Source organism: Myotis daubentonii, chromosome 20, assembly GCF_963259705.1.
Source record: "Myotis daubentonii chromosome 20, mMyoDau2.1, whole genome shotgun sequence".
In the NCBI taxonomy this organism is placed as follows: Eukaryota; Metazoa; Chordata; class Mammalia; order Chiroptera; family Vespertilionidae; genus Myotis; species Myotis daubentonii.
The window spans coordinates 10,810,536-11,064,773 of NC_081859.1; the positions used below are offsets into that span (position 1 = coordinate 10,810,536).

The following is a 254,238-nucleotide window of genomic DNA, read 5'->3' on the forward strand; positions in this document are numbered from 1 at the left end:
CTGCTATTGGTGACAATTATCAAATACTTTTTATTAGTAAATGACTTCCATGAAATGTACATGCAGATTTATTCTGAACAAAAGCACGTCACTTTCAATATTTTGTGGATTTAGAATTTCTATTGTAATACAAATGATTCACTTAATCATCCAAAAACACTGTGCATATATTTCATGATTACCAAAAATGACATGCATTTGTTTAAACAGAAAAAAAACCTCTTTATAATTTCAAACTCAAAACCTATAATTATAACTATCCATTTGTATTTTTTTTCAGTAATGCTACTTATTTTTTTTTCACATTTGGTAATGCTTAGTAAAAGTTTTCAACTGAAAATGCTAAATTCTCCAATTATGAAAAATATATTTCTGTTCACATATTTGACATATCCCTTTTTTAAAAAAAATAACATGCAAAATAAAAGCACAAATACAATTTGGTATTAGTAGTCATCATCATTAGTTCTTTTCAGCATAACTCCCCTCATTATGTTCCTGAATTAAATTCTAAGCAGTAATGGAAGAAATCACTATTCATTTATTACTAAAGTTGGCCATCATTTTCTTTTGCATAATTAGTTTCAGACATTTGAACACTAAATTCGACCATGCTTAAAAATAGTAATTTCATTAAATTATTTTCTCAGAATTGGAAGTGTTTCTTAATATTACAAAAAGGAATTGAGCATCTGGAACATAAACATGAGATAGTATCAATATGTGGGAGGTATGCTTATTGTAGAACATGTTTTAAACAACATTTTAGCATTATTATTATGTTTTTCGAGAAAAAGAAAACAGATAATCAAATATTCATCCCTATACCTTCTTTTAGAAATTAATAAGAACTTTTAAACAGTTGAAATAGAAGACACAAAACTTTCTATATTTTCCATCACATAATTTTTTATCACCTTTTAAAAAACTACAATTGAATTACTAAGCTCTGAGGTGGTAGTTTAAATCATTTTAAGTCTAATTATGGATTGAAATTCAAAAATATTGAAGGAAGTAAAATAATCCCTCCTAAATGCAATCAGAGTACATTAAAATGATGAAAACGTATTTCTTAAAGTGTCTTTCAAACTGCCAAAGGCATTTTTACTTACAAATTATTCTTGTATTCCAAACAGTTCTCCCTACCCAAAACCCTATGTTTTCCAATGACACAAGTAATTTTCATTCTTTTTTCCATCACTTCAGTCATTATTCTGATGGTGTTTATATAGTTTCATGGTCTTAGACTCTTCTCTGGGCCCTACTCTGTAGTTTCCAGAAGCATGCCTATAACTGTCTCAAAATCAATGTATCTGGAATATTTTCTTCTCTTTCAAATTCAAAAATACCTAATAACCACTCATTCTCTCTTATAAGACGCCTGAGAATGACTCATTATTTTTCATTCCTATTACCACCAGTCTGGCTAGTTCTCATTATATCCCATTTGTAATACCTCTACTATTGATTCCAAATATGCTGTTTTAATGTTGAGTATGTCCTCTTTCTAGAGCATGCTATGCTTCCAGATTAATTTTCCAGAATTGGTGTGTTCATCATCAAACTCTCTTGGTCAAGAAAATAAAACTGATGCCTACTGCCTCTATGAACGCATCAGTGAACTCTTCAAAAATGACCAATTAGTCTCAGTGTTTCTATCAGGATTCATCTCCTCTCATAATTTGATGTTAATGACTTGCTCTAAAGACTTGTATTCTTTGAAAATTAAAGACTCAGCCTGGCATAGAGTTAATACCTAGACTTAGCTGAGTCCTGTCTGCGGGTGTCCCGGGTACTTTGGGACCAGAAGTGACTTGTAATGATGTCAATATGAGTTCAAAGGGATTGATTGACACCAAAATGGATTGGTTGACATTTTTACTTTTGAGGTATTCTGGACAACTTTAGAACTAGCTGTTAGTAATCTAATTGTGAATTTTTCAATGCCAGATTTAGAAGTTTTACCAACAACATTGATTAGCGTTTCCTTTACATTCATGAAAAATATTTAAGTAACCTTTGGCATTTGACTAATGTTAAATATATACTCCGAGCTAAAAATAATGTTAGTATAAGCAGTTCTTGGTCATTTTGGGGTGGCAGTGCTCTGCGTTTCAAAGAAAGATAGTTCCATTTTGTTCTACCTTAATGCATTCGACCACTGTGCTGAGTCCCTGCCACCCACTTACCTACATTGTGGACATCATATCATCCCGGGGTAAGAAGTAGACAACTGCCCTATTCCCACAGCAGCTTTTATTTCTAACACGCATGCATTGGCAAAAACTTGAGGCCAGGTAGCAACTATAATCCTGCACTTTTTCTTCTATTCTGTGCTTTTATTTTATGCGTCTGTCTTTTTTAGCTTTCCACATTTTTGTAATGCTCAGTTCATTTCACATGGATGGCCAAAAAAAAATTCTCAGTCTCTTAAATGTCTCAAAATTCACACTCTCATGGCAGAATTTTCCTCTGGAGCATTTTTAAAATTTATTTCCAGGGTTTATTTTATCAGTAACATGTACTCTTGCCCTAGTGGTTCTCAACCTTCCTAATGCCATGACCCTTTAATACAGTTCCTCATGTTGTGGTGACCCCCAACCATAAAATTATTTTCGTTGCTACTTCATAACTGTAATTTTGCTACTGTTGTGAATCGTAATGTAAATATCTGATAAGCTATATGTGTTTTCCAATGGCCGCGACCCACAGGTTGAGAACCGCTGCCCTAGACAAAAGCAATTAGATTATGACTTGTCTTCGCTAGACATTCTGCTTTCCAGTAACTACAGCTAAAATACCTACCCCGGCGTCTGAAAGGGGTCACTTCTCATTTTGATACAAGAATGGCCTTCCTCTGCGTGACCTTCTCTTCAGGACACCTTTCATTATTCTGCATGCTCTGAGGTCTGTGCTGTGAGATGCATGTGGACTTAGTTTCTGATCTGAACTTGGGTGGATGAGAGCTGCCTTCCAATTGGTAGAATCTGGGGATGTTTCTCTCCTCCATGAAGACTCTTTCGGTCTTGCATGTATTTCTATCTTGTTGCATCAGCCTGATGTTTGATGACTAAAAAAGCCTCAGGTCATCCGGCCAGCATGGCTCAGTGGTTGAGCATCGACCTATGAACCAAGAGGTCACAGTGTGATTCCCAGTCAGGGCACATGCCCGGCTTGTGGGCTTGGTCCCCATTTTGGGTGAGTAAGAGGAAGCCGGTCAATGATCCTCTCTCATCAATGATGTCTCTCTCTCTCTCTCTCTCTCTCTCTCTCTCTCTCTCTCTCTCTCTCTCTCACTTTCCCTTCCTCTCTCTGAAATCAATAATAAAAATATATATATTTTAAAAAGCCTCAAGTTCAGCACCTTCACTAACGCAGGCACCATGCTGATTTTATCATTTTCAAATGATCATTGTCATAAGCTGAAAATACCCCTGCTCTGAATCATTTCCAAAAGTGAATGAATTGCTAAAAGATTATTTGTGCAACCACCTAATTTGGTGATGCTAATTAAGCTTAAGTATTTCTTGGATATTTACTAAGTACTGATTATAAGTATAAAAAAGGCCTAAATCCTCAGCTAGACATGTTAGAATCTTGATAATTGCTAGTATACAAACTTCTTTTTTTATCTTTACTCCCTAAAAAATATTCCTCTAAATTTATCAGCAATATTAATATCCAAAGTATACTAAATATATACTTTCGTCAGACATGCATGAAATGCATAATCTTATTTTAATGCTCTAATCACCCTTTGAAGTAAGAACTATTATGATTCCCAATTTACATATAAGGCAACAGAGGTCTAGATAGGTCGTTTGTCCAACATCCCAAAAACACTCTGACCTACTTCAATGAAAAAATGTATGAAGATAAGGTTTTTGTTGGCTTGGTTCAGTGATGAACACCCAAAATATACTTTAGTACTGAAACACAAATGGAATACATTAAATATTTTTTTAATGTGCTGGACATTCTTCATGTGTTCCTTCAAATACCCACTCCACCATTTCTTCATATTTCCCTGTGCTCTGGGGAGGGATATGGGAGACTGTGAACTGCATTAACTCCCTTGCTTTCTAGTTTCCTTTTTTGGGGACTCGGCCAATAGTATCTCTATCAGAGATCTAGGCCCCCATGACGCTGTTCTATGGCTTGGTTCGTGTGACACTGCAGCTACAGCGGTGTTTCACTCTCTATCACAGGCAAAGTGTTGTTTAGAACCATTGGCAGGACTCTGGAGGGAGTGGACTCCACATCTTGAGGGTTTCGAAGCAAAGTGGTACCGTCCTCTGAAATAACTATTCTCCTTTTATAAAACAGCCCTTGGCTTGCTACGGAGCCTGACTAGAAGCTGAAACCTTGGCCACGAGCCAGGAAGTTACTATGGTACCTGAGATGGGAAGCGTGAACTGTGTGCTGTCTAATCCAATAAACTATGAGATTGGGCAGCATCTTCAGCGTCATTCCATCATCAAATGGAGCTTAAAGAGATTCTGAAGGGATAAGTAAGTTACATGGTCAGATGGTCCAGATGCCCATGACCCCTAAGCAGGCTACATTGCCTCCACTCTCTGAACCTGCACCTGGGGAGTCATAAGATGTTCCCCTGGAGAAGGTTGACTGAGGAAGAAAAATAAATCAGGTCTGGTTGACAGCTGGTTCTGCACCTGCCTGAGCTAGCTCTACTTGAAAGTAGCTGACTGTGGTATCATACGCCTCCTCATGGTCACCCCAAAGAAGACTAGTCAGAGAGTTAAGGAGTGTGCCCCGCTGTGCATTTTGCACAGACAAAGATAATCATAAAATGGATTTACACCGAGTGTTGTCAGACATCTGAAAGGAAAACATTGGGAATGTTGATTATAAGAAGGTCTAGAGGGGAGGTATGTGCTAGACTTCTCTGAATGGACACGGAGTGCGAAGATATTTGTGTTCCAAGTGAATGCTCACCAAGCAGCAACCACAGAAGAGTAAACTTTTAGTAACCAGGTTGTTAAGATGAAATTCCATGTAGATATCAACTGAACTTTTCTTGTCCTGGGGGGTCACAGACCAAAGAGGCATCATGTCAGGGATGGAAGTTTTGCGTGGACTCATCAACAGGAGGAGGGGATCCCTAGCTGAAGTCTTTGGAGAGGCTCGGTGCTTTCTGGCACAACATGTTGTCAGCAAAGGGAACACGTTTTCTGTTCACGTCTTCCGTCCATACACGTAATGTCTTTTCTAAGCACATCTTAACTAAGCACATATCACACACGGAGGTCCTCACCTTGCCAAAGTTTCTCCTTGAAAGTGTGGGGTAACCATTTCCTTTCTGTCGAATAGATCGTACACAATTTGTTATGACCCAAGCTCCCTGAGTTTGAGAGACCTTATTCGTCCCTGTGATTTCGCTATTTATTCAACAATCATTTCCTGAATGTTTGCTAAAGGCGGTTGGTACTCAAAGGTCTTTTTCAAGATGCTATTTGGAATAAAACATGAGTGTTGGGAGGGAGCCAGCCACGTAACATCATTCTATGATGAGGAAACAAGAAAAAATTTGGCCCGGGCCATGCACTGTGGGGATCATTTCCCTTTATTCCCATTTCCATGGTTTTCATCCTGGACTTCATTATTCTAACTGAGTCTTATGGTAGTTCTCTAACTGATCTCTTTGCCTTCCTTCGCGCTCTCTATCTCTCATGAGCAGTTTAACATTTATTCATCTGACACACTTATCTTTTTGAAGCACAGATTTTACTGTTTAACATCCTTGTTCAAATACTCTCATTACTTTCTCCCAGTCTATCGGATCACATCCAAACTCTGTAGACTACACTGTCATAATAATCTTTCTTTGTTCTCATGACAATCTGCATTTGCAGCATATTTTTCATACGCATTTATCTTGGCCAAAATACTGTATTCAGTGTTCCTTCTATCACTTCATATTGGAGATTTTACTCATTGTTCTCTTAGCATAAACTTCCTTCTACCTTGCATTTATGCAAGTCTAAAATATTCCCGTATTATAACAGCTAATAAAAAATCTTAACCTACTTTAAGATTTCTCCCAAATTGGTAAATTATTTGAAATCACTGTCCCATGGTTTCCATAACCAGAAATAGATAATGAACTACACAAGTGATTTTTAAATAATAGACATTCTAGTAGATACATATATTATAGGGGTAATTTATTAAGTTTATAAGTTTATTTTTCTAATCACTGGTTGATTTTTCTTTTTATGAATAATACATCTAGTAGCCTGGAACTTTAATACTCACTATTATTAAATACAATTTTATTGTTGATAATATTACAGATATCTCCCATACATCCCTTTGCCCCCCTCCTCCCAGCCCCTCTTTTTAAAATTTTTTGCATTATTATTGAATTTATTGGGGTGATATTTTTAGTAAAATTATATAGGTTTCAAATGTATGGTTCTATAATACATCAACTATATATTGTATTGTGTTCACGACACCAAGTCAAGTCTTCTTTCATCACCATTTATCTTCCCTTTACCCTTTTCTTCCTCCCCCATCCCTTTCCCTCTGGTAGTCACCATAGTGTTGATGGTCCTTTGAAACTAGAGCAAAGGCATATGACCTTTGTCTTCATCAATCAAGGGAAGGGACAGGTGATTTTAAGTGACTAGGGTAGAGTTTCTGACACCTTTCAACAACTGTAACCGTCCTTTCAAGCTTAGGAAAATGCATATTGCTCCTACGGAAAATGGAGATGCTACACACTGAACCTTAAAAAGACATCTGTAGTCTTCCCTTTTGTACAAACTATTCTAAGGACATATACCAACCACCTCCGGGAACTGCGGGGAAGCGTACGACATTTTCATATGGTTCTACTTTGTTTAATTAGAATTGACTCTGAATGAAGTACCATTTTGCCCTCTGTGAAAGTGCCTTGAACTTTCTCCACTCGGATGGATTTCTCAGCTTCGTTGCCAGGCAACCGTGCTTGATTGCTATTTCGCCTCTGCACCAAAAAGATTCAACCGCACCACACGCACGTTCGCTTTGCATTTTTTAAGCATAAATAATTCTTCTTCTCTTTATAAAGCAGTTGGATCGTTTAGTTCTGGGTTATTGACAGATATGCTCCATAAGCTATTTATATTTTATATCTTGTCCCCTACATTCTTTCTCTTCTGTTAACTTAGGAAGGTGGCATGTATCTTCTTTTTGGCTTCTCAGTTGAGCAGGGGTGTAATTGTGTCTTCATTTAATAAGTAAGATCTCAACAACAATCATAATAGAGGCAGGAGTGAAAAACAGATAAAATAATTAATTCAGCAAATACCACATTACAGTTCCTCTTTTGGGGACTAGAGATAAAGCAGTGACCAGAACACATACAAATACCTGCCCTCATAAAGGTTACATTCTATCTACTCAGGGTAAAAACATATACAAGGTGGAGTAAAAGTAGATTTACAGTTGTTCCTATGGAAAATAATACAAAAATTCATAATGATGCAATCATTAACTCTGTGTTCCATGTACTTACAACTGTAAACGTCCGTTCATCCTACCTTGTATATGAACAAATATGAGAGATCTAAGTTTCATTTGCACCAAGAAAATGAGGAAAGTGCTCAAAGAATAGATGTAGAATATGATGTCTTTGGTGGTGACCAACCATGATTCTCTAAAGGCATGATGGAAAATGTTCAGAAGTTAAACATCGGGTGACAGGAGAAAAGGACAGAAAAAAAGGAACACCTATCTTCAGGGATAATCAGATCCCCATGCTGAGGGATGATAGAGAACTTCTGGTCCACTGGTTAGAACTGACTTATTGTGGAATCAAGGCGATTAGTCTGAATGGTCTCAAAGAAGATTCAGAGTTACATTCACATATGCATTTATTGTAGCTGTATATATATATATCAGGCATATTCATATATTCATGCAAACTTACAAGCATAGATACACACAATCACAGAAAAGAGTCAATGCAACTTGCAGATTACAGGCTAAAGATGAGATACTGGTACTAATTGTCGTGTGTGTGACTCAAAAGTATCATTCCTCTGGAGTTCCATACACACTCTCCAATGAGTCACCTCTAGCAATAGGAGTCTATTTTTTTAATATGTTTTTATTGATTTGAGAGAAAGGAAGGGAGAGGGAGAGAGAGATAGAAACATCAATGATGAGGGAGAATCACTGATCAGCTACCTCCTGCACACCCCCTACTGACAATGGAACCCACAACCCAGGCATGTGCCCTGACTGGGAATTGAACCCTGACCTCCTGGTTCATAAGTCAATGCTCAACCACTGAGCCACCCAAGAGTCTCTTATTAGACCCAGATTTCAGGCTGGAGAGCAAAATTCCCTCACACTCTAGGTAGATCACAGTGCTCATTATCATCCTGGTACAGTACTAAACTTGTAGGCCAAAAACTAAAATGCACATGGCTTTTCTATAACATTTTTATTAAGATTTACTTCCTAATAAGTTGATTTATTCATTAACAGGAATAATATAAACTAGAGGAAAACCATAAAAACTCAACCCACCACACTCTCTTACAGAGCTTTTTAATGAGTTTTGCTCATCAGCTAATCTCATTTTATTGAGCAAACAATGAATCCATGTTTTTTTTTGAATTCTTATATTGAAAAGGAAGAGGACCATTTCATAAAAGAGTCTTGTACTCCTTAATTAAATTATAAATTTCAGTGGTGGTTCATTGTGTGACTCATTGGCCTTTATCGCTCTGGTTCACTAATTTAAATTGGATTCTCATAAGCGTTCCTGAAAATCCACACTGGTAATTTGTTTGTTATAAAAATGCAGTTTGGAATAGGATTGTGTAAACGTCTTTATCTCATTCGAAACATAAAGCAATTCAAGTGTTTCAAAAATTCAGAATCACTGACAGTTTCAGTAAGAATTTTTTTTCTCCACGAGCATGAGTGAAGACTTATTTTTATTTCAGGATAGTAAGCACTTTAGAGAGTTAGTACTTTGTACAAAAACTTTTGAAAGCTATCAAATTGTCCCAAGATTCCGAACGGAGGGCGTTAGGCCAGAAGGTTCCCTCTGCACTTGAAGTGTGGATACGAAAACCATGGGGCCATAGGCATTATGACAGTTAAGCTCAACTGTAGTTTTAATTGTTGGCTGCTTTTGCCAGAATTTTTTTTTAATTTAGTATTTGAGAGTGATTTAACCAGAAGGAAATTTATGACTTTTAAAAAAACATACTTTCACATCCTCAGGGAATCTAGATAATATTTTTTGTGTCTAAAGATTGGGGCTGTCATAAAAAGGATCTGACTAGGTCTTTCAGACGGGTCATTTACTAGTAAGTTTCAAGTTGCAGAAAAAGAAGTGAAATAAGAGCTTTTATTTTTGGAACAGAAAGAGAAAAAAAAAACACTCAGAGAAATGGAGGGAGAAGAAGAGTTTTAGCATCTGGGGGTTTAGAGGCAAGATCCCATCTCTGGGAGGACCCTGATCCATTTCATTCGTTTGAGGCTCCTAGAGCACCACGTCCAATAGATGAGCAAAGGTGTCCCTGTGAGGAGCCGAACTCTTGTTGGCAGGATCCATGGTGAATAAAACGTCTCAGCTCAACGCTCTACCCAGGAAGGGTTTTTGCACCTAATTCACCAGAGACATACTTATCTGCCTCCATCCTGGGCACGTTCCTAGCAATCACTGAGTTATCTCAAAACTAGGATCCCAAGAGTATCTTCGGGGCTTGGAATGATCACGAGTCAAGGCCTTTGGTTACCAGGTGTGACGTCTCCCTGCCTTCACCCAGGTGCTGGGAGCGCTCATGGCTGGGGACAGAGAGCAGCTCCTGTGGCTGGCATGGAGCCATTGAGTGTAATGAAAATGGGCACCTAGTCAGCAAATTCTACTTTTACACTATTGTTAGTTGCATTCCCTTTCTTTCCGTATCAGCTAGAAATAACAAAAAGACAAATATTTCCTATAGATCATGTTGATGGAAATCTCAAAAATGAATATATGTGGCCCTAGCCAGTTTGGCTCAGACCGAAGGGTCCTGGGCTTGATTCTGGTCAAGGCCAAGTACCGTGTTTGTAGGCTTGATCCCTGGCCCTGGTCAGGGCTCGTGCAGGGGGCAACCAATCAATGTGTTTCTCTCACATCGATATTTCTCTCTGTCTTTCCCTCTCTCTTCCACTCTCTCTAAAAATCAAGGGAAAAATATCCTCGGGTGAGGATTTAAAAAAAAAAAAAAAGGAATATATATGCAAAACACACAACTGAATGTACTGAAAATGGATTGAAATATTTTTTTCTTTACTCAGGGAGAATTGCTTGTAGATAGAGATATTCAGCTTCTCAACTCAACCAAGAAGATGAGGGTAGAGTTTGAATTAGGCTTCAACAAAGCAAGGTTTTAATTAGAGCTTATCACTGCAAGAGAGCCTTCTACAACCCCCAGTGGGTCTCTTCTCAGAGGGGCTGCTGAGTGTGAGGGATTCCGTGCAAGTCAGCACGGGCCACGTTTCCAACTTCCTGCATATACATGAGTCCTAGCCCTCCCTAAGAGCGTGACGTTCAGGTCCCTGCATTGTTTAGTCCCTCCCTTTCCTTCTCTTCGGCCAGATCACAAGGGAGGCCATTGACAATTGTCCGGACCTGTATACTGTCACAATTATACTCAGAGAAACGGCTCACAACATTTCCAATCAGGTCCAACAGGACAGAAAACTGGTTGGACAGGTGATTCTGGAACTTTCACTGTTCTGACGGTAAAGGGGGAAAGGTGAGGGTGTGGGAAAATAGTACTTCACCAAGGAGGAGAAATTGTTAACACAATTTTCTTTTAATATACAATTCTGAAAGGCTCAAGAGGCAAGCAATGTACACAAAATTACAAAGGAAAAATTGTAGACTTAAAAATCACAAAACTCTGCAATAGCAAGGTAAATTCAGCCATATTTAGTTGATATAAGCTCCTAACAGAGCCTCATAACAATTCTCTTGGGACAAGTTATCACTCATTTTATAGATTAAGAAAAATAAGCCATAGAAAGTTTAAGAATTTGCCAAAGCTCGTTTAGTTCTATTTATCAAGAAAGCTGTGAAAGTAAAGAAAAATTTTAAATCGGGACAAAATTAAGTATCAACTATTATAACTCTTGCTGTTGAAATGCCTGAATAATATACATGGTGAAAAGCTAGTATTAATGCCCAACACAATTAAATAGCTTGCTGTTTTTCTTCCACTCATTTGCCTTAATGATGATGATACTAATAGTAATATTTTGGTTTCTTTGGCATTTTACTCTTTTACAAGTTATTCTACACTTCTAATGTGTGAACACAATCAACAATGTAGCAGTCCAGTATTATCATTTTTTTTTTCACTTGGGAAATTAAGCTTGCATCAAAAAGAATCATAACTAGATCATTATTTTATTTCCTTCAATCAGCTGCAATCTCCTGAAAGACAGGACCATGATCTTTATTTTTTCCAGAAATAAATAACTACACCTGGTCATAGAAAAAATATATATTTGAAAGAGTTGTTCCAATCCTATATAATAAAGAAATAATATGCAAATGGTCGTTATGCGTTGGTGTAACGACCAACGGAGTCATGACTGGATCAGTGATCAGCAGGAGGGTGAGGCAGTGAGCTACAAGCAGGCATCTCTGCAGAGAGCTATAGGAGGGTCAGGGCAGCAAGCTATGAGGGGGGTGGGTGAGCTACAAAAGGGCAGAGCAGTGGGTGGAGAGCTACAGGAGGGAGGCAGCGAGCTACTGGCGCATGGATTCGTGCGCAGGGCTACTAGTTTCATTATAACAAAACTTACTGCAATACTTTAACTGACTCTAAGAGACCACATTTCAAAGTGGTAAGTTTTGTCCCCATTGTAACCTGAAAACCCTCAGGAATTGGCAGGTCTGTGTACTCTGGGATGTATAGATCCAGAAAGATACAAGGTTTTGTTTTAATGCTTTAGGTATGGATACACATAAGGTACACAAAAAAACATGCAAGATCATTTTTAACGTTACCAGATTCTGTGCTGCACCAGCACAGCCAAGGGTGATCCTGAGTGGGGGTGATGAAAGGATTGAGAAAAGACAGACAAGAGAATGAAAGCTGGGTCTCAGTGGGACATTGCTCCCTGAGGAGGAAACAGCGCCAGCGCCCACAAGCCGTGTCTTTATTTTATAGCGGATGCCACGAGGCAAAGTAGGGGCGTGATCAAGTTCTTTAAGGCATTCTCGGGAGTTTCAACCCTACTCAACCACATGTACCTGAACTCTATCACAAGGCACGTGGGGCCACGTGTTCGGACCATAGGTTCAAGCTCACAACTATTGCTGTTGGTTATAATTGTGCTGGGAGGGCTCTGCCTCCAAGCTGGGACTTGCACGTGGCCATGAGAGGACTGTGCCCTCTCATTAATCTGAGGCTTGAACCTGTCCAAAACACTGTGGCCGTGCACCATACTACCTACCCCTTGTCAGTTTTATGCACTTGTTCAAACAACAGCACCAGCATTAATTGGTTAACTTAATGCATTTGTACTTTCTTTTCCATTGACATTTACTAACTGGCTATTTAGTCATTTATTTTTATCTTTAAAAAGACCTCCAAATTCAGTGCAATTTCCCCTAATCATTTTCCCCAGTGCTAAATGATTTTGCACTTCTAAAGCCTTTTGATGTGAGTTTAGAGAGATAAAATACATCAAACGGAACCTTTTGATGAAACTTCAATGCAGTGATAAGATGACTCTTGCATACACTGTGGAAGTACCCTTGGACCACAAAATCATGTCAGAAGCATTTCTCCTTTAAACGAGTTGCTTGAAAATCAAAGACACATCCTTGTATGTAACATTTCCTCTGCAATGATCCTTTCAAATGTTTTTTTTCTTTTTTTTGAGAAAAGTAACTTGTTTCCGTTGAGTTGTAATTTTTTTGCAAGCATTTCTTAGCCGTCAGGTTACTGTGAACCTATTGATTTTTATTCTAAAATTTAATTTATACTCATGAAGCTCTTCAGTATTTTCCTCGCAACCTCCCAGGCAGCACCCCAGGTGAAATCTGAAACTGGCCCTCCGTGGTGGGAGGGCAAGGAGAGACCAATGAAAACACAGACCACTCCAGATGGGCAGGTAGCAGCGGGATTCATGCAAAAGGCAAGGTAATTATGAGGCTAGTCTTGGAGGCTGCAAGATGAGTAGATTTCTGGTCCCACCCGCCACAGTCTTAAAAGTTTATATAGAGGCCTTACCCTGGCTCAGTCACATGTACCCAGTTAAGATGGTAGAAAACCAGATTTCAATATCAAGGTTGTATCCTTGGAGAAGCTTCTAGAACAGGGAAAGCAAGCAGAATGCACCTTCCAAGGACTAGGAGAAGGTGAGAAGCCTCCAATTCCTCAGGTGTACCTCAAGGGGTGGCTTCTGGTCACGTTATTTACTATTATGACAAGAGGTCAGTGCATGAAATTCGTGCACTGGTAGGGTCCCTAGTGGCTACTGGGTGTTGGCCGGGACCTCCCTCCCTTTCCCCGGCCAGCCCTGTCCCCTGGTTGAATTTCCCAGATGAACTCCCAGTTGAGGGGTCAATTTGCATACTACCCTTTTATTATATAGGATTGATCTCAGAGAGGAAGGGAGAGAGAGAGAGAAACATCAATGATAAGAGAGAATCATCAATAGTTGCCTCCTGCAAGCCCCACACTGGCAGTCAAGCCTGCAACCCAGGCATGTGCCCTGACCGGGAATCAAACTGTGACTTCCTGGTTCATAGGTCAATGCTCAATCACTGAGCCATGCCAGCTGGGCTGCTCATGTCTTTTTGATGACCTTCTCCAGCATTCCGTCCCTGCTGACTGACTGCCAAGGTCACAGGCCCACATGTCTGCAGTGTGTCCCAGGAGGTCACCCGGTGGCTACATGGCTGCATCGTAGGCACATGTGAGAGAAAACATACATGAAGACAGTAATTTGCAATATTGGTGACAACCTTTTTTCATCATAGCCCTATGGTCCAAACCATTGATTTATTACATACTCAGGGCTGGGGGTCAGATCTCTCAGGACATTCACCTATAACCCTCCAAATAACCTGCTTAGAAGAAAGCATAGTTAAGACTAAAGGTCTCAATTGCCTGAGTCCAAATAGCCCTGAGATAGTGAAATTGCACCCTATTAGGATTCTGGAGACCTAGGTTCTGTCACTCACCATCTATGTTACTTAAAAACTCAGGTAAGACCTATAACTTACCTTCCTTTATAAAATACTGCTGATTTTCACTCACTAAATCGTTTCCTTTGGCCTTCTCATAGACCCTTCTACCCCTTCGTATTCTTTCTTTTGGAGACTGGAAAGTAACGTTGATGCAGTTGGAACCAGTGCATGCTTTTCTACTCTGTGCCTCTTCCCATGATTCCCCGGATGTTTATGCTTCCGTACCACCTGAGGAGCTCTGTTAACTTATTCTCCCAGAGGTGTTTGAACCTCATTTGAATTTTTATTTATCCTCTGCAAGCAGAAAAGACAGAGAAGAGAACCCCCATTAGCAGGATATTCCCAGCCTCCGTGTGAATGTCACTCATTGTGCAAACACAGAAATTGTCAGATGAGGCAGAGAAACGCAGCACCTGCTCAAGTGCGCTCCCCTGCCGCGCGGATTCTTAGAAACACTGAGAGTCTCGGAGGAAAGATGAACCGAGTCCGCTTTGAAATAAGCATGGGGCTCCCCGCTGTGAGAAATCGCACTTGCGAGGCATAGGAACATGGAAAACGGCCTTGCGAGCCGGGAGCAGGAGACAATGTGATGCTCGCTAGAGACTGTACTTCAAAAAAAAAATTAACAGAGGAATTTAAGACATGAGGTTTAGCACACAGAACAACAGTAACTACACATCCTTAGGGTTATATATGATTCCTTTTTAAAAAATATATCTTTATTAATTTAAGAGAGGAAGGGGGGGAGAGAGAGAGAGAGAGAGAGAGAGAGAGAGAGAGAGAGAGAGAGAAACATCAATGTTGAGAGAGAAAAGCAATAGAACCACCATCCAGCTCTATTGAAGTCTATTTTGCCTTCTCCCTTGCTTTGTTTTTTTAAAATATATTTTTATTGATTTCAGAGAGCAAGGGAGGGGGAGAGAGAGATAGAAACATCAGTGATGAGAGAGAATCATGGATTGGCTACCTCCTGCACGCCCCACAGTGGGGATCATGCCGGCAACCCAGGCATGTGCCCTGACCGGGAATCGAACCGTGACCTCCTGGTTCATAGGTCGACACTCAACCACTGAGCCACGCCAAAGGGGCTGTATGATTTTTTTTTAATAAAGTAAAGGTAATTCTGTGTTACAAGTGGACTCCTGTAAAAATGTGAGTGCCAACAATATAAGAGTTGCAAAGCTAATGACACTTGAATATGGGGAAAGCCATTTCAGCAAAAGCTAGTTTGGGCACTTCTAGCTTTTTAATCCACTAAGCTCCTCTTTCTAAAGCAAGTGTCAAATACAGGAGTCTGTAATATAAACATTTTTATCTTGTACTTGTTTAGAACATTTTCCTGATTTAAACTTTGTCCAAAGCATTTATATGCATTTAGGTGACAGCAGTTTCATAAAATGTTGTCTTCCCAGAAGTCCATGGAACTGGCATTAATCTGAAACCCACACGCTCCTACAAAAGCAAGATAAAAAATAAGTGTATCAGAATATGTAGACAACCACGCGCTACCTAGTGGATCCCAAGCAACAGTGATCCAATTAGAAGCAAAATAAGCATAAGGATACATTTATTTCCATCAGAAATCTTTTTAAAATAGAGAGGGAGTGTAACTCCCTGCAGTATGACTCAGTGGTTGAGCACTGACCCATGAACCAAGAGGTCACCAGTTCAATTCCTGGTCAGGGCGCATGCCCGGGTTGCAGGCTCCATCCCCAGTAGGGAGCCTGCAAGAGGAAACCAATCAATGATTATCATCATTGATGTTTCTATCTCTCTCTCCCTCTGCCTTCCTTTCTGAAATAAAAAAAATATATATGTGTAAAAGACATACAGAGGGAATATTTTTCTTTTTCTTCATCTGACAAGTTTCAATTAAATATATAGTTAACAATATTAAAGAAAATGTCAGCCTTAGCCATTCTGGCTCAGTTGATAAGACTGTCGGCCTGTAGACCGAAGGGTCCCAAGTTCCATTCTGGTCAAGGGCACGTACCTTGGTTGCAGGCTCCTCCCTGGCCCGGGCCCTGGTCAGGGCAGGTCCAGGAGGCAACGAATCTATGTGTTTCTCTCTGTCTTTCCCTCTCTTTTCCACTCTCTCTAAAAATCAATGGGAAAATGGCCTCTGGTGAGGAATTAAAAAAAGGAAACTTCAAAAAAGCAAGCCCTCCCTAATCTCACAAAGCTCGCCGAAGGTTTTATTTTTGCCACATCTTTCTAGGACTCACACTTGCACAGGTGGCCTCACTTGCTGCCACCATCACACGGCTACCATGTTGTCCCTTCTGAATTGTCACTGTAGCCGCATTGCTTCACAGCGCAGCTCTTCCTCCACCTCATGTTCCTGTGATCCCCAGAGTGACCATTGTGAAGGGTACCCCACATTTGTTTCAAGAAAATTCTCTGCTCCTTTAGTGGTTACAAGGGCCACGTTTTTGGAGTCAGGCCTGAGACCAAACCCTCACTTTGACATTGACTCTCTGGGCAACTGTTTCAACTGACTTTATCAATGTATCCGTTTCCTTATCTGTAAAAGGACAGTGACCCTGACCTCCCAGAATAGCTATGATACAGTATGATGGGTGCCCACAAGAATCGAGCAGCATCAATGGATGCTATTTTTGATGGGTGTCATTGGTTTTCATTTGCATCTCCCAGATGGCTAGTGAGGGTGAGCAGCTTTTCATAGTTTGGAAGCTATTTTATTTTATTTTTTAAAACATATTTTATTGATTTTTTTACAGAGAGGAAGAGACAGGGATAGAGAGTCAGAAACATTGATGAGAGAGAAACATCAATCAGCTGCCTCCTGCACACCTCCCACTGGGAATGTGCCCGCAACCAAGGTACATGCCCTTGACTGGAATCGAACCTGGGACCCTTCAGTCCTCAGGCCGATGCTCTATCCACTGAGCCAAACCGGTCAGGGCTGGAAGCTGTTTTATTAATAGCATCATTCTTATTGTTCTCTTCGGGAAATTTCCAACAGGATCTAAAACAGTACAGAGGCAGTCTGAGGCATGTGTATTTCTTCTAAGTTTCTCAGCAACCGACAAGACGGATCTTTTATTATTTTTACATTTTTCACAAATGTGTCAGACTTCAGAGGAGCTAACAGTTGATGGAGTAAAATTTAAGCATATGTGTTTAGTATGTTATTTGTAACAGTAAAGCTGTGGGACATTCTTTCTAGACTGGTGCTTTCTCTAAGAAACGATGCAAATATTGCACATTAGAATCATTATGCTAAGCAAAATAAGCCAGTCAGAGAAAGACAAGTATCACATGATCTCACTCATATGTGGAATCGAATGAATAAAATAAACTGATGAACAAGATAGATCCAGAGACATAGAAGCATGGAACAGACTGTGAAATCTCAGGGGGGCAGAAAGAGATTAAAGAACTTGCCCTAACCCGTTTGGCTCAGTGGATAGAGGGTTAGCCTGCAGACTCAAGGGTCCCAGGTTCGATTCCAGTCAAGGGCATGTACCTTGGTGGCGGGCACATCCCCAGTGGGGAGTGTGCAGGAGGCAGCTGATTGATGTTTCTCTCTCATTGATGTTTCTGGTTCTCTATCCCCCTCCCTTCCTCTCTGTGAAAAATTAATAAAATATATATTTTTTTTTAAAAAAAGAACTTATATGCAGGTTGGTGCAGGTTGGAAGGGGTCAATGGTGGGGTGGAGAGGACATCTGTAATACTTTCAACAATAAAGATAATTTTTTAAATTGAAATGCTTAACTTGTTGAAAAATAAAAAATGATATAATTATGATTTATATTTACAGTATAAGCTATGCAAGTACAGCTAGCACTTTATTTGCCAGTACTTAAGGGTCACATAAATAAAGCCGTAAGCAATGAGGTGCACTAGAAAATAGTTCACCTAGACTTGAAGAACTCTCTGCCAATCACATCTGCCTCTTTAATTTAAATTTCACTTAATTCAGTCCATTATGTCAGGTGAGCCCATGTGCTGATTATTTCTCTATAGTGTTAACCGCTTTTCCAGCCAGTTTAGCAAAGAATTGCCTCTCTTCCGGATGAGTTGAAATTGCATCCCTGATACAAACCAGTATCCCTGGATAGCAGCCTTTCGTTTTTTGTGGCTTCCTTTGGCGTGGCCTTCGAAGTCAAGGGTCTGACTGCAAACACTTCTAGTAGGTTTGATTGCCTTCAAATCCTCTCCCTGAAGTTTATGCTCCAGTCCAGACAGACCAGAAAACTTGTTACAAAGGAGAGGAAGTGTCCTCTTGACTTGGCTTTGTTCACAGAATTGTATCAGCTTGAAGTGACTTCTTTCCCTTTCTCTGTTCAGCTTGAGGAAACTCTTGCCCTCCCTTGAATTGCAGCTGAAATGCCTCCTCTCATTCCCATCTCTCTCTAGACACGTTGCCCTTCTCTTTTGTGCTGTTGGATTCTTGTAGGCACCCATCATACTTTGCTTTTCATTAGTCTAAGGTTAAAAAAAAAATGCATGCTCCAGCCTTAGCCGGTTTTGCTCTGTGGATAGAGGATGGGCCTGCAGACCAAAGGGTCCTGGGTTTGATTCTGGTCAAGGGCACATACCTCGGTTGCAGGCTCCTCCTCAGCCTGGGCCCTGGCCAGGGCTGTGCAGGAGGCAACCAATTGATGTGTTTCTCTCACATCGATGTTTCTGTCTTTCCCTCTCTCTTCCACTCTCTAAAAATCAGTGGAAAAATGTCCTCGGGGGAGGATTTAAAAAAAATGAGTCTAGACAGATTTGCATTCTGATTCTACTGCTTCCAAGTGTGAGATATTGAGAAAATGATTGTTCCTTGTTATGTCTTATTTTTCCCAAACATAAAAGGATGCAACTAATCGCACCTACTTCTTAGAAATGTTGTAAGAAATAAATAAAATAATCCACATAGAGCATTGCACCTACTACCTGAAAATAGTTAGCTTTCAATAAAGTTAACCATTCCTCTACTTTTCTATATTCACTTTTTATCATTGTTTAGATTATGGGCTTCATTTGATGCGAGGGCCCATAGAAATGGCTTGTGAAATTCTCAAATACCAATTACTTAATGAACTAATAGCCATTTTCCTTTAAGCATGTCCATCTTATAAAATAATCATGAACTTTAAAAAGGACAACCTTTCTCTATCCTTACTTTATGTTCCTATGACTTCTTAATATCATATAACTTCCCTAATCCTAAGTGGCTCATGGCTAATATACTTAGCCAATAAATTATAACCCATGATCAATTATTTATCAAGGAAAAATAGATAATTGTGTAGGTTAGAATTTAGTTTTAACACATTAATCTTGTCTACACAAACAGATTGTAGATAGCTTTCTATTTATGTGCTAAAATGAGTGAATTCAGAAGAGGAATTATAAAATTGTGTTCTGGCTTCAGAAAAAAATGTTTATAAACAAGATTTCTTGTTGGATGAAAATAATATATTGATTGGCTGAATTTTTACTCTCAAATAATGGTGTTTTTTTCCCCCCTAAAACCATACAGAATCAATTGCATATTATAGTTGTAGAAAAATATACTGGCCATCTTTCTTTTTCACTGACATTCTTCAATAGCTGTTTTCCCCAAAAAAAACAATATTTTACATGTTAATTTTTGATTAATTTTCCAGCAAAAAATATGTTATTTTGCAAAATTCCATGTTTATATTTTTTCTTTTGCTTCTCCAATGTGAGTTAAAAGAAGAAGAAAAAAAAGTCCTGAGACCAACCTGCCAGGCCCAGGTAGCCTATAACTTCTTTAACTAAAAAGTACAGATAATTTGCTTGTTTTTCCCAGAGAAACGGGCAGGCAGCCAAACCTCACAACCCAAATGAGTTCCCAATTTAGTGTTTGATGTCATTTCCCAAGGACTGGAATGAAAAATGAGACATTGGACGTGTTAACTCGGAGGAAAATGATCACTTCACCTTGCATAGGGCATCTTTAAGGGATGAAATCAGAGGAGATAAATCACCCTGCCCCGTGACAGCTCTGCCTGTCACCTGCGGGGAAGACATCCCACTGTGAGAGGACAGGCCCCGTCTGAGTTTCCCTGGGGTGACGGCCAGCTATATTTTCTGCCTCCAAATCATTATAGAAATTTGAGAATGGAGATGCAGTATGCAAGACCCCCTCCCCAAGTTGCAGTTCCCGAATGACATTTTAAGTACGCCTAGAAATACAAATGGAAATACATTCACATTTGTGAACTGTTTCTATCCTTGACATACATAGCCACTGAGCACAGAAAGCAGCCACTCCGTGCTTCCCGTGTCCCACGTTGTAATGTCCCATGATGATCAGTACAATCAATGCGTACACCCAAATACGAGGCACGGGGTATTTTGTCCCCCCAGTTTTCACCAGAAAGCAGGAAATCGGCCTATTCTTAAGGACCTACACAGTAAGGCTTAGTGTAGGAAAATCTCACACATAATTTATTTTGCAATCTAAAGTCCTTTGGGGAAAAGGTACATAAATGAGATCACTCCAAATCAAATTTTGTGTACGTGTCAAGGTGACCTTATGGAAATGGGGCAGCAAAGGTATCTTTATCCGGATTGTGTGTGTCTTCCTGCGCTGGGGCATCACAATTGAGGGTTCGGGTTGCTGTTTTAAATGAGCCGTGTTAAGAGGAGTGGAGGAGTTGTTAGTGGATCTGTTGATTGTGTGCCTTCAGAAATAATGATTAGAGTAAACGCCCAATGATTGGGTCTTTGTGGCTTGAGATAAAATGCTGAATTGCTCTGAGAGGTCTAACAAAATCTTGATTTTCTTCTAAAATCCTATTTTAATTTTGCCAAAAAAAATTATTTTGTAATCATCTTGCAAAATAGGGACTCAAATACCTTCTATTTCTGATGAATTGATATTTATAAAAATACGCTATGTGATAAATAATTAACGCTCCTATGGAACACTGTCTGTAATTCTTTAAAAAGCATACGATTTCTGACATTGGATAATACAATTAAGAAGTAAAAATAGCCCAGCCGGCGTGGCTCAGTGGTTGAGCATCAATCTATGAATCAGGAGGTCAGGGTTCGATTCCCAGTCAGGGCACATGCCCAGGTTGCGGGCTCGATCCACAATGTGGAATGTACAGGAGGCAGCCGATCCATGATTCTCTCTCATTATTGATGTTTCTATTTCTCTCTTCCTGTCTCTCTGAAGTCAATGAGAAGATATTTTTTTTAAAAAGATGTGATAACAAAGAACAAGGTGAATTTGGGTAAGGTATGTCAGGGCCAATCTGCCACCTGGATAAGGTGATCTTAGACAACGCCAGGCAAGGCCTTCAGCCCTGGTCCAGAAATGACACAGTTGTCCGTGGAAGCATCCACGGGCCCCTAGTCCCATTGTCACAGCCTGTGGACAGATTCTACTCATCAAAACGCATCTGTCTGAGATTCCATCACGCAGAGTTCTGCCTGTTTTGATAAGCAGCTTGTGTAATAAATACTGAGGTAAAGTCTACCATAGGCTTATGGAGGAGGGAGCCCTTATTCGGCTTTTATTATCTCCCGTTTATATTTTAAGGAATTTTTGGAATTTGAGAAAATTCATAGAAATCAGTAGCATTGATGACAGCCACTCAGATGTAAGATAGGCTGAATTCTTCAGAGAAGAAAAGAATTCCAAGTTGACATTCAGTGGTTCTCAACCTCCTGGCCCTTTAAATATAGTTCCTCATGTTGTGACCACCAACCATAAAATTATTTTTGTTTCTACTTCATAACTGTAATTTTGCTACTGTTATGAATCTTTTTTTAAAAATATATTTTATTGATTTTTTACAGAGAGGAAGGGAGAGAGATAGAGAGTTAGAAACATCGATGAGAGAGAAACATCGATCAGCTGCCTCCTGCACATCTCCTACTGGGGATGTGCCCGCAACCCAGGTACATGCCCTTGACCGGAATCGAACCTGGGACCTTTCAGTCCGCAGGCCGACGCTCTATCCACTGAGCCAAACCGGTTTCGGCTACTGTTATGAATCGTAATGTAAATATCTGATATGTAGGATGGTCTTAGGCGACCCCTGTGAAAGGGTCGTTCGACCCCCAAAGGGGTCTCGACCCACAGGTTGAGCACCCATGAATGGGATTAGAATGTTCTTCATTCTTTATTCTTCCAATGAGAATAAGGCCAATTTTAAATCACGGATTTTACCTTTTATAGGATTACTTGCTGTGTTGCATAGTTGAATGTTGGGCTTTCTGCATTCCACCGGTGCTGGGTATTGGGTTTTGCAAATACCACAGTGGCGCAGTTAGTGAAAGGAAGTGCCAGGTACCTTTTAGCCACCTTGTAGAAGTTAAATTTAACTTAATTCCAATCTAGGGAATACTAAAATGTCTCAATTAACTTAGCGTTGAGTAATTAAGAATATGAATATTTTTAATATAAAAAGCACCAGGATCCATTTTATAAAAGTTGTTTAAGTATAATAACAATCAACATCAAAGTCGATTATCGCATAAAAGGCATGCAGAGCATACTAATGAATGATAAAATATACTCCTAACCTAATGGCCATAACATGTAAGACTGAAATGTTTTAAAATTAGAGACATAAATTCATCTGTTACCATATTCTCAAATGAACCTATTTCACAATGTTGTCACTGGCTTATCTTGGACTTTTCTTTTGGGGAAAATAAAAATGTCCAGCATTATCATATTTAATGACAGCCATTCAATAAACATTAAAATAGAAAAACATATTGACTTAATTCTCTTTGGATAAAGTCCTAACAGCCAACAAATGTAGCACATCTTTTGCAGATGGAAAATGAAAATGAAAAAAAAAATTGTATTTAATCACGGATTGAAATTCATAATCCTTGGATCAAAATGCATCGTGTCAGAGGCTGAGCAATAATTTGATTTTTTGAAAACGTAGAACATTAAGAGGAGACCACATAATTCTACTGCTTAAGTTTACTATTCGCCTCAAAAAATATTTTTTTTTTGTTAGCTTGTTGATTTGTTTGTTAATGTACTGTAGGGTTGTCACAATTTCCTTTGGCATCTGGTAATCACATGTTTGATCACAAAGGCCATTTTGCCACTGCCAGCTCTTATTAACTCCTATTTCTTTTCTCTGCACACATCTCTGAGTTCATATTCGTCCGTGAACCACAGCGATGAAAGCCATAACCTAATGGCCCTCCTGTGATACAGGCCGGCTCGCCCACACATAAAATGACTCTTGAAATGAGATAAATATTTGTCAAACTGATTAATCCAGAAAATAACTTTCCGGCCCTCACATGTCAATCGGTAACTTAAATTCTTTAGCTAAACACCATATTAAATCAAATTTCTCCCAGCCGGCATGGCTCACTGGCTGAGCATGGACCTATGAACCAGGAGGTCAGGGCACATGTTGGGGTTGTGAGTTCGATCCCCAGTAGGGGGCATGCAGGAGGCAGCCGATCAATGATTCTCTCTCATCATTGATGTTTCTATCTCTTTTTCCTTCTCCCTTTATCTCTGAAATCAATTAAAATATATATATTTTTAAATAAATAATGTATTTTAAAAAAGCACACTGAAATTTCATTAACAAAAGGTCTTGCCGAATAAACAACCCAGACTTAATATTATTTAAATTGCACATGCTGGATAAAAGTAACCTGTAGAGAGTTTTCTCTCTCTAGCTACACAGAGGACTCTCTGGGTACTTCAGAAATACTTGATTCTTCTGGTGTTTTCCTCTGAGGACTCTTAGGCATGACTTGCATGACAAATTTCAACTTCTTTTCTTTCCTCTCATTATAATAGATGGTTATATAAAATGCAGAGCTGAACATTTTCTTAGACTTTGCTTCTAGGCACAAGTCCTTTTTCATTCCACTATTTGATAATTAAGTACTTTTAGCTAGGGCACTTTAGATTTCCAGGAACGGAAATTAACTTGAAATAGCTTAAGAAAATTTTAGTTCAAAGGGATGTTTCATATGGGACAGAATGTAGCGGGGCCTGAAGAAGGGTTATAAACAAAACAAGGAGAGCTATCAGAAACATAATGCATAAAATTTTCTTTGGTTTTAAACATTTCGAATGCTTTTGAATTGGCTACATTTAGTGTTTCTCACACCTCCTTGTGTGGTGTCATTCATTTCCCCTAAGAAAAACACAGCCACCCGATTCTAGGCTGGTAATGGGATTTTCTTTTCTCCTTCCTCTTGGTCTCAATCCCCAATTTCCAGGGCAGAGTCTCTGAGTGACTGAGAAAGGATTAAGGGCTCCCACTCCCAACCCCAAGCAGCTGCCATATGGCCGCATTTCACACCAATAAAATATACTCATGTTAGATGCAAACATATGCTCCTAGCACTGACTTACCCCTTAAACAGAAGTTAGCATGGGAAATCAGGACCAATTTTCTGGGCTGAATTAATTCTCATAAAATGAGCACAGACGGGCAGATAATAGTATCTGTAATTGTGGGAAAGACTAGTTACCCTGACCTGAAATGAGAAAGATCCATTCTAGAATGTTCTCTATGCTTATCTTTAGTGTGATAGCTCAATGAATCCAGGTCTAAGATGGTCAAAAAAGGTTGATGAGGTAAGAATAGGCACCGTGAAGTACCTGGAAAACAAAAGAATGTGAAAAATTAGTGGAGAAATTGGAGAGCAATTTCAAAGTCACCATCATGGTATCCCCTATTTCGTTGCTTTCTTTATTTCTTTAATGTGTTTTTATTGATTTCAGAGAGAGGGAGGGAGGAATAGAAACATCAGTAATGAGAGAGAATCATTGATCGACTCCTCCTGATGGGGAATCAAACCCTGACCTCCTGCTTCATGGGTTGACATTCAACCACTGAGCAACATTGGCTGGGCTTCATTCTTTATTCTGTCTAAATTCGAACACCACCCTTCTTCATGTTTAATATGGTGATCGGAGAACGTTCCCATCTTGTTCTGAGAGTTAGGCTGTAAGGTAAGATGTATTGATTTGCAGCCACAGTAAACATAAGTAGATGAGGAAAGAGAAAATGAAGAAGAAGGCATAGAATCAGTTTCTAGAAATATTTGATTTAAATGGGTTGAAATAAATGCACACTCCATAGAAAGCATACACTGTACAAGTGGATGCAAAATAGAGGAATAATTTCTGGTTACATGCAATAATATGTGGAGGCTATTTAGTGAAAAAGTGCAATTTATGCTAATTGCATAAGAGAAAGCACAATTGCATCAGAGATAACTTTATAATCTGCAATGCCTTTGCTTTACTTTAAAAGGTAAATTAAGTTATTTTGAATTACATCATATCCATACAATACATGATATGTAATGCCTACAAAGTAATAAATTGTTCTTATGGCCTGACAATATTTTTTTTAATTAAAAAGCTTAGTATCTCCTAAGGAGAGAAAAATGTTATTGAATTTTTGTGTTCAAGATTAAACTCTAGCCTACCTGTACAGAATGATAATGTATGCTAAGGTGTGAAGCTTAAACGAGCTAATGCGTACAAACATTATTTGGAAAACACTTTACAAAGGAAAGACCATGTTTTATCTTCAGAAGTAAAGGTCATGCAATGAGCTGGACATGAAAAATCCTGATCATTGGCCATAAGAACAATTTATTGTGCCTGCCCTCCCCTCCCTCTTTTAATATGTTTTCATTGATTTCAGAGAGGAAGGGAGAGGGAGAAAGAGATAGGAACATCAATGATGAGAGAGAATCACTGATCAGCTGCCTCCTGAATGCCCCCTACTGGGGATCAAGCACACAACCCGAGCATGTGCCCTTGACCAGCGTCAAACCCGGGACCCTTCAGTCTGCACGCCAACGCTCTATCCGCCAGCTAGGCGGCTATCCCCTTTGAATATCCCCTTTGAATATCCAAGACAACATTCATTTTAAACACACAAACGTGTCCAGAGTATTCTTTTTCTGCTAGCATTATTGTCCCATAAATAATAATTAGCAAGCACTAAACTATATGTTCACTAACTACTCATTTATGTAGGTGCTTTGCAAAGACAGAATTGGAATAAAAGAAGCTGTGGGCCATTGTACCGTGACCAGTAATGTCTCTTAGGATATGACGAGGTACAGGTGCCAACATTCTGACAGTGACCTCAGGTCATCCCAGGAGGCCATGGACTTTTGAGAATCGGAGGAAATACGTGTCTATTTAAATTACCTTTTCTTGCTGTCCTAACGTGTTTCCTATGAACTGACGCAGCCACCAATTTGCGTATATGAATGGCACGCCGTCATCATCATGTAGAAAAATAGATATAGCACTGAGTGAAAAATAATGTCAGGGACTTTTCAGGTGCTTTCTGCTGTTGTAACAGTAATTCCTGCAAATTACATAGTGCGCCACGTAAAATAACGATCCTGCCCACAGATTCTTTGGACTGTGAATTCTTCTAGAAAGGTTGAAAATGTGTCTCCTGATGATAGTACCCAAGTGTGGTATGTAGGATAATTTAACTTTCTGGAGGTTTATAGGTCTCCAAATTCCCTACACTATCTCTTGACAAAGGAAACCAAGTACTCTTGCTCTTTGGACAAATCCTGAACGTACCAGTGATTGCTGTATTTATATCTAATTCACTGGAGAGATTGGCACACAATATTCTAAATGTATACACAGAGGTGGTACATACACTAATTGTTGCTGTGGTCTGAGAAAATATGCATTTCAACAACCCTCATGAGGTTATCAACAAGAAAGAAGTTAAAACTTACCAAGACCTTAAAACAGTGCCTGGCCCCTGGCCAGCATGGCTCTGCAGTTGAGTGTGGACATATGAACCAGGAGGTCACAGTTCCATTCCCTGTCAGGTCACATGCCCGGGTTGCGGGCTCAATCCCCAATTAGGGGGTGTGCAGGAGGCAGCTGATTGATGATTCTCTCTCATCATTGATATTTCTATCTCTTTTCCCTCTCTCTGCCTTTCCTCAATTAAATAAATAAACAAACAAATAAATAAATAAAAGGTATGGTGTCCCAGTTAAAGGAACACAGTTGATTATAAAGTGGGTGAGGCTCTCAATAAACAGATGGGAAATGTTACTACTCACCCCTTCCCACAGTCCTACTGGTGCTGACTCAATGGAAATATACACAGTGGCCACAATGACAAAGATGGGGGCCAGGCATGGACTCACGTGTAGAATAGTTTTGCACTGAGACTGGGCCCCAATCTGTGAAGGACAGAGGCCAGTGATGCAAACCACATGGAATATTTTGCATCTTACCAGCCAGGGGTCTCCAACTGATTGTTTCCTACTCCTTTCAGCATTGAAACAGCGGTGATTTGGAATATGTGTCCAGAGGCACAGAATTCCCTTACTGCCCTCGGTTTCTGCCAGCACCACATTTCATAGACATTCAGAAAGCTGTGTCCATCACCACGGCATCTCTACCGACCAAAGCACACGTTTCATGGGGAAGGACTTGGAAGGTAGTAACTGGCATCCACAAATTCATCAGTGCAACCAGGGTTCATCCCAGAAACAGCTGCTTGAGGAAACTCGGAGGGAAAATTCCTCAGGGTTAGGGAGTGGTCCTGACGGTGCCCCAGATGTCTTAAATCACAATTTCTCCCATGATTAGAATGCATGAGCCCTGCAAGCCAAGGAGGGGGTGTGGCTGTGTCTCATGGTAAAGCCAAATAATCTGAAACTGTTGTTTTCCCCACTCTGTTTCTGTAATATTGGGCACAGTGAGTTCTGGTCCCGAGAGAGAAAGGAAAGGCTTTCACCAGGAAACATAGTCATGGTTCCATTACATTGGATGTCAAGACGGCCACTGGCCATGTTCGCCTCCGTATGCCAATAAATTCAGCAGGTAGTAAAGGGGCTCCCCGTAAAAGCTGGGGTGATCCATCAATCACTTTCCGAGAGGCCGTCGATTCCGTCTAGGAGCTGGCCAAGTTGCCCTTCGGCTGTGTTGGTTCTACTCTTCAGCTCATTTATTGAGTTTCTCTTTCCACAGACATACGACCATCTTGGGCCAAAGCTGGCCATAAATTGTTTACTGCCCTGAGCAGATGTTAGGACGTTCATTCCTGTTTGCTCCACAGCAATCCAGGCCAAATGAGGAGCACAAGTCATCCTAGTGGAGACGGACCTCACGCCCAGCAAGACTGGGTTCCAGTTTATAAAACGCCACGGGGTTTCCGACCCGGTGGATCTAGGTGAGCTGGAAGATTCGATTTTAAAATATGAGTGCAATCAGCTTACCTCCCGGATATTTTTTCCATTGATTTTTAGAGAGAGTGGAAGGGAGAGGGGGAGGAGGAGAGGTAGAGAGTGAAAGAGAGAAAGAAATATCAACATGAGAAGGTGATCGGTTACCTCCCACTTGCGCCCCAATGAGAGTTGGGGATGGAACCTGCAAACCAGGTACATGCCCTTGACCAGGAGGAATCAAACCCATGACCCTTAGGTCCATAAGTTGACACTCTAACCACTGAGACACACCAGCCAGGGCAACAATATTATTTCTGGGACAGTATTTGTGCACAGGTAGTGTACCTTCTGCATTCTTTTGTAGTTATGAAATGCAAAATTCTCACAAGGCAAAATTGGATGTTGTTACGGTTGAATCTTTCTCTTGTTCTCTCTCTCCCCCACCCCCCTCTCCATTTCTTTCTCTCATTCTCCCTCTCTTCCCCTCTATTTAGCCACCACGTCATCATTTTGGGCCTGGCTACATAAAGAGGTCATTATGGAAGCTCTGCTTAGGTTAAGTGCCCTCTAGTGGCCGAGTCAGACCACGGAGTACCTGGGTTTTGCATTTCTGTGGCATCATTAAAGCCCAGCTCTCCAAGGTACTTTTTTAAGCAAGAAGTGAATGGGACTAAGACCTACACATTTGTTAGATAACAGACCATTTGTTCTTTCAAGTTTAAAAAGCATAGAGAGGGGAAAAAAATCAATTAATAATGCAACACAATAAAAATTTAAACAGTCCTTAGGAATTAAAATGCAAATGAAACAAGAATCCTACGGATGTTTTTCATATTTGAACCTGAATAATAGAGAGGCCAATAAAATATTAGCATAGTTCCTAGAGAAAGCACGTTGCTTTAGGTAGCTTAGTATAGTTGAGCAAGGGAACTTGCTCAACTATACTAAGGGAACTTTCCACATGCAATGATTAGTAAAATTAAAATGGAAATGCTCAGTGCCAGATACATAATAAGCTTGAGGATGAAGTTGTCCCTGATTTAAAAATCTACCCTTAAGATAAATGTAACTCCAAATTAAGGAGAACAAAAGGAGCACAAAATCCTTAAGTTTAAAAAAAAACAAACTGTGAAAAAAGCTTAATATGCTTAAAAACGAAACTAAAGGAAAACCTTAACCATAGGAACTACTAATGCCCTAAAAACTGATGTGGTTTGAAATATTTTGTTTGTTTGCTTGTTTTGGGTCACAAATGATCATTGACGCAGGCAAACAATCTAATTTTGCTATGTCAGTTATTTCCAGTGATTATATTGTTTTTGATACCCATTAAGATCAATTTAAAACTCTATATGGGTCGGATTTTATTTTGCAAGTTCTTTATGTACATCATCCAATGTATTTCAAATGAAGTAAATAAAGGTAGAAAAGTGATCATGGATCTTTATTAGGTAAGAAACAGAACTGACCCCCCCCCCCTGCAAATTAATGCTAATACTATCTTTATTGAAAATTTCATAATTTATAAAATCTGTTATTTCCAAATAGTAAAGATTATAGCTGCTGATAACTATTCTCAGACACTAGAATGCAGAACAAAGTATCATGAATGTTATGAACAGAGGCATTTAACCAATTACAAATCTGCAAGAATACACTTTAATGCACTACTTTTTATTTAGTAGTGCATTAAAGTGTATTCTTTCAGATTTATTATTGTTGCTGCAAAAAGCTGTATTTCATTTGGTGCAATGCATGGGATAGGGCTTCAGGGTGGTTACACGAATGGCTAGTAGTTTTGGGGAGAGGCTCAGGCAAACCCCAGACACCAGTGGGGTGCAGAGGGGCCCCCCAAAGGCCTCTGGGCTCCACAGGCTCCTGGTTGTGCTACTCGCCCAGCCCAGCCCAGCCCAGCCCAGCCTGGGGGCCCCCTGCAGAGGTGAGGCAGGTGTGGCCCCTCTTCCTGATGAGTCTCACCTGCAGGAGGTCACGGGGATGCGGGCCTGCACGGGGAGAACAGGGCCTGTAGCTACAAAAGGGCCTGGCTCCGGCTCCTCTCCAAGGTCAAGGCGGCTTCCGTGGCCCTGAGTTTGGCCCGCTCACCTTGGGAGGCGTCCGCACGTCCTGGAAGAGAATGCGGCCACCGCACTGGTGTAGCATCTTCAAGATGCTCAGGCCCTCAGCTTCTTCTCCGCCAACCTGCAGTAGACGTGGGCCCCGCCCTTGAGAGCCACATCCTCTCGGTGGAAACAGCAGCCCAGAGAGAGGTGGGTGTGGGGCCCGCGGAGGCAGGTGGCCAGGCGGGTGATGGGCCTCCATCTCGGTGGTGGAGTAATTCTGATGATTTTGGGAGCGCGTGGTTGTTTGCATTAAGGGGTTAAGGCAGAAAGGAAACCCCTGTGTTGGCTGGTCTGGGAGGTGGCTGTGAAGGTGGCGACTGGATGAGACGCAGGAGAGTGGTCCAAGGTTGGGAGCAGGGCCGTCCCTGGTCTGTCCGGTCCAAACACTGTTGGAGCAGGAGACAGACCCGGGACGCCCAGAGCCCTGCCCGCACTGCTTTTATTGGTGTGTGTTTTTCTTGTGTGTGACCTGATGGTGTTCATATTTGTTTTTGGAGTTTAGAATATGTATGTGATTCTTCTGGATTGTCTAAGAGATTGGTCAGAGCTTGCAAGAGGTGCCAGAGTCTTAGGAGGAGAAAGACAAAAATTAATTTTAAGCCATTTCCAGCATAAAAGTTTAAACACTGTATTCTTAGGTCTATGTATCCCAAGTGACAGAGCCATAGCGGCTTCTGTTTTACTGGCAAAAATGCCTCCTTGCTTCCGATTTAATGTCTGTTATTTTACCCAGCCTTTCAACGGTAGCTCAGAGAGTGAAACCTCAAAGGAGAACATGAAACTTCTGAACTGGTAACAAAACTGTGATCATACTATGCGAGGTGCTATGTGTATCTTTGCTTAAGAGTCTATAAATATATATGAGCGATTGGAGGTGTATCCATTCCACAAGCCGCTTCCCATCCGAACAGACTGAGCAAACGCGTGTTTCTTTCTATCAGAACTTGTATAATCTTGCACAAGGATGCAGTATTTTTACATAAATAATATAAGGCAAAAGTACCAAATCTCCAGGGTGAATTACCTTCTTTATTACAGTTGGGGCGAGATGTCACAGGTCGTAGGTGACAGAGGGCAGGGCCAGCTGGCTGAGTGAGCTCCTTAAAGGTTTCCTTAGTCACTGGGGTTTGAATTAAATCACTTTCTATCACAGGAGTGGGGAGAGGAAGAGGGAGAGGAGAGGAAAGAAAACAGGCCGATGCTAAATGCTTTCAGTCCACTTCCTCATGTTGGACTCACTGACTCGTAGTTCCTAATCACTCCTATCACAACAGTGTTCTTCCTCTCTCTGAAATCAATATAAACATTAAAAAAAAGTCGTCACAATTCTGATTTAAATACAGGCAGAAACCTTGGGATTTCTAGACGTTTGCATCTCACTGAGCGAGTGGATGAGCTCGAGTTAGCAATCAGGGGCTCATTTTCCCTATGGACAACAGCTGCCGGCTCTAGGGAGGTGGGCTGCACGGATTTGAGAGCTTTTTAAAGTAATATTGCATTATTAAAAATGCATCATTGCTTTGTTCGTTCTGTCCAATGGCAGGTGCGAAACGCACAGGTCTGTATTTGAAATTCAGAGATGCAAAGGGCGATGGCGCATGCTGCATTGAGCAGCTCCTGGCTCCGGTGCCGGACTTTCATGCAAGAGTAGAGTTTTCAGGAGGTATAGAGGGCAAAGGTCAATCTCCAGAAATGTATTTTCATGTTCACTTCTTGTTAGTCAACAATGTCCTTCCTGGCGTTTATTTCTGGAAGGCTGAGACAAAGAGATCCTCCACAGGCTGTTGCTGATTCTGCTCCATCATTTATGGTGGTGGCGTCCTGAAGGATTGATCATATTACAAGATGCAGTACATCTGACACGTTTGAATCCATCAAGTAGCATTCCCTACACATGTTTCTCAATAATCTTACAGTACACGGGTGACTCAGGAAATTCGTAGAACTAATAAATACACAGCACATAACTATTTCCTTTAATTCTGCTAGAAACCAAAATGTGGAATTGCCTTTAGCTTTCTGCCTACACAGATACCGTCCACTCTTTGTGCTGTAATTGCTACCGACCGTGGGGGTCAGGGACCCAGACCAAGGCCTTTGGTGCCAATAGAAAGAAACTGAGTTTAGTAAAGCAGAGCAGAAACTTTATTCTTTGATTAAAGAGAATAAATGAGCTCAGGCTCTAAGGGCCCCTTCTCCCCGACTCAGAGGGGCCTCTGTATTCACAGGCTGTGGCAATTGATCCCCGGTGATTAAATTCTTGTATGTGCTGAGTCATTCTTCTGTTGCACCTGGCCCTTTGCTGAGTCATTCTTCTGTTGCACCTGGCCCTTTGCTGAGTCATTCTTCTGTTGCACCTGGCCCTTTGCTGAGTCATTCTTCTGTTGCACCTGGCCCTTTGCTGAGTCATTCTTCTGTTGCACCTGGCCCTTTAACTCGGGGTATTTTGCACACATGCCCCTTCCCCATCTTGGTCTTTGCACTCAGCACCTTGCACTGGGCACCTGGTGTTTGCACTGGGCACCCTGGTCTTCATGGTGTGGAATCCTTTTCAGTTCTGGAAGCAAGCACAGCTGGTGACATAGTTTAGATATTGAGGAACATTAGCAGCGGTTCTCAACCTGTGGGTCGCGACCCCTTTGGGGGTCGAACGACCCTTTCACAGGGGTCGCCTAAGACCATCCTGCATATCAGATATTTACATTATGATTCATAACAGTAGCAACATTACAGTGATGAAGTAGCAACGAAAATAATTTTATGGCTGGGTCACAACATGAGGAACTGTATTTAAAGGGCCAGAAGGTTGAGAACCACTGCATTAGGGTCTTTTCGTTTAGCCCAGTGACACAATGTTTTCTTTCCCATGAGTCTCGATTATTATTTTACTCACCAGAATTGGCTCCAAACCTTTCTGACTCTTTATCATAATTCATATTCAGTTTCAACAGACAAGGCTTAAAAACTTGACAACTTTTGGAAATAATTTGGAATCCACTTTTTTTAAAAAAATTCACTTATCTTAAGCATTCACAGGATTGTTTTTGCTTTTCCTTCACATGAGCTTATGGATCCTTATAGGATTTCTTTAAAAAAAAAAAAAAAAAAAAAGCTTCTCAGCAGGCGATTTTGAAGAGGAAGAGCCATGGTGTTTTTAAGCAAAGCGGCCATCACACTTTACACTAAACCACCGTTGATGGGCTCAGGGTCCCAGTTCACATTTCTGTTGGGAACCTTGAGAACATTTATGTCACAATCACATGACTGTGATCTTTGCAATTTGCTTTGCTTTGATTTCAACAAAGAGATCAATGACTTAAATCACTTCAAATATGACACATGACTCGGCCTTGCAGGAAGAGAGCTAGAATTAATGTGGTGGTGTTACCATGACAGTGGAGGTGGCCGCAGCATCAATGCTAATAGCTGTAACAACCTTATCAATATCACTGGGTCAACAAGCCAGTTATCCACACCAGGGCTCTTAACTGTACTGAGGGATGTATGTCCAGGGAGGGAAGTTTATAAAGTCGTTTTCTATATCGATGAGACAGTGATATTCTGGTTCTTGGGGATGGGTTATCTTTTATTTTATTTTTATGTTTTTATAGATTTCAGAGAGAGGAAAGGAGAGGGAGAGAGAGATAGAAACATCATTGATGAGAAAAAAATCACTGATCAGCTGCCTTTTGCCTGGAATCGAACCGTGGCCTCCTGGTTCATAGGTGGAGGCTCAACCATGGAGCCACACCGGTAGAGCCACACTGGGGATCTCCTAACCCGGGCATGTGTCCTGACCGGGAATCAAACCGTGACCTCCTGGTTCATAAGTCAACCACTGAGCCACGCCAGCAGGCAGGGGATAGGTTTTCTTTTAAATCACAGAATAAGAAGAACTTGGGAGTTTTATGACGATATTCATGATCTAGATTGTTGCTGTTGTTTTTTTCAGTCAAAATCACAGAAGACTTTTCTAAAAGTTTCTTGCAACCACTTTGCAGAAAGTCATACAGACAGAAAAGCCAAATAATACCCTTCAAACGGAGGTTCATTTGATGTGCCAAACCCCAAAATACCTTTGGAATTACACCTGTAATAGTGGCTGGGTGTTTAATGGTATTGCACTTTCCTATTCTTTCTCAACGTTTTTATGTAGGTTCAGAGACTACCAGTCAAAGCCAATTGAACAGAGAGATGAAAATTTAGAGAGAGTTGGAGAGAAGGAAAGAAGGGCTTTGTTGACAGTAGTTAGAGAACACAAGAGAAGGAAACTAGACAAACAGGACTAAAGAAGGAAGAAAGAACTAATCATTGAAGGAAAAGAAAGAGTAACCTGGAGAAATTACTAGTGCCCCTATAACGGCTCGCATTTTTACTAGAAAGTGTTTGAACCGAATTTAACATTGCCATGTTAAGAAATTTTAAGACAGGAAAAAGAGGGTGTTTGTGTTTTTTTTTTTAATTGTTTTTAATATTATAGCATATTTCCAAATATTTAGAGGGGCAGGGCTGGCCGCCTCCTCCTTCCTGCTGTTTGCCTGCAGGCTTTTCCCTGCTCATTAACGTCTTTACCAGCTAGTGGGCAGGTGAGAAAAAGAGCAGAAACAAGCATCAGTCAATTACAGTTCTCATTAGGGGCTGTGGCAAAAAAAAAAAAAGATGGGTGGGGGCGGAGTCTGGATCTAACCGCTAGAGATGGGGACCAGCCATGGTGTTCTGGCCAATTCATTCTGCTCCCTGACGATCAGAGACAACTGCGTGTGGACTATACGGTAATACATTTCCATAGCAATGACTGGCATGTTGGCAGAGGGGAAACCACGCAAAAGGGTGAGGTAATTATCTAGATCAGTGGTTCTCAAATTTGCATTGGAATCACCTGCAAAGCTTGTTTTCAGAAAAAAAGACAGATTGTTGGGCTCCACCCAACGGTTTCTGATCAAACAGGTGGGGATTGGCACCAAGAATATGAATTTCTAGCAAGTTCCCGGGTGATGCTGATGATACTGCTGATCCTGGGATTATGCCTCAAAGATCATCGATCTAGATAACTAGACAATGTGACACTGTTTCTAACAAACACAATTGATTTTCGTTTTTCCTTCACATGAGCTTGTGGATCGTTATAGGATTTCTTTTTTTAAAAAAAATATGTTTAATTGGTTTCAGAGAGAGGAAGGGAGAGGGAGAGAGAGATAGAAACATCAATGATGAGAATCATTGATGGGCTGCCTCCTGCCCCCTACTGGGATCAAACCAGAAACTGGGGCATGTGCCCTGACCTGGAATCGAACTGTGACCTCCTGGTTTATAGGTGGAGGCTCAACCACTAGCCACACTGGTGGGGCTAAATCATAATTTTAAATGAACAAAATATGGGAAACAGTCACTGAATAATCAAATCACCTGCCAAAAGCGGTATAATTTCAAAATATGTGAATAATTTCTAAAATATTGGATAGAACCATATGAAATCACATATTTAACTGTTTCTGACCTCAAGAAATGCAAATTTTGTAGACCTAGTTATTTTATTTTTTATAGCATTTGATGTCTGTTAGCTTTCTACTAGCTTTATTTCTTTAACATTTCACCTGTATCTGGATTGTATTACAGTCATAACTATTTTTAATTTGTTGGGAGAGTGATGTTGTACATACTTCTCTGAAAATATATATAATGAAATCGTGACCTTAAAGGATTTTTCCTGAGTAGTATAACCGAACTACGGCATGAATGATAGCTTGACCTATTTTATAACCTACTTTTGGAAATGTAATGAGAAGTTAAATGTATATACACAGACTTACTCAGTAGATTCATGGTGAGCCTACTAAGTAGAGAGCAATCAAAAAGCATCAGAGACGATGTTGAAAGTTACTGTCTGCTGGGTAGGTAGCCAGCCGCTGTTCCCTCGCATGTAAAAAAGGGGCCTGTGAGCTCGCTCGCTGAAACTTCCCTTGAAAATGTTCTTATTTGCCCTGCATCCAGCTGGACTCCGAGTTTTATTCCTTTTGACTGACTTGCTCGCTGCTTCTGCTTCCAGCACCATCGGGACAAGTAGGTTTCCACTTGAGCTCTGGAGAATAGAGGAAAAACAGAGTGAATCAAAAATTGGCTTGTTCTCGCTGCTAAACTTTCAAGGGAGTTTCTTCTAAACAGAGTGTTTGATAATATTGAAAACAGCATCTGTTACAGTGTTCGCCGTGTCTGCTGCGTGGTTGAGACTGGATTGTCGGTTCTTTGTCACTTTCATTTTCTTAATTGAAAGGGCACTGGCTGGCCCTTGTCCTTACATTCTTTTTGATAAATGGAGTTAAAATACTTTTTGGGTTAAAATCACAGGTACATTTACACATCCCTAAAACACCCTCACACAGATGTACCAGAAGGTTCTGATGCAAATAGTGGGAAGGAGTGTTCAATGTTGAATAAAACCTAAGTATTAAGCACCAATACTATTAGAGTAAAATTTCTCAAAAGTGAACATCCTTTCCTATTAAAATATATTCTATGAAATGCATTAACTTGTGTGCCCATTAACCTTACACCTGCTTACCCCTCGAGGAACTGTGGTGTTTCCTGCCATTTTTCATGAAATTGTGTGTCTATGAGGAGGAGGGGCAGAATTCAAAGTTATATTTTGGAATGAAATACTTCTCTACGGAGTCACCCTGACCAACAGAGTCAATGATTCTAGAATTTATATAGGAGAGCAAAGAAGCATCAGTAGGTTAAACCTGTCTGAGGAAGAAAAATGTAGAAGAGGAGAAGCCTTTACTAAATCCTGAGATTTATTCTAAGTTGCGGTAGTTCAGACAGTGTGAGCAGGGCACAGGGATGGGCAAATCAATGCCTCGAACAAAACGGAGAACGCAGACACAGATCCGCACAACGATGCTGCTATGATTTAGGGCCGAGGTGGCAAAATGAGCAGCAAAGATGTGCTATCCGTATGGAAAGAAAAATGAAATTGAATTCCTCTATCACAACATATCCATAATTCAAACCCAGATAACCCGAACCGGAAATGTCATAGACAAAGCTTTGTAGTGTTTGGGAGAGAATAGAAATGAATATGTTTTTGATATTGGGAAGTAGTCGCTTTCTTAAACAGGATGTGAAAGCGTTTGTTCTTAAAGAAAAGAAAACCATTTTAAACACGGCTATCTTAAGTTCAAAAGCTTCTGTTCATTAAAAGATATCTCAAAAGTTTAAATAAAAAAGCAAGCTATAAATTTGGGGAAATATTTGCAACGCCTGTATCTTGTGAAACAGTATAAAAATACAGAGACTAGCTCTGACCGGTTTGGCTCAGCGGATGGAGCATCAGCCTGTGGACTCGGGGGTCCTGGGTTCAATTCCAGTCAAGGGCATGTACCTTGCTTGCGGGCACATCCCCCATGGGGAGTATGCAGGAGGCAGCTGATCGATGTTTCTCTCTCATCGATGTTTCTAGCTCTCTGTCCCTCTCCCTTCCTCTCTGTGGAAAATCAATAAAGTATATTTTTTTTTTCAAAAAAAGGAAAAAATATATAAAGGCTATATAACAAGAAAACAATCTGTCTTATTAATAATTTGCTCCATAACAAACCACTCCAGAACTTAATGGACCAAAACAGAACCAGGTATTTCTTCGTGGCTGCAGTTTAGCAAGTGCTCCATCGGGTGGGGTGTTGCTGTGGTTGGAAAGAAGAGGGCAGGAAAACCCGTTGTCCTGGCCACATTTCTGCCTCCTGCCCTGGGCTGGCTGAGCGGCTGGCTGGCTGGGCCGTTCTCTTGTTAACCTTGTCTCTTCCGTAGACCTCCTGTGTGGCTTCTCATTGGCTTCATAGACCAGCTTCCCCACCGATGGCTCAGGGCCCAGAGAGTGTCGAGGTCTCTTCAAGCTCAGACATGGCATCTCTTCTGTCTCCCTCTATTTGCCAAAGCAAATCCCAGATTGGCAGGGGAGGAAACACAGATGCTGGCTTTTGTTGGGCAAAATGGGAAGGTCCTTCCTTTTGTGGGTCCAGTCCTGGACACTGAGTTCCTGAGTTCGTTCCTCGGCCTGGTTGTCACAAACAGGGCCCTCGGGAGCCTTTTCATGCACGGCTTCCGTCCACGGCAGCGATGCTGTGTCCTGCGTGTCGGACAAGAGGGCAGTCATGGCGTGGGGATGCTCGGTTTCACAAGATAATGCTGGGCTGTGACCAGAAAGTTGTATCAATGACACGCTCATGCTCGGCCTGTGTGGTAGAGGTAAATACTGAACCTAGGAACCAGGAGGTCAGGGTGCGATTCCTGATCAGGCACATGCCCGGGTTGTGGGCTTGATCCTCAGTGTGGGGCGTGCAGGAGGCAACTGATTGATGGTTCTCATCATTGATGTTTCTCTCCCTCTCTCCCTCCCCCCTTCCTCTCTCTGAAATCAATAAAAGTATATTTTTTTAAGAAAAGAAGAAGAAGAAAACACGCTCATTACCAAAGAATGACTGAGGGGTCTTCCTGAGCAAAATCTCTCTAAGCTTTGGTATGGTCAGATGCCCTCTTTAGTTTTTGCCAATTAAATGAGTGTGAAATGGAATCTCAGTGTGGCCTTTTTTTTTTTTTTTTTTTTGGCTCCGTTTGATTATGAGGCCGACAAGGCTGAGCCTGCCTTTATGGTTATCTTTTTTCCTCATAGGAGGGAGTGCCTGCTTATGATAGTCACTCCTTTTTCTATAGGTTTACATGGAAGGTTGTTTTAAAAGATGGCCCTCCATTAGCTATTAATGCTACTTTTGATCGCTTCTACTCAGAATACAAATATATAGCAGTCAGCGCTTTCAAACACACATTACAGGATTCATACATTATCTGAAGGAATCTCTCGGTAAAAATGTCGCAGAAGTGGCCCTGACCGATCCTCTTGATGTGATATTTTGTTTCTGAGGATAATTTGTCCAATTGTATGGGGGAGGTTCTTTTTCAGCAGCTGAATGTGCCTGGCAGGCTTTTCTTAGCGTTAATCTATGAGGACCTTTTTGACAGATCTCTAGCTAATTTTATGGGTTTCATAGGTTTCTCGGAGCGAAGAGCTTAAATCTTTTTCTTAGCTCTTCATGTTTAATTCCGTTATTCCATCTCTTTCACAGAATGTACAGGGGGGTGTAGTGTGCTGAGGAAAGTGCTGAAAGCATTGGGCTGGTTAGACATTCTACTTATGAGGCTCCTCATTCCGTGCCTTTGTTTGTCATAAAAGTGATCAGTACCGAGGCAGTGAGAGCCACCTGAACGTCAAGAACCTGGACTCTTCCGAATGCTCGGGCCAAAGTCACGCATCTACCAGAAAGGCAGATGCAGCCTTCCATCCGCAATTACCTTTGATTGGTTTCACTTGTCAGTTCCAGGAAGTTCCCGATGAATCACTCAAAAATAGTCCATCGATTCCTCAATATACCATGATTCATTATTATCGACTAAGAAAGTCTAAAACCATCCCCCCCCCCAAAAAAAATGGTTACCTTGCAAAGTAAAAGTGGCCTGTCTCCTTTGAGAACAGTAATTCAAGGCTGCAAACTCAGTTGCCTTCATGGCTGAATGGCTGAAGCACATTTCCACATACTGTCCAAACACACAGCAGGGCAGGAAAAAAATGCAAGGAACATGTATGAAGTACCGAATGTTCTTCTCTTATGAACCTTATAAAAGTCATTCTGCCCTATAACCTATACCGTTTAATTCGTTGCATAATTGATACTGCTTAAAGGGCATATATAGCAATCAGTGATATGTTTACTAAAGGAATGAAACAAAGATGTATTCTAAGGGCATAAAAATAATGAACACAGTGACATAGACTTTACTGGAAATTCTTTGTAAAAAACCTTTAGTGATTTGCACAGGCCTGTGTGGCTCAGTTGGTTGGGCGTTGTCCCCTGAACCAGGAGGTTTCAGGTTCTATTCCTGGTCGGGTCACATACCTAGGTTTCAGCTCAGTCCCCAGTGAGGGACATACGGAACACAGCCCATAGATGTTTCTCTCTGTGTGTCTCCCTCTCCCTTCCTTTCTCTCTAAAATCAATTTAAAAATTAAACCCACAAAACTTTTATGAAAAGATTTCAGACTACACCAGAAAAGCCTCTCTTCCTGCAGTTATATAGCTAAAGAACTAGAGATTTACATTTGACCCTAACTGCAAATCCTTAAGCAATTTACACATAGTTACATGAGTGGTAAGATGTCTCTAGTTTTTCTTTGGCAAATTGTTCCTTTTTATGCTCATTACTTGTTTATCTCTAATGAAGAGTCCCCAGAAATTTTTCAAGGTAGCCCTTAAGACAATAAATTATGACTATTATAATCAAGTACTGATTTCAAATACCACTATTTAAACAAGCAAAGAAACACCACCTCTTTAATGAAGCTTGAATAGACCTGTTTGAAATATAAATAAATAAATATATATGTGTGTGTGTGTATGTGTGTCTATATATATATATATATATATATATATATATATATATATATATATGGTTGATTTTGAAGAGGAAGGGAGAGGGGGAGAGAGAGAGAAATATCAATGATAGAGAATCATTGATCGGCTGCCTCCTGCATGCCCCACACTGGGGATTGAGCCTGCAACCCGGGTATGTGCCCTTGACCAGAATCGAACCCAGAACCCAGGACCCTTCAGTCCATAGGCCAACACTCTATCCACCGAGCCAAACCAGCCAGGGCTAGCTAATAGACCTGTTTGTATGGGCTACACATTGCTACTGCAACACCATATTTACAGATAATAAAAAAAGCAGAAGTATTTAAAATGTTTAGTGTGTTGATTCCATTCAGTACAATTTCCAGTGTCAAAGTCGTTCTAGTTTCCCTAGTGTCCATTTTAGATCCAATCTGATTGATGCAACAGTTGTATTTATTTCCATTGTTCCTTGTGATATGGGATAAAATGATGCCCTTGATCCTGTAATGAAAGCAGAGTCTCACCTCTGTCAACCCAGTTGAGTAGTAACATCTTTATACCTTATTTTGATGTCATCTTAAGCTAATTCAAAAGTGCTCAAAATTGTTCACAGAGCTCCCCTAGAATCTTTTATGCAGTTGACCAAGTATTTCTATTTTCCCCTATTTACATATTTATTACCCCCTCTTGTTCTGTTTGTATAAGTGTAAACACATGCCCATGTGTATGTATATAAATATATTAATTTTCCTGAGCCAGTTGAGAATAAGCTGTAGAATTACATCCCTTTAGATCCAAAAGGGTCATGCATGCTTCCTGAGAAAAAGGGCATGCTGTTCTATGACTATGTACATTTTCAAAATCAGAATATTTACTATTGATAGAATTCCTTTCTCCCATCCACAGTTCCTATTCGAAGTCCATCAATTGCTCCTAAATAATGCTCTTTTATAACTAATTTTTCCTGGTTTGAAATTCAAGCCAATATCATAAAATACATTTCGTTGTCTTATAATTTTTGATCCAGACGTTCTCAAACCTGATGGGTTTGCCTTGACTCTGGCATCTTGGAGGAGCACAGATGCATTCCTTTTTAGACTTGTTCGTCTGGTGAGTTTTGCGTAGATTTTGGTGGGAAGAGCCTGGAGTGATGACTGTGCTCAGTGAGTTAGAGCAGGAAGAACAGGCTGTTAATTTGTGTGATATAGTCATAGTAACGGATGACTTAGTTAGGGTAATGTACCAGGTATCCTTACTATATAATTTTTATTAATTGTTTGTGGTAATTTGTAACCAATTTCATTTATTAAACTCTGATCTGCTATGTTTACCATCCTTTTATTCTTGTTTTGGCCTTATAATTCTATTGTTTAGGTGACTTTCTGTAAGAAAAAGCTGTCCTTTTTCATGCATTCATTCATTTAAATCAGTCTGAATTCAGTAGTATCCATTACTATTATCTGGCATTATTAACAAACGACGCCTTTGTTCTTTACATATGTCTCAGTCACCTGTGAGGCCTTTCTTATCTTTGGTAAGACAAAGTAATCCACATTCCAGATGTGCTTTCCTTGTTCCAGACCTGAAACCTACTTCTTCACTAAGAGGCTTTGATCCTTTGAAGAATATACACTGCCCTCCTTTTATTTTTAAATTTTTACTTATTTTCCATCACTTTCATGTCTCACAAAAAAATATTGGAACTGTTAACAAAAACATTCAGACCTGTAAAGAATTTTTGTGAGTTTATTTGAGCCAACTGTGGACAATTGCTGGGAAGCAGAACCTCAACAAATTGAGATAATGCTCCAGAGATAGGCGGGTTACATCTGTATTTATACATTTGCAATCAAAGGAAAGGGACGTAGGTGGGTTACATGAAATCTATTGGTGATAGACTGGAGAGGCAGGAGAAAGCAAAGCCGGGAAACCTCTGGGATTGGATGAAAAGTAAAATGAGAGACACAGGCTTAGGTGGGTGCAAGAACAATTAACATGATAACAATGAAGAATTTCTGGTATCTGTCCTGGTGCCCAGCACATTAGGTTGTGCCCCAAGGAGTCCAGAAAAAGAAAGGGAAGTTACAAGTTACCCAGACATTTCAAGGGTATGCTATTATAAATGCAAAAAGACAGATAGGCTCAGTTAAGGTAAAGGTTGACCTTGTCAGTGAAGATACCAGCCTAGGACTTAACTACCTACCATAAATCCTTTTAGTTAAAGCAGTGGTTCTCAACCTTCCTAATGCCGCGACCCTTTAATATAGTTCCTAATGTGGTGACCCCCAACCATAAAATTATTTTCGTTGCTACTTCATAACTGTAATTTTGCTACTGTTATGAGTTGTCATGTATATAGGGGGATATCTGATATGCAGGATGTATTTTCATTGTTACAAATTGAACATAATTAAAGCATAGTGATTAATCACAAAAACAATATGTAATTATATATGTGTTTTCCGATGGTCTTAGGCAACCCCTGTGAAAGGTTCGTTCGACCCCCAAAGGGCTCGCGACCCACAGGTTGAGAACCGCTGAGTTAAAGTATAATTTCAGACCATCCTTTGTGGTTACTTTAGGTCTGAGTTTGCAAGACTGTCATGCAGGCCTTCCCTGAGCTTGTCAGGTTAGCATGTGGCCCCTTGCGTCCACAGAACTAAAAGAAAATATTGAACACAAATGTAGTATGTTTAAATTTACAATTTATAAACAGTGAGACCATGAGCAATTAAAATAACCAAAGAAACGTTTTCTTTATGTTGAAGTCAGGTCAACTGTGATTTTAATGATCACAGGATTCTGCTGAAAGGAATGTCTTGGGAAGAGAAGTTGATTTCTGCAGTATCAGGAGCTCCATTAAAATACCTGTGTGCCCTCTCTATATTAGGTGTCACTGTGTTAGCCAGTTAGCCTTTCTAGGCACAGGGCAGAGTGGGTTTTGCAGGTAAGCAAACCTAGAGGCAGGCTCTCCAGTTTCTTTTACACATTTTTCAATTAACACTTACCCTTTGGATCAGCTCGCTTCTCCCCAAGGTAATGCCACGGGCAGGTAAATGATGAACTTGCCTGCCCAGACTCCCTCGAAAGCGCTGAACTATTTTAATTGTTGATCTGTGTGGAGAGATGATGGATGTGGAAGAGGAACCTGAATTGCTCACTATCTCACTCGATAAAATCCCCTCCCATTTATCACTCACTGTACAAAAGCCCTGCAGATTAGTTTTGTTTAAAGATTATTTGCATTTAAATTGTGAGGATGTAGTAGAGCACTTGTACTTATGACTGAGGTTAAAAGCTGAAGTCATTAGTGGTTTAATCTTTTAACACACACACACACACACACACACACACACAACAATATTCCCTAAAGCAAATCAAAGCATTGCATGTGCTACAATATTTAGTGGAAATCCCTGAAACTTGGGGGATACTGTGGAGTCAACAGTGTAAAAGAGAAAAAAAAATAGTGTCTTTATTTCCTGCGAGGTTGGAACCAGAAATATATTGAAGTAGAATAATAGTCCTTGATGTGAGCTACTCTCTACAAACAAAAATGAAGCTTTTTATTTTCTGAAATTGCAATTGTATAAGCCAATTTTTCCCCCCTCAAGTGTCACACAGAGTTAATTGACTAACAGCAACCCAAATTATGTTGTTACCTTACTGTTCAATTTCACATTGTTAAGCAGAGAAATTTAGAAATGCCGAGATGCAAACATTAGGCACGAAATAGTCTGTAATGTAACGTTATAGCAACTCTAAATAGATGGTACACAGTGCGGGTTGTGGCTGTGAATGAAAAACACAATTATCTGTATTCTTCCATTCATTTCAAAGAGTTCAGGGGGTCATTCATATCAAGCAAACAATCATGCTTTTGAGTGTTTTTCGGTGGTTTTTTTGTTTTGTTTTTTGGGTTTTTTTTTTTAGCAGTAAAGCTATCTTATTGGAAAAATTCTCTAAAGCCTTTTAAAAAAAAAAAAAATGTTTAAGACACATATGAAATCACCTATGTAGAATTCTTCAGAAAGGACTAATTTTATGTTCGCTTTAAAAAAAAATATGGTAAGTTAAAGGATCTTGTTTCATATTTAAAAACTGTTTAGCAACAGGACTATTTGGTTAAGGCCTAAATTGGTCTGAGGTGAGGACTATTTAAACCTCAAGTAAATTTGTAAACCCCAAACTGACTCCTTTCTTGAGGAGGAGAATGGTATTTTCTTTGCCAGGTTCATGCTGGCTTACTCATAGTTATATAAAACATATTTATCTAAAATCTATTTGACTTTACCATCATGTGTGTGGTTTATCACGTTTAATAGATTCTACTAAAAATTATGTTTTAGCCCGGCCAGCATGGCTCAGTGGTTGAGCATTGACCTATGAACCAGGAGGTTCAATTCCCGGTCAGATCACATGCCCAGGTTGTGGGCTCGATCCCCACTGTGGGGCTTGCAGGAGGCAGCCAATCAATGATTCTCTCCCATCATAGATGTTTCTCTCTCTCTCTCTCTCTCTCTCTCTCTCTCTCTCTCTCTCTCCCTCCCTCCCTCCCTCCCTCCCTCCCTCTCTCCCCAGCTCCCTTCCTTTCTGAAATCAATGAAAAAATATATTAATAAAAATAAATATGTTGCCAATATTCACACTGACTTACAGTTTCCAATTCAATTTTTTAACCTGATGCATGTAAAATATATCACATATTGGTTGTAGCTAACATTCCCCTGATTAAACAATTTCTTGAGTAATCAATACGATTTAAAAACCCGCCTTAATATTCTTCATTAATCACTTAGCTAACCCTTGCTTACTGCATCCAACAGCGCTGAACTTTTCTACCTGTCGAAGGCAGCCCCGGGTCGCTTACCTGGTAATTCATCGCCTGCTTGTCCCCTCCCTGCCTTAGACGTGCTCCTGGTCTCAGAGAATAACGGTTTTCCTTTCTGTTTGTGGGTGAGGGAGGCTTACAGCATCATTTCCCTTAGACTGCCCCGCCGAACAGTTCCCCGCCATGCTCTGCCCTTGTGTCCATAATGCGGAAAACAGCCCTCCTCCCGGAATTACCATTCGAGTGGAATACCTTTCTTATTTAACCCTGAGAGCATGCCTGCGTCCTTTAATCCCACTCAATCTACCCTGAACGGGGGACATATCTAAAAGAGAATGAACGGCCCCACGCTTCAAACACCATTTCTCAGTGTACTTGGAAATGGTTTCAAAATTGATGTTCACTGAGATGTTAGATCAAAAACGGAGCATAGATAAAGCCAAGGTCGTGACTAGTCCGCTCACAATCATTCCTGTAAAAGCTCACCTACGGAGAGTCGCCCTGCTGTGCTTTGTGTTTCAAATGATGAATTAACACGAGGAGCCGTATGACAGTATCATGGAATATGGGCCGGCGATCCGGGCACAGAGGTGTGCAGGCAGTGGACTCCCTAATTAAGCCACCGAAGTGAGAGGATGGGCAGGTCAGACAGGTTGAAAGAGTGTCTAGAACTGAGATAGCACCTGGGCTCAGTGAGCACGCACACAGCCAAGTGACAGACTGGAGCAATAATGTATGTGTTTTCAAAAAGTCAGAACTGTTTGCATGGCTTTTCTAGAATGTTCTCAGCCATGCTGCCACTAGAAGATCTCCTTCTTTTTATAGACATTGGATAAGCACAAGATCTCCTTCTTTTTATAGACATTTGATATGCACTTAGTACTTGATCTCCCAAGTCCACACTTCCCAAGGCTTACAAAGTAGATGTGGTGACATATCTACCCTTCCAGGTCGGGGACCCCAACCAAGGTCCTTGTGCCCAGTGTCATTGGCGCCAATAGAAAGAGACTGAGCTCAGTGAAGCAGAGAAGAACTTTATCCCTTGATCAAGGAAAGGAGAAGGCTGAGCCTGGGCTCCAAGGGCCCCTCCTATATTCTTAGGCTGTGGCCCTGGTGATTAAATTCTTTTAGACCAGCTTAGTCATGCTGTTAAACTTGGCCCTTTTGCTCGTGGTCATTTTTTGCACACAATGCACCTCCGCCATCTTGGTTTTTCTCGGTATTCTTGGGCTCTGCACTGGGTGCCGTGGTTGTTGCCCTCAGCACCTTGGTCTCTGCACTGGGCACCTTGCCCTTTGCACTCAGCACTCTTCATTTTTCGGCGGGGAATCCTTTTCAGTTCCTGGAAGTAAGCATAGCTCCTGCCATAGTTTAGGTAGTGAGAAATGTTAGGGTCTAGGACAGCCGTGGGCAAACTACGGCCGGCTTGAAATGAATAAAACTAAAAAAAAAAAGACCGTACCCTTTTATGTAATGATGTTTACTTTGAATTTATATTAGTTCACACAAACACTCCATCCATGCTTTTGTTCCGGCCTCCGGTTCAGTGTAAGAACCCATTGTGGCCCTCGAGTCAAAACGTTTGCCCACCCCTGGTCCAGGATGATAGCTCCACGACCTGGGCCTTACCTTTTCTGTATATAGTGTATTCTTGACTTATAATGAACTTGCATTAATGTCCATATACACAAAGCCCAAATCTATTCTGAAGTTTTGATGAGATGGGAACACATCATATGTCCAGTATTCCAAATAAATGTAATTTGTGGAAATAAGAAAGGGAAATTAGGTACTAGTATACAGGTACTTTCTAATGATTGCATTATTTCAGACTTCAGCACCCCCATGGTAGAGAAAAATAACCATTCATTTTTTAAAAATACCACATTTTTCTGCCTCAGAGTGTATCTGACAGCTTCCTAAGATATGTATTCTTTGACTCATTATGAAATCTTATCCAGCACGTATTTGTCTGATTCATGAACTGTGAAAAACCAGTTTTGACTTTTTTAACCCAGGTTTGAGATATTATGGGTCAGGCAGGGACAAGATATCGGCAAGTCCATAAAAACAGCAATGCGGAGCGTGAGGAATAGAACCAGAGAAACGAGAAAATCAAAGCCCTCTCACACTCTCATTTTCTTCTGTATGGAACGTACGTTAAAATGAGGACAATACTAACACAGCCAGTGTAAGATCGTTGTTATTAAAATAAATTAATTACCTAACAGAATCTACTCACCATTTTTGGACGTTGAAAAAGTAATTTTGCAAATGTCTTTTCCCCACTCCGGAGAAGCAAATGAGAATTTGAGGGAAGCTGGATTCTAGCTGTCACATTATGTGAGTCAGTGACTGAGAGCATAAGCATAGAACCAGTTTAAAAAGTATAAAATAGCCTTAGCTTGTTTGACTCAGTGGAGAGAGCATTGGCCTGCGGACTGAATGGTCCTGGGTTCAATTCCGGTCAAGGGCATGTACTGTTACTGATATTTATAAGATAATTTTTCATCCCTTTATCTGGGAAACTATTTTCAAAATACATTTATGTTTTAAAGATCAGCTTTAAAAACCTTGTATCTGCTTCCATTTTGATGTCTTAGATGCAATATATTTTTAGAATAATATATTTATTATTCATCTTTAATAATAAATGAAACATCCACAGGATGTACATAGCTATCTTTTACTGCGCAGTGCACTCAAACAAAGCTAAGTGTCTGAAAGTTCCATTTGGACAGTAAACTGTTCAGATAGCAGATTACAGAGGCCAAATTATTTCTATTTTCTGTTAGGGCAAAACTTCAAATGCCTCTCTATGGATCGACTTGGTAAACTATTTCAGAGAGTGAAAAATATTTGCAGGGCTTTCCTAATGAAAAGTCCAAGAATTAAATTTCCATAATAATGCTAAATGGACTTAAAAGTGACAACTCTGAAATAATGGCAGACATCGTGTTTTCTCAGCCATCTGCTCTCTTTGAAGTACCCCAGTTGGGCACCTTCCCCGGCCCGCGCTTGGTCCTCCGCAGTGCACTCAGGGCCTGTACTGCATCCAAATTGTCACCTAATTAGAGAACTAGCCGGAGGTTGCTTAGTGTGAATCAATGGCTCCTTTCTTTGAAGATGCTGCAGCCCCTGGGACAGAAAGCATCCATCCAATGGCACGTCCTATGCTTTTGGCAGTGATGCCAGAGGACGCCATGCTGTCTCTCAGGAAGTTAGTCACAGGCCTGGGTCTTGCAGGATCAAAACATGCATCAGATGGAATGTATGGAAGAGACAGAAATCCATACTTAGGATTCAGAGGCCACTGACGATGATAGATTCTTTTTTTTCAGTGAGAGTGTGATCCTTCACCTTGCATGCATATGAGTCTTTGAGAGTCTTAAGTAGATAAAGGTCACAGCATATATATCCCTGCATTGAAAAGGAGTCCCTGCCTGGCCAGTGTGGCTCAGTGGTTGAGCATCAACCCATGAACCAGAAGGTCAGTTCGATTCCTGGTCAGGGCACATACCCCGCTTGGGGACTCGATCCCCAGCAGGGAGCCTGCAGGAGGCAGCCAATCCACGATTCTCTCTGATCACTGAGGTTTCTAACTCCCTCTCTTCCTCTCCCTTCCTCTCTCTGAAATCAGTAAAAACATTTTTTTTTAAAAAAAAAAAAAACAAGCTTCCCTATGAATACAATACTGAGTTTTCTAACCAAAGAAATAAAGGGTCTTTGGAAAAAAAAATTTTTTAAGGCTTAAAGAATATATTTTGACAAAAAGGTTTTCAAAAATTTAAAGAACACACTGAAGCTGAAAGAAAAATAAGAGGCTCGGTTTGTACAGCACATACTTTTGTGTGTGTTTGTAGCTGACATTATCCTAATAATTCAACTGTATTGTTGTCCTCGGGCATTTCATTAGATTCATTTATTTTTGTATAATATCCAACTTTCAGGCAATGAAGCCATCGCAGTGGGATAAAAGAAGACAATGAATTGCATTTTTATTCTTCCAAGAAAAGTATTAGAATAAATTTCATAAGGACAATCATTTTTTAAAACATTTCTGAGTCTAGTAAAGGACTTGTACATGAATGTACAAGAGGAGAAAAAATAAATCGTATTTAATATTGCTCAGGACAAGCAGCCAGCTTCAGATAGCATTCTGTGATTGCGTTTATATTATAGCTGGTGTTGATTGATAGTCTTGTTTTGCGAAAATAAAGAATTATACCAATGGGAAAATACAGATAAATATTATACCCCGTGACATTATGCACATGAAATACACTAGAAATTATGATACACAGAGCTAAGTAGAAAGGGTTTTCTTTTGGCTGTCATTTAAATTATTTTTCTTAATTCTAAGTACATCCCGTAAAGACCCCAATCTATACCCTTTGCTCTTGCTGATGTGTGTGAACCTCAATCTCCTGCCTAGACTATTGCTGTAAATGGGACTGAGCTAACTTGATTGCCTTTTTATGTTTGGAATCGGTTAGCTTAAATAGCTTCATAATGTCCGTAGCCGTTTAGAAAATGATGTTGTTTGGAGAGAAGAGTGGTCTGTTCCCCACGGGCACCTCCAGGCCGGGCTGTGCCACAGTGAAGAGCAGCGTTAAGGCCATTAAACAGTCAACGTGGGGGCAGCCTCCTCACTCTCACTCCGATTTGGACTAACTCCACCACCAAATAGATTGGGCAAAGCCCCACCAGAGCCAAACCCAGAGGCAATGATCCCAAAGAAAGGAGGGTGAGGGGGATGGGGTGGGGGCGTATTCTGAAATCCCCTGCATGTGCTGTGGGTCATAGGCAGAGGGCGCATTTTCTAATGGTGTTTGGGAAGGTCCAAACCTCTTCTATTCTTAATACAAAAGTGATTGCCTCAGTTGCCTCTTCATTTTATTTTATTTTAAATATATTTTTTATTGATTTCAGAGAGGAATGGAGAGGGAGAGAAACATCAATGATGAGAGAGAATCATTGATCGGCTGCCTCCTGCACGCCCCCTACTGGGGATCGAGCCTGCAACCCTGGGCATGTGCCCTTGACTGGAATTGAACCCGGGACCCTTCTGTCTGCAGGCCGATGCCCTACCCACGGAGCCAAACCGGCTAGGGCTGCCCCCTCATTTTATATGTTCAAAGAAAAACTAGTACCTATTCTTCTACTTTTCTCAAATGGGTGTTCCAAATCCAAGTTAAATGAAATGTTCCCTGTAATAAACCAGGACTATAGCGATAGGGAATATAAACACCAAGTCATCGTTACATATTCTAAGTTTTTCTAATGATCTTTTCTTGCTCCAATGCTTGCCTGTAGAACTCCTATTTTAAAAAATTTTTTTTTTAAATAAATAGGTCATTACTCAAGGAGCTGACATACTATGTGTGCTTTTGGCTTCTCAGATTTTCTGTTACCTGAGGTGTTACAATGAAGCGCATCTATATTTAATTAATATATGAACTGTAGCATCTAATCCCTTGGGGAAATTAGGAGAATTATGCACAAGCGGCTAATTATATCAATGTACATTGAATCATGTACATTTCCTCCATGTTTTTCTTATTCCATCTCTTGATTGATAATTATTCTCCATGCTGTCCTCCTTAAGTAGGATATATTTCTGAATTTCCCTGACTGTAATATCTGTAACAGACAGGGACTCTACAGGGTGGCTCAAGGATGTTTGTGAAATGCTGCTCAGAAATGACCAATAAAAAAAATGCCCGCTGACATCAGTATGGACCTTAGTCTGCTATGGTGCGCGCTCTCCTCTTTCTCTGGCCTCCTCTTTCTCTTTCTCTCCCCATGTAATGGACTTTGCCCCAGGAATACTGCACCGAGAAGGGGCAGCCAAAATTGCTTCTTCTTCCTGTGGCTGAAATGTCTTGGACAAATGAAGAGCCCCACGGAGCTCAAAGGAGAACTACCCGTAGGGCTGTGAATTTTCCTCATTTCCAGCTCTCTATTCCTTTGTTAAGGACCTTTAAGGACTGAGATTTGTTGTGGATTTGAAGTTGCAGGGGAAAGGATTAAAAAATAAAAAAGCAAAACATTTTTTGATATAATAGATGCTATGTTCATATCTTGTTAGTGAGCGTCTTGACAGGGCTTAGCGCTTTGAGGTGTAGAATTTGGGTAAATAGTGTCCCCCGCAGAGGGCAAGTTGTGCATGGAGAGAAGCCATGCAGAGCAGCTTGGAAAAGCCTCCATAACAAGAAATGCTTTTCTGAACTTGTACGCGGGCTCCAAAGATGTAAAAGGCTTCTTTATTGGCAGTGACAGAACTTTAAATAACTTTCAGCTGATCTCTATACAAAAACTCTTAAATTGAATCCTAATTCAAAGTTTCAATTCGATCCAGTAATCCTTCTCCGAGAACAGAGAACGCTTCTGATGTGATAAATCAAAATGGAATACAGAGTTGACACTGTTTTCTGGCAAAATATTAGATTTTTCTCAGAATACTACTGTGTATAAATAGGTAAAAAAAAAATCAAACTGAATTTGAAAAACACTGTTTAGTCAACAAATATGTGTTACATACCCCCTATGTATAAGCATGGTTCTGGGTGCTGGAAATACAATAAAAACGAGCATAATAGCTGAGTTATATTCTATTGGAGAAGGCAGGCTATAAATATATAAGCGAATGTATGCGTAATACATTTTGAAGAGTGATACGTGTTATGAAGAAACTTTGAGGAGGGGTCCACTTTGACTAGGATGTCCAGAGAACTGACAAAATGTGTTAAGATTTGAACAGAGATGTGGGTGATAAGGATTCAAGATACACAGATATTTTGAGGCTACAGTGAGTTCAGATATTCTGGAGATGGAAAAAGCTCCAGGGTGGCCTGAATATCACGTTTATTGAGTAGAATATTGAGGGAGGTGAAAGCAGAAATGAGGACAGACTCAGCTTTCTCAAATAATGACCTAAGTTGTCAAACATCCACATAAAATTAAGGAAATAGGTCAGAAACATGGAATGTGACTAAGGAAATCTCCCACTTCCTCCAAAAATCATACCTAACCAAAACTAGGGGATAGAGGTCTTCAAAATGCATTTTACCTGTATGTTATGGTTAATGTTATGTGTCAACTTGTCTGGCTGAGGGATACCCAAACAGCACATACGATTGTGCTTTTGGGTGTGTCTGTGATGATGTTTCCAGAAGAGTGTAACGTTTGAGTCAGTCAGTAGAATGAACGGAATAGATTTGCCTTCACCAATGTGAGGTGAGGCATCCAATCCATTGCCTCCTGCAAGCCCCTACTGGGGATCCAGCCCTAAGTGCAGGCATGGGGGCCTGAAGAGAACTAAACAGCAGAGGAGAGGTAAATTCTCTCTGTATTCTTGGGCTGGGATGTCTTCTCCTGCCTGGAACATTGGTGTTCCGGGTTCTGGGGCCTTTGGACTGTTGTTGTCCACCTTAACCAATGCTCCCCCAGCTCCTCAGGTCTTCAGGCTTCAACTGAATTATGTCACCAGCTTTCCTCTTTCTCCAGCTTGTAAATAGCAGATCATGGTATATCTCAGCCTCCATATTATGTGAGCCAATTCCCATAATCAGTCTATCTATCATCTATATATCATCTATCTACCATCTATCTACCATCTATCACCTATCTATCATCTATCTATCATCTATCATCTATCTATCATCTATCTATATCATCTATCTATATCATCTATCTATATCATCTATATCTTCTATCTATGTCTTCTATCTATATCTTCTACCTATATCTTCTATCTATATCATCTATCATCCATCTGTCTTTCTGTATATGTATCCTGTTGGTTCTGTTTCCCTGGAGAACCCTGACTACTACAATATATGAAAATATCATTTGAAAGTAACAGAGCTGCTCTGAATCCATACCACTACATAGAGAGGGGTCAAAAGGTAGGTAAAAATTGAGTGAAAATAAGAATCTTCATGATGGATGCATGTGTGGCATCACCTACAGAAGCAGGTTTCAACCCTGAAAAAGGAAATATTGAGAAGTGGTCTGAGAACCAGTGGGTCAGGGCATGGACTATCTAGGGAGTCTTCAGGCTGAGTCTGGTAGTTTACGGTCACAGTAGTGTCTAGAAGGCACCCTTTTGAGGGAAAGGAAAGAAACTGGAAGAGGAAGGCATCCCTGAGAGGCTTGACTGGGGTGGGGGGTGGGGGGGCAGGGGGGAGGGGGGAGGGGGAAGACCAAGGCAGGGGATGTAAAGTAAGGGTCCCATCACAAAATCAGAAGATTCACCAAAAAACAAAAAAGCACCATGTGTTTGAGAAGTTTCTTTTAACTACCAGCAGAAAGGGTGCCTGGAATGTCAAGCTTTCTTTAGAAATACTTACACTTTTGGTCCAGAAAAAACCCCAGTTAGTACAAATTAAAATAAATGGGGGAACTCAAGCATCATCCCTAAAAAGAATCAGTAAGAGTGAAACAGAGGAAGATAATCAATATTAATTAGCTAATAAAAACACTACCCAAACATTCGACCACAAAGGGGAGAGCATTTCTAATAGAATACTTCAAAACTAATTAATTATCATTAAATGAGCAATGAAAGATATGGCAGGGTACCAGGCATTCAAAAACTTAGGATAGAAATATACCAAAAAAAAAAAAGTTAGGAAATAAAAGTTGCTAGCACTCAGGAAAGAAATAAGAAAACAAGTTATCTCTAAGAGGAAACCAAATGAAAACGTACCCAGGGAGGCATCTTCAGTGAGGGGTAGGGAAACACTTAGGGTGATGGAAGGCTCACTCTCAGTGATGGTGACACGCCTATCTGCCATGGTCAGAGCTGCTCAAAGGGCACACTTAAATCGAGTGAGCTTGATTACATGGAGATAGATCTCTATAAAGACACATAAAAACTTCCACTTTCAGCAAGGACGAGATACAGTGCAAGATTTCTACACTGCCGCAGAGGCTAATAGGGAAATTCGGACATATTACCACAATGGTATGTTTCCCTGTAGGTGAAATCTGCGGAGAGAGCCCTTCTACCCGGGGTGGGTTGCGGCCTTGATCCCCCCAGGGGGCGTGCAGGAGGCAGCCCATCCAAGGTTCTCTCTCATCATTGATGTTTCTTTTTTAAAAAAATTTTGTTTTATCGCTTAAAGTATTACAAAGAGTATTACATATGTCTCCTTTTTTCCCCCCTTAACCTTCCCCTGGCCTCCTCTACCCCCCGGTGTCTTGTGTCCATTGGTTTTGCTTATATGCATGCATACAAGTCCTTCAGTTGATCTCTTACCCCCCCTAAACCCTCCCCGGACTTCCTGCTGTAGTTTGATAGTCTGTTCAATGCTGCTCTGCCTCTGTATCTATTTTTGTTCATCAGTTTATAATGGTCTTTATTATCCATAAATGAGTGAGATCATGTGGTACTTTTCTTTCATTGACTGGCTATTTCACTTAGCATAATGCTCTCCATCATCATTGATGTTTCTCTCTCTCTCTCTCCCTCTCCCTCTCTGAAGTCAATAAAAATATATTTTAAAAAATACTTAGTTACTTTGAAGATAAAACTTATGTATTATGTTTCTAGAGAGCATTTAAGTTTATTTATATTATTTATTTATTTTGTCTTAATCCTCACCAGAAGGTATTTTTCCATTGATTTTTAGAGAGAGTAGAAGGGAGAGGGGGAGGAAGAGAGGTAGAGAGTGGAAGAGAGAAAGAAACATCCATGTGAGAGAGATACATGGATTGGTTGCCTCCCACATATGCTCTGGTCAGTGCCAGGGATCAAGCCTGAAACCGAGGTATGTGCCCTTGACCAGAATCAAACCCAGGACCCTTCAGTCCACAGACCCATGTTCCATCCACTAAGTCAAGCCTGCTAGGGCTGGATTTATTTTTGAATAACCCTTGATAGCACACCATCACTTTCATCCAATTTCAGATCTTGAAATGGTCTAGGCAGGGACAGTAACTTCAAGCAGTACTGACATTCTTATCAGGCCAAACATATGCCTGATGTGTACTTACTGCTTGCTATCCCAGCCACCTCGAAGGGTCCCTTAAGTCCCCCTTGTTAAAAGATGACTCCAGTACTGGGATTACCTCTTAAAAATTCTGACTTCTATACTGTGGCCAGTCATTTTTCACTATTTTATGATCTATTTGAAACTTTAAAAGAATTTTATTTATTTTTATCCTCACCCAAGGATAGGCTTTTACTGATTTTAGAGAGAAGGAAGAGAGAGGGAGAGAGAAACATCGATGTGAGAGAGAATCATCGATTGGTTGCCTTCTGTAAGAGTCCCAACTGGGATTGAACCTGTAGCCCAGGTATGTATGTGTCCTGACTGTAAATCGAACCAGAAAACTTGTTGGTGTATGGGACAATGCTCTCACCAACTGAACCCCCTGACCAGGGCTTGAAAATACTTTTAAAATATATTTTTGTCCAGCTCCTTAAAAATTGTTTTCATTGGAGTATGTTTCTGAAATCACTAAAGTCACCCATATCAGAAGACAGGGACCTCTCCTGGTTCCACTCCAGTATTTTTTTAAGTGCATCTGATTAATTCAAGCTCGGTCTTCACTTGTTAGTGTAAGCTTACCCTTTCCATTAACAAAGATGTTGGGTTCCATAAAAGATGGCGAGGGACCCATGAGTCTTTCATAAACACGGCGTTTATGATACAATTAGAGCCCTCGCTGGTTTGGCTCAGTGGATAGAGCGTCAGCCTGCAGACTGAAGGGTCCCCGATTTGATTCCGGTCAAGGGCACGTGACCTCAGTTGCAGGCTCAATCCCCAGCCCTGGTCAGGGCTCATGTGAGAGGCAACCAGTCAATGTCTCTCTCACATCGATGTTTCTCTCTGTCTCTACCTCTCCCTTCCTCTCTAAAAATCAATGGAAAAATATTCTCTGGTGAGGATTAACAACAACAACAACAAAACCCACAAAACAAGACAAAAAGAGATATAGTTAAAGAAGACTGCAGCAATAAAAACTGATTAACCCCAAAGAACCCAAAATAACATTTACTGGCATATAAAACTAAAGTAGTACAAATACATATTACAAAGCCATAGGGGTATTATTGTAGTCAAAGTTTAAGTCAAGCAACATTCAAATATGATCTCCACAAGACAGTGTAAGTTCTATGATCATCTCTGAAAAATACTTGTAATAGCGTTAGAGTTCAGGCTTTTGTTCAATGGCTTCTTGGTTGGTTTAACTCTACTGAGTTATAAAGGAACTCAATTAAAGGAGACTATTAATTGCTGCAGCGGTGCCATTTCATTTACAAGGAATTACCAAGGCCAGGCAACATTGGAGAAGAGACATTTTTTTCTCTCTCTCTCTCTCAAAGCAGCTGGTCATAGAGAAGGATGGTTCCCTCAAGAACCATAAAACTCTTTCATTTGACAGCCAAGCAGAGAAGGTGAGAAAAAAATAAACAGCACTGCTCACAGGAGCTGTCACCATGATGAATGCTGATGAGCAGTAATTAATGTGGAGTCTTTGAAGCAAAGCCTTGAGGTCTAAGCTGATGTCCACTTAGATGTGCGGAGGCCGGAAAAAGGACCAAAGAGGGAAGAAACCAGAGAAAATACCTTTTTAAAAAATGGGAAGCCCCTATGGCTCAGTGGTGGTTAAGAGTCTGCCCATGAACCAGGAGGTCATGGTTGGATTCCAGGTCAGGGCGCACGCCCAGGTTGTGGGCTCGATCCCCAGTAGGGGGCATGCAGGAGGCAGCCAGTCAATGATTCTCTCTCATCATGGATGTTTCTCTCTCTCTCTTCTTCTCCCTTCTTCTTTCCAAAATCAATAAAACTATATTTTTAAAACAATGAGAAGCAAGAGTTTGAGGGCTGTGTCAATGCCTGACCCTCCTGCAATTTGTAAGCTCTTGACTTTTATTCAGTTCTAGAAACTGTGTTCAAAAAACATAACCTGTAATATGTGATTACTCTCCCTCTACTTAGTTACATATCCACTGTTTGTACTACCCATCCATTGACTGACAAAACTTACTCATCATAAAGGAATATACAATTTTCAAAAATTAACATTTCCCTGTTCATTGGTATACTATATAGTTTTCATCTTGTTAATTTAAGGTATGGAAATACCATTTTATTTCAGCAAAATTCTGAAGAAAAATTGTCACATTAAAAAAGAATATTAGTATTGTTGTTATGTTAAAATAAATGATATTTTATAATTTTATAATCACATCATCCAATGCCAGAGTCTCAAAATAAATAATAGAGTGCCACTAGAGGCATCATCAAGGTATTACATTTCTTCAGCAGACCGTTGTTTTGTAAAAAATAAATACAACAACAAAGCTTCTATAGATGATCCATCCCAGACTTAGATTGAAGTTATCAGAATATTGCATAATCTCCATTAACCATCACTCTGCATATGTGTGGTTCATTTACCAGGTCGGGGTCCACACACAAAGCAGAATAATATTTTCCAATATTACTTTCCCAGGCATTTTTAAAAAAAATTGTCTTTTATTGATTTTTAGAGATATAGGAAGGAGAGAGAGAGAGAGAGAGAGAGGGGGGGGGGGGGAGGGGAGGAGAAAGAGACATTGATGGGAGAGAAACATTGAGCTGTTGCCTCCTGCATGGCCCCCACCGGGGACTGAGCATGCAACCTGGGGAATGGAACTGTGACCCCCTTGCCTCCGGGTCGATGCTCAACCACTGAGCCACACCGGGCAGGTGGTTTTACATTTTAAAGGGTTTCATTAGGGTTGAAGGTTTTTTTATTAAGTTTTATTATTTGAGTCCACGCACAAGGTGAAGTCAGAGGCAGAGGTGAGAGCTTGCTCCCAGGAGCTAGGATTGCAGGCAGTCCCCGAAGGTGGGAAAGACGAGCTGGAACCTCCCAAGAACCTCCGCAGCGCCTCTGGCCCTGCGCCCCCTGGATTCTAATTTACTTCCGGCCTCCAGAAATGTGTGCAAATAAATGCAAATTGCTTTAAGCACCCAGTTCTCCGGTCATCTGTTACAGCAGCCGCAGGGAAAGGATAGCGACTAACTTCACATGAACAGGAGATGCGCTTTGAATGCAAACAAAGAGCTAGAGAGGCCTTAGAATGAACATCCTGACTGAGTAAAGGAGCCGGGGAAGAAAGGAGAGAAGAACTGAGGACCCAAGGGACGTGGTTAGCATCTCGGAGAGTAATTTAGTTACAGTATTAAGGATGCACTAATTTGCACATGGCGGAAGGAAAATTAATTTCCAGGGTTTTCATACTGTCATGTGTAAACACTCAATTATCACTTAAAAGACACAAGTGCAATGAATGAAGTAATTGAAGTGAATGGATAATTATTAATACACTTTAAAAATGTCCTTAAATTATTGCCGTGTACCTAACAACATGAGTCACTCATGGTTTCTAAAGTTTTATTGATATAAAGAGAGACATGAATGAAGTTGCTAAAAGGGGCATGTATAAATACATATACCTAACACATTGCAAAATTTTTAATATATAGGGTTTTTTTTTTAAAAAAAATGTTTTTATTTATTCTAGGGAGGGAGAGAGAAACATCTATCTGCTGCCTCTTACAGGCCCCCTAGTGGGAACTGAGTCCAAAACCCCTTTCATGTTCTCTGATCAGGAATCGAACTGTGACCTCTTGGTGCAAGGGATGATGGTCAAACAAATGAGCCTCACTGGCTAGGGATCATATTGCAATGTTATAAATAGAATTAAAATGCGGTACTGAATAGCACAGTGTAGAACTAAAATGCCTCTAATTCCTGATGCTATTATTCACCAGCTGTGTGACTTTGGATAAATTATCTCACCTTTCTGTGCCGTGGTTAGCTCAATCTGTAAAGTACTGATGTACATAGACTTCTCTGGGTTGATCTATGAATTGCACGGGTTGATATTTGCACAATACTTAGAACTATGCCAGGGTTTTAGTTCTTTAAAAATGTTTGTTACTAAATGAACAAGAGAGACTAAAATATTTCATTACCACTTCGGGTATAAGCTACATTGATGATGTTTAAGACCGCAGTGATTTTAAGAAGTTTCACCAATTTTATAAATGTTTTCGTTCCTGTTCTGACTGTTATAAGAAAAATGCCATGGACTGTGTGGCTTAAACAACAAACATTTATTTCTCACAGATCGGGAGGCGGGAAGTCAAGATTAAGGCGCCAGAGGATTCCTTGTCTGCATAGTGGTTCATAGACAAAGACCTGCCTGTGTCCTCACCAGGTAAGAGGGGTGAGGGAGCTCCCTAGATCTCTAACAGGGGCACTAATCCCACTCGTGAGGGCTCCACCCTTATCACTTAACCACCTCCCCTTATTCCCACTTCCTAATGCTATCTCATTGGGAATAAACTTTCAACAAACATTCAGTCTATAGCAATAAAAAAAAAAAAGAAAACATCTGCTAATTTGGGAAAAGCAAAAGAAAAATACATTAACTATCATGTTAATGCTACCTGTTAGGAATAACATGTTAAGATGTTTCAGAAATGCTATCATGGAAAACAGATATTTAAAAGAGAAAATAGACTGACCAGGGCATGCATGTCCCTGGTTGGGGTTGGAGACTATGAATGAATATGACTCTTGGCCTCTCTTTTCTTCAGAACCTATATAGGCAGCTTTAAAAAAAAAAAAAAAAAATATATATATATATATATATATATATATATATATATATATATATATATATATATATATATTATTGATTTCAGAGAGGAAGGGATAGGGAGAGAGAGAGAGAGAAACATCTGTGATGAAAGAATCATTGACCGGCTGCCTCCTGCACGCCCGCCACTGGGATGAGTCTGCAACCCAGACATGTGCCCTTGACCGGAATCAGACCTGGGACCCGCAGGCCAACACTGTATTCACTGAGCCAAACCAGCTAGGGCCACATCGGCAACTTTAATTTTTTGGAGACCTCCTTCCTTTGTAAATGGCAATGCAACCGAAAGGTTGATGGACTTCTTTTACATCGATGGATTTTTGATAACGTTTTTTTACATAAAAGATTTTGAATAGGCAGGTAAATCTGTTAAGTATTGATTTTTAAGAATCCATCTTCTCAAAAGGTATTGTTTTCTAAAATGTAGGTATACTTTTCTGCAATCCCCATATTCCACATGATGAATGCAAATTTTCGGGAATTTAATTGATTGCACCAAATGAGTGACCCTAATGCATCATTCACTGCATTTTCCTTCTACCCCATCCCACGCTTCAGTCATCACGGAACAGTGGACATCATGGTTTTGGCAACTGCTGGACTGGCAAAGCTAACTGTGGCTTTGTTACTGCAAAAGCCAAACCTATCAGATTGTGTACAGGATCCCTTGCCAATGGAGAGTGGCATTAATTTTTAAATCTCCCTGAACAACTGAGGAAATCACTGTGTTCAGCAGTGCTTAAAAAACAATGTTTACTTTCCCAAAATCAAAGCATTGGAACCCAAAGTGCCAATTAAACTTTCAAGCAATGCCAACCGTATATTCCTTGTTGCCAGGCTATGCATTGGCATTCCCAAATTATATGGCATTTGCTCTATCTGGAATGTCCTCTGGTGCCCTCCTAATGTACTACGATCCTACTCATATTTTAAGGCTCAGCGAGCCACCATCATCACCATTAATATTTGGCAGCTGCTCTCACCCAAAGAGGGCTCTCCCATTTGAGTCAGTTTGCACGGGAAGTCATAGAAATGTTCAAGTTGAAAGAGCACCTAAAGCAAAAGTAGCCATAACGTTTATATGGGAGGAACTCGGGTCCCAGAGGACTGAGTGGCTTATTGCAACAAGATGCTAAGCACAAAAGAGTTAGAGTTCCTGACTGTAATTTATTATTAAAATAGAATTTTTTAGTGTATGTTTGCACTCTCAGGGGCCATGGAAATCAGGCAAGTGCAACCCAAAGGTCTATGGAACTGTTAAAAGACAAGGCCTTCACTTCCTATGTGATACTTGGACCTGATTTCAACCAAAGCGCAGGGGGCACTTTAATTCGAATTGTTTCCATGGGTTTCAGTTAGAAGAGAACATCTTATTGCCAATAATAATAATAATAATAATAATAATATAATAAACTACATTAAAACTTAGTTCTTTACCATGTATGTTTACATTGTACTGATAGCTATTTACCTATCTACCATTATATATGCATCCACCTATCCATCTCTCTTTGGCTGATCTTTGAACAACTCAGAGGTTAGGGGCGCCAACTATGTTGAAATTCTGCATTTAACTTTTGACTCCCCCAAAACTTAGTCGTCCCTTGGCACCCCTGGGGGACTGGTTCCAAGACTCCTCTACCCCCCCAGATACCAAACTCTGTGGATGCTCAATTCCTTATATAATATGGGGTAGATTAATGCATACAGTTGGACCCCCCCCACTGCAGATCAAAAAGAGTACAGTTTTTTATTGAAAAAATTCATATGTAAGTGGATCCATGCAGTTTAAACCAGTGTTGTCCAAGGTCAACTGTACATGAGTAGATAAAAATGAACATATTGCTCCCTGTCGCATGTTTTGGATTTTACTGGCCTCAAAGTGGATGCAAATGCCTTATATCATCCATCATCCCCCCAGCCAGGTTACTCACAACTGCATAGAATAAATTACGTATTCAGTATAATTTCTGATATTGCTGATAATGAGAGTGATGAAGTCAGCCAATGTGGAAGCAGTATGTAAATTGTATCTGTATCAACAGTTTGACATACCTGACATCAACATTAATTAATGCAATGAATGATTCATTGCATCAAATCAAATATCAGAGAAGCATGTCTTTATAAAGCAGGGTACAGTGAGCATATTAAGTGCAGTTTAGGATCACTTCAATTAATAACTAACTTTCTATCAGTTTACCTATTCAACTTTACTTTCTCTCTCTAGAAATGAAACATAATGATAATGAAAATTCAACCATGTGTGTATTGGAATTACATATTTTTTTTTTTATTTTGTTAAGTCAGATTTAATAGGGTGGCCTTTAATAACGAAGAAATAGGTCATTAGTCCAGGGTTAATGGTTAGCTGTGTCATTCTAATCACAGGGCTTTTATCTCTGGATCCATGACTCCTCCAGGTCCTGACTTTTTTTTTTTTTTCATCTCAGCAAGTGAGGAAGGAAGAGGAGAACAAGGAAGGACAAGCTACCATGTTCCTATGAAGAGCATGTAAGGTCAGCTTCATGAATGTGCCCCCGTGGGCGATTCCCAGGACCCCACATGGAGAAGGACCCAGGCTTGGAAATTCTCCACAAGGTAGTGCGTTTTCATTGTGCATTGAACCCTGCACATGATGGCGCTGGCTCTGAGAAATGAGGCGAGTACACATTCCTTCTTTTCACCCCCTATTTACCAGACTCTGGCCGTAGGACCACAATGGATCACACAACATGCTATGCTGATGGATGTGCTATACCTCCACAGTAGCCAGCGGCAGCTAAAACTCGGGAGTTCTAACAGAAGCAGAAGCAGAGAGTCTGGAGTGCCCATAATCTAGCACATTCAGCATCAGGTTGCATGTTTTCCATTATTTTGTTCTTAGAACCTAGTGTTAGGGTTTTTGGCCTGTGACATGGGCCGTGAAAGAATTCGCAGCTAAAAGAAGAGGTAGAACATGATCTCACTCATTCGTGGACAATAGAGACCATTATAAACTTTTGAACAATAATAGATACAGAGGCAGAGCTGCCTCAAACAGATTGTCGAGCTGCAGCGGGAAGGCCGGGGAGGGTTGGGGGGCAGGAGGTAGGGGGGTAAGAGATCAACTGAAGGACTTGTATGCATGCATATAAGCATAACCAATGGACATAAGACACTGGGTGATAGGGGAGGCTAGGGGACTGTCTAGGGCGGGGGGATAAAATGGATACATATGTAATACCCTTTGTAATACTTTAAGCAATAAAAAATAAATAAATAAAAATAAAAATAAAAAAATAAAAAATAAATAAAAGAAGAGGTAGATGCAGGGACAAAGTTTATTTGACTTTACCCGAAGAGAAAGGGCCGGTGCATTGCTAATCAATCAGTGCAAGGGCCAAAACTGCGCCTGTGTTTTAAAATCTTGGACAAGAAAGGGAGGGGGATTTTCAGGCTGCTGCTGCTGCTGGGTGAAATTGAGCAGACATGGGGGGTTGTCTTTGTTAGTTCTTAAGGAGGCAATACGGGCAGGTGGCCTAGGGAGGTGTCTTATCAGTATTTTTCCAAAGCCTGCAGAACATTCTTAGAGCAAAAGTTATGAAGACTTCAAAAGAGGCTTGTTTAAAGAGGGAGAGAGGAAGGATACTTTGTACTAAACCAGCAGGGAGGAGGGGGTGTGTATACAGGAATGTAGCCTTAAAAGTAGCTTTTCTTGTCCCTCAGTTTGATCAAAGGGACCGATTGGTTCAGAGGACCTCACAATTGCCAGGCGCTTCTCATAAATTGTGGAAAGCTAAAGCAAAGAAAAAAAAAGGCCTTTTTTTCCATCCTAACACCTTGCAATACAACAGGCACATGGTTGGGGCTTGGTATGTTTTCCTGTTGAATAAATAAACATATGGCTCAATCACTGTATCAACAGAACAAAAAGAAAGTTAAGTATTTTGATTTTATGTAGACCCTTGTCATCAAGGCCATTAAGAAAATGAGACTGGCTCAATCGAGAAATAGTTAATATTAGGTAAATGCTTCCAAAGATTAGAAAATATGTTTCAAATCCTTAGCTCACCATAGGCAAAAGTTGGTAACTAGTAGTCCAGTAGAGTTCTGTTTTCATAAATATAAACCATATTTGACTAAAATACATGTTACAGAGGTACAGGATCTCAGCTTCTGTAATCACTGAATGCATCAAATCCATCCTGGATAAAGTAGTGTTCATTCCGACACATGTAGGTGTCCTAAGTTCCTTTCCATGTCCACCTTATTGAAGATATATATTTTAAAGGGTTAGGACAACTGAGTGTAATGCTTGGTGCCCAAATGCTGGGCTGATGCTGGGGAAATTGGCATGAACACAAGAATTATAGCAATCCAGAGCCATTTATTATGCAGCAAAACTAGCCTATGTGCCCAAATGATGACTGTGCCTCATATATTATTAACAGCCTAAGGTAACTGGTGGTCATTTTGCTTGTACTCCATGAAATTTACAAAAAGCTCCATCAAAGGCATTACAGCAAAAACAGTTTTAGGCCATAAAAGGAGTATAAGGTTTTCATTTCTAGATAATATTCTTATAAAAATAACTATTTAGTTCAGTGGTTCTCAACCTTCTGGCCCTTTAAATACAGTTCCTCATATTGTGACCCAACCATAAAATTATTTTCGTTGCTACTTCATCACTGTCATGTTGCTACTGTTGTGAATCGTCATGTAAATATCTGATATGCAGGATGGTCTTAGGCGACCCCTGTGAAAGGGTCGTTCGACCCCCAAGGTGGTCGCGACCCACAGGTTGAGAACCGCTGATTTAGTTCCTGCTAAGTTACTGAATACATGAAGCATTTCTATAGTTTGTAAATGGAAAATGTTGTGCCCATTACTATAAAAGTGCATTAGTGTCGTCACACATTCAATTGGAGGAGGCATTGGAGAAACGCAATGCATAGGATGTATTACTCCAGCAGATGAAAGCTGAACCCAAATTTTAGAACGACTTCAAATGGAATGGCTTTAAAAACGAGATACATTTATTTCTCTCTTGGTTAATGGTTAATGTGTAGGATGGGTATGTAGGCTCTGCTCAGAGGATTCATTTCAGCAACAGTTGGGGTTCTTGCAGCTTTGGAACATGGTTTTCTAGAAAGCTCCGCTCACGGCCATTCACAGGCAGGGCGGCGGCTAAGTAACAGTGAGCCTTGGCCAAGCTTCTTTCAAGCACATACGTTTGGGTGTTGTCCAGAGAGGATTTGCACTCAGGTCTCACTGGTGAGAATTTAGTCAGAGTCACACGTGCCTCCCAGTGAGGGAAGGAAAAGGAATAGACTGTACTTAAGGAAAAGGAGAAGATGAATTTGAGGGAGTGGACAGTAAAAAGTAACAATACTTCTGGGAAACATTATTCATAAGTTGAGATTTTTGCTTGAAAATGATTTGTATCCATGAAACTTTTAATAATACACTGAAGATCCTAGGGATTATGAACTCTAAAACAACTTATATTTACTCTTTTTTTTGAAATATATATTTTTATTGATTTCAGAGAGGAAGAGCTAGGGAGAGATAGAAACATCAATGATGAAAGGGAATCACTGATCAGCTGCTTCCTGCACGCCCCCTACTGGGGATTAAGCTGGCAATCCCAGCATGTGCCCTGCCTGGGAATCTAACCATGATGTCCTGATTCATAGGTCAATGCTCAACATTGAGCCACACTGGCCAGGCATAGCTTTTATTTTAGAACAGATTTAGAGTTACAGAAAAATTATTCAAAATGTGTTTCTATACCCCACTCCCACTTTTCCCTATTATTAAAATCTTATATCAATGTGGTACCTTTGTTACAATTAATAAATATTGTAACATTAACTTAAGTCTCTATTCAGATTCCTTAGTTTTGACCCTAATGACTTTGCTTTATTGCTGGTGGTACCGAGGGAAGTTGAATAGTAGAAACCTGGTCTATGCTTAACCCACCATTTTTCTTTTTTAAAAGAATGCAGTCTAATATTAATAGTTTGGTATGAAATAAATACTTTGGAAAAGGAAGATAGGGAAATAGCCAAGGGCTGGATTAAGAAAGGAATTGCATGCCAATTAAAGAGTTAGTTCCCTATTCAGTAAAGATACGTGTAACATTTCCATTTTAATAGGTTTATAATTTAAAAGTTCACCCTGGTGACTGTGGGGGGAATGGAACTGGAAAGATTACCAAGGAAATTAGAGAGTAAAGATGAATTATGGATTTCCAGCAATACGGTAGACTCACCATTTTTTAAAAAAAAAGTCTCCTGTATTAGCCAACTTCCGAACCCCTTCAAGGCTGTTTTATGCCCATAATAATGCTGGTTGGAGGGAGAGTCAAGTTAGAAATCTGTGATGAGGTTACTACCTTATCTTAAAATCCCATGCCCTCAGAACAGTGCTTTACTCGTGGTAAGTACTGCATAGATATTTAATTAATCAAGTATTACGTAGTATAGTTTTTATGTGATAGCTGCAGTGTACAACCATAGAATGAAATAGTACTTTGGTCATTAAATGGTTAGTCTGATTTTCAGAACATGAGATAATTTCAAGTGTGGAATTTTTGCTTCAGATTGAATTTCATTTAGATGTACTAATTTACCACATGTCTTCAATATCAAATAATTTGACATGGCTATTCTAATTCACAAGCCATCCGTAGTTCATTAAAAGAGCTGATGTTGCCTTCGTGTAAAAGAAATGGAGATGTAAAAATTTCCAGCTGACATATATTTATCAAATATTGAACTATTATGGGGTGATTGAATTATAATTTATATTTCTATCTCCAGGAAAACCTGGAAGTAGAAACATAAATCTGATCACATAGATGGAGGAAAGTAGAATGTCAATGGCAGTAGAATCGGAGATAGTAAATGGGCATGGCAAAATGTCGACTCCCAGGTTTTAAAAATTCAGTCAATTACGCGATAATTGCCTAAGAATATCACAAGCTTAACATCTGTGACTCTGGCTTCAAATTATAAACACCGTATCTATGACCAGAGGGAAATGCAATTTTGCAAGAGGATTATTGTTCTAATTAAATGATCCAGGCACCAAATCAGAATGAGATTCTTATCCCAGTCTCTCTGAGCTTGATTTACTTCAGATGTTCTTTTCAGTGGTCACATATATTTGGGAAACCTAGCTGTAGCTTCTTACAAATCCTAAGCCACATTTATTATTTAAAATTGTCTTTCTACCAGGTTTTCCAAATTCTGGTAATATGAGAAATAGTAACATAAAAAATATGTGTTGATCGTTTATCCTTTAAATCTGTAGAACACTTGCTTGGTATGTTCATTTACACTGTATTCATGGTGCCTTAGACACAACTCTCGGAGAGAAGCATTCGTATTACCTCTGTATTTCGGGGCAAACCAGACTCGGAAAGGTCATGGTGACAGTGTTGCCAAGGCAGCTGGCACTCAGATAATTAGATCCTGACCAAGGGACTTCTGTGCCAACACAGGACGTCCCAGGACGAAAGCCTAGTTAAGTTCTTCCTTACCTGTCGCTGTAGGGTCTTCTCTCTCCTAAGGCAGAGCGAGCCAAGCATGGCTGACAATGTCCTCACGTTCCAGGGAATGGCTGCCGTCCCGGGTCCATTGGGGACAGTGCGTGTTGCTTGGTTGGTTTCTGGGCCCAGGACTCTTCTGATAAAGGTCCTCGTGGCAATTCTGACTTTGCCAAACCTGTGTTGGAATCTTGGTCTCTCAGCGTCTTGGTGTGACCAACCACTCAGCCTGTCTTTCACCAAAAAAAGGGGAATAATAATCTCTAACCTCGTGTTGTTGTTAGAATCAAAGGAAGAGAATATTTGATGTAACACCAAAATGATGGTGTTTAATAATTGTATTTTCTGTTGAATTGCTTACAAGCCACCCCAAACAATGCGAGAACAGTGTTTTGCTTATGGTAGATCGAACACATATTTATTGTCAGAACTACTTGTTAAAATGCCTTGGAAAGAAAGACAAACATCTCGAGAATCCAGAATGTCTGGGTGATGTTTTTGTCGCCAGTCTTACTCTGTTCATTTCTCCGAGCCCTGGAAAATGAGCCGATGGCCTCAGCAGGTAAGCTGGGCCGGACGGGGTATTTGTTTAAATGCTAAGAAATGTTTATGAACCATCTAGACAAGAGCTGAGTGATAAGTACCATAAGCACACTGGACAGGTATATCTACACAAATGCATTTAAGCGGGGGGGGGGGGGGGAGCGGCCGGGGAGAGGTCAATGGGGGGAAAAGGAGACATATGTAATACTTTAAACAATAAAGCATTTAAATTAAAAAAATGCATTTTAAATCCACAGGGAAAAAGTACTAATTATATACCTAATATTATACCATGGGCAATATGGGAACTCATTTTAAAACAAATTTAAACTAAAATTAGTTCTATATTGAAAGGATGTTTTTTTTAAAAAATGTATTTTAGTAATAGTTTATCCGAGAGAGAAAAAAAATGTTTCTTTACATCAGTTATTCGATTATTTATTTTATACCAATACAGTACTATTTGTAAATTCTGGAAGTTATACAATTGACATTGGTAAAATGTTGGAGTAACTAGGTTTTCAGTACATGAAGTGAAAACGATAGTGTGTCATATACTGACTATAGGTTATTAGAATTTAGAAAAACAATGGTTAAGAGTTTCCTTTGTCTATGATGTGCTTCTAATCACCTTTTTCAGTATGTTTCCCGAAATGGTCTGATATTTAGATGGGAAATACTTTACCTGCTTATTATAATAGTGATGGTGTCTCTTAGAATGGTTTGCAAGTATGGGTAATACGAGTAATAATGTATCAACTGCTTCCCAAGCATTCTATCTTGTTGGGTTTTCCCTGAAGGCGGTTGAGAGGGACTCTCAAATGTTCCCATTTAAAAAATCTTGGTGAATTTTCCCCAGGTGCTAACAAGCCATGTATCCAAATAGAACTCATTTCATGGGGAAAAAAAAAAAAGAATCCACAGCACTTCTTTTTAATAACTGTTCAGCTACAAAATTTTATTGGTATCTTTTTATGTTCCCTCCAGAGGATGTAATGCACAAAAGCATTGCCACGGAACATATAAAATTACAAATGAAATTTATTGTAAAAAGTAGACTGTCTTCTAGACGGGTGTCAGTATTTATTTCATTCATCAACCAAGACTGCAGTGGAATATATTCACGGTCAGCAAGTCCACGGGTGGGAACTGCCATCCAACGTTATTGACGGATATAAGACAAGATATTGAAAAGACAATTTTGTGTGTGAGTGTGTTGTTGTTGTTTGTTTTTTTAAATGTACTCTTCCAAACAGAAACGGCTGCACAAAAAGCACTGTAAAAACTCCCGGGGTTTGGGTTTGTGCTTGGCGTGACGGGTTAACTACATAATTTGGTCGTGTCGTAATCCACGGTGTTGGGCAATTTGGCATTGAAGGCCTGGAGGGCGGCCTGGATCCGCACCACCTCGCTGGTGGCCAGCTTGAGCCGGTGGCGGAGCAGGCAGGAGAACAGGTCCAGGCGGCGCGGTCCGGGCGGCGACAGCTTGTTGACCCGGTCCCTGATCTCCACCAGCTGCAGCAGCGCCGAGTCCTGGGAGCCCTGCGTGTAGGGGTAATCCAGCTGCAGGATCAGGTCCCGGATGGCCTCGGGGTCGAAGTGCATGCTGTAGCCGAACACCTGGATGTGGTTGATCTTCATGTAGCCCAGGTTGCGGGCCGGGTCGATGAACTCCAGCGGCTCGTAGTAGACGCTGTCGTTGCCGTTGGGGCCGCTGGAGCGGATGCGGCTCCGCAGGTAGATGTGCACCGTCTCGAAGAAGGTCTTCCACGTGTTGCCCAGCGTCAGGGACCAGTTGTAGCACTGCAGGGGCAGGTCCAGCCGAGTCCGCTCCCAGTCGGGGAAGCTGTCCTCGCTGACGGGCATGAACCAGCTCTCCGAGTGGCTGCCCCCGAACGGGTTGATGTACACGGCCAGCACGGGCTCCAGGGTGCTGTTCTTGGTCAGGCAGATCTGCAGTGACAGGCCCAGGATCATGTGCACCAGGCTGGACTTGTACTTGTTGCTCTTCAAGGTGAGCAGCATGCGCTTGCGCCACGAGGGGTCGAACCAGCTGTTGAGGCGCATGTCGTTGCTGATGAAGATGGCGTGCACCTCCAGGCGCCGGTCCGCCTTCTGCAGCAGGTACTTCAGCTCCAGGTCCTGCAGGTCGGTCTCGAAGCCGATGTAGTGGTCGGTGGACTCGGCCACCTCGGGCTTGCACAGGCCCTGGCTCAGCATGTAGCCCGTGTTGCAGGCGCCGCAGCGGGTGCGGTTGTCGGGGGCGCAGGCCAGGCAGGCGGCCGCGTCGCCCACGGTGCAGGGCAGGGCGGCCGTGCAGGCTAGCTGGTCGCTGGGGCAGGTGCAGGAGTGCGTCTCCTCCGAGAAGCTGCCCAGGAGCCCGTTCTCGTTGCAGTAGAGGAAGGACTGGATGCGCGTGAGCCAGTAGGTGGCGGTTCTGGAACACAGAACAGGGAGAATCTGGGTCAGTGCGGGCACCGGGTGGGGACTGCAGCGAAGTCAGACTGCGCCCTGAGCTTCGCTCTGGTTCCTTCAGGTCGGCTCCAGCCAGTAATTTACCAGTAACTGAGGTGAAAGGTCCAGAGAGCCTCGGGAGCGTGGCTCAGGGGTTGGGCATCAACCTATGAACCCGAAGGTCCTGGTCAGATTCCGGTCAGGCATGTGCCCAGGATGTGGGCTCCATCCCCAGGGTGGGGCGTGCAGGAGACAGCTGATCAATGACTCTCTCTCATCATTGATGTTTCTATCTTTCTCTCTCCATTCCTCTCTGAAATCAAAATATGTTTTTAAAAAAGATCCATATAGTTCATCATTGAAGAAATATACCTGTATATTTGTATACTATAAATTATATATATTTAAATATAGTTATGTTTATATAGTATATACACTTATATACTATATAGTCATGTTATATATTGTTATAATATACAAACATCTATATATTTGTATGTCATCTATTATATATTTGTATATTATATATACATTTTATTTCTGCACAAGATTGGCTATAGATTATTCCTTCTGAAGAGATTGTATATGGTCTCACTAGTATACTTGGAAGCTGATTGTGTATAGAATTTGGTCGGTTATTGTTCTGACAAGATATCCAACAACAGGAAAGAAAAGTGGCTTTATCATAACTTATCTAGAGGAGTATTAGGGTGTATAAATGAGGACCGTTCCTTCATTCATCCTTAGCTTCGCCTCATAAAGCCCTCCTGTCACAGGAAGCCCTAAATAGAAAATAAAAGAAAAATAAACAGCTCCAAATCGTCAATCAATGGATTTAAATCCTAGGGGTTTATCAACATTGAGAGAACAAGTACCTACTGAGAGGGAAAATATTATTGAAACATGTTTGATTTTTTACTTACAGGCTGCTCAAAGAAATTCTCGAAAATATCTCATTAAAACCAACTACAAGTTCTTTTAATAAGGGTTAAGTGTGTCAATTTAATGCGTTTGATTTGAATCATTAACAATTTTTTCTCATTTCTTCCCCAAAATCAGGCAAATCATGAAGCCAATTTAAGATGTTATTTTCCTGTTTCTTCACCTTATTCAGACTCTTTTTTTGTTAATCCTCACCCAAGGAGTTTCTACTGATTTTTAGAGAGAGTGGAAGGGAGCGGGGAGACACAGAGAGAGAAACAGCAATGTGAGAGAGATACGTCGACAGGTTGCCTCCCACTCACACCCCAACCAGGGCCAGGATGTAGCCTGCAACTCAGGTATGTGCCCTTGACTGGAATTGAACCCAGGACCCTTAGTCCGCAGGCTGACGCTCTATCCACTGAGCCAAACCCACTAGGGCTCAAACACTCTTGGTGTGTTTACAATCTCTGTAAAATAGCCGGCCTGCATGGCTCAGTGGTTGAGATCGATTTATGAACCAGGAGGTCACGGTTTGATTCCTGATCAGGGCACATGCCCAGGTTGTGGGCTCGATCCCCAGTGTGGGGCGTGCAGGAGGCAGCTGATGATAATCTCTCTATCCATCACCCTTCCTCTCTAAAAATCAACAAAAACATTAAAACAATAAAATCTGTTAAATAATGAAGGAAAAGTGTGGCTGTGGATTCAGAAAATGTTTTCTCATACTAGCTGTACGATCATGGAATATTAGGGCAGGCTGTGTAACCCACTTCTCCTCATGTGAAGAATGGGAACAGCAATATCTCCTACATTGCGTTCTTGTGAGAGAGAGTTCGGCTCAGACTGTATGCGTGTGCTTAGAATACCGCCACATTGTCTCAGAGCAGACACAGACATTGTACCTACTTTTGATATCCTTATGCCTTTCCAGTGTTCATTATGTAATATACATGAGATTTTCTGCAGAATGTACTCGATCCTTTACACTGCCACCATTTTTTAAAAAAATATATTTTATTGATTTCAGAGAGAAAGGAAGAGAGAAGTAGAAATACTGATGATGAGAGAGAATCACTGATCGGCTACCTCCGGCACAGCCCCTACTGTGGATCAAGCCTGCAACCCAGGTATGTGCCCTGATCGAGAATCCAACCATGGTAGATTCCTGGTTCATAGGTCAACGCTCAACCACTGAGCCAGGCTAAAATATACATTTAATATAGTTGTGAAGACCTAACTCTCAAGTTCATTTCCCTCCCCCCGCTTTTCTCACTTTCTTGCTGTAGTTCCATTTATGGCCACCTAATATAAAGAATATAAAATATATAGCCGATCTGGCTGGAAAATTACATTTTCTTCCCTGAAACCATAGCATACATTCCCCAGACAATTCATCTCTCACTGCAAAGCTCTAATCACGTTTCCAAATCACAAGGACAACAATGAAATAAACAGACCTCAGGCTAAAAGGCTGCTGCTCACAAAACTAGGGCACCACGGAAAGAATCGCTGGGACACTTTTTTTACAAAAGCAACGGTCCTCCAGCTTCCAGCCTCTCCCAACCGCTTTCCCGCGCCCGCAGATGCTCTTCTGGGGGCGTGTGTTTCAGTTCGGTGTCTCTACTTCCCATGAATATTGATGGGTGTCCTGTCAGAGCCCCGGGGCCTGGACAGAGGCGCTAGCGTGCGGATTTCCTTCCTTGCTGCTCCTTGTTGTGTTTTGACTATTTTATAGTATTTTGCAAGTTGGAACAGATTTTTCAAGGAAAAAGAAATACAATAGAAAGTCTTTTCTTTTTCTCTCTCTCCTTGTAAAAATTTGGTTAAAAATAGGAGGTGGAACAGATCTCAAGACTGCGTGTGGATTTTTCACTTACCCGAAAGATCACCAACAAAGCAAAATTTAACTTTTTAAAAAAATTTTTTAAACTTCAAAATTTTTCCAGGAAAACATCTTCAAAATAGAAGAGAAATAGCTTCACAATGAGGCTGTACCACACCAGCCAGACACGTTTTTTTTTTTTGTTTTTGTTTTTGTTTTTTTGCCCTTGTATATACTCTATTCTTACTCTTTTCATTCCATACCTGTAAGGCAATCTACCATTCACCGCCTCCTGTAGACTGTACAGTCAGTGGCAAATGAATTGTTCCCTACAGCTGACTCCATCATGGCTTATATGTGTTAATTTTTATCTACAGGTTACAATAGATTCTGATAGCCTTACATTTCTCCTCCGAGTAAATGTCATGTCGCTCCTGAAAAAATATACTAATTGACCATATCTGCCTTTCACCAATGCAGTTAAAAGCTCCCATTAATAGCCTAAAATTGATTGAAGTAGACAATATCTGCTTTTAGGACGAATGGCCCCAACAAATAATGCGTTTCCTCTGGCAGGTGGGGACACACGCGATGCAGATATGCGATGACATGTCACCCGCAGGAGAAAATGAGCTCTCGAAGTGGTATGTCAACATTCATTTTCATAGCTGGGTAATACCTCTAATCATAACCAACGGGGTTAGGCCAAAACACCTGCTGTCTCTTCTGTTATCTGTGTGACAAATTAAATTCCAGGTAGCAAGACTCCCTTCTAACTGGATAGCCACGCAGGGGTGAGCCGCGTCAAGCCTTCTCACAATGTCAGTCGTCGGGGTAAACGCCACATTCTAAAGGGACCAGACACAATTTCAAACGAACATGTTTCCATTACCTGTCTTAATAGATTTTCTGATTCAGAGATTGAGTGAGATAAAGATGAGTTTTTATTTATAGAGTAGTTACCTGAAGAGAGATTGAAGGGATGCGTGCGTGGGAGCTACTCAGGTAAATGTCTGGGATTCTATTGGATTCAGTGAAGGTGTGTGCCTTGGGGTTCTGGACATTTCTGAAGACAGAAATGCCCGTTTCTCTACAGGACTGGGAAACACAGTGCTTGGGTATAGGGACAACATATTCCTCAGTTATTCTTCAACTTCAAAAGATTCTTGCTTCTTTAAATCTAGCTGCAGCCCTAGCCCATTTGGTTCTGTGGATAGAACTTCGGCCTGCAGACTGAGGGGTCCTGGGTATGATGGCTGTCCGGGGCATGTACCTTGTTTGCAGGCTCGATCCCTGGCCCTGGTTGGGGCACATGAGGGAGGCAACCAATCAATGTGTCTCTTTCACATCAGTTTTCTCCCTCTCTCTCTCCCACTCTTTAAAAATATCTTCAAATGAGGATTAACAAAATTTTAAGATGATACACTAACTTACATAATCACAATTGCCACTATCACATAACAAAATTACCTAATTTATTGGCAGTGACAAATAGCCAGGCCATATTCCAATTTACCTGAAAATCTAAAAATAATTATTTTTAATTCTTAAAAATCAGGATCCAAAGAGAGTCTACTCATTTCATTAGGTAGTTATGTCCCTCACGTCTTTTCCAGTCTTATCTTCTGTGCTTATCCCATGCTGTTGACTTGAGAAAATGAGACCAGTTTTTAAAATATCCCACTTTCTTATGGTGCCATTTACCCTGCTCAGCTTTCCCTCAATTACCTGGAGACCAGAAGTTGACATCAAGACCCAGGAGGCTTGTGTTCTGGGGAGGACAGTACAGACAAAGCTCATAAGTGACTCCAGAGTCACTACGTTTTATATTTAAATTCATGTTCTGGCTTCAAATCATAAACACACAGTCACACAGTTTATAAAGAACTCTGATTTCAAACCTGCGACTTCCTAAAAAATACTCATTAAAAAATAGCCTGTACAGGAAAGTTTGCCTGACCTCTGAGCCCAGAGAGTCGGAGGGAGACCGCGTGGCAGACAGCCGCGTCCCTTGGGACAGGCACAGCCCCTGACGGGGGAAAGGAGAACTGCGGGATTCCTGGCGCCGCCAGGGAAATTGAGAGCTGGGTTCTGTGATCACGGAGGACTGAGCCTAAAGGGGGCAGCCTGAAGAGCTGACCTGACCATGCAGTCCCGGTAAGAGAAGAAGCTTACAGAAACCAAGCCTTCCCCGTTTCCGCGGCCGGCATTTGTTTGTTTGTTTACACTGAATCCTGTTCATGGGACATTTCGGATACAGACACTCACCTGTGCTGAAGAGAGGGAGAGTGTGCTGAGGAGTGGAATCTGGGGAGAGACTGGGGAAAGAGGGGGAGCCGGGAGAGGTGGTAGTGAATTGAGTGCTGAGACACCCCAGAGCCCCGGACTGGGGCAGTCGCCCGCTCCTGAGAGGGAGTCTCCTCCCCCCAGCCCCCAGGCAAGGAGCACAGCCACACCCAGATTCCACCCTGAACGAGATCAAGGATTAAGATAACCTGATCAGTCCCTGGGAGTTAACAGGGTCTGGCCTATAGGGGGATTTTCAATCCCAGCAACAACATAGCGCCGGTAACTAACTATTACGCAGTCAGCTCTGGGCAGTGAACTTCCACTGGACAGAGAGGCCCTATAGCCTCAGAGGCCAACCCCAGAACACTGCCACCCAGAGGCTGACCCACAAACTGACTCTTTGCTAGACACAAAATAAGGCAGTCTGGGAAATAAATGCGGCATGCTTTAAAATAAGGACTGTGGTTTACAACACAGAGGAACAGTATATCGCAGGGAATCTCAACACTCTCCTGAATACCTGGAAGGTCTAAGGCGAGCCACACTGAAGAATAGAAGAAACGAAGGACATTCACTACTGCAATTTTTTTTTCTTTTTTCACTTTTTAACTAAGAAACCAATTTTTTTTTATTTTTTTTTCTGTTCTTTTTTTTTTCTTCCTCTTTTTCCATCACCTGATTTTACCCTTTTAATTACTACCTTCTTATTTTTAACCAGTATTATTACTGCTACCATTTTACCATTTTTTAAAGTGCCATTTTATTTTTTCTTTATTTTATTTTGGGATTAGTGTTCACCATTCTATTTTCATCATTATATTATTGGTTGTTTCTAGTTTGCATTCATATCCAGGGAGCTGTTGCTGGAATTTGTTGGGATTAATGGCTGTTCTATAGGAGTATTCTCCTCATATAAAAAGTCTCTTCCCCTCTTCCACTTCATTCTCTCTTTTCGCTCTTTTTTTTTTTTCTTTTCTTTTCTCACTTTTATTTTCCCCCTTCCTTTTTCCCAATTTCATTTTTGCACTCCCTTTTTTTGGTCCCTACTTTTCTTTTCCTTTCTCTCTTTTATCTTTTTCTCTTCCTTCTTCCTTATCCCCTAATTCTCTTAATTCAGGTGGTCACCTTTACTTGGGGTTATTAATATCGTAAATATATTTGTGTATAGTGCCTGGTACGTGGTGCCTTGTTGTGTTGTATTTTGTGCCTTTAAATCAACGCAGCAGATCCAAGCAACAGCAACCTCCTGAGCACCACATCCTCTGCTGAGGAACAGCAGCTGTACGTGAAACCTCGCCCCACCAGCCAGAAGAGCCACCACAGCTGTGAACAGCACCCACCAGAGGAGCTGCTGACAACTGAAGAGCAGCTGCTACCGCAACCGCCCGAAGAGCAACCACAGACCAAGGAGTCACTGCCACCAAGGGAGCAACCACTGAACAACTCAACGTCTAGATATGTCATTGAGATCAAACATGGGTAGACAAAGAAACCCCCAAAGGAAAGAGAAGGAGGACTCTCCAGAAAAGCAGCTAAGTAATACAGAGGCATGCAACATGACAGATAAAGAATTCAGAATAAGGATCCTAGAGTGCATAAACCGGATGGAGGAAAAAATCGACAACCTCTCCAAGAAGCAAGAAGAAACAGATGAAAAAATCGATAACATATGGAAGAAGCTAGAAGAAACAGATGAAAAAATCGATAACATATGGAAGAAGCTAGAAGAAACAGATGAAAAAATCAACAACCTAAGTAAGACCCAAGAGGAAATGAAGAGTGATATAGCTGCAATGAAAAACTCCATTGAAAGTATCAACAGTAGACTAGGAGAAGCGGAGGACCGAATAAGTGAATTAGAAGACAAGGAAGCAAAACATACCCAAAATATACTGCAATTGGAGAAAAAAATTAAAAGACAGGAGGAGAGCCTAAGGGAACTTTGGGACAACATGAAACGAAACAACATACGAATAATAGGAGTACCAGAACAACAGAAGGATGAACAAGGATTAGAAAACCTACTCGAAGAAATAATATCAGAAAACTTTCCTGAGGTGGGGAAGAAAAAAGTCACACAAGCCCAGAGAGTCCCAAACAAGGTGAACCCGAAAAGACCCACACCAAGACACATCATAATCACCATGGCAAATGTTCAGGACAAAGAGAGAATCTTACAGGCTGCAAGAGAGAGACGGAAAGTTACATACAAGGGATCTCCCATTAGATTGTCAAATGACTTCTCAACAGAAACACATCAGGCAAGAAAAGAATGGACTGAAATTTACAAAGTGATGCAAAGTAAAGGACTGAATCCAAGAATACTCTATCCAGCAAGGCTATCATTCAAACTTGAAGGGGAAATAAGAAGCTTCACAGACAAAAAAAGGCTAAGGGAGTTTGTCACCACCAAGCCAGCATTGCAAGGAATGCTAAAGGGACTGATATAAAAATAAGAAATAAAAAGCTCAGAAAGAAAACAGCCACACAAAAAAAGAAATGGCTACAAACAAGTACCTTTCAATAATAACTTTAAACGTAAACGGACTAAATGCTCCAACCAAAAGACATCGAGTGGCTGAATGGATAAAAAAACATGACCCATACATCTGCTGTCTACAAGAAACCCACCTCATTAGAAGGGACTCACACAGACTGAAAGTGAAAGGATGGAAAAATATCTTTCAGGCAAATGGAAAGGAAAAGAAAGCTGGGGTAGCAATACTTATATCGGACAAAATAGACCTCAAAGTGAAGGCCTTAACAAGAGATAAGGAAGGCCACTTCATAATACTAAAGGGATCAATACAACAAGAAGATATAACCCTGGTAAACATATATGCACCCAATGTAGGAGCACCCAAATTCATAAAAAAACTCCTGGAAAATATCAAAGGAGAGATCGACAACAATACAATCATAGTAGGGGACTTTAATACACCATTGACAGCACTGGATAAGTCCTATAGACAAACAACCAGCAAAGATATAGCAATCCTAAATGATTCACTAGATCAGATGGACTTAATAGACATCTTCAGAACACTTCACCCCAAAGCCAGAGAATATACATTCTTCTCAGGTGCTCATGGGACATATTCAAAAATAGACCACATACTGGGTCACAAGCAAAGTATCCCCAAATTCAAGAAGATTGAAATCATAAAAAGCGTCTTCGCAGACCACGATGGCATAATATTAGAAATAAACTACAATAAAAACAACCCAAAATACTCAAACACCTGGAAGCTGAATAGCATGCTATTAAATATTGATTGGGTTACCAATGAGATCAAAGAAGAAATTAAAAACATCCTGGAAACTAATGACAATGAAAACACAACAATCCAAAACCTATGGGACACATTGAAAGCAGTCCTGAGAGGGAAGTTTATAGCTCTACAGGCCTATCTCAAAAAACAAGAAAAAATGGTAGTAAATCATCTAACTCTACAACTCAAAGAATTAGAAAGAGAGCAACAAGAAAACCCCAGAGTGAGCAGAAGGAAGGAGATAATAAAGATTAGAGCAGAAATAAATGACATAGAGACCAAAAAAACAATACAGAAAATCAATGAAACCAAGAGCTGGTTCTTTGAAAGGATAAACAAGATTGATAAACCTCTAGCCAGACTCACCAAGAAGCAGAGAGAGAGGACCCAAATAAATAAAATCAGAAACGATAGAGGCGAAATAACAACAGACCCCACAGAAATACAAATGATTGTTAAAAAATACTATGGACAGCTTTACTCCAACAAACTAGACAACCTGGAGGAAATGGACAAATTCCTAGAAAAATACAACATTCCAAAACTCAATCAGGAAGAATCTAAAAATCTCAACAGGCCAATAACTATGGAAGAAATTGAAGCAGTCATCAAAAAGCTTCCATCAAACAAAAGCCCAGGACCAGATGGCTTCACAGGGGAGTTTTACCAAACATTCAAGGAAGAACTAAAACCTATCCTCCTCAGACTACTACAAAAAATTCAAGAGGAAGGAACACTTCCAAGCTCATTCTATGAAGCCAGCATCACCCTAATACCAAAACCAGGTAAAGACAACACAATGAAAGAGAATTACAGGCCAATATCCCTCATGAACATAGATGCCAAAATCCTCAACAAAATCTTAGCAAATCGGATCCAGCAGTACATCAGAAAGATCATACACCATGACCAAGTAGGATTTATCCCAGGGATGCAAGGATGGTACAATATCCGCAAATCAATAAACGTGATACATCACATAAACAAATTGAAAGAAAAAAACCACATGGTCATATCAATTGATGCAGAAAAAGCATTTGACAAAATTCAACACCCATTTTTGATAAAAACTCTCAGCAAGGTGGGAGTAGAAGGATCATACCTCAACATAATAAAAGCCATATATGACAGGCCCACAGCCAACATCATACTCAATGGACAAAAACTAACACCATTTCCCCTAAGAACAGGAACAAGACAGGGATGCCCCCTCTCACCACTCCTGTTCAACATAGTACTGGAAGTGTTAGCCATTGCAATTCGGCAAGAAGAAGAAATAAAAGGCATCCAAATTGGAAAAGAGGAAGTAAAACTGTCCTTATTTGCAGACGACATGATATTATACATACAAAACCCTAGAGATTCCATCAAAACGCTACTAGACTTAATACATGAATTTGGCAATGTAGCAGGATACAAAATTAACCCCAAGAAATCTGAGGCATTTCTATACACCAATAGTGAACTTTCAGAAAGAGAGATTATAAAAACAATCCCGTTTACCATCGCACCAAAAAAATTAAGCTACCTAGGAATAAACTTAACTAAAGAGGTAAAAGACCTCTACTCAGAAAACTACAGGACGTTGAAAAAAGACATAGAGGAAGACATAAACAGATGGAAGAACATACCGTGTTCATGGATTGGTAGAATCAACATCATTAAAATGTCCATACTACCCAAAGCAATCTATAAATTCAACGCACTTCCCATTAAAATACCAACAGCATACTTCAGAGATCTAGAACGAACTTTCCAAAAATTCATCTGGAATAAAAGAAGACCCCAAATAGCTGCAGCAATCCTGAAAAAGAACAAAGTAGGTGGGATCTCAATACCAGATATCAAGTTGTATTACAAAGCCACTGTTCTCAAAACTGCCTGGTACTGGCACAAGAATAGGCATATAGATCAATGGAATAGAATAGAGAGCCCAGAAATCGGCCCGAACCAATATGCTCAATTAATATTTGACAAAGGAGGCAAGAACATACAATGGAGCCAAGATAGTCTCTTCAATAAATGGTGTTGGGAAAATTGGACAGATATATGCAAGAAAATGAAACTAGACCACCAACTTACACCATATACAAAAATAAACTCAAAATGGATAAAGGACTTAAATGTACGACAGGATACCATAAAAATTCTGGAAGAATCCAAAGGCAAGAAAATTTCAGACATATGCCGAAGCAATTTCTTCACTGATACAGCTCCTAGGGCACTTGAAACTAAAGAAAAAATGAACAAATGGGACTACATCAAAATAAAAAGCTTCTGCACAGCAAAAGAAACCATCAACAAAACAACGAGAAAACCCACTGTGTGGGAAAACATATTTGCCAATGACATATCTGATAAGGGCCTAATCTCCAAAATTTATAGGGAACTCATACAACTTAACAAAAGGAAGATAAACAATCCAATCAAAAAATGGGCAAAGGACCTAAATAGACACCTTTCAAAAGAGGACATTCAGAAAGCCAAGAGACATATGAAAACATGCTCAAAGTCACTAATCATCCGAGAGATGCAAATCAAAACAGCAATGAGGTACCATCTCACACCTGTCAGACTGGCTATCATCAACAAATCAACAAACGACAAGTGCTGGAGAGGTTGTGGAGAAAAAGGAACACTTGTGCACTGCTGGTGGGAATGCAGACTGGTGCAGCCACTATGGAAGACAGTATGGAGTTTCCTTAAAAAACTGAAAATGGAACTCCCATTTGACCCTGTGATCCCACTTCTAGGAATATATCCCAAGAAACCAGAAACACCAATCAGAAAGGATATATGCACTCCTATGTTCATAGCAGCACAATTCACCATAGCTAAGATCTGGAAACAGCCTAAGTGCCCATCAGTAGATGAATGGATTAGAAAACTGTGGTACATCTACACGATGGAATACTATGCTGCTGTAAAAAGGAAGGAACTCTTACCATTTGCAACGTCATGGATGGAACTGGAGAGCATTATGCTAAGTGAAATAAGCCAGTCAATAAAGGAAAAATACCACATGATCTCACTCATTCATGGACAATAGAGACCATTATAAACTTTTGAACAATAATAGATACAGAGGCAGAGCTGCCTCAAACAGATTGTCAAACTGCAGCGGGAAGGCCGGGGAGGGTTGGGGGGCAGGAGGTAGTGGGGTAAGAGATCAACTAAAGGACTTGTATGCATGCATATAAGCATAACCAATGGACGTAAGACACTGGGTGATAGGGGAGGCTAGGGGACTGTCTAGGGCGGGGGGATAAAATGGATACATATGTAATACCCTTTGTAATACTTTAAGCAATAAAAAATAAAAATTAAAAAAAAAAAAAAATAGCCTGTAGAGTGTAAGTAAGCCAAAGAGTAGCCAGTCCTGTCTCCCCCTGCACTTCCGTTCCTCCTGTGCAAATAAATAAAATGGTACAGAATACGACGGGACAAGGTTAATAAACAGGTTTGCAATGGACACAGCTGTCCCCACAGGGCCTTCACCTGGGTGCTCAGAGAAGAGAGAGCTATGCAACATTTATTCAGCAATTTTAGGCGCTTTACCTGATGCCTTCACGTGATCCTCGCTTCTCTGAGGTATTATTAACGCTGTTTTTTACACAGCAGATCACTGAGGTCATGGATGTAAAGAATTCCTGGCACGTTAGGGACGTGAGCAAAGGATTTTCTACTCCGTAAGCAGATCCATGAGCACAAATACAGGAGAAACTCCTGCCCCAAATAGACGGCCCTATGCTTGTAATTCTTTTATATATAATTTCAGAGAGGAAGGGAGAGAGAGAAAGAAACATCAATGCTGAGAGAGAATCATTGATCAGCTGCCTCCTGCATACCCCACACTGGGGATGGAGCCTGCAACCCAGGCATGTGCCCTGACAGGGAATCGAACCATGACCTCCTGGTTCATAGGTCAACACTCAACCACTGAGCCATGCCAGCTGGGCATACTTGTAATTCTTTCATTAGGAAATATAGTTCCTTGCATCTAGAAAACAAATAGTAATTCAAATGAGGTACTTATAAAAAATATAATACCAAGGCTGCCTATTATAATTGAATAATTGAAAGTATTTGGTTATATTCCCAGCTTAACTACACACAAAAACTAAGTTTTCCTTTCATTTTAGCCTTACAGTAATTACTTTGTGCATGAGCAAGGGTATTTGTTAACGTGTTTATATTTCAACTTTTGCAATCGAGAAATGTCTTAATGAGAACCTAACTTCACCATAGCAGTGAATATTGACTGTCTGCTACGTCCCAGGCATGTTTGTAAACACCGTCCCTTTATGAAGTAGTTTGAGACTCAACATGAAGCAGAGACAGGTACTAATATCTTCTCTGTTTTTCAGAAGAGGAAGGAAGTGATTTTGAACATGAACCCTGAAATGGAGGAGCTGGGACTTGGCAATATGACACTCATCTGCACGTCTTAATACCGCATTCCCATGAAACTCGCTCCTTTTAAAAGGCACAGTAAAAGGTAACAGTATTTCCTTCAGGAAACTAAAACTTCAGTCAATTCTAAAAGACCCATCTGTGCATAAAAGTGGGAAGAATGTGTGCCAGCACCAAGACAGAAGAGATGGGGAGAGAAATAGACAAAACCTAAATTAGCCATTCATTTGTTCATTGTAAAAACACTTATTGATCCCATCTGGTGTGACTCAGTGGTTCAGCATCAACCTATGAACCAGGAGGTCATGGTTTGATTTCCAGTCAGGGTATGTGCCCGGGCTGCAGGCTCGATCCCCAGTGTGGGGCGTGCAGGAGGCAGCCTCTGGGAGATTCGCTCATCATTGATGTTTCTCTCATTTCCCCCCTCTCCCTTCCTCTCTGAAATCAATTAAAAAAATAGTTTAAAAATATATCACTTGAATTTAGTACCTACAGTACTTACAGTGCATCTCCGTGTGTAGAGCCCTTTCCATCCCAAAAAAGGTTAAATTAAACTATGACATATCATACATAATTTAAATCAAACACGGGAAAATGCAAACAAGAGACCATTTAACATAACACACCATGTCGTCCACCAAGGTGGAAATGACGTGAAATTAAATTAAATATGGAATGATGAATAGATCAGACGAATTTGCAAAACTGAAGAAAAAAAAAAGTCTTGAAAAACGACCTCCTAGTGACAGGGACTCACATTGTGCTGGATTGGAACTGTCATTTGCTTCCTTAAGGGCTAGCTGTTACTGTTATAGCCTCCAAGAAAATGCTGTATTAATATTAGAGATAAAACCAAAATGGTAAAAATCAGAGCTGGATGGCTACCCGTGCCCATTTGAAAGCAATCTTCACCGAAAATGCCATTGAAACGGGCCTTTCCCTGCATTTAGTTCTAAAAGCAAAGGAATGTTTCTATAAATAAATGCTAAACATGTTAGGACCTTGTTCCCCTATTTTGAAATAGGTTAGAATTCAGAAAAAATCCAAGTCTACTTATGGAAAACTTGCAGAAGCATGAATATGGAAGTGTCATCAGTAAGTACTTATTAAGTTCTAATTATATATCTAGCATCATTTTAGACAATATTATGTGAGGGGAGTGGGAAAGTGGGGATCAAAAAATAGGAGATTTTGGGAATTCCTAGTGTGTTACACTAGAAATGCATAAATATATGTAATAAACATGTACTCTAAATAAAAAGCAAATTGTAGGTTGTGGTAGTTTACAGCAGTGTAGGAGGAATTTTAAGCTACAAGTGTAGGAGGAGTTACAAAAATACAAATCATGAGGGTGGAAATAAGTAAAGGATGATACCTGGACTGAGGCTTGCACAGTGGACACAATGTAAGTTAAGTGAAGGGGAATAAATGCTGGGGTGATGCCATGTGGAGAATAATGTGTAACGTGGATTACTACCCAGTGGCCTGACAACACACATTTTCCTCCAACTGCGTATGGGTCCTCTCCACCTTAAGCCCCATTATCCAGTTAAATCAGCATGTCTAATTTGAATCATGCCCTGTTTTACTTTTAAATAAATTTTTGTTGATTCTAAAGGTGATGAGAGGGAATCACTGATCGGCTGCCTCCGGCACATCCCCACTGGGGATCCAGCCCAACCTGGAGTCAAAGCTCGATGACCTCCCGGTCCACAGGTCAACGCTCAACCACCGAGCCCCCCTGGCTGGGCTGTTTCACCGTGTCACCTGTCTCTTGGTCCTATCATTCTGCCACCAAATTCTGTGGTTTATTTGAAAACTTACTTAAAAATTCTTTTCTAAATGAACATTCACATGATTCGACAGGAGAGGAAAAATGAGTCCCCCCTTACCATCTGATGTCAGGTGGCTCCTGGAATTGGTGTCTTTCTGTCCGTCTGTGAGTGCTCTCTTCAGTGTTAGCTAAATGAACTCACTGCTGCATCTCTGGTTAAATAATTTCCTCTGTTTAGAAAGCTGCACCCAACCTGGCCTAAGCCCTGCCCTTATGTTTATGGACAAGAGAATTCCCAAATTATCTTCAGCTCCCCTCCCCCTCGTGATCTGAAGCCATTTAATATATTTCTACGCATTATATAGTACACACCCCTACATAATCCTAAATTTTTGAGGGCTGAGGGCCATATCTTATGTTTGTATTCTTGAAGTCCAGTAAAATGTAGGACATGCAGGAGCTGCTCATTTGCAATGCAAGTAATAATGGGATACACGAAAATGATACATGACCCTATTTAAAGATAGCATTTTGATTTAAACAGTTTAAAACCTATTTTAGAAAGCTTGTGTGTTTACACTCTGTATGTAAGAAAGTTTTGAACACGAGGCACTACATGTAACTACCAGGGTATTAAAATTAATTTGATACCATTTCACAGCTTATCAGGAGGCATGGGTGTTCAGTGTCGATGTTAGAAGAACAAAGAAAAGAGAGAGTGGTTGTCCCATGCGGTACAGGATCAGAAACTCAACACCACACTTCATACTTCACTGAAATCTTGACAGACATACGCATCCCCTTCTCCAACATCGTGAGGAAATACTTTCTGTCGGGTCTCATGAAGGTGACTAAGAAAATTAATTAGATCAGCATTCACCACGTGCCCTGAGTCAGAGAATCCTGGAAATTAGAGCAGGGAAGGTAAAGGTAGGACCTTGGAGATCACCTTGTCCAACACCTTCATTTGGTGGACGAGGAAATTGAAACCTGATTGGTGAGGGTAATTTCCTAAGGTCGCACAGGTAATTGGTAGTAGAACAAGGTCTCGAACATAAGCACTCAAACGCCTAACGAGAGTCCTTTCAGCTGAATAAAGGGCATGCTGTCCCGCAGCATTGAAGAATGAGGCAGAATAAAGAGCTTCTCTCTCAAGCACATTCTAAAGAAGTAAACGTGAATATATGTAGTATAACTATAATAATAAAAGCATATATGCTAATTGGACCAGACGTCCTTCCGGACTAAGCTGGGGCTGCGAGGGAACCCCAGGTTCTGGGTGCCAGAGGGAAGCCGGTGCCGGCAGCCGGGGGAAGGAAGGCCTAGTCTTGCATGAATTTTGTGCATCAGGCCTCTAGTATAAAAATATATGTGGAATGCAGAGGTGTGCACATAGAATGTTATGGAAAGATCTGTAGATATGCAATGTATCCTGGCTCTCTTTGAAAATAATTCCTGAAAGTCTATCTTAGTTCTTTGTAAATAATATGTTGGGCACTTCATCTGAACAATCCTTAACATAAGGCCTTTGTTGATAAGGATGAAGGCAAAAGCAGTGAGAATGAGATAGCTATTCAGAATATGTAATTGATTTTCTGCACAGTTCATGTGATGATAGTTTTTGGAATTGGCTACTTTTTCCAACATGGACCTAAAACTTGAAAATTAAAATCGCAATGGGATGGTATAGCAGAGGCACCCACTTGTTTTTTAATATTCATTCTTCCTTTCTGTGCATAGTAATGGAGCTCATGGCCACTCAATTGAAGCCTGCATTTCCTACTTGCAGTAGACCAAAGAGTGCCTTTAGGTTCAATACAAATTCCTCAATGGGAAGTACAAAAGGCAAAATAATTTTAAAATATTTTAGCCAAGCCAACATGGCTCAGTGGTTGAGCATCAACCTATGAACCAGGAGGTCACGGTTCAATTCCAGGTCAGGGCACATGCCCCAGTTGTGGGCTTGATCCCCAGTAGGGGGCGTGCAGAAGGCGGCTGATCAAATGATTCTCATCACTGATGTTTCTCTCTCTCACACCCTCTCCCTTCCTCTCTGAAATAAATAAAATATATATTTTAAATCTTTTAAATGTGTGATTATTATCACTTTATAAAAATAAACACTTGAAAGTCTACTAACAAACAGGCACACAGAGTCATATCTCTGGTTAGCTATGTACAAGTATGCGTTAAACTATAATTTTGGTTTGCAATGCTACGCTATTTACCAGTCCTGGGGATATTTATAATTCATGCAGTAGGTAATGGTAGCATGAAATTCTTTATGCACCATGTAAGAGAACAGGTACAGTTTCTCAGCAGTAAGGACATGGAGCCAGTCTGTGTCTCGAGCAGCATGCCTGAGGTGAGGAATGAGAATCCTACCAACGGGATGAAGACTCTGAAACTGCAGATAAGGTTAGCAAACCAGAGGTGGCTTTTAGCTGCCTAGTTAGCAGTCCTCCTCATTCCGCTAGCATTCTCTTCCAAAAGCCACCGAGGATTTAGGGAGAAATAAATTAATTCCACATGCTGTAATGGATAACACCGAGAAAGCTATTTGCCCGTTATCCTTCTAAAAGCAAGACAGACTAAGAGGTAAATAATGATGGGAAGCAAGCGACTCAGACAGCCCGTCCTAATTTTAAATCAACACGGTGCACACAAGTCTGTTCTTTAGAGAAAAATCCTTTAAGAAGCACAGATCTATTTTGGAGGCATGAGTTTATCTTCTGAGTTTCTGGAGACAAGCCTCAGTGGGGTTGTCCTTGCAAACAGGAAGGGCCCGGCAAGGAAACAGTGAAACAGCCAAGTGCGGCTTCAGGAGAGAATTCTGGAAGCACGTCCAGGTAGCAATTCTGGTTTTGCTGTCAAGATCTGTCTGATTTCGACGTTACTTGATCTCTCTGGCTGGCAGTTTTCTCTGAGCAAATAAGAGATGACTCGGATCTTTGCCGTTAAAGACATTTTTCAGAAACGTCTTTGCTTCAAACTTCCCCAACCTGGTTGCCCCGTGTCCTCACGCTCTCTGGTCTTTGAGCAATCGGGTCTAAAGTGGCCAAACGCTTCGCTTTCTTTTTGGTTTGTTTTACTCAATGTAAGCCTTTCATCGAAACATTGTGTGTGTGTGTGTTAATTCTCACCCAAGGATATTTTTTCTATGGATTTTTAGAGAGAGTGGGCGGGAAGGAGGAGAGAGAGATGTGAGAGAGACACTCGGACTGGCTGCCTCCCGCACGAGACTGGCAATGGGACCCAGGACCCTTCCATGCTCAGGCCAATGCCCTACCACTGAGCCACACCGACCAGGGCCGTCAAAATGTTCTGACTCCCTCTTGTGAAGTAGCTGATTACTAGATTTAGTGGCCTCAGACCTTCTAAGCTGAGCATTATTTTAATCGTCTCACAAGAGCAAAAACTTGCTAATTCTGAAAGTCCTTTGCAAAGCTGCTAAAGCAGTGCTTCTCAACCTTCCTGATGCCGTGACCCTTTAATACAGTTCCTCATGTTGTGGTGACCCTCAACCATAAAGTTATTTTCGTTGCTACTTCATAACTGTAATTTTGCTACTGTTATGAATCGTCATGTAAATATCTGATATGCAGGATGTATTTTCATTGTTACAAATTGAACATAAAGCATAGTGATTAATCACAAAAACAATATGTAACTATATATGTGTTTTCCGATGGTCTTAGGCGACCCTTGTGAAAGGGTCGTTCGACCCCCAAAGGGGTCGCGACCCACAGGTTGAGAACCGCTGCGCTAAAGCAGTGTGGCTACCCACATACCTCCTTTCAACCTAATACCTTTCGAGACCTTTCTATAGTCAAGACACGGTTCCAAGAGCACCCCCTGGTCATCTTGCTTAATTTTCTCAACAACCCGAGTTAGCATGGTGGCTTGGAGGTGTCACCAGGAAGTGCCTACACTTCCCAGTCAGCTTCACATCCGGACTTGGCCACGCAGGAGTTCTTGACGTGAGTTAGGTGCCGGTCCACTCACTCTGACGCCTCTCACTGGCCGGATGTCGGTGGCCCCAGGAGCCTTGGAAGCCACTCACTGAAAAGCAAACCTCCACTCAGCAGGACCTCAAATGACCACGTGGGGCAGAGGCACAAGTCCCCACACCACCAAGTCCTGCTCCACACCCGCTACCATACTAGGACCATCTGGGCTCTTCCAATGAGGGGTTCAAGTCCCTATTGTGTGTGACACTCAAACAGGTTCACCTGCCGGGGCACTGACACCTCGTCCCAATGGACATTCTGGAAGTATAGCCTTCAGATGACTGCCACCTACCCTTCCATTTCACAAAAGTCACTGATTTAAAAAAACAAGCCAACTAAGCACTCCCCCAAATCCAGACTCACAACTCACTAAGGAATGCATGGCAACGATAGTGGGTTACACTATGCAACAATGAGAACCCACAAAATACAGGTACAGAAATTGGTGGATCTCGAAAACATATTCTATGAGAAAAAGTAAGAAAATGCATGCTACAATTCATGCAAATTAAATATGCAAATGTGAGAATCACCACTCCACATTTCACAATGCCAGGGCCACCTTTACTGTCAAGCCCAGTAGAGTGGGAGCCCATCAGATGGAAGTGGGCTAAAGAGTAAAAGACCAGAATACATGCATACACGGGATGAGGCAAGAGAGAAAAGGATAACGACGAGCCGCATGTATGAGCTCAAGTCTCTATACTTAAGGTTTCATAAAAACCAAACCCAACAGAAAACTAAATTATAAAAAAAAACCAACCACCCACACTGTGGGTTCTGTGTTGCTGTGTTTTGTATTTTTGGATTAAGACCACAATGCTGAAAAGGAGACCTGGTCCCACTGTGGATTCACTCCTGGATAAATACGAGAAGTAATAAACAGGAGATAGTAAGGATGCAGAAGCGCCATGAGAAAGACTGAGAGTACCACCAGTGCAAGGCGATAGAGAATAGCGCTTGGGCCTCAGGGAGCTCCGGAGGTGACACCTGGACAGAGAGCCAGAGGGTTAGAACCCGTTACCTCCGCGAGGCTGAGCCTGTGCAGAGGGAGCGGCTCTGTGGAGGGGAGGGCACCGGACCAGCGAGGCTGCCGCACCGCGAGGGGGGGCGAGTGATACAGCAGGACCAGCTCAGGCGTCCCGGGACCAGACCCGCATGGGCACAGCCTTCGTCCAATGCAGTGACGGCGAACCTTTTGAGCTCGGCGTGTCAGCATTTTTGAAAAACCCTAACTTAACTCTGGTGCTGTGTCACATAGAGAAATTTTTTTATCTTTGCAACCATAGTAAAACAAAGACTTATATTTTTGATATTTATCTTATATATTTAAATGCCACTTAACAAAGAAAAATCAACCAAAAAAATGAGTTCGCGTGTCACCTCTGACACGCGTGTCATAGGTTCGCCATCCCTGGTCTAATGACAACCTAACCGTTCATCTCAGATGAAACAAGGCATTCCTTTTATTTCCTAAAACTAGAAATGGCAGGGCCAGGAGTAACTTAATTTTCTTTGAATGGTTTTAATTGATTTCAGAGAGAGGAAGGGAGAGGGAGAGAGAGTTAGAAACATCAACGAGGAGAATCATGGATCGGCTGCCTCCTGCGCGCCCCACACTGGGGATCGAGCCCAAACCCTGGCATGTGCCCTGACAGGGAATCGAACCGTGACCTCCTGGTTCATAGGTCAGCGCTCAACCACTGAGCCACACCAGCCGGGCAGACACAACTTAATTTTGACATTTGTCTCCACCTCACAACGATCCTTTCACAAAATGAAAACTCTGACATCCAAGCCAAAGGATATGAGTTCGAACCTGGGGAGATGGAGCGAACTGTCCTGCAAAACGAGGCTTGAATGGGGAGCTGGTCTCACAGCTCGGGGATGAGGACATTAGCATTCCCCGGGCTCATTCACCAGAAAGGACTGGTTGCCCGGCTCCCCGCTTACTGTACAGCCATTCAGGCCGGCGGCCTGAGACGCGCAAGGTTGCCAAGTTTCCCAGGTGTCTCCGCCGAGAATGCCGCCAGCCTGCCACTCCCCCCTGAAGAGAGAGCCATCCCTATTCACCAGAGAGCGCGACAGAGAGGCCCTTTTTCAGCATCTTTGAGGCACATTCACTCTGCAGCTCGAGCAGTCGCGCCTCCTCTTAGCAACAGGTGCAGAGGTACACTGGCGCCCTTAGAAACATGCCTGAAAGGGCCCCTTGGCCGCAGCAGCGAGTGCCCTGTCTCTTTAAGGGAGGCCCGCTTTTCATAGGTCGCCTCATTTAAATGCATCAGCCCTTCCCAACTGCCCCTCGTTCATTTTCCTGATGAAGTGCAAGAGGCCCATCGGTTTGTGTCTCATGCAAATTTTGCCATTAAGATATATGTATAGATGTGATATTTTAATTGATAGATTATATATATTTATGGATTTGGTATTTCTTACATATAAAATCACATTTTTAAAAATATGTTTTTACCTATTTTGGCAAGGAAGGGAGAGAGAGAAACATCAATGATGAGAGTCATCGATCAGCTGCCTCTTGCATGCCCCCTACTGGGAATCGAGCCTGAAACCCTGGCATGTGCCCTTGATTGGAATTGAACTGTGACCCCCTGGTTCATAGGTCAATGCTTAACCACTGGGACACACCAGCTGGGCCAACCTTTTAGATGATCTAACCTTCAGTTCCCTCATTTATAATTTTAGGGGAATAACCCTAACGACCTTGTAACACTATATTTAAGGAGCAAAAACAGGTACACACTTAAAATTCTCTCCACATTCCCGAATATAGACAGTGATGTCATTTGGTAGTGATGTAATTTATTTCATTGCAAGAGGAATTTAGATGAGGTTATGAAACAAAAAAAACATGTATTTTGATCATAATCGTGGCTTGTCCTGCTTACGTGTCTAATTCATAGTTCAGTGTCTGTGTGTGTGTGTGTGTGTGTGTGTGTTTGCGCGTGCATGCTAAGGATAAGATTGAAGACAGTATTTTATAAATACAAATCTGCCTTAAAATTGGTAGGATTTCCTTATATCCTTACTGCCCTGTTTTTAGATTGTTGATGGCGAACTCTCCTGCTTGTATGAATTAATTTTATTTCAGCTCAATAAAAGGTGCGGCCTCAGACTTGATCCCTTTGTCTCCTCTGAGAAACCTACATGAAGCCTTCCTGCTGGTTTAATAGAACAAACACAACAAACTGACCTTCATTTTCTCCCGTGTTCCTTTGTCACTTCGATGTTCTTTTGTGCTGTTCTATTTGCTGCTGTCTGAAGTGCATCTAGATTGTGAGAAAGGGGATTTTGATTTCAATTGGCATTGATTTTTGAAATGTATTCACCGACTTTATAACTTGTAGTGGCTGCCTCAAATGAAGTCTTTCAAAGTTGTGTGTGTGAGAGTGTGTGTGTATGTGTGTGTGAGTGTGTATGTGTGTGTGTATGTGTGTGTATGTGTGTGTGTGTTTCAGTGTGATATTTTTCAGTGTTAAACATAAACACAGCTTGGTAATGTTTAGTTTTTCCCTTCTTGATTTATAAAGCCATTTGATTTTAGAAAATGTAATTTTTGTTTAATGCTCAAGTAAAATGACTCTGGATTTCAGCCCTATACCATTTGCAAGGACTTGGTACATGTGTGTAGACCTTCTGTGTGTTTACATATTCACAGTACATACATATATATATGAGCAACATATGTGAGGAAATTATAACGATAGAAGAGGTGACAGAGGTTCTTTTTTTGTCCTCAGCATGAATAATATTCAACATCCTATGAAGATTAAAGGCTGCACACTGCTTTACATGGTGTTATCAACTTAAGCATGCAATTAAATTTATTGTGAAAAATTCCCAAAGGAGATCCCCTCCCCACTTAATTGAACAAGATTGATTGATAAAGGCAGTGTTTGTAAGATTTATCCAATTTTTAAAAATGTTTTTATTGATTTCAGAGAGGAAGGGAGAAGGATAAAGAGATAGAAACATCGATGAGAAAGGGCCATTGATTGGCTGCCTCCTGCATGCCCCCCACTGGGGATCCGGCCTGCAACTGGGACATGTGCCCTGACTGGGAATTAAATCGGTGACCTCTTGGTTCATGGGTCGATGCTCAACCACTGAGCCACACAAGCCAGGCTGATTTTTTCATTCTTTAGTTTAACATCATAATTTTTTTAAATTGCTGCCATCATTTAGAATGGAAAAAAGTTCAAGACAAATACTATCTTATCAATATATTTACCAGCGACAGTTTTGAATAACCAATTTCATCCGCACACATTGAAGACTCCAATGTCGTGTATATGAAAGCTGACAGAAGAAGAGACTTCATAGGCTATGAGAAAACACATTTTTGATTTCTCTTTTATGTAGACAATACACTAAGATTCTAGTCTACTCTCAGCTAGTTAGGTCATCCCTACATCATGGTGTTTACTGCTGGCCACAACATTTTGCTGGGATGTATTCGGGGGGAGGTTCATGAATAACATAATAATTCTGTTTTATAAGATGAGCTTCTGTTTTGAGGTAATAAAACCATCACACCATCCCAATAGTGGGTGATGTATTTACTTTGGCAAGTAAACATGTATCCATTTCTTCCATAATACAAGTGAAATTGTTCAGAAGTGATGCAGACAGAAATGAGACTGACTCTCAGCCCTGATTTAAATCTGCTTAAAAACTGAAAGTGCATCCAGTCTAGGAATTTTATTGTCAATAACATTATAAGATTTACAGAAACATTAGTGTCTTGGAATTTCTATTGATTCTTACTTTATGATCCACATACAAACCAGTGATGGTTAATGTAATATCAACAAAGAATATGTTTATTCCTTCCACCCCATAACATTTTTCTAAGAAGTAACTTCCTGTACCAACTTAATGCAACCTTCCATCTCATGGAAAATATTGGACTGAGCCCAGCCAACGTGGCTTAGTGGTTGAGCATCAACCTATGAGCCAGTATGATTCCCGGTCAGGGCACATGCCTGGATTGTGAGCTCAATCCCCAGTAGGGGGCGTGCAGAAGGCAGCCAATCGATGTGCCTCATTGATGTTCCTCTCTCTCTCCTCCCCTTCCTCCCTGAAATCAATAAAAAATATATAAAAAATTAAATAAAACTATAATTTTTTTAGAAAATAAACATTAAATATCTCAGAAGATGCAAGTTATTTAGTGAAACACAATGAGGGCTTATCATCAACTTGGTAGTGAGGAGGAAACGAAGTCGGACACAGAGTCCTCCACCTACCCTCTGTTGCATAAACCAGAGGTCGGCAAAAAATAAGAAACGGATTCCGATTGTTTACGCAAAGTGATACTCCAAGAAGTGCTGGGGAAGGGGGGTAGTGGAGGCTTCCAGAACATTTCTGATAGGACCCTTTTTTTCTTTTTGTAAGCAAGTTAGCACAAGTGTTAAGAGAGTCGTCTGGAGCTATCTATATTGTTACTGTTCTCCAATCTAATTATTTTAGCTGGCAACTCCATTGAGTTACCAGGGGGTAAAAAGCATTTTGGTAATGACCCTCTTCATCTTCCTTAGAAGACTGTTTAATGTCAGGAAGATGTGGGAAGCCGTACTTACAAGACATTTGCATAGTGAGTGATAGAACAGAATCTCTTATTGGGAATGTGTCACATCCAATACTGCTCCCCCCCCTTGGCTCTTGGCTGCCTTTCCCTCCGATGGGAGAATGTGAATACATTTAAAAGGAGAGTAAGACAACACACTGTTAAGGCTTTTACTGAAGACACACAACGAGCTGTTGACCTGTTATTCTGCACGATTCTCACACACATACAAATACACACATACACTTACGTCCGCAGAATTTCCCAAAGGAGCAAAGCCCTTTGGTCTGATCATACTACCAAAAGTAGCTAGCTGAGGAGGGTGCCTCTAGGGGTGTGAATGTGGACCTCTTTCCCGAATTATCCTTGGTTGTAGACAGAGATCTCTGGTCAAAACATCAAAGAAACTAGCTCTCTGTTTGCCCCACACGACCTTTTATCCGTGAGAGGAAAACGAGAACATTCACAACATTACAATTGCACAGATGTTTTCCTTTTAATATTATTGTTTTTACTCGGCCTATATGCCTCAAACTGGGTATTGTTACGGCCAGCGAGGGGTTTAAAAAAACGCAAAAACTCTTTATACCTAAGTATGAATTAGTTTTGAAATAACTATTTTCAGCTAACATCTATCAAGATCAAATAAGTTGAAAGATCATGGGATGATTTCTGAGCTGAAGGTCCAAGAAGGAATGTTACAGTGAAAAGATAAGAACAACCCTAGCCAGTTTGGTTCAGTGGTTAGAGCGTTTGCCTTTGGGCTGAAGGGTCATGGGTTCGATTCAGGTCAAGGGAAGGTACTTAGGTTGCAGGCTGGATCCCTGGCGCATGCAGGAGACAACTAATCAGTGTCTTTTCTTTCCCTCCCTCCCTCTCCCCCTCCCCCCCTCTCTCTCTCTCTCTCTCTCTCTCTCTCTCTCTCTCTCTCTCTCTCTCTCTCTCCCCCCCCCCCCCCCCACTCAATCTAAAAATGAATGGCAACGTATTTTTTTAAAGAAAGATAAGAAATAAGAACAACTTAGAGTCAGAAGAGCTAAAGTCAAGGCTACACCAAGAATTAGGTGAAAGGAAGCCGGCTGAGGGAAAGGACACATTTGCTACTTAAAATTTGTTCAGAAGTGGCCTCCTACCTAGAGGTGGGGCATACATACCCTTTTCTTTTTCTTCTTGAGAGTTTATCTCCCTGGCTCCCTTGAGTCAGAATCCAAGCTGCTGTGTATTACTCTACACAAATAATAATGTGTTTCTTTTAGAATTGATGCTATTATCTTTATGACAAATTCTATTTTGACTCTGAAACTCATGAAAACGCATTTTGCAGAAATTTCATGACTGTATTAGAAATGACTATACATAAGAAATCGTGTGTTCTGTTTTGGACATGTTTCATAATTATTTAAGCACCTTCCATTTGCTGGCTACTTCGTCACTGTTGTGTGTTTTACGTCTCTCAATAACACACCGAGGACACATTAAACCCTCTACATTTACTGCTTCATTATTAGCATGTGAGTTACCAGAAAGCGACTGAAACAAAAATAATAATAAAATTCTTTTGTAGCACAGAAGTATAAGGAAAATTAATATCCTGACTTTTCCCTACAGTTTCATATAAAATTGCTCTCAGCAAAAGTTCCCTGTATTAATCATATAAATGCCATTTTTAATTAAATCGCACACTCTGCAATTTTAAAGGATTTGGAGGCCATTCAGTGGGGTCCTTTTATTAGTTAGGGATGAAGTTGGCTACAATAACATAAGCCAAGTAATAATGACTTAGAAAAAAGAGTGATTTTATTCTTCTCTCAAATAATGGTACAATCATATATAGTCCAGGACTGGTGTGATGACTTCAAAGAGATTGGACTTGCCCTGGCCGGTTTTGCTCAGTGGATAGAGCACCAGCCCAAGGACCGAAGGGTCCAGGGTTCAATTCTGGTCAGAGGCCCACACCTCAGTTGATCCCCAGCCCTAGTCTTGCTAGTGCGAGAGGCAACCAATCAATGTGTCTCTCTCTGTCTCTCCCCCTCCCTTTCACTCTGTCTAAAAAATCAGTGGAAAAATATTCTCAGGTAAGAATCATATATATATATATATATATATATATATATATATATATATATATATATATATATATATATATATACAATTAGATGGAGACCATTTAAAAACAAACAAACAAACAAACCCTGAAATAGGCAGATGAATAGCGTTCCGGCAGCGCTGGCCACTGGACTAGTGGTTGCCTTGAGACAAAGCTCTGTGCAATCGTGTTTTCTGCACGCTGGGCAGGCACTTTTCCAAACCATTTTTTACTTGAAAGAATGATGGGCAGGCAAACTATGGTTGGTTAGACTTGGCTAATAGGGCAGGTCTGTTGTCAAAACAGAAAGAAATGAAGCTATCACCTCGGACGTATTGACATTTAATATTAAGGCAACTGACATATTTGAAATCAATGTGAAATCTCAAGCTTTCAAGTTAAGATTACAAATTTGGAAAACTTGTGTCTGCCCCTATGAGATCGACAGCTTTTCAATAGGTAATGACTTTTCTCACAGATGCAATGGCAGTATCAGGGGGTGAAACTGTTTTGGTATTGTAGAATGAATGATATGTGTCAACATATAGGAGATCTTCATAACTACGTAACCAGTATTTTCCAAATGACCTGGTCATGATTTTGTATGTATGTGTGTGTAGAAGGTCCAGTTGAAATTCAAGGTAGACCAAATACTTTAATGTAGGAGATTGAATAATGTTAATGACATGGTTTTAAATTCCACCTTATAACTAACTTTTAAAACTGTTGCAGCCTGTCCCGTGTGGCTCAGTGGTGGAGCGTCCACCCAGGAGCCAAGAGGTTGCGGGTTCGATTCCTAGTCAGGGCACATGCCCGGGTTGCGGGCCCAATCCTAGTCAGGGGCATGCAGGATGCAGCAGATCAATGATTCTCATCATTGATGTTTTGATTTCTCTCTCCCTCTCCCTTCCTCTCTGAAATCATTAAAAAAATATATTTTAAAAAACATGTTCATTTGTAGTGGCTTGTTGGCACCTGCAAGAGCCAATTGTACTTGTCTCTTCACCACTCCATGTTCAACGACATCACACTGACAGCTTGCAATTGGCCATGGTGGAAACATTTATATCACAAAATTGCTTCATGCTAAAGATTGGGGGTATTTACCCCTTAAGCAGTTGGTTGCTATAGGTTTACAAAAACGACCCTAAATGAAATATTTCTATGGATCCTTGGCTGCACAAAATAGTATAGTTATTTTTTTAAAAGAATTATCTGTACATACTTTTCAATAGTTTCTGTAATTATTGTCCTTTAATTAAATGAATGTCATTGTTGCCCTAGCTGGTTTGGTTTGGCTCAGTAGATAAAGGGTCGACCTGCAGACTAAAGGGTCCCAGGTTCGATCTGGTCATGGGCACATGCCCAGGTTGCGGGCTCGATCCCCAGGGGGGAGCGTGCAGGAGGCAGCTAATCAATGATTCTCATCATTGATGTATCTATATTTTTCTCTCCCTCTTCCTTCCTCTCTGAAGTTAATAAAAAATATATTTAATAAATAAATGAATGTCATTGTTACTTATCTCAAAAGTTTTAGGATAGCTAAAGGTGACTGCCTCGGGGTCACCAGGTCACCAATGTCCTCAGAGTTTACCCAGGTGAGAAAGAGGATTCTGTCACAAACTCATGAGAGGAACGGTGGTGATGGGTGTGGAGACTTGCTGGGAGGGGTTAATCTGAGTGTCATGCTTTACCAAGAAGAATGAATTATAAAGAAAAACTACATAATGTAGGAAAATAACCTACCTGCCATTACGCAGGAAGTGTCAGAAATCGTTTTATTTATGAAGATGCATTTTGTTGGCTTTTATTTGTATTTCAAGATTTTGGAATATCAGATATTGAAATCCAGTTCTTACAGTGATGAGTTAAAAAAAAAAAAGCTGGGAAGAATATCATAAAGGCAGGACAGAAATCAGAACTTGCAATGGAACTGAGTCACTGGTATTGCTTAGACACTTCTTTAACACTAGATTACCCAAGGAAGTCATTTTGACTGCTTTTTAATTTCAATTAGAAAAACAATTATGTATATAAGGACACAATGTCTTAGAATTTTGTAACTTTTTGTACAACATATAAATGCGTTTATTAATAATTGTAGTTACCTCCCCCCTCCTTCATTTCCGGTATATATATATGTGTTATACCTATATTGCCCAAAAGCAGTCATTTTGACTGCTTGGGAACTTATGACTCTTATTATTGAATTGAGTAAATTTCTTATATGACCAGTTTGGCTCTGTATTAAAATAACAGTTTTCATTTTTTTTCGATTACCGTCACATGATAACATACAAGTACATGATAAATTGTCGATACTTGATAAGTTGCAGTTGCTCAATAAGCTAAACTAGTACTTGTTATTCGAATCTTTATGCAGTGATACTTGTTCTAATAAGTTGTTTATTTTATTTCTTTTGCGCCCTAAATTCATGAAAGAAATGTCGAATAGAAATGAGTTATTGGAAAAGCTAAGGAACATAAGTGAAGAGTGCTCCGATATTATTCTTTCACAGTGCAGTCATTTTGACTGCTTGGGCAATATAGGTATATACTAAGTTTCAGTCTTTCTAGTGTTAAAATATATTTTTATTGATTTCAGAGAGGGAGAGAGATGGAAACATCAATGATGAGAAGCACTGACTGGCTGCCTCCTGCACACCCCACACTGGGGACGGAGCCTGCAACTCAGGCGTGTGCCCTGACCAGGAATCAAACGCAGGACCCTTCAGTCCATAGGCCAACGCTCTATCCACTGAGCCAAACCAGCCAGGGCTGCTTATCCACTTCTTTAGAAATTTCTGGAAACATACCCACAAATAGCCAAACTTTTCCCCACTGTATTCTAGAAACTGATTACACATTGGTTTTTAGTTTTCCCAATGTCATTTTATATTCTATTAAAATGAGAATACAAAACAGAAACAATATCTCACATTCCTAGTAGAAGAAAAATGGTCATGGAGAAAAACCCAAATTCAATGAAATCTTGCATCTAGCAAGAAGTCTGCGTGGTGTGTGCCCGGAGTAATAGCTAACATAGGAGTTCTGCTGCGTTGGGAAAAGGAAGTCAAGAAAAGCCTTTGGTGATCTTTGTTTTCTGAAACGTCTGAACTAAATAAATCAAATATGAAGTCCTACAGTTTACTGAAACTTGTTCCACATAATATATCTTTATTTTATGTTGCTTATTTATTTATTCTGTATACATCCAACCTGGATTGTTTCATGTTTTCATGCATTCCTTAAATATCTTACACTTTTATGGAAAATTTGGATGTTTAAATTGTTTTTACTAGACTTGGATGTGGTTCTTTTTTTTTTTTTTGCTTTTATTAATCTTCACCTGAAGATATTTTTCCATTGATTTCTTTAGCGAAAGTGGAAGGGAGGGGGAGAGCCAGAGAGAAAGAAACACTGAAGTGAGACAGACACATTGATTGGTTGCCTCCTAAAAATGTGCCCCGACCAGGGCCGGGAAAGGAACCTGCAACCCAGGTACATGCCCTTGACCAGGAATTGAACCCAAGACCCTTTGGTCTACAGGCTGATGCTCTACCACTGAGCAACACCGCAACGTGGTTCTTAAGATACACAGGATGGGGCAAAAGTAGGTTTACAGGTGAACCATCGCCAACCTACTTTTGCCCAGCCCTGTATTATACCCTGCTCTCTGCTCACTAGCAGTTTCCATTTTCCACCCACCCTTTCCATACACCCGCAGTTTCTATCTCCGCATTTTTCGCGACATTAAATTCAGATCTCCTGGTTTCACAAGCACCCATGGGCGCCATCCCGCCTGCTCAGACCTCCTCCGAGCTTCAGATGTCAATATCCCGCTCTGTCCAGACCTGTTAAGCCAACTTCTTACGGTAAAGCCAACCTGTGCATAGCCAAACTCATCCACTTGCTTCCCGACCCACCAGACTCTTATATTTCCCATTTTTGTTTGATGGGTAGAGCCATCTACTTTAGTGGTTTGCAAACTGTATTTAACCCACACATGAAGCATGACGTTCATTATATTTAAGTAACAGTGTCTCCCACCAGCCGGGATTCTCTACTTGGGAATGTACACAGGCAGCTATATATAAAAGCACCTTATGTGTAGAAGAAATAAGAAATCTTCAAGGATGCATAAAATAACAAAACGGCAGTGCTCAGAGGAGTATTTATAGCTGGAAATGCTTATATTTTAAGAAAATGAACCTTTTTAAATCATAACCTATCTTTTCTATGAAAGTTAAAAAAAATCACAGTAAATATTAAGCAAACAGAAGGAAGGAAATAATGATTACAGTGGAAAACTCAATTAAATATGAAAAAATAAAATACAAAGAAAACCAAAAGTTAGTTCTTTGAAACCAAATTGGCACACTTTAAATGAATGAGAGAGAGGAAGGGAGGGAGAGGGGGGAGAGAGAGAGAGAGAGATCTCAGCGAATGGAAGGAGATATTCATATATCATATAACTGATGAGAGACCAGCATCCAAATATATAACCTACTCTTACAACAACTCAATAACAAAGTAAAATCAAAGGAAAAAATGAGTAAAGAATTTGAATAGACATCTCTCCAAGACAATAGCCACTGAGCACTTAGCACATACAAGATACTCAGCATCATTAGTCTGGGAAATAGAAACTAAAATCACAAGCCACTTCACATCCACCGGACGCCTGCAGTCAAAGGAGGGACGACAGCAGCGAGGACGTGGGGTAGGGGAGCTGTCACTCATGGGAATGCAAAATGCTGCAGCCACTTTGGAAACCAGTTTGGCAGCACCTCAAAGTGGTACGTATAGTTACCTTAACTCATCAGTTTCACTCCCAGGTATATCCCCAAGGAAATGGAAAACATACCCCCACGTTAAAACACTTACATGAGTGTTCACAGCGGCATTATTCACACTAGCCAAAACTTAGAGTGAACCAAAATGTCCATCAAAGGATGAATGAGTTCATGACATGTGAGACCCCCAATACTACTGATACACGCTACACATATGAGCCCGAAAGCACCATGTTAAATGAAAGAAGCCAGTCACAAAGACACATCGTGCATGACTGTTTTTATAAGAAATGTCCACACCAGGTAAAGCTGTAAGGACAGCCGGTTTGACGTGTTTCTAGAGATAAATAGCCGAGAGCTGGGTGTGGAGTGTGGGGAGTTACTGCTAATTGGGACTGGGTTTGTTTTGGGGAGAATAAAAAAGTTCTCAACTTAGATTGTGGTGATGGTGACATAAATTTTGAATATCCTAAAATCCAATGAATTGGGGAAAAAATGCCAATGATTTATTTTGAAATTGAATTTTGAAAAATGTATAGACTTTCAGGTGTTTCTTTTTTTTTTCAGGGAAAAAAATCAATAATTATAGATTTCTCCTCTTAATGATTTAAGCATCAAGTCAAAATGCAAGCATTTTATTACCGAGATAGTGCAAATGCATATTTTTGTGGTATCATTCTATATTTTTCCTTAGCTTTTCATTCTGATGTATTTTTAATCTGACTTCAAATAAATAAATACAATTTGTATTGCACTGTCTGGTCAATATATCTTAAAGTAGCAAATCTAAAAACTGTGTTTCTCAAAATTAGAGTTCAGACACGGTATTTTAATAGTCTGTCATCATTCACATAAATTATTAGTAACTTCTCCAGCAGTTTTCAGAGATTCACGTTGAATAAGGCTTATTGTACTCTGAACACTAATCAAAGAACATAATCTTTAAATTCTTTTAATTCAAAATTACATACAAAGAAATTCCAGTCTGTGGCCCTGCTTTTCCTAATGCTTTCAATTTAACCATAAGGCTCTGTGTTTCTGTATTCACTGTGATACAATTCTTAGTTGACTACCACACATACCAAGTTATTTTGACTTCTCAATTTTAACAATAAAAGAAAAAAGTCTGGCTGGCATGGCTCAATGGTTGAGCACCGACCCATGAACCAGGAGGTCATGGTTAGATTCCCGCTCAGGGTTGCAGGCTGGATCCCCAGTAGGGGGCGTGCAGGAGGCAGCTGATCAATGATTCTCATCATTGATGTTTCTATCTCTCTCTCTCTCTCTCCCGTCTATGAAAGTAAAAAATATTTTTTAAGAAAAGAAAAAAAAATTAGGAAGTGTTGGTTTGTATGTTCCTCACGTACTATATTTCTTTGGAAAGTAACCACAATTCATGGCTTTGAGACCTGAGATCATGCTGTGTTTTCTGATGATTGCCTATCATGTGAATAACACTGTATCACACACCTGTGTTCAGACACAAGCAGAGCCCCCTGGGAGAACAATGCCCTCAGTTGTCTACATCGCCACCAATGTCTTACCTTTGTCTTGGCAGGCTGATGAGGGGCTGTTTGTGACACCTCTTGCTGAGGCTAAAGAGCTTGTGCACAATTCTCTGCGCCTTCAGGAAAAGTTGTTTCATGCTGTTCTCCAGTTGTTCGTAGCGGCGCTGAAAATTAGAATCCATTGTCCACAAGTGCATGATGGTAGACGTGTTGAGGAAATAATTCATGGGCAGCCTTTTCATAAAGAACTTGAATTCATCTGGAAAAAAAATCATGAAAATCCAATACGTTAATTATAAACAATTATCTTCCTTTTTCTCCAAAACACATTTCACATGTTAATATTAAAAAATAATGAATCCATGCAATTTATTATTGGTGTGTAGCAAATGAATAGAAAGATGTTTTGATGCTTTAATAATATTTTCTTCTTGGTTTCCCTTTAAAATAGAACTTTCAGGGAAGAAGACAAAATAATTTGGTCAGAAAATTGAAGCTAAACTTATTTTTTTTTCATGTTCTCCTTTTGAAGGTCTTTGAATGAACTCTCTCCATAGGTAGTGGTCATTAATTCATCCTTCATTTTTGTCAGTAGTATTAATAAGCCTTTCCAAGTGTTTTTTGTCAAAGAAATATTTTCAGAAATGTTTAACTTAGTATAGAAGATATATAGTATTATGAAGCACATTTATTAATATTTAAAGAGGGAAAATTTTTTTAAAATAGAAAATTATAAGATTCAACTCTATACTCAGATTATTCACTTTAATCATTTGCAATTTGCTTTGATATAATAGTGTAAAACATAAATGAATACTAAAGAGAAAAATAAAAAACATTTAAAGCTCCAATATTGACTCTCATCTTTGTTGTACTAATTATCATGACTGAAATCATCTTATTTTCAAATGTCTGATTAACCAACAGTAGCAACAAAAGTTAATGCTGCATGAAAATAAATAATAATCTAAAAGGTCTACTAATTATCCAAACACAAAAAGACAGTGGAGACTATAGCCAAAAGGTAGAAACACCAAAACTGCCCATAAAAATAAATGAAGTCTTGATACATGCCATAATGCAAAGCAACCTTGAAAATACGTGAGTTAAAAAGCAAATATGATGTGATCCCACTCATGTGAACTCTCTAGCAGAGTTAAGTTCACTGAGACAGAAAATAAATCAGAATTCACCAGGGGAGGCTAGAGGGGGCAATGGGAAATTATTGCATAATGGCTACAGAATTTCTGTTTGGGGAGATGATAACTTTTTGGAGACAAGATAGTGGTGATGGTTGCAGAACATTCTGAATGTAGTTAATGTCACTGAATTGTGCAGGTAAAAAGATTACAATGACCAATATTACATATTTTATCACATTTAAAATATTAAAATATGATAGCTGAACCTTTTCCTCATCTCTCCTTTTATATCTGAAGTAAATAGTATAAACTGACTCAGAACATGCACTTTTTGTTGCTTTTAGTATTTTTGAAAATATTTTTGTTGAAAATATCAGGAAGTACATGTTTGGATTAACTCCACAAACACACACCAACATACTGCAAGATTTGGAAAATGTTTCCAATGGCTGAACAAGTATCACTTGGCAAGTGCGACAGAGTACGTGTTAGTCATTTTTCTACCCATTATGAAGTTGTATGGTATGCATTAAACCCCAGCCACTCTGTGCCTTAGTTTCCCCCTTTGTAAATGAGATAGAGAATTCCTGATGATAGTCTCATGTACCTTTGAAAGTCTATGATAGTATGAGCAGTTGTTTTAAATGCTAATTTGGTTAGTCTTAAAGACCCAATTCAAAAGCAGTTATTTTCAGCCTGGCTGCTGTGGCTCAGTGGTTGAGTGTCAATCTATGAACCAGGACATCACCTGTTTGATGATGCCCAGGTTGCAGGCTTGATCCCCAGTAGGGGGCCTGCAGAAAGCAGTCAATCAATGATTCTCTCTCATCATTGCTGTTTCTCTCTCTCCTTCTCCCTTCCTCTCTGAAGTCAATAAAAATATATATTTAAAAAAATATTTTCAAATGTCATTATGGCTATTATTATCATTATCATTATCATTCAACGGAATTTGGACGAGTTGTGTTAACACTTGTTCTTTGCATGTAGGCACCATCTCTGTTAGAGTGCCATATTGTCATTAGCACTTCTTAAAATGTGCCATTTCTCACTTGGTAAATGAACCACATTAATTCAGATACCTGGTTAGAGCAATTAATTTATATTTATTCCATGTGTTAGGGCTAGCTCGATAGTCAGATCCAAGCTACTTCAATGCTAGAATATGCAACTTTTTAACAACGTAACAGAAAATTCCATTCACGGATATTAGGGTTGTTATTTCTTCTACAACAAACACATGCAGAGCCGTGGCCTCTTTGGGACACTGCAGGTATAGACTTTTACCAGAAGGAAGAGTAAAACCAAAGGAAATGATAACACCCTAGCGCAAGTGATTCCGAGGAAAGATATTTGCGCACATGTCCATTTGATATGCTTCGAGTCATCTTTTAAGAAAGCAGGGTTACAAATAAGAAATGCATTTTGAAATTCCAATGCCACAGAACCCTATGCTTTGTTTGGTCCCGTATGTCTCTTTTGAGAGTTCTGCTCTTTTGAATAAAGGAACTGATGCCTGGGACTGGGGCGTCCTGGGAGTAGTCTCGGAACAGATGCCACTACTTTGAAAACTAATCATTCATTTCATTGTCATCTTTTACGTGAACACGTTTGATAAGCCTTGATTGTTTCGTGGGCATGCATATTTTAATTCTTTTCGTTGTTCGTTCTAATGCTATTCTGAAAGTCTCTAAATCAGTAAATTATATTCGCAGTAAAGGATAGCTTAAAATAGAATGTAATTCTATCAAAGCGTACATAATTGTGTCAGCTGAAAACCATCATGGGGTTATTTCTAAGCAACATGGTTTTAACCTAACACATGAATAATTGCTTCATGATAAAGTCATTAAGAGTCACCACTGACAGCCACCCAAGCCATTTATTGGACACCTGCTGTACACAGAACAAACAGCTGTCTCCGTCTAGGAGAGAGAATACGAATAAGCCTTTCATCTTATTTTTTTAAAATGACAAATAGACACGAAATACATTTAAGTGCTAGAAATAACGTCTCTAGTATCTGAAATTCATTCTACTTAGAAGTCAGTACAATCCCCAGAAAGATTCCTGTGGAGATTTTTTTCCCTCTCATCTATAGCAATTGATAAAATTCACATATTTGTAGGATATAAAAATGAGATATGAATGACACATTAGAATTATGATGTGCGCTGGTGATTTACAAAACTACAAAGAGGGGATGCCAGATAACGTCTTATCCTACAATAATGTCCGAAGTCAAGTAGAAGATGAAGTACCATTGCTTTCCCCCTCCTCTTTTTCTTTTTTCTTAATCTACCATCACTTTTCAAACGGCAAATGAACAGGGACTAGCCATACTTTGTGGGGCAAATACAGTTATAAAAGAAAACAGGGTGATCTCATGTAATCTGGAAATACCCATTTAAGAGTGTATCAGTTGAGTATTTTTGCCCTGTATAATCTTGAGGACTAGAGAGAAAGTAACACCCACCACAATAATAATAATAATAGTAATAAACATCACCTACGCTGGCAGGAATTTATAGTCACTCAGTCTTCCTAACAAAACTAATTCACAGGAAGCAAAGAATAATGCAAAGGGAAATGCATGATATTAATGAATTCTGTGGAGGCAGAGAGAACCAGGCCAGTGACAAGTTTCCAATAAATTACAGAAGGCTAGCGAGGCACCATGTTGACTCCAGGCTGCTGCTACTTCTCCATGAAAAATAAAGTATTTTTAAAAGCAGCACAACCAGGTCTGTTGCTCCCTACCATCCTTCCCCCGATAGAAACGCTAGTTAACACCTGATATCTAATTAGCTAATTTTAAATTAATGATCTGTCTCTCTATTAATATGAGTTCTTACTGTGGGCAGGAACTCTTTTAAGTGCTTTAAATATTAATTCCATTCCCCCAATAACCCTTCATGTAAATTTTATTGGAGTAGTTTTGTATGGAGAATGCAAATCATCTTCAGTTTCCTAACTCTAATGTCAGCAAAATTATTACTAACACTAATGTATGTACATGTTGATCCCATGTGATTATATATTATTTATGATCTTTCTATGCATGCTTCACGGTTGAACAGGTGAGAGTGGGGAACTGAACATTTTCAGGGTGAAAGGGAACCAGCCATGAATGCGCATGCCCTGATTTATACTTCTGCCTGTACTGACGGGCACGGGAAACCTTGACCAATACAGTTGGTCACATATTTCTAAATATTCAGACTCTCTCTTCAGAGCTGCTTTAGAATATGTTTTCAAAGGTGTTCTTACAGCCCTAGCTGGTTTTCTCAGTGGGTAGAGCGTCAGCCCGTGGACTGAAGGGTTGTGGGTTTGATTCCAGCCAAGGGCATGCACCTTGGTTGCAGGCTTGATCCACTTTATACTTATGGGAAAGTATTTCCAAGGCTGACAAATAAACATCAAGCTGTATCTACCACTGACCTTCAAAGTTATTGCCCAACCAGAGTCCCCTCTAATAAAGCTATTTCTTATCACCTGAGAGCCATGTTTTCCCAGAAGATAGTAGGGATTCTTCTACATTCTTCTGGTTCAAAGATCTGCCTAAAAAACAAATTCACTGCAAAGCTTGACAGGACAGCAATACCGCCCTTAAGTAGGTAAGAAGCCAGATTGATAAACAAGTGGGAAATTGAGTGGGGAGCGCTGATGGAAGAGAAGCTGTGACAGGAAATTCCATCCTGTGGGGGCAGAAAGTAAGTAAAGGCTGAAATGAAAATCGGATCTATGAGGAAGTGCTACCAACATACACATTTTTTAAAGATATTTTTTATTGATTTCAGAGAGGAAGGGAGCAGGAGAGAGAGAGAGAGAGAAACCATCAATGATGATAGAGAATCATTGATTGGCTGCCTGCTGCACGTCCCTCACTGGGGATCAAGCCCGTAATCCGGGCATGTGCCCTTGACTGGGAATCAAACCATGACCTCCTGGTTCATGGGTCAACACTCAAGCACTGAGTCACACAGGCCAGGCCAACATACACATTTTGCCTCCACAATCCTGACTAGAATGGGTCCAGTTTTACTTTTACAAAGGTTTTTTTTTCTCTCCAAACTTTTGTAAGGGATCATTTCAATGATTTGTATCAGTTGAGAATTTTCTCAGCTTCTCCATTAAACCACTGGTATGACTTTAGGTGGCCACATATCCAGGCAAATCTACTTAAACCATCCTATGCACCAGGAGTGTAGAGTTTATACTGATATTGACAGATTACTATAATGGGGCATAAAGTTAATGGCAAGCCTGTTCACTTGCTTGTGAACTGGCTGAATTTATAAGGCAGCAAAATTATGGGTTCCCAAGGGCATAAATCAGAAACCGATCCTAATCCCTTAGTAGCTGCCTAGAAATAAATTATGTTTGTCTGGACTTTTCTTTTTCTCTGAAAGATGCATCATATTTTTATATTAAAATATGTTATAGCATCATATTTTCACATTAAAATACTTCATAACATGGTAAGCCAATTAATCTGTCTTTCATTAGATTGCCTTTTTTTTTTTAATGAATCTCCCTTCAAGTGTTTGAGAAATTACCCAAACAGAGCTTTATCTGTAAGTATAAAATTCGCAAGGCTCAGGCACCCTTACAAAGTAGATGCATCAGATGTACCCACCCCGAGCTGGAATTTTAAACTGTTGATGCAATAATAGCCAAATAGATCCAGAGACATTGAAGCATGCAACTGACTGACAAGATTCAGGGGGACAGGGGTGGGTGGGAACAGATTAACCAAAGAACTTATATGCATAACCCAGGGACAGACGATAGTGCAGAGAGAGCCTGGGGAGTGGGTGAGTGCCAATGGGGGCAGGGGGAAGGGGACATCTGTAATACTTTCAACAATAAAGATAAATTACAAAAAGAAGAAGAGGCCACCTAGAGCCATTTCTTAGGAGGTGGTGATTGTGGCAGTAATGGTGGTGGTTAGTGCACTGGCACGCTCATAGCCATCCGCAGTAATGATCTCGTCAAATAAACCTGTGAGATTTTAGACTCTGTCCTGACTATGGAACACAAGAGTAGCTTCCATAGCTTTCTTGGAGGTTCTGTGTGTTGCCCAGTATCTGTAAATGAATTTCTTATCGGGTGAGGTCAGATAGAGCCTGTTTTTCATACTTGCAGCCAAGGGCCTGGGCTGATAGAGGGGCTGGTGTCAGAAACAGTGGCCAGTCTCCATGGGCAGCAGAGAGAATACGTACTCTGTTTCCTGGACTAGTTGGGGGGGGGGGTCTTTATTTTTTAAAACATATTATTTGTATTGATTTCAGACAGAGAGGGAGAGAGAGAGAGAGAGAAGCATCAATGATGTGCTCATCAGTTCATTTTGTTCATTAGATTCCACATATGAGTGACCTGGAGAGTATCAGGCTAAGTGAAATAAGCCGTCCGAGAAAGACACGTATCACATGACCTCACTCACAGGTGGAAAAGGCTTTTTAAACCCATGCAGTGCTAAGGGTGGAACTTAGACAACAGAAAGACCACCTGGGCTGGTCTAGAATGAAGAGCTTGTTGTAGAAATAGCAGTTGGGACAGTGCCTACATAAAGCTGAATGAAGGACATGAAAAATTCAAAGACTGAGTGAGGGTGAGCTGGTTACTACAAATAGAGCTGGAATGCTTAAAGAGCTGACGTTCTCCCACTTTCTTCTCAAAGCACAGACCAAGTCTAGAAACTTCCACAGAGTTTGCTCAAGAAATCATATATGTCCCCTGGCTGTAGGGCTTCCAAACAAACTTGGATCCCAAGGTTGAATGTCAATTGCCTGCCAGATGTCGTCACCGTTAGGAAAAAAACATGGATTAGGAAGGTAAGTGTAGACGAAAAGAGGCCACATGCTAACCTGACCGGCTCAGGGAGGCCTGTGTGACGGCCTTGCCAACTCAGAGCCCTGAAGTCACCACAAGGATGGCCTGAAATGAAAACTTACTCATGAAAAGGCAGCTTATGGTGGGTTGTCATGTCCTAGGCCGGGATCGTCCCTGACAAAGGTCAATCTTTACCTTAACTGAGCCTGCTGTCATTTTGCATCAATGATAACATATCGTCGGGATGTCAAATTCATGTTCCTTCTTCTGGACCCCTCAAAGCACAAGCACTGCATCCCCTCATTGTTACTGAGTTACTTGTTGACTGTTAACTACCCTGCACCCACCTAAATACAAGAAGCCTGTGTCTATCATTTTACTTCTTATCTAATCCCAGGGGTTTCCCTGCTTGGCTCTCTCCCGCCTCCCTAATCTATCACCAAAGCATTTTGGGTAACCCCCGTGTCTCCTCTTTTGATTGTAATGTATAAAACAAGGTGCAAAACTGCCCATCTCCAGAGCCTTAGCTCAATCCCTTGAGATTCTTCTCCCCAGCAATTGTCGACGGTGTGGCTCAAACTCACAAGGAACTGGAAGATAAAGGGGAACACTGGGGTGAGCACTAAGGAAGCTTGCTTTCCCTTGCAGAATAGAAATGGCTGCCCCTTCTCATGGACTAACCCGGTCTTGCTTTCACTCATTGCAACGACCTTAATAAAGAGAATGACCTTCACCCCTTCACCGAAAAGCCACTGTTCATCACGCTCACTTCCATCACCCAGCATGCCCAAGGAGCGCTGACTGAAGAGATTCTAAGGTGAGAGACTGAGTTTTCAATCAGCTTTTAAGAATTCGCTAATTTTTGTTGGACAAGGAACAGTAAATGCTTTGGTACCTAGCGCGCCTGGGGGCACCTCTGATGAACACCCCATTGGTTGTTTTCTGTAGACTGGGCACACCTGTGAGTGTGAGAATCAGGTGAGCGCCCCGATTTCCATGAGGCTAGTAGCAGCAGTGGTTCTCAACCTTCTGGCCCTTTAAATACAGTTCCTCATGTTGTGACCCAACCATAAAATTATTTTCATTGCTACTTCATAACTGTAATGTTGCTACTGTTATGGATTGTCATGTAAATATCTGATATGCAGGATGTATTTTCATTGTTACAAATGGAACATAATTAAAGCATAGTGATTAATCACAAAAACAATATGTAATTATATATGTGTTTTCCGATGGTCTTAGACGACCCCTGTGAAAGGGTCGTTCAACCGCGCAAAGGGGTCGCGACCCACAGGTTGAGAACCGCTGCATAAGAGGCACAGTGGGCGTAGGTATTGCAATAAACAGGCCCGATGTCTTTAAATAAATTCCTTTTCTGCTGCAGTCAGATTCTATTCTTGCAAAAATGCTGACTGACATAGAGCTACTTGGGGCCTCAAAGGTAAGTATAGTCCAGAGTCCCCAAGAGTGCCGCAAATATTTATTGTTTCCACTGAGCCAATCACTGTGCTAGTTAAGTATGAGCGCTACAAAAATAATCATTATTACAGCTGTAATATACTTTATAGGTTTCCTGTATAGATAATTACCCTGAAAACATAACATGACTTTTGCATAATTAGTAATAAATAAAGGCCAGCTATTATTTTTCGTTTTTATCATGTATTCAGTGCTTCTAGGTGGGCCTTGCTCAGCACTTTGCCCAGATTATCTCATTTAATGCTCAGAAGGCTCCTAGGAGACGGGTACTATTACGCAATGAGAACATGTGCCTTAGGAAGGTCCGGCGAATTGTTTGCAGCGCCTCATTCATTCATTACAGCCCGGCACACACCAAGTCCGGAAAACAGCATGGCTGCTCCGCCTTCACACACACAAACTCTTGAGCGTTGACAGGGAAATAAAATAGCATCTCCCACATCGAAAGGGTGTTTTTGTTGGCTGGGCTTTTCACAAACATTATCACATCCAAGCTCATCATAACCGTGCATTAGACGGGCTAGTTTTATTGAGATGTGATGTGAAACTAATTCAAATTATGGGATCATTGCACAGAGGCAACTAGAAGAGAAAAATGAGAACTATAATAGATTCAAGGCAATATAAAAGCAGAGATCGTTATATAGTTCTTGAGGGTCGGGACAATGTTTTATTTTTCTTTGTATTCTCCCTTTCCAAAAGCCCCAGACGGCACATTGCACATATATGAATTAAGTATATATTTCTTAAGTGGTTTGACCGATTGACAAGATCCAGGAAGGAATGGGTAAAGCTAAGTACGAACGCACGCAAAATATTTAATTTGGAAAAGTAATATTGAACTTAATCATATAAAATATGAATTTACACTTGGCTCTTGTGGGGGGGAAACGTTGAATAAGATGTATTACATTTCTAAGCTTTTATATTATTACTAGAGGCCTGATGCACAAAATTTGTGCAAAAATAGGCCTTCCTTCTCCCGGCTGCTGGCACCGGCTGCCCTCTGGCACCGGGGATCTGGGCTTCCCTGGCAGCCCTGGTTTTGTCCGAAAGGACATTATGTCTAATTAGCATATTATGCTTTTATTATTATTACAGAAGATGGATAAAGGAAATTCAGGTTGGAAGTAACACTGCGAGATAAAAACCATATATTAATTTCTTAACATATGGATGAGAATCTGACATATGAGTTCCAAGTAGTGAAATTACTGTATGTAAACTTGAGAGTATTCATAAATAATGAATCAAACTATGCTCCACTCACCTGTGATCACTGGTTATCAGCAAAACTAAAAGTATGTGCTCATGATCACAATAGGAAAATTTACATTCAGTATTTTTTAAGTATCAAGCACTGTTCTGGGCACTTGACTCTACCTCTTACACAGTAGTTATCGCTGTTATGCTCTTTGTATTAAAATAATAACTGTGCACCTGGCTGGTGTGGCTCAGTGTTTGAGCATCGACCTATGAACCAGGAGGTCACGGTTCGATTCTGGTCAGGGCACATGCCCGGGTTGTGGGCTCGATCCCCAGTAGGGGACGTGCATCATCACTGATGTTCTCTCTCGCTCCCTCTTCCCTCCTCTCTGAAATCAACAAACAAACAAAAAATAAACAGATAAATAAAATGGTAACTAGAGATGCTGAATAAATTTCCCCAGGTATGAAGCCTTGTGAGAGATATCCAGAGAAAAACTGCTGAACACATTAGTAGCACCTGCCTATGAGATCAAGTTCATTTGAGACTGTATCAAGTGTCCGACAAGCCAAGCCATGGTCATGGTGGTAAGAACCGACTTTAATTCATCCCCACATAGCAAGTAACATTTCCTGGATATATTCTCTCTCTCCAGAGAGAAAAGCATGCCTGAAACTACCCCCCGCCCCCCAACCCCTTTTTAAGGCCAATTGTCAATTTTTAGAGTTTTTATTCCTTTTTAACAAACAATGAAAATGAAGGTCAAAGAAGGTTAGTGATTTCCTATGAAAAGTTTAATGCGTACTTAAAACAGCCATTTTCATAAATTACATAAACATCTAATTGCCATGCTGTGTACCTGAAACTAATATCACACTGAATGTCAACTGCCATTAAAAAAAAAATAGGGAAAAATAAGCAATAAAGATAAAAACCATGTTAGTTTAAGCTGAATTTACTTCCCATAACGTTCCCCCTTTTCATCATAGATTATCTTGGAATTTCATGGGGCACAGAAACAACACTGACACAGCTATCATTGGATTTCCCCCCCTAAAATGGGCTGCCGAGTTTCAAAATGGGAGCATCATGTGTATGTGATTTGCTCCAGCGGTGAGCTGCTAGGGCCGCAGTCCTGAGAGGCGCCATTACTATTCTTAGAGGAGAACCGGAGAGCCAGTCGTAAAAGATATAAATGATGCTCCACGGCGGAGAGGCCGAAGCTCGGGTAGCGTCCTGGCGTTGTGGAGAAGAAAAGTGGCCTCATAATAAAATCACGGCAATATTCCTTCTCTCTCACCACAATATTTTCAATACTAATCTAAGCAATAAAAGTAATGGCAGGGCTAACACCACTGGCGATATTAAATTGAAATAGCAAATTGCAAAGCTGGTGAAATTGTTATCAGAGGGATTGATCTACAATGGAACCAATATTTCAGGCTCCCAAATAAATGGTCAATAAAGGGTGCCACACCATTGTGCAAGCATTACGATGGTGATTTAGCAGAGATGTATTCCTTAAAAATATCTCGCCATCGGTCATAGGCCGGGGCAGGACACAAGGACCGAAAATGAAAATACACTTATTTTTATGTTCCAATGGACTTCAGTTGTTCACAATACATTACTTAACTCATCCTAAAACAAACAAGCAAAAATAAAAAACTAGACTCAATTTCAAGGGATGTTTATTTTATGGGAACCCATGGAAACATTAGACTTTAGCCAGAAATATTGCTTCTCTGTATAAATGTAGTCAATATAGTTAAGAGAGATTTAGGAACAATTTTTCATATATTACAAACTATAATTTTCTTAAATTCTACAATACGTTAGGAAGCATAAAGATTACTTTTATAGGACACTGAAAACATGAACAAAAATCTATGTATTTATTTACCATCAATGTCTGTCATCTATCTATCTATCTATCTATCTATCTATCTATCTATCATCTATCTAATCTAATCTATCTCTTATATGCCTTGTAACTGTCCAGAGAGGCTACATTTTGCTGCTATAACAAATCATTCCAAAAATCCTAGATGCTTAAAACAACAACAATCTATTGCTCACCCACATTTAAAAAATACATATTTTTATTGATTTCAGAGAGGAAGGGAGAGGGAAAGAGATAGAAACATCAATGATGGGAGAGAATCATTGATGGGCTGCCTGCTGTATGCCTCCCACTGGGGTTCGAGCTTCCACCCTAGGCTGGGAATTGAACTGTGACCTTCTGGTTCAAAGGTTGAGGCCCAACCACTGAGCCACACCAGTCGGGCCACTCTGTCCCTTTCATGTTCCAAAGAGAGCTTATCCGTTTCTTTACCACGCAGCCAAACACATCCATCCACAATCAACCCATCTCGCTAAGGCTTTGCTTTGCAACTTCATGGCAAGTGTCTGCCTTGCAAGTAATACCAATGCCAGCATCACCAAAGATAGCTTTGTTGGCACCCTTTCCAACTACATACCAGCTGGCCACTCGGCCAACCAATATCGTCTCTGTCATGGCAGTGTACCTCTCCCAAGATGCAACCTCTGTGGCAGTCAGCAGAGACGAGGTTATGCAGTGACTACAAATCCAGATCCAACATAATCTGAGTGTCTTATTATTTTATGACTCGATGTCAAACTGTTTAAAAAAGCCCAATCTGTAACCTGTTGCTACATATTTCTAATGAAAATTTTTTTCAATTACCTAACAAACAATTGAAAGTCAGGAATAATAATAAGTCTTGGTAATAGGTCCCACCACCCATATTTACAATACTAAAACGCAAGAAACTCCAAGAAGCAAGCAAGGATTTATCATTCATTCGTCAACCAAGCCCAAATTATTTTGGAAACAAACCTTTCCCAAAATACCAATAAGTTGGCATGTCATGTAATATGCCATATTTGTATCACATTATCATTCTAAACCCTGAAATAGTACAAATTCTGTAACACACACTCCCCTAAGGTTTTGCATATGGCACTATGCACCTGCAATTCCTAGCTCACAGGGAACCATGGGATATCATGTAGGGCTGCTTGTACATTGCACATAGTACGTTAGCACACATTATGTCTCCCCATTTGTATTAAATTGAGATTTGTAACTTTTCCCGCACGCAATAGGTGTTTACTACCTTTCTCAACACCAGTGGTTGCTGTTGCAATTGTTAGTGGATTCTAAAGACAATTACTTAGTGGAATAGCCTTTCATAGAAGCAGTTATAACATCACACTTTGCAAGCCCACATTTTTGTCCATCAGACATCCACATTTTGTTATTATTTATGGCATCTAGGAAGGAGTGGAGAACATGTCTAGGGAATTAGGTTAAAATACGGATGCTCAAAGTTGGACCCCTGATTCCGCATCCTCCTTGCTTGCTGAGGAAGATTAATCACACCTCGGAACACCTATAATTGTTTTGCTAGCACCGTGATAGAGATTGAATTTCATTTTCTCCCAGCCCATACCCATTACTCACACAGTATCTATACACGCATAGAAAGCCACGATGAAGCCGAAAGAAAACAGACTGGGTGGAAAAGAAATATTAAGTTGGAGAGCCTAAATGATAAGCCAATATCTGAGTAATAAAAAAGTCCAGGGAACTTGAAGACCTATAAGGGAGGAAACGCACTTAACTTCAGCAGATTTTACTTCGTACAGAATCATCTGAAATATTTCCATGGATGAAATTTGGTTATCGGCTCTGCGGGAATAATGATATATCCTGACCTGAGCAGGCATCGACGGAATTACATCACACCTACCTTTCTCCTTCCTTTTATTCCAATGTCAGCATAATATTGAAAATGTCTCAGCAAACTCTTCCCCTTCATAACTTTAATAAGTAGATCTGCCAGGTGCAACACTAGCAGGAGGCCCGTAATGTATTTAAGTCTGGAAATGAGGCAATTATCTTGCAAAGTTCTGATTGGCTACGCGTTCCTTTCGGAGCCGGGCGATGAACTGATTTCGCTGGTGGCTTTCCGAGTAACCCTTGCACTCACACCTGCTCATTTTATTAAAACAGCGACGCCTTGCCAGGGGTGAGAAGGGGATCTTGGGCGTAGAAGCCGCGACAGCTTGGTCCCCCCCCACACAACCCCCCAACTCTTCCTATTGATTACATTTCCTGACAGTCACCTGGGGAAGTTAATGACTAGCCAGGCAATTAACACCCTTGCAAAATCATAAAGAAAACATAATTATATTGAGAACTCATGGAGACTGTTTGTAATCTTAAATGCGATATTCCCAGGTTTCTGCATGGCTATGGCAACCCCCGTCTTGACATGCCTTCCTGTCTACACCCCTCAACCCAGTGTCTGTCCGAGACAACAAGCGGCCCTTATTAATGATCTACTTCCCTATTTTAAAGGACCAAAAAGGATCCCGAGTTTTCGCCAATCTAATTAAACGTTCCCATGGAGCCGCTCAACGAAAACAAGGTAATGTCTGCCTTGCATATAAAGTGAGTCATCTTTCTAGGAAAACGGATCTGCAGTGAGAAAGATGTCTCATCTAATATCAGCTGGTGATCATGTTAAAGCAAATGTCTGCTTTCTGCATGGCAGGTGGTGGCTTAACGAAGATACTCTGGAGCCAGACCATGCAGGCACCTTGGGGAGGTTCCTTGCCGTACCTGTGACTCAGTTTCCTGTTCTGTAAAGGGGAATAATGGGTTTGCAATGGTCGGTTTTATTAACGTTAACCTGAATCAGCACACCTAGCAGTTGGTGATATAAAAGGCAATAAAATGAAAAGAAGAGAACAACAAAAATACCAGACTCATGGTTAAGTTGCTCCTTGCATTTCGTGGTCCCCAGCCTGGCTCCCATCCTGCTTGCTTTATATATCATGTCCGAGTTTTGAGCTGAACTCTAGGGTTTTAGCAAGAGGACTAGAGAACAATGCTGCTAAGCCCTTTGATGTTTTTCTTCACTATCACAAACCCACACTTAAAGAAAAAAGACTGAATCTCTGAGCTATCATTATCTCATTTGTCAGTTTTGTATTGGTAGAAGGTTGACTGAACTGGTATAGCAATCTTTCCCCTAATTCTAGGAGGATACAACTACAGATAGAAATAAGGAACACAGCAGCCCTGCTGGTGTGGAGCGTTGACTTATGAAAGAGGAGGTCACATTTTGATTCCTGGTCAGGACACATGCCCAGGTTTCAGGTTCAATCCCTAGTAGGGGGCACGAAGGAGGCAGCCACTCAGTGATTCTCTCTCATCATTGATGATTCTCTTTCTCACTCTTCCTTCTTCTGATATCAATAAAAATATTTTTTTTAAAAAAAGGAAATAATGAACACATAACTGCTACATTTTTCTTACTGTCTTGAATTTCTATCATGCCATCTATTAGATGACAATAGTTAAGTTTCAAGATCTGGACCTAAAAATGTAGCTGTACCAATCATCTATATAAGCCTAAGCAACCATTACGACCAGTTAACCAAACGACCAGTTGACCAATCACTATGACATGCACTGACCACTAGGGGGAAGACGCTCAATGCAGGAGCTGCCCCTTGGTGGTCAGTGCACTCCCACAGTCAACCTCCCATGTTCCCTACCCACCCCCCCTACCCCCAGCTGGCCAGCCCCAATTAGCCCTGATCACCAGCCAGGCTGAGGGACCCCACCCGTGCACGAATTTATGCACTGGGCCTCTAGTATGTGAAAATGGAATTGATTGGAGATGTCTGATGACATAAATGTCTGGTCTACCAGCGAAAGAAATACCATTTAATAAAACATTTGAAAGTAAAAATTTTCAAATACATTTGTTGAACACCTACTCTTTCCCCAGACCCAAGCCAAAAACATTTGCTGTGACTTTAATGCACTATAACAAAGTCCACATCTTTCCACGAGGGAGGATTCTGAAAATGTGGATACTGGGCCAAAAGTTCAGACACCATGAGTGGTTCTCGTTTACAAGCTCTGTCCCGAGTGCCTTTCCAAAAATATCCACATGCTCTTCCCTGGCACCTGTAAATGTGATCTTAACTGAAAAGTACATCTTCGCAGATATGATCAAGTTAAGCCTTGACCTTGACCAAGATGGCCTTCATAGTCCCTTCAGCGAGACTAAACCTAAAGACAGGTTCCTTTTGGAATACAGGTCCCTGATATGGTCTGAATGCATTGCCCCCAAATTCATATGTTGAAATCCTAACCCCCAAGGTGATGGGGTTGCTTATGTAACAAATATCTAAGACTGAGGAAGTGGCTCTTCGCCAGACTCTGGATCTGCTGGGGCCTGAACTTGGACTTCTCACGGGCCACCTCGATGGGAAATTAACTTTGGTTGTTTGTAAGCCACACTACCGAGGACATTTTTGCCATCGCAGTCCCAACGGACTAAGGCAGTCCCTGACTTCTCTTTACTGAGAGCATTTACTTGAGGAAACTTGCAATTGTAAATTCTTCCTCTGCCCCTTTGAGATGTAAATCTTATCCCAGCATCTAGACAGGTTTACAACCCGGGAATGTCTTTCTCAAGGACCTGGGAGCCATCCCTGTGAAATATAACCATCCGGAAAGAGAGAGAGCCCATCTCTCACCCTCTGTGGGAAGATAAGAGCCCAACTAATCGCCAATTAGCAAACACAGATGACCTGGTAACACTGGCTGAGCCCCCACCCCCAGACTTGTCCTCTGCTATTTTTTTTTAAATATATTTCTTTATTGATTTCAGAGAGGAAGGGAGGAGAGAGATAGAAACATCAATGATGAGAGAGAATCATTGATTGGCTGCCTCCTGCACACCCCCTACTGGGGAGCGAGCCTGCAACCCAGGCATGTGCCCTCGGCGGGAATCGAACCTGGGACCCTTCAGTCCGCAAGCTGATACTCTATCCACTGAGCCAAGCCGGCTAGGGCATCCTCTGCTATTGTTTTCCTCCAGCAGCTCCGTGGTCAGCAAACTGCGGCTCGCGAGCCACATGCGGCTCTTTGGCCCCTTGAGTGTGGCTCTTCCTAAGCCTTAGGAGTACCCTAATTAAGTTAATAAGAATGTACCTACCTATATAGTTTAAGTTTAAAATATTTGGCTCTCAAAGGAAATTTCAATCATTGCTGTGTTGACTAATGAGTTAGCCGACCACTGCATCCAGCGCTTAAAATATCTACCACCTTTTCTTGAAGCTGAATTGAGACCCATCTCTCTCTTCCATGTTAATAGTCCTAAGTACGACTTTCCTTGCCCTTGTAATTTATCTGTAGCAAGTTTTTCTTTGACAACATGGGGTGATTAATCTGGTTTATTGAAACAGGCTCTGAAGGCTATACCAGTGATTTTTTTTTTAATTGCAACTTTTAAAAGATATATTTTTTTATTTAGAAATTTATATATAAAAAGATATATATTTTTTATTTAGAAAGATATATATATATTATTTATTTAGAAAGATAGAGATAGAAACATCAGTGATGGGAACCATCATTGATTGCTTGCCTCCTGCACACCCCCCTGCTGGGGATCGAGCCCCCAACCTGGGCATGTGCCTTGACAGGGAATCAAACCTTGACTTCCTGGTACATAAGTCAACACTCAATCACAGAGCCACGCCGGCAGGGCCATCCCCATGATCTTATAGTGGAGAGGCGGAGGGAGATGACATAGGGAAGAGGAGGAGGAAGGTGACCTCCAAGACAGAGTTCGGAGTGATGGGGTCAGAAGTCAAGAAAGACTGACAGCAACCATTTTTCTCTCCCCTAGGGCAGTGGTCAGCAAACTCATTACTCCACAGAGCCAAATATCAACAGTACAACGATTGAAATTTCTTTTGAGAGCCAAATTTTTTAAACTTAAACTATATGGGTAGGTACATTGTTATTAACTTAATTAGGGTACTCCTAAGGCTTAGGAAGAGCCACACTCAAGGGGCCAAAGAGCCGCATGTGGCTCTTGAGCCGCAGTTTGCCGACCACTGCCCTAGAGCATCCAGAGAGAGGAAGGTGCTGTCGACACCTTGATTTTCTACCTTTCTGGTTGTTTTAAGGCACCAAGTTTGTGGTAATCTGTTACAGTGGCCCGATGCTATTAAGAGAGTGATCAAAAATCATTTTTATTTGTATGTGTCCTTTTGAAATTATGATCATTAAGCTATTGTAAAAAATGTTAATTCCACTTAAAACAGTTTAGATCGAGACCATTCTCTGAGCAAGGCAAGGTCATGCAAGTACCATATGTTGACAACTGCGTGCTGTTTTCTTAACAAAAAGTAGTAGTAAACGAAAGCAGTCCTATTATTTTGTTTTAGCAGAAAATCTAGAGTGTGGTTTTTTTTTTTTTCCTAAGTACTATTGTTAAATGATAGAATTGGGATAAGCCACTTAAGCACCTGTTTTTAAGGAGAATGCTATTTAAGCAGATTCATCCAGCTAGAGCCCTGGAAATACTAATGGAATTCACCAGTTTAGGATAAATGGCTTCAGTATGGATTTTTGATAAGAAAACAGCTGCTCGTCTAAAAGTAGTGGTAGCTCAAGTCGGAAGGGCATGGGATCTGTCTGTTCTGGAAGATATGATGTGCAGGGAACAGATGGTTAACATAAATAATTCAAAATAGCTCTCTAGTCGCTTCTCGGGGTAAAAACAACGCGTGGAACTGTGTGTATAAGGTTACTTGGAACGCCTTGGCATGCAAATGATTTCTGTTCCCTTTCCAGGCTCCCTTTCCATATGCAACTTAAAAGCAAAACAAACGTTTTCATGATGTATGTGCGAGTTCTCTAAAGTCAACACAGGCAACAACAGATATAGCAACGCCGTCCAATGAGCAATCACTAAATCCAGATCTCTGATGTAGAACAGCTGAGGCTAAGACGCAGCCTATTTGAGGCTCACTTATCTCACAGGTCGGTTCAATGACACCCAGAAATAATGTCCAAAATCAATAAGTAAAATGAACTTTTGCACAGTATTTGATAGTTTACAAATATTTTTCTACATGACGTGGTAGAGCCAGCGGTTCTCAACCTGTGGGACGCGACCCCTTTGGTGGTCGAACGACCCTTTCACAGGGGTCACCTCAGACCATCCTGCATATCAGATATTTACATGACGATTCATCACAGTAGCAACATGACAGTGATGAAGTGGCAACGAAAATAATGTTATGGTTGGGTCACAACATGAGGAACTGTATTTAAAGGGCCAGAAGGTTGAGAACCACTGTTAGCAGAGCCAGGACGATAGGCCAGGAACAGAAGGTCACCAGGTGGACACTCCCAGGTGCCTAGCAACGGAAGATCAATTGTAGGGTGGGGCCTCGCCCCCGGGCTGACCTCTCCTCTCCTAGTATATGCTGGTCAGGCAGTTTGGCCCCCCTGACCTTTCCTCCCAAGAGATAACATCTAGGCCTCAGTTGTATTTCAGCTCCAGGCCCCAGAGAAGCAAGGAAACCAGCCACGGCTGACATCAGAACCAGGTGCATGGAGTAATGACCCCTGCCCTGGTGCCCGCCAACCAATCAGTGGAGACCACAACCCTGAAAGGACACACTTGGAAAGCTGCTGAATGTTCTATTGAGACCGTCCCCTGGGGCCCCCCTAAAATCTCCACCTTAAAGCCCTTAGGATGGAGGACCCAGTGCGCTCTCTCTCCTGGGAGCAGGCCCTGCCTTTCCCGCCCCCCCCCCAACCCCCTCCTTCCAGGCACAGTAGGAGGTTGCCCAACCCAGGTTTGGTCAGACCCCACCTGGTCCCCTTCCGCCACCTCCATCATATACTCCATCTCACCCTGAAGCTTCACATTCCTACTGAATATTTAAATTGTATGCTGAACGTTTTATGTGTCCCTTGTTAATTACTCTGATTTTTCTTCTCTTCCAGAAAAAAGATTGAAACATTGACAGTGGCCCGGGCTCTGGGTGTCCCGGGTCTGTCTCCTGCTCCAACAGTATTTGGACCGGAGAGACCAGGGACGCCCCTGCTCCCAGCCTCGGGCCACTCTCCTGCGTCTCATCCAGTCGCCACCTTCACAGCCACCTCCCAGACCAGCCAACGCACAGGTTTCCTTTCTGCCTTAACCCCTTAATGCAAACAACCACGCGCTCCCAAATGCGTCAGAATTACTCCACCACCGAGATGGAGGCCCCATCACCCGCCTGGCCACCTGTCTCTGCGGGCCCCACACCCACCTCTCTGGGCTGCTGTTTCCACCAAGAGGATGTGGCTCTCAAGGGCGGGGCCCACGTCTACTGCAGGTTGGCGGAGAAGAAGCTGAGGGCCTGAGCATCTTGAAGATGCTACACCAGCGCGGTGGCCGCATTCTCTTCCAGGACGTGCGGACGCCTCCCAAGGTGAGCGGGCCAAACTCAGGGCCACGGAAGCCGCCTGGGCCTTGGAGAGGAGCCGGAGCCAGGCCCTTTTGTAGCTACAGGCCCTGTTCTCCCCGTGCAGGCCCGCATCCCCGTGACCTCCTGCAGGTGAGACTCATCAGGAAGAGGGGCCACACCTGCCTCACCTCTGCAGGGGCCCCCAGGCTGGGCTCCCCCTCAAGCACAACCAGGAGCCTGTGGAGCCCAGAGGCCTTTGGGGGGGCCCTCTGCACCCCCGGGTGTCTTGTTTTTTAGCCGAGAAGCCCTCTCCCATGCATTGGACCTAACGAAACAATAAAGATTTTTACAGGAAAAAAAATAAATACAAGAGAGAGAAAGAAAAAGAAAAATTGACAGTTTGTTTTTTGTTTTTTTTACTTCAAATTAGCCAATGAACCACACGTGTGAAGAATGTCTTTATCCTGCCCCATAGAAAGATAGACACACACTCCAATCCCCGCCTTCATCCATGGCCAGAGCCCTCATGGCATGCTTCATGGCGCCCCCTCTCCTGCTTAATTAAGTCTCCTCTTCATCATGGCATTCCCTTTGGTGTGACAATAGGCCTTGCGACTTTTCCAATCAAGGAAGATTGACCAGAATCTGTTTGTCCTCAATCTGCCGCTTTAAGGTTCTCCCTCTCTTCATAACTACAGTTCTTAAAAACATGGCTGTGCTCTTTCCATGCAGTTATTCTGAAGCTGGTGTTCAGTGCACATAACCCGTGACTATGGATCTGTCATATGTTCTCAGCCCCAAGCATTTCATGTCGAGGGAGGGCTGTGGGCGGTCGAGATGAGCTTCTGCTCTAGGTCCCGGGGGCTCTCCTCCTTCCCCGTGACCCCTCTCTGCCGCCCTCTGACCCAGGTGGTTAACGGTTATAGACTCCAACCCCGTAAAGAAGAAATGGCCATCCACCACTGAGGCATGACCCCAGCTCTGCCTTCCACCTGCAGCCATGCTTCTCTGGGGAGTAGATTCTGTTCCTTTAAGGCCCAGCGGTTCTCAACCTGTGGGCCGCGACCCCTTTGGCGGTCGAATGACCCTTTCACAGGGGTCGCCTCAGACCATCCTGCCTATCAGATATTTACAGGACGATTCATCACAGTAGCAACATGACAGTGATGAAGTAGCAACGAAAATAATGTTATGGTTGGGTCACAACGTGAGGAACTGTATTTAAAGGGCCAGAAGGTTGAGAACCACTGTCATAGACACAGAAAACAATATAGTGGTTCCCAGAGAGAAAAGGGGGGGGTATGTCGGTGGGGTGGTGGGAAGTAGAAGAAGGTAAAGAGGGGATGAATGGTGGTAGAAGGAGACTTGACTTGGGGTTCTGAACACACAGTACAATATTTTCAGATGATCTTTTATAGAACTATACACCTGAAACCTATATACTCTACTAACCAATGTCACCCCAATAAATTCAAAAATAAACAAATCAACATGAGACAGATTAACAGCCACAACAAAAGGCCACTGTGAGGCCACTGGCCGACCAACAGCGCCCTGTCCTCTGGTATCACTTGCTATCATTGGTCAGGTATGTCACTAGCTGAGGCATACAGGGTCAGCCTTCTCCTGTGCTATACATCAAATTGCATCAATTGGCTGCCTCCTGTGCGCCCCCTACAGGGACGGAGCCTGCAAGACAGGCATGTGCCCTAACCAGGAATTGAACTGTGACCTCCTGGTTCATAGGTCGATGCTCAACCACTGAGCCCCCACAGCTGGGCATGGATATAATACTTTTCAATGCAGGGTAATTCATTAAAGAAAACATGTGTATTCAAGAACATTCTGCTTCATTGTAAATCTGTCTTGGATTCTTTCAAGCAACATGGGATAGAGTTAGGATGAAAAGAGAGCAAAGAACATTTTTTAAAAGACACACACGACAAATGTATTTCTCTTTAAGACAAAAAAAAAAATCAGTTTCTTACAACTTCAACTAACTAGATCCCTCTACGGCTCTCCACCCTCCAGGGAAGGACTGTCACGTCCTAGAATGTTATCATCAAAGCTGACTCGGAATTTTAAAAAATGCCGAGAAGTTCAAGCATTGTTTTAAAGATTGAGCAGATGTACTTGTCCTCGGAGACCTTCTTGATGGTAAATACCCTGTATTTCATCCGAGAATTTCCAAGTGTGAGTATACTTTTTAACAGAAAGGAAGATATCAGGACAGAAAAAAATGATCAAGGAGAGAAACTCAGGGCATGTTGGTGTTTTATCTGTGGCCGCTCATTGCACATTTTGAAATAAATTTCAAACTGAAACACCAGTCGACATTTTGCACAGAAATAAGAATATCTGATCAGAGGTAGCAGAATTTATTGCAAAGTGGCATTTATCATTCATACTGGGCTTGAGGGCATTTAAATAGAATTGTTAATTATATTATATGGTAATAACCCTTTTTTGAAAAAAAATAAAATGTTAAAATGGTTGGGCATTCAGATATCATTTCAGTTTGGTATTAATTAGAAATAAAATGGGATCTTATTTGGGGCAGAAGAAGAATGAAGTGGACCAAGCGAATTGCTAGAATCCGTATGGAATTTTTCTCCGATTCCGGGGAAACCGTAGTGTGCTTTCGGACTGGGTTCTACTCTCGGCCCTCTTCTGCTAAAATCAACACATCAACAACCAACCAAAAGCCGATGAGTAATAAGAAACCAAAAAAGACTTTATTTTTAGTCCATGGTGGAATCGGATTCCAAAAAAGCTCAGAGAGTGCAGCAACGGCAGAAATGTGAAAACAAAGTGAAGGTCAGCATTTACTTGAGAGAAAAATGTGTGTGTGTGTGTGTGTGTGTGTGTGTGAGAAAATAAAAAGAGAGGGGATCTGACTTACTAGCAGACTATGTGAAAAATCTATAAAAAACATTTTTTAATCAAGTTTTATTGTTCTGCTGTGGGAGTATTTGAGTATTCCCTTTATTTTTATTTTATTTTATTTTATTACTAGGGGCCCGGTGCACGAAATTCGTGCACTGGGTGTGTGTGTGGGGGGGGGGGGGAGTGTCCCTCAGCCCAGTCTGCCCCCTCTCACATACTGGGAGCCCTCAGGCGTTGACCCCCATCACCCTCCAATCGCAGGATCGGCCCCTTGCCCAGGCCTGACGCCTCTGACAGAGGCGTCAGGCCTGGGCAGGGGACCCCCTGACCCCTCCGATTGCTGGCTCTGCCCCTTGCCCAGGCCTGATTTCCTCCCATCACTGGTTCTGCCCCCAGCCCAGGCCTGATGCCTCTGGCCCAGGCATCAGGCCTGGGCAGGGGACCCCCAGACCCCTCCGATTGCTGTCTCTGCCCCTTGCCAAGGCCTGATGCCTCGGCCAGAGGCGTAGACCCCCATCACCCTCCGATCGCCTGATCAGCCCCTTGCCCAGGCCTGACGCCTCCGCCAGAGGTGTCAGGCTTGGACAGGGGACCCCCATCTCCCCCTGATCACTGGCTCTGGCCCCCGCCTAGGCCTGAGGCCTCTGGCCCAGGAATCATGCCTGGGCAGGGGACCCCCATCTCCCTCTGATCGCTTGCTCCACCCCCCGCCCAAGCCTGATGCCTCTGACCCAGGCTTCAGGCCTGGGCAAGGGGACCATCATATCCCCCCAATCCCCGGCCCCGCCCCCCACCCAGGCCTGATGCCTCGCCCAGAGGAGTTGACCCTCATCACCCTCCGATCACCAATCACCGGATCGGCCCCTTTACCAGGCCTGAGGCCTCCGGCAGAGGTGTCAGGCCTGGGCAGGGGACCCCCAACTCCCCGCGGTTGCAGGCTCCGCCCCTGCCCAGGCCTAACGCCTCTGGCTGAGGCGTCCGGCCCGGGCAGCGGGGACCCGCAGCTGCAGCGGCCCCGCAATCGTGGGCTCCGCTTTAGGCCCAGGCAAGGGACCCCTAGCTCCTGGGACTGCCAGCTTCAACCGTGCCCAGCTCCCATCGCTGGCTCCACCCCTACTTCCTGCTATCACTGGCCAGGGCGGCAAAGGCGCCTGATTCTCCGATCATGGCTGGGGGCAGGGCAAAGGCGGCCCCAGGGCCGCCTTTGCCCTGCCCCCCAGCTCTTAGCTCCCCCCTGGGTTTCTGATCACTGTCAGTGGCAGGGGGCTTCTTCCTGCTTTCCCTTTCGCCTCCCTGCATTGTGCCTACATATGCAAATTAGCCTCCATCTTGTTGGCAGTTAATTGCCAATCTTAGTTGGAAGTTAATTTGCATATAGCCCTGATTAGCCAATGAAAAGGGTATCGTCGTACGCCAATTACCATTTTTCTCTTTTATTAGATAGGATTTTTATTTTATTTTATTTTATTTCAGAGAGGCGGGGAGAGGAAGAGAAACATAATGATGAGAGAGAATCATTGATCTACTGCCTCCTGCACAGTCCCCACTGGGGATCGATCCAGCAATCCGGGCACATGCCCTGACCAAGAACTGAACCAGGACCTTCTGTTTTATGGGTCGACCCTCAACCACTGAGCCACACCAGCTGGGCTATTTAAAAATTTTTTATCACAACTCAATGTGCCTGAACAATATGACATAGTTGCCAAAAAGTTAATGGATTTCTTAGTCTGTGTAATATATAGAATAAAGATAATTGTTTTATGTAACATTAAAGAATCCACATTCGTAACACTGTGTTCTGTTTAGTTCTGAATTCCACCGACAAACCGAGATTATTCCAAGAGGGTTACAAGGTAGGTCAATGGGTTAGAAATAAGGGTCACCTAAGAGAGTGGGAATATGAGATTCATTAACACACACAAGGGGAGGTGGGAGAATTATGCAAACACCTGGAGGCTGCCCCCTGGAGGAGGGAGTGGACACTGCATGCGTATGGAGAAGAAAGCATATTGGACAAAGGTTAGAGCCACAAATATTTTAGCACATGGCACCATTATGCTACTTTTGCAGAAAAGTGAGGAATGAATACAATTTCAAAATAAACAAGAGTCATCTCTCTCTTGCGCTCTCTCTCTCTCTCTCTCTCTCTCTCTCTCTCTCTCTCTCTCTCTCCCTCTCTCTCTTTTGGTTAATACTCACCCGTGGATATTTTCCCATTGATTTTTAGAGAGAGTGGAAGGGAGAAGAAGAGACAGAGAGAAACATCGATGTGAGAGGGACACATTGACTGGTTGCCTCCTGCACGTGCCCCGACCGGGTCCGGGGAACCTGCAACCAAGGTACTGCCCTTGATCGGAATCGAACCCGGGACCCTTAAATCCGCAGACCAATGCTCTATCCACTGAGCCAAACCCTCTAGGGCAGGGATGGCGAACCTATGACACGCGTGTCAGAGGTGACACGTAAACTCATTTTTTTGGTTGATTTTTCTTTGTTAAATGGCATTTAAATATATAAAATAAATATCAAAAATATAAGTCTTTGTTTTACTATGGTTGCAAAGATCAAAAAATTTCTATATGTGACACGGCACCAGAGTGAAGTTAGGGTTTTTCAAAATGCTGACACGCCGAGCTCAAAAGGTTCGCCATCACTGAGCTAGGGCAAGAGTCATCTTCTAATGACAGGGCTCCAGCTCATGCTCCTGGGCTTTGTGATTCAGAGAGCTCCCCACCCCTGGAAACAGGAGTGAAATCATCAACTCTACACTGTGCAGAGCAGAGGATCCCCCACCAGGCAGGAGGCCTGACAAACGGACGCGAGAGCCAGCCCCGGTTAGTTTTACGAGTTGAGACACGTCTTTGAGCTCCCACAGTGCCTGGGGACATTTGCCTTGCTCCTCTGTGTGTGTGTTATCTTGCATAGCCAGGGCGACACATTTGGCCAACCTTCCCGGGATGATACTTGCCGGGAGTTCACACAACACAGCTACCTGACGATCTGACATAACGCCACACATTTGTTTAGCTGGCAATTAACTTCAGGATCTTTCCGCTCACACTTTGTCAGCTCCCTAAAGGAGGTGCTGACTGTTACCAGCGAAAGGGCCATTTCTTCCTCACGGCTAGCTGCTAAGTCATACTAGCAAGCTAACAAACATTAAAGGAGACCCTCCGTGACAGGCCCTGTAGCCACTTGGCGGATGCTCTGTGCAAGCTGTAGGTGTCGGCATAGTGTTGTCTGTGCCTGTGTGTCATGTATGCACACATGTAAAAATCCTCTGAATATACAGTATGAGTTATTAATCTTCCTTCCCCATCGTCTGTGTCTACTTAGGAAACAAACCTGACATTAAAACACAGGAACAAATAAAACACTGAATAAAGTCCCCATTTATGTTAGTTTGGTGATACTGAATCAATGATGAATGATTGGTTTCCACTTAACCTTGATAGTTGACCAAATTATGGGTTCTAGTAACAACGGCCTCTGATAGCGTTAAAACAAACATCTCTAGAGAGATACTTTTTCTCAATAAATAAATTCAAAGCAATGGAAAAAGCACTATCTGTAATCAGTCACCTTATTGTTCATGCTCTTCAGATCTGAGCGATAGAAAAAAAAGACCCCCCCACAATCCCTCACAATCCCGAGGTAAAGACTAAACAAAACAATGTAACAGGTAAAGTGTTTTTGGTGCTTGGCACTGCTCCTTTGAATGTGCCTGTTGAAAAGATCAAGTTCAACTGCAGTGACATTCCAAGAGGCAGGGAACGAGGCAGATTCGATCAAAGCCAGGGCAGCGCCTGGCTGCGCATATATTCGATCCCACTCATCAATCAATCAATCAATCAACATATACTGTGATGTACAACGTGTCTACTAAATAGAGCACAGTTTACCAGTCTTCCTCTATACTAATAAAAGGGTAATATGCTGATTAGAGCAGATAGACCTGACGTCTTCCAGATGTCCTTCCGGACATCCTTCCAGACAAAGCCACAGCCGCTGCGAGGGCCAAGGGCCAGCGGCGGCACAAGAGAGGCCTCTGCATGGGCCGGTCCAGCCAGTGCCATGGTCTCTTCTGCAAAGGCAGTGGGAGAGGGGGCTGCATGGACCCGGTTCTGGCGCCATGCCTCTGCAGAGGCTGGATGGGGTGCAACCTGCTGTGCCTCAACCTCCCACAGCCCCTCCCCGAGCTGGCCTGGCCCCAGATCGTCCCCCACCCACCAGGGGGCGGGGGGCGGGGCCAGTGTTAAGAAGTGAGGGCCAAGGGCTGGCAGCCGCAGCAGCCGGCAGTGGCAGCAGCAGTGATGTGATGGGGGCGGCACCTTCCCCTGATTGGCCAGTCGCCTCCCACAGAAGGAGGCCAGAGGCAGCAGCAGCTGCAGGGTGATGGGGGTGGTGCCTTCCCCTGATCGCCCAGTCACCTCCTGCAGACCTAAGCCATCAGTAGGACATCCCCTGAGGGCTCCCAGGCTGTGAGAGGGGGCAGGCTGGGCTGAGGGACGAATTTTCATGTCCTGGGCCTCTAGTGTAATGATAAAATGAAATATGCTGGCCTGGCCGGTGTGGCTCAGTGGTTAAGCATCTACCTATGAACTAGGAGGTCATGGTTCGATTCCCAGTCAAGGCACATGCCTGGGTTGTGGGCTTCATCCCGTGTGGGGCATGCAGGAGGCAGCTGATCAGTGATTCTCTCTCATCACTGATGTTTCTATCTCTCTCTCCCGCTCCCTTCCTCTCTGAAATCAGTAAAAAAAAAATAAAAAAAAAATAAATATGTTGTTCTCTGCCCTCAAAAAAACATGAAACCCTGTACAGGCAGTTGAGATGTAGGACCTGATCTAGGAATGGAAATACATCAGGCAAAGAGGAGCAGGTAGATGGCATCTGGCAGAAAGCCCTTGGGAGCTAAATCAGGAATCCTTGCATAAGACACCTGCTTGACACTTAACCATCTTCTTTCAGATGATGTTAGGAAATTAACTGAAGTACAGAATAAAATTTGGTGATGGCAAAGGTGATATTCATAATATATTAAATAGGATGCAGCCAGGCATTGATGAATCAGAGCGGACACACTGACCAACGGGAGCAGACAGCAGTGAAAACCAAATTGGTTTTGATATATTAGTATGAAAGCTGAACATTGTCTCCTGCTGGGGATACCTGTAAGTTACAGTAGAGCCAATGAGCAGATTATCACAGTAAATTAAAACTTACATAAATATTTTAAGAATTATCATTAGAGACTTGATATTATGAAAAGCTTCTTTTCTTTCCCTTACTCCTATATTCTAATTACCAATCAGTTATGCTATAAATATAAGCACATGATGGCCAAAGATCTTCACCCATGAGGATGCAATATTATATGTGATAGTTAATTTTGAATGATAATTTTATACCTAGTTCCTCTAAGCTAAATAAGGTAACCAAATAACAAATGAGATAGCAGAAATTTTAAGAGATTAAATGACTTACTAATGATCACATGGCTTGCTACTGACAAAGTTTGTTTATCTGATGCCCATCTACTTGGTTTTGACAAAATGATGGCTACTGTGGATTGAATGTGTCAAAGTTCACATAACAAAATAGTATACATCTCCTTTCCCAGACTATGAAACTGCAGATACCGAGAGTAAACCATATAGTCCCCCCTAAGATTACCTGGTGAGATGACATAGAATATGTTTTTAGCTGCCGGTTTCTGAAAAACCAACCCTGGCTGACACGTTGGCTGTCCACCAACATTCTGCATCATCTTCTCTCCCAGGCACATGGCAAAACGGCATCTCTCTGTCTCCTTTGAAATTAGACTTGGCCATAAAAAGTGATCGTAATCAATTCCTGGCAAGTCACATAAGAGCCGCAGTGATTTACTGCTCTCTTTCTACTGCCTCCATTCCCAAATCATCCCAGATAGGACATTTCTTCAGCCGGACTCGAGGTGAGAACAGGGAAGTGCAAAGACTCCAGTTCACCCGTGTGGACTTGTGGGCTGAGCAAGAAATGAACGGAGTTTATATCTGAGATGCTAGGGGAGTTTGCTATTACAGTACCGCCAAGCTGGTCTTGACTTAGACAGCAAATGGGGCTGGAAATAGAGGTGGATTGTGCTGAGGAAAGCCATGACTTTGATGTGGTGGATGGTGGGTGTGTCCAGGACACTCTATAAGAGGCTGGCATGAGGGCAATTCTCTTTGTGTGGAAACGGCTGGTCAAACTGTTGTCTGTGGTCACTGGGGAATGCAGATCATGTGCCCAGCGAACTCACAGAACCAGGGGAGATGTCAGGAAGCTCAGGGGCCCTGGAAAAACCCAGCGAGGTATCAGAGATGTCACACAATCCATTCTTGTATTGACGAACGCAACAGAAGGACTGACATGTGAGCTCAAAAGCAGGCTAGGTTCCAATGCCGAAAGCACGCAGAAATACACAAAGCGCCATGTGTGTTTTTGGTGAAATAGTGAATAACCGTCCATAAAAGCAATCCCATGTCCATTTGAAAGAAGAATGAAAAGCTAAGTAAAATCCCTCCCAAGAATGGTCTTTTCAACACGGCAGTTCCTTGGGCCAAGTCGCAGTGTGGCGTTAAAACCCCGGTCTTACCTGACTCCTCAAAGTCGCTGTTGTAGGCTTTCCAGGTCTCCGTTATCCGAAGCAGATTCTCTTCCATGGCTTGGATGTCCATGGAGGGGCAGTTGCATTCTGGGAATCTGGGGCCACACTGACACCAGCAGTCATTGTCCTTGCAGATGAATTCTCCCTCGGAGTTGCAGGCGATGTAGCTCAGAGCTGCCTGCACAAAACGCTCCTGAAGATAGTCGGGGAGGAGAGCCTGCAGGCCTTAAAGAGCAAACACAGCAAACAAGTTTGCTTTGATAAAGAAAAAAAAGCTTAATACATATTTACAACTAGAGGCCCCATGCACGTAGGGTCCCTAGGCCTGGTCAGTGGTAAGGGCCGATAGGGGCCTTGCGGCTGCAGGCTGGGGCCTTCCTTCATTCCACGCTGCCCCCTGGTGGTCAGCACTCGTCATAGCGAGCGATTGCACTCCAGGTCTCCAGTTGAACTCCCGAGGGGACACTTTGCATATTAGCCTTTTATATATATAGATAACCAAAAAGGTCAAAGACTCAGTGTATCGAGAAATGGATTGATGCATGTTGAACACGAACCCTGGAAAATTATCTAACTCCACAAAATTGCAAATATTTATAACTCTTTGCACCATATGCTGACTCCATGCACTGTGCAAGAAGCCCAGTAAATATAGACATGCTCAACCCCTCAGACTATCTGATTTTGTTTTTTGAACTTACCTGTTTGGCTCTCTGACTTATTTGATCAGAATGTTTGGTGATTTTCCCCTCATGTAGAATCATCTACATTGTAGGTAGAGACTATCTACCCTTGAAAAGGGAGGCAGGTGTTTATTCTGCACCATTTGATTTCTAACAGTTTCCAGTATTTTCTTTTGTTATTGTTTTTCTTTGTTAATTCTCCCCCGAGGATATTTTCCATTGATTTTTAGAGACAGTGGAAAGGAGGAAGAGAGACAGAGAGAGAGAGAAGCATCAATATGAGACACATCGATTGGTTGCCTCTCGCTAGCACCCAACCAGGGCCAGGGATCCAGCCTGTCCTTGACCGGAATCGAACTTGGGTCCCTTCTGTCCCAGGACTGTTGCTCTATCCACTGAGCAACATTGGCTAGGGCAAGCCCCAGTTGGGGAGCATGCAGGAGGCAGCCTATCGATGATTCTCTCTCATCACTGATGTTTCAACCTCTCTCTCCCTCTCCCTTTCTCTCTGAAATTAATAAATATATTTTTAAAGAATGTTGTTTCAATTTCAGCATTTATTGCTAAACAGGAAAATTTAATAAGAAGGCTAAACATTCAAACTAATCAGTAGATGAAAATAACAGTAAGGGGAAATTTGACCAACACATAGTTGTTATTTACTATAAAACTGGATTTTCACACTTACATTTCCTTTATTTAAAAAAGTCAATGTTTGACCTTTAATTATTATCTATGAGGTGCATTTAATAAAAACAAAGAATTAGCATTGAGAGAAAAATGCATGTTGATGTAAAATTGAATATGTAAATACAGTTCGCGCTTACGCAATTGAAGAAAGCAGACCAGAAAGAACAACTCAGAATTACTCCTTTGATCAGTCGGCAGGATTTAGACAATGTGCCAACACTAAGACTTTCCTGAACTTATTCAAACTAGTGCATGTTTATTCATAACCTTTCGCAGCCTGAATGAATGAGCAATATGCATACACACGAGCATTTCAGAAACAATCTAGGCTTGTTAAAAGTTATTATTTTTTAAAACACTCTATTATATTATTTCAAATAGAAAAAGATGGTAAATTACTAGCATTATCACATAATCTATCTTTATAGTGGAAAATATAAATATCAAAATGTATGTATTCTCAAGTACATTTCTATTTGTTAGAAGACAAATGCAGCCATAACAGCCATATATATTTATTTTTAAAATGTCAACAGTTCATGTTACACCATGAATAAGTACATTTACAACTTTTATCAGAATCTATAAGAAAAAATACAAAGCTGCCTGGTCAGCATGGCTCAGAGGTTGAGCGTTGAGCTATGAACCAAGAGGTCACGGTTGGATTCCCAGTCAGGGCACATGCCTGGGTTGACAGCTCGATCCCCAGCAGGGGGTGTGCAGGAGGCAGTCGATCAATGATTCTCTCTCATCATTGATGTTTCTATCTCTCTCCCTCTCCCTTCCTCTCTGAAATCAATAAAAATATATTTTTTTTAAAAAATGCAAAGCTCAGGCAGACCTATGAAAAAACTGCTACTTGTTGAGCCAGGGAGAACCGTAAGGAAGTAAAATGCTACCATGAAAAATTTTCAGCCGCTACAGATAATTTAAGAAGTACGGTGAATCTTGACATTTCCGCCATCTTGTCTGGAATGCTCGTATGGGTTCAAAATTTGGGAAATTGGCCATTTTTGAGAATTTTAAAAGCCCAGCACGGCACACGGGGCTGATAACACCAAGAAGAAAGTCATCACAGCGGGAGGGCTGCCATGGAGGCCCATGGAGAGTGAGTGTTACTTACATACCTTGCAACTGAATCTTATTCTCAGGACTTTGGACCAGAACAGAGCTGACAGAATCTAGGTTGTCATAGTTACTGCAGCCCAGGGGACCCGTCCGTGTTTCTGTTACCTGCCCAAAAAAAACACACCAACTTTATTATGTAAGTCAGGCTAGACCATGCTCTCTGGGTTCAATGGAGTTGTCACAGAGGGACAGCATACATGGGACAGGAAACATCACGGAATGGTCCAGGGTCTGATCCACAGCAACCATCCAGACACAAAGCAGACAGGTGACTCTCCTTGTCACTCTACGTCCTTCCCTTGGGCCAGGCATACATCTCCTGGGGATGCCCTCTTTGGTCAAAAGCATCACTCGCAGAAGGTCATCGATTTTACCCGAGCTATGACAAGGGCATGCTCCTTTATGTAGAGAGCAAGTTTGGACTCATAGAAGAATTGTTTGTTGTTGGTTCATTTTTCCTCAATGAATCAGAACTATATCTACCAGGCTACTGTCTAAAAGCTGACTTAAGTATTTTATTGTTTTGCTTAAAAATCTACAAATATTCCCTCTTTTATGGTGACAACAAAGTCTAAACTCTTCTGTGTCGTTTCCACTTACCCAGTTACCCGAACGACAATCATGAACTATTTTAAACTTCCCTTAAATGGTTGGAGCAGGTTCACGAAACACTGACAATGTCAACTATATTTTAAATCATGATATTAATTGTGTATAATGCACCAAGTACGATGCTTATTATTGTGTGGAGATGCAAGGAAGTTTAGCATTGATATGCTCTTGCATTTTTCACTTGAGGACTCACAGCATTTGTGGTATTTGAATACCTTACTCACTTATCTTACCATAAAGTCTCCTTTATGTTTCATAACGGCAATGATTAAATGACTTTGCAATCCTCTCTTTGCGTTAATTTTACTTATTTAACTGTAAACTCCCTATTCAGAATTACACAGGGCACCTGGCACACGGTAGGAATTCAAGAACGGTGAACTTAATCAATGAGTAAATATTTTATTTTTAGTTAGAAATCTTTATTACAAAACAATACTGACATTTATTTATTAAACTTTTTGGGGGGAAAACCTCTAAGAAAATGCAGCAGGACCGGCCTATGTAAATTTCTAAAACTCATCTGGCCTCACCATTCATATGCAAATGAGGTCCCTGGAGCCCAGGGAGGTTGGCCAGCCCACTGGGTATCATGTAAGGAAATGAGAGCTGGAGCTGGGACCTGAACCTCCCACTCATGAATCAAATACCCATTCAGAAAGCAGCCTGGCTTTCTAACCTCCATACATAAGTGTTAGAAACTTTACTTGCCTTGATTAATCTAATGCATCCCCATTCGTCCTGTCTCTCTCTCTCTCTCTATCCCTGTCTCGCAATAAAGTTACAGTAAAGCACAATTTAATTGGTCTAGATTGCTGTGCAAGTCTCTTAGAATGGGGTTCTATCTTGGGTCATTGTCATGAACAATCCATATTGCTATAAATGTGCTTGTGCCTATACCTCGAGGACCAAATGCACTACCTTTTATTCTGAGGATTAATTTATTAGTGCTTTCAAGTAGAAATTCCCACCCATTCTTATATTACTCTACACTAGACTTCTAGAAAAGTAAAATATGTGTTGATTAGTTTCTGTTACATCCTAAGGCAGTATGCTTGTTACTGTTCCTATATGTGTAGGATCTTTTACAATTGCGTATGCTTAAAGCTATCAAACCAATAAAAGCTTTAGAAAATGTTAATACTACAATATATATGTAACTTATCCACAACTATATAAATCATATATATGATATAATATGTATGTTGAATTAATTATATATGATTTTTATCTCACATGATACTAAAAAAATTTATATATAACTATATAAATTTTAGATATGTTATAATTAAATATATGTGATAACTATATCACATGTTATCAATCTATAATAATAAAAGCGTAATATGCTAATTAGACCAGACGTCCTTCCAGATGTCCTTCTGGATGACCTTCTGGACAAAGTTGGGGCTACAAGGGAAGCCCGGGTCCTGGGTGCCAGAGGGAAGCCGGTGCCGGCAGCTGGGGGAAGGAAGGCCTACTCTTGCACAAATTTCATGCATTAGGCCTCTAATTTATATATAATTATATATATGATTATAAATTACATTGAATAATTAGAAATTATATAACTATATAATTTGTTTCTTCAAATGGGAATATTAAGTTTGAAGATATTCTTACCATTTATTTTTTTCTGTCAGTCATTCTTATTTCATCATTTTACTAAGCACTTAATGTCAAACTGCAATTTTAATGTATTCCTAGTTCTATATCCTGCAACATTCCTGGGATTTAAAATTGAATTTAGAAATCAATTTGCAAACACATTGTTAATAAAAGAGGCATTTAAAAATAAAACGGTCATATTGATATGAACCTACTTCAGTAACAAAGACTTTAATTTTTAAAATTGTCTTATTTGTGAGAGAAGTGCAAATGCATCTATAAAACTCTATGTCCTCAAGTAAAAAGTACAAGAGCATATCAATGCTAAATTTCCATGCATCTCCACAAAATAATAAGCATTGTACTTGGTGCATTACACACAATTAATATCGTGATTTAAAATATAGTTGACATTGTCAATGTTTCTTGAACCTGCTCCAACCATTTAATGGAAGTTTAAAATAGTTCATGATAAATAACCAATGCCAAGATGACTCATATTTTCACATCAAAAGTACAAAAACAAATCAAATAGCAACTCAATGGAAAGAAGAATTGTTGAATTATTTATCTATGCAAATGACTTTATGCTGAAAACTATTTTCTCTAGCTCCACTCCCCATCATTTAACTATTAGGATCATTTATCCTAGGATTGCATTTTTTAAACTCTCTAGAGGTTCTACTTCAGGAGGAACGGTGATCCTAGAAACAGGAGGATAAAGAGGATGATTATAAACAATATTAAGTTAGGTATATCCATGAAACGTGCACAAGAGAAACCATATAACTGTGAAATGTAAACTAGAAGAAAGGAGAAACATGGCTGATAAAGTATGAGAAGCCCGGGTAGTGTGGCTCAGTGGTTGAGCTTTGACCTCTGAACCAGGAGGTCATGGCACATGCCCTGGTCTGCAGGCTCGATCCCCAGTAGGGGGCGTGCAGGAGGCAGCCGACCCGTGATCCTCTCTCATCATTGATGTTTTCTATCTCTCTGTCCCTCTCCCTGCCTCTCTGCAATCAATAAAAATGTATTTTTAAAAAATAGAGTATGTGAAATAAGCTATTAAGGTTGGAGGAGAGTGGCACAAAAGACAGTCACGTTTGATTCAGGGACAAAACAGACTGCGCGTTCCTGGAGAGCAATTGCTTTGGTGCAATTTGCACTTGTACTTGCCACCATGAGTCCAGGCCTGGTGACAATGATCGACCTATTTTTTTCCATGCCCCATAAATTATCCTCCATCAAAACAATACACATGCCCCCCACCCACCAACAGCCCCAGGTAACTCTATTGAGACAGACGCTGTATGCTCTTTGAACACCCATTAAGACATGAAAGTACATTTGGGCCTAGAAGAGAGAGGTTTTTTTTAGATGATTAAAGCGTCTATTCAGTGTGATATGGAATAAGGTAAACTGGACACGATTTTGTCACAACAAGGTTGCTAAATAACATCAGGACTCCTTTGTGCCTAAATCGTGGTTGCCATGGCATTTAAATGCATGGCTGTTGACTGGTGTTGGAGAGGCCAAATCTATAAGCTCACTCCTACAGATTGCTATTTTGATTGCTGTTATAAGTAGCATAGCTTCAAATCACAGCAATTGCAAGAAACTCTGTGGCAAAGAACCCCAAATATATATATTTAAAAACCCACATTTTTATAAGAGCTTCGTTTGTGAAGTCTGTAACGGATGATGGTACATAAACGGTAACCGTAGACTTCATTATGCAAAACCTTTAGGATCTTGTTACTACACTGGAGTTGGCTAAGAGTTTTCTGATGCATTTCATGTTAACAATGACAATAGGAAAACTTCCCTGCCACAGGGCACCACAAACACCAGTACAGCTTTCAACCGGGTCTGGGCCATGGCTGGCTGTCTGCATCCTGGTGACAACTTCAGAGGGCACTTCCCTGGCTGCTGCCACTGCCTGGACCAGACGCATGACATTTTCGGGAACTCAGGAGCCACAGGTTCTATTCTGTTGCTTCGCATAAAAAATTAATGCTACGTGGGGCAGCATTTCCTACATTTATCTTAGAAATGAAAGCAAACGGGAGAAGTAAAACATGGAGAGTGCTTTTATTTTCTTTACCGTTTATTTTATGAATTGCAATCGCATTGCCGTTTACTTACTGAATCTGCTTAAGAAGACCACAGACTTTAAAATGCAATGGCAAAAAATGCTTCCAGGTCCAAGTCCAAAATACAAAGATTGTTTTTTCAGAGCTCATGTAAATCATGATAAAACTAACAGTGTTTTGCCCTGCCAGCGTTGCTCAGTGGTTGAGCATCGGCCTATGAACCAGGAGGTCACACAGTTCGAATTCCGGTCAGGGCACATGCCAGAGTTATGGGCTTGATCCCCAGTGTGGGGTGTGCAGGAGGCAGCCAGTCTATGAGTCTCATTATTGAGGTTTCTATCTCTTTCTCCCTCTCCCTTCCTCTCTGAAATCAAGGAAAATATATTTAAAAAGTAAAAAAGAAATAAGAAAAGGAAGCATCGAAGCATGGAACAGACTGTGGAGTCTCAGAGGGAAGGCACGGGAGGGTGGGTGGGTGGGAACAGATCAATCAGAGACCTTGTATGTGTATAAGCATAACCCATGGACACAGACAATGGAGTGGTGGAGGCCTGGGGCGGGGGGGGAGGCATGGGTGGGCTATCAGGGGTCAATGGGAGAATAAAGAGGGCCTATGCATTACTTTCAACAATATTTTTTTTTAAAAAAAGGGAAGCAAAATAGGTCATTCAGTTGATAGCATCATCAGCTCACAGTGAACTGCTTGACTGAGATGCCAGGTGAGTACCAATTGGGCAGTATGGGTGGATCTAGAAACACATGGATAAAAGAAATTATACAGCGGCCATTAATGCAACCGGGAATCCAACCATGACCTCCTGGTTCACAGGTCTACGCTCAACCACTGAACCACCGCGGCAGGGCTATGCTTCTTTCTGACAAAGTGACTAAAAATGTGCTGATGGGCCCTGGCTGGTTTGGCTCAGCGGATAGAGCGTCGGCCTGCGGACTGAAAGGTCCCAGGTTCGATTCCGGTCAAGGGCACGTACCTTGGTTGCGGGCAGCTGATCGATGTTTCTCTCTCATCAATGTTTCTAACTCTCTATCTCTCTCCCTTCCTCTCTGTAAAAAAATCAATAAACTGTATTTTTTAAAAATGTGCGGATAGGAATGTCAAGAGCTGGAGGAAAAGCACCCAACACCGCGTTCGAGGACCAGCGCCGAGAACGTCAGGGTCCTACCCATCGACATGGCTTCCTGTGCCCTCAAGGAAGACACACCTGGGACCACTGTCCCTGTCCAAATGCCAGCCGCACATGCCCTGCGCACTAGGACATGCAAGACGGCACCTGGTTAGACAGAACTTCTTTCCTGTTGAAAACTTAATAAAACTATGTCATGGTTAATATTCTGAAATGTCTCCTTTCATTTAGGAATCAGCCTAATGTATTGTGACATTCCCCACAATGCCCACTATTCCATTTTCCCCCCAAAGAAACTTTTACCAAGATCTTGTATTACTCCTCTGAAACTTTCTATTTCCTATGCCTATTCTGAAGGAACTATTAAAGCATTTCTTATTGCTTCTGATTAAAAATGTAAAACTTTTTACTTGCGCCTTTTGAAGTGCCCTAAGTGTTGAATATTTCTGGATTCCATAAGCACATCAAAAGCTTCTGATGTCAGTTATCTTTTTTATAATAAGACAGCTCATGCCTGTGCACTGACTAGCTAAAGTGTCGTATCGAGACTGTCATATTCTTCCATTTGTCACCCGATAAGACAAGCGCCCGAGAGAACGGATAATCACACCACACTAAAACTCAACAGACTCAGGCATAATTAGAAAGACAGAGTTCATTTCTTATTTCAATTGGCCATTACAGAAACACTTGAACTGTCATTTCTTTTTTTTCACTCAAAAAAAAAAAATCGGCTTTACTCACACACAAAAAGTTAGGATAAGTCCACATTCTTTAATAATCGTTAAAGTCAGCACCAAGATGACTTCAAATGAGCAAAGTAATAATATAAGAGAAAGAGGAACCTGACAGTCTGCATGAATTACATAGGCACTAATAAAATTCTAAGAGCCAAGAAACAAAGCAATAAATTGGGCAAATCGCTCAGCAATACTGTAATCAAAGTATGCATTGCTGCCCTCCCCCCAATTTTTTTAGTAAATATAGAGCCTGAGAATTGTAACTAAGAAAATACTTTATAATAAACTAGAGGCCCGGTGCATGAAATTCATGCATTCGGGGAGGGAGGGTCCCTTAGCCCGGCCTGTGGCCTCTTGCAATCCAGGAGCCCTCAAGGGATGTCCGACTGACATCCTTAGTGCTGCCGCGGAGGCAGGAGAGGCTCCCGCCACCGCCGCTGCACTGGCTCACCTTGAGGCCAGCTTCTTGGAGTGCATTGACCACCAGAGGGCAGCTCCTGCGTCAAGTGTCTGCCCCCGGGTGGTCAGTGCACGTCATAGCGACTGGTCGTTCCACCGTTCGGTCAATTTGCATATTAGCCTTTTATTATATAGGATAATTAATGGAGGCATAACAAAATGGAAATGAGAAAAAGTTTGGTAATAGTTAAAGTAGGCATTTGTGTCTTTTCTGGCATATTTAACCTAGAATTTTAAAACTTAGCAACAAAATCATAAAACTCCAATGTGGACTCTCATTGCATTTCTTGTCTCCCTCTTCTATTTCCTTTCCCCCAAATCCTCCTCTCTATTGTGTTATTTCTTCCCATTTATTTCAGTTGTATTATGTGGAGGTGTTATGTCAGCTGTTTTAGGTTCGTTGTCCCTTCCCCTACATTAGTATAAATTTAATTTCATTTTTTTGTTATACAATTGCACCATCCAGTAGTACAATAGTCTCTCTGGAAGTCTAGTACTAGCTAGGAAGCTGGATGAGCAAACTGGGTAGATTTGTTACTAAATAATTTCATAGCAATATAAAATCTAGGTTGAAATGGTACTCCTTCTGTAGATTATAAGTTTTATCCCACTGTTGTTTTTAGTGAGTGCGCTTTTCTCTTTATAAAATTTCTATATGTCCAGATGCAATATCTGTTGGCTATATCATCTATATTCAATCCTAACTTCAGTTTTCAAAACTATTCTTTCTTCCCATTCGTGTAGTTTTGAGTTATGCTTTCTATTAATGTTCTATTTGTAACAATTCTCCATTAATTGTTACACTTTTTCTCACCAGCTTGGCATTTTGAACTATATTCTTTTAAGTTTTTGAGGACTTATCTCTGTCACCCGGATTTCTTTAGAAGTTTAGAAGGAGTGTTCTCTCTGTGCTACCTTTTCCTCTTCTGGCTTCACGTAGATGTACTGGTATTTTTTCATGGTTACTCTTAGAGACTCCAGTTCAGCTGCGACCATACTTCATTGGCAGCAACGCTGAGAGTAGCTGAAGACTGTGCCAGGCGCGTGTAAGCTTAAAAGGGACTGCAGTAGCTTATCAGTTCCCCGTGAAGCTATTAAGATTTAGCTTCACCCTGAGGTGCTTTCGTGCCTTGAATAGGAGAACTCTGCCCATTTATTCAGCTACTCTTCAGCTCCTGAGGGTCAGGGAAACAAAGCTAGGCTCATGTGGGCCAGCCACCTCTGCCTGCTCCGAGCTCCCCGGGATCAATTGCTTTCTGATTCAAAATTAAGACTTTCAGCTGTGGGGCCAGACTTGACAATCATCTCAGACGGAAAAAAATGCCTTAAAAGTTCTTATCCTATTTAGGACCTATTTCCTGTGGGCACCTAAACCTCGGGAGAGATGAATGAGTGGGTAGAAGAAAGTCAGTTCTCTCTTTAAATGGTCATTTTCCCAGAATGCCCCTCTTCTCTTTGGACCAACAAGCTCTCTGTGATTGATTGAATTCACTTCCATCTTTCACACTTATTTTTAAAAAAATATATTCTTATTTTATTGATTTTAGAGAGAGATATCAATTTGTTGTTCCACTTAGTTATGCATTCATTGGTTAAGTCTGTATGTGCCCTGACCAGGGATAGAACCCACAACCTTGGCTTATCAGGTTGCTGCTCTAACCAACTGAGATACCTAGCCAGGGCCATCTTTCACTTATTACCTATCTATTGGTAATACTCACATATTTTCTCATTAGATTCTCTCTTGAACTTCATGACCCCCCAAGTAAGCACCTCTCTTTGACATTACTGTTTGTGTTTTCATAAACCCCGCATACATTTCATGTCACATATGGACTTTGTTAGCTTTCTATATATAAAACCAGTGTCCTGTCATGCTCTATAAATTAATGGGAGCACCATGTCTACCATATCTCTCAGGTCTAAATGCATTTTCATTTTCTCTGGCTACTTCCTCTACACCTTACACTGGTTGTCACGCAGTAAATTCTACATTCCCAAACCTACTGGTATATGTTTCTCTATTGGCATTGCATTAGTTGCTTTTTAAAAATATATATATATTTTTTATTGATTTTTTACAGAGAGGAAGGGAGAGGGATAGAGAGTTAGAAACATTGATGAGAGAGAAACATTGATCAGCTGCCTCCTGCACAACCCCCACTGTGGATGTGCCTGCAACCAAGGTACATGCCCTTGACTGGAATCGAACCTGGGACACTTGAGTCCGCAGGCCGACGCTCTATCCACTGAGCCAAACCGGTTAGGGCTAGTTAAGGCTTTTGACTACTCTTCCATTATTTACTGCAACAACATCCTAACTTATTTCTATGGCATTCGACTTTTCTAATCCAATAATGTTTCTGCATTATAATGTTGATACATTTCCCATTCCAACAAGATCCCCCACAAAATTATGGACATGACAAAGACTGATACAGATCCCCAGTTGGCTTCTTGCTTTCTTCACCTATTTTTGTAACTACTGTGTCGTAGTCCCATAATCAGCTACCTGGTGCTCAAAAGGGCTTGGTTTTGGTTAATTCTTGGTGGTCTGTGTGTCTGCTGAAGCACAGGATCTGGGCTGTGTACTGGGTGCAGGTCTGCCCCACAGGTGTTCATTGTGGGAACGGCCCAGGACACAGAGGCAATGACTTTCTCACATGACAATGACAGAAGCACCAGAAAGTACACTGCAAGCCCATGTGTCATGTCCACTAACATTCCATGGACCAAGTCACATGACCAAGACCAACATGAAAGGGACCAGAAAATGTTCCCTAAATGCCAGAGAAATCACAAACTCATTGGGCCAAGGATACACGGAAGAAGGCATGGGTAGAAAACTGGGCAAAGCTAAATAACTGGGAAAAATAACTCAATTTATGTCATGATAACTTCGGTAAACACTTCACAAATCAGTCACAGAGTTCTTCAGACTCTGACATTCTATGCATTTTCTTAGCATAGATCTTCCTTTCCCATTTCAAAGCGTCCATCTTTTGCCTGGATTTTTCTTCCCATGCGTGAAATAAATACCCTACTATGTATTCTTTAAGACCCAGATCTGATATTTCTGAGAATTATTATCAACTAGAGGCCCGATGCACAAAGATTCTTGCAAGAATAGGCCTTCCTTCCCCTGGCTGCCGGCACAGGCTTCCCTTGGGCACCCGGGACCTGGGCCTTTGCCCCGGGCCTGGAGCCACCATCTTTGTCACATCAATTTGCATATTCCCTCCTTATTGGCTGTGGGTGCCACCATCTTTGTCACGAAGTGATGGTCAATTTGCATATTCCATCTTTATTAGATAGGATTGCCTTAGACAAGAATCAGTGAGTGTCCTTGACCTGGTTACTTTTGCCATATTGCCTTTTTTTGTAGGTATCTGGCTGCCTCACCAGACTAAATACTGCAAGGCTACAACGCACAGCATTTTCATTTCTAAAGGCCTAACAGCAATTAGTGGTGCTGGGTACATCACAGAGACGGAATAAACATCCCCCAAGTAAGCAAATTAATTGGGTAATTCATAAACGTTTAGACAACTTTGCATTGACATAGGGCACCAAACATCTGATTATATCTAATGATTGCAGGATCACATATTATGCGTACATTTTGCTTTAATTGACAATTTTATTACTTCAACTGAGAGTCATTAAATGGCTCCACTCATCTTACCAAAATAGAAATCTAATTTAAGTAATAGATGCTTCATAGTTAAAAACTAGCAATGGACTTCCATCAAGATAAATATCAAGAAAAGCGAAATGGCCCTAGCTGGTTCTGCTCAGTGGATAGTGCATCGGCCCCCAAACGGAAGAGTCCAGGCTGGATCCCCGGCCCGGATTGGGGCATGTGCGGGAGGCAACCAATCGATGTGTCTCTCTCACATTGATGTTTCTCTCTCTCTCTCAAAATCAATGGAAAAATATCCTCAGGGGAGGAGTAACAACAGCAACAAGAAGAGCAAAATAAATAAGAAACAACTGTAAAAAAAAAAAAAGAAAAATGAAATGTTTTCAATGAAGTAACAATAGTATGTACTCAGTGGGGGGACCGCAGCCACCAGACTCCACCGCTGTGGCTCCAGATTGCCACATAAATCAACCTGGGCTTTATGATGCTAATACACCCACATCCAAAACTTGGTGTGGCTCGTGGGAAGCAGGGTGATTTAATTTGCTTTGTCCTTAAGCAAAAGGAAACATACCAGGAGAAGGGTAAGTACAGTTGTTTTACTTGAGTTGTCGGCAGGGGGGCAGCTCCAGGGAGGCCCTGCACCACCCGGGCTGGTCGAATCTTCTTTTCATGTCACATTTTTCTCTTGGCCATGATCCATTTTGCAGGAGATTTTTCAAACTTTAACTTTGACCAAAGGTGAACTTGTCGGAGAGTTTGAGCTAAATTGCTTTCGCCATTTCTGAGTTATGGGAAGGTGAGAGTAGATTTCGCAGGCACCTAACTAAAACAGGCTCGGCCTTTTCTGCTTACATAAGTCACATATGACTAATGCTATGTATTTTAAATCTGACAGGATTATTATAGTTCTCAGAGAAACCTCTACATTTTAAAAGAAAATATCCAATCATTTTTAAAATGCCGAAATTCCCCATTTATGCGTCCACAAATTGCCAAAGAGGACTGCCGCTTCAAAGTCAAGAAAATACAATTAAGGTCAAGTCAAATTTCCGCCTAGGTTAGACAGAGAAAAGTTATAGGACCGATATTAAATTAGGGTAGCTTTTCAGGGCAGACATGTTAGCAAGTTAATGCACTTCAAAGTGCACTTTAAAATGTAAAAGTAATTGAACCTCTACCTTTTACGATCCAGCCAGAGAGAAAAACAGCAATCTGAAAGAGAAATTCTACGCCCGGCACACCCTGTCGTCAACGTTGAGCTCCTCTGAAACAGTGTGATGGGGAAAAGGATCCCTCAACAGGTGGCAGGAGATGAATTCAGGGTTATATATCACATCACAAATTACTTTTTAAACCGAACTCAGTCTTCTTTAATCCCCTGGACAGAAAGTGTTCAAGTTTTAAGATGTAGGAATAATATATTAAAGGCTTAGCGTGTTCAAGAATGCAATATCTTTTCTGTTGTTGTTGTTAATCCTCACCCGCGGATATTGTTCATTGATTTTTAGAGCGTGGAAGGGAGGGAGAGAGACAGAGAAAGAAACATTGAGGTGAGAGCGACACATGGATTGGTTGCCTCCCACACTGGCTCAGACTGGAGCTGGGGATCAAGCTTGCAACCCAGGTACGTGGCCTTGACCGGAATTGAACGCAGAACCGTTTAGTCTGTGGGCCAATGCTCTAGCCACTGAGCCAAACCGGCTAGGGTGGGATATCTTTTTTTCAACTTTACGTAAATATTAACAACATATCATATCTTTACATTCATGTATATCCCGGCTCACTGAGCTGGTTTTGTGTCTCTGTTTACTATCTTTCCAGTTTCCTAACATTTGATAAACCATTTCTTTACTCCCTCGCTCAAGTCAGTGTTGAAATGGTTGAGCGGGAAATGATCGGAGACACGGCCTCATTCAATTCCAGGGACTATTATCTACGGAGCATTAGACAGAACAGCAAATAAGAAACCTTCCAAGTGGCGAGCAACTTGGATCCAGAAAGGATTGCAGAGGATGTTTCTTGGGACAGTATACAGGCTGCATTTGCAAGGTGATGCAATGATGTCCAGGAGAACAGCTGGGCAGCTCTATACTGAGAAGGGCCTAACTAGATTCCCATTAGGAACAGAGGGGAAGGGGCAAGAACCAGAGAAATCGACAGAACCCATTGGCTGACTAGGTATAGAGAAGAAACGTAGAGAATAGCATACAAAGAGGTTCCTTCTAACCCGTTAGAATTTGACAGCAAGGTGATAAACAGAGGAAAACATTTTAGGCTATTGGAGAAATTAGAGGGGAGCGTGGGTCTGAGGATGGGAATGGAAGTACACGGTTAGGAGTCGTCAAGATAGTGTTGATGATTGATAATTTATGATATGTCATTATTTCTATTGATGGGTGATAACTGACATAATTTTTGATGTGTCGATATTCCTATTGGTAAAATTGATCTCAGATGCATAGTTACTTGTTACCAATGTCCTCCCTTTACTGAGTTAAAACTGATAGAGGTCATTTCTTTCCTTATATAACACTTCAAGCCTTTTTTTTTTTTTCCAAAAATGCAAACTCAATGAAAAGTTTATTTTGAAAATGACCTTTCCCAGAGTTTTCCTTATTCTTCCAATGAGTTAAAAATTGTTATAATTTTAAGAGAGGAGAGATCAAACTGTTTCTTATCTCCTTGACTCATGAAAAATGAGTACTTTGTTAAAAAGATGAAAGGCAAGCTAAGAACACCCAGACCTAATCATCTCAATATCATAATTAATGATAACAATATGGGCAAAAATTGAAACTGGCCACTCCGAAAGACAAGGTTAAGTTTGAGATCTCCCACATTTACTGAAATTTGGAAAGAAGAATTTTAGAATGTGATGCAAACTACTTTCCCCACCTGTCTTCCAGTGATGATGGCAGAAATACATAAATTCACCAGAAAGTGAGCCTTCGTCTCAGGTTCAGTGAATTTTCATAAATTCCAATAAAGGGTTATTGTATTGTGGTTTAGTTCTAACAAGCAGCCTGCCCTTTTGTACCCTCGCTTTGATTCCCTTTGTAACAACCAATTCTTTAGAAAAGGGTAAGGGAACCCTGACTGACTGCTACTGTCAAATTGTTTTTCCATATTAGAGCTTGCTCCTGAGTCCTCCGTCTATAGGCCTCATCTTGTACTTGTCATTGTAGGCTAATTAATAAAGTTAACATCTGTATAGCACTTAGTATGGGCGAAGCACTGCTCTCAGCACCTTAAATACACTAAGTCTTTTAACATTCATGACGCCCATATAACATACGATATATTATTATCTCCCTTTTATAGATGATTAAACGGATAGAGAATGTAAGTTAATTCAAGTGAGATCATGCAATCAACAGGTGGAGAACTGGGATGCTGACCCTGGGTCATGTGACTCCGGAATCAGGGCTCTTCATTGCTGGGCTCTCCTGCCTTTTTTCAGACATCATGTGACATCATCATGTGACACGATGAAACAGGAAGTGGGTACAGAGATGTAGAGCAAAGGGAAATAGGAGGCTGTTTCTCCATCGGGTATTGACCTCTATCCCTGGGAACGCAGTAGGAAACTGAGAAAAACCCGCGGCAGCCAATAATGGCTGATGATTATCCATTGACGGGTAGATGGACCCATTTTAGGGCACTCTGGGGGAGGTACCATATAACTTTTATTCCTTTCATGGAACTTAATCTAATATTTAGCAGCATTCATGCAAAACATATGATTGTAGGGCAATGATGGCGAACCTTTTGAGCTCAGCGTGTCAGCATTTTGAAAAACCCTAACTTAACTCTGGTGCCGTGTCACATAGAGAAATTTTTTGATATTTGCAACCATAGTAAAACAAAGACGTATATTTTTGATATTTATTTTATATATGTAAGTGCCATTTAACAAAGAAAAATCAACCAAAAAAATGAGTTCGCGTGTCACCTCTGACACGCATGTCATAGGTTCGCCATCACTGTTGTAGGGGGAGGAAGACAAGAAGAGGGATGAATATTCAGAGCACAAAATACTCTGAATGGTACCACAATAATGAATATACGCCATCATGCTTCTGTCCAAACCCACATCATGTACAACACTAACAGTCATCATATGTAGACCATGGGCTTTGGGTCACTGTAATGTTTCAACATAGGTTCATCGATTGTAACAAAGCTACCATTCTGATGGGAGATACTGATGAGGGGGGTGGCGATGCATGTGTAGAAGGAGGAGGTATAGGGGGAATCTCTGAATTTCCCTGTCAATTCCACTGTAAACCTAAAACTGTTCTAAAAAAATAGACTCTTCATTCAAAATGAAACAAAAAACTCATAAACCATGCACGCATTCCAATCCCAACTAAAAGTTCCTTGCATTACTTCCCAGAGCTGTTATCAAATGTGAGATAACCAATCCAGCCTTTCTTTCAGTTCAGACCCTGATGAGTACGAAAAAGATAATTTTGAAAGAAAATGAACTCCTATTCACTCCATCAGTGGAGAACACATTTTCTCCACACAGGCTGTCAGATACACTGGGAAACGCATTCAACACAGAACCGATCTGTACCTACTTCAGGAAGAAATGTCTCCCTTCTAAGCACCTTGATTACGGGCAGCTGATATTTCTCAAATGCACCAAAATCCATTCAACAAATATGTGTGGAGTGTCGCCAGGCACAGGACTGCAAGCTCAGCGCTGCAGGCGTTTCGAAGGCGAGTTTCTGCCAAAGAGTTTTACCTATCAGCTCCGCTGAAGGAATTTCCTAGCTCTGCTATGTTCCAATCATGGTGGCTGTTCGGAGAACAGTTACGTGCAATAGACAGAATAATTATAGAAGAAAAGAGCCACCGTGAGTCCTTACGAGAAAGCAAGCTGCTTCCAAAAGAGGGTTTTGTGACTTCTCCCCGCTTCTTTGAAGAGCTGTTATTCTGCTACCAAGAGGCAGAAGGAAGATGAGGCTGTGGAAACATAAAAGCCTGTCGGGGATTCCTGGGAAACTTCTCAAAGCCGTTTCGGCATCCAGGCCGTGGTCGCCAGCGCTCACCTAATTTTAGAAATCGGAAGCTCTGGGTAGCTGCAGTGTCTGATGGCTACAACCCCATCAATCCTGCTCACGCTGGGTGAGGTTCATTTATTTTCAATTAGCATTTATTGAGTTCCTATCCTTTACTGAGCTCCGGATGGAGAGAATGGGAGATAAATAAGCTACTTTTTGGGGGATACAATAAGCGCTTGATAACTATACATCAAATATGTATAGCTAACCCAGGTTGGGGGCTCGATCCCCAGTGGGGGGCGTGCAGGAGGCAGCCGATCAATGATTCTCTCTCATCATGGATGTTTCTCTCTCTCTCCCTCCCTCTCTGAAATCAATAAACAAAATATTTTTTTCTGTTTTCTTTTTTTAATCCTCACCAGAGAATACTTTTTCCATTGGTTTTTAGAGAGAGAGTGGAAGGGAGAGGGAGAGACAGAGAAAAACACCAATGTGAGAGAGACACATCAATTGGTTGCCTCCCATATGCCCCTGACCAGGGCTGGAAGCCTGCAACCCAGGCACATGCCCTTGACCGGAATCGAACCCGGGACCCTTCAGTCCACAGGCCAGTGCTCTATCCATTGAGTCCAACTGGCTAGGGCTAAAAATACCTTTTTTAAAAGAAGTGTGCGTGCAATCCAAGCGACCTCCTCGGGTGCACATGGACCACACACGCGCGAGCCCAGAACCCTCCCCTGGAGCTGCCACCACCATCCCGGCTGCAGCTGACCCTGACCAGAGAATCACCAGGCCTTTAACATTACAGCTAACCCAGAAGAGAACACCATTCTGTCCTAAATTAAACCCTGAAAGGCCGCGTGCCCCACCCCCCGCATCCCCACCACCTCTTTCTTGGGCTCCCTATGTACTGCTGGGACTATATTCTGAGCCATGTTCTTGCCAGAGGAACAACCTCATTTCCTCTTTTTCTTAGTTCCAGCACAGGGTATGTGTACATCCTTGCTCCACTTAACTATGGGGCTACGTCCTGAGAAACGCATCAGTAGGCGGTTTTGTCCCGCCATCACAGAGTGCACTTGCACAAAACTAGATGCATCACCTACTCCCAGAATGGCACGTGCTATCCTCTTGTCTGATTGGCAGCTAAGTAGGTTTGTTTACACCCGCATCACCGCAAACACATGAGCAATGTTTCGGACTAAGACTTTTCGATGACTACAACATCACTAGGCCATGGGAAATTTTGCTCCCTTATCATCTCACGGTCCCACTGTCGTAAACGCTGTCCATCTTGGACTGAAACATGGTTATCCGTGGCTGTACTTGTGTTTACAATCCACCCCGGTATCATCCCCATGGCCTTCTCCATTTCCTCTCCCTGGTCTAAAGCCTCACTTTTCCCATCCCCAGCCACTAGACACACACTTTCATCCTTTTTCTCCCTTTTTAAGGGAGAGGGAGGGAGGGAGAGAGAGACAGAAAAAAGCATCAATGATGAACAGAATAATTGATCCACTGCCTCCCTCACGCCCCCTACTGGGGGATGGAGCCCGCAACCCGGGTATGTGCCCTGACAGGGAATTGAACCGTGACCTCCTGGTTCATAGGTTGACACTCAACCTCTGAGCCACACTGGTCTGGCTTGACACACATTTTCTTTTCTTTTTTTTAAATATATTTTATTAATTTTTTTACAGAGAGGAAGGGAGAGGGATAGAGAAGTGAGAAACATCGAAGAGAGAGAAACATCGATCAGCTGCCTCCTGCACACCCCGCACTGGGGATGTGCCAGCAACCAAGGTACATGCCCTTGACCAGAATCGAACCTGGGACCCTTCAGTCCACAGGCCGATGCTCTATCCACTGAGCCAAATCCGTTAGGGCTCGACACACATTTTCTAACATTTCCATTATGTGCTCCGAAACTCCTTCCCCAGGCTAATGGACAGCGAGCACTGCCTGCAGCCCTGGCAAGGTAAGCTCCAGGTTCCCCTTTCTCTCCCCCAGCGCTGCCCTCCCATCACTCAGAAAAGCCACTTTCCTTGGAGTCTCAGGTTCACAGCTAGATCAAAGCTTCCTAAAGCCCGATCATCCCTCGTAATAGCACCAGAGCCTAAGAAAAATGCCTGCACACTGTGGTTTCCACCATTAAAACACGTGCCTGTGCGATCCAAGTTCCCTCGTGGGAGAAGAGTGTATGTACGGGTATCCATTAAGTCTTCACATGAACTGTGAATGAATATTTCTCTCTCAGTATGCGTACAAGAAGCTCTACTGTATAATTCTACTTGGTGCTGAGCAAAAAAAAAATCAATAGCCATATAATAAACACACTTACAACAATGATGTCTTCTATTAGAAAATACACTTTAAGTTCTTGTTTATATCATTGAAATTGATTTCTGAAAAAAAAATCCATTTCTCCTCAGCAACCTCAAGCTAAGTATCTGTAACAATACCCTACCTTACAATACTTTTAAATTAACTAAAACATCTTTCATGCCAGCTACATTTTAATCTGTCCAGCATAACTGCTATTTATACATTTGCTTACTCAGTATAATTTAAGTCCTACAGTCAGGAGTAAACTAACTATAAATGTGTGATTTACACATACAGAACTCGTTTTCCCAACCTCATCCACTAGCAATATTGAAGATGGGTAGTAGTATTTGCGTAACCCTTAAGCTAAAGACATTTCTATGTCACCTCTATTCTCTCCTGTACATCATCACAAAAGGTATTTCTTGGGCTAGTTTTACCTAGCATTCCCAGATAGTGAAAACCTAACTTTCAAATTAACCGACCAAAAAAAACTACACACGTTCATTTTAAACTCATAAAGCAAGAAAATATATTTAAAGACTGTTTTTTACAATAATAATGAATTGTCGCAGTTGAAACAAAAATAAATGTTCTCTGTATTTTATTTTATTCTTGTGACCTTAACCCAGGATCACACCAGCACACTATGCCAACGCTCTGGTCTGTTAGCTTTGCAGTGGCTCTTGGCCAAAACAATACGTGTTGACCTAAATTGCCAGTGAAATGTGGCCAAAAGTCTATTGTTTTGGAAACCACAATCACTTTCTCTCTCTCTCTTTTGAGAAAAATAAAATATTTTTTAAAAAGAGACTCACTCTACCTTTTTCTCTGCTTTGGTAAAGTTAACCTAAATATAGTCACAAGCAAAGGGCTTCCGTGAACACTTGAGGGTCATCCACGAATTCTAAATTATGGTGTATCGTGACTTCTAGAAAGTTATAACCAAAAAATCTGTACCTCATTTTAATAGCATTGGGGAAAATACTGCTTAAAGCAGACTTTTTAATGACTGTTGTGTCATTGCCCACTTTGAGTCATTCCCGTCTAAGGTCAATGTTTTTAAAATGCATAAAATAAAAAATGAAGATTTACCCAAAAAATCAATGTCATTAAAACAATATTTTTATCTATGCACAGTCTGTGAGGAGCCTGTGTATCCCAGGTTCAACTGACATAATTCAAGGACACTCCAGTTAATATTTTGCCATAAAGAACCTTGACCCAATTATCAAGTTAAAAAAATTACATCAAGACACACACTCAATTTCATTTTCAATGTATTACATACCTCACGACACGAGGGCATGTTAAAATAATTCTAGAACACAATTATTTAATTCAGTGGGACATGCCAATAATTAGAGATGGATTTTGTTATTATTGATAATCCTCACCCCAGGACATTTTTCCATTGATTTTTAGAAAGAGCAGGAGGGAGGGGGAGAGACACAGAGAGAGAAACAGCCATGTGAGAGAGACACATCGATTGGTTGCCTCCTGCACAGGCCCCAACCGGGTGGGAGATCCAGCCTGCAATGGAGGTATGTGGCCTTGACGGGAATCGAACCCCGGACCCTTCAATCCTCAGGCCGATGCTCTATCCACTGAGCCACACCGGCTAGGGCTGGAGGTGGATTCTAGAGATAGGAGAGAGAACGGCATGGTGGACATGGGGGGCGAACTCCCTCCTACCTTTATGGCAGTGGATGCAATCTGGATGTGGTGCAGCCTCCGCAGGGTGCTGTCCCTGTCGATGAAGTAGGAGGCAGCGAGCTGATGCAGCGTCTCCAGGGTGACCGAGGAGCTGTTGGCACCGGAGTCAGCTCCTTCCAATCCTTTGCTCAGCTTCCGCTTGTCCACAAAAATGGTGAGCGACTCCTCTCCTGCATTAAATGTAGGGGACGTTATTCCATTTCCCACTTAAAATCCAATTGTTCAATTACCTGCGAGGGCGGACATATCAGACACGGTGACACGAAGGAGTGATAAACAGCAAAAGGGCAACTCTTTTATTTATTTTTTAAAATATATTTAGTGATTTCAGATGGAGGAAAGGAGAGGGAGAGAGAGAAACAGAAACATCAATGATGAGAGTCATTGATCGGCCACCTCCTGCACGCCCCCCACTGGGCATGTACCCTGATCTGGAATCGAACCCAGAGCCCTTCAGTAGGCAGGCCGACACTCTATCTACTGAGCCAAACCAGCAAGGGCCAGACTGGATTACTGTTTGCAGTTACTGCTTGTGCCATCATGGATGCAAATGTGACTAAAAGCCCAATGTTGAGAAGAACCATGGGCTGTTCGTGAATGACTTCCGTTAGCCTGGGTATTGGAGAGGAAAGTGCTTAGCTCAGTGGAAGACAGGCGAATCGGATATGCCATGATCTAGGACACGTCTGGAGAGTCATGGCAACGCTACAGCCACTGTTTTGCTTTTCTCCTCTAACAGGAAGACAGTATGGTCCAAAGAGGGGGCACCAGAAAGGATCATAGGGGACCCAGGTCAACATAGATGACACCAGGAATACACAGTTCCTGTTACAGTTACAATCCACAGATTTTTAAAATATATATATTTGTATTGATTTCAGTGAGGAAGGGAGAGGGAGGGACATACAGACTGCAGTGATGAGAGAGAATCATTAATCTGCTGCCTCCTGGGCATGTGCCCTTGACTGGAATCAAACTGTGACTTCCTGGTTCATAGGTCGATGCTCAACCACTGAGCCACACCAGTCACTGGGGCCACAGACATTTTTAAAATTGCAACCAAGCTAACCCTTCTAGGTGGGCTGTGTTTATTGCATCATTACCACTAACCTTGGGTTTGTCTACTGACCTGTAATGTTTATGATTCCACCCAGAAAGAAAAAAGAAAGTGTTTATGGTCAATGTCTTCCTGGTCATTCTATTTCCCTCCACGCAAAGATCTCCCCGTGAATATCTGTTTTGCTTTTGTGTGAGTTTTCCTTCTAAAGTACGGCTATTTGAGTAAAAACCCTTCTTCCAGAAATAACCATTGCAAAAGTAGCTTAAATCTAATTGTAGGCTTTCCTTTCGATGTGTCCTTTTAGTTTAAAAATGTTATTCTATTTTCGGTAAAGACAGATCTGATTATCCCGTGAACTAAAGTCCCTGGGTTATTTTGGGGATTGCTGTCCTTTTAGAAATTATATTTCTGCTCCTACCATATTTGCTTTGCTCTTGCTACTGATGACCATCCTTCTTTGGCCTAATATGTTAAAAGGCACTCGTCCCAACAATATCTATCTTTCTACTAAGATAATGTCATCGAAAATAAGACGATTTGAAAAGCAAACAGACATAATGGGGGAAAAACCATCTTAGAAAAATAGGCTTCTGACAAGAAGCACAACGAAATATATAAAGACGGTAAAAAACAGACTTGTTGGCTTAACACCAATTGGCATCTGCGAAGTATTACAGGAAGGGAATAGCACGCCTTATGCAGCTTTGAGAAAGAAACATCGCATGTTTTATAAAACACTCTGAAGGAAAACTGACCTTATGACTATTAACAGGAACCTCCCAGATACATCTGAAATGTTTCTAAACAAAATTGCCCACCGTACCGTATTCCTCTCTATGGCACAACAACATGTGGGTGGCGGGGGAGAGGAATTGGAGATAAATAGTTCCAAGGTTGGATGAAATGAATCCGCCCTGAGTGAAATATAAAATATAATTAAGTTACTTCTATTTTGGAGCTGTTTACCAACAATGCTAGAGTGAACGTTTCCGTTGTGTATGGTTAGCAAATTCCTGCTATTCTTTGGGCGAGACGAATTCTCAGAAGGGAGATTTCTGGAACACTCAGGAACACTCTACGTTTATAGAGAAACTCTAAACAGCGCTCTTCAAACGTAATGTGCATATAAATCACCTGGAGACCTTGTTAACGTGCGGATTCTGATTCATTAACCTGAGATGGAATCGGAGATTCTGCATTTGTAACAAGCTCCAAGGTGATGCTAGGACTGTGGGAGCAGGGACCACGCTCGAGTAATGAGGCCCTAAATCACCGCACAATTTATTACCAGTTTCAAAGTCTGTCTTTATCAGTGACCTGTGTGTTCCCTCTAAGGAAGGTCTTGGGCGTTTGAACTGTTATAGGTAACTCAGCACAGACTTGTCAAACAAGCGGGCAGGAGATTTATCTACCTTAGCAAAGGGCCATGAAGAAGAATAAAAAAATATATAATCAACTTTATACTACTCTAAACTGAACATTTATCTTTGACTTAGTGTCAAGGAATCTTATGACTAAGATCGACTGACATAACAATTTTAACCTCATTTCCTTCATTATCTTATTATTATATCTTATTATTATTTACATAAGTAGTTTGAAGTCCTTTTAGTCAATAACTGCTTACAATGAAAATTTAATGCACAGTATTGTTTTAATTTCAAACTTTTTATTTTGTTTACCAGAGAAACATGGGAGATAAAGATGAGAGACTGAACAAGAGAGCAAGACAGAAAGGGAGAGAGAGAGAGAGAGAGAGAGAGAGAGAGAGAGAGAGAGGGGAACCAATATGATTAATCTTAAGTAGTATGGGTAAATACTTAGTTTTTAAAAATATATATATTTTTATTGATTTCAGAGAGGAAGAGAGAGGGAGAGAGATAGAAACATCAATGATGAAAGAGAATCATTAATCGGCTGCCTCCTGCCTGCCTCCTGTATGCCCCCTACTGGGGATGGAGCCTGTAACCCAGGCATGTGCCCTGACTGGGAATTGAACCTTGACCTCCTGGTTCATAGGGCAACACACAACCACTGAGCCACACAGGCCAAGCTAAATAGTTAGTTTTAAACACCAGCATTCCAGTCTTTTTGCTCCTTTAGTGCCATTATTTTAATGATTCCATGGGATAAGAAGCTTCAGAAATTATTTCTTTTCCTTTCAGTTCTTTTTCTTAAAACAGAATGTGCATCCTCATCGAGGAAACAGTGCCATGCATTTTCAATAAGTCTTCATATTTGCTTAAGAAATAAATTACATATATTTTTGACAGATTTGCTTCCTTAATTAGGTTAAACCTAAACTAAAATAAATGTGTACTTCCTAACAAGAGACCAAGTGAAAAGGAGAAAGACAGCCATTAGTCAATGTGGAAAGTAGCAGTATATGACATGGAATGAAAATCTGTGGATATTTTATACAGGATGTAATTCACACAGAGATAAGTGAGAATTGGGTATTTCTGAAATTAAATGAGAATATTTACATTTCTTATATTTCTTTGTAATGTAAGAAAACAGAAAAGAATCTAATTGATATTCAATCCATATGGCATCTTATGGGGAGAGATAGAGAGAGAGAAACACTGATGTGAGAGACATCAGTGGATTGGCTGGATTGGTTGTCTTCAGCATGAGCCCCACCCAGGGCCAGGTATCGCGTCCGCAACCTGGGCATGTGCCCTTGACCGGAATCAAACCCGGGACCCTTTTTCTTTGTTGTATGTCTATATTCAGTACATAGATACACTTTTATTTCCATGTGTGTCATATGTTTATCATAATGAAATTTATTATAACAACAGTCATGAAATATATTTCTTGGCTAGGAATCAATATATCCAGAGAGTGCAATCTTTTTCAAGATTGATTCTGCAAATTGAGGAGCTTATTTTAGATATTTAAGCAGTGATGGAATTTAGATATCATTATAAGAAGAGAAGCAGCTGAGCTTCTATATTGATAAATAGCCTGGAAGCTATAAGATGAAATAAATGGAGAAAATGACATATATATTGAAGAAGGCTTTTTATAATTTCTTTACCCCTATAGGAAGGTAATTCAACGCTGGCCTTATCTATCATAAAATACTCCACCGAAGGCTTCAAATTTGCTATCCAAAGTTTTATGTCTAAGTCAATAATATGATGTCCTAAATTACTCTTTTTATTTATTCATATTTTTATTTCTTTCCTTTTCATCCCTCTAACTGACCGTGACTAGTCTACACTCAACGTGTTTTAAAACATGTTTGAATTTAGTTGAAAATCTTGTTACTCATGCAGTCCCTAGTTACAAAACAAATGGCAATGTGTTTAACATGTTTGCTGTACACATGACATTCGTGGTGTGTTAGTATTGGAGTTGTTTCCTAGTATTAGTTAGTTAAGGACAGTGAGAGAGAATTAACTGAAGTTATATACCACCAATCTGATTTTTTTTAAAAAATGGAGTAATACAATTTCATGCCCAGTCAGGTAAGACGTACGAAGATAAAAATATACTTGCAGCAACAAGAAAGCTTTCGTGTAATTACAACAGCAATCATTCTAAAATTGCCTAAAATCAACCTGGTACACATGTTAATTGCAAATAGCTTATATCCATAAGCCACTTTAATAATTTCATATATTTCAGCTAAATTATTAACATCACACAACAGACACCTGAGGAGATATTTAAATAACAGTGAGAGGAGAGAAAGAACTCCAACAGAAAAGACCAGGAACACTAAATCACTGGAGACTCCGAGATTAGAAGGTGAGTGAGGGTGGCAATTCCACCAACCCTTGTATAAAAGGACTGAGCGAGACTTTGTAAATAACTGAAGCACAGAATTTTGAGATCGCCTATTGCGATCCTGGGAAGAGTCAACCTGAAGAAGTGATTTAATCTCACACAAAACCTACAAAACCAAAACTAATTTAACCCCCAAATGTGGCATCCATAACACCAAAGCAATGAGACAAATAAAAAAGTCACCATGATTTTGCAACTAAACAAATAAATGTCCATGAGAATCCTCTACTATTTGACCTCTTTGTGCTCTCTCTGTCCCTTCTTTTCTTATTTGGAGGATATATTTTATGCCCTGAAATTCTTCGGAGTCCCTATACTGCTGATAGTGGCAGGGAAGCCTTCTATGTGATTTGTTTTGTTTTGTTAATCTTCACCCTAGGATATTTTCCCATTGATTTTTAGAGAGAGTAGAAGAGAGAGAGAAAGACAGAGAGAAATATCCATGTGAGAGAAACACATTGATTGGTTTCCTCCTTCATGCACCCTGCCTGGCCAGGGCCCGGGCTGGGGAAAAGCCTGCAACCGAGGTACGTGCCCTTGACCAGAATTGAACCCAGGACCCTACAGTCCACAGGCCAATGCTCTATCCACTGAGCCAAACCAGCCAGAGCTATATGTGTTTTGGAACCACTGGATTTTTAAAAATGAGACCCTATGGAAATAATATTCTACTGTTACTTCAGCTTTTGTTGCATCAATAATAACTGGCATTATTAAGCCCAATAGACACAGCTTTCTCAGAATCTTTTTTTCATGATCATTAAGACATTTTGTAAGTTTCTGCTGTCCACACTTCTATAAAATCACTAACATAAACTAAGTGATACTCATCTACCACACATGGTACCATTGTCATCGCCACACAAGGCCTTTAGGAAAAACTCAATGAATGTGTTGAATAAGTTCATGAGGGGATTCTAGAATTATTCAAACTGCAGCTCTCTGGATTAATTGACACTTTTCCTTCATTTATACAGTTTCACACATAAGCACACACAGGCACAAGTATTTGCAAAGAGTCGTACCTCCCAGAGTAGCGGAGACCAAGAAATGGGTCCCATATTTCTTGATAAGGTTTTCTGTGATTTGCTGAAGGGTAGGCCGACGTCCCAAAAGTCTGATGTTACGGAAGAATTCGGGGGCAAGAGGCAGAGGGGAGCCGAGGAAATTTCTTCTCTCAACTGCCAGGTTATTTACTTTCCAGCGGCCAAACTCCCTGAAAAGCAAATTTATTTTTTTATTCAGAAATACATAATCTAGCTGAAGGTTTTCATTTGTCAAGTTCATGTGGTAGTTTAGCTGGGGTCACTAGGTTCCTCTCAGCACTCCTTACTTATAATACTATGTCACGTGTTCTGAGTAGGAAAAGCAATATTTATCCATTTATTTAATTGGAGTACATATTCTAAAACCAGGTCATGTCGAGGAAAGAATAAGCCACATAAGCAGTTCCCACTGATTCCCCACCGCCCCAAGAAGCAATGTACTCATAAAAAAAGTCATTTCATTATGCATAGAATTTGAATGCAAAGTTCTTAAAAAGAAAAAACTAAAGTAATATTTTTTTCATTTCTAAGGGAAGTTGAAAAAAAAGAGAACGAATTTATTTTCATTCACTCTAATGACTCCTTTGTCTATTCACTTTAGAGGGAAAATGTAAAAACTCAAGGACATTCTGAAGCAGTAGAAGAATTTTAAAAGCCTGGTCAAATGAGAAACTGTTTTCTGTTTGGTTGGGGTTTTTTTTTTTTACAATAATTATTGTGGACAACATACTTTGAAACCCAAACTCAACCTGAGTAGCAATTTCTCAAACTGCAGAATGACTTTTAAGGGATGTGCCAAATTTAAAAAATGGCAGGCGTGGTTATAAAACAGTTTTAACAAATGTGTCATTTTCTGAAATCAGTTAATAAAACCAATCCTCCCCCCAAAAGCATTTCATTAATAGTTTACTATTTACTGTCTATTATTATAAAAAATCTTGCTAATAATATAGACGAGTGTAGGAAAACCTCTGACCTCAAGGGCTCAATGATAATAAGCGAGATAAAATGGGGGTGAATTCCTTGCAATTCAGAGACTTTAAAATATTTGTATGTGAGCCCAGCCAGCGTGGCTCAGTGGTTGAGCATTGACCTATGAACCAGGAGGTCACTGTTCTATTCCTGGTCAGGGCACATGCCTGGGGTTTGGGGCTCGATCTCCAGTAGGGGGCGTACAGGAGGCAGTTGATCAATGATTCTCTCATCGATACTTCTCTCTCTCTCTCTTTCTCTCTCTCTTCTTCTCTGAAATCATTAAAAATATATTTTTAAAAAGTATAAAATTTAAAAGAAATCTTTTCATGTCAAGCTATCAAGATTAAGGGGTTATTAGTTGGTTTTATTCGCTTACTTTCTAACAAGATCATCTAGCACAGTGGTTCTCAACCTTCCTAATGCCGCGACCCTTTAATACAGTTCCTCATGTTGTGGTGACCCCCAATTTCATTGTCACAAATTGAACATCATTAAAGCGTAGTGATGAATCACAAAAACAATATGTAATAATATATGTGTTTTCCGATGGTCTTAGGCGACCCCTGTGAAAGGGTCATTTGACCCCCAAAGGGGTCGCAACCCACAGGTTGAGAACCGCTGATCTAGCACATCATGACGGACTCAGAGCACTTTGACCTTGGGGTAACGCGAGAAACAAGAGGGACCCAATGACTGTGCAGACGTTGCAATCTTGGGGTGCCGTTGTTTTTCTTTCCTGAAGATTGAGGTTCAGCTGAGTTGCAGCTAGACCAGGCACTCATTACATTTTGGAAAAAGGAAAGCCACGGGGTGCCGAATGGAAAACACGCGGTAGGGTGTGGTTATCACAAGGAGAGCGTTTTCCTGAGGCATTGGGGGACCCGTCCCAACAGACGCGTCATGCTGATATTTTTTTTTCCATTTTTCCCCCCGCCCTAGACAGTCCCCTAGCCTCCCCTATTCCCCAGTGTCGTATGTCCATTGGTTATGCTTATATGCATGCATACAAGTCCTTTAGTTGATCTCTTACCCCCCTACCTCCTGCCCCCCAACCCTCCCCGGCCTTCCCGCTGCAGTTTGAAAATCTGTTTGAGGCAGCTCTGCCTCTGTATCTATTATTGTTCAAAAGTTTATAATGGTCTCTATTATCCATGAATGAGTGAGATCATGTGGTATTAACGAAGAGCACCGCTGTATGGAAATAATGCCGCCTGTTACCTGAAGCCTTCCCACCATAGCGCTGGGCATCTCGGATGAAACGGGCCCAATCATTAGAGTTTAATGTAACTTGGCCTTTTTAGAGGCGCCGCTGTTCTATAGAGCACACAAATGGGCCATAACCAGCGCAGCCAGAACATTACTTTGAAAATGTTTTTGTTGGCACGAAGGAGCCTCTATTAGTTGATTGGAGTTGGATGTTTGCTGCTCAAAATGCTGACCTGCGGGCGTCCATTATTCCGTGTGTCCACGTAATGTGTACTTTTCTGCCACAATAGGTACTGTCATTTATCCTGACCCTTTCCCTAACAAAACCGGGGAAACAAGAATGGTATCAACACATTCTACTTCAATAATGCGTACGTCATTGCCACACTGCTGTTAGCCTTTTTTAAAAAATTAGTATTTAACTTCTACGTAAGTACATAAATATACTCATTGTATTTAAAATATACTCTCTACTGTGATTTCTTTAAAATGACACATGTATAGTTGGTCCCCCCAACTATAGAAGCTACGACTGTCGATATTAGATATTTTGGACTCAATATATATCAAGCGGAAAAGCAGCATAAGAATTAGATGATGCAGCCCAGCCAGTGTGGTGCAGTGGTTGAGCCTCAACCTATGAACCAGGAGGCCACGGTTCGATTCCCAGTCAGGGCACATGCCCAGGTTGTGGGTTCGATCCCCAGTGTGGGGCGTGCAGGAGGCAATCAATGATTCTCTCTCATCAGTGATGTTTCTATCTCTCTCTCTCCCCCGGCCTCTCTAAAATCAATACAAATATATATTTTTTAAAAATTTGATGATGCAGTTGCTCAAATATCTTTATCTGTTCATTTATACCAAATGCAGTGGCTTGTCTAAGTCCTAAAGACTGTTATTACATTACCTTTCACAGTACTACACTGGTTGACTTATAATTTTAATTCTATCAATATTCATTGAAATTTGCAGGCACCACAGCATATTAAAACCAAATGTGACACCCGAGCACTAAACCACTGCGAACAAATCCAGCATAAAAATCATAAACGGACTCGCCAATCTTCAGTAGCAATAGCCTTCTAATTATATCTATAAAATCATACTGATCTTAATAAATGCCACTAATAATCAATATTCAGGTTCCCTGATTGCATTATGTGCAACGACTAGATATAAAATTAGCTCCTTTGATATCCTTTCGGTGTAGCTCCCGCATCTCACAAGCGATGCTGTCTTCCATTTGGCCAGGAAAAAGGGAAAGTTCCCAGTGGCCTGGAGGACAGGGACCCTGAAGCCAGCGCTATTGAAGCAGCTGAATGCTAACCAGTTGGCAGGCAACACCAGCCACTTTCTTTGGTCCCCTGACTTGAGACACCGAGGCCACATTTTTTATCACCTCCCAGTCCTGGGGGGCTTTAAAGCTTGGAAGGTATTTTTGGAGGAGGCTGGGGATTTCACAGCATAAATTGATGCACATAAAAGCACATGGCAAACATGAGTTATGTACCGTGTTTACATGCAGGGTTTCTGGGAAGCTCCATTAATGACTGGGGTCTTTGGAAGGAGCTGCCAGACGCTGAGTAGATTAGAGGACACAGATTAGCATGATTGCACAAAACAGTGGCCCTCCCTGGAAAGCAGCAAGAATGCCTTGTAGCTATGGCATCTTTAAAAAAAGATTTTTTTAAAAAAATTGATTTCAGAGCGGTAGGGAGAGGGAGAAAGAGAGAGAATCATCGATCGGCTGCCTCCTGCAAGCCTCCTACTGGAGGTTGAGCCCGCATGCAACCCGGGCATGTGCCCTGAACAGCAACTGAACCCCGATCTCCTGGCTCTAAGTTGATGCTCAATCACTGAGCCACACCGGCCAGGCACTATGTTCTCTCGACTACAGCATGAAACCAAATACAATGGCGGTGGGATTATAGAGAATTTTTTAAAGAATGGTCTGGTGTGGCTAGTGATATGTACTTCTAGTTCCTAAAATATTTTTAGGGCTATGGAATGACTGGAAGTTATTTAATTTTATCTTATATCATTTTAAATAATATTCTGTAGTATAACAGATAGGGTCTTATTTAAATTTTTATAAAAATAATGCACAATTCAATTATCATGGTCATTGCCATTATTCCCAAAGGTAATTAATTTAATTGGATATCAAGGTGCCCCATGTTTATATGATCACAGATATAAATAATATAGCAACTTATATCATCTATGTCTGAATTAAACCACTTGTTTGAACAGAGGCTAGAAAAAGTGTTGATGTAAAAAATATACATGCAGCCCTGACTGGTTTGGCTTAGTGTATAGAGCGTCGGCCAGCGGACTGAAAGGTCCCAGGTTCGATTCCAGTCAAGGGCATGCACCTTGGTTGCGGGCACATCCCCAGGAGGGGGTGTGCAGGAGGCAGCTGATCGATGTTTCTCTCTCATCGATGTTTCTAACTCTCTATCTCTCTCCCTTCCTCTCTGTAAAAAATCAATAATATATATATATATAAATATATATACATGCATGCTATCAATGAATGACCTTGTATGTTGAAGAGAGAGGGGTTATGTAACAAGCAAACTCTTTTCCTTCTAAATTTTGGAAGTACATTTTAACATCTGTTAGCACTTATCACAATTGCTCATCAATCACATACATATAATTATACAGATTTGGTAATTATTGATCAGTGTAGAGAAGCCAAGGGCAGACACACTGAGCTAAAATAAAACACCCACTCTGGTTCTCTCTATAAAAGAAATAAAAAATTTATAAGGTCTCCATTTTCACACTTCTAACTTAAAAAGTAATTCTTTATCTTGGTTAATAATTGGAAAATATTTAAATATGCTGGGGGAGGTAATGCTAGTTTTTCAAAAGACAATGGATTTAGGAGTCAGATAGCTGAAGTCTCAACTCTCATCCTCACCAATTCAATTCACAAGATTCAGAGCTCTATGAATGTTAGCAAGTTGGTAACATATGTAAAAATACTTCAGGATGTATATACTCTTTAGCTGTGTTTTATAATGCATGGATTTGAAAGACATATAAGTTTAACATTTCAACATCCAAAATTAATCATCATATCACCATCCACTGAGGGGAGGCGATTCCCAGGCATAATCTTATGGAGGAGGCAACAATACTCTCATAATTAGACACCATATTTTAATTTTCCAAGTTTGAGCATTAGAAGCAGATGGAAGTTAACTTTTTGTTAAATTTAATAGTGGGATCATGCCAGGAAGACCCCCAGAGAATAATTAAATTAATTGTTTGGCTTTAAGAAAACTGAATTTACTGGCAACGTGGGTTAATGAAATGATATAGGTTTCAGGTGCACAATTCTATAACGCATCTGTATATGGTACTATGTGTTCACCACCCCAAGTCAAGTCTCCTTCTATCACCATTTATCCCCTTTTTCACTCTTAACCCGCCCTCCACCCCCCTTTCTCTTCTGGAATCACCATGCTTGTTGTCTGTGTCTATGAATTGTTTTTATTTATTTAATTTTTTTACTTAATTCCAGCACCCTTTTCACCAAGCCCTGCACTCCCCCTCCTGATAACTGTCACTCTGTTCTCTGTATCTCTGAGTCTATTTCTATTTTGCTTGTTAGTTAATTTTGTCTGTTAGATCCCACACATGAGTGAAATCATATGGTACTTTTAGAAATGTTAGTATTTGGGTGTCCACATAAACATAAATTAAATGGTGCAATGACTCTTCTGATGAGATTTTAATTACAAGGTTTGATAAGACAGACAAATTTTGTGTGGGGTTAGGGTGCTGTGGAATTAAAGGTGGCCATGCTTTTTATAAAGCTGATATATTCTACTTAGAAGGCTGTAATTGGACAAAACAGAAAAATATAGTCAATAAATACCGAAAAAGAAGGAGTAAGAAAATATAAGTCAAATGTGAAGAAAACAGGTTGCTCTTTAATGGAATTATTAAATGGACACTGAAAAAAGATGCGCTTTTAATATCAAAAGCCAGCCCTTTTTTCATTTATTCATTTTAGACTAAAAGAGCAATGAAGACTTCTAACAAGTGGCCTCACTCACTTTGGTCTGAGCTTGAGTAACTATCTTATTAATTAGGCGTTAGGACTCTTCTGAAACGAGGTCAATGAAAAGTTAGTAAAGCCGGAAGCTCAGATGGTGCTGAATTCACCCAACCACAGTGAACTCCCTGGATGTGCTCATTCCCATTGCTCAGTCACTCATGTGATGCGTGTGAAAATTTGACAAGCTGGAAAATTGCCGGTCATTGGCCCAGTCGATGGACGATGACTCAGTTCTTCTAATTACAGGCCCAGACACAAAAAGTACCTTCTTGTTCCCACAGGTATTCTTAAAAGCAACTAACTCTATAATAATAATAAAAAATTAACAATCAAAAGAAAATCACAGGTAGTTTAATTTTTACCCATGAGTTACTAATTCAAGTAACCATTCACATAAAAGTTGGTAAGTACACAGTCATCTAATAGAGAGGTCATGCTGTGTATACAATAAACTGATAAAAGAAGTTTAAAACATGGAAATATGTACAGAGGAAAGGTTCTATATTCACACATTTTGCACTAAATTATTTAGCACTAAATAACTCTGAATAAATCCTTTATCACATAGATCCTTACTCTTCTATGCTATAAAATCAAGCATATGGACTTAAAAAATTCAATGTCTTATGTTTTCCTTTTCCTTCTGATTTCCTCATTTAAATTTATACAACTGTGTAGAAAATAATTACACCCTTTAACTTCTCAAGATTAAATAAATCTCAAGATACCTCATGCGACTGGTAACACTTGGCAAGGACTTACATATGGAAAATTCTCCTGTAGCATCATGTCATACGCATACGCTTTAACAATAAAATGTTATCATTTGCTTTGCAATATTCAACTGATGCTCTGTGAAAACAAAGATCGCTGCAATCAATCCTACCTTTGCATCGATTTTCTTGCTGAGGACTCACAATAATGCCGGAGGGCACTTGTAATTATTATCAGTATTTTCTAGATGATGCAATAAGGTGCAGGAGAGATACTTGTGGGCTCCGAAAGAGTTTATAAATCAGCACTACCCAAGGGAAATATATTGTGGACCAGGAACACTACTGATAGTGGGAGGGTGACATTATCGAGAGGGAAGCGAAGAGAAGGTGGTTAGCCATTGTGGAGGCCAAGGGCGCATTCTGGTTGTGAATAAAGCGTGGCCAAGGATAAACATTACAGCTTTGAGAGAAAACAAAGGGGTATGATTTATTCGTAATGTGACCTTGTGAAAAGCATATCTTACCTCTTCAAGGTAACAGATTCTTTTGGAATGAAAGCTAAAGCAGGGGATAAAGGCAGGTGTCCTATTTTAGGGAAGATGGTCATGACCTTGATCTAGTGGTTCAAGTTTGCAACGTAGCAAATATCTCTGTAGTCTGGGTAGAGCAGGGTTTTTTGGTTTGTTTGTTTGTTTTTAATTTTTTTTTTTTTGCTAGAGCTCGCTTATCTTTGCACAGATAATCAAGATTCATTGTACAATAGCTACAGTCACAGTCAGAATGAGGTAAAGGGACCCGGTCAGGATAAATGGTTGACATAAATGTTGCATCTCAAAAGTAGACGGGTAATTCCTATGCATAATATTCATAAAATATTTTTAGGACATTCAATTAAAAAGCACTATTATAAGATAATATATTACCTCAATCTTTATCATTGCTCGATTTTTATAGCCTTGCTTAACAGGGAAAATTGCAATTGACAGTACTAATTTCTCAAATAATAAATCATTCCCATGAAAAATATATGGTACTGAGGAGAAACGAGTTCTTTGAGTCCTTGAGTCTCTACTGAATGCAAAATCCTCTGTGTCTTGTGTAGTCTGTTTTGTCACTTTTCAGATCTGACAACCAAGGCCTAGTTAGACTTGATTAAATTCTATGCAAAACTGGAATAGAACTTAAAAGTTAAAACATATAATTTATATTAAAACATTTTTAGTGTTTTGTTTAATTGAAAGTATTGTGAGGAACTGAATGTCCTATTATAGACATCTTTAAATAGATCCTAAAAATGAGAACAATGTTATTAGTCAAATCTAGAAGAAAAAGTCTGTTCTGTCTAAATATTATTGTTGTACTCCCATTTCCCTGTGTCTACGCAAATAGGCTTATACATAGAGGCACTTAATAAATTTTAATAGACAAAAAGAAATGCCATTTACTAGTATTTATTTAAGCTAGTTATTATCATAGTCTGATGACATTTACTCCTTTAATTCAAGTTTTTCTTTTTGTAATGAAAATGTTTTTCAAGTATATATTATACTCATCAGTAATGCTAAGCATGGCTTATTTCTAAAGAAAAGCTTCTGTATTTAGAAATAGTTTCCTTTTTTTCCTCTTTTCTTACATCTGTGCATTGAAATGGGAACAAAAAGACGATGAAAACAATGAACAAAGTTTCCATTTACAGCAAAATGGTGGAATGTCTCTGCCATGGAAATAATTAAATCCACTGGACTAAAATGAATCTTTTAAAATATGCTAAACTGGCAAGAAAATTAAAGTTCCTCAGAAGCAAGCATTAAAAAGCTAGAACAGAAACATCAGAAAATAAAAAAAAAGAACATATTTAGACTGGACAAGGCTATGTGTCCAACTCCTGGATAATCTGAAGTCATTCCAAGCATGAAATTTGTAATCTCAGATGCTTACATCAAAAACCAAAACAAGACTGAAAAGGAGTTAGATCTAGACTGTAATAGAAAAATAAAACAAGAGAAAGAATAAAGAAAAGATAGAGAAAAATATAATAGAATCAATAAAGACAAAAGTTCATTCTTTGATGTGGACAACAAAAGTAAAAACAGACAAACTGGACTACATCAAAATTAAAAGGAATCAAGCAAGAAAGTACAAAAGCAACCGAATGAGTGGTGATATCAGCGAATCATATATGGGATAAGAGGTTAATATCCAGCATACATCAAGACGTTCTGTAACACAACAGAAACCAGCAAATGTAAAGAACCTGATTATAAAATAGTCAAGGCACTGGAATGGATATTTCTCCTTCGAAGATACACAAATGTCCCACACATGTAGGGAAGGATGTTCAGCATCACTACACATTACAAAAATGGTGCCAGTCCAGTGAATGCTCAGATGCTAGGGCAGCGATTTTCAACCTCTTCAATCTCACAGCACACATAAACTAATTACTAAAATTCGGTGGCACACCCAAAAATAGATTATATTTTTGCCTATTTGGCAAAAAAAAAAAAAAGGATACGTTTTATTCATTCACACCATATGGCTACTGTGGTACTAGCTGTTGCCATTTTTTTATTTGACAATCTAAGGGAAAAGAGGTCTGTACCCTGGACCAAATAGTCAGGTACTGCATGTTTGAAAAATTCTTGAGGCACGCCGTTTGAAAATCTCTGGCCCAGCAGCACGGCGATTCTGTTTTATGAATATAAATTCACAGCGTAAGATCTCTTAATCGCACAGAATATTTAAAAATCCAGCCTGCTATGTGATAACTATCTCTAAGGTCACCTTGTGGATGAAAACACTTAATAATAAGAGCATTTTTATGTTTAAGTAACCAACCACATTTGAATTGGTGCCAAGAATTAATAGAAAGTGATGATCTTGTATAAATTGTGTTATTGCAAAGGTCAATATAATAATTAGTCCAAAGAATTCCTACAGAGTTGAAAATGGGCTATAATGTAAAGATGTTGTAAAAGGGAATACATATATATATATATATATGTGTGTATATATGTATATATGTATATATATACACATATGTGTGTGTGTGTGTGTGTGTGTGTGTATATATATATATATATATATTTCAAAGAGCTCAAATAAATCTTGGAATAACATCAAAATGAAGAGAAGTCAAAATACAGAATTTCTATGTTCCCAAGAGGTATTTGAAATCAAATCAGTTTAGGTTTCTGGGTGATCTCATAAACACATCTACGTTACTCATACAGCAGAGGCTGAGATGAATACAGCTGCCTTTCCTTGTTGTTCCAAGCACCTTAGCTGTGGGCCCAGTTAGATCATAAGTTGTCCTTCCATCTCCAAATAGGAAATGAAATAGACCTGAAGATACGTGTTCAATATTCTCAGGTTTCCTTTTGAAAAGATTTTCCCCAAAGTAACGGAGAGCTTTCAGCTGTGAGAGGCACAGAGGTTTTGAAATGTAGAGCAAGATAACATTTCTTAAATTAAAGCTCTGAAATACTGACCCCAAATCTTAAATTAAATCTCATTTTGCATCCTCAGATAATGAGATAGCTGAGAATGTGGGTGATATTTGGGGGAGAAATGTCACATCACATGCTAAGGGTTATTTCGTGCATAGTCTTTAACACTTAATTGGAAACCTTTGCCAACTTGTGGATATAATACCCTATTTTGGGACTGTGTAATTTCTCATTCGATTCAATGTGAGTTTAAAGCATTTATTTCAAATGCACCAATCGACCCTTGCAACAATTCCTATTATTATTAACCACAAACTTTACTTTGCAATTTGATTTTACTTTACAAATTACCTTTGACATATACATTGGCGTTAAAATGGGGGCCACAGAGTACAAGGAATTTACAATAATTTAAAAATAAAAAAGGAGGAAAAGAATAACTGGTTGGACCCATTTGAGTGCAGCGTCATTAAATATGATGGATACAACTGAATGTCTCGTTAATTCAGAAGGGCAACTTGGTATCGTCCAAGGTTTTCTGTCTTCCTCAAGGGAAGCTGGTGAGATGCCTTAGAAAATCAGACCCACAAAATCTGGAAGTGTCTTATTTCGATGCATGTAGATCAAGCCAATGAGGAAAATGAAAGTGAAAGACAGAGGTACCAGGTAGCAGAGATGAATCAGGAGTCGAGGTGAGGGGTGGTGAGGAGGGCAATGCGCATGGTAACAATGGTGAAATATGATGCACCAAAAACAATAATGTGGATTCAATACTCTTTTATGAAACAGGGAAGGCTCTCTGAAGGCAAAGAACTACAAAAACTCTGCACACTGGGGGATATATATTTGAACAGTAATCACACACAACGTCAAGTATATCCATTCAGTTTTACATGTGCAACTTACTCGTATAATAACATCATCAACAGTGATCTTAGTGAGATCTATGCCCCAGGTACTCTGATAAGCGCTTTCTAGGGTTCAGCTTATTTTATCCTCATAACAACCCTGAGGTAGCCTGTGGTGTTCTCCCTGTATGAGAAAGGAGGAAACTGAGATTTCAGGAAGTAAATTACAGACACACATAAGCAAAGGCCAGATTCTAGTCCAGATTCGCCCAACCTTAACGGCCGCTTGCTGCTTTTAAGTTTTATACTGGTCATGTGGGTACTCTGTGCACTAAATACATATCACACTTTTCCAGGCTTACTATGAAATTTAGAAAATATACCTCGAAGTGCTTTAATGCCTTGGCTGATCTTTCTCTGTCACGGGCGATTTTTTAAAGTAAAACATAGCTGAAAGAGATGTTGAGAGTCACCTAGCCCACTTACTAAAGACTTGGTGTTTTTTGCTTGAATTATCCAACTATTTTCAAATACTGAGCACGGTGTTAGACATGTCGATGCTTTAAAAAGAGTATTTTAAAACCCGGATCTCTATCTGGGTTAAAACTACATCCAAAAGGATACTTTATCATGGAGAATAAAATATCTGAAAAATATACACACTGATAATACTAGTATGTTGTGGGAATGAGGAGAAAGGTATAATTCTTGGTTACCAAGGAAATAAAATTTTAAGACAGCAGGTTATATTTGAAACAGTGAAAGGAGTATCTATCTATATATATATATATATATATATATATATATATATATATATATATATATATATATATATATTAAATCATACACACACACACACACACACACGCACATCGTCTATTGATTTTAGAGAGGAAGGGAGAGGGAGAGAGAGAAACATCAATGATGAGAGAGAATCATTCGTCAGCTGCCTCCTGCACATCCCCACACTGGGGATCGAACTCACAACCCAGGCAAGTGCCCTGACCAGGAATCAAACCATGACCTCCTGCTTCATAGGTCAACACTCAACCACTGAGCCATGCCGCCTGGGCTAACTAACATCTTTATACATATACAGAGATCAGAAATATGACCATACTTTGGGGATCCAAGATCCTAAGTAGGATTGTATCAATTCAAAGCATTAAAAATTTCTTACTTAAAATATTCATTAGTTCTGGATATCAAATCAGCTACCAAGAGAAATACACAGATACATGGATAGGCTGCAATAGGATGATGACACCTTTTGCGTCTGCCCAAGTCAATGAGAACGTAATAAGGAGCAATAATAATTTAATAAAGGTAAGGAGAAAATCTATTTTCTAGTTATATTTTTAATTTTTTTCTGGTTAGCATAACAATTGGATAGACAAAGAAAGACTATTAGGCCCATTTTTCTGTGTCACAGTCTCAAAGAATGTTAAGCATCGAAATGATGACTTGATTTTAAAATGCAGATGACACATTTAGCGCTCAAATGCCAGCAATGGTGCTGCTCATTCAGAGCCAGAACATTTGCAAAAGGAGGTAAAAAAAACAAAAACAAAAAACCCTCTAACCATTGCAAGTCTTCCCTTGAGGAATGGAATGTGCGGTGGTAGTTTATTTTTTATTCATCTGATCAAATTTACTCAACTGAGTGAATAAAATAATAATAAATGAATTAATACTGAAAAGATAAAATGTTATGTACTTGAGAGATATGCTTAGAGGAATATGGCAAGTTTACACATGAATTTTTTTCTCATCTGCATCGACTGGTTATTTAACTGTCCTGTGTGGCCAGATATTACAACTCCTGTCACTGAGATTATACAAGAAAGCAAGACAAACATGACAAGCAGGACGGAATCATGAGACAGCTGCATAAGTACCGCAAATGAAAAGCCTTCAGTTACATGCAAGAAACTGTAAGAGAAATTCCCTTTGCAGCCGGCATGTGTAAAAGGCCTGAGTGACAGATTCTTAGCCTTTTTGAAAGAAATATCCACACTTTTACCACCTGAATCCTAAGTACAGAAAGGTACAAACATGTTCTTACAGGAAGGTGAAACTTCTAGAAGAACATGGCATTGAAGATCAGAACTCTGGATCCATAATCTATACTAATGAAAGAGTAATATGCTAATTAGACCGGATGTCTTCCAGATGTCATTCCTTCCTGAGGAAGCTGGGGGCCAGGCAAAGCCAGCCGGGGTCCTGAGTGCCTGTGGGCAGCCCGGGTGAAGCCAGCCGGGGGCCCAGGTGCCTGTTTGTGGCGGGAGGAGAGAAGCCTGGGTCCTGGGTGCCGGAGGGCAGCCTGGTGTTGGCAGCCGGAAGAAGGAAGGCCTACTTTTGCAGGAATTTCCATGCATCGGGCCTCTAGTAAATAAATAAAGCCTGGCTGGTGTGGCTCAGTGGTTGAGCATCAATCTATGAAGCAGGAGGTCACAGTTAGATTCCCGGTTAGGGCACAGGCCTGGGTTGTTGGCTAGATCCCCAATAGGGGGCATACAGAAGGCAGCCAATCAATGATTCTCTCTCATCAATAATGTTTCTATTTCTCTCTCCATCTCCCTTCCTCTCTAAAATCAATAAAAAAACACATTAAAAAATAAATACAAATGACTGCTCCATGACAATTCATAGTTTAAGAGCAATTAAAATTATTTTCAACCTCCAATGCTTAGTGAAGCTGTATTTCAGAACCAATTTCACCGCAAGCCACTGAACACAAACATATTTTCTCCCTAAACAATGTGTGAATGCAATCAGTAATAAATGATAAGTTACTTGGGGGAAACACTTAGCTTTGATAAATCTCCAGAAAGTGTAATATTTCATTCTGTTTCCACAATGATATAAAAGACTGCTCTTAATGCATTTGCCCAAGTTCTGTAAGTGTTCCTCTTGACTTAAAACTTGTTAAGCCCTAACCGGTTTGGCTCAGTGGATAGAGCGTTGGCCTGTGGGCTCAGGGGTCCCAGGTTCGATTCTGGTCAAGGGCAAGTACCTTGGTTGCGGGCACATCCCCAGTGGGGAGTGTGCAGGAGGCAGCTGATCGATGTTTCTCTCTCATCAATGTTTCTAACTCTCTATCCCTCTCCCTTCCTCTCTGTAAAAAATCAATAAAATATATATTTTTTTAAAAGAACAGATTGATAGTTACTAAAAAACTTGTTTAATTTGTTTCATCAATGATTTGATAATTGCCACCACAAATTATCAAATATTTCCAAAATACCATTTCTATACTTGAAATAATTGTCATCAGTGTTTATATAATTAGCTATAAAAATCCTCTGCAACCACAAAATAGTTATTCTTTTGATGATATTTCTGTCATAAGTTTAGTGAAATAAATCACCTCTAAATAATTGGGGCTAAAAGGGAATCAAGGAAGCAGAAAAAAGGTAGCAACGTTGATGGCTTTTTAATAATTGCTGTGCTTATAATCATCAGATTATAACATAAATATATTTATTTTGTTTTTCACTGTGCTTAGATTTTAAAATAAAATGATTAGAAATTAGGTAAAAGGCACCTCAGGAGGACAAATACAAGAAAGTCACAAACTTCTAGCATTGATGTGTGAAAGCCTGTTACCCAGAAAGAAGCTTACGTAAAATGTTGAAGGAAACAAAAATAAATTTTAGAAGAGATAAAGAAAAAATCTTATAGACACAGACAGTATGATGATTACCAGAAGGAAGGGGGTGGGAGAGGTGGAAGAGGGTAGAGGATAGATAAATAGTGATGGAAGGAGACTTGAGCTGGGGTGGTGAACTCACAATACAATATGCAGATGATGGATTATAGATATGTACACCCGAAACCTATATGATTTTATTAATCAATGTCACCCCAATGAATTCAATTAAAAGTAAGTCTTAAAGTTGTTTTGGGTAATAAATGGCTAGCAAAATTTTTGATTTTCTTACAACTTCCTTAAAAAACACTATTTAAACAAATGATTGGCAAGCATAACGCCATCTCTTATTTTATCTCTTTGTTCTTTTACAAGTGGAAGATAAAAATATGTAGCAGTCAACAGGAGCGAAAGAGCAAATTGTCCCAACTAAAAAACCCATCATTAAGATTGGATATTTATTAATCATTATATCAATTATCACAAAATAATAGCTATTACCAAAATGTTATTACCAACATTGTTGGGTGCTTCTTATAAACCTGACCCAATGCTAATCGATTTGTACCATCTCATTTAATTCTTAGCAATAGTTAAGGTAGTTTTCTTCTCCTATAATTTATAGGCGAGAAAATCGAAGTACACATTTTTTTAAAATTATCCTCTAGGACACAGCTATTTAGTGGTGAAGCGATGATTCATAGTTTTCTGAATTCTTTCTTCTAAAGCAAATGCCTGGACAGTGTAGGTTTGCTATTCACACTGTTAACAGCCCTAAGCTTAGGGGAACAGCTGTGCAGAGCATAGCCAAATCTTAAGTTTTTACGACATCAAAAGACTGAATGAACGAAAATAAAGATAAAGTGAATGCGATAAATGCAACACAGACACATTTCAATAAAATGGAACCAAATATGCATGTCTAATGATCAAATGATGGCATCACAATTTAGGGCTAAATTCTTCACTATTTTCACTGCTCAGTTTCTGAAATGATGGAAGGCTCGAAAATGGAGTTAAAGTTCCATCTTCAAAAATATTTTCTAATGTAGGAGTCACCTGAACCATCCCCATAGCAATTGATCACCAATGTCTATTTAAACATTTCCTGGGAAAAGGAGATCAATTCTTCATAACAGAGCCCGATCTATAGTATGTGATCTTTCTGAAATCTATTCCACTTCTTTCTGACTTCAACTCATTGATCCCAGTTCTGTCCTCGGAGGGACACGTAATTAATTTACTTTCCGGTTCTACCTGGCAGCCTTCAAATATTTATAGGTCTCCATAATGACCCCACTGAGTGTCTCATTTCCAGGCATGTCCCCGGTTTCGAGGCATTGTATCCTAAGCAGCACACTAGTATACGGAAACACCATTCTCTCCCTTTGCCTCCCAGGTACACTCTCATCAGGGCATGTAGGTGTTTAACTAAACCAAAAATTAAAATGGAAATTTAAACGAAAATAAAAGTTTAAAAATCCTAGAAACTTCAGGTTAGGTTCAGATAAGGCCATTGGACAAATGGGATCGAGTGGCTAAGAAATAGCCTGATTTTGTCCTTGGATTTCACTTTTTCTTTGACGTGTCTTGTTTTCAAAGGCCCCTGCCCAAGCTGTTTTCAAGAACGAATTCTTTACCATTAAAACCTATGGTCAAAGATATTTGAAAGATTATTGGGGGGTTGGGAGGGGAAAGGTCCCCTATCACCATTGAAATAAAATGTAGATCTTTTGAAGTATTTTCTAAGAGCTGCCACGTGAAATTTTCTAATCCCACCATAGCTTGTGGGTTTCGTTGTATTTTACCTTTGAATTTTAGGGTGAGCATAGGGCTAAGGTGTATTTCCCACTTTTTACTGAAGACAGGTGACTCTTTAACCCCTGGATAAAGTGAGATTCTTCCTGCTACAAATAGAGTTGAACGAAAAATGCTCTGAAAATGGACCATGGTCAGTTCTATATTTTATCTTGGGGCCAAATTGATATCTAAGGTAAATTGTATTGTATTTAGGTGCTGACTTTTTCCCCCGGGTCTTCAAATGACATATAATTAGGTTTCCCGAAGTAAATGTAAGAAGGGAAGTATGAAATAAAGGTCTCAAAATTCCCATAGCTTTTAAAAAATTATATGTGGCTACGGAGAGAAAAGTACACTTTGTGTACATACAGTGGACTGAATGACTGAGGAGGCATTCTTTAAGTCTACGGGAAGCGAAGACCTACTGATCCTTCCGACGTCCAGGAGAGAGAATAATGTCTTTACGCCAGCACTGTGACCGGTTGCGATATTAGGCACATATATCTTATTAACACAAATTGTCAGGACCGGAATATGTGAAAGGTGCATATCAAAAGGCAAGAGATATTTAATTGAAAGCAGCTGAGCCACTTTTAAACGCATGCTTATTTTTATCTTTCTGTTCAGAGCGCATTTGCAGGAGTGTTATTTCAACCTGGTGAGCTGCGTCTTGCTTACTTGTCTTATTTAATAGATACTCCCCGAGAACTCCGTGGACATAATGACAGTGCATCCATTTCGAATGCAAGGTAATGCGATCTTAGACTTAGAAATGGATGGCGAGGACATCTAACTAAGAAGAACGACATTGTAGAGCCACCTGCATTTCACCAAGGGCTCGGGCGTAGTTAGCAACATATTCTTGCCCAGGGAAGGAATGGTTCTCGCTCATCATTCCCAGGTGTGACAGTCGATTAAAGCAAGCACATTTTTTTGTGTTTGTGGAAGCCAGGAGACATGAGGATGCATGATATTATTCCCATCTAAGTTCATTTTTTAAAGTATATTTTTATTGATTTCAGAGAGGAAGGGAGAGGGGGAGAAAGAGATAGAAACATCAACGATGAGAGGGAATCATTGATGGGGTGCTTCCTATACACCCCGTACTGGGGGTCGAGCCCACAACCCAGGCATGTACCCTGACCGGGAATCTAACTGTGACCTCCTGGTTCATAGGTTGACGCTCAACCACTGAGCCACGCTGGTGGGGCTATGTTCATTTTATAAGGCAGAGGAGAGCTGATCTTGAATGAAAAAAAAATAATAATAAAAAAGGAGAAGAAAAAAAGAAGATTTTTCTTCAGCTGTCAGTAAAGAAAGTAGGCGGCAGGAGTAGAATTTAGAACGCATGCCCAGCAGCTAACCAATCGGCCTCACCCTCTTTAGTCAGTGGCCCATCCAAAATATCACAAAAATGGTGAATCTGCTGTGTCCACATTCCTCTTCAATCTTTTTTTTTCATGTGATGGTATTGGGAGGTGGGGCCTTTAGGAGGTGATGAGGTCATAAGGGATGAGCCCTCATGAATGAGGGTCATGTCCTTATACAAAAATGACTCAGAAACATCCTCACCCCTCCTGCAGGCTGACATACAATGAGTCTACAAGCCTGACGAAGTCTACAAGCCTCACCCACCATCCTGCCCCCTGATCTCAGACTTCCAGTCTCCAGAACTCTTAGAAATTGGCCTCTGCTGTTCACAAGCCATTCAATCTGAAGTATTTTGTTACAGCAGCCCAAACTAAGACAACTGCTACCTTCTGTTCATGGTGTGTGTGTGTGTTTTTATACTCAGTAGTATTTTTACTCATTAGTAAAAAGTGAAATTCAGCTATCACACTCCTTGCCACTTACTCAGGAGTTGAAAACATATGTCCACACACAAATACCTGCGCACAGATGTTTACCGCGGCTGTATTTGTAAGTGCCAAACCTTGGAAGCAACCAAGATATCATTCAGTAGGTGAATAATTAAATAAACTGTGACGTCCCAACATGAAATATTATTCAGGGCTGAGGAGAAATGAGCCCCCAAGCAATGAAAAGACACAGGGGAATCTTAAAGGCATATGACTAAATGAAGGAAGCCAACCTAAAAAGGCTACATACTCTACGATCCTGACTATAGGAACATGCTGGAAAAGGCAAGACTATGGAGACAATAAAAAGGTCAGATGTTGCCAAGAATGGGGATTGGAAGAGATAAACAGGCAGATCACAGAGAATTTGAGAGCAGTGAAAATTCTCTGTATGACATTGTAATGATGGATGTATATCGTCATACATTTGTCCAAACCCATAGAATAAACAACACTGATAGCTTACATTTGTCCAAATCCATAGAATAAGCAACACTGATAGTTACCTAAGGTCAACTCTGGAATTTAGGTGATTATGATTTGTCAATGTAGGTTCATCCTTACCAATAAAAAAATAAAATTGTACCATTCCGGTGAGTGATGTTGATAATGGGGGGACATCATGCATGTGTGGGGGCAAAAGGTAGATGGGAAATCTCTGCACCTTCCTCTTAATTTTACTGCAAAAACTGCTGTAAAAAATATATAAAGTCTTAAAAAATGAATATAATCATCATGGAATTCTTAGAGAACACTGAGAGCATTTGTTTAAAAAATAATATTGATTTTCTCTCCCATTCATCTTGAAAAATTTGATGAGAATCAGACCACAAATGAAGGGCTACGTACAATAAAGAATGCCGACTGGTGATCAATCATATATGAGCCTTTTGGCTATGAAGTAGTTGAACAGTTTAACATAATAAATAGTCTAGCTCCATAATGATAGTAATTGGCATTGTATTAAATTATTGCTAGTCAGGGGATAAAGTTCAAATATTTGAACAATTTAGTATTATTTTAACCTATATGTCATCATCAATGACCTTATGGGAGTAGAAATTCAAAAGAGACTATTATGACAGGGTGATAAAGGACACTAATTTAAAACAGAAGCAATGAGCACTGTGAGTTATATAATTTGTTTTAATATAATTGTATTGAATATACACTACACAAATGGTCGTAAAAATTGTCACAGATGATTAATGATTTTCTAAATCATGGTATGAATTTTAGATCACTTTACTAAGTCCATTAACCCACAGTATTTTAGTCATAATCTTTGTTCATTAAATGAACATTCATTGTCAGATTTGCTTTGAAAGTTGGAAGCACTTGGACTCACAGATCTGAAGGTCCCTCAGTTAGGTCTCCTTGTCTTTCCACCACTCACCCACCCACCAGGAGTGCCCTTCAACCATTCCAGAAAAGACATTTAGATTTTCTCTGGAGAAGGGACTAAAGAAATCTAAATCCAGACTCTCTAAACTTTAAAAATTGTAAAAATGCCAGGTCACTCATGAAAATGAAGCAGTGGTCCACAGCTCACAATGGGAGTAAAGCCAAGAATCGGAGTTAAGAAGATGGATTTAGGGACATCTACTTATTTCTCCCTTTGTCCTCCCTTCCTTACTTTTCTTTCTTTCTTATTTTTGGCTAATCCTCACCTGAGAATATTTTTCCATTGATTTTTAGAGAGAGTGGAATGGAGGGGGAGAGACAGAGAGAGAGAGAAAATATCCAGGGCCTGGATTGGGCTTGCAACCAAGGCACATGCCCTTGATGGGAATCGAACCCAGAATCCTTCAGTCCACTGGCCAACGCTCTATCCACTGAGCCAAACCTGTGAGGACCTTAATTTTTCTCTTTTAAACCATTTTGGTTTAGCAATACAATGTTATTAGTTGTGATATATTCTATAATAATAAAAGGGTAATATGCTATTTAGACCAGACAGCTGAACGACCTTCCGGACATCCTTCTGGATGACCTTCCAGACGAAGCCGTGGCTTGTGAGGGCCAAAGCAAGCCACCACAGCTGCGAGGGCTGAGTACCTTGCATGAATTTCGTGCATCGGGCCTCTAGTGTGTGTGTGTGTGTGTGTGTGTGTGTGTGTGTGTGTGTACTGTAATATGGATTAAAACAGAAAGTGCTCCTTTATAATTAGAAAACATGAAAAAACATGCAAAATTGGCAAGTAGAATGATTTAGAAATTATCTATAAAACAAGGTAGCCTAATTTGAAAAATCTGTCATGAATTTACTCTCAGGCAAAACACTGACCCTCAGAAAATCAATAACCTTTAAACTATGTGGAATTCTTTTTTATTATCTGTCTCCTCAAAGCGTTAAACAGTGAAAGGATAATCTATTAAGATAAATGAACTTTTTTTCCCCCTTTAAAACATTCATTGGAAATCATTCCCAAGTGTCTTTGAGCTCTAAAATTGATACTAAATATGGAAATATGTATCTTCGCTAGAAATGACTAACATCAAAAACAGCGGGAATAGCCAGTTTACTTGAAAGAATGACCATACTTAAATAACCGTCATGACCATGACCTAAGTAAAAGATTACATAAAATGGGAATGTTCAGCAAAGATCCCATCAAATGGAAATAATATTTCAGAGAATCAGACATTAAGACTGTACAACTGTTTTTACATGCTTTCAAGAGGAAAGACAGATATTCATAGATTGGTGAGAATAACCGTCAACTTGGACTGAAAGGATTAGACATAAAATAATTTTTGTCTAGGCCACCTAAAGGAACATCCTAGGAAAAAGTCACAAGCCCAATATTTAAAAATATACATATATTTGTTTTTTAAATACATTTTAAAAATATATATTTAATCAATGATGAGAGAGAATCATTGATCGGCTGCCATCTGCATGCCCCCTACTGGGGATCAAGCCCTCAACCCAGGCATGTGCCCTGACCTGGAATCTTACCCTGACCTCCTGGTTCATGGGTCAACACTCAACCACTGAACCACACCAGCTAGACACAAAGACAGTATTTTGATTGAAGGAGAATAGTGCCAAAATATAGGGTATCTCCCAAAAATGTATACACACTTTAACAGCTGCTAGCTCAATTCTGTAAATTAAATGCATTGTAATAATAAACACTGCCTTTATAATTATCCAAAATGTGTATACACATTTTGGGGGGACACCCTATACGTAATGGAACCATACCTTCAATCAGAAGCATTGTGTTCAGTAAGCATCAGAACATACAAAGCCATTGGAACATAAAACTAAAACGGAAGACGAGGTAGATCAACATGATCAATTTTTACTCAACACTGCAAAACTCCTTCGACGGGCTCGGGTGGCAGAATGTCCGACAAAAACACCCATTTCTTAGCTACGGTCACGGATGGACTCAATGTTGTGGAGTTGACCTCCCAGAAAGGCCCCTAAAAGGACAACCTGCTGGCGGCGCTCTTTGTGGTCTCACATCTTTCTTCCTAACACCCGGAATAATGTCACAGCCACCAGAAGTCCAGGTGCCCAAAGGACGAGGATGGCAGAGTCAAAAGACGAAAGGAACTACGTCGCTAGTGACCACCTATACCCGGGGGCCGTGGGAGGCCCATGAAATCATTGGGTCTGGCCCTGCCAAGGCAAACGCAGGTGGGACTCAGAATGCCATAAATCTAGGAGCATTTTTCATAGCAACACACATTTCTATTGTGGGGATTATGGGAAGCGAATGATGTTATAGATATCCCAATGGCCCTGGCAGAAAAAAGGTTCCCCACCCCTGATGTTCACCAAGGATCGCCTGGCTCTCCTAAAAGAGAAGAAGATGGCTTTCCCATTGATTCAAGCCACCATGGAATTGGGTTTTCTTTGACGTGTCGCTGTGCCTCATGCAAATGAATCCATCCCTGGCCTGTCTTGATAGTTGGGAAGATATGGCAACATTTGGATCCAAACCTGCAAATGGCGGGCAGGCACTGGGTGGTTCCCCACCACCAGTAAGAGGACAGCTCCAGCCAAAATCGATCAGGTTCAAGGCCTGCCTCTGGCAGCCAGGCCTTAGAGCAGCCACATGGGCGGCTGTTACTCAAAAAAGATGCATTACCTTTGTTGTCCATGAACAAGCAAACTAAAAAAAAAAAAATCTGCATTTACAAAACATTTTAACTAAAATGATATATGCAGCCTCTCCCCCGAGATCGTGTTTTGTTCTGGATCCATTCCACACTTCACATATTGCTGGGCTTTTCGTAATAAGGTGCATTATTTATCAGGCTCGGGGAGACGTACAGCAACGCAAGCAGAAAACCTGCTATAATTAGTAACACAAAATTCACCGAAGGAACAGGCAAAGGTGGCTGCCTTTCAGCATTCCTCAGCCACAATCATGCTGTGAGCCAGGAAAGCACGTCACTAATGCCACCCGAGTGGTGGCGAAGGAAACCTGCAGTTTTCGTAATAAAGCTGTGGTTTTTGCAAGCGAGACGGTACTGGAAGTGAGTGTGTCCGCAGCATCACTTCACATGAACAGATACTGTCTGGTTGGTTAAAATCTGACCCCATATCGGGCACCTGCAGCCACATAATAAGCTTGGTGCCTTCCTTCCCCAGACCCTGTCCTGCAGGTGGAAATGCCACTGGTTGCAGCCTGGGCTCCCTCTCCAGTTGCTGCTGTTCTTCACAAGACTTGGACCAGGGAGGCTAAAGAGCCACCTGCAGCACCCGTATCTGTTTGTCCAGAAGAGAGAGGGGAAGGGATGCGGTCCTGGGCGGTTAAGAGAGGACACCCAGGGGTCCAGACCCAGAGATCTGCACAGGAGGGAAGGGAGCGGCCACAGGGACCCAGATGCTTTCCCAGCTGGTGTGTGGCATTCTGCCCGCACTACCTCTGCCGCCTCTCTGACCAGCTTCTGGCTGGTTGGTACAGAAAGGGCAGCTTGGTGATACTGAAGCCATTGCCTGATACAGTTCGGGGAGGGCCTGGTTGTCTCAAGATCAAGGCCTGCGTCAGCTAGCAGGCAAACAAGACAGCACCTCGGGATCACGGGGGCCTGCGGGCATCTGTGTGCATGTACTCACCTGTGTGCATGTGAAGGTTTTACACCCGAGATGTGCAGAAAAGACTGCGGCGAGCGCACGACACTGTCATAATCTCCCCGTCTACTGATTGTTTATGAGGTGATTGCGGTTCCTGGATCATGAATTACACTAGGAAACAGACTGTTGTAAAGACCAAATAATTTTCCATGTCATTGAAATGCCCCCAGAGAATAGATTTCCATCCAAATATGTTTTTCTGAAGCAGGTGTAAATCAATAAAAACAAAGCAAATATTGCACAAATAGTTCACATACTCAATAAACTCTGTTGTAACATCAATTACAAAAATCTAAATAAAATGTTAGAAAATAAACTCCAGGACTCCTTTTAAAACTTTTTTTTTTTAAAAAACACACAATATAATTTAGTCACAGATAAAAGTCAATTTACTTCTAATTAATATGTAAACATTTCAATGCTACTATTACTTTCGAAGATAAGTGAGATTTTTCAGATTGTTAAAACTTATGTAAAGGTTCCTATAATGCCTGGCTGGTGTGGCTCAAGGGTTGAGCATTGACCTGTGAACCAAGAAGTCTAGGTTTGATTCCTGGTCAGGGCACATGCCTGGGTTGCGAGCTCCTCGACCCCCAATAGGGGGCGTGCAGGAGGCAGCCAATCCATGATTCTCTCTCATCATTGATGTTTCTCTCTCTTTCTCCTTCTCCCTTCCTCAATTAAAAAAGAAAAAAGTTTAATGCTTTTCGGACAAAGTGGCATTCAGTGCTGACTTGAAAGTGAAGAATGAGGAAAGCCAGAGAAGGGTGCTGGGGATGAAATAAAGGAACGAAGTGGCCTGGAGAAAGTGCTGGGAGAGCAAGGTGTCATGACAGTGAGGAGGAGGAGAAGGTATAAGACAAGCACAGAGAGACGGAAGGAGCCAGCTCATCAAGAAATGTGTGGGTGATGGGAAGGGATTTAGAATTTGTTCCAAGAGCAACAGAAAAAAATCCCTGAACATTTTTATTCAAAGGATTGATGTGGCCTAATTGACATTCCTGAGAAGTCACTCTGGCTACTCGGAGGGAATATACTTAGTCCTGTTGGATTCCTACAACAATAGTCCAGCTCAACTAAGATGTTTCAGATTAAGGCTGGAGTATAAGATAGAGTATAGTATAGGATGAACTGGAGATTTCACAATGTTCATGAATGGACTGAATGTGGTTAATTATTATCCTGGGAATAATCCACGGGTTTTAAAAGTTAAGCAAGGAGCTGAGTGGTGCTGAGGACATGTGAGGAGGCCTAACTTTTGGAAGGATATCAAGAGCTCCATTTCCAACATCTTAATTGTGAGATAGCCATTTAATATCCAAAAGAAGATGTCATAAATGTAGATGGGTATGAGCATCAGGATGGTCTTTTGGAGAGAGATCTGAACTAAAATAATACATTTTATATGTCTGCATCAGTACATACTTGTCTTTAATGCTTGGGTGAGACGATGTGATACAGAGACACCTCTGTTTCAGAGGAGAAGGTGTACCAGGACTGAGACTCGAGTGAAGGAAGCATTTAAGTAAGAAGTATTAGGTCAGCTACGATCAATAAAAATTACTCCAACTCAAACTAAATTAAGAAGGAAACTTATTAAGTAACATACAAGTAAATCTAGAGGTCGGGTGGGCTACATAGGTTTTGGTTTCACCACTTCCATATTGACAACCCTTAAAGGTAGTTGTTATGATTTATCTCCTTTACACATAACACAGCTTATCAACATAGACAAAGCCAACTTGCTCAAGGTTACAAAAATTCAGTAAAGAGAAGAGCCAGGAATTCAAGACTAGGCTTATTTCTCTCACACCACCCTGTCTCTCAGAAAAATAATTGTACTGTATCTCATTATGATACTAGTAATGCATTGGTGGCCCAGTGCACAAAATGTGTGCACAGGGGGGTAGGGGCATCCCTCAGCCCGGCCTGACCCTCCCCAATCTGGGACCCCTCAGACATCCCTCTCGCAATCTGAGACCACTGGCTCCTAACTGTTCACATGCCTGCCTGCCTGCCTGATCATCCCTAACCACTCTGCTTGCTGGCCTGCTCGCCCCCAACTCTCCCCCCACACACTGGCCTGATCGCCCCCAACTGCCCCCTCCTGCTGGCCTGCTCACCCGCAACTGCCCCCCTGCCAGCTTAATCTTGCCCCCAACTGCCCTCCCCTCATGGCCTGATCACCCCTAATCGCCTCTGCCTCGGCCCTGCCCCCATGTCTTTGTCCGGAAGGACACCCGGAAGGTCTCCTGGAAGATCTCCCAGTCTAATTAGCATATTACCCTTTTATTAGTATAGATTGCAAACCTAAGAAGATAGGATGGTGAGTCCAGTTTCCACGCCCCCCCCTTTTTTTTAACCAACAAAAAATGTGAGTCTCAAAAACATTGGCTCATTTGTTCAGAATCACAGGGATACCTGGTAGAATCATGGCTGGAGGACAAGTCTCAACTCCTACACGAATCCTCCCCTCTACCCACCCCATGATGACAGCTTGCCTAGCCATGCTCCCATTACAAAAGAAATTTTGCATTTCCTGGTTTACCTGTTTTCTTACATTTACTCTTTAAAATGCATTGGTCCTGGCGTCACACGTTGCCAATTCTTTGCTTCCTTGACCTTTTCCTCCACCAAGAAAGCACTGGTAACATACACAGAGTTCTCAGTGTCTGTGAAACACATGCTTTCAGGGACCACCAACCACTGGGAAAGCTGCATATGGTTATGTGCTGAGCCAGCTTTGAGGTTCAGGAGTGGTACGCATATTGCTTTTATTATGGGATAGGACTCTCACTATTTTAAAAGGAAATCAAGGTGAAAGACATATAAGCATGAATTTATGTCTTATTTCTATTTTTAGAGATTGATACCTCTAACTTTAATGGATCTGTAAAAGTTTAATTGGTCGCCTGCATAGATACCAATGACCTTGAGTTTTCCTCTTAGCCTGAATCATATGAAAATATTCATAAACTTCTGCCAGAGATTCATTAGGTGTCAAATAATAATCATGTAAATGAATGGCAGTGAATAACACATTTTTCATTAAATCCATCAGCTAATTCTCATTTCTGTCCCAACCCAATTTCATTCAACACACACTGAAATCTTGCAGATCCTAGGTACTTATTTCCAAGAATATTTCAATGTTCTTTTCCTTTTCACACAGATAATTTGTGAAAATTAACTTCTTCAGATTTTAAATGGCAATTTCCACTTTAGAAAGTTTTCTATTAAGCTGAAATCCTCTGAGTAAAGCTTATGCTGCATAAATTTTCAAGTACAAAGGCACAAGTCATCAGTCGTGGCAGAAAATTATATGTACACACAGAACACAGATACACAGGTTGCACAAAACCATTTACTCCTGGCAGAGAACATGTGTGCCCATTCATTCTCTCTTTCAATGTTAACTCTTTAAAAAAAAAAAAGTAATATGTTTTTACTTCAGGAAGTCTAAAAATTTGCTTGACAATGAAAACCCCAGTTACATTTGCCCTTTTCACTGAAGTATAAAATCAGGAAAAAAAAAAAAAAAGAACAAGGTGCATGAACAGACTTGTAGAGAATCCTGAGTTGCTTCCTTTCTAATCCTCTCCACTTGCCCTCCTAATTACTTCATACTTAGAAATCCTGTCACATCCCGCCTTGTCAACACAACCAGGATTTACATTCTCCCTCCTAAAACAACATCACAAATGAAAACATTGTTTTTGGTTCAAAGGGCACATTCAATGGCTACCCAGCAACTTGGAAACGGACACTCACTCAGTGAGCCCCACCAAACTCTACTTCAACTTAGTAGAGTCTTAAGTGTTAAAAAATCCCAAACTCTACATTTATGCATAAGATTTAACTTTTCAGCCAAAATTTAACTTTTTAAAAATATGTATTTTATTGATTTCAGAAAGGAAGAAAGAGGGAGAGAGAGAGAGAGAGAGAGAGAGAGAGAGAGAGAGAGAGAGAGAGAGAGAGAGAGAGAGAGAGAAAATCAATGATGAGAGAATCGTAGGGACGGCTGCCTCCTGCATACCCGACACTGGGGATTGAACCTGCAACCTGGATGTGCCCTGACCAGGAATCCAACCTTGACCTCCTGGTTCATAGGTTGACACTCAACCACTGAGCCACGCTGGCTGGAAAGATTTAACCTTTTTAAAGAAGAGTGGGGGAACTCAGTCCCTAATCTTCCTGAGCAAAGCACAGCCCACCTTTGGCAAATACTGACTCAAGGTACATATTCTTTAACCATTTTCTCTTCTAAAACATGCCACTCAAAAAACAAACAAACAAACCAACATCAAAATCACGGCCTGGGTTCAAATCCTCGCTCTGCTCCTTTCTAACTCTCAGGTTTGAGCCTGTAACTTACCCTCTCTGTGCTCAGTTTCCTTATCTGCATAGTGGACAGGAAGCGAGATACTATTTGTACTCTCTATGACTATAGTAACCTTCTGTTCCTACTTTAACTGTACTCATTTGGCCTTGTGAGGAGTAAACCAGTGATGGCGAACCTTTTGAGCTCGGCGTGTCAGCATTTTGAAAAACCCTAACTTAACTCTGGTGCCGTGTCACATATAGACATTTTTTTGATATTTGCAACCATAGTAAAACATAGACTTATATTTTTGATATTTATTTTGTATATTTAAATGCCATTTAACAAAGAAAAATCAACCACAAAAATGAGTTCGCGTGTCACCTCTGACACGTGTGTCATAGGTTTGCTATCACTGTTGTAAACACTTAACAAACTATCAAAAGAAAAAAAGATAATGATCATAAAACATGCCACTCAGCGCTGTCCTTTATCTGGCGATGCAGATTCCCTTGCAATGAATGTCACGTGCTTTCACATATGAAACATGTGCCATCGTTATGTAGATTCCTTTCACAAAATTAGCAGCCGCTGAATTGGTCAAAGCACCATTCATTAGGTCTGCTTAGGCGGGTCCCCGGGAATGCAGGGGCCTTGTTTTTGGACCCTGAGGTTCAGGCCGTCCGTGTAGAGGGGTCCCACCAACCCAACCCGGCAGGAGAGAATCCTGCAGGCGTTTCCACTCCCTGCAGTCCTGTGGGCCCAGACACAGTGTCCATTTTCTCAAGTGCTTTCGCCACTTTGGTTTGGCAAAGTGACAGCCTTGAATAGATAGAGTATTGATCTGTGTGTGCTCAGCAGTGCAGGTGGGGGAGCGCATGAAAGGGGACCCTTGAAGTTAGAATGCTGGCACGCATCCATTCCTGGGTGTTATTTTTTCTCTCTCTATTCATCTCATTTTCACCAGAAAAATAGCTAACTGGGTGCTTTGTAGGAGGTCATTTACAGAGTAATTCCCTTGTTGTTGTTGTTGTTTTAATTTGTAGTGGACCATTAGATTCAGGAGAACTGAAATTTCTTTTTCTAGTATCAAAACAGCAACAATAAAACTTGACTCTTGACTCTTGGAAGACATTATTGACCTCCTTTAGATTGTAATGAGATGGCACTGGGCAATTTTGAGCCCACACAGGAGCAAGAAAGCATAATGCTTAGAAGTCCCAACATTATACTGTCCTTGGAAAAGCATAATAATCAATGTAACCATCCCCCACCTAGTGAGAACTATTGACCAAGTTCTAGATATTCCAATAAACTATGTATCAATCATATAAGAGTCATATCTGTTTGTACTTTCAGCATGTAATTTATAGAATTAGAGAGTAAAATCATCTTTCCATTAGTGAGCAAAATAAAGCATGGTGTGAAATAAATTTAAACCAAAAACCATGGGAATAAGTCCAATCCTGCCATTTTACAATCTATTTAACCTGAAAAACGTACTCAACATTTCCAAACTTTATTTATATAGTGAGAATAAGAACACTGATTTCAAAAGATCATGTGACATACTAATATTTGTAAACTGCATTTACCAAAGTGAAAAACAGATATGAACTTGTAAACAAGTCCTTTTACATTTTCCCAAAGTAAATGTACTCATAAAATAATATATGCTATGGATTATTAAGTGATTATTAGCTGCTAGTTGTTATAAGCATTTTACATGTATCAGCTCACTCCATCATCACAACAACCTCATGACGTAGTTATTACAATTATTCCAATTCTCAGAGGAGGAAATTGAGGCACAGAAAAGTTAAGGAACACCACACTTCGAATAAATAATGGGACCAAGATTTAAATCTCAGCCAATCTATGTCCAGAGTGTACATTAATCTAATCATTGCCTTTCAATGCCTTTCAAATTATATAACTAGAGGCCTGGTGAACAAACTTCATCGGCGGGGTGGGCAGGGGGCGGTCTCCTCAGCCCAGCCTGAACCCTCTCCAATCTGGGACCCCTTGGGGGATGTCCAACTGCTGGTTTAGGTCCGATCCCCGGGTTTGGGCCTAAACCAGCAGTTGGACATCCCTTTCACAATCCTGAACCACTGGCTCCTAATCACTCACCTGCCTGCCTGCTTGGTCACCCCTAACTGCCCCCCCCAGTGGCCTGATTGCCCCTCACTGCCTCTGCGTGCCAGCCAAATTGCCCCCAACTGTCCCCTCTCTGCCGGCCTGGTCGCTCCTAACTGACCCTCTACCCCACCAGCCTGGTCACCCCTTACTGACACCCTGCCAGCCAGGTTGCCCCCAACTGCCCCCCCCCCCGCTGGCCTAGTTGCCTATCACTGCCCCCCCGCCTGCCTAATCACCCCCAGCTGTTCCCCCTGCCAGCCTAGTCACCCCCAACTGCACCCCCTACCAGCCTGGTTGCCCCTAACTGCCCCCCTGCAGGCCTGGTCACCTCTTATTGCCCCCCCTGCTGGCCTGGTTGCCCCCAACTGCCGCCCCCACACCCGCCGGCCTGGTCGTCCCTCACGGCCCCCCCGCCAGCCTGGTATCCCATGCAGCCTGCTGTTCAGTCATTTAGTCGTTCCTCACTAACCCCCCTGCCAGCCTGGGTATAGGCAGCCATCTTGTGAGGACGTGAGGGTTAATTTGCATGTCACCTCTTTATCATATAGGGTTTTCAAAACAAAAATACATTTCTTAAAATGAAAATTTCTCTTCTATATTTTGTAAGGGTAAACCAAAACCCTAAACCTAAGTCTGAGGCCCTCTGATACTTAGTAATGCCAAGGTTCTGGCCATTATTGATCACTGATGTGGATGAATTGGAGAAAACATTTGAATGCATGCTTATCAGGTTTCAATAACATCGAGTAAAAACCATAACCATTTTACTTGCTTGCTGACTCAAGAATCAGAATACATTTGAAAGGCAGAATCAGCTGAAACCAAACAATGCCATTTAATAAGGATAAATGCAAATTTCTAGATCTAGTTTCCAAAAATCAATACTGAAAGTGAAAGGATGGAGGAACCCTGGCTTGAAAACAGTTCATGTGCCAAAGATCTGGGGCCTTTCAGTTAATCAAGGCAAATAGTCTGACAAGCTAGCAGAAGCTAATTTAATCCCGGCAGCATTAATAGAGTTACAGCCTGCTTATCAGAGGAATTGATAAGCCCACTATAGGCCGCCCTGTCAAAATGAATTTGGAACGCTGTTTAATTTTGGATACTAAAATTCAGAAAGGGCAATGCACGTGAGAAACCATCCGAGAAGGTTAAAGATGGGGACAGGCCTGTAATGTGAACTGCATGAATGTTCTTGAAGGGACTGTGTATGTTTAGGGGGAGCTTGAGTTGCAGGACATGGAATTCTCCTTGTTACCCTACAGCTCTGGCTGCTTTTACCCATTCTCTGCTTGCTGTCTCATCTCACAATCTTTAAGCACTGGAGGGCTTCAAGGCTTAGTCTTGACCTCTTTGTTCCTCTGTTGACATTAAAGTATTTGATGACCTCAGCCATCTTTACTATGATGACTCACAAGTTTGTATCTTCATCCCGGATATCTTCCCCGAACCTTGTGTTGCAATATCGAACTATCCTTTGGGTATCTCTACTTGGAAATCTAGTAAGTCTTAAACTCAATAAATCCAAAATCAAATTCTTGATTTTCTTCCGCCAAACCTAGTTATTCTCAATTCTTTCTCTTCTAGATAACCTCTTCGTTGCTGTTGTTGAAATGAAGTATCTACTGCCACCTTGACAATTCTGTCCGTCACACTTTTCATCAACATCTTCCATGGCGTGTATGAACTGGTCATTTAACATCTCCACGATCACTGTGCCCTTGGTCCAATTCTCCTTCATCGCTCACCTGGAGAAATTCAACAGAATGGACTGCTTGGCTTGGCCTTTGCCTCACTTCAATTCATTCTCAACACAAAGTTCAGAGTGTAGCAGTGAAATGCATCCTCTCTCTGCTGGCCTTCAGTCTAGTGCAGTGGTTCTCAACCCTCCTAATGCCGCGACCCTTTCATACAGTTCCTCATGTTGCGGTGACCCCCAACCATAAAGTTATTTTCGTTGCTACTTCATCACTGTCATTTTGCTACTGTGATGAATCGTCATGTAAATATCTGATCTGCAGGATGTATTTAGGCGACCCCTGTGAAAGGGTTGTTCGACCTCCAAAGGGGTCATGACCCACAGGTTGAGAACCGCTGGTCTAGTGGCTCTTGCTACAGATATGATAATGAACTAGAGCAATTCTGTTTGAGTCTTGAGTATTTGCAAGAGCAGCCCCTTGCCAGGAGGTGCTTTTCCCTAAAAGGTGGGAGATTTGTACAAAATAATGACGGTTTAGCAAAGATCGATAAGAGCCTCCAGGACCAAACTCAGGATCAGCTGCGGTCAGGAAACCATCCACGAACAAAGGGATTTTGAAAATTCATGCTTTTCCTCGAATCCCTTTTCAGAGACTACCTGTCTATGGCCCCCACCTACATCTTGCCTCACTCCCCACTTCCCTTGACATATAAAACACTTAAATTTGGGGATCTCTTAAGATGGATTTGAGCATTAGCTCTCTCATCTCTTTAAGCTAGGCCTTCTCGATCAATAAGCATTTCCTTAACTCCAAAATTCTGATCTATGTGACCAGTTTATGAAAAAAAAAAAAGATATGGATTCTTCATTTCTACAACTTGATAGTCCCTCACAGTAGTGCCTTGTAGCAGATATCTAATAAAATATATGTGGGGACCGGCCAGTGTGGTGCAATGGGTGTGTGTCAACCAGGATGTCAGGGCTCGATTCTAGGTCAGGGCACATGCCCAGGTTGTGGGCTCGATCCCCAGTGTGGGGCGTGCAGGAGGCAGACAATTAATGATTCTCTCTCACCTTTGATGTTTCTATCTCTCTCTTTCCCTTCCTTTCTGAAATCAATAAAAATATATTAAGAAAATAAAATATAGGTGGGATTTCATTTGCTGATATATAAATGCTAGTCTGCACTCAGTGGGATGAGCCTCTGCATTTGAATTCAAAAGAGCATAGATGTCCACCGTGCTATGATAGCAGCTTGTCATCCTGATAGACAGTCTTGGATTAATTCTTAGAACCCAAACAAAACTTATATATAGTTCTTCTAGAACAAGAGACTTTAAAATCGCTCTTCTGAGATAGAACCTTGAAAAGAGCAAACTGACACTGTTAAAACCTCACAGGTGTCTTAGGGAGTGAAAGATACAGAAATGTGCTTCTCAGCCACCTTTTTCTCCAGGTCCCAGGCTTCCTGTGGTGAGCTGCAGGTAGGCTATGACTGAGTTGTAATGATACTGCAAGTTAAATTGAATCCACTGATGTTACAGGACATGATCGGCCAGATTATTAAGGTCAATGATACAGGCCAAAACATGCCTGTCTTCATCACTGCTCTGAGCACTAAAGACAGTTAACTTTCTACTTTACGCTCAATACCTGCAGTTGGACAGATACTACTAATTAGCTTTCAGAAGCCATCCTCTTTGGTGCCACAATATTTTACTGGGAATGGTAGTGTGTGCATAACCCTAATTTTCAATGCATGGCCATTTTACTTGGTTGGCACAGAGGACGGCATGACATTAAAAATGGAACAAGGGATTACCTTGATCAAACACCCTAAACTTTGTAATTAGAAAGTCTCTCCAGGAGATTAACTTCAAAAATGTTTTGGTGCCAGATAATTAATGCTCCTCTTAAAATAGGCTTTAAAATGATATTGCTATCGGCATACTCTGTTCCATAATATAAACAAGAGATCACAGTAGTAAAATCTTTAAAAATAAGATCAAAATGGACTACTGCAGCCCTAATAATGGCTATAATAATGATAATAATAATAATATTCCCTAAAATGTTCATTTCCCTTACTGTGGGCCAGGAACTAAGTGGTATATACAGAGCTTATGTCATCTAATTCTCACAACAAATCTGTGAGGTAGATACTGTTATTGGTCCCAATTTCCAGATTGAAAAAAAACAGAGACTAGAACAAGCAAGGTCACCTGAAGGTTATCCAGCTCAAATGTGGTGTGACTGGAACTCCCCAGCCATCTGCCTCTCTTACACAAGATACATTATATTGCAGTGTAGACAGGGGTGTCATATGCTTAAAAGAATTTTTCTGAAAAGGTCATTTTTGATCCTTCTCAAAAGTTTCTTAAAAGAAAAAGTAAGATAGCCCCAACTTGCAATAATTCACACTTCTGTTCTATTTTCACATTTCCTCTATTTTGTCAGGCAGGGTAAAATGAAAAATTGGAAACCTCCATCCCCGATAGAGCCATACCTAGCTCCAATGGCAGTCTATAAGTAGCCAGGTACATTGTAGGAAAAGAACTCTCAATTCTCAATGCAAAACAACAACAACAAACATTTAAAAAAAAGACAGAGAAAAATAATTTGTCAATCAGAAAAAAAGTAATTAAGACTTCTTTTAACTTAATTTTTTAAATTTTTAAATTGAACAGTCTTAGAAAGACTATTAATGCAATGAAATGCTTGTGCTAGATTTAATTATTTTGAATTCCTTGCTACATTCTTACTTATTAGACTTTCTTTGTAGTCATGGCTAGGTTTAAATCACAAGATTGGGAATGGGATGTGTCTGATAGAAACCTACTCATATGAAGAGAGTTTTGTCAAGGATCTAAGTAGACTTTTCCATACAATAAGAGAATATTATATCTAGTGCATGATTTCATTTTTATTTGTAATACTTACTTGAACATTCACTGAGGGACACTAGGACATTACATATGCATGAAATGCCGGGGTTCTTGTTCCAGCATCTAGAAGGGTTCATGAATCTGGAGAAGGCTGTGTGTAGATTAAATAAGAGTCCAGAGATGAAAGATAATTTTGAAAGGGGTCAGAGGAGCTTAGCTAAAGGAGCTAAGTTCTAAGGTCTAAGGTCTTAAGGTCTCTAGGTCCCCTCTTCCCAGGACCCCATGCTTTTTATTAATACCATTTGTCTTGAAGGGAGGCAGAGATAGACACTTCAAAGGGTATACACAAGCATTGTCAGAATGGGGGGATTAGCCTTCAGCTGTTCAGGTGTTTGGCAAGTAAGAGGCAATAACATGTAGATTAAGATGCCCTTTTAGCTGTCTGGAAATGCCCTCAGCCATTCCCAGATGCAGCCCTGCTGTCATGCTGGAATTGGTCTCCGGCAATGAAACATTAAATACATTTATCTGTGCATATGTGTGCATGCATTTAAATGCATAGTATGCATAGTCACGTATTTAGGCCAACAGATCTAAAATGATTACCAAATTCTTTTAAGATCAGGATAGCAACAGGTATTACTTATGCCAACACAACTTATTGATAATGGCCTCCTGCCAATTCTAAGAGGGATATGAAGGAGAGGCCGGGTCTCATGGGAAAGAAAGCCCCCCATGAGGAGAGGAGAGAACATATGAATAAGCACAACATTTGTATCTTTAAGATTCAGCATGAACCTGGCCAATATATCATATCCTTTGAATCAAGTCCAGCGGTTCTCAACCTGTGGGTCGCGACCCCTTTGGGGGTCGAACGACTCTTTCACAGGGGTCGCCTAAATACATCCTGCATATCAGATATTTACATTACAATTCATAACAGTAGCAACATTACAGTGATGAAGTAGCAACGAAAATAATTTTATGGTTGGGGGTCACCACAACATGAGGAACTGTATTAAAGGGTCACAGCATTAGGAAGGTTGAGAACCACTGAAGTATACAAACAGCATATATGATAAAAAGTACATACGAAATGCATGTCTCCAATTCATTTAAGGAGAGTAAATGGAAACCAGCAAGTTCTTAATATATACATATATTTTTTAAATAAAGCAATAGACGTTAGGAACTTTAGACACACAAAAAAAATCACATCTTTCTGCATTTTCTTCTAATTACCTAGGAAAATCATGTACTTAAAGGAGAAATTCAAAATAGACTTTAGATTAATTTTTTATATAGAGCTCACATCTCAGAACTATTAAATCTAAAAGCATGTTGAAAAACCTTGAGTGCATGTATTACTCCGAAAATGGTTGTTCGAATTTGCATCTGATTATGCTAAACTGGATGTTAAGGCTAGTTTTGTGCACTCTCTGCAGAATTTCAGTTTTAGGAAGTGTTTTAATGTATCCACATGCCCGCGAGCGAGGCCAAGGGAATAGAGACGGAGTAGAGGAAGCATAGTTTAAGCATTTTATTTTCATTTTCCCCTCAGAATTACGACTACTATTTTGCTTGAAAAATTACTAAGTAGAAAGTATTAATTCTTTTTTTAAAATGTTTTTGATTTTAGAGATAGGAAGGGAGAGGGATCAAGAGAGAGAAACATGGATGAGAGAGAAACATTGATCGGTTGCCTCCTGCATGCCCCACACCAGGGACCGAGCCCACAACCCGGGCAATGTGCCTGGACCAGGAATCAAACCGGCAACCTCTTGGTTCATGGACCAATGCTCAACCACTGAGCCATACTGGCTGGGCAAGTATTTCATTCCTTTAAACTCAGTGTTAATCCATATGAAATATCTAACGTCAGTTTTGTTGTACTGTGAAGTTCTTATCAGTTAGGTAACTGAAATATTGTAGGTAAATTGCTCATCGTAATTCATTTAGGGCTTGATTCAAAGAAACAAATCAGACCAGGGAACATGTACACTATTATAAAAGTGTCAAACCTTTTACTTCTGTAACATTTTTTAATACTTTAAAATATTTCCCTCTCTCTTTACTTCCCATTATTTAGCCTCATTATTATGGAGTATTTAATGAGTCCTCAGAACAAATATAATTTCCTTTTTTAATAAAAATGGAATTATTAAACAGAGTCACGCAATTAAAATGTCATTATTTCCAATAACACTGATTTCAGCTGGCAATGTGTTCCGTGTACTCTTTTTCAAATGACTAATTCTCTTTTGTACAGAGAATATGCATGTGTCGTAGGCCAAAAGAAGCAAACTCTCCAAATTCATATTTTTCCAAAGAGGATAAACTATTTGTTTTAAAACCTTCACTGATAACTCATGCCTAATTGACAGTTTACGTGTAGTCCACGTTGAACATGTAAATTAATAGGAGTGGTGATACAAAGTTATGAATGGCAGAAAAGGTAACCTAATTTTACTTGTAACAGATGACTGTGTTATTGTTATGGAGGACATATGAGATCTTATACTACCCCACACAATAACCTTCTTGACTAAGTGACATATAATGAATAATGCTTCTTCTCTCCAGATTAGGAAACAGGATTAATACCTTAAAACAAAGGCCCAGGTTGTCATGCCTGTCATAAATTGCTAACAGCCTTTTTGTTGTTGTTGTTGTTTAGCATATTGCAGGAACTGGCTCTTCTAGATCCTGCCTGGGCCTGGGGCAGCCTGATCGCTATAACTAAGGGAACCCCTGCATGTATATATGGAATACATTTGGTTATTTTCTCTGGTTAATCTGTTCATGCCGATTTGATAATTAGACCACCCAGAAGAACTTAGAGGGGTAGGAAGAACATTATTTTCTCTTCAATACAAATTATTAATGTCTGTTTTTATGTCTGTTCACCCGGAGATAATACAAATTTTTGTCTTAATTTTTTTTGTTGAGGCCTTTTGAGCCTAACGGAGGGAACACTTCAGCTAGAAGCTAAATTCTGGAACACTCTTGAGGCATCCTAGACATATGTGAATCCACTTCCTATTGTTAATTAAAAACACACGTGAAAAAAATCAACATCCATCCCTCCAAATAAACACTAAACAAAACAAAACAAAAAAAACACCCATAGTGCCCTGAGAAAGGAAAAGATGGAAAATATTTCTAAAAAAAAACCAAAAAAAAAACCCTGATAGAATTTTTTAATGAGTTGCTAAGGCCCCTGACTAAAAATAGGAAACCTTCCCAGAGGAGCCAATTTGTGATCCTACGAGTCTCCTCATCAGGTTACAATGGCTTCAGGCTACAAGTGAAAGTGGCAGTTCTTGGGCATGGACTTGAAGTCTACCTGCACTTCGTACAATAAATAGTTCTCATTTAGAAGCTCCCAGGGGTTTTCAAGACGGGGATTTTAATAGGTACGTGGTACTCTACTGTCCATAACCAGACTCTGGTACCCACGGACACAAGTTGAACAGAAAAAGAAGTGCTTGTCACCTGATACTCCCTGCTGTTGTGTTTCACGTACTGGCCTCAGCATAGAGACTGGCTTTTACATAGGTGTAAGATTCTTAGACACTCTGAGGACCATCCCCACTGGCCTCCCCTTCCTGGCCTGTCCGCCTAATCTGAAAATCACGCTATTAGATTCTCTGGGATCAAGAACAAAAGCCATAATTAGGGTCATTCATTTTTGAACCGTAAAGCGAATGGGAAGGTCATTTACTAGTATATTCATTTGTGCCTTGTCTCACAGATGAATATACTGAGCCTCTAATGTACTTAGAGAGCATAAATATATACATCCCAATAATGACAATAACCTGATCACTTTCAATCCACTGCCCCTTGCCCCCCACTCTCTCTCTTTCTGATTCTTCACTATCTCCATTGCCTCAGATAATGAGCATTTATCGACCTCCAAGCACCGCTGACATCGAAATTCTGAAAAGTGGAGATGTAAGAGAAACTGAGTGGAGACCTTCCAAATGAATGTAAGGATTGGACTAAAGGCATGTGGTGTGACAAAGAAAAGAAAGCGGGAAAGAATAATTTGCCTATCTGGATTTAGAACAGACCTCCAATTTATAAAAGCATTGGAGATTCCTAAGATTCAGATCTGAACATGATCTTAAAGAGGATCAGAGAGACTAAATCATTATAACTCATGCAGTTTCCATTAGAAAATATGTACTAGTATGTCATATAATTTTGAAAGAACACAGGACAACTTCAAAATAGTTGAGGTTCTAAAAAATGGCTGGGGATTAGGCAAAGTCAATTCTACTGATTAATGTAGTAAAGAAAAAGATTATTACTGGGTATTGCGCATTAAACAACCATGAAAATGGAAGTTTAATCCAATGCAAATTCTAAATATTTTGAAAACTACCCAATACATTTAGTCTATGAGTTATTTTACAAATCACTTAGGTTTGATTGGTTATATCTCTGTTCTTCCATTTCCTATGGACCAGGCTGCGTGTAAAAACATCTTGCTGTAAATGTGTAAGTGGCTGTAGTGTTTGTTGGTAGCTGCCAACCAGTGCCCCCTGCCCTCATTTCCTTCCACCAACAGAACACTGATTTCATTCAAGTTTCCATCCCGTTCAGTGCAGCCCAAGTGGCTCAGAAGAGCAGATCCCACCTATTGCTCCGTAAATGAATTTGGGTTAGTATAACCCCAAAAAACATAACTCTAACCCCCTTACCAGTGACATTGGTGGGAGCCAATCAGATCATCCAATTTCCTGGCAACTATGATTGGTTCAGAACTAGGCTCATGACCTATGTTGGTCCAATGGGGTTTAACCAAAGACGATCTTTCATGATTTGGGGAGCTTCCTCTCTCCTTTGCTGAATGTGAACAGGAAGCTCCCTGCCTGCATTCATGTTGTGGTCCTGGGAGAAGCCTGCCTGAGGACAAACCCAACATGTGCTGGTGGAGCACAGAGCAGAGAAATACCAGGAAAAACCAAACACAACTGGGGCTCAGTTGTGTCTTGGAGTGTGTCCGACCTGCAGACGGTTTTATGTGTATTTCTGTTTAAGTCAGAGCTCTTTTCAAATCACCTGGGAGACAGAGAAAAATGCAAATTCTGGGCTCCATCCCAGGCTGACTGAGTCAGAGACTTGGAATGATGCCTGTGGATGTGTGTGGGCTGAACAAGGTCTTCATGACATTCCCAAGCACGTCACGGTTTGAGAAGCAATAATGGGTCCCCTGTTTGAGTCAAGATTTCTATTAATTATTATCAAATGTACCCATGCAAATAAAAAAGACCAATCAGTTCTATTGAACCAAATGAAACAGTTATACATACGCCTACAATTTTCAAAACAATGCTATAGTTTTAAAATAAAATGTTGCTTTTAGAACGCACCATTCATTTCCGTGCATACCTCTTTGAAATCACAATTTGAAAGTGTTATTCATCCATATTTTTAATCCATAAACATTACTATTTTTTCACTGAACATAAAGAAATAACCATTTATACTTCATTAAATCCCAGTAGTTATGAAACGGTAAGAAATAGATTGGACTCTGTCCATGGTACCAAAGAACATTGTATGCTCCTGGGTGCTAGGGGTGCTAGGAGCATCTTTTGTTCTAATAGTTGGTCTTTGACTCCAGCTGCTGACACAGAGCCCTTAAAATCCTTGTAATTTCCTGAGTGACAGGGCATTTTACACAGAGCTCCTAAATTCCTTGGGATTTCTGGATGATAGGAGCATCTCAGGCTCCAATAAAGTGACTTGGTGTGTTCCTGGAAGGAGGTTGGTCACCAGAAAGATCAAGTCATAATTAGATGCATGTAACTTTCATCCCCACCCCTGTCCTCTAGAGGGGAGAGGGGCTGGTGATTGAGCTAATAATCTACAATAATAAAAGGGTAATGTGCTAATTAGACTGGATGCCATTCCGGATGAAGCCGCGCCAGAGCAAGGGTCCCGGGTGCCAGAGGGAAGTCGGTGCCGGCAGCCGGGGGAAGGAAGGCCTACTCTTGCACAAATTTCATGCATCGGGCCTCTAGTTGATCATAATAAAACGATGAAGCTTTCATAAAACCCCATCAACTATAGGGTTCAGAGAGCTTCTCTGCTGGTGACCATATCCACGGGTGGGAGGAGGGGGTGCCCATCTCCACAAGCCCATTTCCTGGGCGTGGAGCCTTCTGGACCTTGCCCTGTTCTGGCTGTTCACCCGTACCCTTTACCATAACCTTTGTAGTAAATGGTAAACAGAAGGAACAGTTTCCTGGAGTTCTGAGAGCCATGATAGCAACTTATTGAATCACAGAGGGGAACGAGGGAATACCCAACGTTTAGCCAAGTGAACACAAGTGTGGGTACCCAGGGATCTGCTACTTGCAATTGGCATCTGAAATGGGACATTGTCTTGTGGGACTGAGCCTGTGGCATATGGGGTCTCCGTTAATTACAATAACTGAATTGTGGGACTCCAGGTGGTGTCCTGAGAGGATGATTTGGCGTGGGGAGAACACGGATTTGGCGTCAGAAGTGTTGTGGTGGGAGCAGAAGAGAAAGAAACAACAGCTTACTTTTAGTAGGCATGTTTGTTTCACGTTAGTGTAATATGCACAACCTAAATCTAGTGGCTAATAGAAAAAATAGATTATTGCAATCACCATTAGAAGAATAACAGTATTTCTTTTAAAAAAATGTTTTTATTGATTTCAGAGAGGAAGGAAGAGGGAGAGAGTGATAGAAACATCCACAATGAAAGAGAATCATTGACTGGCTGCTTCCTGCATGCCCCACACTGGGGATTGAGCCCATAACCTGGGCATTTGCCCTGACTGGGAATCAAACTGTGACCTTCTGGTTCAAGGTTGACACTCAACCACTGAGCCACACCAGCCAGGTAAGAATAACAGTCTTAAGAATAAATACACATGAACCATTCTTAGATGAAAACCGATGTCATATATGTAGCTATGTATTATTTTATATATGATAGTAAAGCTTAATTTCTATGGAATTTTTTCTTCAAAAGTACATTTAACTTAAAGAAATTAAAGTAATGTACTTTTATATTTAAAAATTACATAGTTGATTACAGTTTCACTTGTGGAATAATAGGCCATTTAAAAAAATTATAGAAATATATGCAATTAATATATTCATATATTCATCAACTGGAAGGCTTTTTAGACAGATGAACATTGAAATGTTAATGGTGTGTAATAGCTCCTTCTTATTGTAAATTAAAATTAGTTACATCATCCTTATACTTAATAGCAACTATTAATTTTAGAAATCCAATTTACTTTTTAAAAAATCCTTTCAGATTCTATGTTAAAAATCTCTTTGATGGTGTCTCAGTAGAAGATTTTTGGCTATTAAAACTATCCAGTGTGGACCAGCTAGCATGGCTCAATGGTTGAGCATCAATCAACCTATGAATCAGGAGATCAGAGTTCAATTCCCAGTTAGGCACATGCCGGGGTTGCAGGCTTGATCCCCAGGAGGGGGCGTGCGGAAGGCAGCTGATCAATAATTTTTATCATTGTTGTTTCTATCTCTCTTTCCTTCTCCCTTCCTCTCTGAAATCAATCAAAATTATATATTTTTTAAAAAACTATCCAGTGTGTTCACAGAATAGATGAACAAAACCTGGGTTCAAATATTGATGCTGAACTTAGCAGAAAATCAGCTTCCCATTCAACAGAATATACATAAAGTTGAAGGCTCAAGTCTGCCTAGTTCATAAATCAGGCAAAATGCAAAATCTTGAAGCCTCTAAAATAATAATAATAATAATAATAATAATAATAATAATAATAAGAAGAAGAAGAAGAAGAAGAAGAAGAAGAAGAAGAAGAAGAATGACAAAGAAAAAAAGGAAAAGACACTATATTCACAAAGTGACAAGGTAAACTTTAAAAGATTACAGTTTCTTCCACTAATATTAAAGCATTCTCCATACTGTCCTGAAAACATTCTCGTCTAACCCAACAACATATGCACTGAAATTATTTGAAACTAGTTCGATATCGAATTAGGCTAAGGCAGCGGTTCTCAACCTGTGGGTCGCGACCCCTTTGGGGGTCGAACGGCCCTTTCACAGGGGTCACCTAAGACCATCGGAAAACACATATATAATTACATATTGTTTTTGTGATTCATCACTATGCTTTAATTATGTTCAATTTGTAACAATGAAAATACATCCTGCATATCAGATATTTACATGACGATTCATAACAGTAGCAAAATTACAGTTATGAAGTAGCAACGAAAATAATTTTATGGTTGGGGGTCACCACAACGTGAGGAACTGTATTAAAGGGTCGTGGCATTAGGAAGGTTGAGAACCACTGGTCTAAGGAAATATGGACATGAAGAAATGAACAGCCCGGAATCGAATTTGATGTGAATTAGATTAGGCTACCCTGGATAAATAAGAAAGGTTATTCGATCTATATTCAGTTACCCATTGAGTTCTTCTGGGTGAATCATTGGAATTCTAAAGGCAAAGCCACAGAAACTTCATAGCCTCAGGCCTGGCAGGGTGAAAACAGAAAGGGTGCAATCCCAATGCCTGACGAAACCTGCCTGGGACAGGAGAAGCCAAAATCATCCGATCAAATAAGGATGCAGGAGCCATGCGATCCCTTCCTACCTTCCTTGCCTAGCACAGAGCCAGGGATGGGGAGACTTTCACTGAATATCAATTGATACTGGAATAATTTAATGATTGCATGTGACCTTAATCAACATCTAAGTGGATCAGAGTAGGAATAAGAAATATGCTGCCTAAAGGAACTGAGAACTGAAGGGTGGTTCTGGCTGGTGTGGCTCAATGGATAGACTGTCGGCCTGTGGACTGAAAGGTCCCAGGTTCGGTTCCGGTCAAGGGCATTTACCCTGGTTGCGGGCACATCCCCAGTAGGAGGTGTGCAAGAGGCAGCTGATCGATGTTTCTCTCTCATCGATGTTTCTGACTCTCTATTCCTCTCCCTTCCTCTCTGTAAAAAAAATCAATAATATATATATTTTTTTTAAAAAAAAGAACTGAAGGGTGGTTCTGTAGAGACACTGAAAAGTATTGAGCTTCTCCCACATTTTGGAGTTCACTTTTTAAAATTCTCCGGACATTTGATACTAATTCCTTTTAGCGTACCTTCTCATCACTACATATACTGCTTCTGAATCAACATCTTCATCCTCGTAGGTAATTCGATAAATATTTCCATGCCAACATGAAAATTGGGGGCAGGTGTTGACTCTGAGAGCAATGTGTATTTTAAGCAAAGCCTCTTTAAAGAATGCGGGGAATGTATCTGAACGCATTAGGAATCTAAAATGCACCAGGTGATTTACCTACCATATCTCATTTCATCCCCCCAAAAGCCCTGAGAGGCAGTGATAATTACTCCATGTAATTCTACAAATCTGAGCAGAAGAAAAAGTACACGCATTAAAATTGAGCCTGTGACTCTCAACCGCACGATCCATGCTCTTTCAATCAAAACGCTGGCTAGTTTGTAGCCTGTCTACAATTTTGTTATTTGCAAATAATTATTCTAATGGAAAGCATTTCAGTCCACTGCCAGCAAAAATTAAAAGCAGCATTGTGCCTTAGCTCAATTTGAAAAGTTATTGCTGAAGGAAGAAATATAAATCAACTAAGTCCTATGGTCCAGGGCTAAAATTCAATAAAAAAAAAAATATTATACTTTGAGAATAATTTCGTCTGAGGGATCAACGGAACCATGCTAAAAGGACGTGGTTGTTATCTTTTCCTTGATAACATTACTGGGGTTCACAACTTCATAGGACGTTACTTATTAACAAATTTGCTTCCTTTGATTGGAGAATGGTCATTACTAAAAATGCCTTCATACTTGCACAGCAACAAAGACAGCGTAGTTAACCAAGGAGGAAGACGTATTTCCCAGTAAAGAACGGTTAATTATATTATCACCTTAAAATCATAAAACACTTCATAGTTTCCAAGGCTCTTTCATACACATTATGTCATTTTAGCCCTTCAAAAGCCCTGCGAGATTGCCAAGGAAGATCAATTATTAACCCAATTTTATGGGTGAGCAAATTAAGGCTCCGAAAGATGAAGTGTCTTACCTAATAATACACGCAGTTTTTATGGTGCCATTTATCCATTACTAAAGCCACATTTCTTTCCGAGTCTCCAGGTGTCTTTCTCTCCACTAATTGGGATACGCGTTTTACCATTTTTCTCCCCCCATTTTCAAAAAACGGTTTTACTCTAAAAACCACCACGGAATGGTTGCCATGACATCATCACCGTAAAACCCACCCAAAGGCTTCTAAAAACCCTGCTAATCCAGAAGACCAAACATGCAAGCGCGTGAACCAGGAGAGAAGCGATTGCTGTTCAATCGATCACCGTGGATAAGAAGGGCAGCCGTTGCCCCAACCGGTTTGCTCAGTGGCTAGAGCGTTGGCCTGTGGATTCAAGGGTCCCAGGTTCGATTCCGGTCAAGGGCATGTACCTCGGTTGTGCGCACATCCCCAGTGGGGGGTGTGCAGGAGGCAGCTGATCGATGTTTCTCTCTCATCAATGTTTCTAACTCTCTATCCCTTCTTCTCTGTAAGAAATCAATAAAATATTTAAAAAAAAAAAAAAGGGGGGGGCAGCCACGCCTGCCTGCACAGCTCCTGAGTTGTAGGATGAATGACATGCCCTCTTCTTAGCGCGCAGGGATGAGCAATGTTTCCGAGAAGCGCAGACAGGCCAGGTCATTTGTTAGCCTGAGTGACGATGAGCCCTGCGAGCTGCGAGGATGCTGCCGATGACAGAGAAGGCAGCCCGGCCGGAGGCTCGCCATACAAATGAGCGCAGCATCGCCTTAGCGAGCAGAACGCAATCGGAGAAACGAATGCAAAGCGAAGGAAAGCGATGGGCGGGGAGGACAATGAAATAAAGCGAAAACGGGCACCGCGCTGTCTGCATTTCAGGCGGTGGATCTGGGGGTTTCTTTGCAACCATCCTGCAGGGGCTGTGGAAGGAATGCAAACAAGTAACGAAATTCATCCAAAGATGGTCAGGTTGGAAGACTAGAGAGGACTGAGCCAGGTCCACGTGTCCTATTTATTCATCATGTGACTTAGGGGGTTCGAGGCACCTAGGAACACTCAACTCATACCCGATGATTTGTGACCTTGAGGCAGCCTGATGTTGCCCATTTATTTATTTGTCGATCTTATTTTCAATGTTTTTACTGGCTTGAGAGAGGGGGAAAGGGAGAGAAAGGGAGAGATAAACATTAATGAGAGAAAAACATCAATCCGCTGCCTCCTACACACCCCCCACTGGGGATCGAACCCACAACCCAGGCATGTGCCCTGACCGGGAATCAAACCGGTGACCTCTTGGTTCATGGGTCGACGCCCAACCACTGAACCACACCGGCCGGGCTCTTTATTTGTCTATTATAGATCTGATTTCCAAGGTATTATCCGCTCTAGAAAGAGTCAACAATGTCTTCAGACGAATCATAATAGATTTCACCAGGATCTTGGAAAGTACAAACTCTTAAGTACGGTAAGACTGTGAGTTGTTAACACCACATACAGAGTCAGAAGTAAAAATGTAGACGTTGTTACAGGGCATTTGTGTTAAACTCGGCTTCTACTGCCGACTCTTGGTGCTACCAGCTCTTAGACACAACGGCTCCGAGGGCTGACTGCTCTCATCTTACGCGGAAGCATAACGTAGAGGTTTCACAGTATCATTTACTCACCATCATCTTTTAACATGCGATGGAGCCTGTTTTATAAGCTCAACACAAATCACATTAATGCTACTATTTCTGCTAAGCCTGGATTTTCATAGCACTGCAAGCGTCAGGAAACCGTGTCGAGGAGTCTCCTGACAGATCAGATTTCCATTTAAGTGATAGAAAATAAAGTGCATTTTAGTGGGGTTTTGCCCTCGCTTATTTTTCAAGAACCAGATGCAGCTTGGAGATGAACGGGCATCATGCAGTCCTGCAGTGATATGTCCAAGTTCATTGAAAGTCGGCACGCATCCCGTATGCTCAAAACTCGCTTTCATCATCAGTAACCCGTAGATGCCTCAAGAAACCTTTGATTCTCTTGTCTAATTTCTGTTACAAAAAAAAAAAAAACCTAAGAAGTCTACCCAAACTAAAATAATTGACTGGCATATGTTTTCGAACATGCACATGAAAATTACAAAACAGTTCCATCCAGTAATTAATTTCATTACCTCTTATGGCCGATTCTCTTTAAATAAAGCATTGGAAGAGGAGAGAGATGAGAACAAGATCAAAGGTTTCATAGCAACAGGACTGAGGGTCAAATTAGATGCCTGATTACAACTGATCTTAAAATATTCCAGCTGAAAATATCAGCTATGTTCCTTGATCAGAATCTCTTTGATCATTAGAGAACACGTTTTTATTTTAGTAACAGCAGAGTAATTTACTGAGGAAAAATGTATATACTATTTGAATTTTGCCATCTCTGGGGGCCACACCTACAGATGAAAGGGATCCTTCCAATTGAAGATGATGGCAGTTCTTGTTCATCGCATTATCTAATAGATCAGTGGTCAGCAAACTGCGGCTCGCGAGCCACATGCGGCTCTTTGGCCCCTTGAGTGTGGCTCTTCCACAAAATACCGACTTCTGCGCATGGGCCACGAAGTTTCAATCGCACTGTGCATGCGCGCCCGCATGTGGTGTTTTGTGGAAGAGCCACACTCAAGGGGCCAAAGAGCCGCATGTGGCTTGCGAACCGCAGTTTGCCGACCACTGTCATAGATGATCAAACCCACCCACAGTATCCCTGAAATCTAAGATGCTGGAATACCCCTCCAGTCAATACATGATACAAGTAGGTCAAGCTCTCTCTACACAATTTAAACTTGAAGGCAGGGCATATTACCCAGTTCTTTGTGGGCTCGATCCCCAGGAGGCAACGTGCAGGAGGCAGCCATTGGATGACGTTTCTCTCTCATCGATGTTTCTCTCTCTCTATGCCTCTCCCTTCCTCTCTCGCTAAAAATCATACTTAAAAAAAAAAATGAGTCATGACTCAGAACTAAAGTGAACCTTATGAGACTGATATCTGCCTTCTACCTGCTCACCTAGCTTTGTGCTGCTTTAACTTGTGGGCCTCAAACCCAGTGCAGGGGCAATCTCCTTGGGATCCTCCACATTCTGGGGCCTCACAGCTTAGCTGTATTTTTTTTTAAATGATGCCCTTGACATACTCATTACACTGCAGTCAAGGCAAGATGGATACTTATTTAAAATGAACCTCTGCCTAGCCAGTGTGGCTCAGAGGTTGAGCATTGACCTATGAACCAGGAGGTCACGGCTCAATTCCATGCCCAGGTTGCGGACTCGATCCCCCAATGTGGGGCATGCAGGAGGTAGCCAATCCATGATTCTCTCTTATCATGGATGTTTCTATCTCTCTCTCCATTTCCCTTCTCTTTGATATCAATTAAACTATATTTTTTAAAAAAATGACCCTCTGAGAGCTCCCTTTTCCTAAGGAAAATTAAATCTTATAAATTCTTTTGTGACACAAATCGCATTATAAACTATTCATGCATCTGATTTAAAGAATTTCCATGTAAGTACCCATTTGTAAATTCAAGGCTCTCATCTACAGAAAAAGCAAATCTTAAAATCAATATTCACCCCTGAGTTAAACTTCAAATATTAGAAAACTCTAATTACACGAGTTCCATTGTAACAAGGGAAAATGTTTAAAAAACTGAATGTTTTGACAGCTTTACATTTAGAAAAGTGAAAGTTAATCTCAAAACTCTGAAACCAATTTTCAAAAACAAATGTGCAGTCATTGCATTCTCACCAATTTCTTATTGAATTAATAGAGTTTTATTTAAAAAATCAATTCAGTATGTTTCTTTGGATTATTTTTGTTCCATGGGGACAACATACAAAATGTTACGACTTTTAAGTTTAAATCATTGGTAATACCTATAAAAATCTGTTGTGCACTATGTATAATTGAGTTTGAAGATGAATAACAGAAGTATTCATCCTATGAATACTAGTTCTAAACTTAGTTCTAAAAATATTACATAATTATTAATAGATATTTGAAATAACACTATATTCAGAAGAAGTTTATATAAAATTTTGATAGCTGATGCTACGAAAACGAAGATGGCAAAGCCTATCCCATCACCAGTTTTTCATATTTTTTCTCTATATGGTTCCTTGACTTAAAGGCTATATGTATACATACATTTACACACACACACACACACACACACACATTTTAATTTAGGTTCTTAAGAAACTAGAAAACGAACGTTGACCACAAAACAAACCCAGTAAATGAATGCAAAATCCTGGTGTATAGGCCGATGCTAACCACAAGGAAAAAAAAATCCCTACTTAGAAAAAAATATTTCTAGGTCAATATGCAAATATTACTTGAAAGCATTCTTTCTTTAAAAATAAGTTGTTTCTTTTGAGAGGTTCTACAAATATCAGCTGTGTTGGTATAACGTTTGCAAGCAACCAAATTTGGGGATCAAAGTAGATTTTTATAATGAATCTATATATGAATCCTAAATAACATTTCACAGCACACAGATGGGCTTGCAGGTGGTAATGTCTTAACCACCAAAGCTATTCAAGAAGAAGCTGTGTCAGTGCTTGAAGTAACAATGGACACGCAGCTGCTCGAAGAATTCTCCAGTCCCTCCAGGTGACATCTTCTGTCCATCATTTGGCCACTAGTCTGTCTCCAATAGTCTCAACTCACTACATGGTGTCTGTGTTACCATTCCTGAATGTGCATCCTGAACAGGTGTGTGTGTATGTGTGTGTGTGTATGTGTTTGTGTGTGTGTGTGTGTGTATATATATATATATATATATATATATATATATATATATATATATATATATTATACATACTCTTTTTAAATATATTTTTATTGATTTTAAAGAGGAAAGATAGAAACATCAATGATAAGAGAGAATCATGCATCGGTTGGAGCCCAGCCTGGGCATGTGCCCTGACCGGGAATCAAACCATAACCTGTTGGTTCATAGATCAGTGCTCAACCACTGAGCCATGCCAGCTGGGTTCTTATGATATTTTTTGTATGAAAAACAATATTTGAAGCATCAGGACTTTATTATGATTTTTGAAGGGTGATGGGCAGTCATTTGGGGCCCAGGCAGATAGGAGGCTTCCATGTTTCTCATTTGAAAGGAAGGAAATAATTTTTCTAGATCCCGGATCTTTCACACCATTTTTTTTTTACATGAACAGTTGTTGTTCATGCTTCGGTCTGGCTAGGTCATTGCAGGGCAGAGTCTGAGGCAGGGAGGCCTTTTCTGGGCACCAAAGCTAGTCATGAAGAGTTAAACTCTGTTTCACACTCTTGTAGGGGGATTACCTCTTTATTTCTGAAAGCTGAACATTTCCCTTTCATGCCTCATGCTTCTATTTACCGACAACAGCCAAATACATACCGTGCTTTATGGAACAGCCTTCCAAAGGTACTCCAATCCACTAGACTGACTTGAATTCTCTGTTTATTTATTTAGCATAAAGCCAGAGAAAGAGTATTGATCAAACATTATAAATATCCCAAATGGATTCATATAATCGTGTAAATTTTTCCCTCCATAAATACTGTGAATGGCAGCAGTTAGATCAATTACTCTTACCATGTGAAGAATTATCGTACCTTTACGTATTTGGCAATTGGACAACAAAAAAATTGCTGATCCTTTTAACTCAAGTTTTGCTTATACTTTGTACCATATTTATTTGTCCAATGTAGCGCGTTTAAACCATTTTCAAGATTAAGTCATTACTAAAGAATGAAATATTGTCTTTTGATTTTTTCCTATTTACAAATGAATTTCTCAAACTTTTCACTTCACACTTCCTCAGACTTTCTCAACCTTTCCACCCCCGGGGGGGAAAGCATATGTGCACGCAGACCTTCTTGCCATTGGTGCTACACATGAGTTTTATTTTTGATTATTATTATGGCAGCTTTATTTTTGTCTCAAAGGATGTTATAATGGTATATCACTGTGACCCAGTTTTAAACAAGAGGGGGGGTAAGTTTGTGTTAACCTAGCTTTGGTGTCTCACAACCTGTTCCTTCACAGACACTGCGCCTTGAACTTTAAATTACAGTATTTAATTTCTTAGTTGGTGAGAGTTCAATACACAGAATTCCTTTATTTTTATTTTTTTGTGTGATGAGGGCCAGAGAGAGAAAACATGTTATTAAAGGGACAATGGATGACATAAGGGAACCAGAACTGCAATGACAGGCCCTGACTGGGTAGCTCAGTTGTTTAGCGCATCCTCCCCATGTGCCAAAGGTTTGTGTTTGGTCCCCCATCGGGGCACATACAAGAATCAACCAAGGAATACATACATAAGTGGGACAACAAAGTCTTTCTCTCTCTCTCCCCCCCCTCTCTCTCTCTTTCTCTCCATATATATATAAGATATATATATATCTTCCTCCCTCCTTCCCTCCCTCAAGTTGATTTTTTTAAAAAAAGTAATAACTCGGATTGAAGGCAAACACAAACAGGACTGACACTTTAAACCACCATAGCAAGATATGGAGGAAAATACTAAGAAAGATCTCTTAGAAAAGAAAAAAAAATCTAAAACACTGAAACCAAGGTGACAGTCTGAAGGACAGACACAGATCAGGAGACCTATGAATTAGAGGTGCTGTAGAAAAATTTACATAGAAAATAATTAAAAACTCAGATAAGAAGAAACGTCTTTGAGGAGTAGAAAGGAGACCTATGCGTGTAGACTGAAATGCTTTAACACTTTCCAAGGGATACGAAGGACTTAAAAATTAACAGACACATGTTGGCAAATACCTAGGTGCCGGGGTCCAACCCCAGCAGGTCCAGGGGTTCCCAAAGGCGTAGACGGAGTCGGCGAAGAAGGAATGACACGGAGACAGCGTTCAGTTGATCAGCAGCCTAGCCAGGATCTCCAGCCAAGTTCTGGTCTCGATCTCCAGAGAGGTTCTGCTTCGGATCTCCAGTGAGGTTCTGTAGCCATGTTCCCTCGCTAGGTTCTCCAGCCAGGTTCTGTCCAGGTTCTCCAGCGAGGTTCAGTCACCATGTTCCCTCGCTAGGTTCTCCAGCCAGGTTCTGTCTGAGATCTCCAGCCAGGTTCGGTCACCAGGTTCTAGTCAGGTTCTCTTGCCATATTTCTGTAGTCAGGTTCAGTCCAGGATCTTTTGCCATGTTCTCTCCAGCGAAGTTCTTCTGTCTCTAGAGAACATTCTGTGTAGGTTCTGTGTTCTGAATTCTGTCTGTTGTTGTCTTGTTGCATCTGTATTTATACCAGTTGATTCTAATCCTGTCAATTTCTATTACAAAGGTTAGGGTGTTTCTTATCTCCATTCCAGGGAGTAAAGATTATGTAGCTTAAGCATGATTGTTTGTAGTTAAATTGATTAACTACCCGCCTGGCACTTAGTTAAGGAGTTTCATCCCCTCCCTAACTTCAGGGGAAAATCCCTACCTGGGGATTCAACCTTTCTCGGAGAGGTGACCTTGGTTAAAACACAGCCCCAAGAAGGTGAGCAAACATATTAAGAACCGTATGCTATATATGTCAGGTCCCTTGAAACAGCAAGGATGGACCGGCTCCCGGCACCTAGGGACTGTCTCAAAATAAGCATTTAACGCAGCTCCCCAAAATAAATGGACAATGCTCTTACAGCTTCAATCTCCAGTGACCAATTTATTTCAAGAATGACAAACATTGAGAGAGCGCCAACACTGGGAAAGTGAGTGTGAAAGTAGTCGGTTAGAAGAAATCTAAGTTCTTAACTTGCAATGGCAAGCCCTTCTCTTATGAGTCAGCAGCAACATACCATGGCAGTAGTGCACATTATCAAAAAAAAAAAAAAAAAAAGGCTAACGCTCCACCCCTCATCCTGGAAATGTGAACTGTAAGTCAAATCAAATAAAACGGATCCCATAAAAAGGGGCTCAGGCAACATGGGACTCCTACAACAGCTAAGTTGGCAAAACCTTGGCTTGACCTTAAAGAACTATCCTTGTTAGAATTATTTCCAAATCAATAACCATTAGACCCAAACAATGTTGATTTGTGCCTTTCTGAAAGGTAAATGGCTCAAACCAAATCACTGCAATAAAATCCTCCTCTCTAACAGTAGCCATTTCAACAGGAAGCCAATAAATATGACTCTCATGAAAAGCCAATAAATAATGAAAAGCCCAGCATTTTATTTTTAATCAGCAAAAATTTAAATACAGTGTCAGTACTGCACTTACTCGTTGATATGTAGAATGCGCAGTTTCAAAAATGGAGAGGCACGCATTTGTTCAATATTACAATGCCGTCTGAGGATTCTAAAAGTTTATATGTATTCTCTCATGTGCAAATAGGCATGAAAATATACATCTGAACATAGAGGATAATATTCACCATTATTAAATATGTTTACATGGATTTCTTCAAGTTATCATCAAAATGTCAACAGAAAGTGGAAACCGTGTGGAATAATATATTTGTAGAATTCTGAGACACCTTGATCTGTTCCAACTTCCTCAGAAAACTGCTTTTTAGAGCGATAAACTAGCCTATTACAAATACATACGTTTTTTATTTTTAAAAAATATTTTTATATTTATTGATTTCAGAGAGGAAGGGAGAGGGAGAGAGAGATAGAAACATCAATGATGAGAAAGAATCATTGATTGGCTGCCTCCTGCATGCCCCCTGGGGATCGAGCGCACAACCCAGGTATGTGCCCTAGACCGAAATCGAACCCAGGACCCTTCATTTCACAGGTCAATGCTCTATCCACTGAGCCAAACCAGCTAGAGCTTTTTTTTATTTTTTAAAGTATATTTTTATTGATTTCAGAGAGGAAGGAAGAGGGAGAGAGAGAGAGAAACATCAATGATGAGAATCATGGATCCGCTGCCTTCTGCACACCCCCTACTAGGGCTCAAGCCCACAACTGGGGCATGTGACCTGACCTGGAGTTGAACAGTGACCTCCTGGTTCATAGGTTGATGCTCAACCACTGAACCATGCCGGCCGGGCAATCCATACATATTTTAATAGCCATAATTCAATTCTAAATCTGGTGTTCTTTTTTGCACAATATGTTTCTGGATTAAAATTCGGGGCTAGTTCTCAGAAGGGTTCCGAAAGCAGTTCACCGGTAATGAAGCATTGTGGATGATTTTAGGCAGTGACAACAAGACCACAACTGTAAGAAACATTCATCTCCTATCTAATGACAGCCTCCAGAAACAGTAACACTCATTAAAAACGTGACCGAAGAGGGATAAGGAAAGAGTGGCATATGATATGTTGACAGGATGGTAATAATAATCATAATTATAGGAACATGACTTGCTTGTGTCAGGCACTATGCTAAGTGCTTTAGTGACATGCATTATTTAGTTAAATCCTCACATAAAAGTTGTAAGGTGAATAGTATCATTATCTCTATTTTACAGACGATGATACAGATATAATTAGTGAGTTTCAGGTTACGGGTTATTGAAGTGGCGAGACCATAATTCAAACCTAAGCCATGCTTTTTAATTATTGTGCTACTTAGCTATCTCCATACTGTCACAAAATTGAAAAGATTTCGTTAGATTTGGTATTTAGAGATCACTTTTGAATTAAAGACAGTAGGTTGTATCAAGAGTGAGAGGATAAAATAGCAAAACTATTTTCTTCTCTAAGCATTTTCATTCAAATACTTCTTTTCACAATTTTTATCATATATGTAATTTTTGGAAACATTACCTTCAGTTTCATAATACCTTCACTTATTAAAACATGAAAGTTGCCCAAAGACAGAGAATAGAGTCAAAAGTCAGGAACAGATAGTTTTCAGGAACAGCCTATATTCACAATATAATTACATATAATAGAATTATGAATATATTATAAATTCACAAGCTCACTCATAATGAATACAGACAAATTTAACCACCACGGCAACATTTTAACCTATAAGGCCATTGGAAGCAGCATCAAGATTTTAAATGCATATAACTTTTCATTTAATGTTTAGTATTATATGTGAGTTTCTCTTATCAAGACTTTGCTGTTTCACCCATAATAAGGGATAATTGGCAATTCTCAATGATATTTAAAGATAATCAGATACAAAAATAGTGATGACATACCACATTTCCTTCTTGGTGGGGAATGTTGGAGTACCGGCAAAAAGCCATCATTTAGCTTTATGAAGCAAGGAGTTTGTTTGGTTCTTGCTGTTGAAACCAATCCATAAAATGAAACAGTTCAATCCCACTGTATAATTTATAAGAAATCAAATTAATGGTGCTGTAAACAACTCAAATATGTTTATCCTGTTCAGATGACAACTTTACAAGATTTTTTTTCTCATTAAACTTATTTCTGGGTAATATGTCCGAAAGAACTACCGCAATATGTCTGCTAGAATTACTTTAGATAATTACTAAAATGTCTCAGGAAATAGATAAGTTATGACATATTATGTACCGTTCCTCAGGTTAGAGTTGCCATTTCTAAGAAGACAGTACATTTACAAATTGTCATGAAATTATTAACCTTCAACAAAAATATTTCTGAAATTTTAGTGGAAATTATGTTTACATAATACACTTAGTGTGGCTATTGCTTAATTAATTGATTTTAAATAAATGTGATACTGTATGTGCATAGGTAAGCACTCAAATATTTACATGCAAGTTTAAGAGATCCTTTCACATAAAAATTTTATTTTGCAAATTTTATTCCTTCTTGCTTAAAAATAATTATTTTAACAAATTAGTAAACTGAAAAAGATGCTTTTATTTTAAATGAGAAAAAAATCTTACAGAAAAATGCATTCAGTCATATGCATAATCTTGCAAGTAAACCATTTTTCTTTCAAGAATTTCCTACTGCATAACTGTATTTGTTTTTCTATCTAATGCAAATTAAATGAATATTAATCTGCAATATTATGCATTTTCTTCTAAAATGTCACTCAAAAGCTTATCTGCGTTGCTGAAAGAATTGAAAAATAAATAATTTGCATACCCATGAGCTCTACTGGGCATTCATTTTCAGTGTAAACTAAGAACCAAATAATGCTATTAAGGGGGGGTGGTAATGAAGGTAAAAGGGGAACCCAGGCACAAAACATGCTCAATCACTCAGACACAGATACACACACAAATGGCAAGAGTGATGCCTTGGAAATAATAAAAAATTCAAATCACAAAAATGTAAATCTCAACAGATTTCGATAAAACGGAAGCTTTCTATCCACACCTTGTTACTGCTTGCATTCACACACCAGTCAGATTATGCCTCACTAAACACAGCTTTCACACTTACAGTCCAGAGAGTACACCTTAAACACAACATGGAAGTCATGGCTTCCATTTGACTGCCAGGGGAGACCATGGAAGATCCCACTGCCATGCTGAGATCTCTTTCTCCGATCTCCACAGTACGTTACCTTAAGAACGATAACAGGTAGCTGACAATTTGTGAATTCAAAATCGTCCACCCACCCTTCTGGGTCATTCAAAAATTGGTGGCACTCAGAATCCATATCACACCCATAAAGTGGACAGGATGGCTTTAATTTATTACACGTTGACCAAGAATCCATCAGAAACTCCAATCTTTTCATTTCCCCAATTTGGCCATGAAGGAGCTTGGGGTTTCCAGACTGATACTTTTTATTAATTTACTTTTAGAGTCTATTTTTATTGATTTCGGACAGGAAGGGAGAGGGAGAGAGAGAGAAAAATATTGATGTGTTGCCTCCTGCATGCCCCCTACTAAGTTCTAGCCTGTAACCCAGGCATGTGCCCTGACCTGAATAGGAACCAGCAACCTTTCGGTGCACAGTACAATGCCCAACCAACTGAGCAACACTGGCCATGGTGAGAGATGAATCTTAAGGGCATTTTTAATCCTGGGAATCTTTTGATTTTATGTCCCCCAAAAAAGTTTCACCTCTAAAAAAATAATTGCAAAGAAAGTTATCATCCCATTGATTTTTGTAATAAATATGGGAAGTATTCTTGTGTGGGATGAATTTAGTGATGACTATCAAAGGTTATTTTTCATATAATGGTTAATTGTCACGAGATTGCATTTTGTGAACAAATACTTAATACATTTTCATTGGGGGTATTCGTTGAAATCTATTTTTCTATTATGCATTGGGATAATAGTCGTGTGTTTCTTTAAGATAAGGCAGTCAGAACACAAGGCCACAGCAACTCAGAGCCCTTGCTAATTCGAGGCTAAAGGAGAGATAGTTTAATTAGTTCGCTGCTATTATCTACTTAAGTGAGCAGCCAGGGAAAGGTCTGCTAGCAAAGAGACGTGCACATGCATGGTGAGGCCATTCTCTTTGCCTCTATGCAACCATCACAGAAGAAGGGAACAGGTAGCTTACACATTAGAGTGGAGAAGAGAGAAAGATTTCTAAAACAAAGAGGAGGCCAGGCTGGTGTGGCTCAGTGGCTGAATGTTGACCCATGAACCAGGAGATCACCAATTTGATCCCAGTGGGCTCCATCCCCAGTGGGGGGAGTGCAGGAGGCAGTCAATCAGTGATTCTCTCTCATCAATGTTTCTATCTCTCTCTCCCTCTCGCTGAAATCAATAAAAACATTTTAAAAAGTGAAGACAAAAAGGAATCATATGTCAGCAGAACATATGTCTATATAGGGATATTGGCGCCTTAACAATAAACTTGTACATAAGTGAACTAATTTCAAACATTGTGAAACCTTCTGTTTCTTGATTATCATTAAAATATTCAGAAACCTTTAATAATTACTTAATAGTAACCAAAGAGCTTAACATTTCCCCCTTTGCCTATAATCAAGGTTATCAGCTTTTACATTTAAACTGAAACAGTTTATTAATATTTTCCTGTTTGCTGGTTTAATAAATAGTATACTTTTCATATTGCCTTTATTTACTATAATATTTAGAGAAACAGATGAAAGGAAAATTAAGAATACATAAATATAGCCTGTGTAATTTTTTCCACAAACATTTGTTGGACATCTATGTATCCTCGCAGATCATTTCAGGCTGAGAGGCAAATTCCATGGATAAATAAATATTACTAATTAATTCACGTAAGATCCTTCTATAGGCCAAATGAATTTTAATGGATAATTCTTGCATCCTACAGTAGATTATGGAATTCTGATTCCAACTGAAAATCATAAGAAAAAATCAGTAACTAATAGAAAAAGTAATCTAACCTATTTTTTAACTTGCTACTTGGGTCTAATAGGTATTAAATAAATAAAATCTATTACAAAATATAAATAATAAGTATGAATTTTGGCTTTAACTTGGAAAGGTTAATTTGAAGGTGGTGTCTAATCTTTTACTATTATTCACATTACATGGTTCATAAAATAACAGAGCTAATATCCTAATCTTAATTTTATGACTCATACTTTAAAAGTTGGAAATTTTAAGTATTGCAATCACATAGCAAATAATTTATTTTATATTAAGGCACACAAAAAAACATAATGAATATCCTTTTAGGACCTTCTCTTACAACAAGAGATATAATGCACATGACTAGTTATTTCATAAAACTCCATTTAAATATACACAATACACACACAGGAAAAGAAAGTCAAAAAAAAATCTAAAACCTAAAAACATGAAGAGGTATTATTACTTAGTATTTTCTTTTTCCTCTGATTTTAAACTTTACATTTTTGACATAGTGTCCCATAAAAGACACACACACACACATTAGCAACTCAGAAGACCCAGAACATGATAACAGAAGAGAACAATAGTGATAATTTGGGTAATTGTATTTGGAAGAAGATCACAGAGATAATGACAGAGAAGAATCAGGCTGCTTGGTAAGATGGAACCACAGAGAGAAAAATAATCAAATAAATTATTTGTTTGAATGCCAAAAAATCATAATTGTTATTTTCTCTTCTGTAAATAATTCTGTGGACTAGTAATGCTGTTCATTTTCTTATTTTGATACAAAAATCATGAATTCGCAGTTAGACTAAAAATTATTACTTACAAATTCTATTAGTTGTTACAAAGCATGACTTTTATTTATAATCATGAGCTGATATACAATCCTCATTAAGAACTGGCTTTTTTGAAAGTTGATTATAATTCTTAAACCCTTGAATTAGTATTCTATTTTATTCGTGACTGAAATTTTTCCAATTTTTCCAATGTCCATTAAAGGACATTTAAAGTATAAATTCACAGATATATCTGATTGTGAAATAAATTAAATAAAATTTTAGCCCTGGTTGGTGTGGCTCATCTTTCTCCACTTCTTATGAAGAGCTCTATCTTCTCTTTTGTTTTGGTCATGTATTGGATTGTTTTGTTTTACAACCACATTTAGTTATATATTTCTAAACCATATAATTCAATTGCACCTATTCTGTGAGCTCTGTATGGCAGAATCACGGGTGCAAATTTTTCCTGTGTTGTGTTCCTTTCACTTAACATTCTATCTAGGAGTTTTGTCCACTCTGTTACTAGTGTGAATGTTAATATACCTGAACTAATTATTTTTTTGATATTTAATGTATTTTAAGAAATTCTTACATATCCCAACATCATGAAAGTACTTCCCTCTGTTTTCTTCTAGAAGCTTAATATGTTGCCTTTCCTATTTAGACCCTCATTCCATATCAAGCAGTTTTGTGGAGGTGGTATGACAAAGTAATCCTATTTCTGCTTTTCCCAAACAAAAACCCAAATTGCGGAACCATTTATTGAGAAGCTCACCCTTTCTCATATACTGTTTCATTATGGCCCTGTCATATATGAAGTGTCCACATATCCGTCCATCATTTTCTAGGCCAGCCTGTCCTTAACGGCATTTTGTACACATAGTTGTTTCAGGGAAGATGGCTACAAAGTCAATAAGGCACAACCTTTATTTCAATTGTCTCTTATTCTCAAACTTCATTTTGAAAAACTGCTGAGGAAGCAAAGTCAGTTGCAATAATCTGACATATCTTTACATTATTTTGAAAGATTACAAGAAAAGCATTGCCATGTTTCTCGTGATTCACTTGCACTTGTGGTTAAGCAAAAAAATGTTAGAACTCAAGGTCAAGCTTTTTATTCTTTTGTATTATCGTAAGTGAATAACTGCATATGTAAAATGTTTCTCTTATGGGAACACAATTCACCACCCTCTGACTTTAGAATCCATGTCCATGGTTCGAGATCATTGTAAGCTGGAGTTACTAAAAGTGAATCCCTCATCCAGAGCTCCTGCGAGTTATGAAAAGGATGAGGATTCCCAAGGCCTGTAACAGATTATGCATTTGCTGGTGAGCATACTGCCTAAGGGTGTTTCTAGAATATGGTAACTACAATCACAAGGCTTCAATTTATTTAGGGCCCCGTGTGCTCCTGTTCTAGCCTTCAGAGCAGACATAATTCCTCCAGGCTTAGTCTATTTTCTAAAAGTGAGAACACGCACTTAAAACGCCTGTGCTTAGGTCCTATTTTCAATCTTTAGCCAAGAGAGAAAGACAGCTGAAAACCCAACTTTTAATATTTAACCAAAAAAACCAGTTTCGTGTTAGCAAGCTCACTGTAGATTCTCCAATTCAATGACCCTACTCATAAAATAATCACCTCTTGAGTCATAATGTAGTTTCAGACCAAAATTTAAAAAGTAATTCATAACACTCATTAATTTAAAAATACAAAGATATTGACATGAAGACTTTTGTGATATTTAAGTGACATCAGACAAAATAAATAGACATGGAAACAAAAAATAAAATAAAATAAAATAAAAATACAAAGATAAGCCTTCTTAGTCAACAAAACACATCTTGTGAAAAGAATATTTCTTTTTCTTTAAGTTCTGATCATGATCTTACTATGTTTAGTTGTTATGATCTTGCTGTTCTACATCTGCAGTAAAAAGTACAACATGATTCTGGAGAAGGAGCTAGATGAAGAAAGACAACTGAAAGATATTTGGCATAATTATCTTAAAAGGCTTAATATGTTTTACATTCATAACCACTGCCTTTCAGAAACTATGTCAACATATCCTGCATGAAGTAGCTTATGGCAGTAATAAAATACACTGGTAGAATTTTGCCGATCACTTTTTGAAATTATGTGGTCTTTCAAAATGATAAAGCTAGTGATTAAAATGGGAAAATATAGATTTTCCATCTCTGTGTATTAATCACAAATTCTGTATTTGAGGTTGGACATTTGTGAACAATAAAGTCTCTGATAATTATTTTTGAACACAGATATGAAACAGCAAAGAAACCAGAAAGCTATTCTAATCCTTGTTGTTGAGATGGCCCTGATATGTCAAAAATAAAGTTAACTTCTCCAGAAGGACTCAGATCCATTATATTGGAGGGAGAGGTGAAGAGAACTCTCTGAAATTCAGGGAAATACTAGTTAGACAAACGAAATATCTCACTGTGGCAAGGCAAAAGGGATCCTCATCAATATACTATATTGCTCATTCCATGCCAACCACCAATGATCATAGATGGCATCATTAGGCAATGTTTCAAAGGTCACATAGAAGTTATGGTCTGGTCCAAGCAGGGGACAAGGACATCATATTCCATGGTTTACAAACAGATAACTTCCATACATGCTGATTCAAGCGACAAAGATAAAGATACCAGAAAGTTGAGAAGTATATGGCTAATGAAGGTCGTTAGGAATAGAGTCCCATGAATTCTAAATGGAATATACAAGCCCTGAACACCAACTCCAAGGTGTTGTTTTCCGTTACCTTTCGCTGTGGCAATCCAAACAATTTTGATGCCTCTCATTCATTCAGCCTAGAACCTCTAAAACACGCCAACGCTTGTTTGCAACTCACAACCAATCAACGGATGAGCCAAACTCCAGCAACCACACACAAGACACCTCCGGCCTCCCGAGAGAGATGCCAATAGACTTTGGAGACAAGCGTGCACCAGTTTGACTGACGGACTGTCAAAACCCTCCTGCAGAATGCTGACATGGAAGGCATTCTCACCACCTTCAACTCAAGTCATTTCACACCATCTGTGAAGGAAAGCAGGCTTACCCAACACACACATGAAAAGGAATACAACTGGAATCATATTATACTGATTGCATTTCAGAACATCTTTAATATTTGTCATTTTACCTTTAAAAATAGAGTAAGTCTTTTTTGTAGACCTGTGACCATGCTCTGGCTGCCTGGACTAGGAATTTCTAACTACACACACACACACACACACACACACACACAGTAATTCTGTGATGCTTCATAGAACTAGTTCAGTACCTTCAGTCTGTTTGGTAAATACTAGTAGGCATTGCTGATAGAATTTATACATTTCCCAGGCTATAAAGACCACATACAGACCAGAAGCACAGTGCCCTCTGGTGCACAGATAAAACATAAAATAAAACATATATATCACATATTTACATATAGACACACAAATGCAAAGCTAAGTTTTGCTTCTCTATGAATGTTCAACCAATCACTGGGAATCGTATGATTGTATCTCGAAGAAATGAACCAATCAAAACTTTGATAAAACATTCTCTATGGCATAGACTCAGGCGCACTTGCGTATCCTCTATTTAATGGGTTCATTGGGCTCGGGGGCAGGAAGTCTGTTGGAATTCACATACAGCTTCTTTTGTGTAACTATTTTAGAGTTAAACACCGAAGAGCAGTAAAAGCTAAAGGCCATACATCTCAATCCCTTCTTCTTTCTCGGCCTTTGCTATCATGTCCTGTTTATCTTTTTCCTTCTATTCCATTGGCATTTCCGCCATTGCCATAGTATGAATGGACTCAACTTCTCAATGACTAGTACAAGACACCATTTCCATTGAAGCTCAGAAATGTAACCACACAGCGTAGCATACATAGAAAAGAAAACACCATTGGAGAAAATTCACTGAACAGTGTTTACGATGATGAACTCAGCCTCCAAGTTCACTGGCATTGACCTGAAGGCACAGAAGGATTCTAGGATCTGAAAGGGACCCACAAGGGGTCACCGTTATCATGTTTTCCTGGAATACATTACGTCGATGAGAAATACACTGAGTGGCCAGATGATTATGACCACCCCATCAGTACAATGAAGTGAATTAGTTAAGTAAGTAATAATAATAATAAAACCTTGAGCGCATTTCCTTAGGAAGTTTTCAATATTCAGTACTGTTGGAAGAGTCAATGAAGTACTGATGGGGTGGTCATAATCATCTGGCCACTCAGTGTATGTTTAAATAACACAAAACCATCACAGAGGTGACTGGTAAATAAGAACCCTCCTGATGACAACCTGCTCCCCTCGGAAACTCTCCCTTAGAGAAACCCATTCACACACAGCCTCCCAGGCAGAGAGCTCTGCACCGGCCTGCCCTGGGCCCCCGGTACCTGTATATCTTGTATCTTGTGCTAAATCCCTGCCGGCTTCGGTCCACAAAATCAGTATATTCCTGTGAGCGATGGAAGGGTCCCTTGTCATACAGGAGCCAGTCGAAGGGGCTTGTGGCATGCTGGTCGGAGACGGCAGCAACGGCAAACACCCAGCAATGCAGACTCAGGGCTATCCACTCCCATAGAGCCATCAGAGAGAGCACTTCAGCACCGGCTCCGCTGCGCCATATCATGCTTCCTCTGGGCACTTGGCGCCTTCATCCTCTTAGCTTGCCCTCAACACCTAGAGGAAACACACAGGCCGTCAGTGAGCGCCCACAGCGTGCTTTCCAGCATGAAGCTGTGGAGGAGGCTGATGCATTTTAAAAAAAATATCTAATAGCATTGCTTTAAACTGGACCATTGCAAAAGTGACCGAGGAAACTCAAATGACTGTGATCTGTCACAGCTGTGTCCCTGTCGCACCCGTGTCCCTGTGAGTGTGTTGGGAAGGAAGGCACGAGTCACAGGGGCTCCTCATGCCAGAGTCTTCAGTAGATGGTGAAGCCCTACAAAGCCACAAGGAAAAGTCCGGACTCACAATTCTTTTATTATTTTTTCTGCTTATAAATGTTTTATAACATTGAGTGCTTTATAAATAATGAATGTTTAATTATATTATAATTTGTTATAAATTTTAATGCTAAGTGTACTTGATTATTTAGTTATGTTAGGACAATTCTTGCAAATGAATTAAAGATATTTAGGTAGTTATTTTCATAACATGGATGAAATTGGATGGACTAAAACTATGGGTTTAGGAATAAATAAATAAATGTTTATATATGTTTATATATGTGTGTGTCTATCTGTCTATCTCTCTATATAGATAAATAAAGGAATGGATGGATGTATGGAGGGGGGAGAGTAGAGGTGTGTGTTGGCTCAGCTATTTTTCCCATTATCCTATTAGAAACAAACCTTTCTGATTATTTAAACAGAATCATAGTTAAATTATGTTTAGGATTTTTAAAAGATTTCACTGTGCCTCTATGTATTATGCATGAGATAAGTAGGCATACCTACAAAGTTCACATACACACAGAACCTAAGACAATGCAGATTATAGGTAAACTGTGAAACCATATATATTAATTTTAGGAACATTCAAAAATAAAGTAGCAAGAGGCGTGATCCCAGGGTGGCAGAGCAAAGCAACTTTACATGAAGCAGCTGATGCAAGGTCTAGACACCACACACAAAAAATCCTACAAATAATCTGAATTCAAGTCTACTTTCTCTCTTCACCAATTTTTCCAACATTATTATTTATAGCACGCAGAACTGAGCAGTATGTAAGTTCTACTAATGAGAAAGTTTGGGTTGTAAAAGTTTCCTAGTCAGCAAAATCTCTTTAGAAAGCAATCAAAATGCCCAGTATTAGGTAAATATTTTAATTATAGCTGTCATATTTCTCTGGTGTTTGGATAAGGCAATTGATGGCTTTAATTTGCTTTCTAGTTATAGCCCTATAATTCATAATTTAATCCTAAACTATTTATTGATGAGAGGTATACAGCAATAATTTTGCAACTATAAAGAATGTCAAGACAGAAATACAATGTGAATGGCCAAGGTCATGATATCCGCAGTCTTACCGACCACACAATTGAAAGGGCTAATACCCACACACAATATTAAGTTGCCCCAATCACATGAGCTATTTCACTGTGGTCACTGAAGAATGTCATCGTTGTAAACAACTTAGGAAGCCTTCCAAGTGAATACATTTTAAAAATGATTTATCATAAAAAAAAATAAAATCACATAATAGAAACATTTTGAGATAGGGGTTGGGAGGTGCTGGGTCTCTATCAATTATTTGTCTAAATGGAGCACTGTCAAATGACTCAACTCATAATTTCCAATTCTGATGGAGCAAATAGATATTTTTACATAGTATTTTTTCTTATTTGGGAGCTATGGCATTTTTTGTAATATCAATGCATTTCGCTTACATTCATAAACTAAGAATTATTATTATTATGCATAAAGGAACAGTATAATCCCCCTGTGACTAACAAATATTTCCTATCTTTGTTAAACACACATTTTTATTCTGCTGATCAAATATATTCAAACTCGCACCATTTAATCACTGTGACAAAAAATGTTATATTTTCCTACGTGAAGCAGCAAGAATAGGGCCTCGTATGTGGTCGAGACGTTAGGAATGTTTCAAAGCATGTTTCCTACTGGTGCAAAATCATAATTATACACCTAACTCCTTGAGTTTAAATCATTAAATTGAACACAACTCTGCTCAAGCACATGAGTTTGTAAGACACAGAGCATTGCAGAAAAAGTGGGGAACGACAGGCCTAGACTAAATTCTGCAATTTTCCCATATATAATTACCCAGAACCACTGTTTTAATTCTTTCCTTCACCAAATGTGCTGAAGAGGTTTCAGGGTCCTCATTCCCTCATCTTAACACATAGGAAGATGGAGTGATTTTCTTAAAATACGTTTGGGGAAACTACCTAAAGGTGTTAACATTAGGTTTATCTTTATGGTTTTGTTGTTGTTGTTGTTGTGTGTGTGTTCTAGTTATTTATTTATTCACTTATTTGTTTTTGATTGAATTTATCGGGGCAACATTTGTTAGCAAAAGTACATAGGTGTCAGGTGTACAATTCTGCAATACATCATTCGCATGGTGTACTGTGTATTCACCACAGCAAGTCAAGTCTCTCTCTCCACTGATCCTACCTTTACCCTCTTTTTCCTGCCCCTACCTTCCTTTCCAACTGGTCATCACCATAAGGTTGTCTGTGTCTATGAGGTTGGTGGTTGTTGTTTTTGCTTAATCCCTTCGCCTTTTTCCCTCTGCCCCTATCCAAGTCCCCTCTGACAGCTGTGAGTCTTTTCTCTGTATCTATGAGTCTATTTCTATTTTGTTTGCCTTTTTTGTTGTTGTTCATAAGATCCCACATGTGAGAGAACTCATATGGTACTTGTCTTCCTCTGACTGACTTGTTTCACTTAGCATCATGCTCTTCTGGGCCATCCACGCTGGGAAGATGTCCTGATGTTAATGGCCACGTCAGTTTCCAGTGTGAAATGTACCACAGCTTTTTTATCCACTTATTTACTGATGGGCACTTGGGTCGCCTCCAAACCTTGGCTGTAAATAACACTGCCGTGAACATAGGGGCGCATTTATTCTTTCGAATTAGTGTTTCGGGTTTTCTGAATATGTTCCCAGAAGTGGAAGCGCTGGGTCATACAGCAGTTCCATGTTTAATTTTTTGAGGAAACTCCATATTGTTTTCCCTTGCCCAACGTGATATATCAGAAAAAAATATTGCTCTGAGAAACGATCTGCCTATGTTTTCGTCCAGGATTTTTATGGTTTTGAGTCTAACATTCAAGTCTGTCAATATTATTTCCATTCTATTCCTGTATGTAAATTATTTTCATCTTTATTTTAAACTGTCTTTTGTTTCACTATTTTGGTAGTCAAAGGTAGTCATAGTTACAAAAAAGTTTTTTGAAGCATTCCTCATATTTTACTTTAAAATTAGATCTTGTAAATCTAAACATACTATGCAAAACATCCTGCATCTGAACTTGATGCTTCAGTCTCTGACCACTTTCCTTATGAACTGGAAATAAGTACGATTTGAATCTTACCAAGGTATTTTGTGATATGACCCCATAAGTTGAAACACTGTGATAGTTTGTATTTAAATGGTAAAGAGAACCCAGGTGACTCTGAGTTTGGCTACCCACCCCTTTTTTTTTTAATTAATCTTCAATTGGGAATATTTTTCCATTTAATTTTAGAGAAAGTGGAAAGAAGGGGGAGAAAGAGAGAGAGAGAGAGAGAGAGAGAGAGAGAGAGAGAGAGAGAGAGAGAGAGAGAGAGAGAGAAACAGTGATTAGAGAGAGACTTATCAATTGGTTGCTTCCTGCACCTTGCACCCCCCAACCAGGGCCAGGGATTGAGCCTGCAACCAAGGTACATGCCCTTGACCAGAATAGAACCCGGGATCCTTCAGTCTATGGGCCAACGCTCTATCCACTGAGCCAAACCAGCTAAGCCCAACTTTGGAGATTTTTAAGAGCAATTTCCTTGATGTGAGGGACAGAACTGAGGAATGGAGCTCCCCTTCTCTTAATTTTTCCTAATCAGTTCTGCCATTAGGTAGTAGCACTTAACTTCCTCTTTATTGGTAGGACAAGATTGTATTGGCAGGATCAAGCCTGAGATTAGTTCCCTCCGCAGTATATCCTCCTCAGAGGAATAAGAAACCCTCATTAAGATGGAAACCACTTAAAGCTGTAATTCAGAGGCTCGGTATTGCCTGATCAGCTAAAATAAATAACCAGAAAGGCCTCCTGGAATACAGGTTTAGCAGCTAAATGACTAGAGAGCTTCACTTCTAAGGCCAGTCTTAACCTATAGAATGTAATTTAAAACAAGGCAGCTCAGTTCTTTAAAAAAAAAAAAAAAAAAAAAAAGGAAGGACAGTGAGAAAGTACAAAAGTAACGCATTACTAACAGATTAATAGAATGATAATCTGTTGCTGGTGTAAGCAGATAAAATGAAACAGCACATAACATTTAGAGAAAAGGACTTCAACTCAGTGATTGTTCCATAGCGACTGTGTACACAAGAGTGTGTTAACCATTAGCAGGTCACAGGCTTACTGAAACATAATACCTGCCAGCAAGTCCTTCATAATTTGGTCAAACCAACAGAGGTGTTAAAGAGGGTGATCATAACATACTGAGAAACGCTAGAAGATTCATGAATGGAAACCCATCCAGTCTACAGTTATTTTAATAATTTACATGCTACCACATTCAAAAGGACTCGAGGCAGATATCAACCCACAGGAACTAAAAATAACAAAAGGAGGTGATCTACCACAAGCAAGCCAACCCAAGGTCAAGGAGTTAAGTCTCCACCTGCCACTCTCCAAGGCCCCTGAACCACCTCCTAAGAAAGATGACGGAACACTGCGTGCTTCTAACTAGAGGAAGACTCTTTAGCAATGATGCCTAGAACATCTTTCCCAGTTGCTAGAGATGCTGGAAGGGCCCAGGTTTTCACATGTTAGTTAGTCTTGCTTGACTGCTGTCGGTAATATATTCCAGCCCCTCTAAACTTTTTTTTTTTAACAATAAGCACCCGACTTCCCCATTCTTTATCAAACACACAATTCTGAAAACAGTTGATATGTTCAAGGGCCACTCTTGTCAATATTACTTTAACTTCTAACATAACCCAAGCAGTCTTCAAAACTCAAAAAGTCACACAGAACTTAAATTATCAAGAACTACATTTCAGAAGGAAAATACACCTACAGGATAAACCTAATGTACATTCTTGAAGAGTGTTTTTATATAAAAAGAACCAGCCAGATTTTGAAGGATATTATAAGAAAGAATAAATGGGACATTACCATGTCTGACATATAGAGACTATTTAACATCAGCTATTCCCAGCATATCACATACACAATTTTAAAAATTCATGTTGTTTGAACTTGTCAGAAATTACCTTCTAAACAATAATTATGAGAATCGGCATTATAGGACTTATCGGAGACCAAACTTTGGTAATAGATAAATTTTCAGTCAATAGTTACTAATTGTGTAGTTTCAAATCCTGAGCAATTAAATTTCCACTTTCAGCTTAGAAAATCTGTATCTGAAAGATAGTAAAGGATGTCAAATGTTTATCATTTTTGTGATGAAAGAATCATTAAAGATAGATTAAACTTTTGTTTATTTTACTGACTCAATATTGATGAGAAACGAATATTTTAATAGTTAATAACCACAGTTTATATTGGAGTTGCTGATTCTTACTCTAAATAAGACATGATTTCCTTAAATAACAGCTGTCAAGGATGCGTTTTAAAAAGAAGAGACCTGAGTGACCTTTCATATTCACGTTGGCCGATCTCTGTATGATCACAATTTGTCATTTTGTCTTTCAAATTGGTTAAACGAGAGATGTGTTCGCATGTCTGCATTTTACAGATGGGTGGAAGGCACAAATGGAAACTCGATACAGTTCACTCTAAGAGGAAACTTGGATGCTCCAAGTTATAGTTCCCCATAAATTCCGTTGCTAGTCAAACATAATTAGTGTTAGCCCAAATATAGAGACAGCTCTACCTTGAAAATGTCAATAATCTGACTTGGATCTAAAAGGACTCAAATAAGGAGTGATGTATTGCAAAAATGTGTGTGTGCTGGAGAGGTGTGTTGTAAATACTTGACCTATGAGCCCAAAGGTGAGAAAGATGCTTAAAACAAGTACCTTAGTTTAAAAAAAAATGTTTTAAGATTTCTTAAAATATTTTTGATTGATTTCAGAGAGAAACAGAGAGGAAGAGATAGAAACATTGATTGAGAAGCATTGATTGGTGGCCTCCTACACGCCCCATAAGGGGATGGAGTCTGCAACCCGAGCATGTGATGTGCCCTGACCAGGAATTGAACCTTGACCTCCTGATTCATAGGTCAACATTCAACCAGTGAGCCACACTGGCTGGGCTTAAGATGAATTTTTAAAAGGATGTAGACTGTCCCTTTAGAAATTGCTCAGAATCCTCTTTTTCTTTGCTCTTAACTTTAAGTTTCAATTCCCAGAGTCAACTGAATGCCATTCTCTTAGTTCCCATTTGAAGAATGAAAGTGCTGAGTTGGGGCGATTGTGAAAGACAGGTAGAAACTTCCTGTAAGTAAAAAAGAGTATATCTTACAAATCCAGAAAACTCAGCTTCCACCTTAATTGCTTATTCAAGGAAATTCTGAATTTAAAATTCACAAATTGTTGTTGTTGTTTTTTTAACAACTTCATTCAGAGTAAAATTAGTCACTGGGAACAAAAAAATAAACTTTCCACTTGTTGCTTAGTTCATTGATAACTGGCAAGTTCTTTTTATTCTATTTTGGAAACCTTAATATTCTTCCATATTATTCCAATGTATAATCTTAAAAAGTATGACTTATCACGTTTATAAAATATACGGTAACTCTGTCATTGTATATTAGTGACAGGTCTAATGGAATAATCAGAAAGTCTATTACTGTAAACTTAGGTAGAGGCATTCAATATCAATGTTTTAAGTAAGGTAGACTTAGTCTATATGTTAATATGGTTGGTGTTATAAAAGAAAAGGTTGAGAAATATATGGGTTAATTACCTTAAAACACATTTTTTACAACTTTAGAGCATGATTTATTCAACCTTTAGCAATTGTCTTCTAAAAATTTATATTGTGTTTAGTATTTTTTAAGAGGTATTCACTCCTGAAAAAGACTTTTCCACCATCTCTATCCATAGATTTACAGGGCTGATGTTTCAAACCATCAGAAATATTGCCTCACTAAAGACATGAAAGCCACTTAAATATGTTGTGAATCCCAGAAACTCCCTGACGGGATTAACTTTTCTTCTATATTTACTTTAACTACAACAGAAGGAGCTTCTGCTCACAGTACTAAATTGCATATCTAACAGCAGTAACAAAAACTTGAATCTTAAAAAACAGGCATATCAAAGATATTACGAACTGTAAAGCACCCATTCATTATAAGCATCCTGCAAACATGTGTGTAATATGATCCTTGAGTGAAGCCACGATTCAGATTTTCAATTTATTCTTTAATTTGACAGAATCATTTTCCCCAAACTGGCCTATATTTGTGGTTATCACTTGATACACTTTATTTTATTTTTTATTGAATTTATTGGGGTGACAATGGTTAATAAAATTATAGAGGTGTATGATTCTATAATACATCATCTGTAGATTGTATTGTGCTGACTTCACTCATATCTGGGATCTCATGAACAAAATAAACTAACAAAATAGAAACAGACTCAGAGAGAGAGATAGAACAGACTGACAGTTGTCATAGGAGAGGGGGGTTGGGGGGCTGGTGAAAAAGGTAGAGGGATTAAGCAAAGAAAAAAACTCACTTGACATATTTTTTAAAAAAAATAATTTTCGGTTGTGAGAGTGGGTGTTGAATGAATCTATAGAGTAGCAGTGTGTTTACATGCTAGCCACTATTTGACACTGAAAATCTCAAATGTATGTTGACTCAGCTCAAGTCTTACCAAGGCTAGATTGTTTTTTAATAGTGCAATTGTCTGGAGATAGCTTTTAAAATTAACAAAATGCAAGACTCCAGAAAAGTTCATAAAAAACAGCTCAATCCTGAGAAGATTGGCTTATAGTCACAGACATCAAGAAGAATAAGTCTATCTATTAAGCCTTCTTTCACAATAAATCCATAATGGAATGGAAATGGAACACACCATTATGAGGCAATAATTCTTATAGAGCAGAGAGCTACAATGCATTTGAAGGTAACATTAACATATTTATTAATTTAATCAATAAATTTGTATTTTATAGATTTAATTTTCTGGAACTATAAGATGGTAGCTGCTTTATTAGCTATTAAAGAAGATGTGCTATGCTTTGGATGCTTTTAAAGGCATCCACATCTCAATAAATTAGGGTTTAGGAATAAAAAAAAATACTCCTAAAATTAATCAAAAGCCAAAATAGGTCACTTTGAGGATAAATTGCATTGTTAACTCTAAACTTAATAAAAATAAAAGATGTAAAGAAATGATGAATTTAGCAATGACTATAGAATGAGAATCTGTAAGATTCCTTAACTTATTAGACTGCATGTCATTTTTCCACATCTGAATTTATACTTTCTTATTTGAAAATAAACATTTTAAAAATCAACAAAAGTATTTCATGATAAAATTGTGATAATCCACTCAGTTCATTAAAAATATATTAGTCATATCTTTCAATCTTGGGGGAAATAGGTTAGAAAATCATCACTAGGTTTATTTCCATTATTAGAGTATCAGCTAGTTATTCATGACTTGTTAGCATGAATACAAAATTGAGAAATACCTCAGAGCTGTTTGCACAAACACATTATTTCAAACATTAACCACAGGAGTATGAATTCATAGCTTATGAACTAATTATCTTTGGAGACATTGTAACCGGATAAGCCTGAACATGAGTAATTGGATATAAATATTCTTCATGACTCATCAAATATGCCTTGAGATGATAGTGATAAAAACCCAAAAATGTTATTGATGAGGATATTTGATGACCAGTATAAATGGTTAGAGAGGTAATTTGATATCACCACGAAAAAAAAAAAAAAGTTAGGCCAGAACTTCCAGATGCTTTTTCAGTAGAAAGGCCATTAGTGTTCATGATGAAATTTCATCTTCAGGAATCATTTCTAGACTCTAGAAGAGAATACACACTATTAAACTATCCCTTTTCTCTTAAGAATCAAGATTATCCATTAGCAACCAATAATATTCATACACAAATTACTTGGGGGTTTTGTTCTCCTTTGGAACTTATGAAATATAAACACTATAATCATAAAAGCATCTAGTAATGTGTGGGGAAGCAGGTCAAAATTACACTCCTAAATATCTCAATGAAATTACCCAAGTAGTTGCTAAATTAAAACAACAATGATGCCAGATGTCACCTAATTAACTCTGGGAAGCTGAATATACTTTGTAAAAGATGTTTGGAATTCATGGTCTTTTTTTGAGTTCAACCATTTTGAAAGTTGTTACATAAGAATATGTTTATCTTGTTTTCAATTGAACTGGTAGAGATCATCGGGTTAATAATATAAATTTGCTAAGAAACCAGACTTTCCTTTTACTCAATGACACTGAGAAGTCAAGCCAGAGCAATGATCTCTGTAAGAGTAACTCTTCTCCCAGAAATCCATTCAAGACAAGGTAAATATAATGTAAATAAGAACTAATGTGTCTTGAGGAGCGTATTAGTCTTCAGCTACGCAATATCCAAATGAAAGAGATATTATTTAAACTCATTAGATACCATGATATCACAGATAAAGAATATTGGATTACTAATATTTAATTTTAAAAAAGTTGAGTCAACATTATCTCTTGCGTAGAAAGAGAATTTTACCCAAAAAGACAAAAATAAATCAAACGAAAATGATATCTTTTTCAGAATATGTTTTGTTTTCATAATGATTGCCTTTTTAAAGCATCCTCATCTCATGTCATTTTTATCTACAAGAATATTTATAGAGTAGATTTTGTTTTCCCCCCCAGGTGGGAAATGAGGACAGTAAATGAAAAGTGGCCAAGAACCCTCAATAGGAGCACATTAATGAGACAGAACTAGAAATGAACTTGGGGGAGGGATCCCAGGTCCATCTCACTCTACTTCTTTTTTTTTTTTTAATATATTTTATTGATTTTTTACAGAGAGGAAGGGAGAGAGATAGAGAGTTAGAAACATCGATGAGAGAGAAACATCGATCAGCTGCCTCCTGCACATCTCCCACTGGAGATATGCCCACAACCCAGGTACATGCCCTTGACCGGATTCGAACCTGGGACCTTCCAGTCCGCAGGCCGACGCTCTATCCACTGAGCCAAACCGGTTTCGGCCTCACTCTACTTCTCATAATAACCCACTACTAGGAAGCAAAGAGAAAAATGTTAACAATCTTCAAAGAGTACCTCAGTAATCATAAGTCATCATCATATCCAAATACTTTGGAGATGTTTTTAAATAAAAGATAAATTTGTGCTAAACTTGCACAGATTGGTATTACATTTATGTTTGTGTCTGAACTTTTAATACCAATATCCAATTTTCTAAATTACTAAAATTTTAGACACTTATTCTAGTCAGTAAGTGATCATTCTAGGGATAATATGAAAAAAAAAATAACAGGAAATATAGGAAGCTGGACCATCAAAATTTTGAAGTCCCACTAGTTGAGTTCTTTGCACTTGCAGAGAGAAACATACAGGGCAATCTTCTGAAAAGAGATTCCATTTTTATTCACAGAACATACACGCCTAGGAGTAAGGCTAATTTGCATGTGTGTACATAATACATACACATGTGCTTACACACACACTCTTGAATAAGAGTTCCAATGGTTTCTTCCAACTTAGGTTTCAGTTACTTAACTGTAATATACCAATAATTTTGCATAAAGAAATCAAGATATCCTGTATTTGATAAAAATGTACATTGCCATTATAGAGTTGAGTTTATTAAAAGAAAATATCTCATGAGAAGGAGTCACATGTTATCTGATTAAGTGATAAATGAAATCAATCAAATATAATATCTTGTCCATTTCATTTGGAAAGTATGATTAAAGCGGTGTAGGTTTAAAATAAGTCCCTTCTCCACCCACCCAAAAATGGAGATACACAAACATAGACACACACACACATACACACACACTCACTATAATACAATTCCAGAGGCTAAATGCAAAGGAATTGAGGAATTGGATTTCATTGATAAATTGCTTTCTCCAGGGAAGAAGAAACTACCTCTTGGGTCAAACTAACAAACAAAAAGCACTAAAACTTTGCAATTTTATGACCCAAAGTTGCAATTATCTCTCATATTTCCTCAAGATGTTATCGGTGAGCCTTATAAGCAGAAAATTTATTGATCAAGCATCTATGTCAATAAATGTAAGCACTAAACATATTCCCAGAGAAACTCTTAAAGAATACAATTTCTTCAAGAATAGAAAGTGTTATAGATAAAAGGAATAATTGTAGGATTATGTCTTATTAATATTTTTGGCTTCAGAGTGTGGGGACTCCAGAATCCTTCAATGTGTAAGCACAATGTAACAAAACAATATCCATAATAATAGCAAAACTTACTAAAACATTCAAAATTTGTTTGGTCATTTTAATTGACTTTCTTTTTGGATATGATATCAACTGGCTGCTGAAATGATACACCTACAAAACCTGGAATTTAAAAAAAGCTTTATTTATGGGAGATTTGGCATTATTTTAAAAATTTGTTCAGATTTCACTTTTCAGTTTCCAAATGGATTCCTGAGCCCAAAGATGTTTACACTGGGGTCAGATATAACATTGCCACAGGGCAAACAAACTCTTCTCATCCTATTTGACAACCCAACCAACCCCACTTCCAGAATTTTTTAAATTAAAAAAATAATAACATAACATATTCACTCCCATGAAGTAGTCAGAATTAAACTACTAGTTCCAGAGGCCCTTGATAGTTCTCCAAGCATCCTTTATGTGTTAAGGTCTGTGACCTTAACCACAAGCACTGTTTTCAGGCACTTCCGGTTCTTTCATCCTGCAATTCTTCATTGGAGTTAGGCATCCCTCCCTCTAACTCTCTATCATCACCCCCTCCCCATTTTTTCTCCTCTCACCTTGGCCCAGTTTACGATTTTCATAACATGCTTAAATATCTCAATGCATGCCAGGTGAACATTTAAATGACTGCATGCACGCGAAACACGTACATGGAGTTCAGACAGTTCCTGGATGTGAATACGACCACCAAGTTATGCATCATTGCAGAACCATCTGAAAATGCACAGACTGTATTCCATCGCTCAAAGCAGAGAAAAAAAAAATGATCACCGGATGGGTCAGGCACAGGTTCTGTGGTTGTCAAGAAAAATGTAGGCAAAGGGTCCTTACCTGCTTCACTGCATGAGGACAGACACATCTATAAGCCACACCAAGGAGCAAGTCCCCCAGCCCTAGCTCATCCGCCTTCCTTCCCAGCTGTGCCCGTGCTACACCCTGGCGCTGTCCTCTTGGCTTACAGACACTGGAGTGGCTAGAATATGTACAAGCACTAGGAGGGCTCTTTGCAACCCTGGCCACCTCCTCTTCCCCAGCCTCCGGTGGGCGGCTCACAGGGCTGGAACCAGGCACCTCATCTCCAGAGGCAGAGCCCCCAGCTTTGCCCAGCAGGGTTCCCGCTAGGAGGTGGTCCCTGCTCTACAAGGCTGCCCGCGTTCTCGACCTGGTTGGTGCAAAGTAAAATGGTCTCTGCTTCAACTCTGGGCGACCAGGAGGCCAGCCATCGGAGCTGGAAACTCCGAGCCACCGCTTGGATGCCGAACTGGAGATGCCCAGCGGCCAGAGAGCGCCACCCCCTCTGGGCTGGACACTGAGAAGGCGCCAGTCCCAGCTGCCCCCGCCTCCCACGCCCCCCCAGGAGAGGGGAAACATACACATAAAATCCCAACCGGAAAGCGGGCAGCATGCAATGCCTCCCACCCCTCACTCCTGGCCTTGAACTTCAACCTCACAGCCCAAGCTCCAGCTGCAAGTTGAAATCAACTCCCCCATCCCACCGCCCAGCAGGTCCCTGCCTGTTAGAGAAGGGGAGGGGGGAGGAGGGGGAGGGGGTCATCAACACTTGAAGCCGGAGCCTGAGAAGTCACTTAGTCCCCCCAAAACCCAGCTGATGCCTCCCATGGGAGGCAGGTGGCGACTGGGGTTCCACCAGGCAGGCAGAGGCTGAGCGCCCTTAGGGCAGCTCATTAACAATTAACTCATTCATTAACAGGGGAGCAGAAGGCGTTGTTAAGAGATGCTCCAGCCCCAAGCCTGCCCTCCGGCACAGCAAAGAGGATTTGGCTCCGGTGCGGCCGGAGGGAGGCTGGGAAGGGAGCATTCAGCCGGGTTGACCCCAACCCCCCTCCTGGTGCGCCCCTGGCTCCGGGGCTGCCCATGCCCACAGCGGGCGGCCACCGATCGCCGCAGGGCTGAGGGCACAGACTGTGCCAGCCGGTCCCCGTGCCCCGCACAGTCCCTCCCGGCGCGGGTCCCTCCCACACCCCGCACCGAGCCCAGGGCCAGCGGGTCACCCGGGCACCTGGTCCCCCGCGTTCCCTGCGCCCAGGTGGCTCCGGCGACTCCGGGAGCTGCGGAGAGCCCGCGGGCAGGGTCGCCTGTTGCTAGTCTGGTTAAATAAAGCGTCTTAGGCTGCGGGAGCTTCTGAGCTTCTGCGGTGCGCATCCCCCCTCCCCAAGCCTGAGAGTCAGGGTACAATCTGGCCAAGCGCACTCACCTAAACCCAGACGCCTGAGTCTTTCGGGGGGAGACCAGCTGGAGAAGAGAAGGTCTGGCTGCGCTGAAAGTTGGGGCTCCCTCCCTCCACCCTTGCGCATCACAGCGGAGCTCCGAGGGGGAGGCTGGATGTAGTGAATTAGGCTCAACCCTGGCTTCTCCAACTGAAGTCACAGACGCCCCTGGCACTTGTCAGGCGGGGCAAACAGACAGGGAGAGAGACTAGGTGGAAACTGGGGGCGGGTGGGGGCGCCTCAGGGTGCGGATCAGTCCCAGCCCGGCTCGCTGGGGGAACCCAGGGGGGAAGCCCTTGGAGCCAGAGCCTGGGGGATGGGCTGGGCTGCAGCAGGAGCACTTAGGTGTGGGGGCTGAAAGGGCTTTCACATTCAAAAAACATGACTTGGGTTGTCCAGTCAGCCACTGGTGAGAGGGGAATAGTTCTTTCTGAGAATTTTTTTTTTTAATAGGAAAAGGAAGAAGGAAAGAAAGAGAAAAAAATCTTGAATAATAGGCTCTCAGCTCCATCCACCCCAATGAAGAGAAATGTTGCAGAAACTTGTTCTTATGGGGCTGGAGGAAGGGGTTTTGGGGGGGGGGGATCAGAGAAGGCCCCTAAACCTCAGTGTTCATCAGCAAGTACTGATGCATGCAGGGGTGGTATTTAATGATAGTCAGAACTGTCAGCTAAGCCCACCAAAGAAAAGGAAAGGAAAACACGCGCTGACATAGGAACATACTTGTTTAAAAAATGAGCCTGGGGGTGGAACAAGTGTGGAGGGAGGCAATGACATTTTTCACGTAAAGTCTGTCCCTGATTTTCAATGTCTTAGAACCAAGATCATCAACGCGCTCTGTGCACAGCGCTCTCCCTCTGAAATGAGCACTCCGGGTCCAGTGAACCATCCCCCGGCTGCATTCACAGAATCGGAAAGGGCGGCGGGATGGGAGGACAGTGCCCGGAATACGTGTCCATGTGTGATGTGGAATGTTGTGAGGAACACACCAATGAGGCACTGAAAACCCATGCTCCTTCCCATGCAGAGACTTCAGTGCCCTGCAAACCCCACAGACACACACTTTGCACGCCCCCCCCCCCCGCCCCCAGTCAGGTAACTGGCTGCAATGAACACATACTGACATGAACAATCCTCTAATGACAGGGGACCAGTCATCTCTCCCAGACCTTGCGACTGTCAGAAGGTCTCTCTTAGGCTCACTCTTAGAGACGCATAAAATGTAACCTTGCAAATGGTATGAGAATGTGTGCCCAGGAGCCTTGATGGGAGGTGGAGAGGGATGGTTAAGGTTTCCTACAGCCTGTAATATAAATGAGGGAGGGCCGAAATAAATACAGAGTGCAGAAGATGATGGGGTGGTTCGCTACATGGGCTGTATCTTAGCACAGCAGCAACTAACACAGTTAAGGAAACACGGTCACATACATCTCTGAGTTCTGAAAGTCACAAAAATGCGTTTAACGATGGCACTTCTTTACACAAACATGGCTTATTAAAAATCACAGCAGCAGTAGGTCTCTAATAATGCGTAAAGAGGAGGACTTACCAGAGGAAATCGCCGGAAGCACGATGACAGGGAGAACAAATATCTCCAGAATTCACACAGACATTCCATGATCTCCCGAAGCAAGGTACAGTGAGGAGCTGCAGGCTGGTGGAACTTTGAAATAATCAGCGCTTCCAGATGGCATGTAACCAGGTCAAAACCCGTTACCGGAGAGCCAAGAACCCCCAAGGAAGGGGAGCAAAATGTGGAGGAGGTGCCTTTTAGGGGTTTTTTTTTGGGGGGGGGAGCGGTGGTGGTGGAAAGGGGCTTCTAATGGGATGCTCTTTAGGCAGCCAAAATGAAAATTCACAGACTCCACCTCCCACAGAGTGGAGAAAAACAGAAGCCCTGCAACCCCAGAGAACAGGAGCTGGAATGCAGGGAAATCTAGGAAAGAGGCGTCAAAAGCTGTGCTGAAGACGAGGAGCTAGAGAGAAAACTAGTGAGCGAGGCTGTAGGCATCCGGGTAGAGAGAGCAGCAAGAGTGACTGAGGCTGCTGGGAAGGATCCAATGAGAATGCGAGAGGGCACTGCCTCGGAAATCCTGCTCTGAGCTCCCCTCTCTCAGGGCTCTAAGAGTTACCTGCGACGGGAGTCTCATGATTAGGATTAATCCTCTTCCACCAGCACATTTCCCTAGGATTTCCCTTGAACCCTCCCAGACCCAGCAACTGTGGGAAGCGTAGTATAGAAGCCCAGCACGGCCACTCTCTCCCTCCTCCCTGCCCCCCCCCATCCCCACCCCACATGAGCCACTGTGATCACTTTAGCATGACCAGATCCTCAGCATTTGGGGGGAGGGGGTGTCGAAGGGCTGAAGATGCCGCTGAGGCCGAGTGCAGTCAGGGGCGCTGCGCCCGAGGCTCAGGGAAGGGGACCCCCACTTGGTGGATAGAAGCGCAGGGGCTGCAGCGCTGGCGGCTGCTGCGGCGGCGGGAGCTCTCCGAGGTCCTGATTTCACGGCGAACCCTGCAGCCCGAGACTCAGAGCCATTGACTGGCATCTGAAAGCTCAGCACCAGATTGATTGAGAAGCGAGAGCTTTGGAGGTCGTGGGGCCCGTCCCCCGGGAGCAGGTGGCAGGCGGCGAGGTGAGCCTCCCGCGGCCCCTCTGATTCCCGCACGGTCACCGGGGGAGAGCGCGCTGGGAATGGCCGGGCGGCAGGACGCATTCTTTTGCCATTTTCGCATCCCCGCTCCCCACCCTGCAGGAACGGAACGCTGGCCTGCCTGCTCGGTCGGTAAGATCCTGATTCCTGCTCCCCTTCCCTCCCCACGGCCCCATCCCTTCTCCAAACCCAAATCCCAAGTGTCTCTCTCCCCCTCCCTCTCTATTCGGGACCTTCCTTTCCTTTCCTCTTTGAAACCTACGTCCCTTACGGCATTGCTTGTGGGGCTGAGGGTGCTGATCCTCCCGGTGGGGGGATTTGTGTTTGGGCTGTGAAATGGGCCCCCCTGGCCACCCCGGACCCTCCTGGGGGACCATCCCTCTCTCCCTCCCTGGGCTCACCCTGGGAGCCACGATGGGCATAAAGAGCACCTGGGGAGTCTTTTGCCCTCCGCTCTGTTTTCCTCTGGACCCCCGCGAGAGGAGGGGAAGGTTGAGTGGAAATTGATTTCTCGCACAGACTGAGGCAGCGAATGATAGAGGGAATCGACGTTTGGCCGGGATGAAAGCGTTCTTGGTAAGTCGTCTTATTTTCCGGGGCTGAAGAGGCAACAGCGTGGCCTCTCGCCGCCCCATCCCCCACTTCATTCATTCATCTGCCTGCTGAGCTCGGGTAAATCGAGATCTGGGCTGCTTTTCCTCCTTCCCAGGAGAGCCGGCGTTTGGAAGGGGGATTGGAGTCAGGGGCTTTCAAGGGGCGACATGGGGGTGTTCAGGCCCCTCCTTTCCTACATTCAAAACCGAAACACAGGTCCAGCGGGTCCTTGCTTACTCGCTAGAGGGATAGTGAAACGTCTCCCTTATTTCTTACGAATTCTCATTCTTTTCTGAAAATAAAGCGTGTCTGGTAGTAGCCCATGTCTGTGCTTTTGGTGCACCTTGGCCACGTTCTAAAATGGAATATTCTTGCAGTTCCAGAAACGAGAATCTATACAGTGTCCCCCCAAAATGTATACACACACTTTAACAGCTGACAGGTCAATTTTAGAAAATGAACTGTATTTTAATAAACACTGCCTTTATAATTATTCAAAGTGTGTGTGTATACATTCACTTCTGGATGGATATATATATATATATATATATATATATATATATATATATATATATGATGTTGCTATAGCTTAAACTTACTTGGATATTTATATATATATATCCAAGTAAGTTTAAGCTATAGCAACATCCTATTGATGCGTGCCTCTTTTCATTTATTTATTTTTAAATATATTTTTATTGATTTCAGAGAGGAAAGGAGAGGGAGACAGAAACATCAATGATGAGAGAGAATACTTGATTGGCTGCCTCTGGCACGCCCCCTACTGGGGAATAGAGCCCAAAACCCAGGCATGTGCCCTGACTGGGAATGGAACTGTGACCTCCTGGTTCATAGGTCCATGCTCAACCACTGGGCCACACCTGCAGGGCGTTTGTGCATCCTGATTCAAGTTCTTACACAAATCTGTAGCCTCCAAAACAGTGACTTGCATGTGGTGATGAGGCCTGTAATTCATAAGGCTCTCTGGTTTCCACGAGTCTTTAGCGCTCCGGCCTGTGCACACCCGTCATGTGAAGAGCTGGATTGGTGTGTCAGTGGGACGAGCCCAACAGCTCTTGCTAGTGCTTACCTATGAGGCACCAAGTACAGAAGAACAAATCTTGCAAATTGAATGAACTTGGTTTTCAAGCGCCAGCAGACCATTTTGGATAGGGACAATGAATTTATACCTAATGCAAACAAGATGGCCTTAAATATCAGATATTGAAATACCATTGATTAGAATAGACTTCATTTCAGATAATCATTGTTCTAGAAATCAGTATTATAAAATCCCAGGAGATAGCTAAATGGCATATTACAACAGCAAGGTAACCATGCATGCAAATATCTACCATCATTATTATTATCATCACCATTGGAGGGGAGGGGGTTGCCAAGCCTGCTTGTCTTAGTAGTTGAGCATAGACCTATGAACCAGGAGGTCACAGTTTGATTCCTGGGGTTCCTGGTCAGGACACATGCCTGGGTTGTGGGCTCAATCTCCAGTGTGGTGCATGCAGGAGGCAGCCAATCAATGATTCTCTCTCCTCATTGATATTTCTATCTCTCTCTCCCTCTCCCTTCCTCTCTGAAATCAATAAAAATATATTAAGAAAAAAATTGGGGAGGGAGACATTCAGTAAGGACATTTTTGTATAACTTTTTTTTTCTTTCTCTCCTTAGGCTATATTCCAGCCCTAATGGTGTCACAATGCAAAAATTTTTCTTCAGTCATCTCATTTTACCAAAAGGATGATTTCTGTATATGTCTGTGTTTTATGGAGACTGTGTCTAGCTGGAGGATCTGAGATCAGCATAAGAAGGATGAATATCCTAAATTACACCCACTACAAATACAACCAAACAGTGTTAACATAGAGAACATACTTTTCATATAAGACCTCAATGTGTTGTCTAAACCTATTTGCCTAATTTGCTATTCAAAAAATGCAACTGTTTGATGATGTAGATTACAAAACATATGATCAGATTAAAATTTTATATCAAATAAATGGGAGGTTGCTGTTCTTTAAAATACTTGGAGAGGAAACAATAAGATGCAGGGTAAAAAAATAATTTTGTGTCCTATGGTTTCTTAGATTTAAAACAGTTTATAATACTGAACATTTATTAGATAACTAGAGGCCTGATGCATGAAATTCGTGCAAGGGCCTTGGCCCTGGCCCCCGCCTGCCACTGCTGCCACTGGGGACCTCTGCCATGGCCCCTGCCCGCTGTGGCTTTTTCCAGAAGGAAGGAAGTCCGCAAGGACATGTGGTCTAATTAGCATATTACCCTTTTATTATTATAGATTTAAGTATGTGAGCATCAGATGGTTCCATTTGATGGACTTCAAAAAGGAGCCATGGGCTTTATATCCCCTGGCTGGCTCTTACCTTAGGTATAAATTTGGTTGGTACTTAGAACTTTCTCAGAAATTACACAGTTTAATTTTACATGGAACAGATCTTCTCCTGGATTACCTCAGTGCACATCTGTGGTTGGTATTTTAGCACACTTTGCATTACCCTGGTTCCTTGTTCTTTTAAGTGTAAGCATAACATCTAATGTATTTCATACGTAGTAATCCATTAAAATCTCTAAATGAATCAACATTCAAAGTAAGATGATTAATTAAACTCTGACTTATGTCTGAAACCACACACATTATGAAATAAATGCAGAGATGAAGACACTGCAGAGTGATGAAAACCTGCAAAAAAAAAAAAAATTCCACGTTCCATTAAAAAATGGCTTCCATGATTAGGAGAAAAGCTGTATAACTTCAACCATTTGGGAGTGTTCAATTTTCTGGAGTGGTTGAAGCCATATCAGTCTTCTTCATTCTTTCAGATACATCAATAATTGAGTATGACATGCAAGCTATTTTTTAATGGAAACCCTAAAAGACAAATATCAACATTACCATCCATTGGCAGTTATCATAACTACCTGGATTGTAAAAAAAAAAAATCAAACAAGAATACAATCTAAAGATGTTTATAAATCCTATAATGTGCTCTTATAAAATTAAAATTTTGCATGCATCTAAAATACTGCAAAAGATAGAACACATATGGGGAATTTATATTGGTCATTTTATGTCCTAAGGATGGAAAACAAAATCCACATTTATTCAAAGCCCAATTTGTTCATGAATACAAATTTCTAATTATTAAGGAGAAAGATGCATAGAATTTCTAAGAGGTTATTATAGGCCTGCTTCTTTAAATGGATTTCCTTAATACCAAGTGCACCATTTGGTTATAAACATTTCATACATGAAATAACAGCCTAAAAGAACTTAATTCATTTCCCAAAAGTCACAGGCTAAGTAGAAGATTCAAAATGGGAAATCGAAAGTCTGGGTGGGTTCCTGTTACACCCTTTGATCCCATAAAAGGCAGGGGTAAGAGAAGGATTCTGGAAGCTTTGGCTGAGTAGCTTTGATACGGCCGCATGTATTTTTGTACAACTGATTATGTCTTCAAATGCATATACAAATCAAATTTGAAGCCCAACCTATTTCAGAGCAATGTCTCCGACTACCAGCTCCATGGTGGGGAAAACATGGTGGTGGTTTTTCACCTTATTTACCCCAACTCCCTGACTGCATGAGACCACAAGACAAAGACTGACAAGGAGGGGGGATGTTTATTTTCATGGAGAGACTGGGATGAAGCAATTGATCGTTTTCTCCTTGTATTTTGTAGGGCACTGCAATCAAGAAAAGAGGATGAACATTCACTTAATTAGGATGCACCATTAATTTCACTGTCTCATGAACATCCAAGGTCTTTTGCCCCTTTTAATGAAAATGACAAGAAATTGAGTTACTTGATTGCCAATTCTCTTGGTTTCTACATCTCTCTAAATCTCTTGCACTTCCCATTCTAAAGAAATGAACACGTTGTAGACATTGATCATGGACTTTGCCTCTGAGGACAAAATATGAATTTGAGGGCAAACGCCATTTTAAAAGACTATATAAAATGAATTCATTTCATCTTTATGGAAGGAGACCCGGCCTAAAAGTCAATTCAACAAATATTTATTGAGCATTTATTCAACGATCATTTACTGATAGTATTGCATATAAGAAGGAAGGTTCTAAGTGTTGTAAAAATATAAAAATAAGTTACAGTCTCTATGTCCCAGTACAAGGGCAAGGGAAGTACACTGATAACTATAAAGGTCTTTTTAAGTCCATCCTACACTCTATCTATTCACATCACCAATCAACCTTTTATTAGAAAGAGAAACAAGTTTATTGGTTGTCATCTATGGGCCAAGCACTTCTTAAGATAAGGTATGGAAATGAGATAACCATGTGAGCCTCTAGCACCTGACAACAAAGAAAATAATAAACCTAGAGCTGAATAATCAGTCGGTGTCTTAACCTACGATTGCACACACCCAGAAACCTAATGAGAAACGATGTCACAGCCCAGAAGAGGTCCTGCTGAACCTCAGGCCGCATGAGCCTCTAAGTCAGCGGTTCTCAACCTGTGGGTCGTGACCCCTTTGGCGGTCGAACGACCCTTTCACAGGGGTCGCCTAAGACCATCCTGCATATCAGATATTTACATGACAATTCATTACAGTAACAATATTACAGTTATGAAGTAGCAACGAAAATAATTTTATGGTTGGGTCACAACATGAGGAACTGTATTTAAAGGGCCAGAAGGTTGAGAACCACTGCTCTAAGTTATGTGAGTGGTAGGCGCCCCCTCGTAGTAGGATCAGGATCAAGACAAAACAGCAGTGTAACAAGGCAGGGTTTTGGCTCCCGCCCTATCCTGCCAGTCCAGTATGTGTGGATGGAAAAGCACAAGCCTCTTACCCAGCATCAGGGCCCAGGTCTAAGTCTCGCTCTGGACCAGAAGTGATTGTGTAGGCACTAGACTGTGACCATTTTCTCTGGGGCTCTGCCTGAGCCAGCCTCTCTTCTGGGACAACAGCTTCCCGGAGATCAGTTCTGCTCAAGTAAACACTAACCCACTAACCTTTACACTGAAATAATTACTAATTACTGTAGTAAACTTTGTTTTGTTCTTCAAATTTTTAAAAAATATATTTGTATTGCTTTCAGAGAGGAAAGGAGAGGGAGAGAGGGATAGAAACATCCATGATGAGCCCTAGCTGGTTTGGCTCAGTGTATAGAGCATCGGCCTGCAGACTGAAGGGTCCAAGGTTCGATTCCAGTCAAGGGCACGAGCCCAGGGTGCAGGAACAAGAGAATCATTGGCTGCTTCCTGTGGGCCCCCTACTGGGGATCAAGCCCCCAACCCAGACATGTGCCCTCACAGGGAATCGAACCTTGACCTCCTGGTTGACACTCAACCACTGAGCAACACTAGCAGGCTATAGTAATATTAAGTATTTTCAATATTATTTATGATGTTCATGGACTTGATGTAGTAGCATTTCCTTTCAGGCTTCCTCTTATCATCCTAGTATTTTCCTGTAAGTCCTTTCGTATTGTTCTACTAGTATACCCTTGAATGAAAGATCTGAATGCAGTTTAAATTCCTCACCAACCTCTTTTTTATCCCCAAAGAGACTTTGCCCTTATTTGTTGTCTTCAGAATCAGACGTTTTGAATATATAAATTATGTATCTTCACAATTGCCCTGGGGATATGAAGATCACATTACCATTTGTCTAAAGAAATATGTGCATTTTCCTCCGGATTTTGAGTTTTTGGAAATAAAGATCTTGATTTTATTAATGCTCTGAACTTTCAAAAGAAAATTCTTACACTAGTTGTAGATATTTATATATCATATACATATTTTTCAATAACATATTACATACATTTTACTCCTGAGTATGATAACTAGGATTATAATACTTAAATACATTAACTCTAAGCCTTTTAATGCATAATACTCCATTCCCATTAAAGTACAAGTAGAAAACACCATAAAACTTAAAATTCGCAATTGTACCTGATCGAGTTTGGAAGAAAATTTGAGTGAATGAATGAATGACTTGGAGATGCTGTTCTCTGGGAAGTGGTAGAAGACAAAGTTCATATAAATATGTCTAAAAATTTATTAAGAATTATTCCAATGATAAGGAACAGCAAAATTTGCCTGGCAGACAAATATGGAATTCCCATTAATATTGCTGCAGGATGTTAAATGATTCTAATATAAATTATGTGTATTTCACATAAATTCAAAATAACACTTAAAGTTTATTTGATCCACACATTTGTGAAATGCTTGTTTAAACAAGAAAGGTTTCCATAGAGATTTCATAGACTAAAAAATAATTTTCTGTTATTGCAAACCATAGGATTCCACATCTGGAAATGTTCCTATAAAACGATTTAGAATCAGAATATACTTGTGATTTATTAAGGCTTTTACTCTACTTTCTTGCCACTCTTTAAAATCATCATTAGCTCTCATTTTAAAATCTGGTTGTAATGTCATTATTCAAAAACTTAGTTGAAGCTTCAGATTTATTTCTGTACCTCATATCAAGTTATCTGAGGAGACTGACCTTTATATTTCTGGTTATAATCATAAAATTCTTCCTGTTATTGGCATCCATATATTTTCTATTTGTCTCTTAAAGCTATAGGTAGCTTAATTCCAATTTAATTTTTTTTTAAATCAGCTTTATTGGAGAAGTCAATAAACTCAAAAACCTTAGGATTGTTGAGGCATATTTGAAATATTGACTTCAAATAATTTTTTTTCTTTCCTCCCCACAGTGCCTCTCAATTTTTTTTTATTTTTTGCTGCATGTTTCATAAAATGTACCCTGATGCTTGTGCATGTAACACAGTGGGACTTGCTGATTGCCAACTCCTGAGTTGTCTGCCCGTCTTGATTCTGCTCAATTTAACCACCGCCTTGAACACAGTCTATCACAATGTTCATATCACCCGACTTCACGGGGTAGCAGTGATTTCTCATCTTGCATTCCATCTCGCCAATCATCCCATTCGCCCGTGTAGCAAAGACACTCCCTAAGATTCCTACTATGCTACACAGAGTATGTAATTAACGGTGGGGTTTGGTGAAAGCACCGTGGGGCTCGTCTCTCTCTGCTGTGTCTCCTGCACTCACAGTCCTATCACTATTAGATAGAGGCACAGGGAGCGTTATATGGAGAAAGAATGCATCATTTAACCATGCTGTGCTTCTTCAGAAATATTCCGTGTCCAGCACTCAGGAGTTTTATTCTTAAGATAGACGTTTGTTTCTATTGCAGCATAGTTTTTATATTTTAAAAGGAAAAAGACTAGACTTTCCTTCAACTGGAAAGACTTTTAAAATAAATCCATGGTAGTGATGGACAAATTTAATGTAATTAGGGCATGGTTCCCATATATGACAAGGCAGTGCATGTTGCAGACTTAGGATGAGTGTAAAAAATAGTGCCTATGGAGAGATGCAAAGCATGCCAGACCAGAAATAATCCCATTGTAAGATCATTTCTATTTCCTTCCTTAATAAAACATATACTACATTTATAAATGCACTGTCCTCTTTGCAAGCTGGCTTTTCAAAGTATCTAAGACAACATTAGCAGTGCACTTTTATTCACCCAATTTCTTGGGGTTTGCCTATACAATTTATATCAAACGTTACAATGAATATAATGTTTAGCCAATCAATTAAGTAAAGGTCCCGAGATATTTGGATTCATGAGGGTTGCAAAGCCATTAGAGAATGAAATGGGGTGATATTGAAATTTCCTCTCTTCTGTTTGCTAACTTCCCTTATCCATTCAATCAGCAATCCTATGGCACTGAGCTTACTGACTTCTGCAGGAGAGCTTATTTCTAAAAATTAAATGGGAAGAACGTAATGTGTGACAATTACTTGGGAAGCACAGCCGTTACGAAGCAGAGGACAGAGTGTAGGGGCCAGAAGACTCAGGTTTGAAAACCAGTCGTCGCATATACCAGCTGTGTGACCTAGTCCTCAACACTCAACTCTCTGTGTCCAGTGCTGAGGGATAAACAATCCCTGAAATAATAATTAATGGCTACAACGGATCTTTGTGAGGCTACGTGTGGTTGACTGTGAAAATCATTTGGAGATAAAGGTAGAACAGATCACCCGGCCGTGTGGCTTAGTGGGTGAGCATCTACCTAAGAACCAGGAGGTCACAGTTCGATTCCCATTCAGGGCACATGCCTGGGTTGCAGACTTGATCCTCAGTAGGATGTGTGCAGGAGGATGTAATTCTCTCTCATCATCGATGTTTCCATTTCTCTCTCTCCCACTCCCTTCCTCTCTGAAATAAATAAAAATATATTTTTAAAAAGACAGAACAAATTATCTAAGGAATTCTCCCACACCACAATGAGATCAGGACCAGACATAATTTTCAGGTCCTAATGAGGTAGCAGGAGTCTCCAAGTAGCTAGGTCTGGGGAGGGTGGGGTCAGGCCTTCCTGATCTGGGTGAGGGCTTTAGTGGCCGGAAACACACGCAGGAGCAAACTGGAGAGGTGATTTGGAGTGGGGCTAAGAACTGGGAAGGAAGAGGCAGGCAGTGGGCATTGAGCAGTGGAGGGCTGGAGGAAGGGCTGGAGGAAGGGCGAGCGTTCTCAAAGTGCAGGAACGCAAAAGCCCTGATTTCCCTGAGACACAGAGTAGGGCTCCAAGATTTTTAAAAATATATTTTTATTGATTTCAAAGAGGAAGGGAGAGGGAGAGAGAAATAGAAATATCGATGATAAGAGAGAATCATTGATTGGCTGCCTCCTGCATGCCCCCTAGTGGGGATGGAGCTCAAAACCCAGGCATGTGCCCCGAATGGGAATTGAACCTTAACTGCCTGGTTCATAGGTCAATGCTCAACCACTGAGCAACACTGGCCGGGCAGCTGCTCACTTTTTGACATGTGCTGAGGGGGAGCTGTTAGAATTCATACACTCCACCCCATGCATCCCTTTTCCCCCGGTCCTTCGTTTACAGTCGGAGTACAGAAACTGGCTTCTATTCTTGGCATCTATGCTTCTGAAATATGACAGATTCTTGCCATTATTTGGAGGAACAAACACCCTTGGGTGAGGACTATAGGGAGAGTGTGTGGATATGTTCGATGATAAAGTTTTTCTGGAAATCTACCTTCTCCAAACATGAGAGAAACTCATGGCTTCTCAGTATTTTCTTCAGGTCATTTAAATACAGAATTGTAGGATCTCTGATGGTATTAAAAATCTCTAATAATAAAAGCATAAAATATACTAACTAGACCTGATGACCTTCCAGACGAAGCCAGGGCTGCGAGGGAAGCCCGGGTCCCGGGTGCCAGAGGGAAGCTGGTGCCGGCAGCCGGGGAAGGAAGGCCTACACTTGCAACGAATTTTCGTGCATCGGGCCTCTAGTAAATTATAAAAAAGGACAGGAACCCCAACAGCCCCTGTCCCCTCAGCTCCCTGAAATACGGCGAGTGTTTGAACAAAAGGAGCAGGTGCAGGAACCAGCCCAGACCAGAGCTCAGAACATGACTTCTAATGGGTTGGACTGGTCTGTGTAAGTTTGGTGGGTTTTCTGACTTCCCATTCCCCTTTGATCATCTGCAAGACCCTGTGCCTCAGGAGCGTTCAGTGAAACCGACCTGATAATTTGGTCACTCATGGTTTGAAATCTGCAGAAATAATAAGGGTTTGAAGGAGCATGAAACACACACACACACACACACACACACACACACACATCATGAGCGATACGACAAGCCGGCTCACATGCTGCTTCTAAGTGGTTCACTTTTCATTCCTCTGGGAAAAATAAGGGAAAATAAGCCAATTATATTTCCCCTACTTTTTATCTCAGGGTTATTTTGATAACTTAAGAAGTTGGAGAATAAATAAACGGGTGCTTGCAAATGTCATAGCAATGCTCATGTGCCCGGTAGGGGCTTAAATTTTACAGTAATACATGTTTGGAAATAGCACACATTAGGGAGATCACGGGAAACAGGAAGCACAAGTGAGTTTAGATTAATGTAAGTAGTTCTCTATGAGAGTGAAATGAAACCATCAGATTATGTTTTAGACAACAGGCAGATGGGAAACGATGACAATTGTGACTGTGTGACAGAGAGGAGCGTGAAATGCACACAAGAAAGAACCGGGCGCCTGGCTGATGTGGCTCAGTGGTCGAGCATCCATCTATGAAACAGGAGGTCACGGTTCGATTCCTGCTCAGGGCACATGCCTGGGTTGGGGGCTCAATCCCCAGTAGGGGGTGTGCAGGAGGCAGCCGATTAATGATTCTCTCTCATCATTGATGTTTCTCTCTCTCTTTCTCTCTCTCTCTCTCTCCCTTCCTCTTTGAAATCAGTAAAAACATTTTTAAAAAAAAGAACCTGGGGAAACAGGCTGAGCAACTGTGAAAGGTCAAGGTCAAGTACCTGACCTTTGGGCACAAGAGCATCTGTGCACAGGAAAGGTAACCGCTGTCAGAAGCCATCAGAGATCGCCATGAACTTCTACAGGGCCTAAGGCCTCAGGGACTCTATTCTTTGTGATTGTCGCTGAGTCACAAATGGAGGTCGGTGCCTCGTTGTCCTTTCGCTTTCCATTATTATGAAGAGCCTCATACATGTGTCTGTGCTGCTGTCGAGTTTGGATGTCTGTCTGCTGTGCTGCCTTCCTGTTGCCACATCGTCACCTCTGTTCTCTGCCAGGGAATTGTGGAGTCTGATTCTTTCTGTTACCAGAGTCAGCTATGGCCAAAGGTAATCCGACTGTGGGGGTGGGTTGAGATGGCATTTGCGGCCAAGTTTGAAACTCCAGGGCACTTTTCTTCCTTTCAAATCCTGAAATAGGGCTGCTGGGCCACCTCTAGTTCTAATGGGCTCTTCCCCCAAATTCCTTCACAATTTTATGAATGTTTCCTACAAGAATGGTTGTGGAATAAAGGTTTTGCCATTATAAAACTCAGGACCTAAAATAGGTAACTTTATGTTTCCATTGTTGCATTCACTTTAGGTCTTTGCACACGTCATTCTGTCTGATGCACAATGACACAAAAACTTGCTCATTTTTCATTAAGCTGTGTTAAGTTTTTAGTTATTTCTCAGTCAGATTATAACTCCAATTCGACTCAGTAATATTTCCATTTTGGACTTCAGCCCTGCTGAATTTCACACTAAGCATCTAGTGGTTCTCAACCTTCCTAATGCCGCGACCCTTTAATACAGTTCCTCATGTTGTGGTGACACTTACCATAAAATCATTTTGTTTACTACGTCATAACTGTAATTTTGCTACTGGTATGAATCATAATGGAAATATCTGATATGCAGGATGTATTTTCATTGTTACAAATTGAACATAATTAAAGCATAGTGATAATCACAAAAACAATATGTAATTATATATGTGTTTTCCGATGGTCTTAGGCGACCCCTGCGAAAGGGTCATTCGACCCCAAAGGGGTCACGACCCACAGGTTGAGAACACTGATCTAGTGGCTAATGGCGATACCAGCCACATTGGTAGCAGGGGGATACAGAAAACACATTACTGATTTTTCTTGATGAGAAATTAACAGCAATCTTAGATGTCCTCGTCTTCTGCTCCTTGGACATTTTTCTGTTTCCACTGTAATATTCCAGGTGGTACCCTTGCTCCTTCCAACCCAGTGGTGGGCAAAAGCAGGTTTACAGTTGCTCGTATGGAAAAAGACATGCAGGCTATGATGATTGCAATAGCTCTTTGTTACCTCGAAGAATGTCACAATGCAACTGTGAACATGTGACTACTTATAAAGGGTGTCTCAAAAAAATGTATACACACTTGAATAATAAATAATCCCAATGGGTTAAATCTGAAGACAAAGAAATATCAATTGAGCTATCTATCAAAAAATGTATGTGTATCTTTTGGGGCCACCAAGGGATATCTGATTTAAGGTATTGGCTCCAGCAATGATGGAGATTGGGAAGGTCCATGGTCTGCCATCTGCAAGCGCGACACCAGGAATGCCAGATGGTGTGGGTCCCAGCAGAGTCTGAAGGCCTGAGGCCAGGAGCACTCATGGCAGGAGGTCGATTTTCCAGCTCACGTCGTCAGGTGGAGAGAAGTCAGCCTCCCCCTCATTTCTGTTCTATTCAGGACTTTAGTGGATTAATGATGCCAACTCCGTTGGGGAGGGCCATCTGCTTCAGTCAGTCCACTAATTCCATTGAAAATTCCTTCCAGGACACACTCACATAACACCCGAGTGATGTTTAACAGGCTACTGGGCAGCCCTTGGCCACGTCGCGTTGACACATAGAAGTAACCATCATGACATCTATGATCACTCTGTCCCAACTCACTTCTGGTCATGGATATATTTTTTTATTTTTTTAAAAAATATATTTTTACTTATTTCAGAGAGAAAAGAGAGAGAAAGAAACATCAATAATGAGAGAGCATCATTGATCACCTGCCTCCTGCATGCCCCCTACTGCGTACCGAGCCTGCAGCCTGGTCATGTGCCCCAACCTGGCATCAAAGGTGACCTCTTGGTTCATAGTCAATGCTCAACCCTAGCCACACCTGAGCCGAGTTGGGTATACTTTTTACAAGTGATCTATACTAGCCCTAACCGGTTTGGCTCAGCGGATAGAGCATTGGCCTGCGGACTCAAGGGTTCCAGGTTTGATTCTGATCAAGGGCATGTATCTTGGTTGCGGGCACATTCCCAGTGGGGAGTGTGCAGGAGGCAGCTGATCGATGTTTCTCTCTCATCAGTGTTTCTAACTCTCTATCCCTCTCCCTTCCTCTCTGTAAAAGTCAATAAAATTATTTTATAAAAAGTGATCTATACTTTCTGTCTCCAGTTCCTCACTTACAATTATTCTTTAGTCGACTTCATCTTTTTTTCCTGTTCCTATGCCTATATTCCCTTCCTTCTTGCTTCAAAACAGAATGCAGGCTGCCAAGTCATCATTATGTTTGTTTAAAATCTGCTTATAGACTATATGAATGTCTTTTCTGCACCATTGGACACTGTTAACTACTACCCACTTCTGCAAATTGCCTTCTCCTTCCTTCTTTGTTTGTGGTCCCAACTTTATATCACCTCAGTGGCTCTTAATCTCCTTCTTCTTTACTGTTAATTTTCCTACTGATCTTTTTCCTT

General features: G+C 40.6%; 1 protein-coding gene across 2 annotated transcripts; it reads right to left on the reverse strand.

Moving 5' to 3' along the window:
- Positions 1-69,483: 69,483 nt before the first annotated feature.
- Positions 69,484-239,663, reverse strand: BRINP3 (BMP/retinoic acid inducible neural specific 3). 2 transcript variants are annotated; one of them, XM_059677811.1, is made up of 8 exons: positions 239,420-239,663; positions 223,908-224,193; positions 160,692-160,882; positions 154,788-154,978; positions 135,458-135,563; positions 132,946-133,182; positions 103,503-103,725; positions 69,484-70,971 (listed from the first exon to the last, which is right to left on the reverse strand). In XM_059677811.1, the coding sequence occupies exons 2-8, from the start codon at positions 224,141-224,143 to the stop codon at positions 69,855-69,857; spliced, it is 2,301 nt and encodes a 766-aa protein (XP_059533794.1). In that variant the 5' UTR covers positions 224,144-224,193; positions 239,420-239,663; the 3' UTR covers positions 69,484-69,854. The 2 variants fall into 2 exon arrangements, with proteins under 2 accessions (XP_059533794.1, XP_059533795.1); XM_059677812.1 differs by lacking the exon at positions 239,420-239,663 and adding an exon at positions 236,474-236,558.
- Between the last annotated feature and the right edge of the window lie 14,575 nt (positions 239,664-254,238).

Bases quoted from the DNA above. Each gene is read 5' to 3' on its own strand.
- BRINP3 (XM_059677811.1), bottom strand. From the start codon at position 224,143: ATGATATGGCGCAGCGGAGCCGGTGCTGAAGTGCTCTCTCTGATGGCT. The intron at 103,726-132,945 runs GTAAGACCGGGG...TTTTTTTTCCAG, and splicing joins CAGCGACTTTGAGGAGTCAG to ATGAATTCAAGTTCTTTATG. The intron at 70,972-103,502 runs GTAAGACATTGG...TCTGTGTTCCAG, and splicing joins ATCAGCCTGCCAAGACAAAG to AACCGCCACCTACTGGCTCA.